This window comes from Erpetoichthys calabaricus, chromosome 12 (genome assembly GCF_900747795.2).
Source record: "Erpetoichthys calabaricus chromosome 12, fErpCal1.3, whole genome shotgun sequence".
NCBI classification, from domain to species: Eukaryota; Metazoa; Chordata; class Cladistia; order Polypteriformes; family Polypteridae; genus Erpetoichthys; species Erpetoichthys calabaricus.
Window position 1 is genome coordinate 12113398 of NC_041405.2, and position 288358 is coordinate 12401755.

The 288358-nt window shown below is 38.7% G+C and overlaps 3 protein-coding genes, 2 long non-coding RNA genes and 1 gene segment (V, D, J or C); 2 read left to right on the forward strand and 4 right to left on the reverse strand.

Annotated features, from left to right (window-relative positions):
• The first annotated feature begins 10542 nt into the window (after positions 1–10542).
• On the forward strand, positions 10543–195682 carry LOC114661874 (immunoglobulin heavy constant gamma 2B-like). The segment is given in 8 exon segments: positions 10543–10927; positions 12522–12863; positions 17444–17743; positions 37794–38093; positions 190203–190502; positions 191719–191745; positions 193650–193757; positions 195646–195682. Coding segments are annotated over 8 exon segments (1428 nt in total).
• On the forward strand, positions 40952–51335 carry LOC127529798 (uncharacterized). 2 transcript variants are annotated; one of them, XR_007936418.1, is made up of 3 exons: positions 40956–41016; positions 41683–41720; positions 51299–51335. It is a non-coding gene; the product is annotated as an uncharacterized LOC127529798 (long non-coding RNA). The 2 variants fall into 2 exon arrangements; XR_007936419.1 differs by lacking the exon at positions 41683–41720 and having other exon boundaries at positions 40952–41016.
• LOC114661877 (uncharacterized) lies at positions 103272–114084 on the reverse strand. The gene is made up of 6 exons (XM_028815100.2): positions 113967–114084; positions 108901–108953; positions 108444–108776; positions 105252–105299; positions 103527–103601; positions 103272–103415 (listed from the first exon to the last, which is right to left on the reverse strand). Coding segments are annotated over exons 1-6 (633 nt in total). The 5' UTR covers positions 113969–114084; the 3' UTR covers positions 103272–103293.
• LOC127529799 (uncharacterized) lies at positions 133703–164894 on the reverse strand. Its single transcript, XR_007936420.1, has 2 exons — positions 164651–164894; positions 133703–136693 (listed from the first exon to the last, which is right to left on the reverse strand). It is a non-coding gene; the product is annotated as an uncharacterized LOC127529799 (long non-coding RNA).
• Positions 195683–216610: 20928 nt separating the features above from the next.
• LOC114644808 (natural cytotoxicity triggering receptor 3 ligand 1-like) lies at positions 216611–242689 on the reverse strand. Its single transcript, XM_051934903.1, has 6 exons — positions 242659–242689; positions 231801–232142; positions 227487–227786; positions 221203–221301; positions 219916–219953; positions 216611–216802 (listed from the first exon to the last, which is right to left on the reverse strand). Exons 1-6 carry the CDS (start codon positions 242687–242689, stop codon positions 216614–216616), a joined length of 999 nt encoding a protein of 332 aa, XP_051790863.1. The 3' UTR covers positions 216611–216613.
• Positions 242690–275445: 32756 nt separating this feature from the next.
• The window catches only part of LOC114661873 (uncharacterized), a 13157-nt gene continuing 244 nt past the window's right edge, over positions 275446–288358 (reverse strand). The window contains exons 2-7 of the mRNA XM_028815096.2: positions 285362–285414; positions 284900–285232; positions 278624–278665; positions 277990–278040; positions 276419–276502; positions 275446–276281 (exon numbers count right to left, since the gene is read on the reverse strand). Of these exons, the coding sequence (XP_028670929.2) occupies positions 276049–276281; positions 276419–276502; positions 277990–278040; positions 278624–278665; positions 284900–285232; positions 285362–285414 (796 nt within the window). The 3' untranslated portion in view covers positions 275446–276048. The remainder of the gene's footprint in view (positions 276282–276418; positions 276503–277989; positions 278041–278623; positions 278666–284899; positions 285233–285361; positions 285415–288358) is intronic.

The window sequence follows — 288358 nt, forward strand, 5'->3', positions numbered from 1 at the left end:
GGACAATCCGTGACGAGCACAGAAGTCCAATAACAAAACACCACTCGGGTTCAGATTGGGGGGGGCATTCCTCCCAATCATGCCCTTCCAGGTCTCACTGTCATTGCCCACATGAGCATTGAAGTCTCCCAGCAGAACGAGGGAGTCCCCAGAAGGTATGCCCTATAGCACCCCCTCCAGGGACTCCAAAGAGGGTGGGTACTCCGAACTGCTGTTCGGCGCATACGCACAAACAACAGTTAGGGCCCGTCCCCCCACCCGAAGGCAGAGGGAGGCTACCCTCTCGTCCACCGGGGAAAACCCCAATGTATATGCTCCAAGTCGGGGGGCAATAAGTATGCCCACACCCGCTCTGCGCCTCTCACCGGGGGCAATGCCAGAGTGATAGAGAGTCCAGCCCCTTTCAAGGAGATTGGTTCCAGAGTCCAAGCTCTGCGACGAGGTGAGCCCGACTATATCTAGCAGGAACCTCTCGACCTCGCGCACTAGCTCAGGCTCCTTCCCCTTCAGAGAGGTGACATTCCACGTCCCAAGAGCCAGCTTCTGTAGCCAAGGATCGGACCGCCAAGGTCCCCGCCTTCGGCCACTACCCAACTCACACTGCACCCGACCTCCTTGGCCCCTCTCATAGGTGGTCAGCCCATGGGAAGAGTGCTACGAACCACTCGCTAAAAACACTGTTTTTTTTTAATGAGTTTTAAGCACAGGGAAAAAAAGAGAACATTTGAAAAATCCGTAATTTAATAAACCACCAAGAAAAGTAACATTGCAACAATGCACGCTATGAACCGATTGCTGTAAACAGAACTGAAAACAAAAACAAGCATTCTCTACCTTATGCGTCCAGCCCTCCCTCTCTCGCTCGCTCTCTCTTTCGTGTGTGCGTGTGTTTCTCTCGCGCGCCTGTGTGTCTCTCTCTTTTGTGAGCGTGGAGCGCCTGTATGTGTCTCTCTCGCGCACCTGTGTGTGTGCCTCTCTCTCGTGCGCCTGTGTGTGTGCCTCTCTCTCACGTGCCTGTGTGTGTATGTGTGTGTGTGTGTGTGTCTCTCTCTCTCGCACGCCTGTGTTTATGCGTGTGTGTGTGTGTGTGTCTCTCTCTCGCGCACCTGTTTGTGTCTTTCTCTCCCGCCTGTGTGTGTGTGTCTCTCTCTCCCACACCTGTGTGTGTGTGTGTGTGTGTCTCTCTCTCGCACGCCTGTGTGTGTGTGTGTGTGTGTGTCTCTCTTGTGTGCCTGTGTGTGTGTGTCGCTCGCTCGCTGCACAGGAAATGCATAGGGAGAGACTGAACATGTACAAACCGAAAGGGAAACTGGCTTGTTCGTAAACTGAGTGTGTGGTCGTGAACCAAGGCAAAAGTTTGGCAAACTTTTTGGTCGTAAACCGATTTGTATGTGTACCGAGACGTTCATGAACCGAGGTTCCACTGTAATTGCATTTAAACAATTCGCCAAAATCTGTTGTATGTAAACGATACTGTTTTAAACGTTCTTGTTTTTTTCATCAGAAAACCCGTTTTCCACATCTAACTGTATTAGTTTAAATGGCACTTTTGCCACTCGCAATATGGCGGATTCTCTGACGTATCGTGTCGACTGGGCAACACAGTGAATGCGGCGTCTACCTATATTTGTCTATGGTTAGTTCGGTGTCGTCTGAGCAGTAGAGTAGGAGCTTCATTTAAATATAAAAGTTTGCGGAATTATTTATAAAGTAAGTGAATTTAATTGTTTGTCCTTAAAGTATATTGTTTATGTGTTTAAATTTGTAGTTTGGGTACATATTTTAGTACAGTTTCTAAATATAGACGTTTGAGGAAGCTAAAGTATAGCTGAACAGACGCTATTTGGAGTTTTACACATATTGTTTGTTATAGAATTACAGTATTATGGTTTCCTCATGTATAATATGTATATATGTTAAGAATAATTACTTATTTAACTTGAGTAAATGCTTTATGGTTTAACGTTCTAGTAATTTCCTGATATTAATGTTATATTGAGTGTAGTATGCCATCTACTGGATAAATAAAGTACCTCTTAATGACTAATGTTAACATTGACAAATTTAAGAGAAAAAAAAATTGGGATAGCTAATTTATGTTTATTATTTTATTTAGACCATACCTTCACATTTGTATAAGTTTGGAAGAAATTAATAAATATAATTTGGACATCTTCATTCATCCTTGACCGGATGTGTGCAGTGGTTGTAATTTAATCTTGAACCAACTTAATTCTTCACTACACTTATGATCACTAAAGGTTACATTACAAATTGTAACATCATTCAAGGTAACTCCATAAGAAAAAAACAAATCCAATGTATGCCCCCCACTATGGGTAGGGCCAACATGTTGTACATAATTAAAAGAGTCGGTGATACACAGAAATTCGGAAGTCACACTACATGAAATATCATCCACATGGATGTTAAAGTCACCAAGCATTATTATTCTATACAGTTTAGTAATGTTGGATACAATATCTTGAAAATCAGCAAGAAAAGGACTAATCGCACCAGGAGGACCATAAATTAAAATACAGTATATTGGGGTTACACTCCCAACTTTAACAAACTGAAGTTCAAAAGTCTTATATGAAATGGTAGGAACAGAATGACAAAAATAATTTCTTAAAAACTACGGCGATCCCACCTCCACTGCCGGAGTGCCGCGGTGTGCTGATGAAAGAGCAGTTCTCAGGGCACAATTTTATCAGTTTAGTAAAATCAGAATTGCGATACCAAGTCTCCGTGAGGTACATGAAATCCAATTTATGACTAGTAAAAAAACCATTTCAAAATAAATGACTTGTTTGTGATACAGCGTACATTAATCACTGCTACCATAGCTGGTAGAGTCATAGAAACAGCGACCATTTTCATGTAATAAGAGGGATAGTACAGAGCAGTTTGGGATTACTCCCTCTGCAAACTCGGAGTGGGATACAACACTTCAGGTAATCCCGGCAGAACAGGTCTCCAGCACGTTGGGCTGCTTCAATAATCCTCAAATAAAGATGTAAGATCCACACCAGAAACACAACGCCATAGACGCCGAAACCTTGTATGCACACCTGCTCTTTTTCCTCCGAGGGGACCGCAGGTTGACTCGGGTACTGTTAATCAACAGTGGGAAAAAGCTGCTGAACAATGTAGCATTCACAAATGGCAGAGGAAAAAAGGTATAGATAGATAGATAGATAGATAGATAGATAGATAGATAGATAGATAGATAGATAGATAGATAGATAGATAGATAGATAGATAGATAGATAGATAGATAGATAGATAGATAGATAGATAGATAGATAGATAGATAGATAGATAGATACTTTAGTTGCAATGCTGAGAAAAAATTTCCATTACTGATCTAATGTTGATCAATGAAATGCGATCGTACACTAACACGGCTGGAAAACCGCATATGACTAGTGTCACAAAATAAACAAAAAAAATACAAAAATATTACACAACTGCAATGAGTGGGGCAAGACAAAGGCAAAGGCATAGCCTAACAGAGGTGCCATTATACTCTAGGAGTGTTTATAACGGTGGAAGTGAGGAGTGGAGGTTAAGTTTGGGGCCTTTTGAGTTTGGCACCACTGATGTATTAATCTGGCCTTGAGTTTGGTGGGGTGGATCTTTCAAAGGACCTGTCCAAATTCCCCCTGGCTACAGCCATGCAGAGTATTTTTTTTTTTTAATATATTTTAATTGTATTTTTCTCCAAAATGTTTGTCACTCCTTGATTTAGTTGTGTAACTGTAAAATACAAATCTTATCTGTTGAGAGTTGGGAATTTAAATTCTCAGTAATCCATGTGTTTCCACTCATTTTCATATCACAGCTGTCCCCAAGCTGAACCTCCATTACCAGACATCAAGTGAAAACCCCAACATCTTCCTCCTGACCTGCAGTGCTGTGGGCTTCTACCCTTCAAATATAACCCTGTCTTGGAACCACTCTCTGCATGAAGTGACCCATTCTATTCTGCCAGATGTCCCCACACTCCTTCAGGATGGCACCTACAACATCAGCTCTATTCTGCATGTCAAGACTTCCCTGTGGAGCCCAGGAGAAGAAATTGGGTGTGTGGTAAACCACAGCTCTCTGACACAGCTACTGAGGAAGATCGTTACACAAAATAGCATCCTCAAACCTGTTATGGTAGCATCAGGTACAAAGCAGGACTCAAACTTTGACCGACAGCTAATCCATACTCACACTGGGCCAGTTTTGTATTGCTAGTCAACCAAACAGGCATGTCAAGGATGCAGGAGTAAACTGGAGTACTCAAAAGAAGAAGAAGAAGAAAAAAAAACAGACACTGAGAGAGCATGAAGAGTTCACGTATACACCACAGGGCTCAGGAGTCAAATTCAGGAAGGTGGGATCAGTGCCATAGTAGTCCTAACCACTGTACTACAGTTCCAAATATAAATAGTGAAACTGTCCTCTTGTGATTAAGTAACAGTTAGACAAGCTAATTGTTGACTCTGAAACTTTGAAGAGAATAAAACAAACTGGCAGTGGTACCTGCTATTTCCTATCACTGTTCCTTTCCTTATTTGCACTTGTTTGTTGGTCAAAACTTGGAGGGCTCTTCATGAAAGAGGTGAGTCACATGGGTAAGTCTGAAGGGGAAATGCTAACCACAACATCTGAGCACTTGTCTCCATCTTCACCACAAAAACCTTTGTTTTAGGTAAACAGACATTGTACCTTTGATTCAATTAGACACCTACTTCAGGCCTACCTGTTTCCAGCCTCTGCACCGCATTTAGGCTAATAACATATATGAGAAGTTATGAAGATAATAATAAAATATATCGTGAATTGTCCTTATGCACAAGTTTATTCACTTGGCACTACTAAGGAAAACTTTGGCAAACATATAGGAATTTCAAACTGTATGATTTCAAAATCCTACTCAGTCCTATAAATGCAAAAAATAAATAAATAAATCACGGTCAGTACAACAGTCAATAGCAACTCTCTCTGAACTCCACAAAAAAAAAACCTCCACCTAACAAATATGAACGTTTCAGACAAACAGACAACCAAAAACCATGATTTCTATTAATTTCATTTGCTAAAAATTAGTTAATTAGGTGTTTCTTACTGAGATTCTTAAACTCTTTGAGGATTTTATTGGCACTCTTTGGGTTTTATGAAAATTGTATCAATAATTTATTTTGTAATAAACAGTTGGAGGAAGTAATATGATGTAAAATATACTAGTAAAAAAAATTTTCTACATCTGCACAATTGTAATTTATTTACGTAACACAAGTTTAGGACTTTGAGCATTGAAATTCTCATAATGAAGTTTTCCATTTTTCTGCTTCTGGCCTACAGAATTGCCTCTGCTCTGAGATGATGTGAACTATGAAAATGTGGGTAGTGTATGTCTTAAATATCTAAGGTTGATGTGGTTAGAATCTAGTAATATGAAAAGATGGGTTCATTGTATTTTGGCAATTTTTCATTAGAATGCCGATATTTTGAGTATTTTTTTATGTCATTGTAGATGTGTCAGAAAAACTGAAATGCCTAACATCCAAGGTCAAGACTCGATCTCAGGAGTCTGTGCTTATGTTTCACCATCATAGAGACATTGATTAGCAGCATAATGAATCAATCAATAACAACGTATTTATTAATCAAATAATAAAGTGAACAAACAATATTAAACAAAATGCATACGATAAACCCTCCGGATTCTCTGCCAGTGATAATTATTTAAAAACACAAAACTGAACAAACTATAAACTTTACTTAGTAAACAATTAACACTCACAATAAAGTCCAGCACAACAGTGGCGGCAGCAAATAACAGTGTGTGGCATGAAAAAACACATGACCAGCCTTCTTAAATAAACGTAATTTATTGCCCTACCTGATTCAAGTTGTAGCCTTAATATTTGGAATGCTTAACAGATGAAGACTTACCAAACCAAGATGAAATCACATGGACAAGTAGGTACAGGACAGCATATACAGTACACCGAGATAGAAACTGTAATCTATATAGGTTGTAGTCTCAATCTAAGTGTGTTTATGATGAGTAGAAACAAATTCAGGGAGATGATCCCGATACCCTCAGCATCTTTTTGAGTCCCTTTTAAAGAGCCCGCTTAATGGTTCTTCTTCCCAGCAACCCATGTGCCCTCCAAAGCTGCCCAATGGCGCAATACCTCCAAGGCCACTGCAAGTTGTAGGCAATTTTAAGTAGCGCTTCTGTGAGGTTTTCTATTTTGAATGTCGGTACGTCTTTAATTTTTAAATTTACTTCATCAAAATGACAGCTACCATTTTTTGTTGATTAAATATTTTATAACAGTGAATGGGAAATGTGTTTGAGATTTACAAAGACAGAAGTACATGCAAACACACACAGGTGACTCTGCTGCCTCTTACACACCACTTCTGCCCTCATTCATTGCTCAAGAATCCAGTCTTCATGTCAAATTCACAATATTATGGGAAAGATGTCTTTCGTATTGATCTTCAGTGCTGAGCTTTCTGGAAGTAACTGTTAATAATATTTTAGCAAACATGCACACATTGTTAAGGTTTTGAACATGTGAATGGATAACAGACATGTGGATTATGTGATACGAATTATACGATTTTTTTTTTTTTTTGCTGTTTATCATGGAGGTTTTTTCATTTTTTTTACCCTTTTTCCAGAATTGGTAACCATTTTGTTCAAATCAAGTTGAATGTTCACTATGTACTTTCATTTTTGGGTAGAAATTCCTTTAACTGTGGCCTTTTGAAGGGGAAAAAAAAGCCTCCCGTATTTAGGATTTATTTTATTAACACAGTGCATAGGGTTCCAACAATCCTTAAAATCCTCCTATGCTTATGAACTGTACAGATATTGTGGCAAAATTGGTCATTATTATGCAGTTTGTCTTTTTGTTTTTCTGTATGTTGAATTATTTCATTTATTTATTTATTTTTGTTTAGGCCGTTGAAATCATTACTGCTTCATGTGTGGCACATATCCTGACATTGGAATGCCTCAACAAAACTGTTATGACATTCTGATCATGGATTGGTTTCAGCCTGTGCCATTATACTGATAACTATAACATTTACAAAAAAAAAAAAATCAAAGAAAAAAGTCACAGTTGGAAAGAACATTTTTGAAAACCTTTTCCTTTGTTAATTTGAGTCTAAACAGTGGCTACTGTTGGTCACATTGCAGCCTGCCTGCCCTAATGCCACCCGCAGTTAAGATCAAAGCTGCTCTATGAACTATTGTGTTTAGTTGTGACTTGTTCTGTGCAGTAGATGGCACTATTGTGCCACAACCAAATCAAGGCTGCAATCGTTTTGAGATTAACAATAAAGATTTTTCAAAAAGAAAAAAAAAAGTTCAGTAACTCAGCATTGGCAAGGAGTTGCAGTTTACTGATGGATGGTCCAAATAAAACGACCCCAGGTACACTGGTGACACCTTTACTAGTTCTGAAACCTTCATATGCCGCTAAGCTTGCCATTCCTATTACCCTCACCTCCCGTTATTACACTTCTACTTCAAATATGTATTATGTATGTATGTAGAGCAGGTTGTACTTCAGTTCATAACAAATTGTTCTCAAACCTTCTACATCCAATTAAAGGTCACAAGAGTCCTGGACCTGTCCTGGTAATTTTTTGTTAATGTGTTATGACTTTAAAATGAATAGGATACAACAGCAGAGGACCACCCCAGTATCCACTCCTACCAGTTAAGATCATAAACATGAGACTACAGTAGGCATATGATCATGAAGATGAGATGATGGAAGATTGAGAAAATTTCACCCAGTTAGATATATCTCTAGTTACGGAGATATAAATATTTGGGTCATATATGTGGGATATGCAGCACAAGTACACAAATCTTTCCAGCATTGTGTCAACAGTACAGGCTGGCAGTGGTAGTCTAGTGATGTGGCAATCAGGCTTCTTAACAGCAGTTGCATATCATTTGAATGGACGGGCGTCCATAAAGGACTCATATTCTGCATAAAGTAAAATGCCCATTGAAAGTATATATTACAAGTATAACAGCCTAGCTGTTAGAAATGTTCCTATAGTTAAAATAAATATGTAATGTGTAAATACAGTTCCTAGAACCTACTTTGATTTCTCACATGGTTTTGTTCAGACTGAAAATTCTATGTTCTGCCTTTTTCTTAAGTGAAGTCAGTTTTCTCCGGCTTTACAGTCTAAATGCATAACGTACTGTTTGGTGGACTGGTACTCATTGTGAAATAGATAGGGTTATTGTACAAAATAATAAAAGTAAGACAAGCACCTGTTACTGTCAATGAGTGATACGACTGAGGAAATGTAATTACAGCCGATCTAAGTAAAGGTGTTCAACTCAATAAATGGAGTCGAATCTACAAGTCATGGGTTTAAGTCTATACATTTACTACACAGTCATCCCCTGCCACACTTCATCTCCATCTCCTGGACAATAGTTACAGGAATTAATTGTACAGATGTTAAGCATTTTTTGCAGGTCTATTCCTGCCTTTTGTTTATCTTCATGTTTTGCGGTTTGTTCTTGTTTAATGTATATTCTTGCAATTTTCCTTCTTTTATATTACTTTACTTTTTTAAATCAGATATTTTTAACTGTTTACTAATGCTGTTCTTTTTATTTAATTAATCTGCTCTGTGTATATTCTACTGTAATATGGAAAGTGTGTTTAAGATTGAAGCCAGGGATGGAAAGAGTTATATTATCTGGAGACATATAGTTGATGCAGAAACCTTGACAACCTTTAAGAAGAATCTGGATTAGATACTAATAAATACTAATGATAAATAATAATAATAATAATAGTAATAATAATGCACCTTTCCTATGCTCAAGGCGCTTCGTAGAGTTTCAGAAAGAAAAGCAGGGTATATGCAACATTGGATACAAATATTTTCTGCATAGAACACTAAAACAGATAAATACAGAATATACAAAACATAAATGGAAGACAAACCACAGCAAAATACTAAATTCAATACTAAAAATAAAGGTCTTAAGAAGTAACAATTTTTGATATAACACACACAAATTATCCCGAGCATCTGTACAGAGGGGTAAACTGAAAGAAGGGTCAGAATATTGGGTTAAGTTAAACACCTTCCTGAACAGATGAGTTTGAAATTGTTTTTTAAAAGAATGAATGGAGTCAGCTGATCTAATTAATTTCGGGATGTCATTCCAAAGTCTGGGTGCTATGGAGCTGAAGGCCCTGTCACCCATAGAGTGCAGGTTAGTGTGGGGCACAACAAGATTACCAGAACTGGGAGACCTTAATGGGCGAACAGGATCATAATAATGGAGAATATCACTGATGTCACTAAATGTATAAGGCCATTTAAAGCTTTGGAGTCAGAGGAGGTGAAGCAGGATGGGTGTTATGTACTCGCTGTTGCTGGTTTATGTAACGACTCTTGCAGCAGAATTTTGAATCAACTGGAGCTGTGATAGAAGATATGAAGGAGTATCTGCCAATAGGGAGTTAGAAAAATCAATGCAGGATGTGATAAAAAACCTGCTCCATCCAGGTTTTATTTTCACTGAGGCAAGTTGTGAGCTGAGAAAAGTCTGATGAAATTACACTTTTAACATTGAAATTGAGTTGAGTATCATCTGCATAAGCATGATAACTCAGTCTAAATCTACTTAAGGAAACTTTCAGTCCCTGTCTAATTGCTGCAATGCTGAGTCCTTTCCTTGTACTTTTTTCTGTTTATTCTAATTTCCAATTTTTTCTTTTATTTTTTTATTTGTTGAGCTTTGTGTGAATTTGTTTTCTTTTTAGGGATCCATTTCCTGGTAGCTTTCTAATTTAAAATTGCCTGAATGTTTCATTTCTTGGTTTAGAACAGTTTTTAGGTTTTTTGTTCATGCCTTTAGGATTTCTTCCTATTTGTGTTAATGATAATAATACAATTTATTTATATATATAGTACCTTTATACCTGTTGCTAAATAATGAGGAATTTCATACCTTGTCCTTGATCTCTTTACTTCAGATTATACTTCATACCATTAACAATGTCTTTTTGAGGTTGAATGCATTTATTTGAGGAACTTCTTATGATGTCCATTTCTTTTTCGAAAATAGTGATCATAACAGAATGTCCTCGCCATACTGAAGACAGAGCTGTCATTACTGTCCTCAGGCCAGGCAATCTGCTAAACCAGACTGGAAATTAATAATCTGTGCTACAGAGATGTACAATCAAATATGTATATTCATTTGTAACATTTCCTTGTCTAAATCTATTCAAGAACAATATTGATCTGGGTGTTTTAAATAATCCATTGGCCGTGGAAGTCTCTATGGATGAGCTTGTGTAGTTGCGGGGAGTTTATGAGGTAATTAGAGCTAGTCGCACCTGCATGTAAGGGTGCCATCTTTCCCAATTGCTTTATCGGCTTCCTGAGGTGCGTGATTGAGACGTTGTGCCCATGCACGGATAAGAACAATGTGGAACAGACAAAAGCACTACAGACAGACATCTGCAGATGTGCATACTTTTTCTCCAAAACATTGCTGAAGAAATTATCTGGTTGTGTTCGTTATTTGTTAACTGATGTCCTGCTCTTGTTTTGTTAAAGACCTGAAGGGTCAGATGCTGCCGAAAGGGTTTTCTGTTCTTTGCTCCTCAAAAATGGTAAAACATCCATTCTAAACTGTACTTCATGAAGAGATCATTTTTATTGGTAAATTGTATTTTGTTTGCCATCTGTTCAGCTATTTATTGTGCACTGTTACTATTGATGTTAAGGTAACCAAAAGGAAGAGGAAATGTCAGAGTGTAGTGTGAGGCTTTTAGTTGTGCAGACAAGAGATGAGCTGAACTGCAGAGAATGTCGTGGACAACAGCATTACTTTTGACCGCATATCTGACTGGTGAGTAACATAAAACTCTTTAGAAATGCCTGTGGTCAAAATCGTACAACAGAACAATGATCACTTGGTTAACGTTCTTTACAAAATTCTTGTTTAAGTCATATGACAAAATAGTATAGCTCTTAAAAGAAAATGAACAATTTCACAAAATGTGCTTTTTAATCTTATTATTTGCATAAATGTATTTAAATACATGGAAATAAAACATTTCTTTCAATATAAACTACCAAATTACTGGAGACATTCACGATAAACACAGACTCGTCTGCAAATGTATTTATTCATTTATTTATTATTTTAATAGTATTAAAACCAGCACTGGAATAAATTCAAATGACTAATTTGAATCTGAACCAAAAGAACACTAATCCAAAGATAACATATTTTGGCACAAACGTCTTATTTCTCTTACAGCTCTTATTTGGATTTTATAATCCCTTGAAAAATCTTTAAGTTTCTGTAGTATTTACGGATTTTGAAACTTTAGCTTTGAATCTTGAACACTAACCGGTCAAATTAAAATCAATTGAATTTTAAGATAAAAGCCGAATGCATGAACAAAGATGTTGTGTTCTTTACATCAACCACTATAGTTACTGATAAAGTGTGAAGATTGCGTGATGAATAGGGAAGTCGAAGAGAAACGTAATGTTTGGTTAAATATTTATACAACTTGAAACACTGAATCTCTTTCTTCCACCAACCGCAGAATAGCAAATCTATTTTTTTTACTTTTAGCAAATGGTATCTTTTCATTGTGAATTCTTAATTTTTTTAATTAATAGAAAAAAATCTAAAGGATCTGTGTAAAATGACACGCGTGGATTGTTGATTATAGACTTTTGTGTTAAAGCAAGTATTTGTCGTGCAATGTAATATATTAACGAGTGGGTTATCGTACCCTGCAACTGCGGTGTTTCTCGAGAACATAAGAATTCCGTTAAACTGGATTATATGTGAAAAGATATACATTACCTTCTTACATCACCCTTTTCTAGCTCTGCATTGCAAGAAATCATTATGATGGCCACGATAAAGAAAATCGCTCTTTTCATCCTTTTTTTCTATTCCATACTAATTAAAGTGGACCCCATCACGTTTAATTCACAGACAAAACGGTTACAATTCATACAAGCTACACGGCAGTAACGGTTTAGTCAGATTTTCAGAGGATAAAGTCCTCTGCCGTAACTATCTAATCCCCTGCCCAAGGTCACAGTCAGAGCATCTCCAATTTACTTGCCTGCAATTTCGCACTTTTCTGTCAAGGACTGACTCCATCCCCATGTCCCTGACTTATGAATTTTATTTATATATCCCCTTGACTATCGTCCCGCTTAGTTTTCTCCTGGCTTCATCTGCTACAAGGCAGGATTCTGACACATTTTACCCCGAGCCTTGGATTTCGTAATGTATCGAAAATTTACAACAAATGTCCCAGCGGTAAAAACTGCTTTCTTTCTAAGTGCATAATTGCTTTGACCAACTTTATGCTTTACTTAAACATTTTTTGAAAATATAGTAAATAAAAGATCACACGAAATGCAAACTTCATAGTATCTTCATTTGTTTTCTGATCATTCATTTCTTTCAGGTGTCTCCTTGAGTTTAGCTGACGATCTCTTCATCACCCCCCAGTTGGCCACTCGACTGATCGGACAGAGACTTGAATTAAACTGTAGCGTAAATAAAGAGAAAGACTGTAAAGATGCCCTGTTCTTCTGGCGGCACAGACACATTCATCAAAAAAGCAGTGAAGACGCGGAAACGGATATTCGGGGTAAAGGACGGTTTTCAATCAGCACTGAGTCTCAATGGAGCTCTCTGGTCATCACGGACTTGAACGTTACAGATTCTGGTTACTTCAACTGTTCTGTGATGTGTGGGACGATTAAAATAGAGTTTATATGGAAGAGCTCACAAGTGGAGGTGAGAGGTAAGTGACAACTCAAAATGTAGAAAAAAAAACATCTAATTTCACAGATTAATGTATACATTTTTTTAAATAAAATAAAAATCACATGTATATATTTCTACTTGTTTCTGAAAATGTCTACCTTATATGTTACTTGAAAGAATTTTTTTCAGCTACATGAAGTGGTGTCATTCCATTACAGACTACATTAATGCACACCCCCAGACTCATTAATACCAAGCCAATTTAGCATTTCCATTAAAATAATAAAATGTATGTAGTATCCTGTTGAGTTTAATACAATCTTTTGATAAATCAGTCCCTGTCAATCCTCTTAAATATTCCAGGCCATCATAGGACATGTCCATAATATTAACAAAGTTCAGTCATCTTAGTGGAGATAAGAGGAAGTCAGAGAAAAGCACATGAACATATAAAAAACTTACAGACTCCACACAAACAATTGGAATTTGAGCCGATAGAACTACAAGGCTGTCATTCATTCACAGTAAGCACAGTGAAGTTATCAATTTCAGAGCTGAGAGATTACAGGCTAAGTGGGCAGCATCAAGTTCAAGACAGACACTAAACCTGGTTGAAGAGACTATTATTTAAAACAAACACACAATGAAAAACAGACACATTGAGCCAATTAACATCCATGTCTTTGTTAAGAAAAGCTGGAGTACCTGCAAGAAAAGTCATGAAAAATTGGGAAGGCCGTGTAGACTCCACACAGGCTGGGATTTGGCTGAGGAACAGGACTTGAGATTTGAGTCAGCAAATATGACACAATTAAGTCTGATAAATACATCGATTCTTATCGCACCTTTCTGGTCATTCAGCAAAAGTAGGTGACTTGAATTTAGGTGGGTGATGCAGTAGACGTGTATCCCAAACATGAGAACAACAGTGCAGAGGGTATGGGACTTTTTTCCAAAACACAGAACTTTCAGTTTATTATTTTGTTAATTTTTAGTGTATACTATACTATATTTCTGTGGCCTAAGGATTTCTAATAAAAAGATTAGAAAAAAAAAAAGATATGATAGGCTGAAACAGTATTTATTTTGTATTATATTTAGCGCACAGCTTTGTTTCTCATTCTAATTCTTAAACCAATACCAAATAATTGTTAATTTCAATACAATATGCAGCCACATTGTTTATAGATGAACTAAACAAATAAACCCTGTAAAATAACTGTAAAATAGAACACAATATTTGACATTACTAACATAATACTGTCATAAATGTTCACATGTAAAGCTGAAGCAGCAACATAAACTTAAATTCTATTATTAACAGTAAGTGGCATTTTTAATCTTTGGTTTCTTCATGTAGCGGTGCTGTGGGGAAGCTGAAGCCTATCCCAGCAATCATTGGGCACAAGGCAGGAATAATCTGTGTTTTCAAGAAAGCTGATGGAATGTCCTTCCAGCCCACCCTGTGCCTTGTTTCCCAACATTATGCATTACCTGAAACACAATATAATCATGCATTTTACAAAATTGTACTGCAGTTTTTATTCATAATACAGAAATGGATTAAAACTGATTTAATAGCATATCAGAATTATTGTTTTTCCATTTTTGTTAGTAATTACTTTAGCAAGAAAACTGAATTACTTTGGCTTTATTCATTTAAATATAACACGTTCAATTTGCCTTTTCACACAAACTTATTTTAACTCATATTTTATGAACAGACTGTTTTTTGTTTGTTTGTTTTAAGCAGTAACTCAAACATCTAACAGTTCACTCACCTCAAGATGCCTTATACAATTGTTTAAACCATCGTCGACTATGGAGAAAAAGAAATTACAAAACGGTGCAATGAGCCAATTATTTTTTAACAGGCATAAGTCAAGGCTAAACCTTTCTCTCAAGACAAATTAGTTTTGTTTTTTTTCCCCAGGGTATTCCTCATTTTTTCATGAATTGTATACAGCACCACGGATGCATGGCTCTATACTCAAAATATATGAGGGAAGTTCAAAAAGTTTCCACACTTTCATATTTTAGTTGGAAACAGTGAAGGCAGGAGAAGGAGTAATTGGGCATTAAAAAAGTTGGTTTGCATCGCAAACAAAGATGACTGTAGAAAAGTGATTTCATTTGTTTTTGAAATTCTTAATAAACTAACGGAGTAAAAAAAAAAAAAAATTGCGGAAACTTTTTGAAAGTCCCTCATGCCACAATTACCTGCCTAATTTAGTACATCTGACTAATATTCCAAGTTTTTTTTTCTGAATTGTGAGGAACACACAACTGACTTTTATCTATACTTAACTTATGTTACCTAACAAAATATCAAGTGTTAGATAATGGTTTACTCAACGCTTTGTAATTTATTTAGCAAACTAGATGGCAATCTAACAATGAGCACAACAAGTCCAGTTGAAAGCCCAAGTACCTTGTCGTCTTCATTTCCAGATTAACTGTCCTGTTTTCTAAAACAAATCAAGACAACCAGTTAACTTTCCTTTTAGTTCCTCGCTCTTTTCATTTTGAAAAACTGGTTTGCCACAAAAGGTATAGGTCAGGGGTCCTCAACAGGGCTCTGGAGGGCTGCAGTGGCTGCAGGTTTTTCTTCCAACCTAATTGCTTAATAAGAAGCCCTTATTGCTCAAGTAACACTTCTGCTGCATTTTAGTTGTCTCGCTCGTTAAGATTTTTAACCTTTATTGCTAATTTTAGTCTTAAACAGCTGTATTCTTGGTTTTTAATTGTTCCTAATTAACAATAACATGCAAATGAAGAGACCAGCATTTCTCCATTTTGGCTTGTTGCCATTTACACCCCTGTGTGTATTTATTGTGCACTATTGGGTTTAATTAAATACTTGGAAGGAAAGTGAAGAGAAAAAAAAATGAGGGACTGAGAATTACTCGTCCATTTTAGCCTTCAAATCATTTGAATGATATCCTTAGAAAGGGGAAGAAAATAGATATGAGAATTACCTGACATAGCAGAGTTAAAGCACTAACAAGCCATGAAACTAAAATTGGGATGAATTGCTTTCTAATTAACAAAAACCTGCAAGAAATGTTACCTCCAGGACTGTTATTGAGGACCCCTGGTATAGGTAAAACAAGCTGATTCACGGCAGCTTATTTTATTTTTTGAGTATGTCCAAATACACAATCAGGGAGACTCTAGAGCTCACCCTGGGGCTCTACTCACAAAGGTGTTTTTGCATATGAAAGGGGAAAAAAAACTGCCTAATAAAAGAAAAATCCAAGTTTTACTGAAAGCAGACATTCATGGCAACACCATGGCAGCACCCACCACTACTCCACGTAAATCCTCAAGACTATAAACATGTCCAATCAGTCCTAAAAAAAAAATAACACTTTTAAAAGAAAAAGTACAGCTGGCTAAGGCATGATCAGAGCAGGTGTCATATAGTTCACATTTATGATAAAAGAGATTAATTGTGTTATTGTGTCATTAATTGTGAAATGTCTCATTTTTCCTAGATAGTACTTTACTGATATTTTGCAGGGCCTTGAACTAAGAGTGGGGGACAAAACTGAGTCAAAAATATGTGCAACAAAACATTCACATTCAAGGCATCGTGTTACCTTAACGATTAGGGGGTTCTCAATAGACGTGTCCCTTGAGGTTTCCATTTTGTCCTTCTTGGACAGTTGCTTTGTGGAAAAGTGTATGAATTTAATTTAGTAGCCAGTTTTGTTTTTTTTTTAAAAAAAAACAGGCTCATCTATATATTAAAATGTTAATTGCTTCAAGTCTTTTACCTTGTGATGGTATGTCTACTATGTCCAAACCAAGATATGTCTATAGCTTAACCAAAGCCTGCAATATTTAATAAAGATTTTTTTGACTTTAGATCAGTATTGACAGCTTACCATAGCAGCATTCAGTCAAAGGCTGAACTATTTTATTTTTTTTATTTTGTTTTATTTTATGATCTCCAGTTGCACAGTGTTGTATATTGAGTGCTGAGTTTCAGCATGTGTGTAAGTGCCACATATTTGATGGACACACCTGCATTTGTATTGTCATCATGTGTGAACCTGCAGTGTTGCACTCTGTATTACAAAGCTCTGCTTGCTCGTCTTTTTTGCTTAGGTACTCTGCGGCATATTTGCTGTGAAATTAAAATACTGTGGGATTAATTTGTACTGTAATCACATATCAGACCCCATGAAAATGCAGTGCCCCTCTGCTAAATTTATTTGGGCACCAACCCTGTAATGAACAGAACAGGAAATTTAAATTGACTCAAAATAATGTTTGTATTTTTTATTATACTACTTCTATGCCTGTACTTCAATTTTGACATTTATCGTGTTTATAATGGTGGAAGTGAGGAGTGGAGGTTAAGTTTGGGGCCTTTCAAGTTTGGAACCACTGATGTATTAATGTGGCCTTGAGTTTATGGGGGTTCAAAGGACCTGTCCGAAGTCCCCCTGGCTACAGACATGCAGAGTATTCTTTTTTTTTTTTTTAATATTCTAATTGTATTTTTCTCTAAAATGTTCGTCACTCCTTGATTTAATAGTGTACCTGTAAAATACAAACCTTATCTGTTAAGAGTTAAGCTATGTGTGTCCACTTATTTTCATGTCACAGCTGTCCCCAAGCTGGACCTTCATTACCAGACATCAAGTGAAAACCCCAACATCTTCCTCCTGATCTGCAGTGCTGTGGGCTTCTACCCTCCAAATATAACCCTGTCTTGGGACCATTCTCTTCATGAAGTGACCCACTCTATTCTGCCAGATGTTCCCACACTCTTTCATGATGGAACCTACAACATCAGCTCCATTCTGCATGTCAAGACTTACCTATGGGGCCCAGGGGAAGAAATTGGGTGTGTGGTGAACCACAGCTCTCTGACATGGCCACTGAGGAAGAACATCATGCGAGAAGGTGAGTGAGAGTGGCTTTAAAAAATGATTTCAAACTAACAGTGTAAGTGATGTTTATTTACTATCTAAAATTTTGCATGAATGTTTAATATGAAAATATTAGCCAAAATGTAAAAGGTAGTCTTCAGTGACACGTGCAACACTTATCTAGAAAGGCTAATAACTATCACTGATAGTCACCATCCTTCAGATGAAGATAACTGACAAAGTTGACAATTTATAGATTTTAAGAAAGAAAATAAATAAATAAATAAATGTTTGCATTCATCTCTTTCCAAACCTTCTACATCCAGACCCTATTATGGAAATGCTGAACAAAACGCCAGAACTAACACTGGACGGAGCAAAAGTCCACCATTGGGCTCACTCGCCAATTAAGGATGAACAATTGCTCAAACCTATACATCTTTGAGATGCAAGAAGAAAACAGAACACAAAGAAAAATGCACATGGCCAGTAGAATTGGTGCAATGAAAAAAATTATAAATTATAATCAAAGTGAGCTCCTGCAGCTTCTACACTCTATTATTAACTCTTTATTGTCACTTTGATGCTCCTTAATGCTGAAATATGGCTTAACTGTACACCCATCTTTGTTTTAACTCATCACAGCTCTCACTGATGTCAGTTTTTATTTATATGATGTACATTATTTGACACTCCTATATCCAGTTTGTATCTTCATCTATGTTCATTCATGTTTTGAGGATTCTAGTTATTCACTTCACTCTGCAGACATGTTCGGCTGATCAGTGAGGCAAACTTTTCACATTTGCTAGGACATCTTGTAAGCAACAAAAGTAATTGCAGTGCCCATAACAAGTATTCACCTCTTGGACATTTTCACAGTATATTCCTATTCATTAAATCACAATGGATTCAAGTAGTCTTTTTGGCACTGATCAACAAGGGGAAAAACACACACACACACTTCAGCAAAGTCTAATTTAATTACAAATTTAAAATGCAGTATAATTGAACATATCATTTTTCACCTGCTGGGCCTGTAACATCACTTCAAGAGAGGCAAATCAAATCAACAAATTAAAAAGGCTGGCTCAGTTACGAGTCCCTCTGGACTAAGTAGGGGAGGAGAGAAAGACAACACTGAGTGCCATTATGACCAACAGCAATACACCTGCATACTGCCTTACTGTGACTGCAAAGCCAGAAGTTTTCTTTTGTTTTAATTTTTAGTCATTCTTGTGTGCATTCAGACCATAGGTTTTATCTACTTATTCAGCTTCTTTAACAAGCCATACTCCCCACTGGGGAAAATAAAGTTCTAGAAAGCTCTATATTCCTTCCTCTTCTATCCAGTAGTTCTGTCTGATTTGTGCCTAAAGCAACAAAGATATGTTCTGGTAACCTGAAGTCCTACCATGAAGAAAATAGTTTAGAAATGGTGGATGGATTATTCTTTTTCTTAGAATGATTTAAGGTTAAATTAACAAAATATATAACTTTTAATTGAAAGAAAAAAAAAATAATTTTATTAAATTTTCAAATACAAAGTGCATTACACTAAATAGGTGGCTCATCAAAACTTATTCCATCTTATACAGGCATCATAGAAAACAGCAAGGGAACCCAACATAAACGCACATAGGTCTGCCTAAAAGGGTGCTATCACTTAGTCAAACCGAGAGTGTGGCGTTTCCTGTCTACCTCTCTACTATAACAATGTCACAATTTTGGGTGAACATCAGTCAGGTCATCAAGTGAGCCCCGTCTCCTAAATGGTGTTTTGCTGGGTTTAAGGTTCACATCACCAAGAAGGTCAAAACAGTGCGTGTGACAGAGGCTCAGCCAATTACATAAGCCACCTAAATATTAACACTACTAAACCCAAAAACGGTTTAACATCATCCTAGTCAGATTCGATTAATATGTAAAATCTTTTAAAAATGATAGAGACACCCCAATGTAAGTCTATTCGGACAATCTCAGAAGTAAATTCCAATTGTAATCATATGAAGCAAGCTTGTGCTATTTTATTTTAAAATGTACAAGCTTAAAGTCATCTGATTAAATACTAACATAAAAATATTAAGGCTATTAGGACGTCTTAATAATATGCACAAATTTTATTTAAGATCAAACTTTCCAATTAAATCATTACTTGTCATTATCTAATCTCTGGAAAAGTAACCATATCACTTACACAACATATCACTCACAGACCTGCTTAATCCAATTAATGGGTTCAGAAGGCTGGAATCTGTTTTGGTAGCATCAGATACAAAGCAGGACCAGACAGATCAAGAGGCAATCCATAACAGTGCTCATTCACATGCACATCCACACTCGCACAAGGCCAGTTTCACATTGCTTATCAACCTGTTCTGCACATCTTTAAGGATATGGGAGTGAACTGGAGTACTCGAAAGAAAAACCAAAAACAGACACTGAGAGCATGCAGACATCATATAACAACAACAACAACAACATTTATTTCTATAGCACATTTTCATACAAAAAATGCAGCTCAAAGTGCTTTACATAATGAAGAAAAGAAAAATAAAAGACAAAGTAAGAATTAAAATAAGACAACATTAATTAACATAGAGTAAGAGTAAGGTCCGATGGCCAGGAGGGACAGAAAAAAAAAAAAAAAAACTCCATACGGCTGGCGAAAAAAATAAAATCTGCAGGGGTTCCAGACCACGAGACCGCCCAGTCCCCTCTGGGCATTCTACCTCACATAAATTAAACAGTCCTCTTTGTATTTAGGGTTCTCAAGGAAGGACTTGATGATGATGGTCATGCAGACTTATGGCTTTTAATCCATCACTGTTGGAACATCACGGTGCTTTGCCACCACCACAAAGAAACCGGAAAAAGAAACAGAAGAGAGAGTAGGGGTTAATACGGATTTTAGAGCCACCATGAATAGTTATTATAATGAATTGGATATACAGAGTATCAGGATTAAATTACAGTGAAGTTATGAGAAGGCCATATTAAAATAATGTGTTTTCAGTAGTTTTTTAAAGTGGTCCACTGTATTAGCCTGGCGAATTCCTACTGGCAGGCTATTCCAGATTTTAGGTGCATAACAGCAGAAGGCCGCCTCACCACTTCTTTTAAGTTTAGCTCTTGGAATTCTAAGAAGACACTCATTTGAGGATCTGAGGTTACAATATTTATACAGTACAGTACAGTTATATATACAGTACAGGGCTCAGGATTCAAATTCAGAAAGGTGGATCAAAGCCATAGTAGTGCTAACCACTGCACTAAAGTTCCAAATAAAATAGTGAAACGGTCATCTTGTGGTTAAGTAACAGTTAGACAAGCTAATTGTTTTATTCTCTTCATAGTTTCAAAGTCAACAAACTGGCACTGGTACCTGCTATTTCCTATCACAGTTCCTTACCTTATTTGCACTTGTTTGTTGGTCAAAACTTGGAGGGCTCTTCATGAAAGAGGTGAGTCACATGGGTAAGTCTGAAGGGGAAATGCTAACCACAACATCTGAGCACTTGTCTACATCTTCACCACAAAAACCTTTGTTTTAGGTAAACAGACATTGTACCTTTGATTCAATTAGACACCTACTTCAGGCCTAACAGTTTCCAGCCTCTGCACTGCATTTAGGCCGATGACATATATGACAACCTATGAAGATAATAAAATATATTGTGAAGTGTTCTTATGCACAAGTTTATTTACTTGGCAACACTAAGCAAAACTTTGGCAAACATATAGGAATTTCAAAATCCCACTGAAGCCTAGAGAGGTGGTGGTGGTGACGGGGGTTGGGGGGGTATGGGGGGTAATGGAACACCATGATTTCTATGAATTTCATTTGCTAAAAGTTAGTTATTTATATGTTTCTTACTGAGGTTCCTAAAGGTAAACTGAGGATTTTATTGGCATATTTGGGTTTTATGAAAAATTTATTTTTTTTGTAATAAACAAGTAGAAGGAAGTAACACCATATAAAATATACTGGTAAAAAAATTTCTACATCTGCTCAATTGTAATTCATTTAACATAAGTTTTGGACTTTAAGCACTGAATTTCACATTATGAAATTTTCCATTTTTCTGTTTCTGGCCCACAGAAGTGCCTCTGCAATGAGGTGAAATAAACCTTGTCAAGGTGGGTAGTGTAGGTCTTAAATATTTAAGGTTGATGTGGTTAGAATCTAGTAGTATGAAAAGATGGTTTCATTGTATTTTGGCAATTTTTCATTAGAATGCAGATATTTTGAGTATTTTTTTATATCTACATGCCATTGTGGACGTGGCAGAAAAACTGGAATGCCTGGAGAAAAAAGTCATATTGGGATAAGGAACATGAGCAAATTCACAACATCCAAGTGCAAGACTCAACCTCAGGAGACTGTTCTTATGTTTCACCATCATAGATAGTACATATAAAATAATTGTACTGTTTCTGTAATCACATTTATTAAGTGTAATCCCTTTTAGAGTGTTTCTAAAATTTTTATTTTTTAATATATTGTCAGGATAAACATCCATTGGTTTACTAATGCATGAAAAGTATTCATTTCTCACTACAGATTTGAAGGATCGAAAAATAATGGATTAAGGATTTGGCAATAAACAAATACTTAAATGATTAATTATAAAATTTAGGATCTTTAGCATTTTGTTAATGTACTTCATTTTGACTAAAGATTAAGTACTTCAATAAGCAAATACATTTTTAAAAATCAAAATATATTACAAAACATCCTAATACCTTCATCATTTGCAGATCTTAGGCAAAGCATCTTAGGCAATATAACACAGAAATTTGACTTGCAAACAGAACAATGAAGCTTTATTGAATTGTTTGATTTTACAAACATTTAAATATAATTCGATAATAGTAAATAATAATAATAATAATTCATTACATTTATATAGCGCTTTTCTCAGTACTCAAAATAGATTATCCCATAATTTTACAAAGTGATAATAAGATCATCCCATATTTAAAATGCATTGTTTTGCACTGCTACATATTTACATTTCATTTCCAATCAAAAATAACTGGTTTGTAGTGTAAAGTCATAATTTAAATTTCACTTACAGAATATTAACATATTTTAATACTTTGAAACAAGGGAAAAAAACCAAAAAGGACAGAAAATGTTGCTATTTTTTATTTATTCTCTGCTTTATTAATAATAGTAGAAAAGTAAACACACTTATTTTTGAAGAAGATGTTAGAAAACGTATGCATGGCATACCATTCGGGAGTGTTTAGGGACTGGGTTGTAGTGGTCGCGAAGACGGAGGTTTGTTTATGTTATTACAGGGACACTGGAAACACTTCCAGCCTTGACCCAGTATGCACACACTCACTCACACAGAGACTCTGATAAGCAGCTTAATGAATGGATCAAAAATAACGTATATATTAATCAAATAATGAAAAGAAAAAACAATATTTAACAAAAACTGCCAGTGATGATAATTTAAAACAAACGAACAACAAAACCATCGACACTACTTAGTAAACAATTGACACTCACAATAAAGTCCAACACAATCGTAACCGCAGCAAATACCAACAATATGTGGCATGAAAAACCATGTGAACAGCCTTCCGAATTATACGTAATTTTTTTCCCTACCTGATTCAAGTTGTAGCGTTAAGATTTGGAATGCATGGGAATGCTCCACAGATGAAGACTTACCCAACCAAGATGAAATCAAACAGACAAGCAGGCACAGGACAGCATATACACCAAGATAGAAACTCTAGGTTGTAGTCTCAATCTAAGTGCGTTTATAATGAGTAGAAACAAATTGAGGGAGATGATCGCGATACCCTCAGCATCTTTTTGACTCCCTCTAAAAGAGCCCGCTTAATGGTTCTTCTTCCCAGCAACCCATGTGCCCTCCAAAGCTGCCCAATGGCGCAATACCGCCAGGGCCACTTCAAGTTGTAAGCAATTTTAAGTCACACTTCTGCAGGGTTTTCTGTTTTGAAAGTCGGTACGTCTTTAATTTTTACTTTACTTCATCAAAATGACAGCTACCGTTTTTTGTTGATTTAATATTTTATAACAATGTATGGGAAATGTGTTTGAGATTTACAAAGACAGAAGCACATGCAAACACACGGGTCACTCTGCTGCCTCTTACACATCACCTCTGCCCTCATTCATTGCTCAAGAATCCTGTCTTCATTTCAGATTCACAATATTATGGGAAAGATGTCTCTCCTCTGTGGTGGGTTGGCACCCTGCCCAGGATTAGTTCCTGCCTTGTGCCCTGTGTTGGCTGGGATTGGCTCCAGCAGACCCCCGTGACCCTGTGTTTGGATTCAGCGGGTTGGAAAATGGATGGATGGATGGATGGATGTCTTTCCTATTGATCTTCAGTGCGGAGTTTTCTGAAATTAATGGAATATTTTAGCAAACATGCACACATTTTTAAGGTTTTGAACATGCGAATGGATAACAGACATGTGAATTATGTGATACGAATTACAGGATTTTTTTTTTTTTTTTTGCTGTTTATCATGGCGGTTTTTCCATTTTTTATTACCATTATCCAGAATTGGTCAACATTTGGTCGAATTCAAATTGAATTTTCACTATGTACTTTCATTTTTGGGTAGACTATTCCTTTAACTGTGGCCTTTTGAAGGAGGCAAAAAGCCTCTTGTATTTAGAATTTATTTTATTAATACAGTGCATAGGGTTCCACCAACCCTTAAAATCCTCCAATGCTTATGTAGGCTCCTGTAAAGATATTGTGGCAAAGATGGTAATTATTGTGCAGTTTGTTATTATATTTTTCTGTATGTTGAATTATTTATTTATTTATTTATTTATTTATTTATTTTTGTTTAGGCCCTTGAAATCATTACTGCTCCATGTGTGGAACATATGCTGACATTGGAATACCTCAACAAAACTGTTATTACATTCTGATCAATGATTGGTTTCAGCCTGTGCCATTATACTGATAACTAGTAGGTTTACAAAAAAGAAAAAACAACAACAAAAAAAAAAGTTCAAAGAAAAGTCACAGTTGGCAAGAAAGTTTTTGAAAATTTTTTCTTTGTTAATTTGAGTGGCTACTGTAGGTCACATTACAACCTTCCTGCCGCAATGCCACCCCCAGTATATAAGATCAAAGCTGCACTATGAACTATTGTGTTTAGCTGTGCAGTAGAAGGTACTATTGTGCCACAACCAAATCAAGGTTGCAGTCATTTTGAGTTACAATAAGATTCTTCAGAAAGACAAACAAATTCAGTAACTCAGCATTGGCAAGGAGTTGTAGTTTACTGATGGATGGTCCAAATAAAAACACTCCAGATAAACAGGTGACACCTCTAATGTACGTACGTATATTAGAGCAGGTTGTACTTCAGTTCATAACATATTGTTCTCAAACCTTCTAAATCCAATTCAAGGTCACAATAGTCCTGGGCCTGTCCTGGTAATTTTTTTTTAATGTTATGACTTTAAAGTGAATAGGATACAGCAGCAGAGGACCACCCCAGTATTCACTCCTACCAGTTAAGATCAGCAACATGAGACTACAGTGGGGATATGATCATGAAGACAAGATGATGGAAGATTGAGAACATTTCACCGAATTAGATGCATCTCTCGTTACTGAGACATAAATATTAGGGTCAGAATTTTTGATAAGCAGTAGAAGTGCATGGATCTTTCCTACCTCGTGTCAAGAGTATAGGCTGGCAGTGGTAGTGCAGTGAAGTGGCAATGAGACTTTTTAACACCAGTTGCATATCATTTGAATGGACGAGCGTACCTACTCATTAATGATGACCATGTGCTTTCCCTTATGGCCATAATCTGCCTTTTTCAAATGCCTACATTCATCAGGATAAAGTACAAAAGCACAAAGCATGCATCATCACAAGATGGCTCAAAGCACATAACGGTGACTTCAGTTTACTTCAGTGATTTGAAAAGTCTGCAGATGTCAATCCAATATAGAGGTACTTTGGACCAAAATCCTATAATAAATGTTTCCAGCACCTGGATAAATTGATGCTGCAAAAGGATTCAGACTGTTGTGAAGGATAAAGGAGTCATATTCTGCATAAAGTAAAATGCCCATTGAAAATGTATATTGCAAGTATAACAGCCTAGCTGTCTCGTTTAAAAATGCTGTTTAAGTTCAAATAAATATGTAATGTGTAAATGTAGCTCTTAGAACCTGTTTTGATTTATCATATGGGGTTGTTCTGACTGAAAATTGTATGTTTTGCCTTTTTCTTACATAAAGTAGGTTCTCTGGCTTTACAGTCTAAATACATAACATACTGTTTGGTGGACTGGCACCCATTGTGAACCAGTTAGGGTTATTGTGTAAAATAATAAAATACTAGCACCTGTTTCTGTTGATGAGTGATAAAACTGAGGAAAAGTAATTACAGCAGATCAATATAAAGGTGTTCAACTCCATAAATGAAGTTGAATCTACAAATCATGGGTTTAAGTCTACAGTATATATTCACTACACAGTCATCCCCTGCCATACTCCAAATCCATCTCCTGGACAATAGTTACAGGAATTAATTGCACAAATGGTTTAGGTTTATTCCTGCCTTTTGTTTTTCTTCAGGTTTGCTATTTGTTCTTTATTGCAATTTCCCTTCTTTTATATTACTTTACTTTTTTTTAATCAGATTTTTTAACTGTTTACTAATGCTGTTCTTTTTATTTAATTAATCTGCTCTGTCTATATTCTACTGTAATGTGGAAAATGTGTTTAAGATTGAAGCGAGGTAGCACTTATTTATGGAAAGAGTTATTTTAACTGGAGATATATAGTTGACGCAGAAACCTTAACAATCTTTAAGACAAATCTGGATAAGATGATGATGATGATGATGATGATGATGATAATAATAATAATAAAGCACCTTTCCTATAATCGAGGCGCTTCACTGAATTTCAGAAAGAAGAGCAGGGTATATGCGACATTGGATACAAATATTTTTTGCATAGAACACTAAAACAGATAAATACAGGATATACAAAGCATAAATGAAATACAGTACAAGACAATAAACCAGAGCAAAATGCTAAATTCAATACTAAAAAGAAAGGTCTGAACAAATAACAATTTGTGATATAACATGAGCACAAATTATCCTGAGCATCTGTACAGAAGGGTAAACTGAAAGAAGGGTCAGAATGTTGGGTCGATTTAAACGCCTTCCTGAACAGAGGAGTTTGAAGTTGTTTTTTTTTTAAAGATTGAATTGAGTCTGCTGATGTCATTAATTTCGGGAGGTCATTCCAAAGTCTGGACGCTATACAGCTGAAGGCCCTGTCACCCCTAGAGTGCAGCTTAGTGTTAGGCACAACATTACCAGAATCAGAAGACCTGAAGGAGTGAACAGGAGCAAAGCAATGGAGAATGTCACTGACGTAGTCTGGTGTAAGGCCATTTAAAGCTTTGTAGGTTATCAATACAATTTCATATTCGATCCTGAGCGAAAACGGGATATGTTACGAAGGTGGAATTAAAGTTTCATAGTGTGATTTATGTGGTCGGAATAAGGGAGAAATCAAAAATGAGACCAAGATTCCTTGCATTAGAAGAAGGTTTGATGATTTTGTTGCTAAGAGTGACTGAAAAGGAGCAAATTTTCTTAAGTTGCGCTTTAGTGCCAAATAGCAAGAGTTCAGGTTTGTTGCAATTTAATTTTAAAGAGTTCTTCTCTATCCAGGTTTTAATTTCACTCAGGCAAGTTGTGAGCTGAGAAAACTCTGATGAAGTTTCACTTTTAAAATTGAAAAAGAGTGGAGTATTAATTGCATAAAAATGATAAACCACTCTAAATCTACTTAAGAAAACTTTCAGCCCCACACTAATTGCTGAAATACCTTTCCTTGTCCTTTTTTCTATTTATTCTAATTTCCAATTTTTTTTTTTTTTTTGATTAGTTTTCCTTTAAGGGATCCAATTCTTCATAGCTTTCTAATTTAAAATTGTGTGAACGTTTCATTTCTTGGTTTAGAACAGTTTTTAGGTTTTTTGTTCGTGCCTGTTGGGTGGTCCAGATCTAATTATGCAATTTTCATTACACTATAACTTATTAAGTTTATTACATATAAAATCACCCGAAAAATCCAGGACCATCAAGAAGTGTGAGAACTGACAACATGAAAAATCATCTTTGCACCGAACTGGAATCATCCCAGCATAAATCAAACTCATCCAGACGATCTTGATCACCCTGTAATTGTGTTAATGATAATAATACATTTAGCACCTTCATATGTTTTGCTAAATAATGATGAATTTCATACCTTTTCCTTGGCTTCTTTACTTTAGATTTTACTTCATACCATTAATCTTTTTGATGTTGAATGCATTTATTTGAGGAGCATCTTATGATGTCCATTCCTTATTAAAGAATAGTGATCATAACAGAATGTCCTCGCCATACTGGAGACAGAACTGTCATTATCATCCTCAGGACAGGCAATATGCTAAACCAGACGGGGAATTAATAATCTGTGCCGCAGTCAGAGTTGTACAATCAAATATTTATATTCATTTCCTTGTCTAAATCTCTTCAAGAACAAGAATGTTTGGGGGGTGGGTGGGGATCAACTTTTTTGTGATCAATATAATATGCAAATCAATGTTAGTGTAAGATTAAAATTCCAAACAACTCCTTGTATTAAAGTGTAACTTCAGTTAATAGCAGTTGATTAGCATTCGATTAAAGAGTGGGGGTGGGGGTCAGTGGGACCTGGTACTTTAGACAGAAATTGGAAGAGGTGCCAGTACTGTGCATCAGTGAATACTGGACCACTTCAAGCACTGACAACTATCCCACCTAAAGGAAGATGAGGAAAAAAGCCAAACCACATAGAACTGTACAAACTATATCTCCAAAAGTCCATATAATCCTGCCCTGCCAAGCTAAGTTTCAAGTCATGCCGGGTGGTGGAAAACAAAATGAACTGGAAGAGAAATAAATTAAAACACTGTTATCAAGAAGTAATAAAACTACAATCAACTCTCAACCATTGATTTATATGCCAATGTGGCTTTTTCTAAGACAGACATGGATTTAGACAAACTTCCTTAATGACTATGCGGTGGACTGGCATCCTGCCCGGGATTTGTTCCTACCTTGTGCCCTGTGGTTACCCTTTGTTAGGATATAGCGGGTTGGATAATGGATGGATGGATCCTTAATGACTAATGAAATATGCAAATAAAGGGATTTTAGATATATTTTAAACTTTTCAGCCATCAGAAGTTTTGTCAAGTTGAATAGAAGTGCAGGGTTTTCTGTGAAAGCTACAGAGAATGTTTTAATCTGTAGTCTATTTAAAACTTTAAGCAGCTACAACTTTAGAAAACTAACCATGGTTGAATTTAACAAGAATATTTGCTTTTGATAATTATTTTGTGAACATTTTCTGTTTTCTCTAAATATTAAATGTCAACTTATCCTCTTAAAAGCAATGCAAACTTTGGGCCTAATAACACAAAGGGGTTTTCCTGTATGGAAAGGTATGGAATTTTTGTTTTGTTTTTTTAAAAAAGAACATACTTGTCAGAGGAGACTCTCTCAACCCATTGATTTTAAAGTGTCCACAAAAGCTTTTTTTTCTTAGCAAGAAATCTGCCTTTTCATATTTCGCATGAGAATATATAACTTTGTTTGTAGTCATATAAATTGTAATAATGAAAAGTAACCTGGACATTAGATTTAATATCTTTCTGGGACTGCATGAAGATTTACTGAACTCACAATGTTTGATTTTAGTGTATTGCTTCATGTGTTTACTGTTACTGTTTTTGATGTATATAAACATAGTTTGTGATTGAAAAGCTTAAAGATAATACCTATCTGTGCAGGCATTGTTGAGAGTGCAAATTACGTGATGTTATTATTGTTAGTTGCATGGTTTCATTCTAAACAGGTGATGTTTACAGTGATTGTACCGATTTCATATCAAAATTGGGTCAAACTTGACTCAGGGATATTGCAGGAGTGAATACAGAAATGACACTGATTGCAACAGGTTGTTGACTTTTAGTTTTGACTTATCTTTATACATGGAAAGTCTTGAGAGACTAAGTAACTAATGCAGGCAATTCATTCATTCATTCGGTTTATCTTCTGTTGCTTGTGCAAAATTGCTTTTCCCAAAGAAATGTAATCATTAGTTAGATACACACACACACACACACACACACACACACACACACACGCACACACACACAATTAACAAATAGAGAATCACATTTCTGAAATCATTTAAAACAAATAGATATATAAATAAAACAGTTTTGCAGTGATTCATATTAAGACCACAGTAGCCAGCATTGAGTTTAGCCGGATCTGATCATTGAAACATTTTTCAGAAATTCCAGTCTTCCATTCATCTCTTATAAAACTTGTTAAATCCAGTTTAACGTGCATTGAAGTGCTGAACAAAATGTGGAAATTCTACATGGATGGAGCACTGGATTCAGGTCCAATAGTTACTCAAAACATATACATCATTGAGATGTGGACAGGAAACCCAGGAGAGAGAAAAAAAATACAAGCATAGGCAGCAGCATTGGTGCAAAGCAAAAAATAACATGCACATGTGCAATTCATAGTATAGCAATCTGAGTCACCAATTTACCTTTAATTTACATGCGCACTTTTGGACAGTTATAACAATATGGAGTAAACAGATTATATAAACCAACATGGAGAGGATGTGCAAACACAACACAGACACAAAGTAGGCTTATAAATCATAGATACTGTGTCAAGGCGGCAGGACCCCACTAACTTTTTAATGTCACTTTGACCCTTCTTAATGCTTATATAAGGCTTGACTGAACACACATTTTTCTTTTAACTGAACACAGTTTTCAGTGATGCCAACTTTTATTTCATGTACACTAGCTGACATTCTTATGTCAAACTCTGTGATTCCTAATATTTAAATAGTTTGTTGCAGTTGCTAAATTGTACCCTTTAAGATTCAGAATACAGGAAGATATGGAAAAAGATGATCTACTGTGGCAACCCCTAACAGGAGTAGCCAGAAGAAGATGTATATATTATACCGAAAACATACATCCGAGTGAAACATTTTATATTTTTCATACACAGTTGGAGGCAGCACCTGTGTCACAGAAGGTTGCAGTTTTGGTGCATTTTCTCTTAAATTAATATCTTCTTCCCTGTTCATTCATGTTTAGGGGATTCCAGTTATCTTCTTCACTCTGAAGACATTTTTATTGGTTAATACATACATATACACAACCATATAGCTACAGATATACCTCTACATTAAGATGATGCAAAATAGGTGGATAATGTGTGTCCTAAATATCTATCTAAAGGCTTACTTGACCACTTTCCAAATTCAGCGTAGTACTGTTCAGCGAGTGAAAATTAAAATGCAGTGTAATTCCTTGAGAACAATGTACTCCTAATTATCAAAGGCACTACTTAACGGACAGATGTGCACATGGTAAATCGCATTTTGTCTGTTATATGTTTAGCTATTTATTGTGCGCTGTAGGTTACTGGTGATGCTGTAGTGGAGCGGAATAAGTTAACCAGAAGGAAGAGGAAATGTCAGACTGTAGTTTGAGGCTTTTAGCTCTGCAGACACGAGATAAACTAAACTGCAGAGAATGTCGTGGATAAAAACAGGACTGATGACAGTATATCTGACTGGTGAGTAACTTCAAACTTTGGAAATGCCTATGGGCAAAATCGTACAACAGCACAATGATCAGTTGTTTATCTTGTTTACGAAATTCTCGTTGAGTACATATGACGAAACAGTAGCTCTTAAAAAGAAACTGAAAATGTCAAATGTGTTTTTAAATCTTATTTAGATAAATGTATTTGAATACGTGGAAATAAGATATTTCTTTCAATATACTGTAAATTACACACAATAAACAGACTCATCTGCAGATTTATTTATTCATTCATTTATTTATTTTGTAATCGAAAACAAAAAGAAAACTAATCCAAAATAATGTATTTAATACAAACACGTATTTAGATTTTATATTTCTTTGAAAATCCCTTAAGTTTATGTAGTATTTACGGATTTTGAAGCGTCAGCTTTGAATCTTGAACTGGAAACGGTCAAGTTAAAATGAACTTAATTTTTAAGATAAAAGCTGAAAGCATATATTGTGTTCTGTTCAACCACTTACTGATAAGAGTGTGAAGATTCCATCCATCCATCCATTTTCCAACCCGCTGAATCCGAACACAGGGTCACGGGGGTCTGCTGGAGCCAATCCCAGCCAACACAGGGCACAAGGCAGGAACCAATCCTGGGCAGGGCGCCAACCCACCGCAGTACACACACAAACACCAAGCCCAATTTAGAATCACCAATCCACCTAACCTGCATGTCTTTGGACTGTGGGAGGAAACCGGAGGAAACCCACGCAGACACGGGGAGAACAGGCAAACTTCACTCAGGGAGGACCCGGGAAGCGAACCCAGGTCCCAAAGTCTCCCAACTGCGAGGCAGCAGTGCTACCCGCTGCGCCACCGTGCCGCCAGTGTGAAGATTGTGTGATGTAAAAGAGGACAGTCGAAAAGAAACGTGGTATTTGATTAAATAGCTACTTTTTCACTTTTAAGCAAATTGCATTTTTTACTTTGCGAATTCATAAGTCTTTAAAATTACTGGAAAAAAATCTCACGGACTTGTGTAAAACGATACGCGAGTGTTTGTTAATCGGACTTTATACAGTATGTTAAGCAAGTATACTTTGTCGAGCGGTGTTATATATAATCGAGTGAGTGTTTCTCGAGAACACAAGAATTCAGTTAAACTGAATTGCTTATTCAAGAAGGTACGTATATTGTCTTCTGACATTACCTTTTTCTGGCTCTGCATTGCAGAAAACACTTGAATCTTCTTAATTCTTAACTTAATTATTAACACTTAATTCAAGACCAAAGTAATCGTCCATTTCATCCTTTACTTTATGCCGATAAAAGTAGACCCTATCACTTTTCATTTCACAGTCAAAACGTTTAAAATTCATACAAGGTACACGATTTTATCAGATTTTAAGGGGATAAAAAAATCCGCTGCCGGAACTATCTAATCCACGGAGGATGTTTTTTTCAGCATCTCCAACATACATGCCTGCAATTTCGCAATTTGTCAGGGTGGCAACATCCCCATCTCCCTGATTTAAGAATTAGGATTATGGGTATCTTTTATCTATTCCTTGACTATTGTCCCGCTTAGTTCTCTTTCAGAATGTACAGTATAAATCCTGGATGCATCGGCCGCAGGATTGTGATAATCACATTCTACCGACACACCCTAAATAGGATTTCATAATGTGTCGAAATTGTGCAAGAGATGTTCAAGCGGTTCTTAGTAAGCACATCATTGCTTTGTACAACTATATACTTTATAGTATCTTCTTAAGAAAATACAGTAAATAAAAATCGTCATGAAACGCAAACTTCAAAGTACCTTCATTTGTTTTCTGTTCTCTGATCATCGATTTTTTTCAGGTGTCTTCTTGAGTTTAGCTGATGATCTCCTCCTCACCCCCCAGTCGGCCACTCGACTGATCGGACAGAGTTTTGAATTAAAATGTAACGTAAATAAAGAGAAAAACTGCAAACGTGCCCTGTTCTTCTGGCGGCACAGACACATTCATCTAAACAGCAGTGAAGACATGGAAAGGGATATTCGGGGTAAAGGACGGTTTTCAATCAGCACTGAGTCACTATCAAGCTCTCTGATCATCACGGATTTGAAGATTACAGATTCAGGTTACTTCAACTGTTCTGTGATGTGTATGACGATTAAAATGGAGTTCATATGGAAGAGCTCACAGCTGGAGGTGAGAGGTAAGTGACAACTCAAAATGTAGAAAAAAAAACTTCTGCTTTAACAGATCAATGTATACATTTTTAATATAAAATAAATCACGTATATAATGCAACCTATTGTATGCAAAAATGCACAATTAGGCTATATGTTACTTGAAAGAAAATTTTATTAATAATCTGAACTCCTTTGATAATCCCCTTCTGGGTCACATGGGCTGGTGACTATCTGGCACAATGAGCGTGGCATCATTCCATCGCAGAGTACAAATATGCACGCTCCCATATTCATTAATACCAAGTCAATTTAGCATTCCCTTTAAAATGATAAAAATGATTAATATAGTATTCTGCTGAATTTGATACAAACTTTTGGTAACTCAGTGCTTGTCAGTCCTGTTAAATATTCCAGGCCATCATAATAGGACACATTCAGGTACATGCCCAAAATATTAACAAAGTCCAATTATTTTAATGGAGATAAGGGGAAAACTGATTAGCCAGAGAAAAAGCACATGGACATATGAAAAACCTTGCAGACTCCACACAAACAATGAGTGTTTTGGGATTTAAGCCCATAGAACTCTAAGGTTGTCATTCATTCACAGTAAGCACGGTGAAATTATCCATGTGTGAGTTGAGGGATTAGAGCCTAACCTCACAGCACCAAATTCAAGACAGGCATCAAACCTGGTTGGAGAGACCGTTATTTGCAGAAAATAAACAAACAATGAAAACCGTCAACACTGAGACAATTAACTTAGCATGCATGTCATTGGTATGAAAGAACCTGCAGGAAAATCCATGCAAACTTGGGAAGGACGTGTAGACTCCACACAGGCTGGGACTTGGCCGAGGACCAGGACTTTGGAGGTATTTATCAAACTTAATTGTGTCATTTTTAGAACTGCTGACTCAAATCTCCATTCTTATCACACCTTACTGGTCATTCAGCAAAAGAATGTGACTTGAATTTAGGTGGGTGATGCAGTGTATTATAAGTGTATCCCAAGTACGAGAACACTGCAGAGGTTAGGGGTCTATTTTACAAAACATGGAACTTTTAGTTTTCTATTTTGTTAATTTTCATTACATGTTATACTATATTTCACTGGCCAAAGGTTTTCTAGTAAAAAGTTTTTTTTTTGGGGGGGAGAAATACATGATAGGCCTATTAAAACAGTAACATTTTGTATTATATTTAGTGTATACAGTACCTTTCTTTCTCATCCTAATTCTTAAACCAATACCAGATTAGTGTTAATTTCAATACAATACAACAACAACAACAACATTTATTTCTATAGCACATTTTCATACAAAAAAGTAGCTCAAAGTGCTTTACATAATGAAGAAAATAAAAATAAAAGACAAAGTAAGAAATTCAAATAAGACAACATTAGTTAACATAGAAAAAGAGTAAGGTCCAATGGCCAGGGGGGACAGAAAAAACAAAAAAAAAAAACTCCAGACGGCTATAGAAAAAAATAAAATCTGCAGGGGTTCCAGGCCACGAGACCTCCCAGTCCCCTCTGGGCATTCTACCTAACATAAATGAAATAGTCCTCTTTGTATTTAGGATTCTGTAGCTAAAACGCAGCTACGGTGCTTATAACTGAACTAAACAAATACATTACAGGCTATAATACACAGGGTGTAATAAATGTAAAATTGAACATAATATTTGATAATACTAAAACATAATACGGTCAGAAATGTTCACATGTAAAGCAGCAACTAAAACCTAAATGGTATTAACAGTAAGTGGAATTTTTCAGCTTTGATTTCTTAATGTAGCAGAGCTACAGAGAAGCTGGCACCTATGCAGTAATTATTGGGGACAAGGCAGAAATGATCTGTGTAGTCAATAAATCTGTTGGAATGTCCTTACAGCCCACCCTGTGCCTTACCTCATTATATTATGCTTTCCTTTAAGAAATACAATGTAATCATGCATTTCACAAAATTGTACTGCAGTTTTTATTCATAACACAGTAATGGATTAACCCCCCATCCCTGAGTTGCAAGGAACACACAACTGAATTTTATCTACAGTTAAGTAACACTACCTAAAGCAAAATATTAACAAGCACTAGATAATGGTTTACTCAGCTCTGCAGCTAAGTGGAGCTGGCTAACTAGATGGCAACTTAACAATGTGCTGCAAAGAACCAAAGGTCCAGCTGAAAGCCCAAGTACCTTGTCTTCATTTGCGGAATAGCTGTTCTGTATTTTAGGGCAGCTCAAGCCAACTACTTAAGTTTTACTTCCTTGTTCTTTTCACCCCTTTTTGAAAAACTTGACGGCTACAAACTTATAGGTAAATGAGCTGATTCACAGCAGCTTATTACGTTTTTTGAACCGCTATCCATTTGAACATGGCCAAATATACCATTAGGCAAACTCTAATTCTCACCCTGAGGCCCTACTCACAAAGGAGCCTTTGCATATGAAAGGGGAAAAATGCCTAATAAAAGGAAAAGACCAAGTTTTACTGAAAGTACAGAAATTCACGGCAACACCATGGGGGCACCCATCACTACTTTACTTAGATCCTTATGACTATAAACCTGTCCAATCAGTCCTAAAAAAAAAAAAAAAAACCAACCACACACACAAGTGGGTAGAGCATGATCAGAGCAGGAGTTTATATAGAGTCACATTTATGATACAAGACATCAATTAAATTATTGTGTCAGTTGTGAATATTTTGGAGGGTCATGAACTAAGAGCACGGTACAAAACGGAGACAAAAACGCATGTGACGACAAATACATTCATATTCAAGGCATCGCCTTACTTTAACGATTGGGGGATCTCAATTGACTTTTGCCAGAAGGCTTGCAACAGTTATCCCACTGGTTTTACTTGTGGTTTTCATTTTCCTCCTTAAACAGCTGCTGAGAGGGGAAAAGTATATGAATTCAATTTAGTAGCCACTTGAAGAAACTAATGACAGGCTTATCTGCAGGTTAAAGTATTAATTGTTTCAAGTCTTTTACCTTGTGTTTGCAAGACCACTGTGTTCAAAACAAGATACTGTATATCTAGCTTAACCAAAGCCTGTAACACTTAACACAGATTTGACTTTATGAGCCACTGAGTAAGGCAGCACTGTATACTGAACACACCATAAATTTACCCCTTAATTACATGGATTTCCATTTTCTTTAAAATTGAGCAACAGTGTTATATTTCACTTTGTTATGTTTTAAAGTATCTTTCTAGTACACAATTTTGTGATAAAACCACTGTTCATAGAAGGCATATACATCATAATTAAAATAACTTTCATATGGATGCTGTATATAAAATGGAGAAATTATTACAAAGGGTTACCATGCCTTTTATGTTGTCGTCCACTGCAATTATGAGGATATGACTTTAGCTGAATTTCAGTTTATATAATCTTTAACCACTGAACTTACCATTTGAAGAGGTGAACTTAAACAAATGTATTACTAAACAATATCATGCATTTGCCTGTTGCAGTGTTACTTTAGATAGATCAGTATTAACTGCTTAAATTTGCAGCATGCAGTGGAAAGCTGAACTATTTTTTTTTTTTTTACATTTCGTTTTATTTTATGATCTCCAATGGCACAGTGTTGTATATTGAGTGCTGGGTGTTGGTTTTCTACATGTGTGTCACATATTTGTGGGACACACCTGCCTTTGTATTGTTATCGTGTGTGAACCTGCAGTGTTGTACTCCGCATTACAAAGCTCTGCTTGCACTCTTCTTTGTTGCTTAGGCATTCTGTGGCATATTTACTGTGAAATGGAAATACTGTGGGCTTAATTTGTACTGTAATCACATATCAGATACCATGAAAATGCAGTGCGCCTCTGCTAAACTTAAATTGACTCGATATAAAGTCTGTGTTTTTATTATACTAGGTCAATGCCTGTACTTACTGACATATGCAGTGTTTATGATGGTGGAAGTGAGGAATAGGGGTTAAGCTTGGGGCCTTTTAAGTTTGGACCCTCTGACGTATTAATCTGGCCTTGTGTTTGAGGTGGGTCAAAGGACCTGTCCAAACTCCCCCTGGCTACAGCGATGCAGTGTATTCCCCCCCCCCCCCCCCAAATGTTTTTATTGCATTCTTCTGTAAAATGTTTCTCTCTCCTTGATTTAGGAGTGCACCCGTAAAATAAATTCACAACTCTAAAACATAAAGTTTGCAAATTCTCGGTAAGCTCATTGTCCACTCATTTTCATGTCACAGCTGTCCCCAGGCTGAACCTCCATTACCAGACATCAAGTGAAAACCCCAACATCCTCCTCCTGACCTGCAGTGCTGTGGGCTTCTATCCTCCAAGTATAACCCTGTCTTGGGACCACTCTCTGCATGAAGTGACCCATTCTATTCTGCCAGACAACCCCACACTCCTTCAGAATGGCACCTATAACATCAGCTCCATTTTGCATGTCAAGACCTTTCTGTGGATCCCAGGGGAAGGAATTGGGTGTGTGGTGAACCACAGCTCTCTGACACGGCCATTGAGGAAGAACATCATGCGAGAAGGTGAGTGAGAGTGGCTTTAAAAAATAGCTTAACATTTTTTCATACTAATAATAGTGTAAACAATATTTATTTACTGTCTAATATTTGACAGGAATGGTTAATACAATAATATTAGCCAAAAATATGACAGGTAGTCTTCACAGTTATTATTTATATAGGAAGGCTATTAACTATCATTGATAATTTACTTCTTCTGAAAGAAGATGACTGACAATGGTGACAGTAGCCAGCACAAAAAAAAATGTTTTGTAGTTTATCTGACCATGTTTACATTTTCAGGGAGGAAGAAAAAAAAAAAACCCCAACAACATTTCTATTCATGCCTTATCCGACCTTCTAAATCCATACCCTATCGTAGAAGTGCTGAACAACATGCCAAAAGTAATGCTGGAGCAACACTCTACCATCGGGCTCAATCGAAAATTTACAATAAACAATTGCTCAGACAAACATATACATCTTTGAGATGTGGAAAGAACACAAAGAAAAATGCACATGACCAACTGAATTGTTAGCATGCACTTACGCTCATTCACAGTGTGCCAGTCTGAGTCACCAATTTATCCTCCACTTATAAGAACACTTTTAGAAAGCGAGAAAAATATGAAGTAAATGGAGATAAAATAAACCAATAAGGGGAAAAATATGGAAATCACATGCAGACACTAAACAGGCTTATAATCATAGTGAGCTCCTGCAGCTTCTTCACTATATTATTAACTTATTAGTGTCACTTTGATGCTCCTTAATGCTGACATATGGCTTAACTGAACAAATCTTTCTCTTAACTCATCACAGCTCTCCCTGATGTCTATTTTTATTTATATGGTGTACCTTAGCTGAATCTGGTCTCTGAAATTTGAATCTTTGTCTATGTTCACTCAGGTTTTGAGGATTAATGTTATCCTCTACACTCTGCAGACATGTTGCTTAGATCATCAGTGAGGTATACATTTTTTCACATTTGGTGTCTGGATTTGCTAGGACATCTTGTAAGAAATAAAAAATAAATACAGTGCCCACAGAAAGTATAAACCCCTTGGGAATTTTCACAGTGTGTTGCTATACATTAAATCACAGTGAACAAAAATTGGCTTATTGACACTGATGAACAGGAAAAAAAAAAAGTCTAAAATCGATTACAACTTTTAAATTCAGTATAAATTGACCACAATTTTTCACCTGCTGGGCCCATAACATCACTTCAAGAGAGGTCAATCAAATCAACAAATTAAAAGGGTTAGCTCAGTTACGAGACCCTCTGGACTTAGTAGGGTAGGAGAGAGAAAGACGACAACACGGAGTGCCATTATGACCAAACACAGCACATCCTCTCTCTGACACACTAACACTGGAAATCTTCAGACAAGAAATTATTCAGCAGAAGTTTGTTAGGAAATTACACTGGGTCATCTTTATACAAACAGCGATACACCTACATAATGCCTCACTGTGACTGCCAAGTCAGAAGTTTTCTTTCGTTTTAATTTTTCTTCATTTTTAATCATTCTTGTGTGCAATCAGACCTTAGGATCTATCTACTTATTCAGATTAACAAGCCATACTCACCACTAGGCAAAAAAAGTTCTAGAAAGCTCTAGATTTCTTCCTCTTCTATCCAGTAGTTCTGTCTGACTTATGCCTAAAGCAACAAAGATATGTTCTGGTAACCTGAAGCCCTACCATGAAGAAAATAGTATGGAAATGGTGGATGGACATTTCTTTCTTCTCAAAATAATTTAAGGTTAAATTCAGAAAAAGATGTAGTTATTAATTGACACAGGTGGCTCATCAAAACCTATTCCACCTTATACAGGCATCATAGAAAACAGCAAGGCAACCCAGCATAACCGCACATAGATCTGTCTAAAAGAGTGCTATCACTCAGTCAAACCGAGAGTGTGGCGTTTCCTGTCTACTTCTTTCCTGTAACATCACAACTCTGGGTGAACATCAGCCAGGTCATCAAAGGAGTCCCCTCTCCTAAATGGTGTTTAGTCAAGTTTAAGGCTCATAACACAGAGAAGGTCAAAACAGTGTGTGTGACAGAGGCTCAGCCAATTACATAACCCACCTAAATATTAATACTACTAAACCCAAAATAGTTTAAGAATATACTAGTCAAATTCCAATAAAATTAAAAAAAGAAAAAAAAAAGAATACCACACATGCTCCCCTCCCCCCAATATATGCCTATTCTGACAACCTCAGAAGTAAACTCTTCATAATCATATGAAGCAAGCTTCTGCTATTCTATTTTTAAAAAAAACTTACAATCTTAAAAATCTGATTAAATACTACCATAGATATATTAAGACTATTAGGACATCTTCATAATACACAAATCTTATTTAAGATCAATCATTCCAATCAATTCATTACTTGTCGTCATTATTAATGTCTGGAAAAGTAACCATAATAGTTACACAACAGAACATCCTCAAACCTGTTATTGTAGCATCAGGTACAAAGCAGGACCCAGACTTGGACCGACAGCCAATCCATAACAGGGCTCATTCAGGCTCATATCCACACTCGCACTGGGCCAGTTTTGCATTGCTAAATTAACCTAACAGGCACATCTTTAAGGATGTGGAAGTAAACTGGAGTACTCAAAAGAAAAATCAAAAACAGATACTGAGAGTGTGCAGACTTCATATATACACCACAGGGCTCAGGATTCAAATTCAGGAAGGTGGATAATGCTATAGTAATGCTAACCACTGCACCACAATTCCAAATAGTGAATCTGTCATCTTGTTGTTAAATAAAAATTAGACAAACAATAATTGTTTTATTCTCTTCAAAGTTTTACAGTCAGGGACAACAAACTGGCACTGGTTCCTGCGATTTCCCACCACTGTTCCTTTCCTTATTTGCACTTGTTTGTTGGTCAAAATTTGGAGGGCTCTTCATGAAAGAGGTGAGTCACATGTGTAAGTCTGAAGGGGAAATGCTAACCACAACATCTGAGCACTTGTCTCCATCCTCACCACAGCACCTTTGTTTTAGGTAAACAGACATTGTACCTTTGATTCAATTAGACACCTACTTCAGGCCTACCAGTGATAACATATATGAGAAGCTATTAAGGTAATATTAAAATATGTTGTGAAGTGTTCTTATGAACAAGTTTCTTCACTTGGCAACACTAAACAAAACTTTGCAAATATAGGAATTTCAAATTGTATTATTTCAAAATACCACTTAAGTCTACAAATATGTGGGATAAAAAAAAAAGACAGTGTGCCAGTTCACAGCCTGTCTCCCTGGGCACAGTAAAAAAAAAAGGCTAACCAAACACCATGATTTCTATGAATTTCATTTGCTAAAAATTATTTAATTAGGCATTGGTTATTGAGTTTCATAAAGGTAAACTCATTAAGGATTTTATAGGCACCCTTTGGGTTTTATGAAAATTGTACCAAGAATTTATTTTGCAATAAACATTTGAAGTAATATGGTGTAAAACTATACTGCTAAAAAATTCAGCATCTGGTCATTTCCAATTTGTTTAACATAAGCTTCGGACTGTGAGCGTTTAAACCCTCATAATGAACTTTTCCATTTTTCTGTTTCTGGCCTACAGAAGCGTCTCTGCACTGAGGTGATCTGAGCTATGAAAAGGTGGGTAGTGAGAGCCTTAAATATCTAAAAGGTACATGTGGTCAGAATCTAGTAGTATGAAAAGTTAGTTTGATTTTAATTTGGTAAATTTTCATTAGAAATTAAATACTTTCAGTATTTTTCCCCATATGTATGTTGTTGTGGATGTGGCAGAAAAACTGAAATGCCTAGAGAGAAAAGCAATATTGGGTTGGGGAGCTCGAGGAAATGCCATTTGCACAACATCCAGATGCAAGACTCGACACCAGGAGGCTGGGCTTATGACTCACCATCATAGACAGTACACACAAAAATAATTGTACGGTTTTTAGAATCTTGTTTATTAAGTGTAATCCCTTTTAGAGAGTGATTCTACTTCCCCCTTATAAATATCTTGTCAGAATTAACATCCATTGGTTTACTAATGCATGAAAAGTATTCATACATCACTACAGATATGATGAAGGATGGAAAAAAGAATAGATTAGGGATTTGGCAATGAACAAATAAGTTATAAATATATAAAATTAATTTTGGATATTAAGCATTTTGTGAATATACTTTAATTATTTTGACAAAACATTAAGGACTTCATTAAGCAAATGGATTTTAAAAATCCAAATATTTTAAAAAATATGCCCAATAACTTCATCATTTGCAAATCTTAGGTAAAGCATCCAAGGCAATATATAACAGAAATCTGACTTGCAAACACAACAGCAAAGCTTTGGTTGAATTGTTTGGTTTTAGAAACATTAAAATATTCTGATAATACTTTGTGAAATTATGGGATCATCAATTTACTAAGTGATAATAAAGATCATCCCATATTTGAAAGGCATTCTATTGTCCTGCCACATATTTATATTTCTCAAAACAAAAGTAACTGGTTTGTAGTATAAAGACATGATATACAGGTGCTGGTCATAAAATTAGAATATCATGACAAAGTTGATTTATTTCAGTAATTCCATTCAAAAAGTGAAACTTGTATATTCGATTCATTCATTACACACAGACTGATGTATTTCAAATGTTTATTTCTTTTAATGTTGATGATTATAACTGACAACTAATGAAAGTCCCAAATTCAGTATCTCGGAAAATTAGAATATTGTGAAAAGGTTTAATATTGAAGACACCTGGTGCCACACTCTAATCAGCTAATTAACTCAAAACACCTGCAAAAGCCTTTAAATGGTCTCTCAGTCGAGTTCTGTAGGCTACACAATCATGGGGAAGACTGCTGACTTGACAGTTGTCCAAAAGACGACCATTGACACCTTGCACAAGGAGGGCAAGACACAAAAGGTCATTGCTAAAGAGGCTGGCTGTTCACAGAGCTCTGTGTCCAAGCACATTAATAGAGAGGCGAAGGGAAGGACAAGATGTGGTAGAAAAAAGTGGACAAGCAATAGGGATAACCGCACTCTGGAGAGGATTGTGAAACAAAACCCATTCAAAAATGTGGGGGAGATTCACAAAGAGTGGACTGCAGCTGGAGTCAGTGCTTCAAGAACCACCACACACAGACGTATGCAAGACATGGGTTTCAGCTGTCACATTCCTTGTGTCAAGCCACACTTGAACAAGAGACAGCGTCAGAAGCATCTCGCCTGGGATAAAGACAAAAAAGGACTGGACTGCTGCTTTCTGATGAAAGGAAATTTTGCATTTCCTTTGGAAATCAAGGTCCCAGAGTCTGGAGGAAGAGAGGAGAGGCACAGAATCCACGTTGCGTGAGATCCAGTGTAAAGTTTCCACAGTCAGTGATGGTTTGTGGTGCCGTGTCATCTGCTGGTGTTGGTTCATTGTGTTTTCTGAGGTCAAAGGTCATCGCAGCCGTCTACCAGGAAGTTTTAGAGCACTTCATGCTTCCTGCTGCTGATGAACTTTATGGAGATGCAGATTTCATTTTCCAACAGGACCTGGCACCTGCACACAGTGCCAAAGCTACCAGTACCTGGTTTAAGGGCCATGGTATCCCTGTTCTTGATTGGCCGGCAAACTCGCCTGACCTTAACCCCATAGAAAATCTATGGGGTATTGTGAAGAGGAAGATGCAATACACCAGACCCAACAATTCAGAAGAGCTGAAGGCCACTATCAGAGCAACATGGGCTCTCATAACACCTGAGCAGTGCCACAGATTGATCGACTCCATGCCACGTCGCATTGCTGCAGTAATCCAGGCCAAAGGAGCCCCAACTAAATATTGAGTGCTGTACATGCTCATACTTTTCATGTTCATACCTTTCAGTTGGCCAACATTTCTAGAAATCCTTTTTTTTGCATTGGTCTTAATTGATATTCTAATTTTCCGAGATACTGAATTTGGGACTTTCATTAGTTGTCAGTTATAATCATCAACATTAAAAGAAATAAACATTTGAAATACATCAGTCTGTGTGTAATGAATGAATCTAATATTTCTAAGTTTGAATCTAAGTTTCACTTTTTGAATGGAATTACTGAAATAAATCAACTTTGTCATGATATTCTAATTTTATGACCAGCACCTGTAATTAACATTTCACTTACAGAATATTAAACACATTTTAATACTTTGAAACAAGGGAATAAGCATAAAAGGTACCATTAAAGATTTTAAGGACAGAAAATGTTGCTATTTTTAATTTTTCCTCTGCTTTATTAATAATAGTTATTATGCTTGAAAACGTATGCATAGCATACCATTCGTGAGTGTCCATGGACTGGGTTGTTATAGTGGTCGCGAAGACAAAGATTTGTTTATGTTATTACGGAAACACATCCAGCCTTGACCCAGCATGCACACACTCACCAAGAGACTCTGATAACCGGCTGAATGAATTGATCAATAATAACGTATATATTAAGGTGACCATCCGTCCCCGTTTTTCGGACAACTGTCCCCACTCAGAAACATGTCCCCGTTTTGTCCCCGGTTGTTCCTGTACGCTAGCACGTCGTAATGAAGCTGCATTTTCACAACCAGGCATGAATTCTTCTCGAAACGTATGTAGTTTACGCTCCACGAGCGCCCCATCTCCCCGGATTGCCCCAAAAATAGCCCATTGTCCCCGGATTGGCCCAAAAAATTCTGGTCACCTTAATATATTAATCAAATAATGAAAAGAATAAAACAATATTAAACAAAAAATTATACGCAAAAGCCCTCCGGATTCCCAGCCAGCGATAATTATTTACATACACAAAACCTAACGAACAACAAACTGTGACGTCCCGTCGAATAACACACTCAGGAGCCGCTTGTCCGCGGAAGCCTTCCAAAATGCCGACTGGCTTTTTATTCAATCAGCCGCGATATAAACGGTGCCCTACAGCCGCCCGTTGTCTGGGTCACGGGGACACCTCCAAAATAACAAGGACTAATTACCTTCGTCCTATCTACCTCTCTTACTCTCCAAACAGTTACTTCCCTTCCTTACACCTTATACTGTTCTCCCGCCTCCAACTCCAACTTCTGGCCACACACACCTTTTTATCATGCCCCATTAATTTACCCATATCCCTGTCACTCATCTCTCTCTAGGGAGGTGCCCCAAGCCCTTACAAACAGGGTTCCCTCAAGACTCCACCCCAACACTGCTTCCCTTCCCTATAGTCCATGCAATGGCAAGACACGTCACACTGCCCCCTCCTCAGCTCCTCGTCCCCGAGGAAGCACATAATCATGCAGATGTCTTGGCAGCTGTCTTCGCCGGCAAGTGGTATAACGTCTGAGCCAGGATTTGTGGAAGGTGTTGTGGCAGTCATGGGTGCAGGTTGTGAAGGAGCACAACCTCTGTAACTGGCCAGACGGTCCTGATGCAAAAACACTCTCCTGCCCGGAGGTGGTAACTGGACCCAGTACACAACCTCCCCCACCCGTTCCAATACTTGACAGGGTCCCACCCAAGGACTGTCCAGCTTTGGAGAGCGTCCCTTCTGTCTTTTTGGCCCATACACCCAAACTTGATCACCTGCTTGAAAAGGCTGCCCCAGAACCCTAATGTCATAGTGGCGCTTCTGTTTCTCTGCTGCTACTCTTATCCGGCCCCTTGCAAAGTTATGTGCCACCTCCAATCGATCCTGCAACTTGCGAGCATAGTCAGGGCCTGGAGGTTCAGCTGGGGTGTCAGGGGGAACACCATATACAAGTGCAGACGGTGTTCGCAGCTCTCGTCCTAGCATTAATAAAGCAGGGGTGCATCCAGAGGATTCCTGCACAGCAGATCGGCAGGCCATCAGAACCAGAGCCAGCTGTTGGTCCCAGTCCTTTTGATCCTTAGAGGTGGTAAGAGCCAGCTGTGTGGTCAGAGTCTGGATAAACCGCTCGGCTAGCCCATCACTCTGGGGGTGTAGAGGGGTGGTTCGGGTTTTCTGGATGCCAAGTCTCTCACATACTTTTTGAAAGACCTGGCTTTCAAAGTTTCTCCCTTGGTCTGAATGCAGTTCGACAGGCATCCCAAACCGACTAAAGAATCCTGTAATTAGGGCTTCAGCAACAGTCTCAGCTTCTTGATTAGGTAGTGCATAGGCCTCGGGCCACTTGGTAAAATAGTCCATTGCGACTAAAACAAACCGATTCCCCATAGCTGAGCAGGGAAATGGCCCAAGAATGTCAATTGCCACCCGTTCCATTGGAGCCCCTACCTGATACTGTTGTAGTGGGGCAGTAGACCTTCCTTGGGGTCCTTTCCTGGCTGTGCATAAATCACACCTGCGGCAGTAGTCCTCTACATCGCGCCTGCACTGTCCCCAATAAAACGCCTGCCTCACCCGCCTTAAGGTCTTGGTGACTCCAAAATTACCAACTCCAAGCGTTCCATGCATGTTCCTCAGGATCTCTTCACGCAGCTGTTGTGGTACAACGATCTGCCACCTCCCTTCTCCAGTTGCAGGGTCCCTCCATTGTCGCTTCAATATCCCCTCTTCCACAACCAAGCTGTCCCACTGGGACCAAAGACCCTTGACTGCAGGTGATTCAAGTGCCACTTCCTCCCAGCAGGGACGATGCTGTTCCTCTTTCCACTGGAGAACCTTCTTGACCTCAGGATCACATTCCTGACTAACTCGCCATTCTTGGGTACAACCTGGCACTGAAAGAGCTTGGCACTGAACCTTGGCATCCTCACAGCTCTGATCTTGACGCTCCCTTTTTTCACAATAGGCACATCCCTGATCTGCGCAGGGTCGTCGAGACAGAGCATCTGCATTTTTGTGTTGCTCACCAGGTCGATGCTCTACTTGAAAGTGGTAAGTCTGAAGCTCCTCCAACCAACGAGCAATCTGACCCTCAGGTTCTCGAAAAGACAGTAACCACTGAAGAGCAGCATGATCAGTGCGGACCACAAAAGAGAGGCCACACAGGTAGTGCTTGAAGTGACGAACAGATTCCACCAGGGCGAGGAGCTCCCTCCGAGTCACACAATAATTCTTCTCAGCTTTTCTGAGAGCACGGCTATAATAAGCCACCACACGCTCTCCCTCTGGGTGCCGCTGTGACAGCACAGCCCCTAAGCCCACATCACTGGCATCCGTGTCAAGGAGGAATGGTAGGTCAATATTGGGTGGAGCTAAGATCGGTGCACCGCAAAGGGCTTCTTTCAATTTACAAAAGGCGGTTTGTTGGTCCTCCCCCCACTGGAATGCTTCATCTGGGCTCAATAAACGATGCAAGGGTGCAGCAATAGTGGCAAATTCTGGTACAAATCGCCTATAGTAAGAGGCCAGTCCAAGAAATTCACGAATCTGCCTTCGATCCTGTGGCTCTGGCCACTCTTGCACAACAGACACCTTATCTTTCTCTGTGGTGACACCTCTTTGACTCACACGGTGACCCAGAAATGACACTTCTCTCCGGAGAAGGTGGCACTTATCAGGATGAAGTTTAAGGTTGGCCACACGAAGCTTCTGCAGAACTTCCCTCAAGGACTCCAGAGCTTCCTGGAATGTCTTGCCATGAACCAGTAAATCATCCAAGTAGACAAGGCATTGAGTACCAGACATACCTGCCAATACTTTATCCATTAACCGTTCAAAGGTAGCTGGAGCATTGCAAAGACCAAAAGGCATAACTCGGAACTGCCAGAGCCCCTTTCCTGTGGAGAATGCAGTCTTAGGTCGAGCTTCAGGTGTTAGCGGCACCTGCCAGTAGCCACTGCGCAGGTCTAGTGATGAAAACCAGGCTGATCCTGCCACCAAGTCCAGGGATTCATCAATGCGAGGCAACGGATAGGAGTCCTTGATGGTTACAGCATTTACCTGCCGATAATCAACACAAAATCGCCACTTGCCATCCTTCTTAGGGACAAGGACCACAGGAGAGACCCAGGGAGACTCAGAGGGTTCGATAATTCCGGCCTGTCTCATTTCCTGTAGAATGTTCTCAGCTGCTGTCTGTTTAGCTAGTGGCATACAGCGGGGGCGCTGTTTGATAGGGAAAGCACTCCCAGTATTGATGTCATGCTGCACAAGAGAAGTCTGGCCAACATCATCTGCAGAGGTAGCAAAACGGTCCCTAAAGTCATGTAACAACTGCCAGAGCTGGCGCTGTTGCTTGTGTGTTAACCCTTCCCTGTTGGCATTCCAAACAGTGCAGACAACCTTCATTACTGGTACGGTTTGAGTGATGTTAGTGAAAATAGGCACATGTTCTTCTTGGGGAGCCACCACTGGTGGTTCCCTCCTTCCTTGCTGGTGCCCTAACAAGGGGAGTGTCCCAATGCCTTGAAGATACAGAGTCCCCATCTGAAGATCTATTCGCGCTCCAACTGCTCGTAAGAAATCAAGTCCCAAGATACAGGAGTTGTTGATATTAGCCACCCAGACATCCTGCACCCACTGCTTCTTAGCAATACAAATGTCTATTTGTGCTCTACCTAACATGGGGGTCATCTCACCTGTCGCTGTCATCAACTTAGTAGAATCGGCTGCACATAGGACCGCCACATCCAACATGTCAGGATGGATAATAGATGCAGTTGACCCTGTATCCACCAGTGCCTTGCATACATGGCCGCCAACCAAAACTGAAAGGTGACAGTAATCTCCCTCACCCAACTGACCAACAGGGACTGTTCTTGGGGCCAGCGTTGTCCCTCCTACACTGGTCCCATGTCGTTTCCCGGTACAATGCTTAGTTGGGAGTCCTCTTGTTTAGCCCTACTGGGGCAGTCACGTTGTAAGTGTCCATGTTGTCCACAGTACCAGCAGCGGGGTGGGTGCATTAGGCGTGAAGGATTCCTGAATTTCTGTACGGTAGTCACTGGAGCCACTGCCTCATACTCTTGTTCTACATCTATGGCCTTAGTTTGGTGGATAGCTTCCGGTCTCCTCCCCTTGGTCGACTCTACTGATGCGAGAGGTGCTTGGCTGTAACCCTCTTTAAGTATTTGTTCTGCCTCCTGGGCTGCAGACAAAGCTTGTTCCAAGGTCTCAGGCTTAGCGAAACGGACCTGCTGTCGGAGATATGGTGGGCTCAAACCCCGCAGAAATGCCTCCTTAGCCAACTCTGCCTGCACGGATCTGTTAAAATGGGGATAACCCCGTCGCACCAGAGACTGTACATCTGCTGCAAATGCCCCCAGGGCCTCAGTTGTCTTGCGAACCCTCTGCTCCAGCTGTTGTCTTATTGTAGTCACAGCTTCTATATGGCCAAACCGTCGCTCCAATGCAATTTCCAAAGCATGGGCATTTAACAGCTCATCTTCTGGCACATCCGTCAGAACCACCAATGCATCACCATCTAATGCTGCAGCCAGCTGTACAGCTTGGTCCTCCAAACTCCAGCCATTTGCCCTGGCAATCATGTGAAAACGAGTGTTGTATGCTTCCCAAGACCCAGTTCCATCAAATCTGCCAATCTTCAATACAGTCCCACCCATCCGTTGTGTCTTTATTTCATCACTCACATGCACCGCCTCCCTAGCTGCCCTCAGCCACGTGTTGTCCATGCAGCATAACAGTTCTGTGTAGCCACGGCGCCCTTCGCGCAATCCTTCAGCCAACACGTTTATTGCCTCTCCATCTACATGTGCCAATAACTGCCCTGCTCCATAATCCTCCGTCCATCCGTACTTATTTGCTAAATAAAGGAAGCGCTGTTTAAATTCGGTCCACGCCAACACACTCGGGAAGCGCTGCAATTCTTTCGTTTCTATCGCTCCATCCGGCCTCGCATTAAATTGAGCGTCTTCCATAAAATGGGGTCGTGCTGCAGGCTCAACAGCATTCAGCCTCATAAATGCAAACTGCTCCGACGGAGGCTCTAAGTCGCCCTCTTGCTTCACGCGGGCTGAAAACCCGCCCTCCTCTATGAGTGCTAACTGCCTAGGCGAACTTATATGAGGCGTGAACGCTTCTTTAAATACACTCTCACCCGGACTTTGACTGCTGCTTCGTTTCATTTCCACACTGTCGCGACTCCGTTTGTCTAATAACCAAATCCCACTGCTGACACCAATGTGACGTCCCGTCGAATAACACACTCAGGAGCCGCTTGTCCGGGGAAGCCTTCCAAAATGCCGACTGGCTTTTTATTCAATCAGCCGCGATATAAACGGTGCCCTACAGCCGCCCGTTGTCTGGGTCACGGGGACACCTCCAAAATAACAAAGACTAATCACCTTCGTCCTATCTACCTCTCTTACTCTCCAAACAGTTACTTCCCTTCCTTACACCTTATACTGTTCTCCCACCTCCAACTCCAACTTCTGGCCACACACACCTTTTTATCACGCCCCATTAATTAACCCATATCTGTCACTCATCTCTCTCTAGGGAGGTGCCCCAAGCCCTTACAAACAGGGTTCCCTCAAGACTCCACCCCAACACTGCTTCCCTTCCCTATAGTCCATGCAATGGCAAGACACGTCACAAAACCATCGACACTACTTAGTAAGCAATTAACACTCACAATAAAGCCCAACACAGCAGCAGCAGCAAAAAACAACGGTATGTGGCATGAAAAACCATGCGAACAGCCTTCCCAATTAAACGTTTTTTTTTTTTTTTTTTTTTGCACGTGTAGCGTTAAGATTTGGAAAGCTTGGGAGCGCTTCACAGATGAAGACTTACACGGACAAGCAGGCACAGGCCAGCATATACACCTAGATAGAAACTGAAATCCAAGTAAGTTGTTGTAGCAATCTAAGTGCATTTATGATGAGTAGAAATAAATACAGGCAGATGATCGCAATCCCCTCGGTATCCTTTTTTTTTTTTTTTTTTTTTCTCACTTTTAAGGAACCCGGTTAATGAGTCTTCTTCCCAGCAACCCATGCGCCCTCCAAAATTACCTGACACAATTCCGGAATGACCGCTGGGAGTTGTAGGCAATTTTAAGTAGGCCTTCAGTAGGGTTTACTGTTTCGAAAGTTGGTGTGTCTTTCAACTTTAATTTAATTCATCCAAATGACAGCTACCATTGTTTATTGATTGATTATTTTATAACACTGTATGGGAAATGTGTTAGAGATTTACACAGACAGAAGCATGTGCAAGCACACGGGTGACTCCGCTTCCTTTCACACACCACCTCCGCCCTCATTCATGGCTCAATATGTATGTATGTATGTATTTATTTATTTATTTATTTATTTATTTATGTTTAGGCCCTTGAAATCATTACTGCTTCATGTGTGGAACATATGCGGACATTGGAATGCCTTAACAAAACTGTTGTTACATTCTCATCATGGATTGGTTTCATCCTGTGCCATTATTCTGATAACTATTATGATTACAAAAAATAAAATAAAAAAGTTCAAAGAAAAATCACAGTTGGAAAGAAAATTTTTGAAACCTTTTTTCTTCATTAATTTATTTGAGTCTAAACAGTGGCTACTGTATGTCACAATGCAGCCTGCCTGCCGTAATGCCACCCGCAGTTAAGATCAAAGCTGCTCTATAAACTATTGTGTTTAGTTGTGTCTTGTTCTGCACAGTAGATGGCACTATTGTGCCACAATCAAATCAAGGGTGCAGTCGTTTTGAGATTAACAATAAAATATTTTTCAAAAAGAAAAAGAAATTCATTAACTCAGCGTTGGCAAGGAGTTGCAGTTTACTGATGGATGGTCCAAACAGAAAGACCCCAACTACACAGGTGACACCTTTAATACTTCTAAAACCTTCATATGCTGGTATGCCTGCTATTTCTTTTACCCTCACCTCCCATTATTGCACTTCTACTTCAAATAATTGTATGTATGTATATATGTATATTAGAGCAGGTTGTACTTCAGTACATAACATATTGTACTCAAACCTTCTAAATCCAAATGAAGGTCACTAGAGTTCTTCGCCTATCCTAGCAATTTTGTGTTAATGTGATATGACTTTAAAGTGAATAGGAAACAGCAGCAGAGGACCACCCCAGTATTCACTCCTACCAGTTAAGATCAGCAACATAGACTACAGTTGGCATATGATCATGAAGATGGGATGACGGAAGATTGAGAAAATTTCACCCAGTTAGATGTATCTCCAGTTAATGAGACATAACTAATATTAGGGTCAGAATTTTGGATAAGCAGTAGAAGTGCATGGATCTTTCCTGCCTCGTGTCAACAGTGTAGGCTGGCAGTGGTAGTACAGTGAAGTGGCAATGAGACTTCTTAACACCAGTTGCATATCATTTGAATGGACGAGCGTACCTACTCATTATTGATGACCATGTGCTTACCCTTATGGCCACAATTTGCCATTTTCAAATGCCTACTTCTAGCAGGATAAAGTACAAAAGCACAAAGAGTGCATCATCACAAGCTGGTTCAAAGAACATAATAGTGACTTCAGTTTACTCCAGTGATTTGCAAAGTCTGCAGATCTCAATCTAATGTAGAGGTCTTTTGGAATAAAGTGAAATGTGGACCAAAAATACAAAGCAAATGTGTTACTTGATTGTGTCACCATGGACCAAAATCCTGTAATAAATATTTCTAGCACCTGGATAAATTCATGCTGCAAAAGGATTCAGGTTGTTGTGATGGATAAAGGAGTCATATTCTGCATAAAGTAAAATGTCCATTGAATGTATATACAGTATTACAAGTATAACAGCCTAGCTATCTCTGTTAAAATGTTGTTCAACTTCAAATAAATATGTAATGTGTAAATGAAGTTCTTATAGAAGCTGTTTTGATTTCTCACATGGTGTTGTTCTGACTGAAAATTGTTTGTTCTGCCTTTTTTTTAAGTGAAGTCAGTTTTCTCCGGCTTTACAGTCTAAATGCATAACGTATTGTTTGGTAGACTGATACTCATTGTGAACCAGTTAGGGTTATTGTGTAAAATAATAAAAGTAAGACAAGCACCTGTTACTGTCAATGAGTGATACGACTGAGGAAAAATAATTACAGCAGATCAATGTAAAGGAGCTCAACTCAATAAATGAAGTTGAATCTACAAGTCATGGGTTTAAGTCTATACAACACTACACAGTCATCCCCTGCCACACTTCAACTCCATCTCGTGGACAACAGTTACAGGAATTAATTGTACAGATGTTAAGCATTTTTTGCAGGTTTATTCCTGCATTTTGTTTTTCTTCATGTTTGCTGTTTGTTGTTGTTTAATGTATATTATTGCAATTTTCCTTCTTTTATACTACTTAACTTTTTTTTAAGTCAGATATTATTTTTAACCATTTACTAATGCTGTTCTTTTTATTTAATTATCTGTGTTTGCAATTTATCTGCTCTGCCTGTATTCTACTGTAATATGGAAAGTGTGTTTAAGATTGGAGCCACAGAGCACTTATTTATGGAAAGAGTTATTTTATCTGGAGACATATAGTTGACGCAAAAACCTTGACAATCTTTAAGAAGCATCTTGATAATAATAATAATAATAATAATAATAATAATAATAATAATAATAATAATAATAATAATAATAAAGTGCCTTTCCTATGCTCTAGGTGCTTCACAGAGTTTCAGAAAGAAGAGCAGGGTATATGCGACATTGGATACAAATATTTTCTGCATAGAACACTAAAACAGATAAATACAGGATTTACAAAGCAGACCTTAATGGGTGAACAGGACCATAGCGATGGAGAATGTCACTGATGTAGTCTGGTATAAGGCCATTTAATACTTTGTAGGTTATTAATACATTTTAATCTTCAATCCTGTAAGGAGTCAGAGGAGGCGATGTAGGATGGGTGTTATGTACTCGTTGTTGCTAGTTCATGTAATGACTCTTGCAGCAGAATTTTGAAACAACTGGAGCTGTGATAGAAGATATGAAGGCACACCTGCCAGTAGAAAATTAGAATAATTGATGCAGGATGTAATAAAAGCATGGACAAGTTTTTCAGCATTTAAAAAGGAGGGGAATGAGCGAACATGAGATATGTGATGGAGGTGGAAGTAAGAAAGTTTCCTAATGAGGTTTATGTGGGTGGACTTCATGAGGGTGGCCTGAGGGTCCGACGTCCTCTAGTGGTCCCTGTGCTCACTGCCCGCCCAGCACCATGGAGCTCGATTGGCATTTGCCATAGAATACCAGAACTGGCAGGTCCACCATTGGCAGGCGTACTGTGCTTTTCACAGATGATAGCAGGTTCACCCTGAGCACATGTGTCAGATGTGAAAAGGGTCTGGAGAAGTCGTGGAGAATGTTTTACTGCCTGTAACATAGTTCATCATGACCAGTTTAGTGGTGGGTCAGTGATGGTCTGAGAAGGCATATCCATGGAAGGATACACAAATCTCTAGAGGCTAGACAACAGCACCTTGACTGCCATTAGATATCGGGATAAAATCCTTGGACTCGTTGTCAGACCTTATGATGGAGCATTAGATCCTGAGTTCCTCCTGGTGCACGACAATGCCCTTCCTCGTGTGGAGAGAGTATGCAGGCAGTTCCTGGATGATGAAGGAATTGATACCACTGAATGGCCCCTGTGCTTGCCTGACCTAAATCCAATAGAGTACCTCTGGGACATTATGCTTTGGTCCATCCAACGACGCCAGGTTGCACCTCAGACTGTCCAAGAGCTCATTGATGCCCTGGTCCAGATCTGGGAGGAGATCCCCCAGGACACCATCTGTCGTCCCATTAGGAGCATGCCAAACATTATCAGGCATGCATACAAGCACCCGGGGGCCATACAAACTACCGAGTACGATTTGGAGTTGCTGCAATGAAATTTCGGCAAAATGGACTACCCTGCCTTCCGCATCATTTTTTCCCGTTGATTTTCAGGGTGTCTTTGAATTCAGCCCTCTGTAGATTGATAAGTTTCATTTCCACCAACCATTCATTCTTAACACATTACCCAGTCCATATCAGTAGAGAAATCCAGCAGGATTTTTCTTCCCACTGAGATCTGCTGTGTTTTCATATACATGAAATATATAGAATCATCTGAGGATTTCTGCAGATGACATGACCTGGTATTTTATTTGTAGTCTGAAGTGTACAGAGTGAAGATAAATGGAGATAGGACTGTTCCTTGAGGTGCTCCAGTGTTCCTCACACAGTCCTTGAATTTTCAACCTGAGGTCTGCCCGACAGATAGTCCATCATCCAGGACACCACAGGCTCATCCACCTGCATATTTCTGAGTTTATCCCTTAACGGAATTGGCAGGACGCTACTGATGGCACTGGAGAAATCACAAAACATCATTATCACAGTGCTGCCAGCTTTGCCCAGGTGAGAATAAGCCTTGTGGAGCAGAGAGATCATTGCATCCTCCACTCCAATCATTGTCCGATAGGCACACTGTAGTGGGTCCATTTGATCTACCACTAGAGGACTCATATAGTCCAAAACCAGACTCTCAAAGGACTTCATGATGTGAGATGTAAGTGCCACTGGTCTGTAGTTATTAGGTGCTTTCTTTGGAACAGGAACAATGTGTGATGTTTTCCACAACAGCAGCATTTTCCAGAACTTTAAGGACCCGTCGCAGGGAAAACACGGACACACACATCAAAAACACATTAGGGCCAATTTAGAGTCACCAATTCACCTCACCTGCATGTCTTTCAACAGTTACAGGAAACCTGAGCAGAGACACGGGGAGAACATGTAAACTCCACGCGGGGAGGACCTGAGTCACGAATACTGGTCTCCTTACTGCGAGGTGTCAGCGCTACCACTGCACTACTGTGCCACCCTGCCACATTCATTATACTTGAAAACTGACACACATATAAAATAAATACATTCAATATGCATTCTTTCAAAAAAATAAGTTCACTTTTTTTTTATTTATTCTGCCACAGGCAGGATGCCAGTCCATTTCAGATGTCACACCTACAAACATGGGGGGCCAATTCAGACTCTTTAACCAAAGTGAGAAAAAACATAGAATGTCAGATATATTTAAGGTATTACATGGAACTTTGGTTTCACACCTTTAGCATTTTATACTCAGCGAGTATAAAAATAGGGTGGCAGAAAGAGTTTATATATATATAAAATAAAAACAACTGACAGCTTAATAAAGCAAGAACATTGCTTTTTGTATTGCCTTACATGTTAGTCTGCACAAGATGGTATTAAATATATTGTGTTCCTTTAACACATTAATAAATCACAAAGGTTCTGTAAGTGTACTTTCTACATATTCCTTTAATCGTTATGAACTACACAAAAATCATGTGCAAGATTTATAACTGTAGTATGAAAAGAGTGGTGTCCAAGTACGCAAGGATCAAGTGTGAATGTTGGATTATTCATGGATATTCATCAAAGCAAATTCAAAGGAAGTACTATCAGCACAAAATACTTCTATGTAACCATTGATCTCTAAAGTCTTAGTGATAATAAACTTCATATGAGCATCAGTTCAAACGTGGAGAGTGTTAAAACAAAGCCCAAGGATCTTTGCCCAATATGGACGGAAGAACAATGGTAAGACTTCCTTTCAGGCTTTGAAATGACAAATTTGCTTTCTTTATTTCCAGAAAAGGGTGACAGTATAGAAAAATGAGCAAACCTAAACTCCACAAGCACCAAAGTGAGACATGGGAGAAATTTTAGAACACAGCATGCAGCTGAGAAGAATAAAGTACAGGATAGGCACAAGTAAGCAAGTTCAAAAAGAAAATAAAAACTATAGAAGGATCATGCCAGCAGAACATTTGGAATGTGTGAGCATTCAGCACAGATGAGATGAGAAGACATGGACAACTAAATTTCTTGGTCAAAGTTATGTAGGATGGAGCTTAATGATAGTACATTCATACTACATGCTCTATCTTGTGCCTACCTTGCTCCCTTAGACTCATCCACAGAGTCCCTGTTGATTTATTGCCATATCTTTGTGTCCACCATACAATGTGCTATAGCACTTCTGCTCAACAACCCTTAGAGATGGAACCATGATCATTTACTCAAAGCCATAGCTGAAACCACTGGCAATGGCACTTACCTCTGTACTAACTTTTACCACTTAACATATGTCATTTTGTTTAAGAGAATAAGGTAAAGTGAAGTTAGCATAATGGTTCTGATGCCTCTACAGTGATCACAGTAAGGCCATACACTGCATTGCTGTTTTAAGACCCAAAGGTGGTGATCGTGTTAGAAATCTACTGTTCCTTGGTGGAAGCCTTTAGTGGAGGTTGAGAGAAATAGTGACAGATTTGAGAACCTGGTGGACCAGCAATTGAGCAAAATGGAGAGCACATTATAAACCATTGAATGTAAGGTATGGAGTATATGCTTTAAAATCTTTTTGCTTGACCTACATTATCTTCACCTTCACAAATGTGTTCACCAAAAAGTAAAGCAGTGAACCCACAAAAGCAGATTTCTTTTCAGTCAAGAGAATTTATCCATGAGTGATTGTGCAACCAGGACATACTTTGATCATCCATGACTAAGTCACCTGGGAGGAGGTATCTAATGATAAGAAACATTTTTCTGATTACCTGGCTATATTCACAGTCAGGTCAGGTTTAGATTTATAATTTCACAATTGGTATCCTTGCCCTAACAAATGAAAAGGTCTATAAATTATTAAACATTTTCCTTTTAGCTCCATTCAATTGTGTGTTATGTAATATCCATTGATATACAGTTCTGTTCAGAATAACAGCAGTGTGTTTAAAAAAGTGAATAAAGCTCAACATCCTTATAAAAGCTTTTATTTCCACACAAGCAAATGCATTGGAGGAACTCTGCACATTCTATTCCAAATCAAAACATGAAGAAAAATTTTATTAAATTTGAGTTATTCGTTTACAGAAAGTAAAGAAAATGGAATAAAATACTGTTCAAAATAATAGCAGTGTGGACTTCAATTAGTGAGATCATTCATTCTGTGAAAAAACAGGTGTCAACTACAGCCCTTATTTAAGGAAGGCATCAAATATTGTACATGCTGGTTATTGTGCAATTCTCTCTGAAAACCTGAGTAAAATGTGTTGTTCCAGATATTGTTCAGAAGAACAGCGTACTTGGATTAAAAAGTTGATTGGAGAGGAGAAAACATTTAAAGAAGTGTAGAAAATGAAATGCTGCTCAGCAAAAATGATCACAAATACTTTAAAATGGCAACCAAAACCTGACAGATGAGGAAGAAAATGGAAAACTACCATTCAAATAGATCGAAGAATAGCCAAAATGGCAAAGACTCAGCCAATGATCAGCTCCGGGAAGATCAAAGAAGGTCTAACGTCACTTGCGAGTACTGTTATAATTACAAGATGCCTATGTGAAGCCAAGCTATCGGCAAGAAGCCCCCGCATAGTCCCATTGTTGAAAAAAAGACACGTACAGAAGAGGTTAAAGTTTGCCAAAGAACACATTGACTGGCCTAAAGACTGATGAAAGACCTCCTGCTCAGAACAAATAGACTGAAATCACACAAATCACCAGGACCAGAAAATATTCATCTTTGAATCCTTAAGGTGGTTGGCAAGTACATAAATAAACCCTTGATGCATATTTTTAAGAAGTCACTGTGTACTGGAGAAGTTCCGAAGGACTGGGAAATATCAAATAATATTTAATTATATTACAGGATGACTGTTGGCCAGTAAGCTTACTGTGCATCACAGGTACATTAATGGAAGGAATTATTATGGAAATTATTGAGCAACACAGAGCACGAAGAGGAGTTTTACTGAACAGTCAGCATGGATTCAGAAGTGGGAGGTCATGTTTTACTCAGATGCTGAAATTCTAAGAGAAAACAACAAAATGGTATGATCAAAATGAAGCATATGATATTATTTATCTTAACTTTCAGAAAGCAATTGATAAGGTGCAACATAAGAGGTTGGGCTTCAAACTAAAATAAATGAGAGTTCAGGGTGTGGTGTGTACATTGGTGCAGAATTGGTTCATACACAGGAAGTGGAGGATGATGGTGTGAGGAACCTTAGAGAACTGGCTGACGTTAAGTGTGGTATTCCACAGGGGTCAGTGCTAGGACCGCTGCTATTTTTAATATATATACATATATATATACATTATATATATATATATATATATATATATATATATATATATATATATACAGAAACCACAATGCAGCACAACACACAGGATTCCGCCTTTGTCACAAAACCCACAACACGTTTATTTACATTCATATTTACAGTTAAGTGCACCTCAAACCCCCAAAAGTCCCCAAAGTCCAGGCCAACTGGAATGCCTTCCTTCTTCAGGTCGCCTCCTTTCCTCTCCTCCCAAGCTCTGTCCTTCTCCACTCCCGACTCAAGCCAACGAACAGAGGGAGGTGGCCCCTTTTATAATCACCCGGATGTGTTCCAGGTGCCTCCCGACAATCTTCTGCCGGCACTCCCCAGTGTGGCGGAAGTGCCGGCTGCGTACCCGGAAGCACTCCGGGTGTCCCTGGTCTTCTTCCCCCCAGCACTTCCTGGGGATTAGCAGTTAATTTGGAATCTATTGGATCATTACAGAGGGACTTGGACAGATTTGTAGCAGATGAAATTTAATGTAAGTAAAGTATTATACATATGAAGTAAAAATGTTAGGTCTGAATACACAATTGGAAGTCTTGAAATCAAAAGTCCACCTTATGAAAAGGATTTAGGAGTCGTAGAGGACTCAACACTATCAACTGCCAGAAATTGTTCAGAAGTCATTAAGAATGCTAACAGAATGTGAGGTTATATAACACCTTGATGTGTGGAGTACAAGTCCAAGGAGGTTCTGCAAAACCTTCATAATGAACTGGTGAGGCCTCATCTGGTTTACTGTGTGCAGTTTTGGTCTCCAAGCTACAAAAAGGACATAGCAGTGCAAGTCCAGAGAAGAGCAACTAGGCTGATTCCAGGACTACAGGGGATAAGTTATGAGGAAAGATTAACAGGCCTAAGCCTTTTAAGTTTAAGCAAAAGGAGATTAAGAGGAGTCATGATTAAAGTTTTTAAAATTATGAAGAAATTAGTCCAGTGGATCAAGACGGTGACTTTAACATTAGTTCATCAAGAACATGGGACACAGTTGGAAACATGTTAAGGGTAAATTTCACACAAACATTAGGAAGGTTTTCTTCACACAAAGAGTCATAGAGGCAGGGCATTAGTGCTCAGTTAATGTGTTAGACAACAGGACTTTAGGGGCTTTCAAAACTTGATGTTATTTTAAAAGAATTAAGTGGATAGGACTGGTGAGATTTATTGGGCTGAATGGCCTTTTCTCATCAAAATCTTTCAAATGTTTTTTTGGAATGTGACAGTAAAACCAGAGTATCTAGTCATAAACGTACATGGAAACACAATACCACTGTGATACCCTGGTAAATAACATATTATTCATAATCTTGGGTATGTGCAAATAGTATTATGTCATAAGTTTTGTCATTCCATAGGGTTTATGGACACAAGATTAAACGGTGCATAGAGAAGGCTTGTCTTTTTTAAGAACCTAAGGACTGGAAATTTCTCTCTTTTTCTCCCATAGTCTGGAAGTTGCTGACATGGAATAAGAACAGTGGACCTTTCTTAGCTATGCCAACCAGTGTATTTTTTTTGTAAAGGCTGCCTAATCCAGCCAGCACCTGATTGTTTCTAGACTTTGTTTGAATGAGCAGCTAACTACAGTAAATGAGAGCAATAGCTGATGCTGGTAGTGAGCTAGTGAACACCTGAACCCACAATACCTATCCGAGTGCTACTTCTCTGACATTCCCTGGTTTTCATCATTATATTTTTTGTATTTTCCTCTGCTTATGTACCTGTAATTGTAATATGTGTTTGAAATGTTCTTTATTTACTCTTTATTTTGAAATTTTATTCTGATTTGCTCGATAAAATGCTTTGCTCATTGTATACTTTATGAATGCTACTACAGTACATACATTTAAAATTAATTAACTGGTTATTTTTTAAAATGATTTCTCAAGCCTGCACATACAGTATGCCTTCCTCAACGGTCAACTATTAAACCAAAAGCAGAAATGCAAGTGAATATTCAAATTTGTTTAACATTTTATTGAACAGGCGAAGTGCTAAATCATATTGTACATGAATAATAGGCATGAAATATGACAGTAATAATGGCTACTCCAAAATAGTGAGACATGTAAATTCATGCACCCTTACTATTGTGTCAGTCTTTTTAAAGGACTGTAGACTTAAAGCCCCCACAGTGGACCTGAAGCTCTCAGGCTGCACATGCATACAACTGAAGAAAACAATGGTGAGAACTTGGTAATAAAACCTGGTAATAAAATAGAGGCACCAGTCCCAGAGCAAATTTCACATACTTCAAAATGGCAGTTTCCTGTAGATAAAAAAATTGCAATTAACATATCATAGAAAACGGCAGCATGGTGGTGCCTTTCAGTTAGTAAACTTGGGTTTGAACTGCAGGTGTTCCTTGCAAGGAATCTGCATGTTCTCCCCGTGTCCTTGTAGGTTTGCTTAGATTCCATCCCACAGTTCAAAGACATGCAGGACAGGTTAATTAGTGATACTATATTGCCCCCCCTACTGTGTGTGTGTGGGTTTACATCCTGGTGCCCTGTTCAGGCGGTGCTCCTGCCTTGCACCTGACAATTACTAAGATAGGCGGCCTGGGATAAGTAGGTTAGCTGAATGGATATCATGGAAACTGGAATAATTAGATTATGACAGTTAAGTTCAGTTTGCTATAAACCTTTTAACGATATGTTATATTATTGAGTCACATTTGTTACTTATTTAATTTTTGCCCAACACCACCACCATTTGCTTTGTGATGGATGGCTGTGTCATTCCTGCCCTTAATGCAGAGATGCCACTGATGCTTTGTACATTTTCTCACAGCTTCAATAAAGCAAGATTTAAAGCTCAAGCCATTTTATGAAAATTCCATTAATGTGGAGATGTACCACAATAGGTAAAGTCACCTTATTTTAATATATAGCAGGTACTCTGGAGCTCTTAATTGCACCTGATTTAAAAAAAAATGTTCATTAAAGTATAAAATATAAAAGGTAAATGGGGCATTAGTCTAGAAAAATGAGTGCACTGACAAAAAATATACTGAACATGAATAAACCACTGAAACTAAACAAGCAAAGTATTTGACAAAATGGACAGCATGCTTCACAATACTCAGCAGTAGTAGTGTAATGCAAAACACCATTTTCTGCTTTTGTCTCTTTTCAAATACTAGCAAAGCCAATATGATCACATTCTTTGAATACACCAATGTAAATTTTGAGAATAAAGAATAGACATAAAGTCTAGAACGTATTTTACAAATGTCTTTATACACATGTTAGCGGTGCTTTTACTGGTCAACAAACTGAAGCATCAAAAGCGTCAAAATTTAGCAATAAAGTCACAGACGACATCCATCATCACTTAGGGTTATCCTTCTGGAGTGTTTGAATAATGCTCATCTATATAAAATACTTCACTCTTTGCCCTTCGCAAACATTAGTTAGAAAACTTTCACGCTGTCTCTTTGTTTCTTAGTCCTTTCTCTTCATTTCATAGCAGCTGTACAACCCAGAGAGACTAAGATCTTACAGCTTTGTTGGGCCACAATTTTTAAGAATACAGGTCACCGCAGTTACACTGAATTAAATTTTCCGGCCGTGGCTGAAGTTCAAAGTTGCATAGTTCACAGTGTCCTCGTTCATGTTAGACTTCTTCTGTTTCCTCTTGGCAGGTGAGAACTGGTCTGCTTTTTGTGCACATAATCTTTCTTTCTTCTTATCTTTCTTTGTTTGTTTTGTGTGCTGAATTGAAGCATAGCAGATCTCATCCTCCTTTAGAAAGAAATAAATAAAAATAACAACAGATTATATAAACAATGCAGTGATAATAAAATTGTGTTAGCAATGTAGTTTAATTACCTGTGATAAGCAGCTATTAGTAGTCTGTATGTTATAAAACCTATAATAAGCCTTATGATATAAAAGAGTGATAACTCATATACTGTATTTCAAAAATATCTTCCATGATAAATTATAATTACTAATAAGCATTTTTAAAAATGTGTTTATAGAGAGCCGTTTGATAGTAAATACCAAAACCAAAGCTTGACAAACATTACTTCATCCTTATGTATTAAACCATTTTGAAAACTTCTAATAAATGAGAGCATAGGACTGAGAGTCACTGGAGCATAAAAGAGAGAATGATTTCCTTCTCTATTCAGAAAGAATGACTAAAACAACAAGATAACACCAGGATTTCATCATTTGTAATGTTTGGTGGTATTTAAAATTTCATTTTTAATCACTTACAATTGTTTTGTTGATTCTTATTGCTGCTGATTATGTCACTGAAACCCATGTCATCAGTATGACACTGCATTGGTTCTGGGCACAAGTGTTGTTGTTGTGAAAGTAGGCTTGTTATTTAATACTTAAAGAGATTTACTTTAATTTTTGTTTTATGATCATGGTATCATTCTGTCACTATTCTGCATTAATGTTTTCTACTGGTGTCAACATTTGCACGTGGTTTCCTAGGTTATATCCTATAATCTTTAATTTAATATTGTTTTTTGTATCAGTATGCTGCTGCTGGAGTATGTGAATTTTCCCTTGGGATTAATAAAGTATCTATCTATCTATCTATCTATCTATCTATCTATCTATCTATCTATCTATCTATCTATCTATCTATCTATCTATCTATCTATCTATCTATCTATCTATCTATCTATCTATCTATCTATCTATCGTGCATCCGGAAAGTATTCACAGCGCTTCATCACTTTTTCCACATTTTGTTATGTTACAGCCTTATTCCAAAATAGATTAAATTCATTTTTTTCCTCAGAATTCTACACACAACACCCCATAATGACAACGTGAAAAAAGTTTACTTGAGGTTTTTGCACATTTATTAAAAATAAAAACACTGAGAAATCCCATGTCCATAAGTATTCACAGCCTTTGCTCAATACTTTGTCGATGCACCTTTGGCAGCAATTCCAGCCTCAAGTCTTGTTGAATATGATGCCACAAGCTTGGCACACCTATCCTTGGCCAGTTTCGCCCATTCCTCTTTGCAGCACCTCTCAAGCTCCATCAGGTTGGATGAGAAGCGTCGGTGCACAGCCATTTTAAGATCTCTCCAGAGATGTTCAATCGGATTCAAGTCTGGGCTCTGGCTGGGCCACTCAAGGACATTCACAGAGTTGTCCTGAAGACACTCCTTTGATATCTTGGCTGTGTGCTTAGGGTCGTTGTCCTGCTGAAAGATGAACCGTCGCCCCAGTCTGAGGTCAAGAGCGCTCTGGAGCAGGTTTTCATCCAGGATGTCTCTGTACATTGCTGCAGTCATCTTTCCCTTTATCCTGACTAGTCTCCCAGTCCCTGCCGCTGAAAAACATCCCCACAGCATGATGCTGTCACCACCATGCTTCACTGTAGGATGGTATTGGCCTGGTGATGAGCGGTGCCTGGTTTCCTCCAAACGTGACGCCTGGCATTCACACCAAAGAGTTCAATCTTTGTCTCATCAGACCAGAGAATTTTCCTTCTCATGGTCTGAGAGTCCTTGAGGTGCCTTTTGGCAAACTCCAGGTGGGCTGCCATGTGCCTGTTACTAAGGAGTGGCTTCCGTCTGGCCACTCTACCATATAGGCCTGATTGGTGGATTGCTGCAGAGATGGTTGTCCTTCTGGAAGGTTCTCCTCTGTCTACAGAGGACCTCTGGAGCTCTGACAGAGTGACCATTTTGTTCTTGGTCACCTCCCTGATTAAGGCCCTTCTCCCCCGATCACTCAATTTAGATGGCCGGCCAGCTCTAGGAAGAGTCCTGGTGGTTTCGAACTTCTTTCACTTAAGGATGATGGAGGCCACTGTGCTCATTGGGACCTTCAAAGCAGCAGAAATTTTTCTGTAACCTTCCCCAGATTTGTGCCTTGAGACAATCCTGTCTCGGAGGTCTACAGACAATTTCTTTGACTTCATGCTTGGTTTGTGCTCTGACATGAACTGTCAGCTGTGGGACCTTATATAGACAGGTGTGTGCCTTTCCAAATCATGTCCAGTCAACTGAATTTACCACAGGTGGACTCCAATGAAGCTGCAGAAACATCTCAAGGATGATCAGGGGAAACAGGAGGCACCTGAGCTCAATTTCGAGCTTCATGGCAAAGGCTGTGAATACTTATGTACATGTGCTTTCTCAGTTTTTTTATTTTTAATAAATTTGCAAAAATCTCGAGTAAACTTTTTTCACGTTGTCATTATGGGGTGTTGTGTGCAGAATTCTGAGGAAAAAAATGAATTTAATCCATTTTGGAATAAGGCTGTGACATAATAAAATGTGGAAAAAGTGATGTGCTGTGAATACTTTCTGGATGCACTCTATCTATCTATCTATCTATCTATCTATCTATCTATCTATCTATCTATCTATCTATATATCTATCTATCTATCTATCTATCTAAAAAGGTCACAGTTTTTTTAGTCTGCTTTTGAGCTATTTCTGAACTATTTTTGACATTGTTTTTTGGTCAGAATTTATTGTTTTGGTCATGAACTTCTTTATTTTTTGACTCCGACTGTAGAAGCTTGTCTGTTTAAGGATATTCTTGTATTGTACTTATCCACATTTTCAAACATGTTCCAATTTTTTAAATTATAAGTATGATGACTGTAAGTCTAACAAGGCTAATAGCTAAAAAAAAGTCTATTCTTAGAAAATTCACAGTAATTGACCTTCTCTCTATTAAACAATGATTAGTCAGATAATAAAACATTAAGGTCTGTGTGTGTGTCTGGTTTCTCAGAGCTATCTGGTTAGTTAGTTTTCATTTGGTGATAGGGTCAAAAGAGGAAGTATAAGTGTGAGATACTTGAGGAGGAAAAAGGTTGTAGGTGGAAAGTGGACAGTCACTGTCAAAAATGTGAAGTATAAAAATGGACATGATGCAGGTAAGGTGCCATGAAATGATATAGTCTAGAAGTAGACTTTATGGGAATGCACTGGACAGAGGGAACACCAGTCAAGTGAGGTTCAGACACACAAAAATACCTAGGAAAAGGCACTGAAGTACCATGTAGAACAAGAGGCATCAAATATTTTTTATTTTTTTCTATTACCTGCCTTCGACAGGTAACGCAGCTAATATCTTTATAAAAATCTTATTAAATAATAATAATAATAATTCTGTACATGTATTTAATTTTTTTCTCACTACTTAAAGCGTTTTACACAGTGAGTTGGGAGCCACTTCAACCACCACTAATGTGTAGCATCCTCCTGGATGATGTGGTGGCAGCCATTTTTCCACCAGTACGCTCACCATACGTGAGCTATTAGGTGATGTAATGGTCAGGGAGACAGCCAATTAGAGATGGTGGATGATTAAGGGGCCAGAAAGATTAGGCCATGGAAATCAATTTAGCCAGAACATCGGGCTATACTCTGCTCTTTAGGAAGGATTTCCAGGGATCTTTAATCTCCACAGAGCCAGAACCTCTGTTTTTTCATCTCTTCCAAAGGACGGCAGCCATTTTTACAGTACAGTGTTCCAGTCATTGCACAGGGGCATTGAGATCCACATTCAGACCATAGGGTAGGCGGACACTGCTGGCCTCACCAACACCTCTTCCAGCAGTAACCCAAGCTTTTCCTATATGGTCTCCCATCCAAGTACCAGCAGGCCCAAAAATGTCTAGTTTCAGGTAGATGACCTCTTCTGAAGTACTTGTGGTATGGCCGTTGGTTTGTGACATTGAGTGATGACATATGCATGCACATGCATAGTAATCATATTCATGTAAATGCAATGCCATACTTGGAATCCCAAATGCAAAACCAAAAGAACAAATATCTAAAACCACAAAATTCTAGCAAAAACAAATAATCGGAAAATTGCAAAAATAATACAAACCAAAAAATAAAATGTTGAAAATATGCCTCTGAAGGAGCACCAAAAATCCAAAATGCTAATTAAATGGAATATCAAATTACCTGTATACTAACTGAATGATTAAGGGTAATTTATTCAGAATTAAATAAAGGAAAGAAACCATGCAAGACATATAAACAGAAGTTTGCAAACTCAGAAACTTCTATATAAATCTTTAAGACAACCTAAACTGAAACCATAATCCAACATAATACATAAAATGTTACCTATAAAGAATTAGCATTAATAATATTTTCTTACTATTGTTAATATATTCAATGTATAATAATTTAATAATTGTTCGTAAAAGGTAGTTTGCTAAGACCTAATAAATGTTAATAAGTAAATGTTATGCTCAACAGTGTAATACAAACCTTTATGAATAAGGTGCTATATAAATACAATGTATTATTATTATTATTACAAAGTAACTAACACATTATATGTGTTAACTCAAAAGAGCTGACCAAAATAAAAGATATAAATACTGTAGATGACACCCTAGACACATTCAGGGCCACCATCATAGTGGAATGGAGGGCGAGATTGTGTTTTTAATATTAGTGCAATATTAGGACATTTGAACAATTAAATATAAACTGAGGCCCCCTACTCTTTTGTCCCATTCCACAATAGAGAGGAGACAAAACTTCCAAAGGGAAGAGGATGTTACAATAAGCACTTCCACATTCTGACAAACCCAAAATGCAGCCTTATTTGAGTGGCTCTAAATCCACATTCTAAGATGGATGACCAACATGATAAGATCCTGATGACTCTCAAGCCATGCAGCCTCATGATCTGATTTCTTCCTACTTCATATGCCCATGTATACATCAACCTGCTTCCACTCCAGTATTTAAACTCAAGTTTCACGATCCCCTGTCCACAGAAGTCAAGCATTTGCCATCAAATGAAGCTAAAGAACATTTACACTACAAAATACAGTATATGAATAATTTGTTGTGACAGGCAAGGAACTTCATGAAATTCAAATAAAAATTAAATTATTTTGAAGGAAACCTGTTTAGTCAATTCTTTACAAAACGCTACCATTTTGTAAATTCATTAGTTGACTTTTGACTGATTTAGATAAATGCCGCTGTTGCTATGTGAATATATATATATATATATATATATATATATATATATATATATATATATATATATATATATATATATATATATATATATCCATCCATTCATCCATTTTCCAACCGGCTGAATCCGAACACAGGGTCACGGGGGTCTGCTGGAGCCAATCCCAGCCAACACAGGGCACAAGGCAGGAAACAATCCTGGGCAGGGTGCCAACCCACCGCAGATATATATATATATATATATATATATATAATTGTGTTCCTTTAATTAAAATGATCTGATGTGTTGACAAGGGTGCCAATAATTATGTCATGGCAATCTTTCAATTTTAGTATTATAGTGTTTCCAGACAATTCTCTTTTTAATTGATATTGTTTGATCCTGTGCTGCTCCGTATTACCTACATGAGCACATGTACCAATGTGGTTTCACTGCCCTCTTTTCAGGAGGTATTCAATGGTGGAACGAACTTCCTCTTGCTGTATGAACAGCGGAGACCCACACTGTCTTCAAACGTCGTCTGAAGACACACTTCTTTAAACAGCACTTGGGGGACTAAAGTCCCCATACTTTTTTTCTACCCTTTTCTCAAAAAAAAAAAAAAATTGTACTAACAACTTACTATTATTTTCTTCTAGCAGGGTTTTGTGTACATCTTGGTCAGCGGTAACTTGTTTAATGACAGTAGATTTAATCCTAGCCTTAAAGACTGAAGAACAGTCGTAGACTACTAAGCACTGTTGTAAGTCGCTCTGGATAAGAGCGTCTGCTAAATGTTGTAAATGTAAATGTAAATATATATATAGGAAACTGTATACTAGCATGTGTAGCTAAGGTGTGATTTGGTAACAGCTATTGAGATAGAGCCAATTCTTCAGCAATAGCATGACCCAGTTATTTATTAGCTGACAAGAAATAGCAAATAATGACTGTTTACACTACCATCTAAACTGGATAAACGCTCCAAAAACATTTGATCTGCCTACAGTGTTGTAGTGAAACTCTTTCTCAGTCTTTGGTGAGTTTTGAACATTAGCTCAAACATGCCAATATAATAATAATACATTACATTTATATAGCACTTTTCTCAGTACTCAAAGCGCTATCCACACAGGGAGGAACCAGGAAGCGAACCCACAATCTTCCACAGTCTCCGTACTGCAAAGCAGCAGCAGCATTACCACTGCACCACCTGTGAGGACAAATTGTATTCAGATGCTCTACACTAATTCTTGAAATTCATAATGTACTTTTCAGCTCCCTAGGTAATAATACAAACACTGAATGATTTGAATAGAAGATGGAGCCCAAGCAGAAAAATAAAATGTATTTTTAATACTGCTTACAATTGTCAGAATTTCAAACCATTCTCTTCTCTTCAGCATTGTTATGATAAATAACAGACAATGAAAGTGACTTTTTTAAAGAACGAATCCATCATTTATTGGTAACTTATGTCTTGTGACTGCTAGGGAATTTACTAGGGATAATTGTGTTCCTTTAATTAAAATGATCTGATGTGTTGACAAGGGTGCCAATAATTATGTCATGGCAATCTTTCAATTTTAGTATTATAGTATTTCCAGACAATTCTCTTTTTAATTGATATTGTTTGATCCTGTGCTGCTCCGTATTACCTACATGAGCACATGTACCAATGTGGTTTCACTGCCCTCTTTTCAGGAGGTATTGTACTAGCTATGCCTACAATGCAGGGGGTGTCCATAATGCTGACCACAACTGTATTTGTGATTTATTTTCATTTAAGGAAAACAAAAGTTTTGAGGTAAGATAGTTATACTAAGTTGTCATTGTGCTGGGAATTCCAAAGTGTTCCATGCTAACAAGCACATGTAAGTAAGTTCGTACATGTCACAATAATGATCCTGTAAACATATAAATTCATCTAACAAATTGTTAATTAAGCTTGTTTGTAAAATATTAATTTTAGGTGACAGTGACAGAATTTTCTGATCACAAGAAAGAACTAAGAAATACACAAACCTCTGAATCTAAACAATAAACAATTACTGGACCATTAACAGTCTTGAAGCTAAATAATAATTCTTTCTACATTTCTCTCCCATTTTTCCAAAGTCTTTAGAATTTCATGTTTCCTTTGTTTTACGATTTAGTTTGAAATTTTAGCTTTAATAGTCTTTTCCTGTAACGGAAGCCATTTTGCATACCATTGTCAGGGTTATGTCCCACGTTTCTATGGGTGTGGTCTCCGGTGTTGTGGCATTGAATTAATCAGCACACGGGATAAAAGGTCAGCCTTTTGCACTGAGCCTTATCTGATCTACAGATAAAACTTTATTTGCATTTTTGTGTTCTCTTGTGATTATTGTTCGTCTGTCTTGCCTGGTTTTTAACTGTGATTTTTGCCTCTCGTCTAGGTTTTGGTCGCTTCGTTTTATTTTTACTGTATATTTTCGTGTGTTTTTCCTTTTGCTCTCATCTCCTGGTTTACTCAAGAAACTAGTTATCTGTCTTCCTGCTGAGTATATTTTGTATAAAGAAAATTGATACTACAAACACATTGCACTTAAGATAATGCAAAATAATTTAAATAAAAATTGGACACAAATGGACAAAAAAGCTCAAAAAAGTTATACATTTGAAAATTTCCTAAAATACAGTAGAAAAAGAAAAGTTTGAATATGACTAGACCATGACAATATATGAATTAGATATTTCAGACTCAAACCCACCTTTTCAAATTTTACTTCAGCACAACCCACAGGCACATCTGTAAGCCAGAAAAAGAAATTCATTAATTCATTAGGAGGATTTCAATCCCTAGGTTCAGAAACTTCCATGAAACAAACATGGAATTGAGTAACTGTTGGAAGTGATATACCATTATATGACAAATTGCATTACTGTATTGTACTGTTTAATACAAAAGAAATTCATGTAGCAGTTTTCATTAAACCAAATGGATATCTGTAAAACTCACACTAAAATCTTTTCATTTGCAAAAAGACCCAAGATTTTAATATATGAACTTTAGCAATAAATGTACAAATCCTTACAATTTTTTTTTTTTGCGGTTTTCTTATTTTGATTAACTGCATGCAAACTTTGAGTGACAGCATGAATTTTATTTATTAATAATAAGCAATGAAATTTACAAATATCAGGTTGGTTGGTGTAGCAGTTTTCTTGTTGTGCCATTCAAGTGTTACTGTGGATTGAAAACTGTATGTATCTGGTTGTCACTCGTTGTGATCTTTGCACAATATCTGGAGGAGCCTGAGCAGGATTTTGATATCATACACAATGAAAGTGTTTGTTGATTCAGTTTTCGGTGTGCCAGATTTGTTTTGGTTAGTGATACATAATGAATAAACCTGTTCAAGCGATCTCTTCACGGAATATTTTCAAATATCCAGTTGGCACTTGTTTATGTTTAACATATGCTATCAGCTTGAATAATAAAAGAATCCAAAGTCTTGTAGTAGCTATCTACTGTATTTGAATGCTTTGCACATTGTCCACTGACCTAAATGAAATGTCTTTTTTTGAAGATTTTCAGAAGTGCTCGTATAATGTGGTTAATTTTTCCCCTTCATATAAGGTGGAATAAGATGAGTATAATTAAGAATACGCAGTGTTTCCATCCATTTACTAAACCCACATAATCTAATAGGAGGTCACTTCAAGTCGACTGCTTCTGAGCTCAGTGACATACTGCAGAGAACTGGCTCTAATTCAGTTTTTTTTTTTTAATTCACTTTAATGTTAGTGTTACAATTAATACATTTGCATTTTTTATATAAGAATATAACTTGATTGTGTTATGTGATATCTTAAGTAATATAATATAAATTGTGAGGAAATTAATGTTGATATCAATTCAGTATATTTTGAAATATAGAGGAATATTGGAAAGTTTGCAAGAAATACCTAGAAATGATACTAAGCCATTCAAACCAATATATTACTTACTTTCAAACTGTGCTATAAAGTAATTATTTTAAAAGTGGAATACTATTGATCTTTGCGACTTACCTCTTTCAAGATGACCTCTGCACCTCTTCACTGACCAAAATGCACAAATGAGAAGTGGAAAAGTAAAAAGAAGGAGCAGATACCAGTGCCATTTTTCTTCTTCTTGGATAACGCCTAGAAAAGAACAAAACAAATGATTGTTGTATAAGTTATTTAAACATAATATAACAGTTTCACTATCCTGTGTAGTGGCACAGTAACACAACAGTTAGTAGTAATGCTTCCCAAATTCAAATTCTGGCAACTGGACAATGTTCAAGTGTAATTGGCATGTTTCCCAGTGTCTGTGGGGATTTTCATTCAGCTTCTCCAGTTTTCTCTTTTGTCTCAAATAGGTGTAGTTTAAGTTAGTTGACAATTCCAAACTACCCGGTGTGACTATGCAATAGATTGGCATGAAGTGCAACGCTTGTTCCTGCCTTGACCACAATGCTACTAGGATAGGTTTTGGCCTTCCTCAACTCTACAATGAATTAGGCAGGTTTCAAAAATGTATGTAATAAAATAATGCTAAACAGCAGATTGATTTCACTTTTTTCCCTCCATGCAAATTTACATTTCATTCTGATTTAGCCTTAAATTATCAGAAAAATAGATAGATAGATAGATAGATAGATAGATAGATAGATAGATAGATAGATAGATAGATAGATAGATAGATAGATAGATAGATAGATAGATAGATAGATAGATAGATAGATAGATAGATAGATAGATAGATAGATAGATAGATAGATAGATAGATAGAATCCACATACTCATTTTCAAAACTTCCCATTTCAAAGACAGTGCTGCATGTTATCAGAGCTGATGTCTGGCAACATTCGGCACAAGTGGGGAAAAATCTTTGAACGGAACAGGACAAAACATTACAATATCTGGAATGTCTGAATACCCATCTGTTTCTTTGTTTCCAATACATCCATTACAGATTCAAAAGCCCTGCTTTTAATTCTTTGCATGGTAAAAGAAAGTTGTTTGCTGATTCTTCTAGATTTATTTAGTAGGAGCACAAGGTGGATAGCAAAAATGTGGTGGATTACTTTCTTTCCTAATAATTTTACTGCTATTCCATGGAAGGAAAAGTTACAAGAAAAAACAATTCAATACCATTGATACTGCTGATTAAAACCATTGTGGACATTTTCTTAAGAATTTTATGATGGTATGGAATTGAAGTCATTTGTCCATATTGATTAAAATTGAACGTTTTCCAGTTAAGACAGTGCAGCACAAAAGGCCTTCTGGCAATATGACAGTCCACACCATACAACCTGGTATTGTTATATCTTCAGTACCCCAGTCGGCTCTGGTCTTAAGTTACTGTTCAGCATCTTATCCTCATCCACACAGTCATGGTGGTGGTGGAAGAACTTGATTAGCTCTATTTTATCAACTAAGTTAGCAAAAATGCCATTATGATATTGGAGTTCTGAGTCTAAAATTCATGGTAAGTGTGACTGGGCTTTACTTAAATTCAACTTTTTGTTACTATTGTCTGACTCTGACATGGGTAAGGCAGATGGAAAGAAAAAAAATCCTTTCAATACTTTCATCCACCTCTCAATGCAAATTTCTTGGAACTCTAGCAGCTAATATTTCTTGTACTGTATATAATGTTGTGATGGTGTCATGTAGTGGATATTATACCAAGAGAAATCCCTAGCAACAATGCTTTTTGATACCAAAAAATCAAGTTTAAGTTTAACTTTAAACCTCTTGAAGAAAGTCTCTTGAATGTCTTTGTATAGACAGTTGGAGAGGACTTCGAACTGTCCACACATCAATTTAATGGGGCATCTCTGAAATCCATCTTGAACTGGTTTACCTCAGTCTCTACAATGAAAACACTGATATTTGTGTCTGGTATATTCAGTTGTGCAATTTGCCTCTTTCTTGCCTAATTGTTCTCTGTCCCTCATCTAAATACTCTCTTGATTTGGCCAAGCTCCTAGGCTCACTGTGAAGATGGGGTGGGCAAAGATACTGGGTGCCATTTGGAGTATATACTTTTTTCCTTTTCCAGCACACATATTCTATTTATTATTATTATTATCATTACTATTACTATTACTATCCCCATCCTCATTTAAGCTTTGCTTGTCCTTCCTAAAAAATTTGTAACCAACTCGCCATCTCTATTATTTAGCCAGGTTTCCCGTTATTACTTTGATATCACAGTTATGCTCACTTATACATACAACTTGCTTGTTTGATTGTTGTTACTCCTATAGAATTAAAACATGCATATTTTAATGTATTACTTATTTCACTTTGGCTCTAGAAATGTTTAAATTATCTTGTGCATCTTGTGTGTCCCTTCATGCTATCTTCTAAATAAGTCTTATAGAATATTCTTCTAATCCCATTTGAATACTATAACCTGCGGTGGGTTGGCACCCTGCCCTGGATTGGTTCCCTGCCTTGTGCCCTGTGTTGGCTGGGATTGGCTCCAGCAGACCCCCGTGACCCTGTGTTCGGATTCAGCGGGTTGGAAAATGGATGGATGGATGGATGAATACTATAACAGACAAAGAAATATTCCATATGTATATTCATATTGATCCCGGATCCTCTTTTTCACGGATGACTTTAAAATAGTGTTTTGAAGGATGAAGACTATCAATGATTACTCCATTAGAAGTGTTAAATAAAATCAATGGAGGTTATTTTTTGCATTCATTATTCTGACACCATTCTAGTCAGATTTGGGACTGTAATTAAACATCAATAACATTATTATTACATATAACATTATTTTAAAATGTTCTAAATGCTCTTCCTCACTCACCTTCTCGTATGATGTTCTTCCTCAGTGGCCATGTCAGAGAGCTGTGGTTCACCACACACCCAATTTCTTCCCCTGGGATCCACAGAGAGGTATTGACATGCAGAATGGAGCTGATGTTGTAGGTGCCGTTCTGAAGGAGTGTGGGGACATCTGGCAGAACAGAGTGGGTCACTTCATGAAGAGAGTGGTTCCAAGACAGGGTTATATTTGAAGGGTAGAAGCCCAGAGCACTGCAGGTCAGGAGGAGGATGTTGGAGTTTTCACTTGATGTCTGGTAATGGAGGTCAACTTTGGGGGCAGCTGTGACACATAAGGAAAGCACATCAAATACTTTCTAATGTTCACAATTGTAACTGATACTGTTTTGTATTTAAGAGTAGCATCACTATGTAAAACAGTAATGAACTTCAACTAGGAAACAAATACAATTAATCCTTAATGAAAAGCACTCACTGTTGCAGCCCAGACATTTGTACCTCACTGCACCAATAATGTAAATTCAAGTTACATTAATATGATGAATGAAAAGTTTGATGAGGAAAACGTTTGATAAAAATGCAAGCAGTTACAAATGTCAGTGATAAATGGACAAAACATACTGACTAAATTTTTTAGAGTAATGTGTTTTTAAATTAAGCTTAGTCTCTGCCAGTGAGGAGTTTAAATGTTCCACCAGATCAGTTTTCATCTTACAGACGTAAGTGTTAAACTTATTGACTCAATGTGAGTGAGTTTCATTGTCTGTGTGAAATGAATCCTGCAATAGACAGGCACTTCATATCAGGGTGGCTTCCATTTTGCATCCAATGCTGCCAGGGTTAAGCTCTGACACTTCACCGTGGATTGAATAACTGAAAACAGATAATAGGCGGTTTGAATATAGTGAATGCATCTGCATGATATTAATCATACCAAAGCACTGAACAGCAACTGTTTCATGTAGAAAATCCAAAAAAATGTGCTTTTGATGTTTAGTTATGATCAGCTGATTAGCATTTGTTTTCATAATGGCAGTGCAAATTCACAGTTCTTAGCGAGGTTGATTTACAGTTTCTGAGACGGGGCGAGTTTCTTGAATTAGAATGTTAAAAGTTTCATTCATGCTCTACTGACTAGCTTCTCCTCAAGCTCTGTCATCCATTTCTCAAAGGCTTGTGGGAAGATTGGTGAGAAGCAAGAACCTCTCACTACCAAAATGAAACCACATAACCAAAACATTTCTCTCTAAGAGACATGGTCACCTAAAACTTTGAACAAAACAGCAGTTTAAAGCAGGGACTCTACTTGAAGCAATGCAAATTCAATTAGAATTCAAGAATTCGATTCTAGAAAATAATCTGAATGGCAACAAAAAAGAAAAGGAGGAGCAAGAAAAACAAAACTAACAAGCAAGGCATGTCAGAGCAACCAGGATTTGCATTTCTGTTGTCAGGGCACACTGCTGTCCTCTTGGCCTTTTAGCAAAATTTTGGTGTGTAAATGTCCTGTTTACACTGCACAACAAAGTTTTTGCTTCTTGAACACTGTTGGGTGTTTCTAATAGATTTTTGGGTGCTGATCACAAATATCACATTAAAATTTACCCATCACATACCGTTTCAGTTTTGACATGATTTTTTCTTATATTTGTATCCAAACATTTTCGCTCCTGTAAGTGACTTATCAACAACGGTTTGTGCAGCCTGGGCATGTCCAGGCATGGAATCAGCCAGATTGGAAGCTGTTCTGTCCTGAACTATCTTGACGCTGTCTCAGCATACTATAAAGTTTGCTTGCATACACCGATCCTGCTCATGTGGTTAATATAGATAGTCAGTGTGTATGTATAGTATCAGTATAGTAAAGTGTAGTATCTGTAGCAATATAACAGTAAGTAAGCTTGATGCTATAGATGTTTTGATGTCGGGCGATATGTCTCATCAATGTTGTAACAGCTGCGATACATTCTGTTATATCTGTGGTGAATATACATTTGCGCCTCAGAGGCGTTGGATGACTGCTCTTGTGAAGAAAGCTTATCATCTGTATTTTGGTTGCAAAATTGGTGATCAAGACAAGGAATGGGCACCTGACCTTTGCTGTGCGACATATGCTGTCAGTCTGAGAGCTTGGCTCAGAGGCACTTGAAAGGCGATGCCGTTTGCTGTTCCTATGGCGAGAACAGAAAGACCATGTGATGGACTGTTACTTCTGCTTGACTGATGTGTCTGATTTCTCTGCCCAAAACAAGAAGTCAATTGAATATCCTAATCTGCCTTCAGCAATGAGACCCGTGCTACATGACGACAGTCTTCCAATTCCGAAACCACCAGAGGATTGGACCTTAGACGAACCAGATGAAGAAACTGCAATGCAGGGTACTGACAGTGACACTGACCTGGATTTTGAACCGTGCTCATCAGGTGATCCACATCTGATAACACAGTTCGAATTGAACGATTTGGTCAGAGATTTGGGTCTGTAAAAAGCAAAAGCTGAGCTGCTGGGTTCGAGACTGCAGGAATGGTGTTTGCTGTCACCAGGTACGAAAATTTCTTTCGAGGCTGACATCATGATATAACCAAATTTTTTGCACAAGTAGACAGTCTCTGTTTCTGTTGTGACATTGAAGGATTGTTCTCGGCCTTGGGTTGTGATCACAACCCGGAAGAGTGGCGTCTCTTCATTGATTTGTCAATGTTAAGCCTGAAAGCTGTTCTGCTACACAATGGCAATGTTTATCCTTCAGTACCTGATGGCTATGCAGCACACATGAAAAAAAGTATGAGAATATGGAACTGTTGCTGAAGCACATCCAGTATAGCAGGTACAACTGGAATATCTGTGGAGATCTTAAAGTCGTTGCTCTGTTACTAGGAGTGCAGCTCGGCTGTACAAAATACTGTTGTTTCATCTGTGAATGGGACAGCCGTGCCAAAGAGTCGCACTATTCTCTACACTACTGGCCACTTCGTAAAAAGTTAGTTTCAGGACAGAAAAATGTGGCATATGAATCGCTTGTTGACCCGGCAAAGACATGTTTGCCTCCTCTTCACATAAAACTGGGGCTCATGAAGAATTTAGTGAAAGCACTGAACAAAGAAGGCAAAGGTTTTCGTAATTTAAGACAGATGTTCCCAAGAATAACTGACGCCAAGATCAAAGAGGGCATTTTTGTTGGCCCCCCAGATCAGACATGTTATGAGTGACAAGCGGTTTGAAGATCTGTTAGTTGGGCTGGAAAAAATTGCCTGGAAACCCTTCAAAGACGTTGTTGACAATTTTCTGGGGAATTACAGAGCCCCGAACAACATTCAGCTGGTAGACAAACTTCTCAAAGCATACAAGAAAATGAAGTGCCACATGTCACTAAAGATTCATTTCCTCCACTCACACTTGGATTTCTTCCCCGCAAATCTCGGTGCTGTCAGTGACGGACACGGTGAAAGGTTTCACCAGGACATTGCTACGATGGAGAGACGATACCAGGGTAACTGGAATCCATCAATGCTTGGTGACTACTATTGGACACTGCAACGTGATGCTCCAGACATTGAATACAAAAGAAAATCAGGAGCAAAACACTTTGAATTCTGTTGAATTTAATAGCTTATACGAAACATAAACGTGACTAAATATGTTATTGTCAGTAAACATATAAATGTCCATTTCTCAGAGTTCCTACGTGATGCCATAAAACCAAAACTATATTTGTGCATATCCAGGAGGTACCTGTTACAATTGGCAAAAACTTTTCAGGGAGCAAGATTTTTCAAAAAAATTGTTGTGCAGTGTTATTTAAACAATACTTTTTACTATTTCCTCCTTTCATGCTCTATAAATCTATTTTCAACTCTTTTCTTATTTTACCCACTTCTATGCTGTGTATTTAATTCTAATGAGAAAACTTTTGGCATTTTAAGAACATGGCGAAAACCAAAATGATAGTTTTCCATCTGCATATACACAGAGGACTGTATAGGTTCAGCTATTCAAAAGCTTCTCACCAGGTGGTGAGACAATACATCAATTCTCATGCATCACCATGTGTGTCACTCTTCTCACTGGCATAAGACTCAACATAAACCAGCCTTGGGTCTCAGCACTCGGCCTGTTCATTGTCTATGTGGTGTTAGTATGTTCTTTGTCCTGTATGTGTATAGCGATTTCCACTGGGTTCTTCAGATTCCCCTAGTAACATGACTGAGGATTGCTAACATTTGTAGACGTGTGTGAGTGTACCCTATACACTCTTAAAAAGAATGGTCCTTTAATGGCACAATACGGTTCTTAACTGGATTGTGTGGCTCCTTGTAAAACTATGGCATTACAAAGCACCATTTCATTCTAGGAAGGGTTCTTTGCCTATGAAGTTGTTTTTGTGCTTTGAAAAGTTTCCTAATATGTACAAGAAATCTGAAATCTTTAATGTATGGTAGGCTATCTAGTAGGACACTAACAAATTAAGAAAATCTGAACTTATCCCGTGTTACTGTAGGCAGCAAGAGTCCTTTTAAAATCATAACCCATTGGTGTTTCACTAATTTGTTACCATCTACTGATGGTTGTTTATTATATGAAGTCTACTACAGATCTAAATAAATAAATGTTCTTTAGAACCTTAATGTGAACTGTCATTTCAGAACAAAAAATGGTTCCCCTACGGCATCACTCTAAAGAACTACTCTGGCACCTTTATTTTTAAGAGTGTAGTGGAGGGCCATGAAATTGAAAATGTGACTCCAATCTTCAAGTATAATAAATAATTCTGGTAATGACAGACCACTAAGGTTTACTTCTGGACCATTTCAATCTGATGTTGTCATGCAGAATAAAGGTTATAAAAAAATGTATGACTTAATATAGCAAATGGTGACCAATACTGTATAATGGCAAACAATGTAAAAAACATTAATGGAAAAAAAGAAGAAGAAAGAAAGAAAAACTCACATTACTTGTGTCAGTTATCCAATCATATACTCAAAATATGCAAAACTTATGCATTTTGTTCTATAAAATACTGTTAAATACTTTTTGAAAAGTCATTGAATATCATAAACAGGAAACTAAAGCCTCATGGGAGTCATCTTTTGAATTGAAAGATAGAACTCTTTACAAATGAATGAAGGGGAGAGGCATGTTTCTAATTTGAAAACACAGCCACATCAGGCTTTAGTTTCCTGTATATGATGTGTTCTGGTTTCTTCTGAAAATATCTATTTAACAGTATTACAATATTTCAAAAACAAATGGCAAATGTTTTGTATGATTTGAGCATGACTAAATGACTGACATGTGGATTATTATGCAACACGAGTAACTTGAGACTTTTTTTCTTTTTGATTTTTGAATATTTTCATGACGTTTGTGGTTGTACAGCATTGTTAATCATTGGCACGTATTATAAACTTTTTTTAAATTTCCATTTTGCATGAGAACATAAGTTTCTTTTTTTCTCAGTACTCACTACAAACTATATGGGGTAAGTAATAGAGAGGTTAGGAGCACACACTGATACAGCACATTGCCGCACCCACCACACGACAAACCATCTCAGGATCCCAGATTAGGACCCGAGTGCAGCCATGCAATGGATGACACCTCAGCACCACACCAGTTCAGATGGAATGGAACAGTGTGAGGATTTTCATGGTGACTGGAGTGTCAATCCTGCCACCCACCCCCCTAGTTTTTCCCTGCATGTTGGAGGGCCTACATGCAGGGATGGATGCAGATTAACGTCATATACCCAGGACAGAAGGAAGTGACATATAAAAAAATATTTTTTTCTGTGGAGTACTGCTTTAAAGATAGCTCTGATTAAACTTTATTTAACACTTCGTAGTCAGTTATCTTTCCACTCTCTGAAGTGATTAATTGCTCTTTGGCTGCCATGATGTTTGTTTCTTATACTGTATATATCTTTGTAAAAGGAATTTACATGTCCGGTCTGAACAGTCTCAGAACTGACAAGTTCACTTGCTGTCCTCCTGCAGATCTGCTGTAATAAAAGAAACGTATACAGAACTATTGCAGAGTGATTTCAGTGATTGTTAAAAACGTATGAGAATAATACAGTCAAAAACAAAAACATATGTGTATATATTATATATATATATATATATATATATATATATATATATATATATATATATATATATATATATATATATATATAGGTAAAATTCCGTTACAACGAACTCCCAGGGACCTAAAAAATATTTCGTTGTGATGAAAATTTTGTTGTAATGAGAGTCTGTATTTGTTACTATAATGCTTTCTTTAACTTGCGTCCAGGCATTTGCAATCATTTCAATAGCTTCTTTCTCGTTAATTTTAATCTCCTCCTGCCTACAAGTTATGCTGATGAGAACTTTTCTCAGCATTTCCTTGTGATGATGCACTTTCAGGGTGCGAATGATGCTCAAATCCAATGGCTGAAGTGCTTGCTGTGCAATTGGGTGGAAGGAATTCAACGCGAACATTATCTAAATCTGGAAGCATGTTGTGGGCAGCACAGTTATCAACCAGAAGCCGAATCATCCTTTTTTTTCTTCAAGGTTTCTGAACCCTTTTGAGTACCCTGACACCCCTTCTCCCCACCCAACGGGAACGACACGCTGAAGTGCGTCCTGAAGCACGATTGCAGCGTCTGTGGAAGATTTTTTGTCCGTTTCTGGGGAAGGGCAATAGGAGGCTCACAGCGCTGGAGTGAAGCGCCACAGAAGCAAATTATAAAAGATCGGGGTCACACTATAAGTCCCTGTCTTGCACCCCAAAACACTAAGCTTAGTCTCAATATTTAAGCAAAACCAGCTTTATTCAGCTTGAAACAGGAACAAACAGTTATTTATTGTAGCGTGATCTGCCACTCTGCTATACACAGACACAGCAGTCAGGCAGAGTCATGCAGGTCAGTGATCAAGTAATCCTGTTATCTGAATTTACAATGTATGCTCTCCTAACCTTGCATCACCCATGGAGATCTTTTCTGTTTACTTTGGCGGACAGACACAGCATATCTGTCAGCCTGCTAATTGCTATTGCCCTGTACAGACACGGAGATTGCACTTCGGGACGCTCTTCGGCTTGCTGTCTAGTTGAGGGAGGTCCCAAGAGAGTTTACAAACCTCACATTTTCTTGATCGAGTGCGGTATTAATAGGAATGTTTCTTGAACAAGCATCACTGAACCACATAGAAACTGCTTTTTCAACGTCTTCAAATGCAACAGTTCACATACGTTTGCAACCCGAGATTTTTCTTCTTTTTTTGCTCTGTCTTTCAAGAAAGTTGACAGTGTCGATGGCAAAATTCCAAATTCCAAATTTTTTTTTCAAATATGAACTGTTATGGTTTTTTCGTATGTGTCGTTTCTATAGGAGGGTGACAATGAGTTAAATTCCAATGGATGTTTTTCAAATGTTGATAAGCAAAAGGTATCACTGAAAACCACAGAAAACAAAAACAGCAAAAAAAAAAAAAAAAAAGAAAGTAGTACGAGGAAAGTTCGAAGAAAGAAAAACAAAATGACAGTGTTTCTGTTTGGGGATTGTTGTGCACAACTGAGCTGCGGCCACAGAACTAACTGCTCTGTGGATGATTCATTCAGGCATTTCAAGGTCTTTTGTGCACTTCATTGTAATGAAAGTATCTGCTGAATGTACTTCGTAGTAACGAGATTTCAATAGACTCGTGTCATATGGGGAAGCTGTCTGGACCATAAAAATACTTCCTTGTAATGAAAACTTCGTTGTAAAGATATTCATTGTAATGGAATTTTACCTGTATATGTACCAAATAAATAAACCACACGCCGTGGCGCAACGTTAGGGGCATCGCCTGTGGCGCTGACGTCCGAGGTTCGATTCCCGAGAGGGAGTGCAGTGGAGTTTGTACGCCTGATGAGCCCAGAATGAGGGCGAAACACGTGTCGTGTACTCTTTGCATTTATTTGACAGTAAACTATTTCATATATATATATATATATATATATATATATATATATATATATATATATATATATATATATATATATATATATATATATATATATATACACACACATACACACACACATACATATATATGAAAATTATACATAAATTTATTTATTTTTATTCTTGTTTTATATTGGCAAATCTGAGCTGACTGTGTATTATTTAAAAAAAATCATATATTACTCCATTATTCAGGATGCAGAAATGTGTTAAATATTTCCCTCTTTCTTACAGATTTTGAGTTGTCTCTTACCTCTCACCTCCAGTTGTGAGCTCTTCCATATGAACTCTATTTTAATCGTACCACACAGCACAGAACAGTTGAAGTAACCAGAATCTGTAACGTTCAAGTCCGTGATGACCAGAGAGCTCGATAGCGACTCAGTGCTGATTGAAAACCGCCCTTCACCCAGAATATCCTTTTCCGCGTCTTCACTGCCGTTTAGATGAATGTGTCTGTGCCGCCAGAAGAACAGGGCACGTTTGCAGTTTTTCTCTTTATTTACGCTACAGTTTAATTCAAGTCTCTGTCCGATCAGTCGAGTGGCCGACTGGGGGGTGAGAAAGAGATCGTCAGCTAAACTCAAGGAGACACCTGAAAGAAATGAAAGGACAGTCAAATTAAAAGGAAACAAACGAAAGCTATTTTTGTCTTTATTAACAAATATTATTTCTCCAATGGCATTTATTTATTTATTTATTTATTTATTAGACAACAACAATACCTTGACCTTTATACAGCGTGAATAAATGCTGCAGACTTTTATCATTACCATTAGCATCAGTACCTGATTTCGAATTCGAAACTAATAATAATCATAATCAAAATTGTACAGCGTCATTCACACTGTAATAGGAACAGAGTAATGTAAAAAGGCTAAGTCTTTTCTCACATAAAAATCAGTTTAACGGAATCATTCTATCGTAAAATACTATAGTTGCAGTGCACAGTAACATAAACCGACACTTTAACGATATTACATTGCACCACAAAATTTTAAAAAATCTTAAAATTTACGAAAAGTATTACATTCCACCTGCAACTTAAAGAGTTTTAAATTCAAGATAAATGGTACCGTTTGCCAAAAGATAAAACCGCAAAATATAGCTGTGAATATCGTCTGATTTCATCTTAAAAGTCTCTTTATTTTAATTTGGTCGGTCCCAACATTTTATATGCAAAGCCGAAATGTTAAAACCCAAAGGATTAGAAGGATTTTAAAAGGATTGTAAAGTGCAAATATGAGTGGCAAGAAACATTATAGGCGTTTACATTAATTTTCGGACTATCTTTTCAATTTCCCTAAAATAAGAACCATGCATCATAGTACATTAAATATATTTCAGTGAGAGTTTTATAATTAGTAAAATAATTTCAAATAACCAATAATACAGGAACAAAAAAATTTCAATTAATTTTTAAGCCATGTTTGGTATAGTAGGATTTTTTGACAGTTAATTCCTAATATTCAGGAATACAAACAATAATAATAATAATAATAATAACAATAATAATAATAATAATACATATACTTTAACAACCGAGCTATTTCTGCATTTCAGCTGTTGACTTACAAAGCCTGAAGCACCAAAGACAATGGATATTGAACGCCAAATCGGTGATTTCTCTGTCAGACGATTTTGTACATAGATATCTCCAAAGAATTTTAAGTTACTCACTAGTGAAATACATGGTCCAAAGTCCTGTAAGCAACATTCTATTCCGCTCGTCTATTCCACACAACTGAACGCCCCAACTATATACACTGATGTTTCCACTTCCTTTCCGTTAACTTCTATAATTCTGTCCTGTCACCTACAGCGCACAAAAAAGATCTGAACAAACGTGGAACAAAATCCTTTTCAATAGCAAAACGTATTTGCCCATCAAATAATTTTTACAATAGAATCTGTTTTAGAGTGGCGGAGAGGTGGAGGCCATTCTGAATATATCTGACAGAAAATCTGATATGTAAAACTAAGTTATTCAGTAACCTCATGGCTTTTGCTGTATAAAATATACAGCATATGGCGTAATAAATTCATTGACTTGTTGGGAGTCGCCATATATATTATAGAAAAGGAGCATTCAACTATAAGGTTCAGTGGATAACTAATGCATATTGGTCATAATGAAATTTTGTTCGTTTACAACTGTTGCCTCTTTATTTTTATTTTTTTTACTGTAGTTTATTTGCCTACAGATGTTCAAAGTGGACCCTGTAGTCGGTGCCGCATTAAGAATTGTTTTCTGCCTTGCGCCCAGTTCTTCTGGAGAGGACTTTGGTTATATTATTAATTATTATTATTATTATTATTATTATTATTGCATGTGATCGTTAATTTAAGCAATCGGTTTTGAGAATTCTATTTTATGCAGATTAATAAATAAACCCGATTTTTACTGGCCAGTTGAAACTAAGTTTTCAAAATTTGACTCTGGGCAGGTTTCTCATGAGTTTTATGCTCACGTGTTCGTACTATTTTTTCACGCAGATCTTTCGTCCATTTTCCAAAGGCTTGCAAAGAGGTTGGTAATTAAGTGATTAAACAACTGGAAAACACTGGAATATCTTATTTATTAACGGAAGGAAGCTATCGCAAAGGCAACTGTGTGGTGAACGTACAATATCTGTACTAGAAAAGTCCACAAATAAAAGGTATCCATACAGAAGCGACGTAAAAGAGCCGGCAATAGTCGGTAAAAATTACTTTAGCTGGTAACTGCAAAACGATGAGATATAGTATCAGGAATAAAGCTATCACTATTTTTTTTAAATTCTGCAAGGCAAAATTTGACTGAAGAATGCTCCGATTAAACCAATGTTTGTCTCAATACTTCTGCTTGCACGGTCATTGTATATTTTCTGTCAAGGATGGTGGATTTTTAACAAGCGTTCCCAAGCAGAAAGTTAGTGGATACCTTCTTCTTCCAAAAGCTACCTAATATGAAATTTGTCCTCTTTTCCCAGACACGTTTAGCACCGCAGTTCGTATTTATCTCCGCATCTTGTTAAGCACCTGGCCACAACGTTCCTTATAATGTGTTTGATGGATAATTTGGACTTTTAGGGGACAATCTCGTTTCCAACGAAAATAATTTTGAGACCTTTGAGGTTTTTTTCTCTATGAGTACAACCAATAATACCATTCATATTTGAAAAGTCGAAAATTTCATGAAAACCTTGGACTCTACCTTGTTATGCACTGTTGTAAGATGATGTGTTTTTATTTTGTGGTTAGAGGCACAGAGAAGAGCAAGTTCAGTTTACAGCCCCATCGCTGTCACACACACACACACACACACACACACACACACACACACACACACACACACACACTGCTCCCTCTCAATATCTGTCACTCTTAGCTTTCGCGTCTCTCAACCAATACAGGCCTCCAATGTTCAGGTACAGCTGCGGCAAATATCAAGCAAACAAAGTTGTAATGCTTGAATAAATAATTTAAATTACGTTTATCTTTGAGCTTTGCTCAAATTGGTAATTGAGGGGCTTAACCTGGAAGCGTATTCTTACCGGCAGGGGTAAAGTCGTTCGAGAAATTGGCTTTGTGTTCTGAACTGTTATACAGCTTAATACTTCAAATTAATGTCATTGTATGCGTTTACCTGTATTTGCAAATATATTTTTATTTAGTGTTAATAAAAATATATAGAAAAATATATTAACCAGAACTAACCACAGTTTCCAACCAAGTCTGTTTGTGATGTCTGCTCGAATAAAAACGTCCACCTTTGTATAAACCACACAAACCACTGGTAAACAGTTTCAACTCCTTCCTCTCTGATTAATTTAAAAGAAATGATTATTATGAATAATTCGTTTTCCATTACATATTTTAAGGTAAAGTAGTAAAATATATCCCAAAAAAATGATTGTAATATGTTTACATATAAATCTACAGTTTAAAACGAAATCTAGAAGTGTGTATATGAAAACGTTATTTAAAGTGATGCACTTTTAATGGTTACCTTAATACCAAGAGAGTTAAATTAGGACTGGCGTTTAAATTTTGATTTGAACAAATTAATAGAATGTTTTAGCCAACGCACACACACTTTTTAAGGACGTGCAGCGACTGCCATATCTGTCCACATGAATCAAATAGACTCTCAAAGTACCGAATCTTTTTTTAACTTGATACACTTATTCTTCAAGGAAATATGTCTCAATAGTTCAATTTTTGTCGAGATATCTTAAGTAAAGCACGCTGTACATATTTTTGTAAAATCAAACGGTCGCATTGATAACCTCCAGAAAATGTGCGCAATTGTCTACTTTAAAACCGAGAATCATTCTGAGCGACTTCAACTACAAATCGCCTCATTGTCTCAGTTTTAACTTGAGACAGACTATTTTAACTATTTTTTCTCCTCCGCCAGTCGCTCCTGACAGTTGAACACCAGCAGTTGTGCACGCTCTACTTCATATACCTCACTGTAGGGCACGGGTTTTGGCCATATGCCATATATGAAAGGCAAGATATTAGCTTTCGCTCTCTCGCTCTCTATTTTATTTACAGTAATCCCTCCTCCATCGCGGGGGTTGCGTTCCAGAGCCACCCGCAAAATAAGAAAATCCGCGAAGTAGAAACCATATGTTTATATGGTTATTTTTATATTGTCATGCTTGGGTCACAGATTTGCGCAGAAACACAGGAGTTTGTAGAGAGACAGGAACGTTATTCAAACACTGCAAACAAACATTTGTCTCTTTTTCAAAAGTTTAAACTGTGCTCCATGACAAGACAGAGATGACAGTTCTGTCTCACAATTAAAAGAATGCAAACATATCTTCCTCTTCAAAGGAGTGTGTGTCAGGAGCACAGAATGTCACATAGATAGAGAAAACAATCTCTAGCAAACAAATCAAGGTGCTGTTTGGCTTTTAGGTATGCGAAGCACCGCGGCACAAAGCTGTTGAAGGCGGCAGCTCACACCCCCTCCGTCAGGAGCAGACAAAGAGAGAGAGAGAGAGAGACAGAGTTTTTCAGTCAAAAATCAACAAGTGCCCTTCGAGCTTTTAAGTATTCGAAGCACCGTGCAGCATGTCGTTTCAGGAAGCAGCTGCACAAAAGATAGCAACGTGAAGATAATCTTTCAGCATTTTTAGACAAGCGTCCTTATCGTCTAGGTGTGCAAACAGCCCCCCTGCTCAATCCCCCTACGTCAGGATCACAGATAATCAGCGCAAGAGAGAGAGAAAAGTAAGCAATCTAGCTTCTCAGCCATCTGCCAATAGCGTCCCTTGTATGAAATCAACTGGGCAAACCAACTGAGGAAGCATGTACCAGAAATTAGAAGACCCATTGTCCGCAGAAATCCGCGAACCAGCAAAAAATCCGCGATATATATTTAAATATGCTTACATATAAAATCCGCGATGGAGTGAAGCTGCGAAAGGCGAAGCGCGATATAGCGAGGGATCACTGGGACGTGCTCTGAACATTTCTGAACATTAGGAAGTTTATCAAGGTATAAAGAACCGACTTCTTATGGTGCTTTTTCAAGCAATGATTCTATGAGCAACCACACAAACCAGTAAAGAACCATTAAATGCCATTAAAGAACCAGTATTCTTAAGACTAAACCATACAAGCATGGGGCACAAGGCAGGAACAACCACTGGACAGGGTGCAGGCCCAACACTGTTTTTGTAACAATGAATCACATTAAGAATTTACACTGGTAATAAAATGCAGCCGGATGCATTACTCAAGAACATAATATACAATTTTAACATACTTTTTAATAACATTTAAACAATATCATTTAGTTAAGGTCTGTGCCCAAGTAGACTTGTGGGGAACTAAATATCTATCATAGACACTAGAGTCCAACTTATGTGATGTAAAAATGTCATTGTGATGTAAAAAATGATGTACAATTATTCACTGAGAGCTACGTTTTTACCATCCAGACAGGCAGAAATGACAACAGCAGCAGATTTTTTTTGCAGGCACACCTAAAATGTAATGGGCTGATCATGAGCACAAGTTGACTATAATAACTGATGTATAAAATCTTGGTATATACACATCCACAAGGCGACAAATACCTTTTCCAAATATATCTTTAAGAGTTACTTAAACACTACAACAGTTTATTTAAAACTGATTTTGTTTGATAATGGTGAAAGGAACCAAAGACAAACTCTCCAGCCCATTTAAATGAACTTTCACTCTTACATTAGCCTACTAGGAAATGTATATTTTCTCATTAACCTAAAATAGAGTACTTAGAGATAAACCCACACAGTTACAAAGACATGGACAAATTCTGCGCACAGCCAAGCCTCAAAGACAATTTCCTCATGTGGTGAGATTAGCAGCACTCACCACTGTATCACTTTACTACCCTATAATGACAATGGCTTCAGGAAGGGAACAAGAACAGAGCTAATGAACTGAAGCAGTTCTTCAACAGGTTTGACTCATTCTTGTCAGTCTAATTCTTGCCCCAACTCTGCTAGTGGCTGTGACTGAGTGGAGGAGGTTCTGGAATCCAAACTGCCATCTACCCTGCATAACCTTCACCACTGATTCTCCCTTTCCCTGAATTTGAAGAAGGTTTCCCACCTGTGGGAGACCAGATGCATATTCCTAATACCAAAGAAAGAACATTCCAGTGATCCCAAGGACTTTAGACTAGTTGCTCTTACGTCATACATCATGAAGACTTTTGAGAGACTGGCCCTGAAAGTGATCCTCTGCAGTTTGCCTATCAGGCACATATTGTGGAGGATGATCATCTCGGAGAGACACTTTGACGTCATGCGAGACTAGATATTACAACCTTAGGAAGCAAAACCCATGAGATGGTGACTTTTGCACGTCATGCCCTTACAAACAATTTAAAACAAATTCACGGACATCTAATCTCGCAGTTGTTCGAATGCTTTTGGCAGACACTTCATGTGCTCCCAGCTCTTAAAAAAGTTATAAGTTCTAGATGGCACGTGAACGACTGAGCGAAGAAGAAAGAGCAGAGAGTCAAAAAGAGACACGAAAGCATTGGAGAGAAAAGAAGGCAAAAAAGGATTCACAAGAGAACAATAAAAATCTGTGTGCAAATTCAGAAAATAAGGAAAGTAATAATCAGCCTGGACGTCCCGTGAGAGACACTTTAACGACCCACAAGACAAAACAGTGAGACCAAAGGACAGCTGCTATACACGCTTTTAAATGACTGATGCGCAGCGTGACAAGCACAACATGCAGCACGTGACAAGACAGCAGCTGATCCAACCGCATCCCCTTAGCGTGCATTCAGGATCCACCACCCCCCTTCACAACGTGAGTGGCAGAGATGCAAAGTGGAAGGCATTTAGCACACGCTGGGGAGGTGGTTTGTGGTGGGCTTGGAGGAGGGGGCACGCGAGTGCAGCAAGGAGATCTGCTGTACAGGCTTTGAAATGATCAACGCGCAGCATGAGAAGCAGAACACGCAGCATGGCAAAGGGAACAGTAAGCAAGCAGGTAATCCGTCTGCATCTCCAAAGCGTGCGTTCAGCCACCGCTTCACAACTCGAGCGGCAGAGACACGAAGTGGCTGGAGCGTAGCGCACCTCAGGGTGGGGGAGAGGGGTTGGGCTCACAAAACGAGCAGGGGCAGAGCTCCCTAGTATATATAATTTTAATATTTCCGGTGCCTTTAACACCATTCTTCCTCATCAACTGGGTAGAAAGCTCAAGGTTTTGCATTTCAATTCCCTTTACAATCTCCTGGATCATGGACTAACTGGACTACCTGGCAGTAGTTTGTGAGGCCCAGGGACTGTGTGTCAGAAATGGTGGAGTGCTACAGAGAACTGTTCTTTCTCCTTTCCTGTTTACCCTTTTAAAAATGGACTTCCGGTACAATGTAAGTTCTTGCCACCTGCATAAATTCCCAGATATCTCTTCAGTCATAAACTGCATTAACTTTTGTGTGGTTAACACAGTCCTCACAAAGACAGTGTGCTCTTTTCCCAATAACAAGCCATGGATTACAACAGAACTGAAAGCCCTACTGAACATGAAAAAGAGAGCCTTCAGGTATGGAGATAAGGAGAAAATCAAGTGGGTGCAGTTTAAACTGAAGACACATTGCAGCTCCATTTTTGGAAAGCTCACTACAGAGTAGTGATGGGAACTCCGGCTCTTTTCAAAGCTGCCGGTAAGACAGTGGATGCTGCAGCAGAAGTACTTGGCTCTTTTCCAGGGTCAGTGGATGGCAGGAGAGAGGGCACGCGCTCCTCCAGTTGCACGGATGGGTGGGTGGTTCTTATATGTCTGTGCAGGTTTGTTGTTGACCCTGCTCTAACGGATATTATCATATTACAAATTCTGCACTTAGCTTTGCAGTCTCCAATGTCATTGAAATGTAGCCAGATGCTGCTTCTTTTTCGGCTTTCACTCATTTCTTCGCTCTTCTTTTTTTCTTCACGATGCGCTTACATTTAAATCTGGCTCCTCGTCTGTCGCAGCGACAGGTACACAGAGAGACAGTGTCGCTCGGTGTACCTGGCCTGTACCAACACTCGCTGTCTTCGGAGCGTCTGCCCCCCTTTCTTCTTTCACATAATGGTACGATCCTAGTCCGATGTGTTGTTCGTGAACGAGCCGGCATTATGAGCCAATGTTCTGTGTGCCCATATAAGTAAAGTCCCGCCCCTGCCGAATGGATTTTCAGCAGAGCTGAGCAGGAGCCGCTGAAGCTTCGGCTCTGCTCGACGGGCATCGGCTCCTCTCGTTCGCTTCAAAGCATCGGCTCTTAGAGCCGGCTCGTTCGCGAACGACACATCACTACTACAGAGACAAAATTGAGCAAAAGTTACATCAAAAAACATGAATTAAGTGTGGAATGGTATTAGGATTATCACTGTGCTGCAAAATGCTAGAAATGCTCTATCACTTCATAGTAGCCAGTGTGTTGTTGTACATCACAGTCTCCAGGGAAAGCAATCTGAGCTCAAAAGAAGCACAATGCCTGAGCAAACTGATCAGGAAAGCCTTCTCCATCACAAGACACACTGGAAGCTTTTGTAGAAAAGAGGATGGTGGCAAAATTGGATGCCATCATGAAAATATCTCTCCTTCACACCCAGGAGGGTCTCTCTTGGAGCGCTTATAGCTACAGGCTCATTCCACCACGGTGTGCTAAGAAGAACCTCTGAGGGTCATTTCTGCCAGTTGCTTTCAGACAATTTAATGATTCCTTCCGGGGCACTCATTCATTTTGAAAAACCATTTTTACATCTTGCCCGAAGAAGAGGCCTGAGTTGCCTTAAAAACTTGCATATTATTATCTTTTCAGTTTACCAATTAAAGGTGTAATTTTGCTTGACTTCTTATTACATACATAATGGCTAACACCATACAACACCCTAGTACTACAGAAATATCATTTTGAAATATCTGCACAATACATTGTACATTTATTTATTTGTTTTCCATCCATCCATTATCCAACACGCTATATCCCAACTACAGGGTCACTGGGGTCTGCTGGAGCCAATCCCAGCCAACACAGGGCACAAGGCAGGAAACAAATCCCGGGCAGGGCGTCAGCCCACCACAGGGCACAGACACACACACCCACACACCAAGCACACACTAGGGACAATTTAGAATCGCCAATGCACCTAACCTGCATGTCTTTAGACTGTGGGAGGAAACTGGAGCACCCGGAGGAAACCCACACAGACACGGAGAGAACATGCAAACTCCACACAAAGAGGACCCTGGAAGCAAACCCGGGTCTCCTAACTGCGAGGCAGCAGCGCTACCCACTGCTGCCCGTTTATCTGTTTTTTGTTTATTTATTTAATTAATTGATTCATTGATTGATAAAGCGGCTGTATTGTTTGTCCTGTTAGTCTGTAGCCTTGTTTTGATGTTTCTGCTGTTGTATGCATCTGATTTTCCCATTTGGACTAATAAAGTTTATCTAATCTAATCTAATAATGGAGAGTAGTCAGAAGACATGAGGCTTAACATCAGCAAAACAAAAGAGTTGATGGTAGATTTCCAGAATGCCAAATAGCCTCTAAGACCAGTTACCATTCAATAACAACATTTATTTCTAGAGCACGTTTTAATACAAATGAAGAAAGAAAAGAGAAAAAATATAAAAATTTGGCAATACTATTATTACTAATTTAAAATTTTATTCTGTTGGCCTAGCCCTCTTTCTCAAGGGTGGGGGTTGATTTGTTTCCAACCTAGTTTTGTTAAACTTGACTTGCTTGTATGGAATGTTATTTTAATTTCAATAAAATCAATAAAATGCTTAAAAAATAGGCAATACTAATTAACAAATAATAAAATAAGATCTGATGGCCAGGGAGGACAGAAAAAACAAAAATAACTCCAGAGGGTGGAAGAAAAAAACAAAAATCTGCAGGGGTTCAACGGCCACGAGACCACCCAGCCCCCACTTGGCATTCTACCTAACATAAATGACCTCAATCAGTCCTCATGGTTTTCAGGCTTCATGTGGATGAATTAGATGATGATGGTTACGTGGACCTCTGGCCTTCAATCCATCAATGTGCCCTGATTAGGTGGTGGGGGTGCAGATCGCCACCACAGAAAACCAGAAAAAGAACAGCAGAGAAAGTAGGGGTTAGTACGGATTTCAAAGCCATGACAAAAAAGATAATTTAATACATATAAAGAATATCAGGGTTACACTAAAGTTAAGAAAGCCATGTTAAAGTAATGGGTTATTAACAATGTTTTAAAGAGCTCCACCGTGTTAGCCTGGCAAATTTCTATCGGTAAGCTATTCCAAATTTTAAGTGCATAACAGAAGAAGGCTGCCTTACCACTTCTTTTAAGTTTAGCACTATAAGCATACACTCATTTGAAGATCTAAGGGTACGATTTGGAATGTAATGTGAGAGGCATTCTGAAATATAGGATAGAGTTGATTATTTAAGGCTTTGTAAACCATAAGCAGTATTTTAAAGTCAATTCTAAGTGACATGGGTGAATGTAGTGACATCAAAACTGGTGTGATGTGCTTGGATTTTCTTTTCCTAGTTAAGATTCTGGCAGCTGCATTCTGCACTACTTGCAATTGATTGATGTCTTTTGTGGGTAGTCCTGAGAGGAGTGCGTTGCAATAATCTAGTCGACTAAAAAAAAAAGCGTGAAATAATTTTTCAGCATCTTTCAAAGTTATATGGTGCCTTTTTTTGCTGTATTGTAACAATTCGTCCCGCGTGCTAACATGAGATGATTGCTACCGCTAATCTGTCCTAGGTGACGGCAGATGATAAAAGGATAGGCCAATATCACACCCCAATAAATTTCCCGTATACCCTTTATTCTACACATTTCAGTCCCTTAATGCCGATGCATTTATAGCCCACAAAAAGCTAATAGTCAATCTCTATCATCACATTACATAAAATAAAAAAAAAAAACACAATCTCTTACACATGCACCCCCCCACCCTAAATAACCCTTATATTGTAGCGCCACAAATATACATATATATATACACAATAACAATATTCCTTCCCCCAGTTCCCCTTCCAGAGATGGTAAATAGATCCACAGTTGTCCACAATTCTGCCCCGATGATGCCGGCAGGCCAAACGAGGAGTTCTGACAATTGCGGACTCCTAGCACAATCACATCTTCGTCATAATAGACATACAGTCAGTCTTGTGCCATGATACAATACAATAAGTCCTTTGAAATAGCTTACCCGAGTCCGTAGGAATTAGCGGAATGTTCAATTCCCAGATCAAAAGAATCACTTCCACCTTCTGACAGGACTGTAGGAGCTCCTGGACTTCTTACATGGCCCGTGCAGTAGCTGATCTGTTTTTTATTATCTGATCTCTTTTTTTTTCTTTCCCTCCTCTTCTCCTTTCTCTCTTTAAAACGGCGCGCTTTATGCAAATCACTCCCCGAAACAAAACAGTAAAACTGGGAGTTCCACCACTGGGGCACCGCTGTCAATCTCCGGATATAAGAATGATCCCCACAACACCTGATCGACAGCAGAAAACATATTACCTTTATGTGGCAGTGCTACTGTATTTCTTAAGTGAAAAAATACTGTCCTAGTAAACAAACATTTAGGTCAGGGTCAATAATTAACCATAAATAACTTTTAAGCCTAATGGATCAGATTTATTTCAAATACTCTCATTAAATCCATTTTGCCAATCACTAAGATTTCTGATTTCTCATTATTTAGTTTGAGAAAATTACTACTTATTCATTCAGAAACATAAGTAAGACATTGTGTCAGTGAGACAAGAGAGTCGGGGTCATCAGGTGCAATTGATAAATACAGTAGTGTGTCGTCAGCATAGCTGTGGTAGCTCACGTGATGCCCTGAGATAATCTGACCTAATGGAAGCATGGAGAGCGAAAGAGCAGCGGACCCAGGATAGATCCTTTGGAACATCATATAGAATATCATGTGTTTTTGAAGTACAATTACCACAACTAACAAAGATTTTTCTACCTGTCAAGTAAGACTCAAACCAATTTAAGAAACTGCCAGAGAGGCCCACCCACTGACTACAGCGATTTCTAACATTATTATGATCAGTGGCACTCAAATCTAAGAGGATGAGAACAGATAAATGGCCTCTGTCTGCATTTACCCGCAAGTCATTTACTACTTTAATGAGTGCAGTTTCTTTACTGTAATTTATTCTAAAACCTGACTGAAACTTGTCAAGAATGTTTATTCAGGTGATCATTTCGCTGCATAATGACTGCCTTTTCTTGGATTTTACTTAAGAAATGCAAGTTAGAGATAGGTCTAAAATTTTCCAAAAACAAAGGAATCGAGATTATTTTTCTTGAGCAGGGGTTTAAAAATAGCAATCTTAAGACAGTCTGGGAAGACCCCCATATATAATGATGAGTATATCTCAAGAATACTATCAGTTAGCACATCAGATACTTCTTTGAAAATACTTGTTGGTATTGGGTCAAGGAATCAGGTGAATGGGCTCAGTGGAGAAATTATTTTATATAAATCAGGTAAATGTATCCTGGTGAAAGAATTTAATTTGCTTAAAATGGAATACCAGAGTTTAAGAGGATCAGTACTGGGGGGATGTACTATATTATTTCTAATACAGTATCATTATTTTTGTGATTTAAAATATAGTAAAAACCTCACAAGTGTCACTGGAAGTTTTTCGGAGGCATTTCATTGAGTGAACTAGGCTTTGCAAACGATCAATTGTAGAGAATAAGACACTGGGATTACTAGCATTGTTATTTATAATTTTACAGAGATAGCTCCGCTTCTCAAGACAGACTATGTTGTTGTATTTTGTTATTTTAGCCTTCAATATCTCATAGTGGATAATCAATGTAGCTTTTCCCCATTTACGCTCAGCTCTCCAGCATGTTTTCTTTAAATCAGGCACTCTTGGGGTCTTCCATGGTATAACAGTGCTAGAGAATTTTTTAACTGTCTTTTTAGGAGTGACTATGTCAGTGGCAGCTTTCATTTTAGTGTTAAAATTTTCCACCTATTTACGTTATTATCACTATTGTAGTAAGCATTACAAACTGACTGGTTGTTTAAAATGTTTATAAACGTTGAAGCTGCAGATAAATCAAAGAAGAGTTTTTTTTAGCAATATGCTTCTCATTAATTTTATCTATCAGTATTTCTATATTGAATAGTAAGAGAAAATGGTCTGATAAACAAATATCCTCGATCTGCCTCACATCTACTTTTAGTCTTTTAGTAATCACTAAATCCAACGTGTGTCCTCCTTTGTGTCCTGGCTGACTAACATGCTGGCTCAGATCAAAAGAGTGCAGGAGGTTCATGAATTCTTTTGTTTTCAGGTCACACTGAATATCGATATGAAAATTAAAGTCACCAACTATTAGGAACCTGTCATAGTTGGAAATTATAACTGACACTAAATCTGAGAATTCCTCAAAGAAACATGCATTATATTTAGAGATCTATTTACAGACAATACTAAAGACTGAGAAACTCCAAGAATAACAATGGCAAGATACTCAAAAGACTTGAATGTACCAAAGCCGACATCTTTACACTTTAACTGGCTTGAGCAAATATTTGCTGAACCAACCACCTTTCTTACCTTGTGATCCGCATGAGTAAAGCTGTAATTCGGAGGTGCAGATTCAATTTAAACAGCCACACCATCAGAGCTAAGCTATGTTTCAGTTAATGCAATAAAATCGATTTTCCTATCACTAATAAGATCATCGATGGAAAACATCTTGTTGGTTAATTAATGTTCTGACATTTAATAAGGCCATATTTAAGGTCTCAGAAGAGCAGAAAAGAATTGTTGGAATGTTACGGCTGTTCAAAATGGTAAATAAGTTATTTGTAGTAGCGCCGCTTTGTGCAGATGTGTTATTTAATCTATATTTGTTTTTCATAGTTTTAATAAAGTGCACATCTAGAGGAGAAATAATAATTAGATTAATTAAATTATTCACATTTATGTGGCACTGTCTGGATTTTTTACATGAACTGAGGTTGTTTGTTAAAGTATTGATGCAGTGCATTTTTGAGGAAGAGGTCGCTACAGAGTTATTATGTCGTAGCAAGGCATTATGGAAAGAATTAGAATTAAAAGTACATAGTCAGGGGTAGAATGTGTAAGTGGTGCAGTGCTACAAGTACCTTGGGGTCCACATAGAAGCCAAAATGAACCGAAGAGCCAGAGCAGACTGAACTTCCTGATGAGTCTCGGGTCTTTTAATGTATGCAGTGATCTAATGGAAAGTAAGTCTGCAGGGGGAACTATTTAAAAGCGTGAATAAATTTAAATAATTGAGGATCAGTTGTAGCCCAAGATGGACAATTTGACGAAGAGAGAATTTCCATGGAGTGCAACATGGATGGAACAATTGGAAGAAGATATCAGGAGCATTGTGTAAATGAAGAATTAAGGCGAAGGTTAAAGGTAAGGTTTTTAAGACAGTCGTAAGACTGCAATTATATATCTAATCTAATTTCATTTCATTAATTCCCTTTGAAATATTTTTGACTTTTTGCATATGAAAAACAAACCTTATTTCAATTAACATAATGTGTTGTCACAATAACAGTCCACAGACATCATAAAGGTTTGGGGCAGCCACCTGTATATTATGCCCTGGCTGCAAACGGGTTATTTTGGTTGAGATGTTCACAGGTTGAAGTCCAAAACAGAACTGATTTAAGAGTGAAAATATGGAGGCTTTAAAGGCTGGGACAGGAAGTGAAGTCCTTGGGACCAGAAGTGATGTCATCAATAGCACCAGAACTGGAAGTGACATCATCAATATTGGCGGTATTGGGAGTGATGTCATCAATGGCGTCAGTACCAGAAGTGATGTCATCAAGGGCTTCGGAATCTACCTGGATTTCCCTTGGATGGTCTGCAGAGGACTGAGAGAGAAAGTCAGTGCAGCTCACCACCCCCTGGTCTTGGGTGGTACAATTGTTATTCAGGCCCTTTAGCTGCCTCCCAATTGCATGTGTGTGACATGTTCATAAGTGTGACTGTGATAAGACTTGAGCTCATTAAGATTTGAACTGAAAGAAGTCCAATAATTTTTGTTTAGCTTTAGAAAACTAATTTCCATAACAACTTGTTTTATTTTTTTCTTTGACTTTTGTTTGTACCACTCTAGAACAACTCTAGGAAAGAAAGTCCTCAGTTTCCAAAGTTTGCAAACTTGAGATTTTTGCACGACTTATACTCTGGTTTCAGCATGAAACCCAAAGACATGCATCACAAATTAACCGTATAAATTTGCCATGCAATGGATTTGATTCCTTGAATTTTTGCTGATCTTATTAAATGTGTTTAGAATATAAGTGAAACATGTTTATTATCATGACTAGTGAAAGAATTTCAAACAACAATTCACACTGAGTGAAGTAACACCACCAAGTTTGATAATTTCATCCATCCTTTTTCTAACCTGTTTCATTAATTTTAAGTTATAGGGAGACAGTGCCCATCCTAGAAACAGTGTGGGAAACAATTCTAGGCAAACATGAGGCCATTAGAGGACAAAGTCAATCATTGTCACCCCCACCCCATCCTCATCTGGAATCAGTTTGGAGTTGATAATTAATCTAAAAATATTTGGGATATGAAAAGATTGGACTAAACAGAGGAGAATCTACACAGACTTTGGGAGAATACAGCCACCATATGTTATAAAATACATTAGGCACAGTTTAAACTTTAATTAATGTTGTCTTATTTTAATTTCTTACTTTGTGTTATTTTTCTTTTCTTCATTATGTAAAGCACTTTGAGCTACATTTTTTGTATGAAAATGTGCTATATAAATAAATGTTGTTGTTGTTGTAAATTGTTTATTTCCATGTGGTACTTACAGTATTTACTGTTTGGAAATGCACAATGAGGTCTAGCTACACAGGTGTAGTATGTGGACATACAGTATATTAATGTGCTGATAAACCTGTTATTGCTCATTTGGCTCATCCATAATCCAAGGTAATGCAGTTCAATTGTTTATGCCACATTTTTCTGTTGCAGGACTGACAAGATTAATGATTTACGGGACAAAAGGCAAGCTGAGGATGTTAAATCAACTGACAAACCCTGTAGTTTAAAATAGAATGTCTTAGCCATTTTACCTCAATACCTGCCACATGGCATACATTGTGCAGAATTCACTGCTTATCTTTACAATTTGATGCTTCCACTACTGTGCTGGATTGTTAGACTGAGGTTCTATTACATGTAGTGCTGCCATTGTTTTGAGTATAACTGGGCTAATGCCTTTCAGTTTTTACTCACCTGTCCATAGATGTTTGTCACAGAACTCAAGAGGCGAACCTCAGAGCTTATTGGAAGGTTCTTTATGATTTAATTGAAAATCTGGCTCCTTCTTCTTATGTAAGTTTTAACTTTGATCTCCTTCCTTGTTCTTCTGCCCACAGCTCCATTTTCTCTTTAAATCTTATGGGCTCCCTTCTCCATTTCAGGAACCTGCCCATCACATCAACATCTTTTAGCCTCTTTTAGTACTATTAGATAATCTGCTTGTTCCGCTTCGGAAACTGGGATACCTACGATTAAAGTCCCATTTTAAGAAACTTATTATGCTTTAGAAATCTACCTATTCATGCAATTTGTTCACAGGTTATACCTATCTCCATCTTGGCATTTTTCCATGAGAGGTCTCCATTTTCTGTTACTGTTCTCCTAAAAAGATGGTACTTTTTTTTGTATATTTTTGATCTAGTTTTTTGCCTTCTTATTCTCTGTGAAAGGTACAGATTTAAATTGTTTTGCTTTGTCTTCATTTCACTATTCACTATAGTAGGGGTGGTTGAGTAGGATTTTTTTTTTTTTTTACCTTTAATGTTTGTAGAGGGAATTGTTTGTTGTTCGGAGTGTTAATGGCTGATATTTTCAATATTGTAATACAAAATAATAATACAAAATGAAGAAGGGGCCTGAGTTCCCTCGAGAGTTTGCACATTGTAATCTTTTTAGTTAGCCAATAAAAGGGGTCATTTTGCTTGACTTCTCACTAAAATGGAAAATAAAATTCTTGTACTTCAGAAGATTTTCACAAGGAAACTCAAGAGTATGCATTTCTGACTGTGGTTCGGTGGAGACCTCTAGCTTGAGGAATTACTCTATTGCCATTTTCCAAACTTAGAACTCATTCATTTTTTCTTCAATTTTTTTAGGGTTTGATTGATGATGGGTGAACTTATTCTGAACTTATTATTATTATTTTTCTGAGTCTAAATATCCATTACAGGGTTAAGGTAAGTCATAATATATCCTGGCAGAACTGGCCTCAAATAAGAAGCCAATCTGGAATAGGATGCCAAAAAAATGTAGGGTATGTAGACGTTATGTGTGTCCTTACTCACACAAGACAGACGTATATAGAGTGTTTTTGGGATTGTGTCAGGAAGTCATAATTAACAGAAAAACCACCGGGTCTGAACTGGGGACTAAGTGCTGTGTGGCAGCAACAATAATGGCTCTCTTCATCTGTGCTCTGAAGGAGGAGATGTCTGAATTGAAATTAGAAGGAAAAAACATGACATGCAACCAAAAAGAAGATATAAAAAGTAATATAAATCAGTAACATAAAGTTTTATTTGTTATCTACATGTTGACATGTTTTAAAATATTTTCATACTTAAAAACACATGAAAGTTAAAGTACAGTAAACACAACATGTGACAATATTTCTAAAAATTGTTATAACAATTTACTTTTATAATTACTCGTAGCATATTATTTATAAAATATTTTAAATATATACAAAAATAAAATTAGATCATGTGATATTTGGAATGCAACTAGAATTACTTTCCTTAATCTGTCTTTAAAGTGCCACTTAGAATCTCTCAAAACAGAAAAAGTACATAATTCACTTTGAGATTCGATATTATCTGTACAAAAGTCTGAGCATGCTGTCCATTGCATCATTACGCACACTTCCAGGAATTTGCACGTTGTGTTTGATTAGTTGTTAACCCTGTGTGCGTCTGTTTTGCTGTAAGTTACATGTTTTATTTTTAGCTCCATTACAACATAAATTTTTTAAGTACAGTAATGGTAAAAGGTCTAACGATGTTTTACTAACGTGTTCACTTTAATGTTCAAAATCATAAAGGACGTTAATAAATGCTGCCCCTTTATGCATATATATATATATATATATATATATATATATATATATATATATATATATATGGTTGAAATAGTTTACTGTCAAATAATGCAAAGAGTACCCGACATGTGTTTCGCCCTAATTCTGGGCTCATCAGGCGTACACACTTACTGGACCACCCTACGGGAATCGAACCTCGGACGTCAGCGCTAGAGGCGAAGCCCCTAACGTTGCGCCACGGCGTTTGGTTCGTATATTTGGCAGCATGTAGATCGGGGTAATTATATTCACGGCATTCGTAGTCTGAATCACAATCTGATTGTATGGGTGGTTACCTACCAGGTAACGCTTATGGTTGGCCAGCAAGTCAGCTAACATCCGCCACGGTGCCTTCAGTTTGTGAGAAGCAGATCATAGAATGGTTGAAATAGTTTACTGTCAAATAATGCAAAGAGTACGCGACACATGTTTCGCCCTAATTCTATATATGTACCTCTAAAAAGAACCAGACATGGTAATTGCTGTTTAAGTAGTGACTGTGCTCCGTGTCTGAACAGCTTTAACATATTTTGTAACTGCAGTACTGTATCTGCTAACAACGGCATAGTGATCTGTTCACTTCCACCGCCATCTACTGGCCTTTTTGGGTATTACCTTTTTTAGAATTCTGTAGGGATTTATTTTTCAGACAGATCTTCTTGTCTGCATATTGATCTTGCAAAATTTTACACCGAATCACCTTCCTGACAAAACCCTCTCCACTTATCCGGGCTTGGGACCGGCACGAAGGAACACACTGGTTTGTGCATTTCTCGTGCCTGAGTTCTGCATTATTGTTGTGACAGTTAGTTATTGTTACTGTATTTGCTCCGTTTCTGAAACCACACAAATCTGCAAATAAAAATAAATATTTAGCTTTACAAGGCCATTGCAATAAAAACTTCTTTGGAAACGTTTGACAATTAATTAAGACATTCTACTAAAACTCTGGTCTGCTTCATCCAACTTACTGGGTATTAGGATCTGGTACCAGTTAAACACGCTAGTGTGACGCACTCTGTTTAACAATATCCTTTGTAATATTTTTCTTTACGATCTCCAAAATTTAAAAAAAAATCTTTATAATGATTAAACAGTAATCAAAACATATATGGTACATAGTGAAAAGCATATAATTTATCACAGTTTTGTTTTTATTTATTTAGTATTATTTTTTAAATCTTTACCCCAGAACCTACTAAAATGGCCATGTTTTCTGAGGAATTAGGGGTTGGATAATATTATACAAATCTAAAATAATAACAATAACAATAACTAACAATAATAATAATAATAATTCATTATATTTATATAGCGCTTTCTCAGTACTCAAAGCGCTATCCACACAAGGACAAACTGGGAAGAGAACCCACAATCTTCTACAGTCTAATCAATGCAAAGCAGCAGCACTACCACTGCGCCACGCATTCCAAAAGGTATTTGCACTAGAGTCAGCCTGCACTGTACATGATTGGCACTATGCTTACCTGTTTGACAGAACAGTTGATAATACAGGCTCTTTTGTGCCAGGCTGTACAAAACCCTGACAAATACAAGCTGGCAGCTGAGTTTGTTGATATTCCAGAATAAGCTAAGCCTTTAAATCTTCTTGTTGTTAATAGTCAAAAATCGGCAGCTCTGGTCATTCCTCCTTTTTCTACAGACCAGTTCTTCAAGAAACTTGAAGTTCTCAGCTGTGCCTCATGATACCTGAACTACTTGGGTCTTGCTAACAGCAAGTGTAAACGTCTTTTGGACAGATGCTTTTTTTGGATTCATCTTCTAGTTTTCTAGACTCTTCTCCATAACCAGTCTTTGGTAATTTCTTTTTCTTTTGAAAGTGACTGCATTCTAAAGAAAAAAACATTGTAAGTAGGAGTGCATTTAAGATAATGTTATTTGATCAGATTCATGAAATTCTACATGAATTGGTTAATAAAGACTTTTTTCCAGTGGACTTACCTAATCTTTTCTTCAAAAGTACAAAGGCCACCCCAATTATGACAATAACTAAGGCTGTTGCTCCTGCACCAACTCCTAAAATGGGTGTGAAAATCTGCATTAATACATTTGTATACAAAGACAATAGTTCTATAAGTGCATTGTAACATAATTAAACATAGAAATGTACTCATATTATCAATATTTAAAAAGCTAGAAGATAATAAAATTATCTTCATGATATATAACTCTGCCCTGTATTTATTTTTCCTAGCATCAGCAGTTTCTGTACTACTCATGGATTACAAAGACCTTCCTAAAGATGAGGCTCAGACAATTTAAGCACCTAACACTGATGGACTGTTTAATGTTTAATGATGTTGTTATCTACACACACATTCTTAAAATGAACCAAATAATTTGTTTTCCTAATCAATTAATAAAACTGCAAAGCAAAACAGTCTGTGTGTGTGTATTGAGACTTCTGTCCATGTGGTTAGCACTGTTACCAAATGTACAATTTTGCTTTTCACTTCTTAACATTCTCATCCGTTTCTTTTCTTTTTTTTTTTTTTTTTTTGAGCACCTCCATTCTTCACTTCTCAGCTCTTTGTTTCATGATGGCAATTCCCTGGATAGCCCTTCAGGTTTCTTATAATCAAAAACAAGGGTAGAGCTGTAAAATCCTCATACTTATCTTCTCTGGTGTTGTATTTGACCAGTCTATTGGATAAAAAAAACACTAAAACTCTTGTTTCTTCCTTGGGTCTGCCTCCATAGGTCTCAGATTCCTTGTGTAAAGTGTGATGTGGTTTGCCTAATTTCTAACTTTAATGAAAAAAAAAGAAAAGCTCTTCCTTTCTCACCTGTTCAAGCATCCTGTTAACCTCTGGGTTGTCTAATGTGCTAAGAGAAAGCACCCCCAATTACACACCCTGTCTCTGTCTCTATGACTTATGCTGTCTTTAACTTGTTCTCTCTTCCCCCACCCCCCATTTTAGTCTTTTCTTCTGGTTCATCTCTTGACTCTCAGCTGAGACTATGGACTTAAAGTGGGCTTAGACCACATTCTCAGGTCACTTTAAAACCAAGCCATGGAAAGCACCTCAAGGATTATGAGCAGTTCTATTTTTGTGACAAAGGCACCAAGCTAGAGTCTGCTGAGCCATCAGTTCCTACAAGTGGACCATGAATTGATAGATTTCTCTTTAAAATAATAACTATAATTCTGAGGTCTTCATTTTGTATTGGCATGAAGACCTATACCTTCCTTACCAGTGCATGTTTTGTTTTTCTTCCTTGAGCCTTGTTAATCTTTGCCCCTGTCCTATGCCAACTTTCCTGCCTGTTGTTTTGACCACATCATTTATTACATTTTTATACACACATACCTACAATATAGTATTAATCAGACTTTTTTGCCTAAAGTAAAAATGTATTGACATTGGGGTATTTTGCAGAGATTCATTACAGGGAAAAAATATTAAGATATGCAGCAGAACACTGCCTTCAATTACAGGTACTAATATAATGTTTACTCTCTCTGTAGTTATCAAGCAGAATCTAGAGACTCAATCTTTAATTTACAAAAGTGTTCTTCAAACATCCAAATCAATGCTTCATGCAACCTGAGAGAACTTACTTAGATGTATTACCTCAACCAGAGGGAGGACAAGAAGAAAATTGATCAAGAAATAAGAAAGGCCCAAATATTTTAATCAAATGAGAATTCCTTTTACTACTTACCACGTGACCTAAAATTAGTTTTCTGTTTTTCATCTGGATTCACATGATCTGCAAAAAAATTCATACAAATGGGTTGTTTTTAAAAACAAGTATTTCACTAAGATCAGCAGCATCTCAAAGGAAGCTTCCCATGCATACTGCTTGCTCCATAAAATAACTAAAGAGTCAGTGTTCTGCTTTTTCTCATATAGGAAATAAAGAGAGGAAGACAGCTGTCTCTATACTCCCTTAGCACTTTTACAATGTGATTCTCTGACAGTATAGAAAATGTGTACTGCTAACCTGCTTATTCTGTCCAAGAGGAGGCAAATTAAATAGAATTCAATTTAATTTATTTCTTTAAATGTTTGTTTTTTAATATATTCATACCTACATACATTCATTCAAAAGCCTGCTTAACCAAGTTAGGGGTCAGGGGCCTGGAGTCTACCTGGGCAGCACTACAAGCGAGGCAGGAAACAGCCCTGGAAGTTGTGCTATGTCCACAGTAGTAACCATTGTAATATGATCTTAGAACCAATAAATTGTTTTTGCAATAAAAGGTCATTTGTGACAAAATAACACCATGTTTCTATGGTCCTGTCCATTCCATAAATCATTTGGGTGCCCAAGCCTATTTTCAGCCACCTGAAAAACTGAAACTTGATTTTTCAATCAGGTTTCCATATTCTTTGGAAGAGAATAAGGATATCAGTGATGTATACCAGCAAAAGGCATATACAATAAAAGGATTTATGAACTTTTCATGACTAATTAATGCTTAGCTGGATTTTTTTAATTAATGTTAAATTTCTGGTTTGTATCTATAAGAAAATAAACACATAATAAATAAAACTAAGTGAAAACAGTTGAAGCGTAAAAAAACAACAACACGATAACCCTAAACTCTTAATTTCTCGTTAAGACACAGCCACTATTGTTGGTCCAAACTGAAATTTCATTCCATCAACATGTAGCCATGGCAGCTTGCCTGAATCTATCCAGTACTTTTTCTATTACAGTTTTTTTCAAATCTAATAATATTAAGAGGATATGAATCTCCTGAAAACTTTCACTTGCTGTTAACCACATTCTTAAGAATTAAGACTCCCTAATCACAAGATTTTATTTTTCAGCAATCAATGAAAGCTGTTGTCTTATTCACTATAAATACAGAAACCATAGTAGAGGTCAAATCTGTCAGGAAAGCCTTATCTCTATTTAAAAAAAAACAAACAAAAAACATAATATTGCATATTGTCACCTACTAATTTTGATCAGTTACATTTTGTGTTTTTTATTTCTTTAATATTGAAATTCATATCATTATCACCAGCATGTAAATAAACTAATTCTGTAAAAGTGTTTACACAACTGTCTGATATGAAAACTCTCATTACCACCTACCAGTTTGTTCTGTAACATCCAACATAAAAGTTGTTCGTAAATACAAAAAGTATTCAGATTCCTATCAGCTATGCACCCAGTGTGAAAAAGATGGGAGGGAGGATATAATGCTCTTCAATGATACTGTGAGATTCATGGACCTTAATGCATCCTTTAGGAAGTGTGCCGTCCTTCACAAACAAGGCACCTCGGCAGCACTGGGGCTTCAATGGAGTCCTAGTCCTGGCCCTTCAAAGTCCAAACTACCTCTAAGGCTACAAGGACACCAATAGGTACTAAGTGGAGTTATAGGCTAGTGTGTGTGTGTGTTGTGTGTGTGTGTGCGTGTGTGTGTTCCAAATTCAGACCCTGAGCTGGATATCATTTCTGTCGGGACTGGAAGGGATTCTCAAAGGTGAAATGATGCCTCCTCTAGAATACAGGGGGGCTTTGAGTTGTGAAAGACAGGTGTAGGAAATGCCTGTAATGCTGAGAGGAAGGATTGACCAGTGATGGGCCAAGAGAGGTATGTATTATAAAGGAGGACTGGTTTAGTACTGTAGTGGTGGATCCTCTTGTCAAATTATTTACACAGGGACTAACAATACAATACAATACAGTTTATTTGTGTATAGCCCAAAATCACACAGGAAGTGCCGCAATGGGCTTTAACAGGCCCTGCCTCTTGACAGCCCCCCAGCCTTGACTCTCTAAGCAGACAAGGAAAAACTCCCAAAAAAAACCTAGTAGGGAAAAATGGAAGAAACCTTGGGAAAGGCAGTTCAAAGAGAGACCCCTTTCCAGGTAGGTTGGGCGTGCAGTGGGTGTCAAAAGAAGGGGGTCAATACAATACAATACACAGAACAGAACAAAAATCCTCAATACAGTATAAAATAAAAAGTTATTTTAGAAGTAAAATAAAAAATAAATAAATAAATAAATAAAAATTTTAGAAGTATGGAGCAGAATTTAACAGTAAATGATATCACATAATAAGATTTGGATATTTTTTGAGTCCTGGAGCCCTCATCCATCAAGCTGTCTCCCCCATTTGGCCATTCCATGGCTGAAACAGTGCTGGGCCAGCCAATCTGATGAAAGGACCCCTCTTTCCCACGATTCCTGTGATCCTCCATCAGGGATGACTTTACCTTAGGCAGGTAAGGACTAACCAATGTACTGCAAGGATGCCCAGTATTTTTTTTTAATAAATCTACGTTTAATTAAAAAAAAAATAATAATAATAATTGTTTTGTGTACTCTGTCTCATTCTAGGTTTGGAATGCTTCACGGATAAAATAAAATAAAGGACAGTTTTAACTCACTCAGGTATGTAGTTAGCAGAAGTAGAGCAAATTGTTAACAAAGCCATTAAACAAAATACACTTTAAAAAAAGCATTGACCCCTTGGCATTGGTCACATTTTGTTATACAACATTGAATCACCTTAAATTTAATCTGGCCTTCTTGACACTATCAAAAGTAAAAACAGATCTCTGCCTTTTGTGTTCCTTCTCTCTTCTCAGAAATTCAGTTGTGTTTTACAAATCTGCAACAAAATTAGCAGCTTAAATAAATGATTCAAGTCTAATGTCAAGAAAAAGCAAAAAATCACACTGGATAATAAAGAACCAGTATCATTGTTACAGGAATAAGCACAAGAACACAAGGAAACAAACCTTCGGCATAGTAAGCCAATTAATTTAAACTGAAAGAAGATCTGGTGTCAAATCTCTGTCATGTTTTAAACAAAATTTGCCTTGGGGGCTTTTATTGAAATTACTATAACTGTCCCTTTTTTGTTTTTTCTTAAAGCAGTCACTTTACCTGACACGTTCAGATTTATTCTCCCCTCACGATAGGCTTGACTGATGAGAACTAAACAATTGTAGGTTCCTTCATCTGACAATTGAAGATTTTCAATGTTCAAAGAAACTTCTCCATTTCCTATATTCTGGTACATAAATTGAAGTCGCTTGTTCACTGTTAGATTTCTCTGATATTCAATTGGTGGATGTTCGTGAAGTATGTGATCATCTTTTATCCACATGATTCTTTCTGCAGCACATTTTCTCTCACATTTCCAGCAGCATCTAAGTGATGTACTGTTGCCAACATGCATTTGAGGGGGCTTTGCCTCGCAGATCACCTCAAAGGCCACTGACAGGTGCAAATAAATAAATAAAAAGTAAATAATGAGTAATAAGCAGAGTTAAGCAAGTGTATTACAGATGAAAGAAATTAACATTCAAAATAGCAGTGGGAATGCCTTGGTAATACTTACATAGAGGAGAAACAGATGCCAAAATGACAAGTACCAGCAACCAAGTGTGCATCCTGCAAAACAAACAACAGCCAATTAAAGTAATTTGTTTGTTAATGCAGCCATCCTTTTACCTTGCAATTGAGCCTTCTCATGCTTTTTTGTCTCTGTTGAACTTTTCGCTTATTTGGTGGCTTATCTTAGCTTTTGTAATGATAGTTACTGTTATTATAACAATTCAAAATTGAGAACGTACAAACTCCAGCCATAATGAATGTTGGCAGGTTTAGGAAAAGGAATCGTCTTGACTCTGCTGGTAGAACCTTTTCCCTCAGGAAGCCTTAAGGTCTGCATGTTGACTATCTTCAAGGTTTTGGGGGTGCCTTACCATGGCATGCTGAGCACACTTGTCTTGTCTACTTTGCTCCACCTGAAAGCCCATCATGGGTGATGTTGCCTTTCAAACAGTATTCAGATTTCAACAAGGTCTGTTAGCGTTTCTTTTACCCAAGGAGAGTTTGAAATACAGCAGCTGTTTTGGGTAACCAGAATATTCCATGCGGCTGACATGCCCTGTCCAGCGGAGCCAAGTATTCAAGACCATCCCTTTTGTCACTTTGTTAATGACTTTTAGATTTTTAACTTAGTTTTGTCAGTAAATAAGGACTAATACTTTTCTAGTCCTTATTGTAGATGTCTGTGTTGGCCCATGTTTCCCCAACTACTGTTAAAAAGAGACTACTAAGGACAGAGACTTTGTACACCTTGATATTTTTAAAGTGCTGATGTTGTGTCAGTTGAACTCACATAATCAAAGCCAGCAAAGGGTCTGGCTGTCTGAATTACCTTCTCCAAGAAGCAATCCTCAGAAAGAATACTACTGAGGTACTCAAAGTCAACCACTATCTTCTGATGTACTGCCTCAAGGTGAATGAATCGGGAGAACTGCAGATCCAGAAAACTTATGAAATTGGACTTCTGTCTTATTCAGGCCGATTGTGACACGAAAGAGATGACATGGATCTTCAAAACTGTCAGTAGTACATTTGAGATTAGATGCTATGCGGACCATATGGAACATTTGTTGGTGTAGAATGTTTCTAAAATAAATTTGTCAGCTTCACTGGTCTATCATTTAGATGTTGGCACACATGTGCACATGGGAGGCAGCTAAAGGGCTTGAATGAGGGTAATTCAGAGACAGACCGGAATGTGGCAGAGTGCACGGATTCTTTTTCTCACTTTTCTGCAGACCGTTCACCGGAAATTCCGCCTGGCCCTGATGATGTCAATTTTGATTCCGACCCCTTTAAAGTCACTTCCGAGTACGAGCCTATGGATGAAGACCCTTCTGGTTCCGGCCCCTTTGAGGTCACTTCCTATATTGGCCTTTAAAAGCCACCACCTTTCCCCTATCTCCTCAGTTCTGTTTTGGACTCCAATTTGTGCACATCAGTGCTATCACTTTATTCAATTTTGCAGCCAGGAAATAATATATTGGTGGCTGCCCCAAACCTTGCTATGGCTTTTTGTTGAGTTTGTGACAATGTCATAGGTCAAAGAATAGTCCATGAATTTAGGTATATTTTATATTCAATATCTGTGAATATATAGTTATGTGAATATTTGATAAAGTGGTTGACGAGCACAGGAAGTTACACTCACTCTGGTGTCACACCTTTTGAAATAATGAAAGGCTCCAAGATTGTTCCCTTTAAGAGGACAATGCATGTCATATTGTTGTAAATGAGATTTATGCATATGTGTGAGCATTCCACTTTTGACAACATTGTCCACAGAACCTTTCACCTGATGACTTGGTGAGATGGTACAGTATAAAATGACTACACAAATCCAAGCTCCTATTATTTACTTTTCATGGATCTACAAAGACCCTGCTGATGGTACAGTAACTCATGTGGAAATCACCAGCCTTGGTGAGCTCTACTTTTTGATCTAATGACTTTGCTACCAGAGTTTTATACTGGTCCCATTTCTGTGTTATGCTACCATTCAAATTTCCCTTGAGTGTCAATTTATTGTCAAAGCTGGCTGTAAAGGGTTCTTGATGTCCAATGAGCTCCAGCTTTGTGGTGTTAAGAGAATGCCTTATAATTTTTGGCTTACAAGGGTACAAGGAGAGATCTGACCAGTAAATGATCAGTCTAACATTCCACTCCACATACGGCATTGGTAATCCTGAAATCACAAATTTTGCATTCATACCTGATAACAGCATCAATAAAGTGCCACTGTTTAGATTTAGCATGTATCCATGTTGTTTTGTGCTTATCAGCCTGCCTGAAGAGGGTGCTACTGACTGCTATGTCATTTTCAGCAAAACGGGCATCAGCAGAAGGTCATTGGTTTTCAATTTTCCAAAACATGGTACCCTAATACTCTATTCCAGGTTGTAACATGTTTATTCTAGTATTAAAGTTGGTCAGTGCATGAAGTTTGACTCCAGGACATTTTGCTTTCACTGTGCAATCACAATCACTGTAATAATAATAATTATGCCATAGTAGGTGTAGAATGATGTATTCTCAGGCACATAAATAACATGATGAAAGGTGCTTAGTGATTATTAATATTTAATCGAAGGTCTGATAGCTTATGCAAATGTGAGGCTTTGAAGATGATGTCAGCCTCATTCTCATATTTGATTTTGCACAAAATGGTGTAACTTTCTTTCAGCTCAGAAATGGAAAATGCTTTTTACAATTCATTAATGTCTGAGATGTATTTAAGGGACATTCCCTTAATGCAAGTCACTATATTGATGCCTACATATCACACACATATTCATGCACTGATTCTGTGCAGTCCTTTCCTGAACTACATATGTCAATGGTCCCATGTTGGTATATGACCTGGAATGGAGCACCTTGAAACCACACATTTCTACATGTGAATGTCTCTCTGACACTGCAGATGGTGGGACAACTTTACAGAAGTGTAAATAGGAAGTTCTAAGGCTATATTAAAGGATGAGAAAGAATAAAACCTTGAGGTGATGCAGTATTAAAATGAGAACAGTTTGTGCCTGAAAGACTGCCTGCATTGTGACTTGTAATTAAATTAACATAGAAATAAAGTCAATGATCAAAAATAAAGCTCAGAATAATGAAAAAGTCATATGTCATAATACCTAACCAAAAAAGTGGTATGAGGTGCAGTATCAAACAATGCATTGTAGGGTGCATTAAAGTCATAGAGGCAATCTAAGGGTATAAGCCTTAGATCGCTGGGATTAAGTAGAAGTACACCAACTGCACATAATAATGTACATTAAACACATTGAAAAATTACACCCCAGAATCAAATAAACAGAATGGTCCAAAATTACCTGTCTTAACATAAATATTAAGAAAGCAAGGGCTGTGGCTATAAAATTTAAAAATGGTAAAAAATGTAATCCTTCATAATTAAATAAATTAAAAAATAGTTGAGTGAGTCAAATCCTAAAATTTTTTGGAAACCCACGTCGATGATAATAGATATTTTCTGAATATGTTTAGGGACATTTAGCAGGTTATTTTCATACATAAACAATGAGAAGTTATGCTGAACAGCCAGCGGATGGCAGTACACACATACCGTAAGAGCTCCACTCCGTTGAGGAGGTTGTCGCAGTACATTTGAGCAACTGCCATTTTGTAAAACAAGATGGAACCGTGAATTTTCTGACACAACTGACAGGAATCAGCGTCTTAGATGTCAGACATTGTCCATGTGGAGTCTCCTTATAGATTAAGTATGTTAGATAACGGCACGTCTGAGAATCAACCTAGTTCTTTCATTTTGACATTTGAACACCACAAAAACTGCGGCCAGAATGGATACGTGAAATAAAACTGAGCAAATATAATGTGCCGGCATCCCGTCCAGTGTTGGTTCCCGTCTCTTTACTGTGCCCGAAAAGACAATGTTGTTATTTGGCTAATTATATAAATACATAATTCTAATGGATTTCCTGTAAACCACAAATGTCAAGTATATATCCCAGCAGTCCGAGCAGTAGGCCTTTAAACTCACAAATACTGTCGGAATAGGTATCTGCACCCCCTCCATTTGCATCAGGGAAACACGGAGACTTATACCAACAAGGATGCAAGCGGAAATGATCCCTGGGCATGAAGACTGGACACCGAAGGGTGAAGACACACACGCACATCAGTAACCAATGTAGTTTCGCTTGTCCACTTTTACACTGTGGGAGCTAATATGCTCTCTGCGCAACCAGAAATTGAACCCCCGTCGCCTTATTGGGAGGAGGTAGCGCTTGCACTGCGCAACCGTATCTGTTACCATGAATTAGTTTTGCACCACTAATACAGTTAAAGCCATCAGGAAGCCTAAGTGAAGTTGCATTGAATGAATAAAAAAGTAATGAATATAGACATGTTTCATGCAAAAACTTCCTTTTATTGTAATAGGTAAACGTCTACGCGTTTCGGCACGTTGATACGGGTGCTACTGCTGCAAGCATCTGGCACAAACCGATACAGTTCAGTCAAAAACCAATAACAAACGCACTGGAACCAGTGATATACATGTGCAAATCAACATAGTTCATATTTAAACCAGTAGTATACATATTCAAACTGTTATAGTTCACGTACAAATCAATAATATACGCACACATTAATAGTTTAAATTAATAAAATCAGCTATTGTACGCACGCAATACAATGAAGTACGCAAACAGTATTCACATGTAAACCAATAGATTACACACAAAAATCTATGATTTATGGTCTGTATGAGTCCCTCATAGTTTTCGCAGGCAGCCAACTTTTTAATTCCGTGAAATATCCAGACTTCAGTATATTGCTTACTCTTCCAACATCTGATGGTATTTTACGTAAGGATCGCAATGAGTACACCATCCTCAGAAACAGTCAAATTCTAAACATTTTACAAAAAATAAGAAGCACAATTCTACGACTAGGAACTAACAGTTAACAACACGAAGCAAAGGAAGTAAAACGCAGAAATTGTTCTCGTTCAGTTGTAGTAAACCTGAAAGTTGCTTAATTTTCCTAAGCGCCTGAAATAGGCCAGGCAGAAAAAAAAATCCTTACATGTTTTAATGCTTTTTTGGCAGGTTCCTTTGTAGCTACGGCGAACTTCAACAAACAGGCGAACTAGAAGGGAGTGCCGTGAATCGTCAGTTAAAGCAGAAATGGAAACTTGAATAGAAGCGAAACTGCGGATGACGCAGACATGAAGTAAACAAGGGGGGTACTTTCATCCTAAGGTGAACCCTAAAGCTTAACAAAGCACACAATAGTGTTGATTGATGGAGTGCCTAAACAACAAGAGAGAACAATTTCTTTTTACACAACCTAACACAAAAGGATCTATAATGAAATAAGCTTGTAATAAGGCTGTGCGTAATCTTTTGGTGTACATGTGGACGCTAATGGTTTCTGAGTATTTTCTATCGGTCACTGTGCGTACAATATGAACTATACTGGTCCATGTCCGTATATTATCGGTTTGTATGTGAACTATATTGGTTTGTATATGTTTACTACTGGGTTACATATGAATTCTGTTGATTTCCACCTGTGTTCCACTGGTCCAAATTGGTTTGTAATTGCATCCGTTTACGCTCGAATGCTATTGTTTTGCTTATGCGTGAACTATGTTGGTTTCCCGTACGAAACTTAATGGCTTGCACCCTGTATCAGCTTTTTATCGGATCTGCGCTCGAACTGCAGCTAGTGATATGTTGACTCTTCTTGGAGAAATACAAGAGCCGAATCGTCAGCTACAGAGAATTCATGCGGCCAGTCACATGCAAAGACAGGCTGGGATCATACCATTATGTGAAAGAAGGAAGGGGGGAGGGGCAAACGATCCGAAGACAGCGAGTGAAGTGGTACAGGCCAGGTATATAGGGTGACAGAGACGGGGAGCCGGATTTATGTAACCGCGTCGGGAAAAAGAGAAGAAATGAGAGAAAACCGAAAAAGAAGCAGCATGTGGCTGCATTTCAATGATATTTGAGACTGCAAAGCTGAATGCAGAATTTGTAAAATTAAAATATCCGACAGAGCAGGGTCACCGACAAACCTTCATAGAAATCTAAAAGAAGCGCTGAGCCGTCCATACCGCTGGAGGAGAGCTCGCCCTCTGTCCTCCAGCTGCCATCCACTGACCCTGGAAAAGTATCCTTTTTTGAGCCAAGTACTTCTGCTGCAGCATCCACTGTCTTGCCAAAAACTGCAGGTACATCATAGCCTTCTGCAATTGCAACCAAAATAAGCACATTTCTTCCAAAACAAATGATACCAGCCAGACAGATGTTGATGAGGAGCTGGTTAAAATGATTGCCAGTGACTTTCAGCCACTTTCCGTTGTGTAGGACAAAGGCTTTAAAACTTTTGTCCAGGCCTTAATCCCCATGTATGTTCTCAGTAGAAAAACCTTGCACCAAACTATTATTCCACGACTATATAACAAGGAGCCTGCATTGTGGCAAGACAGGGTCAAAAAAGCTTCAGCAGTTTGCCTGACAACTGACTGCTGGACATCCAGAACGACCTGCTCACTTGTCACTTTATTGAAAACTTTAAGATGAAATCCTGCCTTCTTGGCAGTTGTGAGTTTGCCAAGAGACATACTGCAGAAAACCTGGCAGAGGAGCTACTGAGAGTGGCAAAAGAGTGGCAAGTAGACGGTATGCTGTGTTAGTGACAATGCAGCAAACATAACAAAAGCCATAAAAAGTTTGCAGTGGACCCACCACCCATGTTTTGTACACACAATAAACCTAATGACTAAAGACGTGCTGAGGGTGGTGAAGCCAACTGTGGACAAGGTGAAGCCTATTTTAGAGATTTTGCCACAGAAGCATGGTTGCCACAGAGAAGCTGAAATCGCATCAGCCCATCCAAGCTGAGGCATCTGGTATTTCTGAATGCCATCCTGCACTAAAGACTTTTATCTAAAGTGTAATAATGTGAAGACTTTGACCTTTATTTGTTTGATTTGTTTGCTGTGGTTGCTGTGGTTCTGTGTTCAGTTGTTCATTTAATAACTGTATTTTTTTTTTTTTTGTAACGAAAAAAATGTATAAAATAAGGCTTTTATGAAAACACTGAATAAAAAATTGCTTACCAACACACAAACCATTCATAATTGCTAAATCAGGCTAAAATAGAAGGCTGAGAGTGATACTAAATGAAAAGCCATTTGGGAGCCATAAGAGCCCGGCTCTTGTAAGGGAGCCAAGCCAAAAGAGCCAGACCTCCCATCACTAGCTACAGTGTATTGGCTGTTCACGTGATCTTCAATGGCAAAGGAAGGGGCAACAGTAAGGAATTCAAGAGATAACCCCCACAGTCCTAATCTTAAGCATACAGGGCATGTGATGGACATTCCGTAATGTTGGGGTATTACGTGAGTGACCGCCTTAATAATGCACTGTTGAAACTGAAACTCAGACAAGGGCCAGTAGAATCGTTTTAAGAGCATGAAGAGAAGCAGAAGCTCTCTGATATGCAAGTTACTTCATAAGGGCTGCTTCCAGTTTAATAAAGGAAGACTGAATCTTAGCTGCCAGATATCTCTGCTTCTCCATGGGCTAAAACCAGGTGGTTGCTTAGGTCCAGTCTTTAGGAGTTTGATCGTAGCAACCTAATGATATTCTAGAATGCCGAGATGAGACAGAATATCACGATGTAGTATCATGTAATTGTCTTATCCTATTTTTTAACCTTGACTTCAAGAAACGTGATGTTTCTTTGCTGATCAAGTAGAGCAATGCTACTTATCTCTTGTAATGCTTCTTTCATGTTAATATTTAACAGAAAATAGAGAATATTTCTCAAAATGTCTCTTAAAGGTCTTATAGGCATGTTTAAGTTTTACAAACAAGTCCTTTAATTGCTCTGGACTGTCATTGGCTTCTTCAGCAACTGTGCTTAGGTTGGACAGACAGTTAACTTTCTGTTCCAATATCATCTTGATAGCAACAATTTACCTTTTCCTTGGTGGGACTCCAATTCTAGTGAATGCACTGATTCCTGCTGAGACAAACTTCAATGAGTAGAGCTACATGAGAGAGAAAGTTCCAGGTCCTTCACTACACAGCGAGTCAAATACACAATGAAATTTGCAGAGAGCCCTTCATGTTGATACTTGAATGTAAATTCCTAAGTAAATTGCACAAAGACAAAGTTGGCAAAATAACCTGTAGTAGTTTGTTTGAGAAGTCCTTGGCTAGCTGTGTTTAAAGTGTGTAGTGCTTTAGGTATAATGTACATGCGTACCAAAGACACAGTCCTTTTCTAGTAGTAGAGTAACGAAAGTAGGCTTATATTAAACGGTTTGTTGATTAGCCCCTGGCCCAACACAATCTGGTTTCAGAAGTATGTGTTTTTATGAGGGACGTTCAAAAAGCTTCCACACTTTTATATTTTTGTTGGAAATGGTGAAGGTTGGAGTTGTAGTAATCGGGCATTAAAAAGTTGGTATGACGCTGGGAAAATTGCATCACAAAGTAAGGTAACTATGTAGAAAAGTAATGTAATTTGTTTGTGAAATTCTTAATAGAGTTTAAAAAAATGTGAGAAAACTTTTTGAACGTCTCTCGTTCTAATCCGTCCCCGAACGCCGTATTAGTGAGGCATCTCTTCTAAGACCCAGACCGTACTGAGTGTGTGTTGTCCCGCTTGTTGTAGTGACTTTGGACTGATAGCTTTACTCACCAAGAAAATCAAATGCTAAGAATCATTATACTGTCATGTAGGTTTTGGACAAGAAGTTATAAGAAGCATTAGCATGTGATAACTAATAACAACTTGAAGGTAAAAAGACGATAATCTCTTTAAGCTAAAGTACAATATGGCGGAAGGTAAAACTAAAACAAAGCAGAACCTAGCTAGGGACATACCAATATGTATCAAATAAAAAGGGGTGGAGGAAGAATATACCAAAGCTGGCTAATAATATTAGCACAGGCTGCTGTGGCACCCCACTTACTGTGGTAAATTATTTTATTCCACAGAAATTTGCCTTATTGGAACAATTTATGAATTCTCTGCAAACCTTATGCTTGTTAAGAACTGTAACTTTTCTTTGACAATAGCATGGCAGATTACCACCAACTACCTGACCTGGTTCCATTTCTACTTTTGTGTTTATTTCTTTGGTAATTAGCCCTTTAAAAAAAATCATTAAAGTATTATTTAACCAACAAAGTGCAAAACAGGTGTTTTTGGCTTTTCCTACTTTGACAGGCTAACAGAATTAAAACTCCTTAGTCCTGAGCACAGAAAGCTGCTTGAGAACCTAATTAAGGTACTGCATTCAAAATCCTCAAAGGCTTTGATCAAGTAGATCCAGCAACATTCTCTCGACTTAATCACATAATGAAGGAGATGAGTGGAAATTAAGGGGAAATGCATTTAAGAAAAGCCAGGCAGCATTCCTTTAAGCAAAGAATTGTGGGACACTGGAATAAACTACTGAGCCATGGAGTTGAAGCAGAGACCATAACAACATTTATGAAGAATCTGAAATAGGACAGATTGACTATTAGCTAAACAAACTGGCTTGATGGACTGAATGGTCTGTTCTCATTTGTCAAATGTTTTATGTTCTTATGTTTAATCAGAAAGAAAAAAAAATTGAGATATTGAAAGTTTCTAATCCTTTCTTATGCACAAGACATGTTCTTGATGTTCCCACAGGTGCAGAATTGCAAAATGACACAATAATGTCAATTATGATAGCAAAGAAAACAGTAATATCTACTTAAATGATTGATCTAATTTATTATTAAGAATGGTTTATAAATGAGAAACTGAAACTGAAAATTAAATACTGCATGTGGGTGGGAAGTTTAGTGCTAACCAAATTAAATTCTCAGAATGAAAGGTAGGTGTTTCCAGTCACCACCACATTTTTGGTCCCTTGTGCTAATCTCAAAGAAGTTGGTTGCTGTGCAGACTTCCTTCCCCTTCAGATTCTCACCACCTACTTCGTGTTTCTAGACATACTGAGAAATGTAGGATAACTGTGTCAATTGCACCCTTACCTGCCTCTTAATCTCCCACACCTCATCCATAACTCTCACTTAAAATTATAGGCATGCAGAAAAGACATATTATTCTTAATAAATCGCTAGTGTCTTAATGGTGCTGTTTCTGACTGCAGTTGTTCTCAGTTACCAATCATTCTGATGTTGTGAGTTGCAGCAGGACCCCAATTCAGCCTTCATAGGGTCCTCCTTCTAGGTTAGAGACATCCTGATCATGGAGAAAGGAAGACAATTTTTTACTATTTTTAATTTTAGACTACAATTCCTATTGTGTTCCCTCAAATTCATTCCCTATCATGAAAACAATGCAATCACACTCATGGCAAGTGATAATAACATTTCACCATACTTCCCAATTTATGTATGTCAGCAAAATATGCCGAGAGGATCTGAGAAGATTTAAGATGGTGAGTACTCTCCCTTGTGCTCAGTGACAACAGGCATCAGTGATAGAAGAGTGAAAAAAAGGGCATTTTAATTAAACAATACGATTTATTAAAACATGGAGCAGTTTAAAACAAAAGTGAGTTATTAAAAAAGACATGATAATGAGAAAATATTCATAGAGCAATCTTTATGTTGTGACTTCCACTTGTCTGAGATGGTGTCCAAATGGATACATCTGTGTTTGTTAATTGCCATCTTTTTGTGACTCATTATGTTTCAACTCTAAGTCAGCTGTCAGGTGCCAGCCAAGTCATCATATTGGCCTGAGTGAGGCCCTGTGATTCTGCTGTCATGGGCAGAACAGCACACACTGCATCAGCAGTAATTTGTGGTAACACAGTATACATAAGGTGGGACTCAGAGGGTGTTGGTCATAAAGTCATTCTTATTAGTCAGATATCCTTCTTTAAAAAGCATATGCTGGGTTCATGTCCAAATGTGTTAATGATGTTTTCATTTGACTGTCACGATTCAGCCAGTTCTGTGGCACTTTTGGTATTAGCCTTGAATTTTACATGCACTGTCGCCCAGTTAGTGTGTCTAGTTGAACTTGTATGCGCATATATCATAATTCATGGATCCTTCCGACAGGATTGTGATATTCTTGTAAACATGCTGTGAGTGTTTCAGACGTTTTTTCCCATGTATACAGCTGGGCATGAACTGCATAATATACTGTATACTGCGTTCTGTGTCTCTGATGCAGATTTCTTGCTTTTGGCATTAAAAAGAACAGTCTACAGAGTGTTTTCAGCTTCATTGGCTATTTTGATGCCTGACTTGGATAGGATGTGTGCTGTAATTTTCGATACACCACTGTGGTTGGGAAGGGTGTGCCAAGTAGGACTTGAGATCAGGTTAGAGTTGTTTGAAGAGATCTGTGGCATCTTGTTTTGCCTGCCTAAGGTAAAGTCATCCCTGATGGATGATCACAGGAATCGTGGGAATGAGGGGTCCTATCATCAGATTGGCTGGCCCAGCACTGTTTCAGCCACGGAATGGTCATATGGGGGAGGCAGCTTGATGGATGAGGTCTCCAAGACTATAAACAAATCCAAATCATATTATGTGATATCATCTACTGTTAAATTCTGCTACGCACTGAGAACATTTTTATTTTTATACTGTATTGAGGATTACTTCTGTTCTGTGTATTGTATTGACCCCTTTTTTTGACACCCACTGCACGCCCAACCTACCTGGAAAGGGGTCTCTCTTTGAACTGCCTTTCCCAAGGTTTCTTCCATTTTTTCCCTACAAGGTTTTTTTTTTGGGAGTTTTTTCTTGTCTTCTTGGTGTCAAGGCTGGGGGGCTGTCAAGAGGCAGGGCCTGTTAAAGCCCATTGCGGCACTTCCTGTGTGATTTTGGGCTATACAAAAATAAATTGTATCTTTTTTTTCCCGTCGATTTCAATGGTTTCTAGGACCCCATGCTTTTTACAGCACAGGCTTACACAGCTAGTATATACATTATTCCGCAGCATGTGTCCAGGAGGAGAAAGGAAAATATGGACCTGGCCATGGAAAAGTGGATCATGTCTTTGTCCATTGACAAATATGGATAATGTCAGAGGAGTTTTTCAGTTCTGGTTACATTAACTTTGTGTACATGGAAAAAACCTTGACCCCAGTGATATCAAGTGGAAAGTCCTACAAGATTATGAAATTCTGAGGCCACTTCTATTATAATACTCTTAGTCTGTAAATACATGTGTAGTTGACTTTAATCTGAATCCATTCAGTGTGGGCCTGATACTTTGCCAAGTGTTCATTGTGTAGCCGTTCCAGCTATGGTTTTCATGGACAGGATATGAAGGCATATCTGGGAATTGAAAAGAATTTAGAGAAAACCAATGACTGCTTCACTGATTATTATGGCTGATGTTATTCTCTTGGTTTCATCAGACTGAGGAATTCAGAATGCACTGGCCCAATTAGAATAAATAAGACAAATAAGCTGCATACATCAGCTATGGGAATTTCCAGGCTTACCACTTGAGAGATCACACCCTTGTAACTTTCTAATCCACATACCTTTCATTTCTCTCAAAATGCCAATTGGGTAACAGTTAAACATTAGCTCCAAAACAAACTACACATATTAAACATGTATTTCATAGCTATGAAAACAATATCACTGTAAAATCACATTTGTCTTTTTTTTTTGTAGTGGTATATTGAAATTAGGTGAGAGGCCAGTATTAGATGAGTCCTTAACTAATTTAGGCAAGGTCAGTCTCACACCACATGAAGCAAACTTAGTATGTCAGGCTTAACACCTGCACTTGCTGGATTTCATTATCTTTAGAATGTCAGATTACACAACCAGAAATCACAGAGGACAATGGATTACACAAATTCCTCACAGTTTCTCAGCACAATTTCAAATATCCTAGTGTTCCATGAACGTATGTTAGGTTGATGTTTGACAGACAATACAGAACATTTTTTCTTCTCAATTTTATCATGGTGCAATTAAGGTGAGACATCAAATAAATAGTTGAAAAATTGTAGTGAGGCTACATGATTAACGTCATCTTAAATGTATTGTGCCGAGTCACATCTTTAGTAGCGTTGTCCCATTTATGTAGTCTATCATGCGTCTGTGTAAATGTTCCACTGGAAAAAAAGAGGGAAAGGAGAACACTGCAGGACCGTGACCCCTCAAAGTAATTTTCCTATCTACCCATCAAGTCCATCCGGTTTTTCTTATTTAAATGAGAGGAGTAGAGTGTGTACGTGTTAGCCATAGATTGATACAGGAGAAAGTAGGGTGAAATGACACTTTTTATTGGCTAACTAAATAGATTACAAATGCAAGCTTTCGAGGCAACTAAGGCCCCTTCATCAGGCAAAGATGTAAGAGGAGGGAAGAAGGCAAGGGGATAGAGGGAGAAAAGGAGAGAAACCAGAATACAATACAGAAATGCATCAAGAAACAGAGAAACGCCGATCCGGGTCGTCACACACCTTTCCACAGCTTGCTGCTCTCAATCCCGGACCTGTAAACATCTCGCCATTCTCATAAAACCCCGGGGTTCTGTAGTAACAGGACATGCCGAGGATAATACGGTGAGACAGTTTCTTTTTATTTCGGGAAAGGAGCGAACAATCAAGTACTTCCATATCGCAATTACAGTTGGACAGTTTCTAACCGGATCAAGTTTATTATCATTAATCATTCTCTGGAAGATTTCCTGGATTTTACATGTGTTATGTGTTTCGTATGTGTCATATCTGTTTTATGTTCAGTGTAGGGTCAAGGAAGGGTTTACTCTGTATATTTATTGCTGCACCATATATATTATAATATTCCACCGTTCACTTGTGGGCTCGTATGTGTTAGGGGAGGAGGAGATAAGATATTTATACTTTTTGGCATTTTGTTTCACTTTTGTTCATCAAATATATATCCACTTTTGTAACTTACCTACTGTTTGCCATTTTCACCTATTTGATCACCGATTGGGGACGTAATTGGAAGAAGTACAGCAAGTCTAACGCCCCTCAGGTTGCGAAGCCATAGGTCTTGGCGGTATAGTTGGCAGTCCTGACAATTGGGCCGGCCATTACAAGATAAAAAGTTTACACGCATCAAACCTGTTTCCATAATTAAGAGTATCCAATTTCCTTCATTTATTAAGGCCAATTCGGTTCTCAGCTGTTTTCTTTCTTATAGATTTGAATGGACTCTTCTATTCTTGTAGGCATTGTACTTCTGGCTGGGTGCTTTGTTGTTAACTGTATGTATGGGAACCCACCCTTAAAACTTCATACAAAACCAAGCAAAAGCTGGCTTGACTTCGGCAGGGGTTGTCACAGAACACTATGATCGAAGCACTGGAAATCTCAAAGCACATGACCACAAGTCACACTGTGTATTCTGACAGTACTAAAATCACACTGAAAGATGTGTACTGTGACAGGGCTTTAAATAACCCACTTGAAACCGACACCTGGAAGGAGAGCTAATGTGACATTTCACAAAAAGAAGCTCATATTTTTCATCTCTACTATAGCAAGTGAATGCAGCATTAGCATCTACAAATCTAAGGTTTTGATGGTCCGGATGCAGAAAATAATGACTTTATGTAAGGGGTGAACAGTTGCCCCATGTGGAGTAGTTTAAATATCTCAGGGTCTTATTTAGAAGTGATGTAGAACCGATTATTAAATAAACCAAGAAATCTGTAAAGTTTACATCAATTAAAATGAAAACAGAAACCGATACGACAGTCAAGACTGAGCAGTTTTGATGCCATTGAGAGCCAAGTTTTTAGGGGAAACCTTCAATTTACCAGTACGTCTGCATCTTAGTCCTTATGTATGGTCACAAGCTCCAAAAATTAATAAAAGAATGAGATCATAAATACAAGAGGCCTAAAAATGGATCTGGTACAGGGATATTGGTCTCACTCTTCATGATCGCGTGAGGAGTCCAGCAATGCAGGAGAACCCCGAACTAAAATCTGTTGCTTCTTTAGTTCAAACAAGCCCTTGATGTGGTTTCTATATATAGACAGTATACTGTATATGATACAGTGCAAAAGTCTGGTTCCTGGATAGATCTACGGGAGAAGATCAAGGGTCGGACTCCGAAATTGCTGAAGGGATTATATTTCTCAAATTTCCTGGGTGGAATTCAGAATAGTCAGGGAGCTATAGAAGACTTGCTGAGGATAGAGAAAAATATATACACATACATACATACATACTAGCTGATTACCCAGTGGCTTCGCTCACTGAGTGCAAGGGAAAAAAATAAAATGTAGTATATAAATTATTAAACAGTAAAATATTAACATGTAAGAAGTAAAGATACATTGAGCACTACTGGAGTGCTTTCGGGTAAAGCACATTTTAAAGGTGCTATAACACAACAGGTAAGTAACACTAAAAGCAGCTTAAATGTATTTGGATCATCTGTCGGTAGTAGATCCCTTGTGAATGGCGCTACACGACCGCTGTGGTACAGAAATTACATTTTCTATGCGATCCTGCAAATTTGTGCCTGACAACCTTGCACTACGTGCCTGTGATTTAAGAGAAAAATTATTCTGAGAAATGTGGACGTTGCCCTTCCGTGCTTAACAGGCAGAAGGTCCAAACAATTCCCAAGTCCAAAATTTAACATGAAGAGGTCCGTACATCTTCTTAAAAGAATCCATCACAAAAGCAAACTTGAATGTTACGGGATTTTAGTGACCTGGACTCACTTTAAGTGAATATACAAAGAGTTTTTTGCTTTAATGGCGTCGATCACACTCATTCGCAAAGATTTCCACGCTCCCAGGAGCTGACGGGGCACGCGAAGTGTTGCAAAAAGTGCGAGAAGAGAGGACGCTGCCCGAAACTGCGAAGTTCTTGACCCAGCGGAGCAGCCCAACATTCCGCGCCTCCCAGCGTTCACTTTGTTCTCACGACCCCTCGCCGCTGAAGGCGGTCTCTTCTTTACATTGTTTAAAGCTCGGCACAGTTAAAAAGTACAAAGACGCAAAGCTGTTTTCATCATCTCTTCTACTATCAAGTACTGCCAATTAAAAAAAATTATAATGTGTCAGTTTCCGTGACAGTCACGTGGATGAATAAATAAAACTTTTCTGTCAGAACGCGCCTAGCGGCGGAAGGCTCAGTGCTGTAGTCCAGAGAGGTGAGCTGGGAGAGGGTGATGCGGGGCGGGCGCACTTCTATGGGATTGATCGGCGTGTTTGTGTTTACTTCTTTTCAATATCAGTAAAATAACTCTCACACAAATAATAACAATTCGTTAAGACGATATAAAAATGGCGTCCACAAACGAAGTGATTAGTTCCTGTATTATAATATGTTCTGTGGTAATATGTAATTTCCGTTTCAAACGTGAAAAGAATTTATTATATATGTGTGTTATGTTATCCAATGTTGGAAAACAAATCTAATTGTCTTCACCGGGATATGAATGATTGTTTTTTTCTCTCAACACACACAAGAATTCAGTAATATAACTCTAATGCAAGCATTCTGGGCCAAAGCTGAACTTTTTTGTTTGCTATGTTTGCTTTTTTTATCCATGTAATAAATAATAATAATAATACATTTTATTTATATAGCACCTTTCCCATGCTCAAGGCGCATGAATGTTAGTAAATGTCATTTTACTATGTTATATTTCATATGCCTTAAAGTGTTAAAAGTATCATAGAGAATGTTTCATGGTGTTAATCAGTTCGTTAAAACAGTTAGTTTGTTACTTCTCATTTGAATGTTTTATCTCTTCTAATCACAGAGAAAAGGGAAGAACAGATCAAGGGGATTTTTGCAGAACATGAATGAGCAAAAACAAACCTTTGTATGCAAGGAGAAATAAACTTTTTCAAATAAGTAGGGTTTGTAAAAGGATCAATACCTTAAATGGTAAAATGATCATTTCTGCTGTACATTCCATGAGCTGAAGAGTGAGATGCATAACCTTTATGTGAGCTGACAGAGTCTGGCAGATGACAATGGCCAAAAAGGAGCTAAAGGTGTTCACCTTCACTATGAGAAGCTTTAAAAAGTCAGCTGCTAGGACCACGAATAAGAAAACAATAGTTGGGGTTGTGGACATATATATGGGTCTGCATAATATAGGGTCTGGGTGCGGAAATGAAAGAATGTGTGTTTTAGAGTCGGAATCGGAGTGGCTTGAATGCCTTTCAAGTGAGCAATTAATGCCCTCTGTTCAAGTTCCAAGTTATGAAAGCAGGTCCCAGGAATCACATTCCTCTTTATATTTTTCTATTATCTGACATTTAATTTGAGAACTACCTCACAAACATGGAAAGGAAGAAAGCTCTAATGCTAACAGTCTTCAACAGAACTTTTCAGAATAATGCAGATTGTAAAAGACAATAATACAAGTAAGCCACTGGCTGTGTTAGAAAAAGCCACAGCCTTTTACCTCCTCTTATTTACTTTTTTTTTTTTAAATCATTTCCCTCCTGAAAGAATGTAATTGTAAAAAGTACCATAAGAAAACAGCTTCTAGGGTCATTGCTCTTCACTGTGTAACAAAGAAGTAATCAATGTTTTTATGTGGAAAGAGTATGATTAAAGAGTAAACATTTTAAAAGAAACTGCAGTACTAGCATGAATGGCTAGAGGTGCTTTTTTCTTCTGCCGTGTTAGCAATTTGAAATGTGACGAATCATGAAATAAACAGCAAAAGCAAGCAGAAAATAAAATTGGTAGTTGAGGTTACTATTGGTCATGGCTGCAGCTGTCTGTTGGTAGTTGAGGTTACTACTGGTCATGGCTGCAGCGGTCTGTTGGTAGTTCAGGTTACTACTGGTCATGGCTGCAGCTGTCTACTTCACAGACCATTTAAGTCAACAAATAGGAGCATTCTCTAGCTATAAATTAAACACTGCACTTCAAATGTAGTGATAGATGTGAAATAGATGGTGCTAAGCACTACAGCAGTGGGATACATACTGCTGCTGAAATGGATGGAACAGGAGATTAACCATGGGTTGAAAACGTCACAGGACGTAAAATACCAGCAAACTGAATACAGGTATCTATTTTCAAAATCAAAATTCAAAGTCACCATTGGAATGCCTCAAACCACAAAAAATTGTTATTGTAAATACTGATATCCAGAATATCATGTCATCAAGCTTTTACCATCATGTGACGCAACTGCTGTAAGCCTCAACCCTGAGAAAACAGCACATTCTCACAAAAACATATTGATGTAAATTGTGAAACAAAAGAGGAACTGTGATATAATATTAAGTACTAACATTGGTCCAGAAACAAACTGCATAAGAATTTTGCAGGGAAAAAATGACAAATAAGCACAACATTCATAATTAAAATGCTTCCTGGAAAGGTTGAGATCCAAGGCCACGTGGAAGAGACCAAGTTCATATTAAGGAGTTTGCCAAGGAGAAGGTTTGGTATGACAGCGTTAGTTTAACCAAAATCAACATCTAAAATCCTGGTATCCACATCAGGAGAGTCTAAATTCTGCACCTACTGGAAAGCCACGTTTGCCGCATCTTCATTTGGATTGTTGGCAACGTATAGTGGGTCAGGAAGAGATGTTGGAAAATTTAGACCTTCAAATGTCTTCATTGTTACAGAGATCAACACCACTTCAGTTGTAGTCAGTACTGGAACCCCAAAATTGCATTTTTTCATATGTTAATTACTCCTTGTGCTTTGTAGTAATGACCAAGAAAACATTTCAATCTCATGTTTTCCTGAAGAACAGAGATTAAAACACATTTATGGTGACCAATGCCGTAAAATGGATTACATGAATAAAGTTCATGTGAAGAAAAACAAAAAGTTACTAATCCACATGGCACTTATCCACTTTTATTCTTTTAGAATAAATAATCTTGGAAAAATCAACACACGCCATCAACAGGAAATGCAGTTCAGATGGGACTGAGCTTTTACTGTCGATCATATTGTTTAATTAGTAATATATATCCAGAGACAAACTGCAAAGGCACTTGTATAGGTGAAATAACTGATGCAACCAACCCTTACTAAAATATTTTTTTCTGAAACAAAAAAATAATTTTATTTGTATTGTAACATTAGCCAGATGTTAAACATTAGATGCAGCAACTAATGAGTGATGTAATACAAAACTGAATTTCCAGTGAAACATGAAGTTTCACTTCACCAAAAATTTGTGAAACAATATTTTACAACGATGTGCAGCAGCATGTCATCATTTATTACTGTGCACCACACGGAAAGGGGCCAAAGCTACTGAACACTTATCTGCAGGCTCTGCTAAAATCCGCTAACTTAGGTATGTTGCAGCCGACAAGCCTTTGGAAAGATCCTGGTTTGAATTAGTTTACAGAGTTGGAGGAAGCAAGGGAAAAAGGTGTTGCCTCTCCTCCCAGCAAATGTGCTTTAGTGAGTTATGCCTTTCACATTTGGGAAATTGCACACAAAACTAACTTTAACAGCAGTTTTGTGAAACCATACTCGAAACACTTTCACTCATCATTAGTAATAAGAGACATCTTTGAATCCTCCCTTTAATATTTAAACTATAATAATTCTTTACATTTATATAGCACTTTTCTCACTATTCAAAGCACTTTGCATAAAGAGAGTGAGGAGCCACTTCAACCACCACCAACATGTAGCATCCAACTGGAGGATGCAACGACAGCCTTTTTTTGTGCCGGTAGGCTCGGGAGTTATTAATCAATCGTATAAAAATTTAAAAAAAATAGTCAGATCATTCATAAATTGTATTTTTCTGGTGTTGGTTTTTGATTTTTCTTTTCAGTGTCTGCACTGGTATCTGGATAGTTGCTGGTTCAAATCTCGCTACCACCAGAAGGGATCCTATGCTGTTGGGCCTTTGAGCAAGACCCTTGACCTGAATAATTGCTCCACGGGTGCTGTACAATGGCTCGCCCTATATCCTGAGCCCCTGGGATTAAAGCTCATCAAATTTTTAAAAAAATTCCAAAAGAAGTTATTCCCTGAAGTTTTTTTTTTTTTAAATTAGGATCAAGCAGCAAATTAACATTGACCTCTGTTTTTCTCCCAAATCTCCAACATCAAATGTACAGAACACAGCAAGTCATAACTCATTGCTCCAAATGTCATGCGAAAACACAAATTTCCCCTCAAGGAAGTACAGTGTACAAACGGCTCCAAAGTTTCCCAACACCACATGATTACAGTATCACTTCTGATAAACTATCAGAATAGTGGATGCAAAATAATGAATGGATGTATGGGTGAAAAATAATGGTGACACTAGCTGTAGTATAAATATACATAAAAAAAGTTAACATTAACGGCAATTTTGCAATACCCAACCAGAATATGATATACAGGTGCTGGTCATAAAATTAGAATATCATAACAAAGTTGATTTATTTCAGTAATTCCATTCAAAAAGTGAAACTTGTATATTAGATTCATTCATTAAACACAGACTGATGTATTTCAAATGTTTATTTCTTTTAATGTTGACGATTATAACTGACAACTAATGAAAGTCCCAAATTCAGTATCTCGGAAAATGAGAATATCAATTAAGACCAATGCAAAAAAAGGATTTTTAGAAATGTTGGCCAACTGAAAAGTATGAGCATGTACAGCACTCAATATTTAGTTGGGGCTCCTTTGGCCTGGATTACTGCAGCAATGCGGCGTGGCATGGAGTCGATCAATCTGTGGCACTGCTCAGGTGTTATGAGAGCCCATGTTGCTCTGATAGTGGCCTTCAGCTCTTCTGAATTGTTGGGTCTGGCGTATTGCATCTTCCTCTTCACAATACCCCATAGATTTTCTATGGGGTTAAGGTCAGGCGAGTTTGCTGGCCAATCAAGAACAGGGATACCATGGTCCTTAAACCAGGTACTGGTAGCTTTGGCACTGTGTGCAGGTGCCAGGTCCTGTTGGAAAATGAAATCTGCATCTCCATAAAGTTCGTCAGCAGCAGGAAGCATGAAGTGCTCTAAAATGTCCTGGTAGACGGCTGCGTGGACCTTGGACCTCAGAAAACACAATGGACCAACACCAGCAGATGACATGGCACCCCAAACCATCACTGACTGTGGAAACTTTACACTGGACCTCACACAACGTGGATTCTGTGCCTCTCCTCTCTTCCTCCAGACTCTGGGACCTTGATTTCCAAAGGAAATGCAAAATTTACTTTCATCAGAAAGCAGTGGTCCAGTCCTTTTTGTCTTTAGCCCAGGCGAGACGCTTCTGACACTGTCTCTTGTTCAAGAGTGGCTTGACACAAGGAATGCGACAGCTGAAACCCATGTCTTGCACACGTCTGTGCGTGGTGGTTCTTGAAGCACTGACTCCAGCTGCAGTCCACTCTTTGTGAATCTCCCCCACATTTTTGAATGGGTTTTGTTTCACAATCCTCTCCAGGGTGCGGTTATCCCTATTGCTTGTACACTTTTTTCTACCACATCTTGTCCTTCCCTTCACCTCTCTATTAATGCGCTTGGACACAGAGCTCTGTGAACAGCCAGCCTCTTTAGCAATGACCTTTTGTGTCTTGCCCTCCTTGTGCAAGGTGTCAATGGTCGTCTTTTGGACAACTGTCAAGTCAGCAGTCTTCCCCATGATTGTGTAGCCTACAGAACTAGACTGAGAGACCATTTAAAGGCTTTTGCAGGTGTTTTGAGTTAATTAGCTGATTAGAGTGTGGCACCAGGTGTCTTCAATATTGAACCTCTTCACAATATTCTAATTTTCCGAGATACTGAATTTGAGACTTTCATTAGTTGTCAGTTATAATCATCAACATTAAAAGAAATAAACATTTGAAATACATCAGTCTGTGTGTAATGAATGAATCTAATATACAAGTTTCACTTTTTGAATGGAATTACTGAAATAAATCAACTTTGTCATGATATTCTAATTTTATGACCAGCACCTGAATACAGTGGTGTGTAGAAGTATTCAATTCCCTTGAAAGTCAAATATTTCTACATGACAAAAGATTTGTACACATTTATACATTCAGTATTTTTAATGTGAACTATTAGCTGTAACAATACATACATGTCAAAATAAACCATTTTCTGTAGATTTTTAACTTAAATGAAGAAAAACTCTAAAGTTTGTGTCGATCTTCCGTTCCCTTCTTCCTACACTTGTGAACATGACTCAGAGAGGTAAGAGGGGAATGAGAGATTAACAGATATTGTACCAGGCAGTCATGCTGAAGAGGGAGTGTCACCTTTTCAAGAAGCTCTCAGTTTACTGGTCAATGTACATTCCTACCCTTGCCTATGATCATAAGTTTCAAGTAGTGATTGAAAGAACTTGATCACAGATGCAAGTGGCATAAAGGAGTTTCCTTTGCAGGATGTCTGGGCTCAGCCTTAGAAACAAGGTGAGAAGAACCGACATTCAGGAAGAGCTCAAAAGTTGAGCCACTGCTACTTCTCCATATCGAAAGGAGACAATTGAGGTGGTTCTGGTATCTGATTAGAACGCTTCCAGGACTGCTCCCTTGGAGGATGTTTGGGGTGTATCCAATAGGAAGGACACGGGGCAGTAGACCCAGGACATGCTGAAGAGGTTATAACTCGGGGCTGGCCTGGGAACACTTTGGTATCCGCAGAGCCCCTGCTACCCAGAAAAGCAGCAGAAAATGGATGGGTTACATTGTGTTGCATCTCTTTATTAAATGACCATTTGTTTGAACTATTTTGCAGTTATACGCCTATCACCCCTCCCCCACCCCATTCCTTTAATTCAGAAAATTCTTTTTATATTGTCAATTGTCAAAAATGAGGTCAGTACCTTTTGTTATTTAAACTGAAATGCAAACTGGCATCTTTTGAAGCAGAGAAAAGGTTTCCAATTTCAATCCAAGATCAGATTAGCACGTCGCCAAGCATTAGTCACCATGGAAAATTTAACAATTCATGAACACCATCTGCTCTCACAAAGGAGAAAATCCCCTGGGCCTTAACTACCTGCTTTTGTATCATACATATTAATTTGCAGGTGTAAACAACCTGAAGTCACTCTATACACCTGTGGTTACCATCTTCTCTGTGACTGTGGAGGGGACGCTGGTGCACGCATGTTGCTGCCACTCGTCCCTGTTATCAACACCTTTACCAGTGGTGGTGCCACTGCGTTTACCCAGGTATAGTGCATTTTCCCCCAGCGCAAACTCCTAAATTGAATTTTCTCAAAAGGAACATGAAAACAAAATGTGCTTTCCTGTTCTGTTTTGGAGAGTATAATAGTTACTAGTCACAATTTGCCTTGACTACTGTAACAACTCAATAGCACGGGTACACTGGCATATGCCATCAAGCTACTGCTTCAGAATGCACCAGCAAGTCTTATTTTCAACTGCTTAAAATGGGTCCATATCACTCCCCTTCTCAGACCACAACACTGGTTCCTTATAACAGCAAGCAACACAAGTCATTGATGTGCCTACAGGTCAGTCAGTCTGGCTCATCACCTAATGTACTTATTTAGAAGCATTCATGAAGTCCTGCGTTCCTTCCCACTCATTCAGATCTGCTAATGAATGGTATCTGGTGATTTCACCTTTATGTGGCATTTAATTTTAATCCAGACTATGTGTAGACCTTTGCTAGTGGAATAGGCTGCCTTCCTCTAACCAAACTGTTCACTCCATCAGTGTGCTTAAAAAAACATTTAAAGACTTAACTGTTTTGCTATTTGCTAATGGTTTGGATACCTGGTTCTTTCATTATTTAATGCAAGGTGTATGTGTCTTGTGCTTTATAGTGGCAAAATTTGTTTCAAAACAGTCCACTAACTGATGTTCACTGGATTATGTTGACCTTATTTGTAAGTTCCTACGGATAAAGGACCTACTAAATGAACAAATGTAAATGAATAAATATAGTACGCCTGATTAAACAGGGAAAAAAAAAAAAATGTTTTCAGAGTGATACAAAAAATCTCCAACAGTGAAAAGAGAAAGTGATGCTAGGCTAGGCTCTAAGCTCCATTGTGACCCAGAATAGGATTTTGCAGGTCTGAGGATGTTCCATTATCAAAAATTATATTAAAGCTGCACAATAAATCATTAATTACAATTACAGGTGCAGAGATATACTAACAAATGAAAAGTGCACTCACTGCACTCCATTTAGTATCAATGCTCTGTCAGAGATTGGGCTTTCTCAGTTCCAAAGCACTTTAAACAGCAAATGAGCAATATAGACAGCATCAGCGAAATATAAGCACATTTGTAAACAGAAGCACTCGTACTTTACGGAATTTAAATACTTACATCTTAAAAAAAAAAACAAAAGTTAATTTCTCTCTTTTGTGGTTCCAGCCACCTTTTCCATGCTTTTGTACTAAAATGAAGAAAACATCATAATTTGGCATTATTTTGTATTCAATAGTGATGATGTTGATTAAAAATCCATACTTATCTGCAGCACTGCACTCAAACATTTATAAAGCCATCTAAAATTCAACCACCTAGTTTAGTGCATGAATAAAAGTTAATAAAAGCAGCAAGTCCTAGTAATGTTAGGTTTGTGACAACCTAAAGGTCTGCAAAATTAAACTCAGAAAAAAAATGGTTTTAAATTTGAAAAGATTTAACGAAAAGAAAAAATTGAATGTTCATGTCACATTTAAGTACAAAACTTAAAAGAAATTTAATTAAAATTTAACACATTACATAACGTATGCAATATTATAAACCAATTTAACTTGAAAATTTAGTCAATCTAATATTTATACATGCATAAACATTTTCTTACATACAACTTCTATAATTTTTTGGTTGGTGGCCAGTCATTTGTATATTTTTTCAGGTGTGTTGCAGTGAAGTCTGTTATCATACCGATAATCCCAACATCCCTAGTGCCTCCTTTCCGTGTCCTTGATTTCCTGACAATCTTTCACCCTGCTCTTCACTCACTGATCCAAGAATTTCAGGAAAAATTCCAAATGCAAAGCCAAAATCTGAACTTTGAGACTCATTCTGAAACCCAAACCCTTAAATTTAACTAATCAACTATTTAATTTTTCACAATTTCTCTATCATTCAGATATTTATCATTATCTAAAAACATAGAAATTACTTCTTTAAATAACATCCAAGCTTCTCGTTCCAGGATGTTCATTGCCACATCAAATTCTGCAACGTCAATCCGTGTTCTGATGTCAGGTCTGTCAAAAATGCCCACTTTCAATTTAAGCTCAGGCAAACCCATATATTTTCAGCACAAATGAATAAATCAGACTGGATTGTTACATAGGGTTTTGACAAACTGCTTCATTAAACCAAACCTGATATGTGGTAGCAGTACTTTATCTGGAGCTACCCAGAGGTCTGATGTTTTTAGCACCAAGCTGTAGCTTTTTTTTTCCTCCTTAATTGGCCATTTTTTATGAACCCAATGTCATATTTAAGTGTGCACTGATCAACTGCCCGAGTCAAACTAAGTGCGTGTTTATTACCATGATACTGTGATGTGTATCGTTGGTGAGGGAAAGAAAAGAACCAGACATGTTTCTAATGGCATCACATGCTAATAACCTGCTACTGTGACTCATCACCAGCTTCAGTTACAGCTATATTCTAACCTTACCAAATAAAACAAATCAATTTGTTTTAAATAGACAATATTTCAAAGCATAAAGGCAAACATTACTATTACAATAAAATCAACATTTATTGTTAGTGCAAAGACAAAAAAGTGATAATTGACAGCTAATACATTTTTTGTGAACAACATTACATGATGCAGAAAAAGTTTTATTTTTTTAATTCATTGCACAAAAATGGATAAAAATGACAAACTAATTAAAGCTTTTTCCAGTGTATACCTGTGTATAACCATTATCTGTTTACACTATAAGGCATGTCTGTATACAGCACTATTGAAAGTAAAAATCAGATAAAAGAGTCACTACATTCTATTTATCCAAAGACTCCCATTGAAACTGTACACAATGGTCTTTTAAAAAGAAAGAAAAAAAAAAAAAGGATCCATCACTCAGGTTAAGGGGTACGTCACCCCTCTTCTGAAGTTGCACTGTGTTTACTTTATTCCAAATGTTAAGCAATTTAAAAGGATCTGAAAGATGTGCCACTTTATGTAACCACAGCTGATATGTGGTTGACTATAACCATAGAAGAATATTTGAACATAATGGTTCACTATATTGATGAGGAAATTGCATAGAAAAGCCTATTTTCCTCAAGAACTGAGATAAGCTATTTAAGGACCAAGAGCTGCACTGGCCATCTGTGGCTTTATGGAGAAGCACCAGGTCTGTGTGAATACAGATAGCAGGATGAACTTCAGAATGCCACTGATGTGTATGTCTGAACAGCAATGCAGTCTTAATGTATGGGCACTGGCTGAGGACCCCAGGAGGCACAGGGGCCAACAATATTTCTGATGCTTATGTATGTTTCTGTTTTGCTATCAAAACAGGGGTCCCAGCACAACACTTTACCCAGGGGCCCATGATGCGGTTATGGCAACCCTGTGAACCAGATGCCAGTGCATAGCCAATTCTTAACAATTAGAAATATCCAATGGCATTTAAAAGTAAACATTACATGCATTGGTGGCTACACTGTTGCAACACTGACAATAGCTTATATGTGATAATGTGAAACTACCATATAACTACAGAACGATCTTGAAAAAGTATTTTGACACTGATGTTTTTTTTTTTTTAATTTGATGGTGCTGTATTTGTATTCTAGCACATTAAGTAACAAAAGCATCAGCATATAACAGGGGGTCACGTTATCTAAACAGATCTCTAATTTGCTATATATTATGTTTAATGCTTTTACAAACCTGAACAAAACTATCATGGTATACCCTGTATATGCATTTCCCACACAAAACTATTCAAAAGTTAAGCACTTTCCATAAATTTTTAAATCTTTCTTGCCTGCACTGGTGCTTTACAATTGATTTATGTGCCACAGAAGAAAAGCAAACAAAAAATGTCAGTTTTTCAAGAAATGACAGACAATGAGTTTTGATCCACACAATCCGTTTTCAGGGCATGTCTGTGACAACAAAAAAGAGGGAAGCTGGAAATTTTACTGCATATTCCTGGTACTATTTTTCTCTTGGTAAGGATGTGTTCAGTTTTAGCAAAAGAATATTAAGAGGTGACATGACTGAAGTGTTTAAAATTATGAAGGGAATTAGTCCAGTTGATTGAGACTGCTATTTTAAAATGAGTTCATCAAGAACACGGGAACACAGTTGGAAATTTAAGGGTACATTTCGCATAATTATTAGGAAGTTTTTCTTTAGACAAAGAACCATAGACATTTGGAATAAGCTGCCAAGTAGACACTAAGACTTCAGGGTCTTTCAAAACTTGACTTGATTTTTTTTGGAAGAAGCAAGTAGATAGGACTGGCAAGCTTTGTTGGGCTGAATGGCCTGTTCTCGTCTAGAGTGTTCTAATGTTCTAATATTTGCTTGTGCAAGTTCTCACATAAATGTGGAAGTAAATCAAAACCAAACCGAAACATGTGGCATGAAAAAAATTTGTGATTTGGTCTTCTGAGAAAGGGAGGGGGGCTGGTTGAAAGACTGTTGTGCAGGATGACTGATAGTTGAGCAGGGCTGGCCTTTTTATAAAAAGTGCTTCATTTTAGGACACATTTTCACCTGTCAAATGCATACATACCATGTTTGATTTTTCAAGTCAAAAGTTATTTCTTTACAAACATCCTTTAATACAGGAGACCTAAATTTAACATTCCCCACATTTTCCATTTTTGAATAGGGACCGGTGTTGATGGTAGGATTTCCAAACAATTGCATCTCTTCTGTAAAGGAAAAAAAATATTCTTGTTATACTTACTTTTTATAATGTTTTGAATAACTAATTTACAGAATTGTAAAACATTTTTACAGGTGGGCAGTATCTACTGTAAAAAATAAACATTTATACACAAAATTTTACAATCAACTAGTCCAGCATTTAACATTAACTAAGTGGTTCTGCTAAATGAAGGTTCTACTGTACTGCATCTACAGTATATAGACAATAGTATATGCAGTTGACAACATAAAATATGTACATCACTAGTGTTAATTGCAATTACAATATCAATGGTAATCAATTTTGTGGTAATCATGCACCCCTGTATTGCACTGTATCATTCTCAAATCCACTTATTCTAAAATTCAGACACACATGAGACCAAAGTTTCTGCTGCTCTTATGAATTGTGGGCTCTATTGCCATTACCTCCCATGACTTGCAGGATTCTAACAGTTTATAGGTTTGCTGGCGACTGTTTGGGATATTGGTTTACTTTATACCAACAGACCACACACTCTGCATTTGCCGGTGTTTTACAATTCTCCACATATTGAGGATGTACAAAGCTAACCATTTAGGACAAGACGTTTGTTCTTTTATGTTGTTTTTTACTTTTTAATTAATGACAAGTGGTGACACCCTGGGTGAGTAAAATCTAAGGATAGTGCTATGGTTGAGCATTCATTTCTGTACTCTCAGAAGTATGTCTTACTTACCAAGGTGTTTCCTATTATTAATTTGAAAGGTATTAAGTCCGAGGTTTCAAAGTTTGGTCCCTTGAGCCCACTGTGGCTGAAGGTTTTGATCCCAATCAACTTCTGTTCTTAAATTACTACCATCTTACTTTTTTATTTAACAATTCTATTAAATTACTGGGTTTGCAATTTTTTTTAAATTGGAATGTACAGTACAATGCATTTATGCATGACATATATAGGGATAATTTGTTTTTTATCATCTTTATTTTTCAGACTATCATCATCATCATCATCATGCTTCTCAATCCACTTTTCCATGTGTTCTGGTTATTTGTGCAATTTCTGCCTGTGAAGCACTTTAGTGGGTGTAACACAGTGTAAGCCAATACCTTTCAGGATTGAGCACTCTGCACTCGTATCTGGAAGAAGGTATCAGGAGTATTGTGTGATCAAAGAATTAAGGAGAAGATTAAAGTTTAAGGTTTTTAGGACAGTGGTAAGACTAGCACAGATGTATGGAGCCGAGACATGGGCAGTAAAGGGAGCACAGGAGAAGATGTTGATGTGGCAGAAATGAGAATGTGGAGTTTCAAATAAACGACAGAATAAGATGAGAAACAGAGGTACAACAAAAGGAGAGATGTCTAAGAAAAGACAGGAATGTAGGCTGAAGTGGTATGGACATGTGATGAGGACATACAATGAATATGTGGGCAACAGTGATGGGAATGGAAGAACAGTGGAAGAGAAAGTGAGGGAGGATGGAGCAGAGGTGGAAAAGGGCTGGAGGTGCAGAACCAACCTACAGTATATGAAAAAGGTTAATCAAGCACATCAACCTCACATAAAAGTGGGAAAGGATGAAGAGGAAGAAGTCGATAAACATTATGGCAAAACCAAATATTTCCACATTATAAATTAGGTTACTGCAGTGTGCCGACTTTAGCAGAAAGAAAAATAAAACACTAGCTAACAATAAAAAGATCTATTTCGGAGAATATGACTCATTGACTATGAAGCTATTTAACTATTAAGAACAAAAATCTACAGCTACACTAGGCCTTAAAAACTGAACTTAAGACCCACTCTGGTAAGTTTCACCACTGTCTAAGCAGGCAGATAAAAATAAAATGTCAAGTCAGTAGGCGTTCACTTTATACATCTTTATTGTGAAACCTACCACCTTTCCTATGACTGATGTGTGAATATTAAAGTTGGGAAATCTGTGTCACTGCTGATAATTAATGAAGGGGAAAATTCTGGTATACTTCAGGGACTGGTTAATTCAGGAAATTGCAGTTTTACACAAGGTTCTTAATTGAATTATATCTTTGGAATAATACTGCATTTCCAGTGCTTTATACAACATTTTCTAGCCATATCATTGTGCATCTCACATAACAGGTACTCCAGCGGATCACGAGTAGACCAAGACGACACTGGAAGAATCCTTTGACCATCATAAGAGCAACTGAGAATGACCCAAAAGTCCCAGGGGACTGCTGTTAAGGATAGAAAGACCAAAACTGTTACTCCTAGAACCTTACCAAGCACAAGCTGTAGAGTAAAATATATACAGTAATCCCTCCTCCATCGCGGGGGTTGCGTTCCAGAGCCACCCGCGAAATAAGAAAATCCGCGAAGTAGAAACCATATGTTTATATGGTTATTTTTATATTGTCATGCTTGGGTCACAGATTTGCGCAGAAACACAGGAGGTTGTAGAGAGACAGGAACATTATTCAAACACTGCAAACAAACATTTGTCTCTTTTTCAAAAGTTTAAACTGTGCTCCATGACAAGACAGAGATGACAGTTCTGTCTCACAATTAAAAGAATGCAAACATATCTTCCTCTTCAAAGGAAACAGAAAGGAAAGCAAACAAATCAATAGGGCTGTTTGCTTTTAAGTATGCGAAGCACCGCCGGTACAAAGCTGTTGAAGGCGGCAGCTCACACCCCCTCCGTCAGTAGCAGAGAGAGAGAAAAACAAAGTCAAAAATCAATACGTGCCCTTTGAGCTTTTAAGTATGCGAAGCACCGTGCAGCATACTTAAAAGCTGCACACAGAAGGTAGCAACGTGAAGATAATCTTTTATCATTTTTAGACGAGAGTCCATATCGTCTAGGTGTGCGAACAACCCCCCTGCTCACACCCCCTACGTCAGGATCACAGATAGTCAGCGCAAGAGAGAGAGAAAGAAAAGTAAGTTGGGTAGCTTCTCAGCCATCTGCCAATAGCGTCCCTTGTATGAAATCAACTGGGCAAACCAACTGAGGAAGCATGTACCAGAAATTAAAAGACCCATTGTCCTCAGAAATCCGCGAACCAGCAAAAAATCCGCGATATATATTTAAATATGCTTACATATAAAATCCGCGATAGAGTGAAGCCGCGAAAGGCGAAGCGCGATATAGCGAGGGATCACTGTATGTACTAAAGTAAATTGGCTTAAATGTTTAGTGACGAGTGAAACATGCATGTTTCAATTTGCATACAGTTTTGTAAATATGATACTAAAATTTATTTTGCAGGTGATTTTTCACTAAAATGACATTTTTGGAGGTTTTCAAAGCTTTTTGGGGTGGGAAAGCAAAGGGTGATTGTGTTTCAATTATATATTGTGTCCAACCTGTGAAAACAATTCCAAAGGTTTTTTTTTTTTGGTGACATTTTGCAAATTTTCCACAAAAACATATAGTAAAATGCACTAAACGAACCGAAGAATTGCCTCCCCCCTCATTTAGTTATCAAGAATCCTATCTTCAATTCAGACGATCAGTTCCAAGTGAATTGTATTTCCCCATTTATCCACATGGTTGTGGAAGCAATTATACAATTTTTTAGTTTTTTGAAAAGTGTATGTTTTGCACATTTTAAGCATACAGCAGCATAACTGACATATCTGGATTAGGTTACAAGAGCAACAAGATCCAACGTCCTACCACTATCCGCCTCGACATTTTTCATATTGTCTGCAGTGTAAAGCACTGGTCATCACTGACATGATTCTATCAAACTTTTTCATCTGCTTTCAGTTTGAAAACACAAGATTAAATTTTTTACTCAGTCATCACTACAAAGTTCATGATGTAAATGATTTGGGTAGAATATTCCTTTAACGTGTTTAGTGCCAATTTAAATAGATTACAGGTTTACACGGTAATTGCCATCACTTAAACAGAGTACAGTGAAGTTCTTATTTGCATGTGCTAATTAATGTGAAATATGGATTATCCAGTCCAAATAAATATTTAAATGACATTTAATCATTTCTACAGAAACATTTGTAGTCTTCACACTTTAAACACAAATTGAGCATCAGATCAATTAAATGTACTCAATTGTAGATTTAATTACAAATGCTAAATGAAAAGAAACTAAATGGAATTCCATTTATACTTTGTCTATATCAAGCAGAAGAACATGCATGGCACAATCTTATCAGCAGAATATTCCATTGGTTTAGTTTTAATCTTGTGTATTGGTGCACTCTATTAATCCCCAAGGGGGAACTGTTTTTTCGCATGACCTTTTTAGACATCTCTCTATTAAAGTTTCCCACCATGTCCATGTTATTCAGCCCTGACCACTCCCCTCCACACTGCTCACCCAATCCTTACTCCTACTACGCACATCCTCTTTCCGTACCACTCCGTTACACTTAGTGCTATGTTAACTCGCACTTCAGTGCAGTCAGTTATAATAGCAAAAAGCCAATTATCTATTCAAGAATATCAAATTTTTCATTGAGACAGAAAAGGGGCAGCAACAGTTGACAATTAACTAATTTTCTATCTATAAACGGTCTTCCTATATACCATCACTTTCTCCAAAGGAAGGGCGCTCCAATGCCCTTGAAGTGGCACAGCCCCAAGATAGCGGACGTCCAGCTCCCGCTCCTGACGGTTGGTGGACGAAGTGAGCAGAGGGCAGAGCCCCCTAGTTTACAAAAAAATCAATTTTCTTGCAGTTCAAAATTAAATTCTCTTATTGTGCTTTTTGCCAACTTAACCACAAAATCTTCAAAATTAATTATATTTACACTCCTTGAAGCTATGCCTGACCACCTGCACATTAGTACTTTATCACTCATTGTAAATCTTAAATTTAAGTTTAATGCATTTCAGAAGTGAAGAACTACATTTACAAGCTGCGCTGATAGCAGGTTAAGCAAGTGAAATCTTGAAAATTTCTATAGAAGGCTTAAGAAATAATGTCAGATCGAATAAATCTGCAAGTGCTTTAAAGCCATTTTTCTTTTTCTTCTGCTTCACATTCTGTTCTGCTTTGTCTAATGATTTTTCCTCAGTCTCCTCAAGCTTCCTCATCTTCACCTCTGTCTGCAGTCTTCTTAGCAAATATCACTAGGATATCGACCGACTTTCTTTTCCTGTTACTGGTTATAACATGAGCAGTGCATTCAAAACGTACTTGGACTCCATTTTTTGCACATTTTGTTATGTACGATTGGTGACCAAGACAAACACATCATGAACACAAGAGGCTGAAATGACGATCTGGCACAGGGACTCACTCTCCATGATGTCCTATATTGCTAAACTAGTCTTTCTAAATAGAAATACTGCTTTTCCAAATTAAGAAGAGCCCATTGTGGTGGTTTCTAAACAGACATATTGATACCCTGTAGTCATATCCCAGTCAGGGTTCAATGGGAGAAGAGACCAAGCAAGTGATCTCAGGATTTTCTGGAGTGATTGTACCTCTCAAATCAGAGTACAGTAAGGGTGTGCAAAAGTCAGTGCAGGAGGGCCACAGTTGCTGCAGGTTTTTGTTCCAACCCAATTGCTTAACTAGTCTTTACCAATAACAGATCTTTATGTTTATGGCTTTATAGAGTTCATCTTGCCATGTCGGGTCTTTATTGTTGGTTTATAGAAATATTTGAAACAGTACAGAACAGTCTCTTCCCTGTGTGCGTTTCTTTCAAAAACCAAATATTCAAAAGTCTGCTTAACTGTGAAAATCAGAAAAAAAAAATCTATGAATCTGGCTGTCAGATTTTTGGTCTGAAGTACTTTGTGGTCTGGAAATGGTTGCAGTTGGATGTTGCAACACCTCAGGGGCCTCAGCCTGCACAGGGCCAAATGATCCTGCAGTTGAATCAAGCCACTCTGCTGTAAAACCTAAAAAAAAAATATCACAGCTCAGTACTGGTGGTGAAGGTACCCAGCAGAGGCTACTTGCATGCCATTGAGAACCATCAGCAAGGCAAAACTGGCTTATTATTTTTAAAAAGGAGAGGACCAAAAATATTCCAACTTATGATCTCAGTGCAGCCTTCAGACCCTGACCCAAATCTGATAATTACGTCTGGCATTTTGGCCCACTGTAACCGATCAACGAGTAGCTTCATTTTATTCTAGTTTTTGCACACATTGTTGTGTGTAAGTACTGGAGTGGGCAGAGATGGTTGAGCAGTAGTGTTGATCAGCAATTTTCAGCAAACCGATATTCGCCCTTGTTCGTCAAATATGAACTTTTTGTTTTTTAACATGACATCGACCGTTGCTATAACTGCCAACATTGATGGGACTGCCCCCCACAAATATAATGCTAATCATTTGTATTACAGAATCTGTTGATGAGACATCTCTGCAGGTCAATCTTCAAGTTACTCGTCAATATAAGAGGAGGCGGCGTGTAACCTTTGCATGCATAATAATTAGCCACATTGCTTAGCGGGAGTACAGACAAACCTTGAAGGAGCCTGACGCCCCAAAACAGAGGATAAACTATGAAATAATAAAGGAAAATGTTTTACTATTTACAACACATTTCTATCTTTTTGATAGAAGTGCAAAGTATCAGCTTACACAGTTTAGAGAGCCTTCTGTTTCAATCATGACACACCACTTTGAGTTTTCTACCTTTAAAAGACCTATATATTTTTTCTGACTTTGACTACGATTTCAGCATTTCTGCTTTGTTTTGATGAAATTTATGATTGCGCGTCTCTGACTGCATTCTTTTATCTCACTGAGGCACAATAGTGCAGTGGTTGGCACTGCTGCTGCACAGCTCAGGTCACCTTTTTGGCCACAATTAAACATGCATAGCATAAACAAGTTATTGCGGCTTGTGAAGATGTAATGTATTATGGTAAACAGTAATGATTCTAAAATGCTAATCGTATCAATTGCAAGTATCCAAAGTGCTTAGCTAGACTGCGGCATAGAGTAGGTCCACTTAATTTTTTTAGTTGCAGCTGGCGTCTTTGAAATGCCAGCCGTCAACGGGGTTTGTGAGCAAATGGGATGATAGTTTTAAACTAACGTGACATCAAATACTTGACAGTAAAACTGTCGGACGGAAATGTATTTGCTTAATGGCTTTTAACAAGTTATTACCAGAACCAAGATGCTAAAACCAGAACACTTAGGTTCATAAATGGAAAGCTATGAGTCATTAACCAGAAAGTTTGTTGAAGGTTTGTCACCAATGTGGAGGTCAATCCTTGAGTGCCACATTAGTATTAGAGAAGATGGCGCGTGCCCTATGCATGCTAATAATAAGTCACATGGGAATTAAAAACAAACCTTGAAGGAGCTGGACACCACTCAACAAACCGAAGGAGAATCTATGAAATAAAAGTTTTATTCTATTTACGAGACGATTATCTTTTTGACAGCAGAAAAAGTGCAAAGCATCAGCACTGACAGTATGGAGAGCCTTCAGCACAACTACAAAAAAAAAAAAAAAAAAGCTTCAATCATGGCACGCCACTTTGAATTTTCTGTCTTTAAAAGACACACATTTGTTCAGACTTTTGACTAAGATTTTGGCATTTTCGCTTTGTTTAGACGAAATCTATGATTGTGTGTCTCCGATTGCATACTTTCTTCTTTGAGAACATGGAGGCACGGTGGTGCAGTGATTGGCACCTCATTGGCCACAATAATTCAGTCCAATATAGCTGGAAGACATTTCCTCAGGCCTCAGGATACTTTAAAGATGAGTGCACCATTATAATCCAATCAAATCTAGTTCAGTTAGTCCTTCCCCATTAACTCAGTTAACTCTGTAATGCAGTTCACCAAGTTCGGCAAATATCGCAAACAATTCCATGATTTCAGCGAATTCATGGCGAAGCGAACTTGGCAGTGTTCACTCATTACTATTGAGCATGCATATGATCCAGTGGAAACTGAAGTTCATGAACAACCATAAGAGCTGCAGGTGAACTGCCTGTACTTGAGTGCTGCGTAGCTCTGTAGTGAAGAAATGTTTGGAGAAATGACAAAAGAAATGTGCATCCATCTGCCAAATGTGCTCTAATGCCATTTTTTTTTATTTTGATGCTCTACTAACCAGTGCAGTGAGAGCTTGGTGGGCAGTTCCGAGTGTAAATATACGACCATACAGATACATGTGCCACCTTTCGCAAGCCCAGATACGTGCCAGTGCCTCTCTCCCACTGACTATTTCTGTTCACCAGGGCTAACAGCTCTAGAAGCAAATACCATACCATACCATTTTTTATTTGTTAAGCGCTTAAAAACACAGCATTACAACTGACCGAAGCGCTGTACAGTTAAAACAAGCAAGACTAAAAGCAAAATATTAAAAAACAAACATTAAGAGAGAATTAAAACAGAGACACTAAAAAACAGGTCAGGGGACCCAATAAAACAGAGAAATAGCAAAAAGCAAGTGGGAATAAGACAGGTTAAGAATTAAAAGCCAATGTGAAGAAGTGCGTTTTTAGGTGTGATTTGAATGTGGTGACTGAAGCGGCCTGCCTAACCACTAAAGGTAAGGAGTTCCAGAGCTTGGGTGCACAGACAGAAAAAGCCCTTTCACCACGAGCTTTAAAATGTGCCTTGGGAACGGTTAGGAGCAGCTGATCTGCGGATCTAAGAACACGAGGGGGATTGTGACGATGGAGCAAGACACTCAAGTAGGCAGGGGCTAGACCATTTAGTGCCTTATAGGTTAAGAGGAGTATCTTAAAATCAATTCTGAAGCTAACCGGCAGCCAGTGTAGGGTTTTTAAAATCGGTGTAATGTGTTGGCTTCTGCTGCTTTCAGTTAAAAGTCTTGCAGCCGCATTTTGAACCAATTGGAGTCTCGAAAGAGTGGCTTTACAAATGCCACAAGTTTCTCAATCCCCTCATGAATTTGAGACAGTACAGCCCCAAGATCAGCTCCAGATGTATCACAAGTGACTGGGGTGGGGCTATTGAGGTCAAAAAGTGTGCCAACAGAAGCAGTGAAATGAGCTGAGCCTTTAGTAACTGGAAAGTCTCTGCGCATGCTGGAGCCCATGCACAGGAAACATCTTTTTTCAAAAACTGATATAAAAGGTGTAGTAGTGGAGGAGTACTACTGTGGCAGGAAATGTAGATAGTATGTGGTCATACCCAAAAATGAAGCAACCTGTGCTACTAATGTGAGCTCTGGAATTCTCCGAATTGCCTCTGTTAGGCTGAAGTCACGATATACAAATTTGCAAGAAGGTTTTTGTGTTTATCCATAAACTAAGATGAATTAGATTTGATATATTGTACTTTAGTGATTCCCAAGGGAAGTGTTTGCCAGTGATGTCACATGTCAAGAGAGACAGGACCACAACAGGATCCTGGAATGGCAGCACCCATGGCTAAGATAAGATGGTCTCGGCTAATTTAAAACTGAATCCCACAAAAAAGGAAACATAAAATAATCGTAATTCGTAACAGTTGGGTGCACACTTGACCTATTAACCGAAATGGAAATTACAGCACCAGGGAAATCATGACCTAACAAATGCAGCCCAATAAACTATGCATGAATATATAAATTTAGGCCCCTAAAATAAATTTGATTAACCCAATACAGCTTGAATATCCCCACAACGGAATGCTGTAAAATTTGAGAGCTAGTTAAAGTACGCACATTTTGGTAATTCAGTGCAAATATGCAGCATTGGCTTTTTTAAAAGGTAACAACAGTAGACACTACACAATGCTTATTTATGAGGCTTAATATTTTTATCATATCAATAGACATTAACAGCTCAGTGATAGGAATTATTATACAGATGAGTTGTCATTTTACTGTTTTTAATGCATTTCCTTAGTTGATTAAGAGTGTCCCCAAGGTGTCTCCTTATGTATATGCAAATATTCAAACCTCCTAATGCATCAAAAATGCTTCTGGTCCCAGGCATTTCGGATTAGGGATACTTCTTTACAAAACTTGATTTTTACATTTAAGTAAAAAAATTTCACAGTTCCCATGATAAGATTGAACTTAAATATAATCATCACTAGTCATTATAGGCAAAATTCCTCAGAGTTTTTCTGCAGCAAATCTGCTAGGTTCACCAGTGACAAATTAATCCCTGGAAATGTGTGGTGCTGCTGGCTTAGACAAAGTAGCACCCCTCAGTGTCCTATGATGCTTTCGGAGGTCAGCGTGATATCACAGACCTGCAGCAGCTAATGCTGAATGGGACTTCCGAGTGCAACACTGACCACTTGCACCACAGGCTCTGTGGATATTAGGTTAGTTACAGTGATAGGAGAGGGGGAGACAAAGACAGATAAAGGACTCCGAGTACCATGCTATTCTACTGCAATTGCCTATTTTTCACAGTAGTTTGGGGGCCACTGGTATTTTTTTTTTTTTTTTTTTTTTTAAAACCACACATCATGCTAGTTTGTGGCCATTCGTCGTATTTTATTTTTGTGCTTATCGTTTCCTGCACATCCTATGTGGTTGTGCATAATGTATATTTTTTGTCTTCATTTCCTGTACATCTTGTACTGTTGTGCATACTTCTTAATTTTAGTTTGCTTTTTTGAGCAAGGCTTTTAGGTCTTTTAGTTTCGATTCTCATTGTATAATTTTCTTAACTTTTGTTTTGCATAAGTTTGCATAAACAAATTCAAAATAGACCAGTTAATTATAAGGCTGCAGGTTAGGCAGCTCTGAGAAAAGCTCAAACAACGTATGCAGCACACCTACTACCGGCTTTAAAAACTGGTTCTAAAACCAGTCATTCCACTACATAATTACTGGCAACCAAGGTTTCTCCCAAAACTAATGACTAAAATAAATGAAAAAATGCAGCACAGCATTAGATGCCAGGCTATTATAAACACCACTCACTCACACCAGTCCATTTTTAAACAAGGTAAAAAAGATGCCTAATTCAGTATTTATGCTTTTAATGGTAACTATTAATAAGCGCATCCTTAACATGTACCCATTAGAGTTAGAACAATCTATTAATGGCAGGCAGTGTGTAATTAAATATTTAAACTGACCCTGTCCTTGTGAGATTAAATCTATGTAACATTGCTATTGTAATTCAAAAGTACCCTCAACAGTTTTCACCTCTAACAATTACAAATACACATTTAAAAAGACTTTTTTTTTCCTTAAGGATAGACCACCGTTTTTCATCAAAACAGTGACTCTCGGGCAAAAACAATGGATTGGCCTTGTCAAAAAGCCAGACCACAATCAAATTTATAAAAAGTACCAGGATTTTTTATTCACCAAATGCTCCCAATCATTCTGAGAGCCTCATATGTCTGTAAACTAAATGGCCAGGCCTGTGTGGAAGAATACTTTTAGGTTAACATAGCTTTCATCTTAAAAAAAAAAATAGCTGAAAGAGTTAGTTACTAAAGGTCAGAAACCTTTTTAGGCATATCAGGAAACCAGATAAAGGTCAAGTGAACAACAAAATGTACTGAAAGACAACGAAGAAATCAGCAGATGTCCTGTAAAATAACCAGAATGGACAGTTATATGCACAGAAATTTCAAGGGTGGTGGTTCAACTCAAACGGCAACATGAATTTTTTGGCTTTTAATTGACATTTTTATAATGTTTTCCATTGTCCAGCACTGGCTACCATTGACATATATTATATAAAAACTTTTTTGCATCTGTTCTGCATGAAAACGAGAGATTGATTGAGGGGAAAAAAAAAAAATCATCGCTACAACATATATGGAGTATGTAACATTTAATAAAAATGGGTGGAGTGCAACCTCTTAAAACAGGAGTGAGGAACATCTGCCCTGGAGGACGACACTGGGTGCAGGTTTTTGTTCCAACCCAGGTGCTGAATTACAAAAAAAAAATCCTTGCCAATAACAGATCTTATTTATGTTCATGGCTTGTTAGTGTTTCAGCTCTGCAAAGTCCGGTTATTCTTGTATCGTACATTTTTCCTTTCCAAGGATATCATCCAAATGCTTTGAAGCCTAAAAGGGATAAGTAATTCTCAGTCCTTCACTTTTCTCTCATGTTCCTTCTGAAACATTTGATTAAACCAGACAGTTCACTACGTATATACACAGGTGTAAATGGGTTTAAAAGAAAAGTCGTTGAAGTGGTGAAAGAAATTGGTAACTGTGCTGCTGCAACAAAATTCCATGTGTCTGAGAAACTGGTGCAAGATTGGAGGAAGCTCCATGGTGGTTTAAAAAAGTGTCACATTTTTCAAAGGGCGTATAAGTCAGTCTGATTTTATGATCAATTTTTTGGTTTTCAAAACCCGACTTACACATGAATATAATTGATAATTTAATGTTTAAGGTAAGACTGAGTATTTACAAAGTAGGAGATCATCATGTCTGGTAATGATTTAGCATGTTCTTGCGGTTGGCAATTTATTCTTAAAAAAACATGAGTAAATAAAATTAAGTCATGAGGTGAAGTTACTTTCTGTGACAATGAGTGCTCCGTTTATTCTAGAAACCTGACCTTACTGTGCAAATCCATCATGTGAATGTGAGGGTATTTTGGTGTATACAATAAAACCTGTCTTGAGCAGTCAGCACAGCCTTCATGCAGGTGAAGTCAACAACAGGTCTGTTTTCATTAAAATTGCCCTGGGCATTACCCAATGTATTGTGTTGCCATTATAGATGCAATGAGAAGGCAAGCAAAATGATGCCTTGTAATGAGTAACTTTATAGATTACAATATTCAAGCTTTCGAGGCAACTCTGACCCCTTCTTCAAGCAGGGCAGGTTGTAATCAACTATTTGAAACCTGTCCTTGAGTATAAAATTTTGAAATAGTCTTCCAATAATTATGAAAAATACAGCAATTGCAAACAACAGTTGTTAACCATCCATGATGTTTTTCCTATGAAAAAAACATTGTCTAATGAAGTCCTCAATATTATTTTTACTTCTGGTTCAATTCAAAGTTTGCAGTACAAAACAAAACCGAACTGAAAGTAATGAAACATTCCCTAATTCAGAACAAAGCAAACAGACAGTGTGAAAACTCCTGGAAAAAAAAAAAGTGTTTTACAGAATTTAAAAGACATAAGAAAATATCCAAGAAAAAAAAAATTAAGCTATAAAACTCACAATGCAGAAAACAGACAAGTCTTAAAATGAGGGATAGCTAAGAATGAGGAAGAGCCAAGAAGCTTAAGCACAGGTGTAAGACAAGTTAATTTATTGATTAAGTCAGAAATAGTTTCTAAATTCAAAACCCATCACAAGCAGCTGGGAGCAAATCGAAGTTCAAGAACAGTCATTCTTTATAAGGCCGGGTTTATACTTCACGCGAGACGACACATGCTGCAGCGTACGCTCCTGCTACGCAAGTGTTGTACTGTTTATACTTGTGCTCGTACTTTACGTAAATATGGAGAAATCCACCAGGTGGCAGTGTGAGATATCACGGTGAGAACAGGTTCTGCTTTGCTGTGCTGTGAATTGCCTGAACACCCATTAAATTCCAATGACACCTTACCACAATACCTCTGAAAATGATGTTTAATGATTAAATCAATCAGGTCATCGCAAGGTGAATACAAGCACACACACACTAGCGCCATTTTAGTGTCCCCAAACCTGCATATCTTTGGAAGGAAACCAGAGAACACTGAGAAAACCCAGCAGGAAAACATGTAAACTCCAGGCAGGGAATATCAGCGACGTGACTCCCTGTAAGACAGCAGTGCTATCGCTCTGCCACCGTGTCACCCCCATGTGTATAACTAACAACAGTATTCATTATTTAAATGAAATTACAGATTTATCTGTAAAATGTAACACATACTTTAATGCATTTTATCATGAAAGTGATATCAAGTATAAATCTAAGGATTCTAAATGTGCAGAGAGATGTACATTTAATGTGCTCAGTGTGGCGATCTATTGCAGTTTGCCGCTGCTGTCAGGACCAGAGGAAGCCCTAGAAAAAACACAATATGTGAGACTTCTGAAATGTATCGTGTCATTACGATCAGGAATATGCAACACTTGAATATAAAAGCACCACGAATGCATCTGTATGTCGGCATTTTGCTTCACCACATTGAACCATTCATCAAACATTGAAGCATGCACTTTGATCTTGTAGGATCCGCAAAGCGGCTTTCTGTCACATGTAGACAGTAACCAGAGACACTGACATCACATTCCAACTTTTAGCACACTGTAATAGTGTTTACAGAACAATCATTAAAGGTCACATTACATCATCCTTCTGTTTTCTCTACTGGAACATATTTTTGTTAGCCCAGGTGTACTCAAATTTGTATTTCCATAGCAGACGAGTTTATTCAAAGCGACTCGAAAAACAGGTCAACATAATAAAGTAACCATAAGTCAAGATTGTTTAGCAACAAGTGTTGCAGGACAAATTCACAAAATTAATCATCAAAAGTGAAGAGGTTAGAACAAAACAGAAGCAAGTTATAATTTCTAAACTAGCAAAATACCCGCGCTTCGCAGCGGAGAAGTAGTGTGTTAAAGAGGTAATGAAAAAGTAAAGGAAACATTTTAAAAATAACGTAACATGATTGTCAATGTAATTGTGTTGTCATTGTTATGAGTGTTGCTGTCATATATATATACATATACACATATACACACACATATACAGATATATTATATATACATATACACATATATTTTTTATATATATATTTTTTATATATATATACACACATACATACATACATATACACACATAGATGCACTTACAATAACATAGAAATCAATATAAACAACATTAACATCATTATCATATGAGAATATGAATATATAAGAAGCACATTTCATATAAATATAAATTATTAAACAGTAAAATCTTCTTCAATAATTTGCTACCGTGGCTTTTCGTTGGTCTGTCCAGGATTTTAAATCACATGTAGCTTGCAAACCGTTTCACGTATTGACTTGAAATGTGGTACACATATAATACGTCACGTCTGCTATCCGCTTTATGGGTGATGAATGTATTACTCTTTTTATGTTTATTTTATTTTAGAATCAACTCCTATCTGCGCACACCAGGGCGGCCGTGGGCAGATGCGTATGGTGTATTCACTCCATGTTATCGTGCATTGCGCTGTCACTGGTATTTTGATAAAAGAATTTGAACAATATATAAGAAGCGTATAAATTATTAAACAGTAAAACATTAACATTTAAGAAGTAAAGTTACATTGAGTACTACTGCAGTGCCTTCGGGTATACCTCATTTTTTCTTTGCCCATTACATGCTTAAATGTATACATTTTTTGGTGTACCTACCCGAGAACACGCGACATATAACCGACCGTGGGAGAAGCATGGATTTTAAACACGCGTTGAGTTCATCTGCTGGTCTCCCCCGTGGAATAACTGGTAATGTTTGAGTAAAATGTACAGCGAGTAAAACGACATTACCTCCTTTTTTTTTTTTTTACGATCTCTGAGGTCTTGCTTTTTTCGGTTCAAGGCTTCATAAGCTTTTTTATGTTCAATGTTGTACTTAATAAGTACTAATTATCCCAAACCATCATCTTTGAATGTTGCAAGACTTTCGCCTTGTATGTAGATCGGGGTAATTACATTCATTGCATTCCTAGTCTGAATCACAATCTGATTGTATGGGTGGTTACCTGGCACTGTAGGGTTGCCTCCCGTCCTTTAAAATACGGAATCGTGCCGCGTTTGAGAATGAAATTGCGCGTCCCGTTTTGAATCAATACTGGACGGGATTTATCCCGTATTGTTTTTATCATTTTTTTTTTTTAAAGCAGCGTCTCATGCAAATCATCCCACACGCATTTTATGAAGATGCCTCCTTTCCTACTTTTGATTGGGTAATACTTGATGTCATCGTTAGTTTGATTGGTGTTTTTAACTGTCCAGTGAGGAGGGCGTGTCTTTTAAGTACAGTCTGCAAAGTGTTGGCACTGAGATGTTGCGTCAGCGGCATAGTTGAAGCCCCTAACGTTGCGGTCAGCAAGTCGGCTAACATCCGCCATGTGCCGTCTTTCAGTTGGGAGAAGCAGATCATAGAATGGTTGAAACTGTTGCCCCTAACGTTGCGCCACGGCGTGTGCTTCGTTTATACCTCGTGTCTTCTCATTAAACTTTTATCTCGCGAATATGTTATTGCAATCCGCAGCAGGAGCGTTTCTATGAACTTAATTTAAAGTTACGTTTTACACCGTGCTTTGTTTCCCTTATGAACATGCTTGTATGCTTAACTCGCTCCGTTCTCAATTGTTTAATTAATTTTTTGCTCTTCGCTGTTTGCGGCTGTTCCTCCATTTCCCCCTACTTCGTTCTTTTATCTCGCGAATATGTTATTGCAATCCTTAACGGGAGCGTTTCAATAAACTGATTGAAAATAGTTTTGCATTTACCTTTTTAGTAAAAGGCGAGCTTTTAAGCCTGAGAAATCACCCCGTAAATGCACACGTTTAATTGGACATGTGTTAATATGTATGGTTACACAGTATTAAAAGACAGTGAACAACGTCAGTTACCTTTCTTCCCGCGTTTGATAAAAGGTGAGCTTTTAAGCCTGAGAAATCACCCCGTAAATGCACACGTTTAATTGCACATGTGTTAATATGTATGCTCACACAGTATTAAAAGACAGTCAAAAATTAACGTAATTTACCTTCGTTCCCGCGTGTGACTCGTGCTGTAAATGTCTTCCTTGTTTTTAGTTCACGTGATTACGTAGGAGGCGTGATGACGCGATACGTGACTCCGCCTCCTCCATTACAGTGTATGGACAAAAAATATGTTCCAGTTATGACCATTACGCTTTGAATTTCGAAATGAAACCTGCCTAACTTTTGTAAGTAAGCTGTAAGGAATGAGCCTGCCAAATTTCAGCCTTCCACCTACACGGGAAGTTGGAGAATTAGTGATGAGTGAGTCAGTGAGTCAGTCAGTCAGTGAGGGCTTTGCCTTTTATTATTATAGATTACAAAAGCTAACAGCAAAAATTCACTAAACAAGAGTCTTCAAACACTTCTTAAACACATTGAGGGATTCAGAATTTTGAATGAAGGTGGTCAGCTTATTCCATCAGCCAGGAGAGTCTGGACTTAGATTTAATATCACACAGAGGAAGCATCACAAGACACCATTCAACAGCAAACCCGAGATGCTGAGAGGGAGCATAGGACCTTACATCCATTTTCCATCCCGTTATATCCTAACTACAGGGTCACGGGGGTCTGCTGGAGCCAATCCCAGCCAACACAGGGCGCAAGGCAGGAAATAAACCCCAGGCAGGGCGCCAGCCTACCGCAATAGGACCTTACAAGTGTCTCCAAATATATAGGTGTAGACCTAATGAGTACTGTGTACACAGTCATCAAGGATTTGAACTCAATACGTGCTGCTACAAGCCAGTGTAGCGATTTGAAGAGAGACGTTATATGCGCTCACCTTGGTTGGTTGAACACCTAACATTAGGCTGCACTTTACATCATTTGCAGCGGCTTGATAACACATTCCAGTACTCCTTCCAGCAGTGACTTGAACTAGTCTGCACATGACCAGACCAAAGCCAGGACAAGGATTTGTGCTGCATACTCTATTAGATAATCTGATTTTATAGGTATTGTATAGAGTGAATCTGCAAGACTGAAAAACAGTAGAAATGTGGTCCGTGAAGGACAAATGAACTCCATAAACCAACATAGGTCATCAGGTCATACCAAATTACCGACCACAAAGACAATTCTAACACATTTAACATCCATAAGCAAGCAAAATCAAAAGGATTTGGAAAAACTTTAAATTTGGGTGAATGTGGAGCAAGTTTAATGGAAATAAATAAAAACTTGACTCAGTTTATTCAAGTAATGTTGTCTTTATAAAGTACTAGCCAACTTGCGGCATGGCATACGCTGTATAATTATGTATTGATGGGTGAACACTTCCTGAAAGACACAGTTGTCCAAATGGGGTGGGTTTGAGGATACGACTGTAGGTGAATGAAAAGATGGAACTCTGGAGAGGGCAACATACAATTGTCCATGACTGAAAACTGGAGGACCGCCGTCGTGCCTCCACCTCCCAGAGAGAGGGACGGGGCTGGACGGCACTCGGGTGCGGAGGGCGGAGCGGGGGGTTTGGCGTGGGGGAGAGGGGAAGGATGCCCATTCTGCCCCGGCCCCCCCGCCATTCTAGTCTGCTGATTTCTTAGTCATCGTTCAGTACGTACTGCCTGCTCATGTGCCCACCCCCAACTCCTCACCTGAATTGTTTGTCTGTGTACAGTCCACATGCACTTGAGTCACGTTGACTGTTCATTTTCCAAACACCGCCTCAGTCGTTTTCGTCTCTGCTGCAATCCACATGCACCTCTGCGCCACGTTGACTTTTCATTGTTCTTTTCGGTTCCGGCTGCTTTTCTATATATAATCCACCAAGTCACCCGACCATGTTAGTAGCGACAGGGGGTGTGCACAAAGAGAATTCCTCGCTCGTGGGGAACAATTGCAAGCCCCGGTCTGCATCACGAATGGGGTTCAACGGCATACCCACGCCTCTCGGCGCCAGGTAGACACTTGATCCATTCAGTGTTGCACGCGTGCAGCACCGGACATCTAAGGGCATCACAGACCTGTTATTGCTCAATCTCACGTGGCTGAAAGCCACTTGTCCCTCTAAGAAGTTGGACGCCGACCGCTCGGGGGTCGCATAACTATTTAGCAGGAGGGAGTCTCGTTCGTTATCGGAATTAACCAGACAAATCGCTCCACCAACTAAGAACAGCCATGCACCACCACCCACAGAATCGAGAAAGAGCTATCAATCTGTCAATCCTCTCCGTGTCCGGGTGAGGTTTCCCCGTGTTGAGTCAAATTAAGCAAAAGGCTCCACACCTGGTGGTGCTCTTCCGTCAATTCCTTTAAGTTTCAGCTTTGCAACCATACTCCCCCCAGAACCCAAAGACTTTGGTTACCCAGTTGGCTGCCCGGCGGGTCATGGGAATAATGCCGCCGGATCGCCAGTCGGCATCGTTTATGGTCGGAACTATGAAGGTATGTGATCGTCTTTCGAACCTCAGACTTTCGTTCTTGATTAATGAAAACATTCTTGGCGAATGCTTTCACTCGAATTGTTGGTGGGCAGGGCTCTGTCTTGCTTGCCATGGACGTAGTGAATTCTGAAGAGTTGGTGGGCGTGGCTGTGAGTTGTCATCGTATCACATGGTCTTGGAGTTGGTGGGCGGGACTCTGTCTTGCTTGCCACGGACTTAGTGAATTTATATATAGCCACAGTTCACTTACTTTGACTTACAGCTACAACACTGAAATGGTAATAATGCTTACAGAATTTGTTTACACAAACAGAAATACAATTCATTACCTGTACCTACTTTGTTCAATCAAGTGTTATGATAGTCATAGCATGGTAGCAACAAGTACAATGGAAGAATCAACCATGTTAATATACATTTTCTTTAACAGAAGAACTAAGATTAAGGTCATTCTTGACCAAAAAAAAAAAAAATGTATATCTAAAGTGTTAATGGGCCTTTTGAACAATTGCAGTCTCAATTTTGCTGACCTAGGCCAACCGAATTCACAAAAATCAACTGTTCTGTATGCAATTTCCTGTATTCACTTTAAGAACAATGGAGACTTAACAGATCCCAAAAAAGGCCCCTGTTCTATGATGTGTTTTCTACTGTGCTTACTTCAATTCGGCACTCACCTGCATCACATAACACAATTTTTCCTGTGACTCAGAGGCACAGACTTTGTTTAATCTTAGTGAGTCGGGGAGAAGTCAAAACATGCTTCTGTGATTACTAGTTATGTAGTCAGAAAATCTCCAGAAACTAATTAAATCAGAGGGACAGGCTTGTGTGAAAAACTGAGGGGGTCAGCATGATACTTTTAAAATCTGGCAACAAGATTAACTACACTCTCCAAATGTGACATCCCATCCAACTAGAAATCATATGACATTAAATCTCACCTCTTGTTGTTAACCGACTACCTTATAATGTGGTTTAATGATAGCTTCCTTTATTCAATCCACAGTAACAGGAAAGTGTACTTAACGCTTAAGGAAACTTTAAAGATACTCTTCCTGCAAATTACTCGAACTCTGTACAGAATGTTGACCCAGTGCTTAAACATCGTACAGTTGTAGATTGATTTAATACCTCGTAGATTTGGAAAAGTCCTACCCAAACAATCTGACAATTACGAAGCATGTGCTATCTTGGCAGAGGAATTGGTCAGTGTGTCAATCCTCTAGCCAGCGATAATACTCCAAGACTAGGACACATTTCAGGATGCTGGTAATAACCAATGCATATTGTGTTACCAAAAGCATACTTTCTCATTCAGAAAGCATTAATTTGCCAAGATTAATGTCACTGAACAGCAGCAGGCAAAATTAATGCTACAACTCCTCCTGGTGGACACCGGTATGAAAAACATGAACACCCTTTAGTGTCATAAGTGCTTTCAGATTGATCAGCTATTACCCTGTTTATTTATTGAACCAAATAAATCATGCATTAGTCACAGGAATTCCAAAACAGACCTGAATCAGACAAATACTCAGTTATAATACAGCAAGCATGTGCCATGAGGGCACAGTTAATATTGTCATCCTGTAGGTAGGTTTAGAGATAGATAGAGAGATAGATGATATTATTAATCCCAAGGGGAAATTTGCATACTCCAGCAGCATCATACTGATCCACATAAAAGAAAGTGGTAGGAGTTAACAGTGAAATTGAGAAAAATAGAGAAAAAAAGGTAGAGAAAAGCCAAGCAAAATGACACCTTTTATTGGCTAACTAGAAAGATTACAATACGCAAGCTTTCGAGGCAACTCAGGCCCCTTCTTCAGGCAAGATGTATCTTGAGGTGAGTGAACTGTTGGATGTTTGAGTTACTGCTTAAAACAAAAAAAAGTCTGTTCCTAAAATATGAGTTACATCTCACCTGAAGAAGGGGCCTGAGTTGCCTCGAAAGCTTGCGTATTGTAATCTTTCTAGTTAGCCAATAAAAGGTGTCATTTTGCTTGGCTTTTCTCTACATTCATACTGGCTAACACGGTACAACACCCTAGTACTGAAAAAAAGGTAGAAAGATAAAGTCATACACGGAGCAGCTGGAAAAATTTTAGAAGATTAACACAAGTGCATGACTCAAGGCTGTTCATAACAGATTGTACACCGAGTTGACAAGTGGCACAAGATACAGCTAGTTCTTCCTCTGCCCTAGCAATGCAATTGAAGAGGCTTTCTCTCAAACATGAATTTAAATAATCTGAATTATTATGTATTAGGCAAAAGATGACAAGAACTTGAGTTAACTATATACAGGACATTTAGAAAAATATCCAGATGATTTTTTTCTACATCTTGCTGTGCAACAGGGCTGTTGGAGAACAATACCAAAAAGAATTTCAATTTTTTAAGCAGGAACTGGAAGGCTTGACTAAATTCAGGGAAAGATTAACAAACCAAAGTAGTTTAATTTATTTATATAGCGCCCTTCACGGACAAAAGGTCACAGAGTGCTGAACAGCAAATACAACAGTTAAAAACAAAACAAACAAAACCATTAAAAACAATGAATAAACAAACTGGGACTATTCAGCACTGATTAAAAGCTTGTTTAAAAAGAAATGTTTTTAGTTGTTTTTTTAAAAGAATTAAGAGACTCGACTCCATGCAGACCACAAGGCAGGCTATTCCACAGTCTTGGTGCCACAGACTGAAAGGCACGATCCCCACGGGTTTTTAGCTGAGTGTGTGGGACAACAAGAAGGCCCTGTTGCCCAAATCTTAAAGTCCGGCAAGCTGTATGGTGTTGGAGCAGGCTGGTTAGGTACTCAGGAGCTTGTCCATGCAAAGCTCTGAAAGTAAGTACCAAAACTTTAAAATAAATTCTATAAAACACTGGGAGCCAGTGCAGTGTGTGCAAAAAGGGGGAGATATGATCACTCCAGCTGCAACGAGTTATGAGTCTGGCAGCTGCATTTTGAACTAACTGAAGGCGTGAGAGAGAGGACTTGCTCAAACCTGTAAAGAGAGCATTACAGTAATCAAGCCGTGAAGAAATAACAGAATGAACATCCATCCATCCATCCATTGTCCAACCCGCTGAATCCGAACACAGGGTCACGGGGGTCTGCTGGAGCCAATCCCAGCCAACACAGGGCACAAGGCAGGAACCAATCCCGGGCAGGGTGCCAACCCACCGCGGACAGAATGAACAAGCATCTCCAAATCTGATTTTGAAACAACATTTCTTAGTTTTGAGTGATTTCTTAAATGAAACAAACACGAACGGCTGACTGACCTTACATATTCATCAAGTGTCAGGGACTGGTCAAAAATAGCCCCAAGGTTACGTAGACTTGACTTAATAACAGAAGAGACAGAATTTTAAACTGATCTCAGAATGAAGAACAGGAGGAGCAACAATTAGTACCTCAGTTTTTCCTGAATTCAACTGTAGATAATTATTACTAAGCCAGTCATTAACCTGAGACAGACAATCAATCAAAGTGACCAAAGTATTAATTTGGTTAGGCTAAAATGAAAAATAAAGCTGTATATCATCTGCATATAGATGATACGAGATGTCCTTAAAAGAGTTAAGAATCTGTGATAGGGGAAGAAAATATAGAGAGAAAAGTATAGGTCCAAGAACCGAGCCCTGTGGCACTCCACATGTCAAAGGAGCAGAGTCAGATGAAAAGCCAACCAGAAAGTACAGAAAGATCCTAAAGAAAATGCCTTAAAAGTGCTCTGGACCTCAGGATATTGACATGATTCACCTTCCAACACTAAACTCGCCCAAGGAACACAGTCAGGGAAGTGCCCGAGTAACCCTGGCAGAGCCCAAACCTGAACCTAACAGAACATCATTGAAGAGCCCTGAAACCAGCAGTACATAAAGACTCTAAATGCAGTCTAACAGAGAATAAGAGATTCTATAGAAGAAAATGGGAGAAAAGCCCCATATACTCATATGACCCAAGTTTGCAGCATCATACCCAAGACGACTTGAGGCTGTATTTCCTGCCAAGGATCTTAAATGCTTTTGGACAAGTGACATAAATAAAAAAAAAAAATAATAAAATAAAACTGCTCTGGGTACAGCGGTTATCCAAAAAAAAAATGTGGAAAAAATGGTTTGAATGTTTTGCAAGCGGAATGTACAAATTATACAATGTGCTTTTTATTAAGGTGAAGGAAAATGTCTAAGATTAATCGCTTTTAGACAGACAGACAGACAGACAGATAGATAGATACTTTATTAATCCCAATGGGAAATTCACATGTTTCCAGCGTCACATGGTTAAAGTCTCCAGCGATTAGCACAAGCGCCTCAGGGTGCTGCGTTTGTAACTTAGCAACAGCAGAATGGATGATGTCATTCTGTTTTGTGTTAATCCCAGCTGCCCTCTTCAGTTTGAATACGAGAAGCACACCACTCAGTCTGCTGCTAATCATTCATTCATTCATTCATTCATTCATTTTCCAAACCACAGAAAACAGTGGCATAAGGCTCAAGGCAGAAACCAGTTTATCACTGGCCAACTCACATTTATCCTGACCTAAAAACATCTGTCTGTTGGCTCTGGATAGAAAGAGTACAACTCAACAAAAAATCCCTTTCCGAACCTAAAGTGTACTCAAAGCAGTTTTTCTAAACTCCTTTCTGGTGCCCTTAAAGAATCGTTTTGAATCCGATTCTATCTCAATCAGTCTTAAACCTAAGATCCCAAACGGTTTCATGCAAAGGCTTTTAAAACAAATGGAAAACTGTCGCAATTCTGATTTTCCTTTTATCACAATATTTAAAAATCCCCGCTTTAAAGAGACAATGCGACGTGTAATGCAATTAGTCTCCATCTTATATGGCTGCTGCCAGTTTGACGCATAATATCTAAAACAATGAGGTGCAATTATAAACCTCAGGCCACCTATATTAAAATATTGCTGCACATTTAAGAGAGAAAAAAAAGGAAATTGTGCGGACCCTGACTTGATGCAACAAAGATCCCGAAAGCTACACAGGTGCCGACATCTTGCGTGACATATCAAAAATAAAACAACACCGCCTTTGACCTACCTCTTGCCTGTTCATTAACTTCGCTCGCTATTATCACACTGTCGCGGTTTTAATAACTGACCAATATTTCTCTTGATCCTTGTCAGGACAGCAAGACATAAAAACCGCCAAAAAAGGAGCTTAAATCCTTATAAGTCACAAGTTGCGGCTCCGCCCTCGCGGTGCCGCTGCAAATCACAAAATGCTTATGCCAATGTCGCCTGGGTCTTGCACCACCCAGCGTGTACTTGCGCGAATAACGTTACTTAAATACACGTCACAATACAGGTGCCCGAGTACCACTTGGAATCTAGAATCGTTAACTTTGAAAACGTATTTTTAATTGGAATATTCGAACCTTCTTTTTTGTTAACAACCTTAACAGAGAGAACTCAAACTCCACACTGACAGAGATGGCACCAAAATATAAACACATGGGTCCGTGTACTTTTTGGTATTTGAAATTTCAATTTAGATGCAAAAACTAATATGAAAGGAATTTTCAGATTTTGATTTTTGATTAAAGAATAAAATGAGGTTATGTATACGTTTTATTAGCAGTAAATCGAAAGGGACCTCCTGCAGAAAGGACGAAAATGGTAAAGAAAAGCGGCTATGACGGTGAGGGTTGGGATGGGGGAGGGGGGGGTGTTTATACGTTTACGCAAACATTTAAATAAACCTTATAATCCAAATTAAGTAAAAATGGAGCAAACAGACATACTCAAAAACAAATTCATAACTCAGCACCGATACGATGAGACACACAAGATTATTTATTATTTTCACTTCAGGTTGACTGGATGCTGACTTTTAAGGCTATGATGGGAAGATGATATTTTCCCGTTAAAGAGAAATAATGGCGCTGGAGAGTAGAAACTATTGCTACTACCACTACATTACACTGTAATTACACTGCTTCAGTCATATTTCTTACATTAGCTTTGCCATTCTAGTACCAATATTTTAAACTTTAGTCTAAAACGTTCTTTGGTCTCACTCTTACACTATACAAGAATACTTCTAATACCATACCATACCATTTTTATTTGTTAAGCGCTTAAAAACACAGCATTACAACTGACCGAAGCGCTGTACAATTAAAACAAGCAAGACTAAAAGCAAAATATTAAAAACAAACATTAAGAGAGAATTAAAACAGAGACACTAAAAAACAGGTCAGGGGACCCAATAAAACAGAGAAATTGCAAAAAGCAAGTGGAAATAAAGACAGGTTAAGAATTAAAAGCCAATGTGAAGAAGTGCGTTTTTAGGTGTGATTTGAATGTGGTGACTGAAGCGGCCTGCCTAACCACTAAAGGTAAGGAGTTCCAGAGCTTGGGTGCACAGACAGAAAAAGCCCTTTCACCACGAGCTTTAAAATGTGCCTTGGGAACGGTTAGGAGCAGCTGATCTGCGGATCTAAGAACACGAGGGGGATTGTGACGATGGAGCAAGACACTCAAGTAGGCAGGGGCTAGACCATTTAGTGCCTTATAGGTTAAGAGGAGTATCTTAAAATCAATTCTGAAGCTAACCGGCAGCCAGTGTAGGGTTTTTAAAATCGGTGTAATGTGTTGGCTTCTGCTGCTTCCAGTTAAAAGTCTTGCAGCCGCATTTTGAACCAATTGGAGTCTCGAAAGAGTGGCTTTACTAATACCATATAGGCAGGAATTAGAATAGTCGAGCCGGGACGTAATGAATGCATGGATTACTGATTCCAGGAGGTGGTAAGGCAGAATTGGTTTGAGTTTGGCAATTCGCCTGAGATGGAAAAAGCAGGATTTTACTGTGCTGTTGACTTGAGCATCCATTTTCAGGACCATATCCATTTTGATTCCAAGATTGGAAACAGACGAAGTTACTGGAATGGGAAGAAAGTTGAGGTCAAGGGGTAGGGTCTGTTTGCGGTCGGGACTAAAAACAATGACCTCGGTTTTTGAATCGTTCAGATGAAGGAAGTTTACAGCCAGCCAGTCCTTAATGTCAGATAAGCAGTTGAGAAGAGGTTTAGTGGAGTCAGTTGACTTGAGGGAGAAATAAATTTGGCAGTCATCAGCATATAGGTGATACGAGATTGCATGTTTTCTAAAAATTGCACCTAAAGGCAGGATGTAAATTGAAAAAAGTAGTGGCCCCAAAATGGAACCCTGGGGGACACCACATGGGAGTGGGACTGATTCAGATGAAAAATCGTCTAGCATGACTCTAAGAGTCCTGTTGCAGAAATATGACCTGAACCAGTCGAGGGCTAAGCCAGATACACCAACCCAGGATTCAAGTCGGGAGATCATGACGTCGTGGTCGATTGTGTCGAAGGCAGCAGATAAATCGAGAAGAACCATAATCACGTAGAGTCCTGAGTCCAATGCCAAAAGGACATCATTTAGGACACGTAAATGCGCGGTTTCTGTGCTGTGTTGGGGCCTAAAGCCTGACTGAAAAAGGTCCATTACCTGATGGTCCTGTAGGTGGTGAATTAATTGCTCATAAACTACTTTTTCGAGTAATTTTGACAGGAAAGGTAGTTTGGAAATTGGACGAAGATTGGAGAAGACGGCAGGGTCAAGATCAGGTTTTTTCACGATTGGATGTACAACTGCGTGTTTGAAAGCACAAGGAACTGTAGCCGAAGATAGACTACTAGTTATGATCTTTAAGACATCATATCGAATCACAGGAAAGACATCTTTCAGCAGTCTGGACGGCACCACATCGTCCGGAGAGCCTGAAGGCTTCATTGAGGCGACGATTTTTTCCAGATGGGGGAGCGAAATGGGTTCAAAGCTAGTGAGGGAGCCGTGTACAGGAACGGCTAAATCAACAGAGCCAGAAGAAGAAATGGAGATCTGGGATCTAATGTTCGTGACCTTATCCAGAAAAAACGTAAGGATCTGATTACAAAGAGCATTGGAGGGAGAAGAGAAAACAGTTGCAGCTGGAGAGAGGACAGCATTCAGTGTTTTGTATAAGACACATTGATTGCCAGAATTTTTTGAGATGATGTCAGTAAAAAAACGGTTCCTTGCACCTCTGACTGCTCTCTGGTATTGAGACCACATGTCTCTCATGCAGTCAAAGGTAACAGTGAGACCATCTTTCCTCCATTTACGTTCTAGCCGCCTACAGTTTTGCCTGATGGAGCGAGTTTGTTCATTTAGCCATGGGTCATGCTTGACTTTGGATTGTCTCTGTTTGAGTGGGGCTACAACATCCATCACAGAACAGCAGGAAGTATAGAAGGTTTGCAATAAAACATCAGCATCCGTGGATTCACATGATGTGGAGATTGATGAAAAAGCAGCTGCAAAATCTTCAGCAGCAGAAGGGGAAATGACACGGAAGGGACGGGTAGTGGTGGATTTACCATGCTCAGCAGAGACCAAATCCAAATTAAACAGAACAGGCGAGTGATCAGAAAAACTGGGAGGCAGAATGTCCAAGTCACTGATTCTGAGACCGCGAGAAAGAACCATGTCCAGTGTGTGAGCCTGTCCATGTGTTGGTCCATTGACTAGTTGAGAAAGACCAAAGGAGTCAATAATGTCCAGAAAGTCTTTTGCTAGAGGTTTAACGGGACAGCAAACATGGATATTAAAATCACCCATACAAAGGAAGCGATCATATCTGCAGGTAATATCAGCCAAAAAAGCTGCAAATTCGTCTAAAAAGTCCTTATTATATTTTGGGGGGCGATAGATGAATGTGCACAGCAGCGGTGGAGAACAGACAAGTTCAAACATACTGAGCTCAAAAGTTAAAGGGGAAAATGAAAGCGGAAGGGAAGGGCGTTTGCAGATAAAATCAGATTTAAATAAGGTCAATAAGCCCAAAGACGTCTTTTATAAACTTGAGTTATGCACAAGCAAATGCCAACCTCTGCGAAAGCGTATAAATATAATTAAAACGAAATCTGAAATATCAGGTTCATACCTTATTCACCTCCCGTTTTAATCCTTTGGTTCGGAAAGCATTCAGTACGTGATGCATCCATTAGTTTTCATTGCGATACCTTTTGCTTTCATATTGCGCAGTACATACCACAATAAACATTAACTTACTTCAAACTAGTGATGGGCCGCTCGATACTCAGGTTTCGACACTGTGTCGAGCTTTCGAAGCGCCGCTTCGAGGCTTGCTTCAAATGCGCCCGTCACGTGATTTTGAGTCACGCTTGCGTGATGACATCATTGATATCTGCGCAGTCAGCAGTCGACTTGGTAATTTACTAGTCTGTTAAAGCGCTTTGGCTCAAAGCGTAAAAGCAGTTGTTCTTGCTACAGCGATAAGGTTCGCTAACCCGAGATCAAATCCTAATTTAGGCTCGCATATGTTGAAATAAGGATTTTGTATAAAACAGTTAAGTAGTACTTGTCTGAAAGTTAACAGATATATTTTGGAGACATTATGAACGATTTACATGGGGCACCTTTTTCCTTGGTGTGGAATCGTGTCCACCTAGAATCTGTAACAAATTAATGAGCATATTTTGCGTAAGGTAGCACGTATTATAACAATCCAGAATCTACTCTACGCCATGTCGATCATATCAGAGAGGCTAAGAAACGCTTCACTAAAGCCGACGTGGTCATTACACCAGTATATGCGCAAGACACTCTCATTAAACGTTTTTACTATTCAGTGAGTCCCAGATCTGTAGCTGATTTGTATTACTGAATTCCAAAAAGCAATGTGTGTAAAAGCGTGTGCTGCATAACTAATCACAACTGTCTTCTGCAATTTTAGGAAAGTTTCGGGAGTTCTGCGTTAATGAGACAAAAACGTTGTAAAGAAACTTTGCGAATTCATCCAGAGGTGAACATAAAGATCACTCAAGTACTGACAAGAAGGAGCAGCTGGATAAGCACATCTGGAGCCAAACTTTCAAAAAAGCACCTGACTTTGTCAGTAACATCCTTTCCTTCTGAATGCATCTTATCAAAGGCTGCGCCGGGGGGGTAAATAAGTAATCTTCCGAACTGCAGCACAACGGAGTAAGTCATTGATGTAAATAAAAATATTGAAAGACTAAGCTTTTGTCGTTTCTGTATTCTTAAACCATCTTCCAGTCCCACAATCCCCCGCAGTCACTGTCACATTTAACGTTCCCTGCTCCTCACCTGTCGTGTCACCCAAAGCATCAACACTCAGTGTCATTCAAGGCTTTATCGTCCTTCCTTTCATAGACATAAAATAAGACACACATTCCCTCTACATACGTGTCCAATAATAATAGTAAACTGGCAGGAACGAGAAAAAGCACAAGATGGGAATATTCATGACAAGAGCCTCGGCATCAGGGTGAGGATGTGCCTTGTCACCCATTACGTGAGCTCGTCTGCCACCCTTCAGTTGCACTGGCACACCTTACACTCTGGGGCAAATGCAATGGAGAATACCGACAATGTACACCTTCAGAAGTGGAATAAATCGACTGTATAAGTAGAACATTTCAGATAAACTATGAATTTTCTTAATCATAAACAATGCAACATAACTATTATATGTGTTGTTACTTTTTATTTATTCTCACCAAACGTTACATATCTACATGGGAAATGAACATGGGTAATATGTTTATAATCATTCTCACTAAAATACACTGTCAAAATGTATTAATGAGCAAACTGAGACACATTGGCCTTTAGGAAATATCAAAAAGCGTATGCGCTGTCATTTAGGACACAATGCATTGTTAATTTGACGCACTCTCTACTGATGCGATGTCACAAAAAAAAAAGAAACAGCACAGTCCGTGCAAACTCATCGCCTCCTTGGTTTTTGACCTTATGATTGTCAACATCAAATCAATAAAGTCATTTTAAGAAGATGACAAGTCTGCTATAGTCAGTTCAATTAACGCTCCTTTTAAAAAAATTGCTTATACCGAATATAAATCAGAATCTCAATGATGCGGGACTCGCGAGTACTAACGAATAATATATGACACTGAGAAATTGTAATCCCTAATAACGGGAACAAGTAAAAACTACGACTTCCTAAAATGGACACTGTAAATGTAGGCATTTCAATAAATAATTTAGGAGACTTGTGTGTGCATTTCAATATCAATTTAAGAACTACGTAGGCTACCTGTTGTACTATAAACGCTACCTCAAGCAGCACTTAACAGTAAATAGTCTAACAAGACAATGACTGACTGTACGAAGATGCTGCGCCGCTACAATAAAGGTTCACACTGTCATTCTGCATGTTTAGAAGGCGCTGATTGGCTGAAACTGTTTATAGCGAATTGTCTTAAAGTGGTAGTGCCGTATAGCGATCAGAAACGAAAAGACACATTTAGGCATGCTGCACAGTAGTTTGTTTTTCTACAATACAAATTCAGTACGACACCAGGGTCTCCAAACACAAAAATATGAAGCTTATTACGTTTTACAGTGAAACTCTTTACATACACAATATAATTAGGGACGTGTGCCCCCTGCCCGTCTATGGCGGCCCAATCTTCCCTCGACAGCTCGATTCGCTCGCTATCCGTCCAAGCTGAAAATATTGTTAAATGGAGGAATTGAAAAAAACCTTTAACAAGTGGAGGATCGACGACGCGAACCGCTGGTGTTTTTACTGAGAGACAGTTGCGATACCATTGAGCCACCTAATCAGGATAATTAACGAGCTTCGCACAACTGAACTACTACTACTGTTCTTACTGCGGCGGATGTGGAAATATGTTGTTTGACATATACACGTTAAATTGGTTTAATTGACACGAGAGTATCATTGTTGTATTCTCCTAATGAAGACAAAAAAATTATATTTATAGATGTATACTATATGACGTACGGTTTTGAACAAAATTAAGTGTTCCATAAAAAGGTTGCACGATTTACCTAATCTTTTTATATATATAAAGTTGATATATGACAATATATCTTTGACACTATGCATCAGACAAAGGAAATCACAGCAATCCACAAGAACAATAATTACTTCTCAGCAACTACCTGAATTGTAGTTTAACTATATTAAGTGAAGTGTGTAATGTCAATACGAATTACAAAATATAACTAGAGAGTTAAGTGTCAGATAGACTCTCAGAATATAGAGGTCAATGCCTTTGAGTGTGTTGAGGCTTCACAAAGATTCAGTAACCAGTGACCATGTCTGCTCCAGACTTCGAAGCCCTATCATGATCCAATCTCAGTACTATGCATGTCTGAGGCTTCAGAGCTGCGTCATGAGCTCAGTACTACGCATGTCTGAAGCTTCAGAGCTCCGTCATGAGCTCAGTACTACGCATGTCTGAGGCTTCAAATCCCCGTTTGAAGCCCGTCATGACGCAATCTCAGTAGTACTACGCATGTCTGAGGCTTCAAATCTGCTCGAGGCTTCGAAGCCTCAGTTACCCCAGTGCGCATGTCTGAGGCTTCGAATCTGCTCGACGCTTCGAAGCCTCAGTTACCCCAGTGCGCATGTCTGAGGCTTCGAATCTGCTCGACGCTTCGAAGCCTCAGTTAACCCAGTGCGCATGTCTGAGACTTCGGAGCCAAGTCATGAGCTCAGTACTACGCATGTCTGAGGCTTCAAATCCTCGTTTGAAGCCCATCATGACGCAATCTCAGTAGTACTACGCATGTCTGAGGCTTCAAATCCCCGTTCGAAGCCCGTCATGACGCAATCTCAGTAGTACTACGCATGTCTGAGGCTTCGAATCTGCTCGAGGCTTCGAAGCCTCAGTTAACCTAGTGCGCATGTCAGAGGCTTCGGAGTCGCGTCACGATCTCAGTACTCAGCATGTCTGAGGCTTCAGCACCCCATCAGGATGCAATCTCAGTACTACGCATGTCTGCTCAGTGTATCGAACCGCAATGCATGGGGGCGGGACATTTCCACTCCTCATGTCAGCTTACTGCTTCGACCCGAGAGTTAGGAAGTTATATTAATTACATTACACTGCATATTCCACCACCAGGTTACAAAATTTCAACAGAGTTGTGATTGGTGAAACAAATCTTTCTGGATCATCAACACAACTGAAATTATTGTGCAGTAGATTACTTAGTGTCAAAATATAAAATGACAAATTTTGCATATTAAAATGCTGACTATTAGAATGCATAAGAACAGCTGTACTAATATGGTTCAAAACACTTCCTTCACCATAATACTCTGGCTGTTCTCATAAATATTCCAGTCTCTGTGTTGCACTGCCTCACTTCTATAGTGAACAGTGTTATGCGTGTATTCACTGAATATAGAAATCAACATACATATATAAAATCCGCGATATAGAAAGACCATATAAATAAACATTTTTATAGTTTAAGCCTTAAAAATACCCATCCCACATGCTTTAAACACATGTAAACTTATAAAACACACTTTGTTAACACATATGATATGTGGATGTCGGGCTAAGGATATGAGTAACATCTCACTATTATAAAACATTTTAACTTCACGCAAGACAAGACAGTGAGACAGGAAAATTGGTGATGTACAGGCTTTTAAATTATTGACACGCAGAGCGACAAGCAGCACAAAGCCAGCACAAAGTCCACTTCTCCTTAGCGTTCATTCAGCTCCCCACCCCCTTGACAATGCGAACTGCGCCTCCGGGGAGGGGGGTTTGAGCGAACGTGCGTTCAGCCCTCAGCCCCCCCACACACACACACTCCTCCCGCAGAGCGACAAGCAGGCATTTTGGCAGAAGCAGCACAAAGTCCATTTCTGCTCAGCGTGAGTTCATCTGCCCCCCTTCACAAAGCGAGTGCAGACACATTGACGTCTGATCGCAGCGTGCAGTGTGCAGTGTTGGTCTGCGGTGTTTAAGAATGCAGAAAGTGTTTAAGAGCATAGGAAGTGTTTATAAGAGCGTGGGAAAGGTTAACAAGAGAGTGAGAAAGGTTTATAAGAGTATGGGAAGGGTTTATAAAGCCTTAAAATATGTATAAATAATAAAATAAATATAGGTCGCTACTTCACGGATTTTCACCTATCGCGGGGGGCTCTGGAACGTAACCCCCGCAATAGGTGAGGGATTACTGTATATTTGCAGCTGGTGATCCACAAAGGGAGAAAAAATGTATCATGTATCATAAAGTAGTTTTTATTCCTGAGCTTTCAACCCCTGCCAGGGGTCTTCATCAGAGGATAATGCTTAGACTTGCAAGAATCAAAGGCAATATATAGCAAAACATTATGTGGATGGGGGGTGGCTAAATCAGTGTGATTGGGGGGGGGGTATTGGGTATACAGTTTATTTATTATGAACATGTTCTCCTTAAGTTTACATATGCTGGATTTACGTCCAAGTGTCTGTTGATGGCGTTCTCATTTGGTAGCCAAGATTCGGCCAGCTCTCTGCCACTTTTAGTACTGGCCTTAAATTTGACTTGTCCCAGTTAAATGTATGTCCTGTTGATTTAGTATGCGTGTAGATCAATGAAAGTGAGTCCTTTCTTCTGACGCCGTTGCGATGTTCCTGTATACGTGTTGCGATTCTTTTTGAAGTTTGTTCTATGTATACTGCTGAGCAAGAACTGCGTGGAATACTATAAACTGCATTTCGTGTTTCTGCTATCGATTTCTTGTTTTTAACATTAAAGAGGACCGTGCGCAGATTGTTCGTGGGTTTGTGTGCTATTCTGACGCCTGACTTGGCCAGGATGCCCGCTGTACCTTCTGACACATTGTGGTGATAAGGGAGTGAGTGCCAGGTGAGGTGGGGGTTCTGATTCAGTTCAATTGTTTGCTGAGTTTTTTGGCGTCTTCTGTGTAAGCTCCGATTAATGAATGGTTTTGAGTATCCGTTTGAAGTTAAAAGATGGAAGAGATAGCGTCTCTCATTCATTTTTGTTTCCTTCGTATTACAGTGGGTGTGGACTCTTCTGAATAGAATTTTAACACAGCTCCGTTTATGAGATACCGGGTGGTTGCTGGTGAAGTGTAATATCTTGTTTGATATTCTATATGTTCTATTTACTGTGTTATATGTTGTTTTTATACTGTTTGCTACGATATCACTGTTTCTGTCCCTTCTCATAAATATTCCTTTTCTTCCTCAGGTTCATTATTACTGCTATAATTACTGCATTAATGTTCAATATGTCTGTCAGTCTGTCAGTCATTGTCCAACCTGCTATATCTAAACACAGGGTCACGGGGGTCTGCTGGAGCCAATCCCAGCCAGCACAGAGCGCAAGGCAGGAACAAATCCCCGGCAGCATGCCAGCCCACCGCAGGACACACACATACACCAAGCACACACTAGGGACATGTTAGGATCTCCAATGCACCTAACCTGCATGTCTTTGGACTGTGGGAAGAAACCGGACCACCCGAAGGAAACCCACGCAAACACGAGGAAAACATGCAACCACCACGCAGGGAGGAGCCGGGAAATTAACCCGGGTCTCCTTACTGTGAGGCAGCAGTGTGATCAAGATGTATCTAATGAAAATATGTGTCTTGTTTCATGTGTATGATGAAATGGTAGATCTAGCTAACGTAGAGGGTTTCATTAGTTGTATTAGCTATATTATGTTACAATATGTAAACTGCAGGTCTTGTACTTTGAACGTTAGGTGATATACGTGTATCAAGTCTTATTTGCGCATGCTTCGAGATAAATGATTAGTATGGGCTGCTCTTACGGTAAACAAGAATAAATGTTTCTGGCAAAGACAGATTTTTTTTTAAATTACTATAAATATGGATAGCTGCCTGCTCTTTGTTTCCAGTGCATTAGTAGATCTTCATGTCGGCGTCTGTATCAATCGATGAAGAGTCTACAGCGTCGTCATTAACAAGGCTAACATGGGGTGAAGTAATTGACAGTGCTGATAAAAGTAAACACACGACATATCTCAGTGACATTTGGCTTTACCTCCCCTTCATCATCTCACGTGCACTTTTAAACAAGCTTCAAGGTGTCGTTTTGAAACATTTGTGCGTCAAAAGCTCAGCGTCTCATTTCCAATGCACGTGATGATGTGGATGTGTAGCGCCAGTTCGTATCAGTATAGTTATTGCAAAATTTAGTGACAGTTAGTGATGGACCAATCGCATTTCCACGAGGTGTAGTCTAGTTTGGTTGAAGAGTTTAATTCAAATACTGATATATGCTGGTTTTACATTGGAATTAGAATATGAATGTACATTATGCAGATTGAATTCCCGATTAGAAGTCTAACACCAACCAGGTTTTCAAGGAGCATTGCCGCATAATCGGAACTATCAATCAAACGCACCAGGCAACGGAAATCTGCAATCCCCAGACAGATGCTGACCAGGTTTGTTATTGAACACGAGACCTGGCGCTGTCCGACTGGCGTAATTGTTCAAGCCATACATTTACTTCTAAACAACGGTAATCCGTGCTGGCGCCTAACGTAACTAGTCAACGTTGATCCGATTGCTGCAGAATAATTACTTGCTAAGCGTATGTCGATTTACAATGCTTGACATTATTGCCAATTATAATTTTTGACTTCAAAGGTGTATATCACAACTTCATAGAGATTCGGTATTCGTCCACAATGCTCTAAGAGTTTACTGTTAAAATGTGCTGTTAATACAAATGGCCAGGAGGTGTCCCTAGAGAGGTGAGTGTCAAATGCTTCGAAGCTTCGATACGATTTCCGACACAATTGCTTCAAACGTGTTGATGCTTCATGAGGCTTCACTCCGCCCATCACTACTTCAAACTATCCGTTTCATTATAAACAAATGCATTTTACTAAGGTTAAATGCCCTCTTAAGCTTCAACAGAAGCAACGCTATCACAGCTTAAAAACAAGCGACTGCTCAAGGAGAAGCGCCGGCACCAACTGCGGAATCAAGAGACCAGCACAGCACTTCACGACTGCTTCCTGGCTTAACTTACGTCACAGCCGTTTACTAACGGAAGTTAAACTAAAATAAAGCAGGCAGTTGCAAAACTATTAAAACAGTTTTCATTTAAATTTCTAGTAAGAAATTTGTGTTTAAAATTAACTCTGCATTTAAACTCAATTTCCATCTTTGTTGTTGAATGCTTGGTTAGCCGAAGTCTGATTCGAGAATCGTAGATATAGAATTACTAGACGCCGCATGACCAACAGCATCGTACGTCAACGTCGACGCCATATTGCGAGTGGCAGTGCTGTGGAGTTAAGAAATGGATAAAGATGCCTCACGCTAAGCTACCAAAGCTATGCATTTATATGCTCAAGTGAGCCTCCATACTATGAGGGGCCAAACAGGCCATAAATCATATATTTCTGTGTGTAATCTATTGGTTTACGTATGAACAATATTGGTTTATGAATATTTACTATTGGTTTGCGTGCATACAATGCTGGTTTCAATCATATGAACTATATTGGTTCGTGTCCGTATATTATCAGTTTGTGCGTGAACTATATACATTTGTATATGCATAGCACTGGTTTGCATATGAACTATATTGATTCGCGTGTGTATATCAGTGGCTCCAGTACGTTCGTTATTGGTTTGTGAGTGAACTGCATTGGTTTTCGGTTGTATGTTATCGGTTTGCGTATGAACTGTATTGGCTTGCGTTCTGTGCCGATCTAATGATGGATTTGTGTATGCACTATATTGGTTTCATGCACGTCTTATACTGGTTTCATGTGGGTAACATATCGGTTTTGCGCTTGAACTCTATTGGTTGTATATGTGTTCCATGTCGGTTTCTCGCACGAAACATACTGGTTATGCCCTTTCACAAACATTAAGTGGCATACAAATGTATTCAATCCCCTTGAAAGTCATATTTTTCTGCAAGACAAAAGATTTATACACATTTATTCATTCAGTATTTTTCTTATGCTGTGACAAAACATTTCCAAAGACAAAATAAACCATTTTCTGTAGACGTTTAACTGAAGAAGAAAAACTCCAAAGTTAATGTTTGCATCGGTATTTAAACCTCTGTGCTTTGGAAGCTCCATCATTACACCAATGACAAATTAATTATAAAGGTGACAGTCATTTAATAGTCATAATTAAACATGATGAGGTGCTACTTGTGAGTCCTTTCTGTCTCTCTGGATATAAACAGCCCCCTTTGTAAGGGCCGTAATCTTTGGTGGACAGTCACTGCAAAAATGAAAACAGAGGAGCATTCTACTGATGTGAGAAACAAAGTTATTGAAATGCACAAGACTGGGAATGGCTATAAAAATATCAAAAGAGTTTGAATGTCCCATTGCGCACTGTTGCATTCATCACCAGAAAGTGGAAGGTTCATCAAAGTACACAGACTCTGACTAGAACAGGCTGTCCCTCAAAACTCAATATCAGAGTGAGACATCAACTGGTGGGAGAGGCTACTAGAAATCCAACTGTCACTCTCAGACATCTGCGATGATCTTTAGCTGGAGTAAAGGTGCAGGGGTCCACAATTTCAAGAGTTCTCCATAAAACAGGCCTCTATGGGAGAGTAGCATGAAAGAAGCCATTCCTTAAGAAGGTCCACATAAAACAACGTATGGCGTTTGCCACAAAGCATGAGAAAGACCCAGTTAAAATGTGGGAGAAGGTTTTATGGTCATATGAGACCAAAATAGAAGTTTTTGGACAGACTTAAGAGGTATGTGAAGTGTAACACTAACATTGCCCAGGCCTCAAGAAACAACATTCCTACAGTGGAATATGGTGGTAGCAGTCTCATGCTATGGGGATATTTTTCATGTGCTGGGTCTGAGAATCTTGTCAGAGTTGAAGGGACAATGGATGGACACATATACTGCACAATTTTGCAAGAGAACTTGTTCCAGTCTGCTATGAAAGCTCAGGAGAAGATTCATCTTTCAACATGATAATGACCTTAAGCATTAGGACAATGTGACACTGGGATAGCTCAAAAACAGAAAGGTGAATGTTTTGGAGTGGCCAAGTCAAAGCCCTAAGCTTAACCCTGTTGAGAATCTGTGGCACTGTTTGAAAACTGCTGTTCAGATGGGCTTGAATACTTAATGCAAACACCAACTTTGGAGTTTTTCTTCTTCAGTTAAATATCTACAGAAAATGGTTTATTTAGACTTTGGAAATGTATTGTTACGGCACAAGAGTTCACATTAAAAAGAATGAATGAATAAACATAGAAAAATCTTTTGTCATACACTTTTAAAGTGATTGAATACTTTTGCATGTCACTGTTTGTTTCTGAAAGGGCTTGGTGGTTATTATTTTTAACAGTATTTTCCTGTAATTCTGAAATATTCACGGGGCTGACGTTAGGTGCACATTCTGCTGGCTTTTTATTCAATCCTAGCTACATCCAGTATATGCTTGCAGTCAGCTACTTATTCAAACAGCTTTTGCACACCAGCTTCTTATTCTATTTTAACAGCATGGCAAAATATTCTACAGCGTGTACATTAATCAGAATCATTACAAACTGATCAATTATTTGAAAAAATAAATATTCCACATTTTGGTTCTGCACAGGTCAAAAATGTTAAACACAACTTTAATTTAACAAAGGAATCTGTCTTGTCACAAAACTGTGAAAATTAAGGTGGCCGAACGTGATTTAACACTTTACAGTGCCCATTAATTAGCACAATAAATCCTATTTATCAGATATTGGAGTGGAAATACGCAGGTACTCGCACCAAGCAGGGCAAAACTCGGCTGCATCTTAAAAAACGCATATGCCTTGTCACAAAACTGTGAAAGGTAAGGTGGCCCAATATGATGTAACTTATATATACTGGTCCTAAATATGGAACGTTTAGCTTTTCAAAGAATGGACACGATCATATCATGTCAAATAATATGCACGTTGCAGATGTGCAAGCAGTGGGGCATTGTGGTTAGGGCTTTGTCCTCTAAACCCTACATTTGTCGGTTCAAGTCCTGATAGTGACACTGTGTGACCATGAGCATGTCACTTCACCTGTCTAAGCGGCACGGTGCGGGATCACTGGGCATAAGAAATGTAACCAGCAGTAACTAAATGTTATACTGGATAAAAGCTTCAGTCGTAAATGTAGAATATTTTGCCTTTAGAATAAGTAACTAGTTTGCAAAAGCTGTGTGAAAAAGTACAGTCGCGGGTTGGAAGCGAGCATGTAGCTGGAAGTGAATAAAAAGACGACCAAATACGTACTTAACTTAAGCTTTGTGTTCATTACACACTCAATGGCAGATTCTATTAATCGATTCTATTAATTAGTAATAATTATCACCAAGTCCTTTCCCAAACCTATTGTGCGGAAAAAAATACGGCGCTGTTTAAAGTAAACCCAGATCCGTCTCCTGTCAGCTTCTCTACACGTTTCATCATCTATAGTTCGCACGCAGAACCGATATATTTCATACACAACACTGCAATAGTGTGCGTTCGCAAACCAGTATGTTTCCTACGCAAAACCGATATACTGCACACATAAATCCAGCATGTTACATTCACAAAGCCGGCATAGTACGCACACATAAAACAGGTGGAAGACTCACAAGGACTCAATGTAGTGCATACACAAAACCAATAGCGTTCATATGCGAAACCGATATTACCCACGTGAAACCAGTATAGCGCATATGAAAAACCAGTGCTATACGTAAGCAAACCAGTAGTATACGAACACAAGCCAATATAGCTGATACGCAAACCAATTGCATACGCACGCAAACCAATGCAATTCACTCACAAACCGATAGCAAACGCACGTGAACCAGTAATAAAGTTCAATTCAATACAGTTACCAAAAGCATACGTGTACAAGCCGATAGAGTTCACGCACAAACCGATAATAAATGGACACGAACCAGTGCAGTTCATATGAATGAAACCATTATTGCACATACGCAAACCAATAGTAAATATTCATAAACCAATAGTGTTCACGTGTCAACCAATAGGATACGTTCATAAATATATGATTTATGGCCTGTTTTGACCAAACAACGTTTTGGCTAAACGTATTTAATCACTAACTATGCAGATTGTTGTTAGCTTTTAACATTTCTCAAACTTTGAAGGTTTCCCAAAGAAATCCACCTCAGGAAGCAGTGGGAGGTAGCCCTTAGATGGGATTTTGAGAAAACTATCCTGTGATGTGTGCTGTGCTAGTTTGGTAACAGATGTTGTACCGGCATCATATGATCAAAGCTACCACTCGCTCACATTAAAAAACAAAGGAGGTTTGATGATTCTTTCTGAGGGTACAGTCAAGGTGGTCAAAGTAGCTGAGCATGTTATCCGACAGTCGACATTAGGGCAGCTGTCAGTGTATCTTTGATCAATCAGTTGGTTCGGGGTGATATTGGTTCAGATGAAGTGTTTTTTCTCAAGGAGCACATTGAGGAAACACGGTTTGAAATTGACAGCCATCATTTTATGCTCATGTCTTTAGTTGTGTCTGTCTTCCACAAACTAAGGCTGCACCATATTGCCAGACTGAATACTATCAAATTACAGGACTGAGTGAGCGAGAGGGAGTGTAAGTCTGTAGGAGATCAGTGAGATAGGAGGGAGCAAGACTGTGGACAGCTTTAAATGTTAAGAGCGGTATTGTGTATTGTATTCTGTAGTTAACAGGGAGCCAGTGAAGTTGAGAGAGAATAGGTGTAATATTTTCAGTGGATTTAGAACAGGTTATTATCCTGGCAGCAGAATTTTAAAGAAGTTGTAAGCGATAGCTACGTTTTTGTGGGATGCCAGATAAAATAGCATTTCAATAATCTATACGTGAGGTGACTCAGGCATTAACCAATGCTTCAGTACTGTGTTGTCTAAGAAATGTTTCAGATAGAAAATGTCTAGAAATGTTTCGGAGATGGAAGAAGGCAGTCTGAGAAATGTTACTTATATGGGAGGAATTATTTAATAATAATCTTCTTCTTTCGGCTGCTCCCATTAGGGGTCACCACAGCAGATCATCTTCTTCCATATCTTTCTGTACTCTGCATCTTGTTCTGTTACGCCCATCACCTGCATGTCCTTTCTCACCACATCCATAAACCTCCACTTAGGCCTCCCTCTTTTCCTCTTCCCTGGCAACTCTATCCTTAGCATCCTTCTCCCAATATACCCAGCATCTCTCCTCTGCACATGTCCAAACCAATGCAATCTTGCCTCTCTAACTTTGTCTCCCAACCGTCCAACTTGAGCTGATCCCAGTTTCTCCCGCCCTCACTAACTACTTTGCGTAACATCTGTTTTAACATTTGATGAAATCATTCCATTAACCCGTCTGTCTGGGGGTGATGGACCGATGTTTTCAGATGTTTTTTTCTGAGTAATTTAGCCCTCCCTGAACGTCTTAGAAGTGAAGGGAGTCCCTTGGTCCATCAGAACCTCTTTGGGGATCCCTACCTGTGTGAATATCCCTACTAATTCCCGTGCAATGTTTTTTGAAGTAGCTGAGCGCAGGGGAACAGCTTCTGGAAATTGAGTGGCATAGTGTACTAGAACTAAAATATATTTATAGCCTTTAACAAGGGTTCTAACGGTCCTACAAGGTCGATACCGACTCGTTCAAATAGTACATCAATATGGGGAAGGGGAACAATAGGAGCACGGTCCCTCCTAGGAATCTGACGAAGTTGGCATTCTGGACAAAAAGCACAAAATTGTCGGACCTCCTCATTTATCCCTGGCCAATAAAATCGGAGCTTTATTCTCTCCAATGTTTTTTCAGAGCCTAAATGGCCTCCTGGAAGGTGAGCATGCACTAGTTCACATACTTTTCGCCTATAAGTACGTGGTACTAGAAGCAATGCCCTCATTTCACCTCCGTGTTCTTCCACTCAATACAAGAGTTCATTTTTTATTACAAAGAAAGGCATCAGTGGCATGGGATCTAGGGTTGTATGACCCTTGGTAGACACTATTGTATTCCTCGCAAATTTTAAGGAATCATCATTTCATTGTTCTCTTTTAAAAGAAGATGGGGTAATTAGAAATTAGGCCGATAAGTTTTGAATAGGGTCTCTACTGACCTCAATGGGAGGGGCTTCTGCCACCACGTCCTCTACGTTAACTGCATCAGTTCCTGCAGAGAACGATGGGACATTGACTCCCTCATACTGAGTATCTGTATGGGCCCTAGTGACCGTTGTACATGGCGTGGAGGCAGTCGGAGTAGAAGAACCCTCCATTATTAAGCCCAAATTCTTTTTAGGAACAGTTGCATTTCATTTTTACCACTGTTAATTTTTTCCCAATCTCTCCCTAATATGACTGGGAATAGGGGATCCGGTAGTACTGCCATGGTTAGTTTGGTCATGATGTGATCTACAGAAATCACGCAGCTAGCATTCTTATAATAATGGATATCCCCATGAATACAGTTTAGACTAGTTTTTATTCTAAGCCATTGTCGCGGTAAAATGAATCGGGAAGCAACAATGGAAATGTTACTCCCGGAATCGAAATTGCCCTTACCTTCCTGCCATTTATAACAACTGCACCTGTATAAGGAAGAGACAAAGGGTTAATCACAGTACCTTTCTTCCCTAACCAGTGAGCAATCCATGGGTTCATTGGTGCAATTTGGGGACAGATGACCAACCTCCCCACACTTGAAACAGTGGGGAAGGCTGAACTGTTTGTCCCTTTTACGGACGCAAGTTTGGGAACTTGTCGAGAGGGCTCAGGGGCTACCCCACATGCCTGTTGGTTATGGCGAGAGAACCATTCCAATCGCCCCAATTTGCAAGCCGCCCAGTGACGTTCAGCGACCTTGATCAAGGTGTCCATGTTTTCAAAATTTTGTTTCTGGATTTGCTCGGCAATATTTTCAGGGAGGGCATAAATTAAAGTCTCACACGCCAAGAGCTCGGTCATCTTGTGGGAGGTGTTAATATCGGGCCTTAGCCAACGACACACCTTACTCCACGCCTTGAACGCCTGTGTTCTTAAAGGTCGTTTGGAATCAAATTGCCACTCCCTCCATTCTCTCGCCTGCTGTTCCGGAGAGATGCCATAGCGTTTTGAACACCTCCATTTTCAGAATGTCATAGTCTGCGGCCTGCTCCTTGGTTATATCATAGTAAGCCCTCTGCACTATCCCCTTCAGGTAGGGGGCCAGTAGTTACACCCATTCCAACCTTGGCCATGCGTTCCGCTTCGCGGTTCACTCAAAAACCAAAAAATAAGTCTTGATATCATCGTCCTCAGTTAGGTACGTTAACTGGGTCAGTAATGACCGAGCGGTCTCCGTGCGTACTGCGGCTGCAGCACGAGCCTTTGACTCGGCTAGCTGTGTCTGATTTCGCCCATCTGCACCTTCAAAGTACGAAGCTCACCCATAATCATGGAAAGTAAAGTATTGAGGTCCTGTTTTTCTGTAATCTTCGAAAAAATATATCCTGGCAGCTACACCAATTATGGAAATAATGAAAAAAAGAAGCTCCACAAAAATAAAGTTTTGGAGATAGATAGATAGATAGATAGATAGATAGATAGATAGATAGATAGATAGATAGATAGATAGATAGATAGATAGATAGATAGATAGATAGATAGATAGATAGATAGATAGATAGATAGATAGATAGATAGGTGGATACATTTTGAACTCATTAACATACATAACATATATATAAAATCCTAAGCCTAAATATGCAACGATTTTATGTCACTTTTTTTGTTACGCTTTAAATCAGGCTTATTTTAAAACATACATATGTTTAGTATCATTCTTTTCAGAATTTATTAAACTTTAATATGATGTTGTTAGATTTACATGTTCTTATTCCATTTTTAAACTATAAACTAAAACGGGGCCGGAAATTAAAAACAAAGAGTAGGACAGCTGCTGTACAGGCTTTTAAATGTTTGAAGCACCACGCGAGATGCAGATCATGCGACACGGCAGCAACAGCAAGGCAGTAGCTGATCTAGCAAAGTGGAGGTAAAAAAAAAAAAACTATTTGTTTCCCATTGTATCACCATTTAAGAGGGGTTTCAGGGGAGTGACCACATACCACATCTCCTTGGGGTGCGTTCAGCCCCACTCTTCACAACATGAGTGGCAGACTGGCCGCAACTGGGGGTTTGACACCAAAGTCACCACGGGGGGTTGCCCCCTAGTGTGTGTATATATATATATATATATATATATATATATATATATATATATATATATATCTGTAAGTTAAAAAAGTTTGGTTGCTATAATAGTTTTTTGTTTGTTTATTTCTTTTTACTAAAACATGAATTTATTGAAAGGTAAGTAATAACCATGAAAGGAAAATTGAAGAACTTAATGAAAAGGGCATAACTTCATGATTAAGAATAAAGACTACACTAGATTAAATATTCTTTATTAATTTATTCCTTTACTAATCCGCAATGGGAAATTTAATTGCATATTTTAGCTGAATAACCATAAAATACAGACATCGACTCAAAGTATCATATAACTCAGTCAACAAAGAACATATAATTGTGATATAGCAAGTCCGAGGGAGGAGGGGGTGGAGGAGGTCAGGACGAGGAATCATCAGCGCTTGAAGGACAGATTGTACTCACTGATTGTGTGACAAGTGGGTATGATTAAGGTGGCGTCCTCTCCTGGAATCCGAAGGACAACTGAGTGTGCAAGAAGAAGGGCAAGAGGACAACCGACCCCGAGCGGTCTGGCAGACGCCAATGGAGCCAACCTAGACGGGGGTCAGTAGTGAGTGGACCATGGCTATTGAAGTCTCACCAGTTGAGTGAACCATGGGTGAGCTTGGGAGACATGGAAGGAGTTGTGCTAGGCTTGTTTGGCCCAAGGACTGCTGCTGGTTTTTTATCCTTGTTTTTAGTCTAGTTTTTAACATTTGGATTTTCATTGTTTTAAGGATTATTTATAAACTTTGAAAACTGCACTATTTATTTGTACAATGTTTAGTTTTGATTTTTTTTAATAAAAGCACTTGCACACTTTACACTTTCCCCTTGCTCTAAGTGTGATTTGTCCTCATTGCAGAGTTCATTAGGCTGTGTTACGATGGTGTTTGGTTTGAGAGGCTCCCAGAAGAGAAGAAGGAACATGGAGCCAGACCTACACTGTCCCAATAATAAAATAAATATTATGCTTAAAAAGTAGACTGAATCTGTACTATTTTCTTATAGCTTCTGGCTTAAGTGAAGGAAGGAATATGGAGAGAAGAGATTGAACTAACTACTGGCCATAGGCAGAAAAGATCGCCGGAGGTGGTGCTTATTACACTGTGGAGAAATGAGCCTAAGAATAAAAGTAATCCAAGAGACGGCAGGTAGAATTCTTGATAATGGCATCCAGTGTCCAGAGTCAGTCCTGTGATGGAAAGGACTTTACTATCAAGTTTGTTCAAGTGTTTTACATCATCTGAACTCAAGTTGATTTCTCAGGAGACCACAGCATAATAATGCACAATAGCTACAATAGACTGGTGAAACATTTCCAGCACCTGGCTGAAAACATCAAAAACCTGAGTCCCCTTAGTTTGTACAATTTACTCTGGTTCTTCTTATACAATGCTATTGTGCTGTCAGACCAGTCCACTTTGCCATTCATATTGACCTCAAGGTACTTATAGCTGTGCATCACCTCCTGGAGGAGAACTGGTCTCAGGGAATCTTTGACCCACATATGTCCAACAGCTCTTTTGTCTTGTTGATGTTGATCTTCAGGTGGTTCTCCCTGCACCACAAGTCAAAGTCCTCCACTAGCTTCCTGTACTTTGACTTGTTTCGATTATCAATATAACCTATAATGGAGGAGTCAGAGCTTCTGTTGATTGCAAGCACTGGATTATGGTGGAAGTCTGTTGTGTAGAGGGTAAACAGGGAGGTAGACAGGACAGTTCCTTGATGTGACCCAGTGTTACACACCACCATTTCTGACACGCAGTCCCTGAGCCTCACAAACTACTATCTCTATGTCTAATAAAAATGCTAACAGAAGAGGAGAAAAAAAAAGGTGGACAGACAAAGCCAAAACACAAATGATGTGCTATTGTTCTCTTTAGGAGAATAGTAGCTGTACAGTAAAGAAGTTAAAATATTTTGTTAAGAGGGGTATTTTTAGCATGAAAAAGGACAAAAGACATTCCCAGTCAGTGAAGGAGTCTGCTGATAGAAGTCCCTGGAGTTGAATACAGGCAGTGAGACACTTAAGAGGTTACACAGAACAGGTATAGATATAGTTTTGACATTTCTTCCATTACACAATAAAACACACCTTTCACATCACAAAAGATTAATCCAACAATGGAATGCTGGTACGTGGTCTATTTTGATTTGCATCAGATCCTTTTGATACTATCTGACAAAATTCAGCCATACATATTTAAACACTAAGTAAATTGAGAGCCTCACAACTACATGCTACTCAGGAAATCTCTTGGCTATGAACTGTCTAAATTGAAAGTTTAGAGCCGAGTGACTCCGAAGTGAAAAAGGACAAGCAATAATAAAGTACCTATTGTACACACTGCATATTAAGTAACAGTGCTAAATTTTTGCGTGCCCAAGATTTTGCCGGTCAGCACATGGCCAGCAAACAACTGAATTTTTTTTTCTTTTTTAACACAGACATGTCTGTTATTTCTCACCAGGATTCTTCACTTCTTTTAAACAAGAGCATAGTATTGCTGGCTTCTTTTCCATGAAATGAAAGGAAAACACATGGCCTTTGTTGGTGGCTTTTCAAATTTAGTGTGGTGGTCTTTAACAGTGAGTGAAAATCAAGATGCAGGACAATGTCTCATACAGACACACACACACAGGTATTGAGAATACTGCAGGGCCAATTAGTACACCCCCTTAATAAGAAACAGCCTCACAGCATCTGCCACGGTAGGCAGTTTTACAAATAAAAACCTAGTTTTGTTTTTTTTTATTTTAATTTTTTAAGTACTATAAGAGATTAACTTTGCATGGTGTTAATGAACCGTGAACAATCAAAGTACTCTAAAAGGAGTGTAACATCAAAATTAACTCGAATTGTGACATTATGGCACTTTCCTAAAAGCTTTTATATTTCTGAGCTCAGAAGGTGATATTTAGGATGTTTTTATGGGTTATGAGCAAACAAAATAGCCTAATGGAGTGGAACAGACAAAAACACTACAGACAGACAGATCTGCACATGCGTTTTCTCCGAACAATTGCTGAAGAAATTATCTGGCTGCTCGTTCTTTGTTAACTGATGTCCTGCACTTGGTTTGTTAAAGACCTGGAGCGTCACATGCTGCCGAAAGGGTTTTCTGTTCTTCGCTCCTCAAACATGGTAAAACATCCATTCTAAAATGTACTTCATGAAGAGATCATTTTTATTGGTAACTTGCATTTTGTTTGCCATCTGTTCAGCTAGTTATTGTCCCATGTTACTACTAATGCGGAATCTTTAAGTTAACCAGAAGGAAGAGGAAATGTCAGAGTGAAGTGTGAGGCTTTTAGTCGTGCAGACACCAGAAGAGCTGAACTGCAGAGAATGTCGTGGACAACGCATTACTTTTGACCGCATATCTAACTGGTGAGTAACATAAAGCTCTTTAGAAACTCCTATGGTCAAAATCATATAACAGAACAATGATCACTTGGTTAACGTTCTTTACAAAATTCTCGTTTAAGTCATATGACAAAAATAGTACAGCTCTTAAAGGAAAATGAACTAATAATTTCACGAGCTTTGTAATCTTATTATTTGCATAAATGTATTTAAATACTTGGAAATAAAACATTTTTTTCAATATAAACTACCAAATTTCTGGAGACATTCACAATAAACAAACACATCTGCAAATGTATTTATTCATTCATTTATTATTTTAATAGTTATAAATCCAGCACTGAAATAAATTCAAATGACTAATTTGAATCTGAACAAAAAGAACACTAATCCAAAGATAACATATTTTTAATACAAACGCCCTAGGATTCTCTTACAGCTCGTATTTGGATTTTATAATCCCTTGAAAAATCTTTAAATTTCTGTATTTATGGAATTTGAAACTTTAGCCTTGAATCTTGAACATTAACCGGTCAAATTAAAATAAATTGAATTTTAAGATAAAAGCCGAATACATGAACAAAGATGTTGTGTTCTGTACATAAACCACTATAGTTATATAAAGTTATCGTCTGTTTTTACCTGCATTTTTATCAATCTTTAATTTAATATTGTTTTTTGGTATCAGTAAGGTGCTGCTGGAGTATGTGAATTTCCCCTTGGGATTAATAAAGTATCTATCTATCTATCTAGTTACTGATAGAGTGTGAAGATTGTGTAATGAATAGGGAAGTCAAAGAGAAACGTAATGTTTGGTTAAATATCTATACAGCTTGAAACACTGAATCTCTTTCTTCCACCAACCGCAGAATAGCAAATCTGCTTTTTTTACTTTTAGCAAATGGTGTCTTTTCATTGTGAATTCATAATTCTTTAAATTAATAAAAAAAACAAACTTATGGATCTGTGTAAAATGACACACGTGGGATTGTTGATTAGACTTTTGTGTTAAAGCAAGTATTTGTCGTGCAATGTAATATATTAACGAGTGGGTTGTCGTACCCTGCAACTGCTGTGTTTCTCGAGAACATAAGAATTCCGTTAAACTGAGAAATATACATTACCTTATACATCACCCTTTTCTAGCTCGGCATTGCAGGAAATCATTATGATGGTCACGATAAAGACAATTGCTCTTTTCATCCTTTTTTTTTTCTATTTCGTACTAATTAAAGTGGACCCCATCACGTTTCATTCACAGACAAAACGGTTTCAATTCATACAATCTACACGGCAGTAACGGTTTAGTCAGATTTTCAGGGGATAAAGTCCTCTGCAGTAACTATCTAATCCCGTGCCGAGGTCTCAGAGCATCTCCAATTTACGTGCCTGCAAATTTACACTTTTCTGTCAAGGACTGACTCCATCCCCATGTCCCTGACTTATGAATTTTATTTATATATCCCCTTGACTATCGTAGCGCTTAGTTCTCTCCTGGGTTCATCGGCTACAAGGCAGGATTCTGACACATTCTACCCCGAGCCTTGGATTTCGTAATGTATCGAAAACTTACAACAGTCCCAGCGGTAAAAACTGCTTTCTTTCTAAGTGCATAATTGCTTTGACCAACTTTATGCTTTATTTAAACATTTTTTGAAAATATAGTTAAAAAAAAAAAAAGTTCACACGAAATGCAAACTTCAAAAGTATCAGAAAACATTTGTTTTCTGATCATTCATTTCTCTCAGGTGTCTTCTTGAGTTTAGCTGACGATCTCTTCCTCACCCCCCAGTCGGCCACTCGACTGATCGGACAGCGACTTGAATTAAACTGTAACGTAAATAAAGAGAGAGACTGTAAAGATGCCCTGTTCTTCTGGCGGCACAGACACATTCATCTAAACAGCAGCAAAGACGCGGAAAAGAACATTAAGGGTAAAGGCCGGTTTTCAATCAGCACTGAGTCGCTATCGAGCTCTCTGGTCATCACGGATTTGAAGGTTACAGATTCTGGTTACTTCAACTGTTCTGTGCTGTGTGTGACGATTAAAATAGAGTTCATATGGAAGAGCTCACAACTGGAAGTGAGAGGTAAGTGACGACTAAGTTTAGAAGCAAAAAAATCTACTTTAACAAATCAATTAAAAAAAAAAAAATCACATGTATATATTTCCACTTTAGTTTCTGAAAATGTCTACCTTATATTACTTGAAATATTTTTTTTTTAGTAATCTGAACTCCTTCCATAAACTCCTTCTGGGTCACATAGGCTGGTGGCTATCCAGCTACATTAAGTGGCGTCATTCCATTACAGAGTACATTAAAGCACAGTCCCAGACTCATTAATACTAAGCCAATTTAGCATTCCCATTAAAATCAGAAAAAAATCTATAGCAGTAGTGAGTTTAGTTCAATCTTTTGGTAAATCAGTCCTTGTCAGTCCTGTTAAATATTCCAGGCCATCATAGGACATGCCCAAAATATTAACAAAGTTCAATCATCTTAGTGGAGATAATAGGAAAACTGAGTAGCCAGAGAAAAGCACATGAACATATAAAAAACTTACAGACTCCACACAAACAATTGGAATTTGAGCAGATAGAACACCAAGGTTGTCATTCATTCATAGTAAGCACTTTGAACTTATCCATTTCAGAGCTGAGAGATTGCAGTCTAAGTTGGCAGCACCAAGTCCAAGACAGACACTAAACCTGGTCGATGAGACCGTTATTTGCAGAAAACAAACACACAATGAAAAACAACCACATAGAACCAATTAACTTAACATGCATGTCTTTGTTAAGAAAGCTGAAGTACCTGCAGGAAAAGTCATGCAGACTTGGGAAGGACGTGTAGACTCCACACAGGCTGGGACTTGGCTGAGGAACAGGACTTGAGATTTGAGGCAGCAGTTCTAAATATGACACAATTAAGTCCGATCAATACCTCGATTCTTATTACACCTTACTGTTCATTCAGTAAAAGAAGGTGACTTGAATTTAGGTGGGTGATGCAGTAGACGTGTATCCCAAACATGAGAGCAACAGTGCAGAGGGTATGGGACTTTTTTCCAAAACATAGCACTTTTAGTTTTCTGTTTTGTTTATTTTAAATATATGTTATACTATATTTCTCTGGCCTAAGGATTTCTACTAAAAAGGTTAGAAAAAAATGGATATAAGTAGATAGGCCTACTGAAACAGAATTTATTTTGTATTTTATTTAGCACATAGCTTTGTTTCTCATCCTAATTCTCAAACCAATACCAAACTAGTGTTAATTTCAATACAGTATGCAGCCACATTGTTTATAAGTGAACTAAGATAACTGTAAAATAGAACACAACATTTGATAATATTAAAACATACTACTGTCTTAAATGTTCATATGTAAAGCTGAAGCAGCAACATAAACCTAAATTGTATTATTAACTGTAAGTGGCATTTTTCATCTTTGGTTTGGCCTATCCCAGCAATCACTGGGCACAAGGCAGGAATAATGTGTGTTATCAAGAAAGCTGTTGGAATGTCCTTACAGCCCATCCTGTGCCTTGTCTCCCAACATAATGCGTTCCCTGAAAAAATGCAATATAATCATGCATTTCACAAAATTGTACTGCAGTTTTTATTCATTATACAGTAATAGATTAAAACTGATTAATAGAGTATCAGAATTATTGTTTCCATTTTTGTTAGTAATTACTTCAGCAAAAAAGTGGAATTACTTTGGTTTTATTCATCTAAGACATAACACCTTCAATTTGCCTTTTCACACAAACTTTTTTTAAGTAACTCTTTAGTACTAGGGTGTTGCACCATGTTAGCCATTATGAATGTATAGTGAAAAGCCAAGCAAAATGACACCTTTTATTGGCTAACTAAAACGATTACAATATGCAAGCTTTCAAGGCAACTCAGGCCCCTTCTTCAGGTGAGATGTAACTCATATTTTAGGAACAGACTTTTTTTTGTTTTAAGCAGTAACTCAAACATCCAACAGTTCACTCACCTCAAGATACCTTATACAATTGTTTAAGCCACTGCCGCCTATGGAGAAAAAAAAAATTAAAGAAATTACAAAACAGTGCAATGAGCCAATTATTTTTACCAGGCATAAGTCAAGGCTAAACATTTCTCTCGAGACAATTTAGTTTCGTCTTTTTTTCTTTTTAGGGCACTCCTCATTTTTTCATGAATTGTATACCACACCACGGATGCATGGCTCTATAATAAAAATATACAAGGGAAGTTCAAAAAGTTTCCACACTTTTCATATTTTCGTTGGAAACTGTAATGGCGAGCATTAAAAAGTTGGTACAATGCTGGGAAAATTGCATCACAAACGAAGGTGACTGTGGAAAAGTGATGTAATTTGTTTTTGAAATTCTTAATAAACAGCGTTAAAAAAAAACAAGTACAGAGATTTTGGAACATCCCTCGTATATATTGACATAACCCGCCTAATTTAATACACCTGAATTGCTTTATAATTAAGCAACTGAGTTAGAACAAAAACCTGCAAGCAATGTGGTTCTCCAAGACTGTTATTGAGGACCTCTGGTATAGGTAAAATGAGCTGATTCACGGCAGCTTATTACATTGTATTTTTTGAACTGCTAACCATTTGAACATGTCCAGATATACCATCAGGCCGACTCTAGAGCTCACCCTGGGGCCCGACTCACAAAGGTGCTATTGCATATGAAAGGGGAAAAATGCCTAATAAAGGAAAAATCCAAGTTTTACTGAAAGCAGATATTCATGTCAACACCATGGCCGCACCCACCACTACTCTACTTAAATCCTCATGACTATAAACATGTCCAATCCGTCCAAAAAAAAAACTTTTAAAAGAAAAAATACTAGTGGGAAAGGCATGATCAGAGCAGGTGTCATATAGTTCACATTTATGATATAGGAGATTAATTGTGTCATTAATTGTGAAATGTCTCATTTTTCCTAGAAAGTACTTTACTGATATTTTTCAGGGTCTTGAACTAAGAGTAGGGGACAAAACTGAGCCGAAAATGCGTGCAACAATACATTCGCATTCAAGGCATCGCCTTACCTTAACGATTGGGGGTTCTCAATTGATGTGTCCCTTGAGGTTTCCATTTTCTTTCTTGGACAGTAGCTGTGTGGAAAAAGTGTATGAATTTAATTTAGTAGACTTTTTTTTTTTAAACTTTAAAAACTAAGACAGGCTCATCTATATGTTAAAATGTTAATTGCTTCAAGTCTTTTACCTTGTGATAGCATGTCTACTATGTCCAAAACAAGATATGTCTATAGCTTAACAAAAGCCTGCAATATTTAATAAAGATTTGACAGCTTACCATAGCAGCATGCAGTCAAAGGCTGAACTATTATTTATTTATTTTTTGTCTTATTTTATGATCTCCAATGGCACAGTGTTGTATATTGAGTGTTGGGTTTCTGCATGTATGTCAGTGCCACATGTTTGATGGACACACCTGCCTTTGTATTGTCATCGTGTGTGAACCTGCAGTGTTGTACTCCGCATTACAAAGCTCTGCTTACACTCATCTTTGTTGCTTAGGCACTCTGCGGCATATTTGCTGTGAAATGAAAATACTGTGGGCTTAATTTGTACTGTAATCACATATCAGACCCCATGAAAATGCACTGCCCCTCTGCTAAATTTATTTGGGCACCAACCCTGTAATGAACAGAAAAGGAAAGTTAAATTGAATCGATATAAAGTTGGTATTTTTTATTATACTACTTCAATGCATGTACTTAATTTTTGACATATACCATGTTTATAATGGTGGAAGTGAAGAGTGGAGGTTAAGCTTGGGGCCTTTTAAGTTTAGAACCACTGATGTATTAATCTGGCCTTGAGTTTGGGGGGGCTGTTGGACTGGGGTAAAGGTTCTGTCCGAAGTCCCCCTGGCTACAGCCATGCAGAATATTCTAATATTTTAATTGCATTTTTCTCTAAAATGTTTGTCACTCTCTGATTTATTAGTGTATCTGTAAAATACAAAACTTATGTGTTAAGAGTTGTGAATTTTAATTCTCGGTAAGCTATGTGTGTCCACTCATTTTCATGTCACAGCTGCCCCCAAGCTGAATCTCCATTACCAGACATCAAGTGAAAACCCCAACATCCTCTACCTCATTTGCAATGCTGTGGGCTTCTACCCTCCAAATATAACCCTGTCTTGGGACCACTCTCTGCATGAAGTGACGCACTCTATTCTGCCAGACGTTCCCACGCTCCTTCAGGATGGCACTTACAACATCAGCTCCATTCTGCATGTCAAGACTTCCCTATGGAGCCCAGGGGAAGAAATTGGGTGTGTGGTGAACCACAGATCTCTGACACGGCCACTGAGGAAGATCATCACGCGAGAAGGTGAGTGTGAGTGGCTTTAAAAAATTTCAAACTAACAGTGTAAGCGATGTTTATTTACTATCTAAAATTTTACATGAATGGTTAATACGAAAATATTAGCCAAAATGTGAAAGGTAGTCTTCAGTGACAAATGTAACATATTTATCTAGAAAGCCTAATAACCATCATTGACGGTCATCTTCCTTCAGATGAAGAAAACTGACAAAGTTGACAATTTATACATTTTCAGAAAGAAAAAAAAATCATTGTTTCCATTCATCTCTTGCCAAACCTTCTACATCCAGACCTTATTATGGAAATGGTGAACAAAACGCCAGAACTAAATCTGGATGGAGCAAAAGTCCACCATTGGACTCACTCCCCACTTAAGGATGAACAATTGCTCAAATCCTATACATCTTTGAGACGCAAGAAGAAAACACAGAACACAAAGAAAAATGCATATGGCCAGCAGAATTGGTGCAATGAAAAAAATAGCATGCACTTACGCAAATTTAGTGTGCCAATCTGAGCCACCAGTTTACCCTCAGCTTACAAGCACACTTTTGGAAAGTGAGAAAAATATGTAATAAACTGAGATAATATAAACCAACAGGAGGAAAGAAAATATAGAAATCAAATGCAGACATTAAGCAGGCTTATAATCATAGTGAGCTCCTGCAGCCTCTACGCTGTATTATTAACTCTTTCGTGTCACTTTGACGCTCCTTAATGCTGACATATGGCTTAAGTGAATACCCATATTTGTTTTAAATCATCACAGCTCTCACTAATGTCAATTTTTATTTCTATGATGTACATTAGGTGACAGGGGGGGAGGGAAGGTGTCACAGTGGGTAGCACTGCTGCCTTGCAGTAAGGAGACCTGGGTTGGCTTCCTGAGTTCTCCCCGTGTCTGCGTGGGTTTCCTCCCACAGTCCAAAGACATGCAGATTAGGTGCATTAGTGATCCTAAATTATGCTTGGTGTGGGGGTATGTCCTGCGGTGGGCTGTCGTCCTGCCCGGTGTTTGTTCCTACCTTGCGCCCTGTGCTGGCTGTTTTAGGATATAGCGGGTTGGACAATGACGGACTGACATTAGGTGACACTCCTATATCAAATTCTGATTCCTAATGTTTCAATAGTATGTTTTAACTCCTAAATTGTACCCTTGAATTTGTGTAGCTATTATACCAAAAACATTTTTTAATGAAGTGTTTTACTTTTATATTTACAGTTGGAGTCAACACGCATGTCACAGAAGGTAGGACTGTTGTTTTGTCGTTGTCTCCGATGTTCATTCATGTTTTGAAGATTCCAGTTATCCTTTACACACATGTCGTTTGATTGATCAGTGAGGCAAACATTTTTTCACATTTAGTCTCCAGATTTGATAGGACATCTTGTAAGCAAAAAAAGTAAATACAGTGCCCACAGAAAGTATTCACCCCTTGAAAATATCCACAGTGTATTAAATTCATTAAATCACAATGGATTAAAACTGGCTTTTGTGGCACTCATCAACAGAAGATAAAGACTTTAATGACCTCACCAAAGTCTAAATTGATTACAAATTTAAAATGCAATATAAATGACCACATAATTGTTCACCTGCTGGGCTGGTAACATTACTTCAAGAGAGGCCCATCAAATCAGCAAATTAAAAGGGTTGGGTCAGTTACGGCCCTCTGACTTTAGTAGGGGAGAAGAGAAGGAAGACAACACTGAGCACCATTATGACCAACAGCATTACACCTGCATAATTCCTCACTGTTGACTGCAAAGTCAGAAGTTTTCTTTTGTTTTAATTGTTCTTCATTTTTAGTCATTCTTATGTGCATTCAGACCATAGATTATATCTACTTATTCAGCTTCTCTAACAAGCCATACTCCCCATAGGAGAAAATAAAGCTCTATATTCCTTCCTCTTCTCTCCAGTAGTTCTGTCTGATTTGTGCCTAAAGCAACAAAGATATGTTCTGGTAACCTGAAGTCCTACCATGAAGAAAATAGTATGGAAATGGTGGCTGGATTATTTCTTATTTCTTAGAATGATTAATGGTTAAATTATAAAAATATAAAACTTTTAATTGAAAGAAAAAAATAAAATTTTTATTAAACTTTCAAATACAAAGTGCATTACACTAAATAGGTGGCTCATCAAAACTTATTCCACCTTACACAGGCATCACAGAAAACAGTAAGGCAACCCAACATAACCGCACATAGGTCTGCCTAAAAGGGTGATATCACTTAGTCAAACCGAGACTGCGGTGTTTCCTGTCTGCCTCTTTACTGTAACAATGTCACAACTTTGGGTGAACATCAGTCAGGTCATCAAGTGAGCCCAGTCTCATAAATGGTGTTTTGTCAAGTTTAAGGCTCACAACACCAAGAAGGTCACAACAGTGCGTGTGACAGAGACTCAGCCAATTACATAAACCACCTAAATATTAATACTACTAAACCCAAAAACGGTTTACCATCATCCTAGTCAGATTCGATTAATATGTAAAATCTTTTAAAAATGACAGACTCCCCCCGCCCCCAAATGTAAGCCTATTCTGATAACCTCAGAAGTAAACTCCAGTCATAATCATATGAAATAAGCTTCGGCTATTACATTTTAAAAAATTTGCAATCTTAATCTGATAAAATACTACCATAAACATATTAAGACTATTAGGACATCTTAATGATATACAAATCACATTTAATATCAGACATTCCAATTAATAAATTACTTGTCATTATCAAATCTCTGGACAAGTAACCATAATAGCTACACAAGATAACTTCGATACTGTTATGGTAGCATCAGGTACAAAGCAGGGCCCAGACCTGGACCAACAGCCAGTCCATAACAGTGTTCATTCAGGCTCATATCCACACTTGCACTGGGCCAGTTTTGCATTACTAATCGACCTAACAGGCACATTTTTAAGGATGTGGGAGTAAACTGAAGTACTGAAAAGAAAAATCCATACAGACACTGAGAATGTGCAGACTTCATGTATACATCACTGGGCTCAGGATTCAAATCCAGGAAGGTGGATCAATCCCATAGTAGTGCTAATCACTGCACCACAATTCCAGATATAATACTTAACCACAAGAGGACAGATTCACTAACAGTTAGACAAGCTAATTGTTTTATTCTCTTGAAAGTTTCAGAGACAAGAAACTGGCACTGGTACCTGCTATTTCCTATCACAGTTCCTTTCCTTATTTGCACTTGTTTGTTGGTCAAAATTTGGAGGGCTCTTCATGAAAGAGGTGAGTCACATGGGTAAGTCTGAAGGGGAAATGCTAACCACAACATCTGAGCACTTGTCTCCATCCTCACCACAGCACCTTTGTTTTAGGTAAACAGACATTGTACCTTTGATTCAATTAGACACCTACTTCAGGCCTACCAGTTTCCAGTCTCTGCTTTGCAATTAGGCTGATAACATATATGAGAAGCTATAAAGATAATAAAATATGTTGTGAAGTGTTCTTATGCACAAGTTTATTCACTTGGCACTACTAAGCAAGGCTCTGGCAAAACGTAAGAATTTAAAATTGTAGGATTTCAAAAATCCCACTCAAGCCTACAAAAATGTGGGGAAAAAAAAGACACAGTGTGCCAGTTCGTAGCAAAGTCTGCCTGGTCACAGTAAAAAAAAAAAAAAAAAAAAAAAAGGTACCCAAACATAATTTCTATTAATTTAATTTGCTAAAAATTAATTAGGTGTTTCTTACTGAGATTCATAAAGGTAAACTCTTTGAGGATTTTATTGGCATGCTTTGGGTTTTATGAAAATTGTATCAATAATTTATTTTGTAATAAACAGTGGAAGGAAGTAATATGATGTAAAATATACTGGTAAAGAATGTTCTACATCTACTCAATTGTAATTCATTTAACATAAGTTTTGGACTTTGAGCTTTGAAACTCTCATAATGAAGTTTTCCATTTTTCTGTTTCTGGCCTACAGAATTGCCTCTGCACTGAGGTGATGTGAGCTATGAAAATGTGGGGAGTGTGGGTCTTAAATATTTACGGTTGATGTGGTTAGAATCTAGTAGTATGAAAAAATGGTTTAATATTGTATTTTGGCAATTTTTCCATTAGAATGTAGATATTTAGTATTTCTTTACATCTACATGTCATAATGTGTCAGAAAAACAAATGCCTAGAGAAAAAAAAAAAAAGTAAAAAAGCAAATTCACAACATCCAAGGGCAAGACTCGACCTCAGGAGTCTGTGCTTATGTTTCACCGTCAGTGAGACACTGATTAGCGGCGTAATGAATCGATCAATAACAAAAGTATTTATTAATCAAATAATGAAAGGAAACACAAATATTAAACAAAACGCATACGATAAAGCCCTCCGGATTCCCAGCCAGCGATAATTATTTACATACACAAAACCTAATGAACAACAAACCATCGACACTACTTAGTAAGCAATTAACACTCATAGTAAAGCCCAACACAGCAGCAGCAGCAAATAACAACGGCATGTGGCATGAAAAACCATGCGAACAGCCTTCCTAATTAAACGTATTTTTTGCACTACCTGATTCAAGGTGTAGCGTTAAAATTTGGAAAGCTTGGGAGCGCACCACAGATGAAGACTTATACGGACAAGCTGGCACAGGACAGCATATACACCAAGATAGAAATTGTAATCCACATAAATTGTAGTCGCAATCTAAGTGCGTTTATAATGAGTAGAAATAAATGCAGCTGTATGATCACGATCCCCTTGATGTCTTTTTGGCTCAATTTTAAAGATCCCGGTTAATGAGTCTTCTTCCCAGAAACCCATGCGCCATCCAAAATTACCCAATGGCACAATTCCGGAAGGACCGCTGGGAGTTGTAGGCAATTTTAAGTAGGCCTTCAGTAGGGTTTACTGTTTCGAAAGTTGGCGTGTCTTTCAATTTTAATTTACTTCACCCAAATGACAGCTACCATTTTTTGTTGGTTCAATATTTTATAACAGTGTATGGGAAATGTATTAGAGATTTACACAGACAGAAGCACATGCAAGCACACACGGGTGACTCCGCTTCCTTTCACACACCACCTCCGCCCTCATTCATTGCTCAATATGTATGTATGTATGTATGTATGTATGTATGTATGTATTTATTTATTTATTTTTGTTTAGGCCCTTGAAATCATTACTGCTTCATGTGAGGAACATATGCGGACATTGGAATACATCAACAAACTGTTTATACATTCTGATCATGGATTGGTTTCATCCTGTGCCATTATACTGAAAACTATTATTATTACAAAAAATAAAATAAAGTTCAAAGAAAAATCACAGTTGGAAAGAAAATTTTTGAAACCTTTTTTCTTCATTAATTCATATGAGTCTAAACATTGGCTACTGTATGTCACAATGCAGCCTGCCTGCTGTAATGCCACCCGTAGTTAAGATCAAAGCTGCTCTATGAACTACTTTGTTTAGTTGTGTCTTGTTCTGCGCAGTAGATGGCACTATTGTGCCACAACCAAATCAAGGTTGCAGTGGTTTTGAGATTAACAATAAAGATTTTTTAAAAACAAAAAGAAATTTCAGTAACTCAGTGTTGTAAGGGAGTTGCAGTTTACTGATGGATGGTCCACATAAAAAGACCCCAGGTACACAGGTGACACCTTTGTTACTTCTGAAACCTTACTATGCTGGTATGCTTGCTATTTCTTTTAATCTCACCTCCCATTATTGCACTTCTACTTCAAATAATTGTATGTATGTACAGTGGTGTGAAAAACTATTTGCCCCCTTCCTGATTTGTTATTCTTTTGCATGTTTGTCACACAAAATGTTTCTGATCATCAAACACATTTAACCATTAGTCAAATATAACACAAGTAAACACAAAATTCAGTTTTTAAATGATGGTTTTTATTATTTAGGGAGAAAAAAAATCCAAACCTACATGGCCCTGTGTGAAAAAGTAATTGCCCCCTTGTTAAAAAATAACCTAACTGTGGTGTATCACACCTGAGTTCAATTTCCGTAGCCACCCCCAGGCCTGATTACTGCCACACCTGTTTCAATCAAGAAATCACTTAAATAGGAGCTGCCTGACCAAAAGTAGACCAAAAGCACCTCAAAAGCTAGACATCATGCCAAGATCCAAAGAAATTCAGGAACAAATGAGAACAGAAGTACTTGAGATCTATCAGTCTGGTAAAGGTTATAAAGCCATTTCTAAAGCTTTGGGACTCCAGCGAACCACAGTGAGAGCCATTATCCACAAATGGCAAAAACATGGAACAGTGGTGAACCTTCCCAGGAGTGGCCGGCCGACCAAAATTGCCCCAAGAGCGCAGAGACAACTCATCCGAGAGGTCACAAAAGACCCCAGGACAACGTCTAAAGAACTGCAGGCCTCACTTGCCTCAATTAAGGTCAGTGTTCACGACTCCACCATAAGAAAGAGACTGGGCAAAAACGGCCTGCATGGCAGATTTCCAAGACGCAAACCACTGTTAAGCAAAAAGAACATTAGGGCTTGTCTCAATTTTGCTAAGAAACATCTCAATGATTGCCAAGACTTTTGGGAAAATACCTTGTGGACTGATGAGTCAAAAGTTGAACTTTTTGGAAGGCAAATGTCCCGTTACATCTGGTGTAAAAGGAACACAGCATTTCAGAAAAAGAACATCATACCAACAGTAAAATATGGTGGTGGTAGTGTGATGGTCTGGGGTTGTTTTGCTGCTTCAGGACCTGGAAGGCTTGCTGTGATAGATGGAACCATGAATTCTACTGTCTACCAAAAAATCCTGAAGGAGAATGTCCGGCCATCTGTTCGTCAACTCAAGCTGAAGCGATCTTGGGTGCTGCAACAGGACAATGACCCAAAACACACCAGCAAATCCACCTCTGAATGGCTGAAGAAAAACAACATGAAGACTTTGGAGTGGCCTAGTCAAAGTCCTGACCTGAATCCAATTGAGATGCTATGGCATGACCTTAAAAAGGCGGTTCATGCTAGAAAACCCTCAAATAAAGCTGAATTACAACAATTTTGCAAAGATGAGTGGACCAAAATTCCTCCAGAGCGCTGTAAAAGACTCATTGCAAGTTATCGCAAACGCTTGATTGCAGTTATTGCTGCTAAGGGTGGCCCAACCAGTTATTAGGTTCAGGGGGCAATTACTTTTTCACACAGGGCCATGTAGGTTTGGATTTTTTTTTCTCCCTAAATAATAAAAACCACCATTTACAAACTGCATTTTGTGTTTACTTGTGTTATATTTGACTAATGGTTAAATGTGTTTGATGATCAGAAACATTTTGTGTGACAAACATGCAAAAGAATAAGAAATCAGGAAGGGGGCAAATAGTTTTTCACACCACTGTATATATGTATATTAGAGCAGGTTGTACTTAAGTTCATAGCATATTGTTCTCAAGTCTTCTAAATCCAAATCAAGGTCACAAGAGTTCTTCGCCTATCCTAGCAATTTTGAGTTAATGTGATATGACTTTAAAGTGAATAGAATACAGCAGCAGAGGACCACCCCAGTATTCACTCCTACCAGTTAATATCAGCAACATTAGACTACAGTTGGCATATGATCATGAAGATGAGATGATGGAAGATTGAGAAAATTTCACCCAGTTAGATGTATCTCTAGTTAATGAGACTTAACAAATATTAGGGTCAAAATTTTGGATAAGCAGTAGAAGTGCATGGATCTTTCCTGCCTCGTGTCAACAGTTTAGACTGGCAGTGGTAGTGAAGTGAAGTGGCAATGAGACATCTTAACACCAGTTGAATATCATTTGAATGGACGAGCGTACCTACTCATTATTGATGACCATCTGCTTCCCCTTATGGCCACAATTTGTCTTTTTCAAATGCCTACTTCCAGCAGGATAAAGTACAAAAACACAAAGAGTGCATCATCACCAGCTAGTTCAAAGAACATAATAGTAACGTCAGTTTACTCCAGTGATTTGCAAAATCTGCAGATCTCAATCTAATGTAGAGGTGTTTTGGAATAAAGTGGAATGTGGACCAAAAATCCAAAGCAAATGTGTTTCTTGATTGTGACACCATGGACCAAATTCCTATAATAAATGTTTCCAGCACCTGGCTAAATCCATGCTCCAAAGGATACAGACTGTTCTGAAGGATAAAGGAGTCATATTCTGTATAAAGTAAAATGCCCATTGAATGTATATACAGTATTACAAGTATAACAGCCTAGCTATCTCTGTTAAAATGTTGTTCAAGTTCAAATAAACATGTAATGTGTACATGTAGTTCTTAGAAACTGGTTTCATTTCTCATATGGGATTGTTCTGACTGAAAATTGTTTCTTCTGCCTTTTTCTTAAGTGAAGTCAGTTTTCTCCGGCTTTACAGTCTAAATGCATAACGTACTGTTTGGTAGACTGGTACTCATTGTGAACCAGTTAGGCTTATTGTGTAAAATAATAAAAGGTAAGACGAGCACCTGTTACTCTCAATGAGTGATACGACTGAGGAAAAGTAATTACAGCAGATCAATGTAAAGATGTTCAACTCAATACATGGAGTCAAATCTACAAGTCATTGGTTTAAGTCTATACATTCACTACATGATAATCCCCTGCCATGCTCCAGCTCCATCTCCTGGCCAATAGTTACAGGAATTAATTGTACAGATGTTAAGAACTTTTTGCAGGTTTATTCTTGCATTTTATTTTTCTTCATGTTTGCGGTTTGTTCTTGTTTAATGTATATCTTGCAATATTCCTTCTTTTATATTACTTTACTTTTTTTTTAATCAGATATTATTTTTAACCATTTACTAATGCTGTCCTTTTTATTTAATTAATCTGTTCTGCCTATATTCTACTGTAATATGGAAAATGTGTTTAAGATTGAAGCCAGGGAGCACTTATTTATGGAAAGAGTTATTTTATCTGGAGACATATAGTTGATGCAGAAACCTTGACAACCTTCAAGAAGCATCTTGGTGATGATAATAATAAAAATAAAAAAAATAATAATAATAATAATAAAGCGCCTTTCCTATGCTCAAGGTGCTTCACAGAGTTTCAGAAAGAAGTGCAGGGTATGTGCGACATTGGATACAAATATTTTCTGCATAGAACACTAAAATAGATAAATACAGCATATTCAAAGCAGACCTTAATAGGCGAACAGGACCATAGCGATGGAGAATGTCACTGATGCAGTCTGGTGTAAGGCCATTTAATGCTTTGTAGGTTATTAATACATTTTTATATTCGATCCTGTAAGGAGTCAGAGGAGGCGAAGTAGGATGGGCGTTATGTACTCGCTGTTGCTAGTTCATGTAACGACTCTTGCAGCAGAATTTTGAAATAACTGGAGCCGTGATAGAAGATATGAAGGGGCACCTGCCAGTAGAAAATTAGAATAATTGATTTGGGATGTAATAAAAGCATGAATAAGTTTCTCAGCATTAAAAAAGGAGGTGAATGAGCAAACATGAGATATGTGATGTAGGTGGAAGTAAGAAAGTTTCCTAATGTGGTTTATGTGGGTGGACTTCATGAGGGTGGCCTGAGGGTCCGACATCCTCTAGTGGTCCCTGTGCTCATTACCCGCCCAGCACCATGGAGCTTGATTGGCATTTGCCATAGAATACCAGAATTGGCAGGTCCACCACTGGTGCCTTGTGTTTTTCACAGATGAGAGCAGGTTCACCCTGGGCACATGTGACAGAAGTGAAAGAGTCTGGAGAAGCCTTGGAGATTGTTATGCTGCCCGTAACATCATTCAGCGCAACCGGTTTGGTGCTGTGTCAGTGATGGTCAGTCTGGGAAGGCATATCCATGGAGGGACACACAGACATCTACAGGATAGAGAAAGACACCATGACTGCCATTAGGCATTGGGATGAAATCCTTGGTCCCATTGTCAGACACTTTGCTGGTGCAGTGGGTCCTGAGTGCCTCTTGGTGCACAACAATGCCCGGCCTCATGTGGCAAGAGTGTGCGGGCAGTTCCTGGAGGATGAAGAAATTGATACCACTGAATGGCCCCCGTGCTCACCTGACCTCAATCTAATAGAGTACCTCTGGGACATTATGCTTTTGTCCATCCAACACCTCAGACTGTCCAGTACCTCAGTGATGCCCTGGTCCAGATCTGGGAGGAGATCCCCCAGGACAACATCCATTGTCCCATTATAAGCATGCCCCCCTCCCTCGACATTGTCAGGCATGCATACAAGCACCCGGGGGCCATACAAACAACTGAGTACAATTTGGAGTTGCTGCAATGAAATTTCGGCAAAATGGATTACCTTGCCTGCCACATCATTTTTTCCCTTTGATTTTCAGGGTGTCTTTGAATTCAGCCCTCTGTCGATTGATAAGTTTCATTTCCATCAAACAATGTGGCATCCACTAGTTCCTAACACATTACCCAGTCCACATCAATAGAGATATCCAGCAGGATTTTTTTTCCACTGAGATATGATGTGTTTTCAAAGTGTTCCTTTAATTTTTTTGAGCAGTTTATATATATACAGTATATATTGTCACACACTTGCACATGGGAGGCAGCTAAAGGGCTTGAGTGAGGACAGTTCCGAGACATACCGGGATGTGGCAGAGTGCACTGACTCTTTCTCTCCCTTGCCTGCCGACCATTCACGGGAGATCCCACCTGGTCCTCTTGACGTCACTTCCGGGACCAAGCTAATGGAAGGAGACCTTGCCGGCTCCGGCCCCTGTGATGTCACATCCGGGCTCGCACCAATGACAGAAGACCTACATGAGCCCGACCCCTTTGACTTCACTTCCTGTCTTCCCCTTTAAAAGTGCTCTGACATGAACTGTCAACTGTGGGACCTTATATAGACAGGTGTGTGCCTTTCCAAATCATGTCCAATCAACTGAATTTACCACAGGTGGACTCCAATTAAGCTGCAGAAACATCTCAAGGATGATCAGGGGAAACAGGATGCACCTGAGCTCAATTTTGAGCTTCATGGCAAAGGCTGTGAATACTTATGTACATGTGATTTCTCAGTTTTTTTATTTTTAATAAATTTGCAAAAATCTCAGGTAAACTTTTTTCACGTTGTCATTATGGGGTGTTGTGTGTAGAATTCTGAGGAAAAAAATAAATTTAATCCATTATGGAATAAGGCTGTAACATAACAAAATGTGGAAAAAGTGATGCACTGTGAATACTTTCCGGATGCACAGTATATATATATATATTGTGGCAGGTGGCCGGGTGCGGCCCTCAATCAGCCGCCTATTTAAGGAGCCGCCGCCCTGCAATCAAGGCTGGAGTCGGGTGAGGAGGTGGACAAGGTCTGAGGAGGCAGCAGGAGGAGCCCTGTGTGTGTTGTGTAAAGGAAGAAGAAAGTGGCTGGTGAAAGCCTGGACTTTGGGGGACTGTGGGGATTTGGTGATGTGCACAGTAAGGACATTGTATATAATAGTTGTTGTGTAAAATAAACGTGTGGTGATGGACTGCAACGTGTCTGCCGCACGTACCGGGCTGTACCCCTCTACAGTGGCGTAGCCGACAGGATGCTGCACCTGGCACAAGGTGCGGACCTGCATTCAACAAATTGTCTGTGGAAGGCCCGGCACAGCAGGCGAGCTCACCCACGTGCCGCAGGGGCGGCGTGCACCGAACCCCGCAGGGGAATACAGTGTCGCGGACCGTTAGCGGTCCAGTGTCGGACTTTGTATTGCAGGGGTGGCTCACGGACGCGGCAGCAACAAAAGGCGCTGCCAGGAACGAGCTGCTGCAGCTGGGGAAACTACAGCAGCAGTGGAGCTGCCCGGAGAGACGCTCTCCTGAGAGAGAGGAGAGCGAGATGGCCGCCAGGAAGTCCCTCCTCGTTACAGGCACGGGATTCGACAGCGTGTCCTGTTCTCTCGCCAGTGAGTGGTCGGAGGCGAGAGCAGGGAATGTCCGTCCCGTGCTTCACAGAAACCCGAGTGGGCCGCAGGGAAGCGCCCACAGAGAGCAGTCGGTGAGTGGAACTACTCGCAAGGTAAGCCCACCGCCGGCTGCTTCTCTCTTTGGCGGTGATTTTACAGGAGCTGCAAAAACAGCTGCGCCTTGTGCTGTTGCCGCCGGCCGAGCGATGTGCCCTCCGGGCGGAGACGCTGGACTCAGGAGGGATAGCAGTGGCGTCGGATCGAGAGCCGCAGAAGAGGATCGGCGCACTTCAGGAGCTCCTGGACGGAGAGGCACAGCGGGGAAGGTAAGGGAGACCGACCCCGTGAAGCTCCGGACGCCAGCGGGGCTGGGTCTGCCCTCTTACAATGGGCAGATCCGAACCGTCGTGGCGTCCCAAAGTAAACGGAGGAAGCGGCTTGGGGAAGCCAGTTCCTCTGATAAGCGAGGACATGCTGCTGGGTGCGCGTGTCCCGCAAAGGGCCGTCCTCTGCGGAGGCAGAAGAGAATCCCGCAGCTGGAGAGGTGGAAACAGAGCGTGATCCCACTGGTGATTCTGTGGCGGGGAGCACGGACTGCTCGGGCTGGGAAGCCGAGAAAGGGAGCATCGGAATGCCGATCGGGGCCGAGAGCATTGGCCCAGCTGAGGACGAGCCGAGGGGCTGCGTCAGGGCAACGCCTCCGCCCTTGTTTTTCTTTTGGGTTTACAGGATCGGGCCCTAGGCTACAGTGTGTCGGCTTGCTGCCGAGGGGTTCCCGTCCTCCCGGAATGGTTCGCTGGTCCCAGGAGGTCTCAGCTAGCGGTGGAGTCATGTGGCAGGTGGCCGGGTGCGGCCCTCAATCAGCCGCCTATTTAAGGAGCCGTCGCCCTGCAATCAAGGCTGGAGTCGGGTGAGGAGGTGGACAAGGTCTGAGGAGGCGGCAGGAGGAGCCCTGTGTGTGTTGTGTAAAGGAAGAAGAAAGTGGCTGGTGAAAGCCTGGACTTTGGGGGACTGTGGGGATTTGGTGAGGTGCACAGTAAGGACATTGTATATAATAGTTGTTGTGTAAAATAAACGTGTGGTGATGGACTGCAACGTGTCTGCCGCACGTACCGGGCTGTACCCCTCTACAATATATATATATATATATATATATATATATATATATATATATATATATATATATATATATATATACACACACACACACAGTAGCGAAATATTTCAAATTTTGACTCATCAGTCTCAGAGCACCTGCTGCCATTTTTCTGCACCCCACTTCCTGTTTCGTGCATACTTCAGTCACTTGGCCTTGTTTCCACGTCGGAGGTATGGCTTTTTGGCTGCAACTCTTCTATGAAGACCACTTCTGGCCAGACTTCTCCGGACAGTAGATGGGTGTATCTGGGTCCCACTGGTTTCTGCCAGTTCTGAGCTGATGGCACTGCTGGACATCTTCCGATTTCAAAGGGTAATAAGCTTGATGTGTCTTTCATCCGCTGCACTAGTTTCCTTGGCCGACCACTGCGTCTATAATCCTCAACGTTGCCCGTTTCTTTGTGCTTCTTCAAAAGAGCTTGAACAGCACATCTTGAAACCCCAGTCAGCTTTGAAATCTTTGTCTGGGAGAGACCTTGCTGACGCAATATAACTACCTTGTGTCTTGTTGCTGTGCTCAATCTTGCAATGACATGAAACTGTCTTCCACAACCTCACCTTGGTAGCAGAGTTTGGCTGTTCCTCACCCAGTTTTAAGCCTCCTACACAGCTGTTTCTGTTTCAGTTAATGACTGTGTTTCAACCTACGTGTGACATTGATGATCATTAGCACCTGTTTGGTAGAATTGGTTGATCAGACACCTGACTAGAATCCTACAAAATCCCTGACTTTGTGCAAGTGTACCTAGAAGAATTGATGGTGGTATGAAGGCAAAAGGTAGGAACACCAAATATTGATTCGATTTAGATTTTTCTTTTGTTCACTCACTTTGCATTTTGTAAATTGGTAACAATAAACAATCATTATTTATATTTCTGAAAACATTCCTAGTTTACAGCATTTTTTCACACCTGCCTAAAACTTTTGCACAGTACTGCATATATATTTGCAGCTGGAGATCCACAAAGGAGGAAAAAAATTAATCACGTATCATAAAGTAGTTTTTATTCCTGAGCTTTCAACCCCTGCCAGGGGTCTTCATCAGAGGATAATGCTTAGACTTACAAGAATCAAAGGCAATATATAGCAACAAATTACGTGGGGAGGGGGGATTAAGTCAGTGTGATCAGGAGTGGGGGGTATTGGGTGTACAGTTTATTTATTATGAATATGTTCTTCTTAAGTTAGCATATGCTGGATTTATGTCCAAGTGTCTGTTGATGGCGTTCTCATTTGATAACCAGGATTCAGCCAGCTCTCTGGCACTTTTAGTACTGGCCTTAAATCTTGTACATTGTCCCAGTTAAATGTATGTCCTGTTGATTTAGTATGCGTGTAGATCAATGAAAGTGAGTCCTTTCTTCTGACGGCTTTGTGATGTTCCTGTATACGTGTTGCGATTCTTTTTGAAGTTTGTCCTATGTATACCACTGAGCAAGAACTGCATGGAATACTATAAACTGCGTTTCGTGTTTCTGCTGTCGATTTCTTGTTTTTAGCATTAAAGAGGACCGTGCGCAAATTGTTCGTGGGTTTGTGTGCTATTCTGATGCCTGACTTGGCCAGGGTGCGTGCTGTACCTAAAGGCACATTGTGGTGATAAGGGAGTGAGTGCCAGGTGGGTTGGGGGTTCTGATTCAAGTCGATTGTTTGCTGAGTTTTTTGGCGTTTTTTGAGGATTTCTGCAGATGACATGACCTGGTATTTGTAGTCTGAAGTGTACAGAGTGAAGAGAAATGGAGACAGGACTGTTCCTTGAGGTGCTCCAGTGTTGCTCACACAGTCCTTGAGTGTTTCAACTTGAGGTCTGCCCAACAGATAGTTCATCATCCAGGAGACCACAGGCTCATCCACCTGCATATCTCCGAGTTTATCCCTTAACAGAATTGGCTGGACGCTACTGATGGCAACTGGAGAAATCACAAAACATCATCATCACAGTGCTGCCAACTTTGCCCAGGTGAGAATAAGCCTTGTGGAGCAGAGAGATAATTGCATCCTCCACTCCAATCTTTGTCTGATAGTCACACTGTAGTGGGTCCATTTGGTCTATCACTAGAGGACTCATATAGTCCAAGACAAGACTCTCAAAGGACTTCATGATGTGAGATGTAAGTGCCACTGGTCTGTAGTTATTAGGTGAAGAGGCGCCTGCCTTCTTTGGAACAGGAACAATGTGCGATGATTTCCACAACAGCAGCATTTTCCAGAACTTTAAGGACCCATCGCAGGGTGAACACGGACACACACATCAAAACACATTTGGGCCAATTAAGAGTCACCAATTCATCTAACCTGCATGTCTTTCAACAGTGACAGGAAACCCAAGCACAGACAAGGGAAGAACGTGTAAAGTCCACACAGGGAGGACCTGGGACACAAATACTGGTCTCCTTACTGCGAGGTGGTAGCGCTACCACTGCACCACTGTGCCACCCTGCCACATTCATTATACTTGAAAACTGACACACATATAAAATAAATACATTCAATATGCATTCTTTTAAAAAATAAGTTCACTTTTTTTTTTATTCTACCCCAGGCAGGATGCCAGTCCATTTCAGACTTCACACCTACACACATGGGGGGCCAATTCAGACTCTTTAACCAAAGTGAGAAAAAACATAGAATGTCAGATATATTTAAGGTATTACATGGAACTTTGGTTTCAACACCTTTAACATTCACATATCAGAGCGAGTATAAAAATAGGGTAGCAGAAAGAGTTTACATATATTAAAAAAAAAAAATGACAGCTTCATTTTGGGTATAAGAACATTGCTTTTGTATTGCCTTGCATGTTAGTGTGCACAAGATGGTATTGAATATATTGTGTTCCTTTAATGCATTAATAAATCATAAAGGTTTTGTAAGTGTGCTTTATACCTATTCCTTCCATCGTTCTGAACTAAACAAAAATCATGTGCAAGATTTATAAACTGTATTATGAAAAGAGTGGTGTGTCCAAGTATGCATGGATCAAGGCTTAAGTGTGAATGTTGGATTATTCAGGGACATCCATCGAAGCAAATTCAAAGGAAGTACTATCAGAACAAAATACTTATATGTAACCTTTGACCTTTAACGTTCTAATGATAATAGTGGAAAAATTTCATATAAGCATCAGTTCAAACCTGGAGAGTGTTAAAACAAAGCCCAAGGATCTTTGCATAATATGGACGGAAGGACAATGGTAAGACTTCCTTTCAGGCTTTGAAATGACAAATTTGCGTTCTTTATTTCCAGAAAAGGGTGACAGTATAGAAAAATGAGCAAACCTAAACTGCACAAGCACCAAAGTGAGACATGGGAGAAATTTTAGAACACAGCATGCAGCTGAGAAGAATAAAGTACAGGATAGGCACAAGAAAGCAAGTTCAAAAAGAAAAAAACTATAGAAGGATCATGCCAGCAGGACATTTGGAATGTGTGAGCATTTAGCACAGATGAGATGAGAAGACATGGACAACTAAATTTCTTGGTCAGAGTTTTGTAGGATGGACCTTAATGATAGCAAATCCATGCTACATGCTCTGTCTTGTGCCTACCTTGCTCCCCTAGACTCACCCACAGAGTCCCTGTTGATTTATTGCCATATCTTTATGTCCACCATACAATATGCTATAGCACTGCTGCTCAAAAACCCTTAGAGATGGAATCATGATAATTTGCTAAAAGCCATAGCAGGAACCACTGGCAATGGCACTTATCTCTGTACTAACTTTTACCACATAACATATGCCATTTTGTTTAAGAGAATAACTACTACAGCTATAACAAAATCCATCAACATAACATCAAAATATGGTAAAGCGGAGTTAGCATAATGTTTCTGATGCCTCTATAGTGATCATGGTCAGGCCACACATTGCATTGCTGTTTTAAGACCCAAAAGTGGTGATCATGTTGGAAATCTGCTGTTTCTTGGTGGAAGCGTTTAGTGGAGGTTGAGAGAAAGAGTAACAGATTTGAGCACCTGAAGGACCAGCAATTGAGCAAAATGGAGAGCACATTATAAACCATTGATGGTAAGGTATGGAGTATATGCTTGTAAATCTTTTTGCTAGATCTACAATATCCTGACCTTCACAAATGTGTTCAACAAAACATAAAGCAGTGCACCCACACCAACAGATTTCTTTTCAGTCAAGAGAATTTATCCATGAGTGATTGTGCAACCAGGACATACCTTGATAATCCATGGCTAAGTCACCTGGGAGGAGGTATCTAATGATAAGAAACGTTTTTCTGATTACCTGGGTATATTCACAGTCAGGTCAGTTTTAGATTTATAATTTCACAAATGGTATCCTTGCCCTAACAAATAAAAAGGTCTATAAATTATTAAACATTTTCCTTTTAGCTCCATTCAATCGTGTGTTATGTAATATCCATTGATATACAGTTCTGTTCAGAATAATAGCAGTGTGCTTAAAAAAGTGAATAAAGCTCAAAATCTTTAAAATAGCTTTTATTTCCACACATGCAAATGCATTGGAGGAACTCTGCATATTCTATTCCAAATCAAAACATGAAGAAATATTTTATTAAATTTGAGTTATTCCTTTACAGACAGTGAAGAAAAGGGAATATAATACTGTTCAAAATAATAGCAGTGTGGAATTCAATTAGTGACATCATTCATTCTGTGAAAAAACAGGTGTCAACTACAGCCCTTATTTAAGGAAGGCATCAAATATTGTACATGCTGGTTATTGTGCATTTCTCTCTGAAAATCTGAGTAAAATGTGTTGTTCCAGACATTGTTCAGAAGAACAGCGTACTTGGATTAAAAAGTTGATTGGAGAGGAGAAAACATATAAAGAAGTACAGAAAATGATAGGCTGCTCAGCTAAAATTATCACAAATACTTTTAAAATGGCAACCAAAACCTGAAAGATGTGGAAGAAAATGGAAAACTACCATTCGAATAGATCAAAGAATAGCCAAAATGGCAAAGACTCAGCCAATGATCAGCTCCTGGAAGATCAAAGAAGGTCTAAAGTCATCTGCGAGTACTGTTATAATTACAAGATGCCTATGTGAAGCCAAGCTATCCGCAAGAAGCCCCTGCATAGTCCCATTGTTGAAAAAAAGACACGTACTGAGGAGGTTACAGTTTACCAAAGAACACATTAACTGACCTAAAGAGAAATGGCGCAATATTTTGTGGACTGATGACGGACCTCCTGCTCAGAATAAATAGACTGAAATCACACAAATCACCAGGACCAGATAATATTTATCTTTGAATCCTTAAGGAGGTTGGCAAGTACATAAATAAACCCTTGATGCATATTTTTAAGAAGTCACTGTGTACTGGAGAAGTTCTGAAGGACTGGAAAATGTCAAATATTATTTAATTATATTGCAGGATGACCAGGCAGATCCAAGTAACTGTAGACCAGTAAGCTTACTGTGTATCATAGGTACATTAATGGAAGGAATTATTATGGAAACTACTGAGCAACACAGAGCATGAAGAGGAGTTTTACTGAACAGTCAGCATGGGTTCAGAAGAGGGAGGTCATGCTTTACTCAGATGCTGAAATTCTAAGAGAAAGCAACAAAAGGGTATGATCAAAATGAAGCATATGATATTATTTATCTTAACATTCAGAAAGCAATTGATAAGGTGCCACATAAGAGGTTGGGCTTCAAACTAAAATAAATGAGAGTTCAGGGTGTGGCGTGTACATTGTTGCAGAATTGATTCATACACCGGAAGTGGAGGGTGATGGTGTGAGGAACCCTATAGAACTGGCTGATGTTAAGTGTGGTATTCCACAGAGGTCAGTGCTAGGACCGCTGCTATTTTTAATTATATATTTATATATTGTCACACAAGCATGTTTAGAAGACAACTAAAGGGCTTGAGTACATGTGATTCCACGCCGGACCAGGGGGTGGCAGAGCGCACTAATTCTCCCTCTCGATCTTTTGCAGACTATTCTAGGGAAATCCGGCCCAGCTCTGGGGCAGCCAGTGATGTCACTTCCAGTTCCGATCCTGATGACATCACTTCCTCCACTGGCCTTTAAAGCTGCCATCTTGTGTATTGAGAATCAGTTATGTTTTGGACTCTGTTATGTGAACATGTTAACTTTGTTAAATCAATTTTGCAGCCAAGAACAATTACAGTGAGTGCATACTTGTGAATACTTATGTACATGTGATTTCTCAGTTTTTTTATTTTTAATAAATTTGCAAAGACCTCGAGTAAACTTTTTTCACATTGTCATTATGGGGTGTTAGGTGTAGAATTCTGAGGAAAAAAATGAATTTAATCCATTTTGGAATAATGCTGTAACATAACAAAATGTGGAAAAAGTGATGTGCTGTGAATACTTTCCAGATGCACTGTATATGGGTGGCTGCCCCAAACCTTCTCAATGTTTCATGTCCCCGATTCCGCGGGCGCGGCCCTCACTCGGGATTGTGGCGGAATGTAAATGGAGAGAGAGGGGTGGATTGTGTGCACTTTCAAAGCCCTTGTTAATGGCTCATACGGGAGAGATAATAGTCAATGATTTCAAAGTGGAAGCTCTATTTGATTCCGGCAGCAACATTTCTATTGTTGATCGCCGATACGTACTACCGCGACAATGGTTAAAAATAAAGACCAGTATTACCTGTGTACACGGAGATATCCGCTTCTATAAATCCTCCCGATGTTTCATCAGCTACGGAGGATCACTTAAAATAATCACCGTAGCGGTCCTCCCAAATCCACCGTTCGCTGTGATAATAAAATCGGTTTAGTACTGATCCCTCCTAATCCTAAATTGGGCCTAGTTACATACGGGAATCCTTCGTCTAAGATTGTCTCCACACCTTGTACTCAGCCGGTGGAGAGAGATACGGGAGACCAAGAGGAAGATGGGGAGCTTCCTGGACCACTACGTCATCTTTCTGCGTCTAGCCAGAACGGGATGACTCTCCGCCCCTTGAGGCCAGACCAGACCCTCTCTCAGATCTAAGCTTCCAATTTAGACAAACACCGGCCTCGTTTAAAAGGGAACAATGGAATGACGATTCCCTTAAATGTGCAAAGAATGCAGTGGTTCTCGTCAACGGCCAAAGCACTCTTCAGCCCATGCCACAGGGGTCCCACTTTGTTATAGAAAATAATTTATTATATTGGGTCAGTGAGCCCGGGGGGGTGGTTTGGGGTTCAGAAGCTGCTGCTAATCCCACAAATTTTCCGGCGGCAAATTTGTGATTTAACGCACGCCCACCTCCTAGGAGGCCACCTGGGCACCGACAAAATATTACAGCGTATTAAGCTCCGTTTCTATTGGCCGGGAATTAACGACGAGGTTCGCTGCTTCTGTATATCGTGTCCAGAATGTCAGCTGTGGCAAATTACTAGGAGAGACCGTACTCCTCTTGTTACCCTTCCCTTAATTGATGTCTCGTTTGAAAGGATAGGGGTCGACATAGTGGGACCCCTGGAACGCTCGGCCCGATGACATAAATATATATTAGTCCTCGTGGATTATGCGACCCGATATCCAGAAGCTGTTCTGTTGCGCTCAGTTAATTCTAAAGCAATCGCACAGGAACTAGTGGAGGTCTTTGCGCGAGTTGGGGTTCCTAAAGAAGTCCTTACGGACCAAGGGACGCCATTTTCCTCGGAGACGTTCAGGGAAACGGCTAAATTACTTAAAATAAAGCACCACGGCGTGTGGTTCGCTTCGCCTATAGCGCTGATGTCCGAGGTTCGATTCCCCGAGAGGGGGGTGCAGTGAGTGTGTACGCCTGATGAGCCCAGAATTAGGGCGAAACACATGTCGTGTACTCTTTGCATTTGCATTATTTGACAGTAAACTATTAAACCATTCTATGATCTGCTTCTCGCAACTGAAAAGAGGGCACCGTGACGGATGTTTGCCGACTTACAGACCAACCACAAGCGTTACGTGGTAGGTAACCACCCATACAATCAGATTGTGATTCAGGCTACGAATGCCATGAATATATGTGTGTGTGCGTGTGTGTGTGTGTGTGTGTGTGTGTGTGTGTGTGTGTGTGTGCATGCGTGTGTGCATGCGTGTGTGTGTGTATACTATATATACATCAGGCACGATGTAACTCCGAGATGCCTACGATTCAAGCCACCAACGAACACCCCGAAAATGTCAACCATCATGCAACAGTTTACTAAACGAGTTTTGTATGAACTTATCACGGAAACACACCGCCAACGAAACTTTTACCGATCTGTAATTATGGAGCAACACGCTAAACTAATCACAACATGTGGACAAACGGTTACGGAGGAATGGACTAAAAGGATCCAGGACACCGCTTCCAAAAACCGTATTTCTAAACGAAATACACTCAACAAAAAATGGGGTAAACTCACTGGAAATCAATTTGTGAACAACCCCCAACCCGGAGTACACAACCTATCCAAAAGACGGCTCTCCACCACAGAACACAATATTCTCTCCAGAGGATTAAAATTCAATTATAAGGACGCATCTAACATGAACTTCCTCGGTTCGTTAGAACATATCTTAGCAACTGAAAAAATACCAACAGAACAGGCACAAGAAATAAGATGCAACGTCGCCAGCCAGCTACACACAAGACAACCAACCACACGTATTCTGGCAAGTGAACAGAAAGCTTTAAGATCTTTACGGAATGACAACAGCATTATTATTACACCAGCTGACAAAGGAGGCGCAACTGTTATCCTAGACAGAGAACAATACACCACAGCCATAGAAGAAATGCTTTCGGACACTAATACCTATCAACAGCTAAATAACGACCCAACAAAAACCACACAGAATAAAATAAACTATACTCTGACAAAACTCCGAAATGGTAACCGCCTAGATGTACAGAACTTTCACAAAATGAAATCCAATGATGCTAACTGCCCGGAATTTTATGGACTCCCAAAAATACACAAAACACCACTAAAATACAGACCAGTGGTTAGCCTAATAGGCGGACCATCATACAACTTGTCAAAAAGACTTTTCCAACTACTTAAACATTTAACGGACGACTCGGATTATTCTGTCAACAGCGCGGAGTCGGCATTACAGCGCTTGAATGACGCATCCATCGCCGAGGACGAGGTCATGGTCTCGTTTGATGTTATATCGCTATACAGTAATCCCTCCTCCATCGCGGGGGTTGCGTTCCAGAGCCACCCGCGAAGTAGGAAAATCCGCGAAGTAGAAACCATATGTTTATATGGTTATTTTTAGAATGTCATGCTTGGGTCACAGATTTGCACAGAAACACAGGAGGTTGTAGAGAGACAGGAACGTTATTCAAACACTGCAAACAAACATTTGTCTCTTTTTCAAAAGTTTAAACTGTGCTCCATGACAAGACAGAGATGACAGTTCTGTCTCACAATTAAAAGAATGCAAACATATCTTCCTTTTCAAAGGAGTGCAAAGCAAGCAGTCAAAAAAAAAATCAATACGGCTTTTAAGTATGCGAAGCACCGCCGGTACAAAGCTGTTGAAGGCGGCAGCTCACACCCCCTCTGTCAGGAGCAGGAAGAGAGAGAGAGAGAGAGATAGCGAGAGACAGATAAAAAAAATCAATACGTGCCCTTTGAGCTTTTAAGTATGCGAAGTTCCGTGCAGCATGTCCTTCAGGAAGCAGCTGCACACAGCCCCCCTGCTCACACCCCCCTACGTCAGCGCAAGAGAGAGAGAGAGAGAGAGAAAGTAAGCTGGATAGCTTTTCAGCCATCTGCCAATAGCGTCCCTTGTATGAAATCAACTGGGCAAACCAACTGAGGAAGCATGTACCAGAAATTAAAAGACCCATTGTCCGCAGAAACCCGCGAAGCAGCGAAAAATCCGCGATATATATTTAAATATGCTTACATATAAAATCCGCGATGGAGTGAAGCCGCGAAAGGCGAAGCGCGATATAGCGAGGGATCACTGTACACCATGATCCCGACCCAACTGGCCACAGAAACATTATTAATGAAACTGGATAGTGACCCCACCATAGAGACAAGAACCAAACTGTCCATCAAAGACTTAATGCACCTAATATCACTTTGCCAAAAAACGCACTTTCATTTCAACGGCAAGTATTACACACAGAAAGAAGGCATACTGATGGGATCACCGTTATCGGGACTCCTAGCTGAACTGGTAATGCAACGATTTGAAAACATAGCTTTATCCCAGATTACACCCAAAATTTGGATACGCTATGTAGACGACACATTCGTCATATTAAGAAAGAACCAGCTGAATGAATTCTTCAATCATATTAACACAATATTCCCTGCAATCCAGTTCACAATGGAAAAAGAAAATAATCGACACATCAATTTCCTGGACATTTACATCAAAAGAAATAGTGACGCCACCCTGACCACAAGTGTTTACCGCAAACAATGCCACGCAGACAAGATTCTACACTTCGCCAGCAATCAGCCGGTATCTCATAAACGGAGCTGCGTGAAAACCCTATTTAAACGAGTCCACACGCATTGTAATACCAAGGAAACAAAAATTAATGAGAGACGCTATGTTTCAACTTTTCACCTCGAACGGATACTCAAAATCATTCATTAATCGAAGTCTACACAGCAGGCGCCAAAGGAATCAGCATACAAGCGACGTACATCAGAACCCCCACCCCACCTGGCATTCACTCCCGTACCACCATAATGTGTCAGAAGGCACGGCACGCACCCTGACCAAGTGGGGCATCAAAATAGCACATAAACCCACCAACAATCTGCGCATGGTCCTGTTTAATGCTAAAAACAAGAAATCGACAGCCGAAACACGAAACGCAGTTTATAGTATTCCATGCAATTCTTGCTCAGCTGTATACATAGGACAAACGTCAAAAAGAATTTCAACACGTGTACAGGAACATCGCAACGCTGTCAGAAGAAAGGACGCACTATCTTTGATATATGCACATACTAAATCGACAGGACACACATTCAACTGGGACAACGTGAAAGTAAAATTTAAGGCCAGTACAAAAAGCGCCAGAGAGTTGGCCGAGTCTTGGCTATCAGATGAAAATGCCATCAACAGACACTTGGACATAAACCCAGCATATGCCAACTTAAGAAGGACATATGCACTTTAATTTAACGATAACCCCCCCCCCCCCCCCCCATTTTGATCATACGAACTTAGTCACCTCCACCGCCCCTGAATGTGTTGCTATATATTGCCTTTGATTCTTGTAAGTCTAAGCATTATCCTCTGATGAAGACCCCTGATAGGGGTTGAAAGCTCAGGAATAAAACTATTTTATGATACGTGATTCGTTTTTTCTCCCTTTGTGGATCTCCAACGGCAAATATGCAAACCGTATCACAGACCTTCTCTTCCATATATATATATATATATATATATATATATATATATATATATATATATATATATATATTTGTATATGTGTATATGTATATATATATATATATATATATTGTATATGTGTGTGTATATATATATATATATATATATATATATATATATATATATATATATATATATATATATATATATATATATATATATATATATATATATATATATATATATATATATATATATTCTGACGGGTGCTCAGCAGGCTCCTATCAATTATGGAAAATCCACTGCATCCACTAAACAGTGTCATCTCCAGACAGAAGAGCAGCTTCAGCGACAGACTGCTGTCACCGTCCTGCTCCTCTGATAGACTGAGAAGATCGTTCCTCCCCCAAACTATGCAACTCTTCAATTCCACCTGGGGGGGTAAGCATTAACATTATACAAAGATATTGTCTGTTTTTTACCTGCATTATTATCAATCTTTAATTTAAAATTGTTTTTTGTATCAGTAAGGTGCTGCTGGAGTATGTGAATTTCCCCTTGGGATTAATAAAGTATCTATCTATCTATCTATCTATCTATCTATCTATCTATCTATCTATCTATCTATCTATCTATCTATCTATCTATCTATCTATCTATCTATCTATCTATCTATCTATCTATCTATCTATCTATCTATCTATCTATCTATCTATCTATCTATCTATGGAAGAGAAGGTCTGTGATACGGTTTGCATATTTGCAGCTGAAGATCCACAAAGGGAGAAAATGAATCACGTATCAAAAGTAGTTTTTTATTACTGAGTTTTCAACCCCTGTCAGGGGCCTTCATCAGAGGATAGTGCTTAGACTTCCAAGAATCAAAGGCAATATATAGTAAAAAATTACATGGAGAACATCGCAACGCCGTCAGAAGAAAGGACTCACGATCACTGATCTACACACATACTAAATAAACAGGACATACATTTAACTGGGACAATGTACAAGTAAAATTTAAAGCCAGTACAAAAAGTGCCAGAGAGCTGGCCGAATCCTGGTTATCAAATGAGCACGCCATCAACAGACACTTGGACATAAATCCAGCATATGCTAACTTAAGAAGAACATGTTCATAATAAATAAACTGTACACCCAATACCCCCCCCCCCCCCGATCACACTGACTTAGCGCCCCCCCACTTAATTTTTTTACTATATATTGCCTTTGATTCTTGTAAGTCTAAGCATTATCCTCTGATGAAGGCCCTGACAGGGGCTGAAAGCTCAGGAATAAAAAAATACTTTTGATACGTGATTCATTTTCTCCCTTTGTGGATCTCCAGCCTCAAATGCATGTGTTTGTGTATATATATATATATATATATATATATATATATATATATATATATATATATATATATATATGTGCAGCTGGAGAAAAAAACTATTTTATGATACATGATTCTTTTTTCTCCATTCGTGGATCTCCAGCTGCAAATATGCAAACCGTATCACAGACCTTCTCTTCCATATATATATGTGTATGTATATATATGTGTGTGTGTATATATATATATATATATATATATATATATATATATATATATATATATACACACACACACACACACATTATATATATATATATATATATATATATATATATATATATATATATATATATATATATATATATATATATATATATATATATATATATACACATATATATATATATACACAGAATTAAATTCTCCGGCCGTGGCTGAAGTTCAAGGTGGCATAGTTCACAGTGTCCTCGTTCATGTTAGACTTCTTCTGTTTCCTCTTGGCAGGTGAGAACTGGTCTGCTTTTTGTGCACATAATCTTTCTTTCTTCTTATCTTTCTTTGTTTGTTTTGTGTGCTGAATTGAAGCATAGCAGATCTCATCTTCCTTTAGAAAGAAATAAACAAATAAAAAAAACAACAGATTATATAAACAATGCAGTGATAATAAAATTGTGTTAGCAATGTAGTTTAATTACCTGTGATAAGCAGCTATTAGTAGTCTGTATGTTATAAAACCTATAATAAGCCTTATGATATAAAACAATGATAAATAACTAATATATTTCAAAAATATTTTCAATTATCAATTACCATTACTAATAATTGTTCTTAAAAACATGTTTATAGACAGCTGTTTGATAGTAATTACCAAAACCAAAGCTTGACAAACAATACTTCTTCCTTATGCATTAAACTATTTTGAAAACCTCTAATGTAAGCAAACAAAGAGCATAAGACTGAGAGTCACTGGAGCATAAAAGAAAAAATGATCTCCTTCTCTAGTCAGAAAGAACGACTAAAACAGCAAGATAACACCGGGATTTCATCATTTGTAATGTCTGGTCGTATTTAAAACTTTATTTTTATTCACTTTTTGTTTCTTCTTATTGTTGCACATTATGTCACTGAAATCCATATCATCAGTATGATACTGAATCGGTTCTGGGTACGTGTGTTGTTGTGAAAGTAAGTTTGTCATTTAATATGTTATGTTTTTTCTGTTACAGGTACTTAAGTGATCTGTTTTATTTAAATTTTGTTTTATGACAGTATTTCCATTCTGAATGAATGTTTTCTACTGCTTTCCACATTTGGGTGTGGTGTGCTAGGCTATGTCCTATGTTAAGAGGGTCACACTTTTTCTAGTCTAGTTTTGAGCTTTGCCTGAACTATTTTTGACATTGTTATTTTGTCAGAAATTACTGTTTTAGTCATGGACTTTTTTATTTTTTTACTCCCAGACTGTAGAAGCTTGTGTATTTTAGACTATTCTTCTACTTAGTCACATTCCCTAATATATTTTCTTTGAAAAATTTTTTTGCTTTTTTTTTTAATCATGTTTCAATAATGGCTGTAAATCTAACTGGGCTAATATGTGGATATATATTTTGTCTTGGTAAACAGGAAACAGTAAATTAGCATATATAGCTAAGGTGTGATTTGGTAACAGCTAGTTGAGACAGAGACAATTCTTCAGCATTTGCATGACCCAGTTATTTATTAGCTGACAAGAAATAGCAAATAATGACTGTTTATACTACAAACTAAACTGGATAAATGCTCCAAAAACATTTGATCTGGATACAGTGTTGTGGTGTGACACTTTCCTAGTCTTTGGTGTGTTTTGAACATTTGCTCAAACATGCCATTGTATTCAGATGCTCTGCACTAATTCTTGAAATTCCTAAGGTAATTTTCAGTCCCCTAGGTAATAATACAAACACTGAATGATTTTTGCAGGAAAATGTATTTTTAATACTGTATACAATTGTGGTTAGCTCCTCAGACAGTTCTCTTCTCTTCAGCATTGCTACGATAATTAACAGACAATGAAAGAGACTTTTTAAAAGAATTAACAACATTGCTAACTTATGTCTTGTGGCTACTGGTAATTTCACTGCTGTGATAATTGTGTTCCTTTAATTAAAATGGTCAGAATTGTTGAAAAGGGTGCCAATAGTTACATCATGACAGTCTTTCAGTTTTAATACTATTTCCAGACATTTCTCATTTTAATCAATAATGTTTGCTCCTGTGCTGCTCTTTATCAAATAAATTATCAAATATAGACCAAATTGATTTCACTGCACACTTTTCAGGAGGAATTGTATTTGCTAAACCTGAAACGCAATGGATGCCCATAATGCTGGCACAGTGGCGCAGTGGTAGCACTGCTGCCTCGCAGTTAAGAGACCCGGGTTCGCTTTCCGGGTCCTCCCTGCGTGGAGTTTGCATGTTCTCCCCGTGTCTGCGTGGGTTTCTTCCCACAGTCCAAAGACATGCAGACTAGGTGGATTGGCGATTCTAAATTGGCCCTAGTGTGTGCTTGGTGTGTGTGTGGGTGTGTTTGTATGTGTCCTGTGGTGGGTTGGCACCCTGCCCAGGATTGGTTCCTTCCTTGTGCCCTGTGTTGGCTGGGATTGGCTCCAGCAGACCCCCGTGACCCTGTGTTCAGATTCAGCGGGTTGGAAAATGGATGGATGGATGCCCATAATGCTGACCATAACTGTATGTTGTGATTTATTTTCAGGTAAGGAAAACAAAAGTTTCAAGGTAAGATGGTTAGACTAACTAATCATGGCTTTAGGAATTCCAGCGTGTTCCAAACTAACTAGCACATGTAAGTAAGATTTGTACATGTTGCAATAATTATCTTATAAACTTATAAATATATTTAATAAGTCGTTAATGAAGCTTATTTGCAAAATAACAATTTTCGGTGCCAGAAACTGAATTTTCAGATCACAAGAAACAATTTTAGTAAGCAAGGATCAAGTACAAAACAACTAAGGAATACATAAACCTCTGAATCTAAACAATAAACAAGTTACTAAACCGTTAATGGTCATTATTATTATTATTATTAATCTAAATAATAATTCTTTCAACATTCCTCTCTCTTTTTTCCCCAAGCGATTCGAACTTCATATTTCCTTTGTGTCATAATTTAGGTTGAAATTGAGGTATTTAAACCTTTTCCTGTTATGGAAACCATTTTGTGTACAGGGTCAGGTCCCACGTTTCTAGGGGTGTGGTCTCTGGGGTCATGACCTTGAATTAATCAGCAGACAGCATAAAAATGTAGTGTTTTGCATTGAACCTTAAATTACATTTTTTTACTTCTCTCGTGATTATTGCTCATCTGTCTTGCCTGGTTTTTTTGACTTATTGCCTCTATATTGACTGTGATTTTAGCCTCTCATCTGGATTTCGGTCATTTTGTTTTATTTTTATTTTCATTTGTTTTCCTGCTTTACTCAAGAAACTAGTTATCTGTCTTCCTGCTGAGTCAGAACACTTAGTATGAAGAAAATTGATACAAGGAACACATTGCACTTAAGATGATACTAAATAATTAAAACAAAAAATGGACACAAATGGACAAAAAAGGCTAAAACAATTCATAAATTTAAAAATTTCCTAAAATACAGTTAAAAAATTTAAAATGTGACTAGACCATTCTAATATACGAATTAGATATTACAGACTGCGACCAACCTTTTCATAGTTCACTTCAGCACAACGCACAGGCACTTCTGTAAGCCAGAAAAAGACATTCATTAATTCATTAGGAGGATTTCAATTCCTAAATTCATAAACTTCCATGAAACAAAGTGGAACCGAGTAACTGTTGGAAGTGATATACGGGTAAATGACAAATTACATTACTTTATTGCACTTCTTATTACAAAAGAAATTCATGTTTTGGTTATCTGTAAAATGCACACTAAAATCTTTTCATTTGCAAAAGGACATATGATTTTAATCTATGAAATTCAGCAAAACATATATACGGCTCATTATAAAATTTCTAGTCTTTTTTTCCTATTTCTCTATTTTGATTAACTGCATGCAACTGCGAGTGACAGCAAAAATATAATTTATTAACAATAGGCAATAAAATTTACAGATATCAAGTTGATTAGTGTAGCAGTTTTCTTGTTGTCCCGTTCAAGTGTTATTGTAGATTGAGCACACTTTACTGTATGTATCTGGTTGTCACTCGTGGTGATCTTTGCACAATATCTGGAGGAGCCTGAGCAGGATTTTGACATCATAATCAATGAAAGTGTCTGCTGATTGGATTGTTGGTGTTCCAGCTTTGTTTGGGTTAGTGGTGCATAATGAACAAACATGTTCAAGCAATCTCTTCACTTAATATTTTTAAAATATTCATTTGGCACTTGTTTATGTTTGACATATGCTATCAGCTTGAATAAAAAAAGAATCCAAAACCTTGAAGTAGCTGTCTATTTGAATCCTTTGTACATTGTCCACTGACTTAAATGTCTTTTGTTGCAGATTTTCAGAAGTGCACGTATAATGTGGTTAATTTTTCCCCTTCATATAGAGTGGAATAAGATGAGTATAATTAAGAATATGTCTGATGTTTCTATTCATTTACTAAACCCACATTTCATAACATAGGGTCACTTCAAGTCTAGCGTTTCTGAGCCCAGTAACATACTGCAGAGAGGTGGCTCTAATTCAGTATTTTTTTATTCACTTTAATGTTAGTTTTACAATGAATACATTTGCATCTATTGTATAAGAATATAAGTTGATTATGTTAGGTGATATGTACAGTAAAATAATAGATATAAATGTGTAGTTTAAAATATAAGGAAATGAATGATTATTTTAATTCAGAATATTTTGAAATCTAGAAGGAATGTTGGAAAGTATGCAATAAATATCTAGAAATGATATTAAGCTATTCAAATAAATATAGTGTGCTATGAGGTAATGTTTTTAAAAGTGCTATACTGTTGATCTCTGACTTACCTCTTTTTGTATGAGCCCTGCACCTCTTCACTGACAAAAATGCACAAATGAGAAATGGAATAGTAAAAAGAAGGAGTAGACACCAGTGCCAGTTTGTCCCTGAAACATTGTATAGAACAAAACAAAACACATAGTTGCTGTATAAGTTATTTTAAACATAATATGACAGTTTCACTATTCTGTGTAGTGGCACAGTAAGACAACAGTTAGTAATAATGCTTTTCAAATTCTGGCAACTTGACAATGTTCAAGTGTAATTTGGAATGTTTCCCATTGTCTGCATGGATTTTCATTCAGCTCCTCCAGTTTTCTCTTTTGTCTCAAATATTAAGTTAGTTGACAATTCCAAACTACCTTGTGTGATTATGTAATAGATTGGCATGAAATGCAATGCTTGTCCCTGCCATGACCACAATGCTACTAGGATAGGTTTTGGCCTTCCACAACTCTACAATGTATTAGGCAGGTTTCAGAATTTTATGTAATAAAATAATGCTAAACAGCAGATTGATTTCACTTTTTCCCCTCCATGCAAATTTACATTTCATTCTGATTTAGCCTTAAATTATCCAAAAAAAAAAATAATCTTCACACACATTTTCAAAACTTGTTATTTCAAAGACTGGGCTGCATGTTATCAGAGCTGATTCTGGCAACATTAGGCACAAGTGGGGAAAAATCTTTGAACAGGACAAAACACTGCATTAGCTGAAATGTATGAATACCCATCCATTTCTTTGGTATCACTACATCCATTACAGGTTCAGAAGCCCTGCTTTAATTCTTTACATGGAGGAAGAAAGTTCTTCACGGATTCTTCTAGCTTTATTTAGTAGGAGCACAACGTGGATAGCAGAAATATGGCCAATTACTTTCTTTCCTAATAATTTTACTGTAACTCCATGGAGGGAAAAGTGACAAGAAAATACAATTCAATACCATTGATACTGCTGATTAAAACCATTGTGGACATTTTCTCAAGAATTTTATGATAGAGTCATTTGTCCATACTGATTAAAAATGAATGTTTTCCAGGTAAGACAGTGCACCACAAAAGGCCTTCTGGCAATATGACAATCCGCACCAAACAACCTGGTATTGCTATATGTTCAGTCTCCCAGGCGGCTCTGGTCTTACATTACTGTTCAGCATCTTATCCTCTTTCACACTGCACATGCACCTTAGTCTTGGTGGTGGTGGAAGAATTTGATTAGCTCATTTTTATCAACTAAGTTAGCAAAAATGCCATTATGATATTGGAGTTCTGAGTATACAATAGCTGAGTGTAAAATTCAAGGTAAGTGTGACTGGGCTTAACTTAAATTCAACATTTTGTTACTCTATTCCACAATGATGGACATCCTGACTCCGACATGGATAAGGCAGGTGGAAAGAAAAAAAAAATCCTTTGAATACTTTCATTCACCTCTCACCGATGTGAATTTCTTGGAACTCTACCAGCTAATATTTCTTGTACTACATATACTGTTGTGATGGTGTCATGTGGTGGATATTTTGTTGGTTAATTTTGTTTACCTTTCTATGTTTATGGATATTATACCAAAAGAAATCCCTATCAACTATGTTGTCCGGCACTAAAAAAAAAATCAAGTTTAAGTTTAACTTTAAGTCTCTTGAAGAAAGTCCTTTTGAATGTCTTTGTGTAGACAGTTGGAGAGGAGATCCTCTTAAAAAAAATCTAATCCACTTCAAACTGTCCACATTTTAATTTAATGGGGCATCCCTGAAATTCATCATGAACGGTTTACCTCAGTCTCTACAATGAAAACACAGATATTTGTGTCTGGTGTATTCAGTTGTGCAGTTTGTCTCTTTCTTGCTTAATTGTTCTCTTTCCCTCAACTAAGTACTCGCTTGATTTGGCCAAACTCCTAGACTCACTGTGAGGAAGGGGTGGGATGAGGTGGACAGAGATACTGTGTGCAATTTGGAGTATATACTTTTTACCTTTTCCAGCACACATGTTTTATTTATTATTGTCAGAGGGGGACACTTTTTACATTTTTTTTTGTGCACTGGGTGGTTCCATTAGGCACCCACTGTTGGGACTGGGGGATGAGAAGTTAAAAGGCTGTCTGTACTTATTAATGGTATTTGCTGTCTTGCAAGGGAGTCACTGCTTTGAAGTCTGGCCTTGGTAGAATGTCTGTATTACCTGGCTTGGAAATATTGGTTCCTAATCAGCATATCTGTACTTATTAATGTTTGGTAACCATACATTTTGCTAACTTGTGTTTTTATTAATTGTTAAACCCAGGCAATTTAGATGTGCCATTGATTAAACTGTTTGTCCAGGACTGACAACAGCAGGGACTGAAGTAAATATAAACTTCTGGGCAGCAGAAGGCAGGGGGGAGAGTCCACAGGAAACGCTGCCAAGACACTCGGAGAGGGCACAGGGGCCTCGCAGGCAGACAAGGGTACCTGGCTGGCACGACATGAGGCACAAGGACGGCAACATATACTTCCAGGGAGGAAGAGACAGCTTCACAAGGAGACGCCAGTTGTGGGTCCAGCGAAAGAGGGAAGCCACATGAGAGGACCAAGCGAAGCTGACAGACGAGGAATGAGGCGTGCCTAGGTCCCAGCAACACAAGGAGCCCAGAGTGGAAGAAAAAGGAACAACAAAGAGACGCTGACAGGGAGTCAACAATTTGACACAGCCTTCTGCCGGGTAACAGAGTGCATCCATGAACAATTAAGTGTTGGGGTAACACAGTGCCCAAACTGGACTCTGCACCACTAAAGGTTGTATCCTACAATTCTTGTTTTTACGGACTTTTAGAGTGTGGACTATGTATTTTCCTTTTAAAAAAAAGACATTAATTCCTGATACGTTTAGGTTCTGTTATGTTCGTTTATCTTTTTAATGTACCTTATATTGTCTTGTACAATAGAACTTACTGTTGCTTTTTTCTAAATTACTGTTGTGTATTTCATTGTGTGTTTACTCACCGCCCAATTTAAAGAAACCTGTGTGCTATTATTGGTAAATTTCAGGAGTTCCCAGTCTCTTAATAAAACTGGGTGGCGTAGTCGGATATTTTAATGGTGTCTAAGTTAGATTACCTACAAGTGTGACAGGACACCTGTGACATTATTATGATTAGTAGTAGTAGCAGTAGTAGTAGAGTAGTGAAAAGAAACAAAAAAAATACCTGGGGCCTCATGTATAAACAGTGTGTACGCACAGAAATGTTGCGTATGAACGTTTCCACGCTCAAATTGCGATATATAAAATCTAAACTTGGCGTAAAGCCACGCACTTTTCCACGGTACCTCATGCCCTGGCGTACGCAATTTCTCCGCTTGGTTTTGCAGACTGGCGGCACCCAGCGTCAAAGCAGTGCTACTGTTCCTGTGTGGTCACCCTTTCTTTCTTAGACCCACATTCCTGACGCGGCTTTATAAATACACTGAAACTAACTGCATATTGTTTATTAGTGTAATGCATCTGATTGTAATTAACCTGTAGCAATTTAATGGTCCAGGGAATAGCCATAGTATTCCAAATACCATAACTGCTTTAGTGTTGTTACTCTCACTGCATCTTCTTCCTCTTTCAGCTGCTCCCGTTAAGGGTTGCCACAGCAGATCATCTTTTTCCATATTACTCTCACTGCACCAGTCGGAGTATTTATATCACTGTATCTGAGTGGGGAATCACAGCAGCAGCTGATCGGAAAGATAATTATCGGTATACAGCATGAAGCAGACGCTGCCTGAGCCACGGCAAAACGTTTCAGAGACTTTCCTGTACGGACTTCGCGGTTTAGAAAAAGTTTCATCCCAAGAACTATAAACACACTCAATCAGTCCATCAAGTGCTCCTTGTAGAACTATTTGTACTTATAGGTACAATTACCTCACTGTAAACTTGGGATACAGTTAAAATATTGCACAACCTGCTCCACTTTATAAAGCGCGTATTTACATATGATAACAATATCATTTTTAAGATGAAATGCAGCAAAATATGTTGATTATATTATACAGATAAAACTTTAACTTCATTTAAATAATCTGTATTGTTAATAATTAAACATGTGAGGACACGGTGCCGCAGCGCTAGCTAGTTCAGGGATTGTTCCTGCATTGCGTTGTATTCTTGCTCGTGCTGACGCGACACTGGAAGGATAGATGGATAGAATAATTAAACATGTACTATGAAGATATTTCAATGTTCCTTAAAAGTTTTGAAGAATCGGCGTTCTAAGCTTACAGATGGCTTCACGTCTATTACAGAGCTGATTGTGTGGCGATTGGGTATTTGGAGAAAGAAAAGTAAGGACAGGAATTGGAGGTTAGTACGTTTGAAAGAGACAGTACTGCTGCAATAAATTATTTCATCGAAGGTCGCGCATGGCGCAGCAAGCCTCTTGCGTGAGACATGAACAAGCACTGTGCCACCATGTTCCCATGTTTAATAACATGCTTTAACTCCTATCATCATGAAAAAGATATCACGTATACATCTCAGTATTTTAATTATTCAGTAAGCTGTAATATCACGAATGTAATGGATTCTGTGTCCTGTCGGAGAAAAAGAAAGCCAGTTTAAGAAGCAGGTAGTGATTCACACACAGAGCACATAGAAGATCAAATACAGAACAAAGCATTTAACGTGCTACTTTAGTTACAATGGGATTTGAGAAACTAGTAAATTAAACGATTTTAAGATGAAGTTTATGATGTTCTACTTTAATGGCAAAATAAACTACGTGACTATAGTGGAAATTTCGAGATTAAAGTTGACATTTCGTGCTTTTTTTCCCCACTGTGTGCCTATTTTTTTTGTCTGTACCCTAATAAGCTTTCATATGACACTCAGACGGTGGGCTACGACTTGCCTTTTCACGGCGAATTTGATATGTGATTTCTTTTTTATTTCGGGTACTGTGCGACTTTGTGAACTTGAGTTTTCGAGTTTCTCCGACACTCTGTCACTCGATAAACTTCATTTTGTTGATTATACCACTGTTTAAACCAACAAATAGTATGTTTTTCCTTTGCCTCCATTTGGCATTCGCTGAAATTCTTAAATTTTCTCCCATGCTTTTCCCATTGTCTTTTCACAGAAGGCTTAGCTTAAGGGCTGTTTATATTTATTTGCATATTCAAAGAGGTGTAATTCTGGGAGGAGTTGGAGTGGGACAGAAGGCGCGGGCACGTGCGTTACTTTTCACGCTGATCGGAATTTATGTAGCGGAAGAACGTGGAAGTTTGCGTACGTACAGATTCCTGTATCTGGATTTTTAGGTGCGTACGCACATTCCTGCTTTTGTGCTTACGCCATGTTATAGTGTGAGTTCTACGCACGGTGTTATGCATGAGGCCCCTGGTCAATGAATTGTGCTGATTGGGAGGAAGTGACCTGCTGGAAGGTACTTTGTTATATAAACAATAATTTTATTTCAGCCAGGGACTGATTTGGTGCAATTCTGTCTGGGGTTTGGCCACTCTAGTTAATATTTGGACAATTCAAATCTCCATGCTTATAATGTTCCCTTTAACGTTGTCTTTTTAATATTATTATAAAAATGCACATTGAAAGTACTTTCTGCATTGTGGGATCTAAAACAGACTCCTAACATCAAGCCTCTATTCCGAGCGTAGAATCCGGACATCTTCATTGAGATATGGCTTGTCATCCAAATAAAGAAGGTGTGTATTTAAATTCTGCCTTCCATAAACGCCGCCCCATCCTCATGTAAGTTTTGCTTGTCCTTCCTAAAAAATGTGTAACTAGCTCCACATCTCTATTATTTAGCTAGGTTTCCTGTTATTACTATGATATCACAGTTATGCTCACCTATGTACAACTTGCTCGTTTGATTGGTAATACTCCTATAGCACTAAAACATGCAATTTTAATGTATTACTTATTTTACTTTGGCTCTAGAAATGTTTAAGTTACCTTGTGTACCTTGTGGGTTCCTTCATGCCAACTTCTAAATAAGTCTTATAGAATATTCTTCTAATCCTATTTGAATACTACAACAGACAAACAAATATTCTATATGTATTCATATTGATCCTGGATCCTCTTTATCATGGATGTCTTTAAAATAGTGTTTTGAAGGATGAGGACTATCAATGATTACTCCATTAGCAGTGTTAAATAAAATCAATGGAGGTTAGTTTTTGTAATCATTATTCTGACACCATTCTAGTCAGATTTTGGACTGTAATTAAACATCAATAACATTATTATTACATATGACATAATTTTAAAATGTTCTAAATGCTCCACTCTCACTCACTTTCTTGCGTGATGTTTTTCCTCAGTGGCCCTGTCAGAGAGCTGTGGTTCACCACACACCCGATTTCTTCCCCAGGGCTCCACAGAGAAGTCTTCACATGCAGAACAGAGCTAATGTTGTAGGTGCCATCCTCAAGGAGTGTGGCATTGTCTGGCAGGATAGAATGGGTCACTTCATGAAGTGAGTGGTCCCAAGACAGGGTTATATTGGGAGCATAGAAGCCCACAGCACTGCAGATCAGGTGGAGGATGTTGGGGTTTTCACTTGATGTCTGGTAATGGAGGTTCAGTTTGGGGACAGCTGTGACATTTAAAAAAGCACATCAAATACTTTCTAACATTCACAATCGTAACTGATACTTGTTTGTATTTAAGAGTAGCAGCACTATGTAAAACAGTAATGAACTTCAACTAGGAAACAAATACAATTAAACCTTAATGAAAAGCACTCACCATTGCAGCCCAAACATTTGTACCCCACTGCACCAACAATGTAAATTCAAGTTACATTAATTTGATGAATGAAAAGTTTGATGAGGAAAACTTTTCACAGAAATGCAAGCAGTTACAAATTTTAGTGATAAATGTGCAATGCATACTGACTGAAATTCTTAAAATAATGTGTTTGAAATGAACCCTTGTCTCTGCCAGTGAGGAGTTTAACTGTTCCTCTAGATCAGTTTTCATCATAAAGACGTGTTAAACTTATTGACTCAATGTGAGTGAGTTTCATTGTTTGTGTAAAATGAATCCTGCAATAGACAGGCACTTCATATCAGAGTGGCTTCCATTTTGCATCTGATGCTTCTAGGGTTAGGCTCTGACACCTCACCTTGGATTAAATAAGTGAAAACAGATAAAAGGCGGTATGAATAAAATAAATGCATTTGCAAGATATTAATCACACCAAACCACTGAACATCAACTGTATGATGTACAACATCCTAAAAATGTGCTTTTGATGTTTAGTTATGATTAGTTGTGTAGCATTTTTTTTCCATAATGGCAGTGTGAATTCACAGTTGTTAGTGAGGTTGATTTACAGTTTCTGAGATGGGGAGCGTGTTTCATGAAAAAGAATGTTGAAAATTTAACTCATGATCTTCTGATTAGTTTCTCCAAGATCTTTCTTCCATCTCTCAAAGACTTGTGGGAAGATTGGTGAGAAGCGAGAACCTCTCACTACTAAAATGAAACCACACAACCAAAACACTTCTCTTTAAGAGACATGGTCATCTAAAACTTTGAACAAAGTGGCAGTTTAAAGCAGGGACTATACTTGAAGCAATGCAAATTAAATTATAAAACGTTGAGGATATTTGAAATATCAATGTAGGAAAAATTGTACTTAATGAAATATGCATGAAATGAAAAAATCTAGACTCTAGAAAATAATCTGAATGGCAACAAAAAAGAAAATGAAGAAAAACAAAAACAAAACTAACAAGCAAGGCATGTCAGAGTAGCCATGATTTTCTTTTCTGGCATCAGGGCACACTGCTGTCCTCTTGGCCTTTTAGCAAAAGTTTTATGTGTAAATGTGAAAGAAGTGTTTCAGCACTTTTTATTTATGCACTTCTATGCTGTGTCTTTAATTCTAATGAGAAAACTTTTGGTGTCTTAAGAACATGGCGAGAACCAAGATGACAATTTTCCACCTGCATATACACTGAGGACTACAAAGGTTCAACCATCCAAAAGCTTCTCACCAGGTTCCTCCAAAGCTGGTTGTAAAACTGAGCAGGATGGGTCTGAACACCACCCTCTGCAATTGAATCCTGTACTTCTTGGCAGAGAGGCCCCAGTCAGTTTGGATGGGCTACAACACTTCCAGCATCATCACAATGAGCACTGGAGCACTGCAGGGCTGCGTGCTTAGTCCACTGCTGTTCACCCTGCTGGCTCACGACTGCACAGCCACGCACAACACCAACCATATCGTCAAGTTTGCGGATGATACAACGGTGCTGGGACTGATAAGAAGGGATGATGAAATAGCATACAGAGATGAGGTGTAACAACTGTCTGCATGGTGTGAAGACAACAATCTATCTCTCAATGTCGACAAGACAAAAAGAGATAATCGTGGACTTCAAAAAATCACGTCCTGCCCACATCCCACTCAGCATCAACGGTTTAGATGTGGAGACTGTTAGGCGTACCAAGTTCCTCGGTGTGCACATAACTGAGGAACTTACGTGGACGCATAACACCTCATCACCAATCAAGAAAGACCAGCAGAGACTACACTTCCTGAGGCGACTGAAGCGAGCAAGTCTTCCCCCTTCCATCCTCACCATGTTCTACAGAGGCACCATTGAGAGTGTTCTCACCAGCTGCGTCACTGTCTGGTATGGCAACTGCAACATATCCAACCGCAAGCGCCTGCAAAGGATAGTGAAGACAGCAGAGAACATTATTGGGGAGCCTCTCCCTTCACTACAGGACATATTTTACTAACACAGTGTCCGCAAGGTCTGCAGTATTGTGTAGGACCCCTTACACCCCTCACATGGACTTTTCACATTTCTGCCATCCAAGAGAAGATATTGCAGCATCAAAGCCAGATCTGCCAGGCTGCAGGAGAGTTTTTACCCCCAAACTATTAGACTCCTTAACACCAGGCTGCCCCCTGGGACCTTTCACATGGCCTCAACAACGTCTAAAAACAGAACTTTTATACACGCGAGCCACTTTCCTGCAAAGACGAGTGTGCATGTACAGTAGAAAAATCTCATACTGACCTTTAAGTATTTTGACACTCTTTGATATCCTTCTGCTGTGAAACATTCTGACCTGTCATTGTTTACACACAACTTAAACAACTATGATCATACACTGATAATTTCTGTATTATCTATATCTATTATTTTTTATTTATTTATTATATATCTTATACATCAATATTGCTGCTACTTCTTTGTCTTGTCTTTGCACAATGTCTTGTCTTGTTTGTATTTTAATTTTAAATTTAAATTTTAATTCTATTTTTAATTTATTATTTGCATATCATGTTGTTACACTGTGGACCCTGAGCTTCGCAATTTCGTCTCTCTGTATACTTGTATATGGTTGAGATGACAATAAAGTTCACTTTGACTTTGACTTTGAGGTGGTGAGATGATAAACCAGTTCTAATGTATGATCATCTTCGTTACTCTTTTCAAGAAAGACTGTGATAGTTTATTCTCTTCTCACTAGTGTGAGACTCTACATAAACCAGCCTTGGGTCTCAACACTCGTCCTGTTTATTGTCTATGTGGTGTTAGTATGTTCTTTGTCCTGTATGTGCATGGGGATTTCTACTGGGTTCTTCAGATTCCCTTACTATTAACACGATTGAATAATAATAATAATAATAATAATAATAATAATAATAATAATAAGTTACATTTATAGAGTGCCTTTCACAAACCCAAGGTCACTTTACATGCAGAGTAAATTAAAAAAAAAATAGATTGCTGCCATTTGAGGACATGTGTGAGTTTGTACCCTACACACTCTTAAAAGAATGGTTCTTTAATGGCACTTTATGGTTCTTTACTGGGTTATGTGGTTCCTGGAAGAACTATTGCTTTATAAAGAACCATTTCATTCTGGGAAGGGTTCTTTGCATATGAAGTTGTTTTTTGGGCTTTGAAAAGTTTCCTAATATGTAGAAGAAATCTGAAGTCTTTAATGTATGGTAGGTAGGTGACATAGAAACATTTTTCTGTGGAATATCGATTTAAAGATAGCAATGATTAAACTTTAATTTCTTTAATACTTGATAGTCATTTATCTTTCCATTCTCTAAAGTGATTGATTGCTTTTTGGCTGCCGTGATGATTAATTTCTTACACCGTATCTTTATAAAAGAAATTTTCATGTCCAATCTAAACAGTTTCTGAACTGACAAGTTCACTTGCTGTCCTCCTGCAAGTCTGCTGTAATAAAGGAAACGTGTACAGAACATTTGCAGAGTAATTTAATTGATTATTTAAAAAGTACGACAATAATAGAGTCAAAAACAGGCTGTGGTTAACCAATTAATTTACTATATACATATACATATGTATCTATACATATATATATACACATACACACATAAATATATATATACACACACACACACACACACACACACACACATTATATATATATATATATATATATATATATGAAAATGATATGTATTTTCATTGTTTTAAATTGGCAAATACAAAACTGACCATGTATTATTATTTTTTTTAAATCATATGTTGCTCCATTATTCAGGACGCAGAAGATGTCTTATATATTTCACTCTTTTCCAAAATTTTCAGTTGTCCCTTACCTCTCACTTCCACTTGTGAGCTCTTCCATATGAACTCTATTTTAATCGTTCCACACATCACAGAACAGTTGAAGTAACCTGAATCTGTAACCTTCAAGTCCGTGATGAGCAGAGAGCTCGATAGCGACTCAGTGCTGATTGAAAACCGTCCTTTACCCAGAATATCCTTTTCCGCGTCTTCACTGCTGTTTAGACAAACGTGTCTGTGCCGCCAGAAGAACAGCGCACGTTTGCAGTTTTTCTCTTCATTTACGCTACAGTTGAATTCAAGTCTCTGTCCGATTATTCGAGTGACCGACTGGGGGGTGAGAAAGAGATCGTCAGCTAAACTCAAGATGACACCTGAAAGAAATGAACAGGCAGTCAAATTAAAAGGAAACAATCGAAAACTATTTTTGATTTTATTAACGAATGTTTTTTCTCCAATGGTATGTATTTATTTTAGTTATTTATTATTAGACAACAACAATAAGCTTGACTTTTATACACCGTGAATAAATGTTAAAGACTTTCATCATTACCATTAGCATCAGTCCCGGATTTCGAATTCAAAACTAATAATATTCATAATCATAGTTTCACCTCGTCATTCACACTGTAATATGAATGTAAAAGGGTGATATAAAAAGGCTTAATGCTTTCTCACATTAAAAATCAATGTAACGGAATAATTCTTCTTTCTTAAATTGCTAGTTGCACAGTAACATAAACCGATACTTTAAAGATATATGACATTGCGCGACAAAATTGAAAAAATCTTATCTATGAAAGTATTACACCCCACCTGCAACTTAAAGAGCATTGAACTCAAGATAAAAAAAGTACCGCTTGGTAAAAGATAAAACCAAATATAGCTGTGAATATCGTCTGATTTCATCTTAAAAATGTATTTATCTTAATTTGGTCATTTTATATGCAAAGCTGAAATTTTGAAATCCAAAGAAGGATTTTTAAAGGACTGTAAAGTGCAAATATGAGTGGCAAAAAACATTATAGGTGTTTATAGTAATTTTCAGACTGATTGTCTTTTCAGTTTCGTTAAAATAAGAACCATGCATTAGTCCATTAAATTTATTTCAGTAGGAGGTTTATAAATTACTAAAATAATTTAAAATAACCAGTAATACAGAAAAGACTTTGAATCCATATCTTTGGTTTAGTATATGGGATTTTTTTGGCAGTCATTTCCCACTACTACTACTTCCACTAATAATAAATAATACATAATAATAATAATCACCAAAATAAATAAAAAATGCATATAGGCCTACTTTATCAAGCCAGCTATACTTCTGCATTTCAGCTGCTGACGTACAAAGCTTGAAGCACCAAAAACAAATGGATATTGAACGCCAAGCCGGTGATGATTTCCCTCATTTCCAAAGAATGTAAAGTTACTCACTAGTCAGATACATGTTCCAAAATCCTGTTTTAATAAGCAACATTCTATTCAGCTCGTCTCATGCCCACACAGCTGAAAGCCCCCACTACACTCTGATGTTTCCGCTTCCTTTCCGATAACCTTCTATGATTCTCTCCTGTCACCTACAGCACGCAAAAAATATCTGAACCAGCGTCAAATAAAATTCCCTTCAATAGCAAAACGCATTTGCCCTTCATATAATTTTTAGAATAGAATCTGATTTAGAGTGCCGGAGATATGTGGCCATTCTGAATATATCTGACACAAAATCTGATATGTAAAAACTAGGTTATTCCGTAACCTCGAGGCTTTTGCTGTCTAAAATACATATTGCTTGATAAAATAATAACTTGTTAGGATCCGCCATATATCCCATAGAAAGGAGCATTAAACTATTAAGTTCAGCAGATAATGCATATTGGTCACAATGAAATATGCTTCTTTTGCAGCTGTTGCCTCATTTTAGCATCATAATTTTATTTATATTTAATTTTTACTCTAACTTTCCCACCTATTTGCCTACAGATGTTCAGAGTGGACCCTGTACTCAACTAATGCCGCAGTCAGAGTTGTTTTCTTGCGCCCAGTTCTTTTAGAAAGGACTTCGGTTGCATATCACCCTTAATTTAAGCAATGTTTTGAAAATTCTATGTTATGCAAATAAACAAATAAATAAATAAATACACACTTTTCTTTTTACTGGCCAGTTGAAACCAAGTTTTCAAAACAAGACTTTGCAGGTTTCTCATGAGTTTCACGCTCATGTGTCGTACTAATTTTTCACGCATCTTTTAAACATTTTCCAAAGGCTTTCAAAAAAGTCGGTGAATATGTGATTAAACAATTGGAAAACGCTACAAAATCTTATTCATTAACGGAAGGAAGATGTTTCAAATGCAACTTGAACGTGCAATATCTGTACTAGAAAAGTCCACAAATAAAAGATGTCCATACAGAAGCGACGAAGAGCCGACAATAGTTGGTAAAAAAAATTACTTTATAGCTGCAGGTAGCTGCAGAACGATGACATAATATCAGGACTCTAACAAAGCTGTCAGTAGTTTTTCGTGAAAATTCTGCAGGGCACTATTTGACTGGAGAATGCTCAGATTAAACCAATATACGTCTCGTTGACTTGTGTTTGCAAGGTCCGTTATTTATAGGTTTTCAAGAGTGATAGATTTTTTACAAGCATTCCCAACAAGAAATTATGTGGACACCCTCTTCTTCCAAAAGCCACCTAATATGGAATTTGTCCTCTTTTGCCAGACACGTTTAACACCGCAGTTCGCACTTATCTCCGCATCTTGTTTAGCATCTGGCCACAATGTTCCTTATAATGTGGTTGATGTCGCAGATAATTTGGACGTTTAGGGAACAATGTCGTTATCAACGAAAATAATTTTTGGTAATGTTTGAGGGGATTTTTCTTCATGAAGTACAGCTGATAACAGCATTCATATTTGAAAACTCGAAAATTTCATGAAACTTTGGACTCTAAGTTATGCACTATTGTAAGATGTGTTTTTATTTTGTGGTTAGAGGCACTGAAAAGAGCAAGTTCAATTTACAGCCCCCTCTCTGTTACACACACCCACACATTGCTCCCTCTCAATATTCGTCTCTCTTAGCTTTCTTGTCCCTCAGCCACTACATGCCTGCAATGTTCAAGTATAGCTGCAGCAAATATTAAGCAAACAAAGTTGTAATGCGTGTATAAATTATTTAAATGAAGTTTACCTTTAAAATATAATCAATCCTATACCATAATTCAATTCACAGCTTTGCTCAAATTGTTAATTGAGGGGCTTACTAAGTAAGTGGTTTTATATGCAGAACTGTTATACAGCTGAATACTTCATATTAATGTCCTTGTATGCATTAACCTGTATTTACTAATATATATTTAGTGTTAGCCTGGGGCTCGGCCGGGCACAGCCCGAAGAGGCAACGTGGGTCCCCCTTCCCATGGGCTCACCACCTATGGGAGGGGCCAAGGAGGTCAGGTGCAGTGTGAGTTGGGTGGTGGCTGAAGGCGGGGACCTTGGCGGTCCGATCCTCGGCTACAGAAACTGGCTCTTGGGACGTGGAATGTCACCTCTTTGAAGGGGAAGGAGCCTGAGCTAGTGCGCGAAGTTGAGAGGTTCCGGCTAGATATAGTCGGACTCACCTCGACGCACAGCTTGGACTCTGGAACCAATCTCCTTGAGAGGGGCTGGACTCTGTACCACTCTGGAGTTGCCCCCGGTGAGAGGCGCCGAGCGGGTGTGGGTATACTTATTGCCCCCCGACATGGAGCCTGTACATTGGGGTTTACCCCGGTGGACGAGAGGGTAGCCTCCCTTTGCCTTCGGGTGGGGGGACGGGTCCTAACTGTTGTTTGTGCGTATGCACCGAACAGCAGTTTGGAGTACCCACCCTTTTTGGAGTCCCTGGAGGGGGTGCTAGAGGGCATACCTTCTGGGGACTCCCCTCGTACTGCTGGGAGACTTCAATGCTCACGTGGGCAATGACAGTGAGACCTGGAAGGGCGTGATTGGGAGGAATGGCCCCCCCGATCTGAACCCGAGCGGTGTTTTGTTATTGGACTTCTGTGCTCGTCACAGATTGTCCATAACGAACACCATGTTCAAGCATAGGGGTGTTCATATGTGCACTTGGCACCAGGACACCCTAGGCCTCAGTTCGATGATCGACGTTGTGGTCGTGTCGTCGGACTTGCGGCCACATGTCTTGGACACTCGGGTGAAGAGAGGGGCGGAGCTGTCAACTGATCACCACCTGGTGGTGAGTTGGCTTCGATGGTGGGGGAGGATGCCGGTCAGGCGTGGTAGGCCCAAACGTGTTGTGAGGGTCTGCTGGGAACGTCTGGCAGAGCCCCCTGTCAGAAGTAGCTTCAACTCCCACCTCCGGCAGAACTTCGACCACATCCCGAGGGAGGTGGGGGACATTGAGTCCGAATGGGCCTTGTTCCGTGCCTCTATTGTTGAGGCAGCTGACCGGAGCTGTGGCCGTAAGGTGGTCGGTGCCTGTCGTGGCGGCAATCCCCGAACCCGTTGGTGGACACCGGCGGTGAAGGATGCTGTCAAGCTGAAGAAGGAGTCCTACCGGTCCCTTTTGTCCTGTGGGACCCTGGAGGCAGCTGATAGGTACCGGCAGGCCAAGTGGAATGTGGCTTTGGTGGTTGCTGAGGCAAAAACTCGGGCGTGGGAGGAGTTTGGGGAGTTCCATGGAGAACGACTTTCGGACGGCTTCGAGGAGATTCTGGTCCACCATCCGGCGTCTCAGGAAGGGGAAGCAGTGCAGTGTCAACACTGTATATGGTGGGAATGGTGCGCTGCTGACCTCGACTCGGGACGTTGTGGGTCAGTGGGGGGAGTACTTCGAAGATCTCCTCAATCCCATTAACATGCTTTCCAATGAGGAAGCAGAGCCTGGGGACTCAGAGGTGGGCTCCCCCATCTCTGGGACTGAGGTCACCGAGGTGGTCAAAAAACTCCTTGGTGGCAGGGCCCCGGGGGTGGATGAGATACGCCCGGAGTTCCTCAAGGCTCTGGATGTTGTAGGACTGTCTTGGTTGACACGCCTCTGCAACATCGCATGGACATCAGGGACAGTGCCTCTGGATTGGCAAACCGGGGTGGTGGTCCCCCTCTTTAAGAAGGGGGATCGGAGGGTGTGTTCCAACTACAGAGGGATCACACTCCTCAGCCTCCCTGAAAAAGTCTATTCAGGGGTCCTGGAGAGGAGGGTCCGTCGGATAGTCGAGTCTCGGATTCAGGAGGAACAGTGTGGTTTTCGTCCTGGTCGCGGAACAGTGGACCAGCTCTATACCCTTAGCAGGGGTCCTGGAGGGTGCATGGGAGTTTGCCCAACCAGTCTACATGTGTTTTGTGGACTTGGAAAAGGCATTCGACCGTGTCCCTCGGGGAATCCTGTGGGGGGTACTCCGAGAGTATGGGGTACCGGCCCCCTTGATAAGGGCTGTTCGGTCCCTGTACGATCGTTGCCAGAGCCTGGTCCGCATTGCTGGCAGTAAGTCGAACCCGTTTCCAGTGAGAGTTGGACTCCGCCAGGGCTGCCCTTTGTCACCGATTCTGTTCATAACTTTTATGGACAGAATTTCTAGGCGCAGCCAGGGCGTTGAGGGGGTCCGGTTTGGTGGGCTCAGGATTGGGTCACTGCTTTTTGCAAATGATGATGTCCTGTTTGCTTCATCAGGCCGTGATCTTCAGCTCTCTCTGGATCGGTTTGCAGCCGAGTGTGAAGCGGCTGGGATGAGAATCAGCACCTCCAAATCCGAGACCATGGTCCTCAGCCGGAAAAGGGTGGAGTGCCCTCTCAGGGTTGGTAGCGAGATCCTGCCCCAAGTGGAGGAGTTCAAGTATCTCGGGGTCTTGTTCACGAGTGAGGGAAGAATGGAACGTGAGATCGACAGGCGGATAGGTGCGGCATCCGCTGTAATGCGGGTGTTGCATCGGTCTGTCGTGGTGAAAAAGGAGCTGAGCCGCAAGGCGAAGCTCTCAATTTACCAGTCGATTTATCTTCCTACCCTCACCTATGGTCATGAGCTATGGGTAGTGACCGAAAGAACGAGATCGCGAATACAAGCGGCTGAAATGAGTTTCCTCCGCAGGGTGTCTGGGCTTTCCCTTAAAGATAGGGTGAGAAGCTCAGTCATTCGGGAGGGGCTCAAAGTAGAGCCGCTGCTCCTCCGCATCGAGAGGAGTCAGATGAGGTGGCTCGGGCATCTGATCAGGATGCCTCCTGGACGCCTCCCTGGTGAGGTGTTCTGGGCACGTCTAACCGGGAGGAGGCCCCGGGGAAGACCCAGGACACGTTGGAGGGACTATGTCTCTCGACTGGCCTGGGAATGCCTTGGGATTCTCCCGGAAGAGCTAGAAGAAGTGGCCGGGGAGAGGGAAGTCTGGGCATCTCTGCTCAAGCTGCTGCCAACGCGACCCGACCTCGGATAAGCGGGAGACAATGGATGGATGGATGGATATTTAGTGTTAAAATATGTAGAACAATACATTAACCAAAATTTACCACAATTTCCAACCAATTCTGTCTGTAATGTCTGCTCGAATAAAAATGTCCACCTTTGTATAAACCACACAAACCACAGCTAAACAGTTTTAACTCTTTCCTTTCTTATTAATTTAAAAGAAATTATTATATGAATAATTCATTTTCCATTATATATTTTAAGGTAAAGTGCAAAACACACCAGAAAAAGTCAATTTAATATGTTTACATATACATCTCCACTGTAAAATGAACTCTAGATGTGTGTATATTGAAACACTGAAGAGATGCACTTTTTTATATTCCCTGCTTTGTGCCCCTATAAATACAAGTTATCGCCAGTATACTAGCAACCCAATTGTGCTTCACTCACTCAGAATATGGAACCAATGTAGGAAGCATTTTAAGATAGAGATGCTTTTATCTGTGGCACCTCTGCACGAGAACCACCTTTTTCCACCCACTCCAACATACAAAGTTTTTAATGTCTGGAAAACATTTGGGATTAAGTCCCCTAGAGATCTGTACATAGACAACGTCTTTGCATCCTACGAACAATTACACTCCAAATTGAACGTTTCAGCAACACATTTCTTTCACTACCTTCAAATTCGAAACTTTGTTAGAACCTGCACAATTTTCCTCACCTCCCACCTCCCTCTATGCTGTAAAAAATATTGGTCAGTTTTGAGGACTCAAACAGCATTTCTGTAATATATAAAATTATTTTACAGTCCCTTCCTTTCAAAGATCCCAGAGTACAGTGGAAAAAGGATCTCTTACTCAACATCTCAGAAAAGGTGTGGAAGGTAGCAATGCACAGAATTCACTCGAGCTCCATATGCACAAAGCATAGAATCATTCAACTTAAAATTATATATCGAGCACATCTGTCTCGTTTAAAACTGTCCAAAATGTTTCCAGGGCAAAATTCAACCTGCGAACTCTGCAATCGAGCTCCTACCTCACTGGGCCACATGTTTTGGGCCTGCACCAAGTTAACATAATTTTGGACCAAAATCTTTAAATGCCTTTCAGACAGCCTTGGTGTCACAATCCCTCCTAACCCATTAACAGCAGTGTTTGGTGGGCTCACAGAGGGGCTTCAAGTGGAGAAGGACAAACTGTAATTGCCTTTACTACAGTATTGGCACATAGACTTGTCTTGTTCAACTGGAAGAATCCTAGCTCTCCTATTTTAAGTCAGTGGGTAACTGAAGTTATTTATTATCTGAAACTGGAAAAAATCTAATTCACACTTGAAGGATATGTACAAAACCTTTTCAAAACCTGACAGTATCTAATCAATAATATTTTATAATAGGCATTTAAACTGAGGAAGCAGATTCTCTCCCCTCTTTAACTCCATTTATCTTTATTAATTTATTAGTTTATATATTCACTTATCTTTACTAGCAAAAGGTTTTACACTGCTGGCCTAGCTGTCTTTCTTAGAGGTGGGAGTTGATTTGTCTAGAACCTTCTTTTTTTTTGTAAAACTGGAGTTATTTGTATGGGAAGTTATTTGATTGTAATAAAATCAATTTTCTTCTTTTTTCAGGTGCTCCCATTAGGGGTCGCCACAGCGGATCATCTTCTTCCAAACCTTTCTGTCCTCTACATCTTGCTCTGTAAAACCCATCACTTGCACGTCCTCTCTCACCACATCCATAAACCTTCTTTTAGGCCTTCCTCTTTTTTTCTTCCCTGGCAGCTCTATCCTTAGCATCCTTCTCCCAATATACTCAGCATCTCTCCTCTGCACAGGTCCAAACCAATGCAATCTCACATCTCTGACTTTGTCTCCAAACCGTCCAACTTGAGCTGACCCTCTAATGTCCTCATTTCTAATCCTATTCATCCTCATCACGCCCAGTGCAAATATTAACATCTTTAACTCTGCCACCTCCAGCTCTGTCTCCTGCTTTCTGGTCAGTGCCACCATCTCCAGCCCATATAACACAGTTGGTGTCACTACCGTCCTGTAGACCTTCCCTTTCATTCTTGCTGATAGCCGTCTGTCACAAATCACTCCTGACACTCTTCTCCACCCATTCCACCCTGCCTGCACTCTCTTTTTCACCTCTCTTCCACTGTCCCCATTACTCTGTACTGCTGAGCCCAAGTATTTAAACTCATCCACCTTCACCAACTCTACTCCCTGCATCCTCACCATTCCTCTGACCTCCCTCTCATTTACACAGATGTATTCTGTCTTCTTCCTACTGACCTTCATTCCTCTCCTCTCTAGAGTATATCTCCAACTCTCCAGGGTCTCCTTGACCTTCTCCTTACTATCGCTACAAATCACAATGTCATCAGCAAACATCATCGTCCAAGGGGACTCCTGTCTAATCTCGTCTATCAACCTGTCCATCACCATTGAAAATAAGAAAGGGCTCAGAACCGATTCCTGATGTAATCCCACCTCCACCTTAAAAGCATCTGTCACTCCTACTGCAGACCTCACCACGGTCACACTTCCATCGTACATATCCTGTACAACTCTCACATACTTCTCTGCCACTCCCGACTTCCTCATACAATACTACAACTCCTCTCGAGGCACCCTGTCATATGCTTTCTCCAGATCCACAAAGGCACAACGCAGCTCCTCTTGGCCTTCTCTATACTTCTCCATCAACACCCTCAGAGCAAACATCGCATCTGTGGTATTCTTTCTTGGCATGAAACCATACTGCTGCTCACTAATCATCACCTCACTTCTTAACCTAGCTTCCACTAGTCTTTCCCATAGCTTTATGCTGTGGCTCATCAATTTTATCCCCCTGTAGATACTGCAGTCCTGCACATCCCACTTATTCTTAAATATCGGCACCAGTACACTTCTTCTCCACTCCTCAGGAATCCTCTCACTTTCCAAGATTCCATTAAACAATCTGGTTAAAAACTCCACTGCCATCTCTCCTAAACAGCTCCATGCTTCCACAGGTATGTTATCTGGACCAACAGCTTTTCCATTCTTCATCCTATTCATAGCTGTCCTTACTTCCTCCTAGCTAATCCATTGCACTTCCTGATTTACTATCTCCACATCATCCGACCTTTTCTCTCTCTCATTCTCTTCATTCATCAGCCTCTAAAAATACTCTTTCCATCTGCTCAACACACTCTCCTTGCTTGTGAGTACATTTCCGAGTACATTTCCATCTTTATCCTTTATCACCTTAACCTGCTGCACATGTTTCCCAGTTCGGTCTCTCTGTCTAGCCAATCGGTAAAGATCCTTTTCTCCCTCCTTAGTGTCCAACCTTTCATACAACATATCATACGCCATTTCTTTAGCCTTCGCCACCTCTCTCTTCACCTTGCGCCTTATATCCTTGTACTCTTGTCTACTTTCTGCATCTCTCTGACTATCCCACTTCTTCTTTACCATCCTCTTCCTCTGTATACTCTCGTGTACTTCCCCATTCCACCACCAGGTTTCTTTTTCCTCCTTCCTCTGTCCAGATGTCACGCCAAGCACCCTTCTCGCTGTCACCCTTACTATATCTACTGTAGTTTCCCAACAGTCTGGTAACTCTTCACTACAACCCAGTGTCTGTCTCACCTTCTCCCTAAACTCAATCTTGCAGTCTTCCTTTTTCAACTTCCACCATTTGATCCTTGGCTCTGCCCTCACTCTCTTCTTCTCCTTGATCTCCAACGTCATCCTACAGACCACCATCCTATGCTGATTAACTACACTTTCCCCTGCCACCACTTTGCAGTCTTTAATCTCCTTCAGATTGACTCTTCTGAATAGGATGTAATCTACCTGTGTGCATCTTCTTCCACTCTTGTACGTAACCCTATGTTCCTCCCTCTTCTTATAATACATATTCACCACAGCCATGTCCATCCTTTCGCAAAATCCATTATCCTCTGACTTTCTCCATTCCTCTCCTTGACACCATACCTACCCATCACCTCCTCGTCTCCTCTGTTCCCGTCACCAACATGTCCATTAAAATCTGCTCCAATTGCCACTTTCTGTCCTTTGGGTACACCGTTCATCACTTCATTCAACTCACTCCAGAAATCTTCTTTCTCATCCATCGAACAATCAACCTGCGGGGCATATGCACTAACAACATTCATCATCACACCTCCAATTTCCAGCTTTATAATCATTACTCTGCCTAACACTCTTTTCACCTCCAAAACACTCTTGACATACTGTTCCTTCAGAATAACCCCTACTCCATTTCTCCTCCTATCCACACCATAATAGAACAATTTGAATCCATCTCTGATCCACCTGGCCTTACTCCCCTTCCATTTAGTCTCTTGCACGCACAATATATCAACCTTCCTTCTCTCCATCATATCTGATAACTCTCTCCCCTTACCAGTCATACTGCCAACATTCAAAGTTCCTACCCTCAGTTACACTCTCTTTACCTTCCTCATCTCTTCCTGGCTCTGGACACATCTCCCCACTCTTCTTCTTCTTGTTCTTCAGCCAACAGTAGCCCAATTTCTGCCAGCACCCTGCCAGTTAACAGTACTTGTGGCGATCGTTGTTAAGCCGGGGCTCGACCAATTCGGTATGGAAATTTGTATTGTTGTCCGCATATTTTAATAAAATCAATAAAATTATAAAATAAAAGTAAAGTGATGCACTTTTAATGGTTACCTTAATACCATGAGAGTTAAATTAGGATTGACATTTAAACTGTGATTTGCACACATTAATAGAATGTTTTAACCAACGCAAACACAATTTTTAAGCAAGTGCAGCGATAGCCATGTCTGTCAGTATGAATCAAATGGACTCCTAACATACCATAGCATATTGTACACATTTTTGAAAATTCATAAGGTACCACTGAAAGACATTGGCGAATTTGCACACTTGTCTACCTTAAAACCGAGAAGCATTCTGATCAACTTCAACTATGAATTTGTTTATTGTTTCAATTTTAACTTGAGGGGGCTATTTAAACTATTTTTTCTCCTTCATCAGTCGCTTCTGATGGCGCTATACTTGATACAGTATATCTCATTATAGGGCATGGGTTTTGGCATAGATAGATAGATAGATAGATAGATAGATAGATAGATAGATAGATAGATAGATAGATAGATAGATAGATAGATAGATAGATAGATAGATAGATAGATAGATAGATAGATAGATAGATAGATAGATAGATAGATAGAGTGCATCCGGAAAGTATTCAGAACACATCACTTTTTCCACATTTTGTTATGTTACAGCCTTATTCCAAAATGGATTAAATTCATTTTTTTCCTCAGAATTCTACACACAACACCCCATAATGACAACGTGAAAAAAGTTTACTTGAGATTTTTGCAAATTTATTAAAAATAAAAAAATTGAGAACGCACATGTACATAAGTATTCACAGCCTTTGCCATGAAGCTTGAAATTGAGCTCAGGTGCCTCCTGTTTCCCCTGATCATCCTTGAGATGTTTCTGCAGCTTAATTCAGTTGGTTGGACATGATTTGGAAAGGCACACACCTGTCTATATAAGGTCCCATAGTTGACAGTTCATGTCCGAGCACAAACCAAGCATGAAGTCAAAGGAATTGTCTGTAGACCTCCGAGACAGGATTGTCTCGAGGCACAAATCTGGGGAAGGTTACAGAAAAATGTCTGCTGCTTTGAAGGGCCCAATGAGCACGGTGGCTTCCATCATCCGTAAGTGGAAGAAGTTCAAAACCACCAGGACTCTTCCTAGAGCTGGCCGGCCATCTAAACTGAGCGATCGGGGGAGAAGGGCCTTTGTCAGGGAGGTGACCAAGAACCCGATGGTCACTCTGTCAGAGCTCCAGAGGTCCTCTGTGGAGAGAGGAGAACCTTCCAGAAGGACAACCATCTCTGCAGCAATCCACCAATCAGGCCTGTATGGTAGAGTGGCCAGACGGAAGCCACTCCTTAGTAAAAGGCACATGGCAGCCCACCTGGAGTTTGCCAAAAGGCACCTGATGGACTCTCAGATCATGAGAAAGAAAATTCTCTGGTCTGATGAGACAAAGATTGAACTCTTTGGTGTGAATGCCAGGCGTCACATTTGGGGGAAACCTGGCACCATCCCTACAGTGAAGCATGGTGGTGGCAGCATCATGCTGTGGGGATATTTTTCAGTGGCAGGAACTGGGAGACTAGTCAGGATAAAGGGAAAGATGACTGCAGCAATGTACAAGGACATCCTGGATGAAAACCTGCTCCATAGCGCTCTTGACCTCAGACTGGGGCGACGGTTCATCTTTTAGCAGGACAACGATCCTAAGCACACAGCCAAGATATCAAAGGAGTGGCTTCAGGACAACTCTGTGAATGTCCTTGAGTGACCCAGCCAGAGCCCAGACTTGAATCTGATTGAACATCTCTGGAGAGATCTTAAAATGGCTGTGCACCGACGCTTCCCATCCAACCTGATGGAGCTTGAGAGGTGCTGCAAAGAGGAATGGGCAAAACTGGCCAAGGATAGGTGTGCCAAGCTTGTGGCATCATATTCAAAAAGACTTGAGGCTATAATTGCTGCCAAAGGTGCATCGACAAAGTATTGATCAAAGGCTGTGAATACTTATGTACATGGGATTTCTCAGTTTTTTTTATTTTTAGTAAATTTGCAAAAACCTCAAGTAAACTTTTTTCACATTGTCATTATGGGGTGTTGTGTGCAGAATTCTGAGGGAAAAAATGAATTTAATCCATTTTGGAATAAGGCTGTGACATAAGAAAATGTGGAAAAAGTGATGCGCTGTGAATACTTTCTGGATGCACTGTAGATAGATGGATAGATGGATATATAGATAGATAATCAATTTGTTCAATTCGCTAATACTCACATTCTGTCATTATTTAATATGTTAGCAATGATATTATTTGTTCTATTATTTGTTCATCACCGTCCTTTACCGTACGATCTGCCTTACCACGGGGCTTTTGTGGGATATTGATGTAATCAGTCAGGAGGTAGAGGTCGCTGTGAGGAAAGGGGTGGAAGGAAGAAGGGAGAGGGGAAGAGGAAGTGAAAATTAAGTTAAGGAAGAACTGACTACATTGCATGGTCTATTTATTTCAACAATAAATATAACATATTGGCGACGAGGATGGCAACTTTTGGACTCTCGCCCCCTCCTGTGTTTCTCGAAACTCCGGGTGAGCCTGCAATACCGTTTAATTCTTGGCTAAGGATGTTTGAGAACTATGTGCTAGCTCTTACTGACACGCCTTTGCATCTCGTACATTGTCAGAATGTGAAAGACAGTACTCTACTATTGAAAAAGAGGCTCTTGCGTGCATGTGAGCCACAGAGAAATGGCGTACCTACTTGTGGGGACGTCATTTTACCTTATGCACTGACCACTGTCCATTAACCACACTACTTAGTAGCAAGGGGCTTGGACGAGCAGGCATGAGAATTGCAAGGTGGTCAGCGCAACTTATGTCATTCAACTACAGTATTGAGTATAAACCTGGGCATGAAAATATCACTGCTGACTGCTTATCACGCTTGCCACTGTCTGAGACAGTATCAGAACAAGACCCTGATTTGGAATTGGTTGCACTGGTGTCTGTTGACTTTGCTGCAGTGACTGCAGAGCAGTTTCAAAGTGCTTGTGCCTCGTGCCCCATTCTACAAAAGGTCAAGACTTATATTACTAAAGGTTGGCCTTGTACTTCAAAAGGACTTGAATCTGATGTTATTCCATATTTTATAATTCAGACAGAGTTGGCAATACAAAATGAACTTATTATTCGTGGCACTCATCGGGTCATTGTCCCATCAGAATTACAGTCTAAGATAATTCAGCTGGCACATTCTACCTATCAAGGGATTGTACGAACGAAACAGAGACTCAGGGATTTATATTGGTGGCCTGGCATGGACTCCCAAGTGGAAGATGCTATCAAATTATGTACAACTTGCATACAGCATGATATAACTGCTAACACAAATACAGCTCCATTACAACCAGATGCCTCTCCCAAATTCAGCTTGGAACAAACTTGCCATTGATATTGTGGGGCCATTCCAAACTGCACCATATGGCTATCGATATGCCATTACACTTATTGACTACTTCAGTAAGTGGCCAGAGGTTGCTTTTGCATCTGCTGTGACTTCGGAAACCATTATACATTTTTTGTGCACTATTTTCAGTAGGGAAGGAAATCCACTGGAAATTGTTACTGACAATGGATCTCAGTTTACGTCTTCTGACTTTGAAGCATTTCTTAGCAATAGGGACATCATACACACTCGCAGTTCTGTTTACTATCCACAAGCAAATGGTGAGATAGAGCGTTTTAACAGGGTATTAAAGGACTGTTTGCAAACGGCAAATATTGAAGGAAAGCCTTGGAAGTCATTTGTAACTGAATTTTTACAGATATATCGTGCTACTGCACATGCAGTAACACAAAAGTCACCTGCTGAGCTCTTACATGGTCGCCCAATGATAACTAAATTAAACATTAGAGACCTGCTTCCAACTTCGCCTTTGAAGCAACATACTACTGTGGCGCAGCATGTACAACGGAAACAAGAACAAATGAAAAAATATACAGATATGCGTCGCAGAGCAAAATCACCTTCTTTCACTTGTGGGAGTTTTGTGCGTATTAGGAAGCCGGGCATAGTTCAAAAGGATCACATCAAATTCAGTCGCCCTTACCAGATAATTGCTCAGAAAGGCCCTGCCACATACCTGTTGTCAGATGGCAAGATCTGGAATGCAGTTCACCTCGCTCCAGCTACAGCTGTACAATCCAGTCTGACTTCAGACACACAACCAGGGGACGTTCCAACCCGTCCAATTCAGTCGGCTGCTATTTCTATTGGTACACCTGGGCAGTCTTTTTCAAATATACGGAGAGGTAGAGTGCGACAGGCTCCGGTGTGGACAAAGGACTATGTCAAATAAAGATTTACAGCATTTGGAAGCTACACGTGTTACCTTAACAGTTATAAAGGAATGGGATAGTTTAATTAGTTGGTTAGTATAATGTTGAAAATTAGAGATTACAGTTTCTCTTATTATAATGTTTTAATATTATTAATGATTTTTTTTTGTTTTTGTTTTTTTTCTTCAAAAGGGGGTATATGTGGGATATTGATGTAATCAGTCAGGAGGTAGAGGTCGCTGTGAGGAAAAGGGTGGAAGGAAGAAGGGAGAGGGGAAGAGGAAGTGAAAATAAAGTTAAGGAAGAACTGACTACATTGCATGGTCTATTTATTTCAACAATAAATATAACAGCTTTTCTCTACGGCTGCACGGCATCTTAGTGCTGACTTTAGTCAGAGCAGTTTACTTATTCTGTTCCTTGAAATACTGTAGAATCAGGTAAGTGGAAACTGAAGCATGTAAGTGACATGGTGTTTAATTTTACAATGGTTGGAAAAAAAACACACACAATTTATGTATAAATGAAGAACAGATATCTGGGTGACACTTTATGCTGCAGTAACTAACAACCTCGGGGTGCATTAAAGATCGTAATTATTTTTTTTTGTTTTATGACACTTTAAATAATCAGCAAAGCACCACAATGATTTCACTACCTATCATGTTCAGATGCAATCAACAATTTAAATGAGTTTGATACAGAATGTGTCACCATTTGTAAGAAATTTGAACTACAATTTGCCAGAGACCCTCCATATTCAACAACAACTGACAATACCACGTGAATCTTTGCATCACTTGAGTTGGAGTCTGAGGTCTATAAAAGAAATTTCAGCCACATGAAACTGTAAAATGATATTAAAATATATTTTATATTCAATATAATTCTGTTCTATTACCACTGTTATTTTGGAATGTTACTGTTACAAAAATATGTAATAAACAAAGTTTTGATCAGCCATTCTTTAAAATCTAAAAATGATCCAACTTCCTACTAGCTAACTAAGTCTCCAAACACCATGCATACTTTCTTTCTTGTTAATGTTTATTAAAAAGCCTTTGTCATGACAATATTGGACAACAGTATATGAATGAATGAAGAGCATAGAGGTTAGTCATTTATACTGAAGTCTTTCCTCAGCGTAAAATAATTCAAAATGAAATAGCAACAACTTTTCGCAACATATTGCATCAGTTCAGATACTGTACATTGAGGTTTGTTTGGAGACTTAGCTGTGGGGAAAGCTGGGGAATTTTTAATTTTTGCTTGTATACTTCATCAAAGACTGAGTCTATTTTTGTTTATGAAATGTTTTTGTAATATCCATCCATTTTCCATACCTGTTCTGTCCTGAGCAGGGACACGTGAAAGCTGGAGCCCATACACTCTTAAAGGTAAAGGTGCCAGAGGAGTTCTTTAGAGCAATGCCATAAGTGAACCATCTTTGTTTCCCAAAATATTCATCCACGTGAAGGTTCTAGAAAGAACCTTTATTTATTTAGATCCTTAACAACCTCCCTATAGTAAATGACCATGAATACATGAACAGATTTGTGAAATACCAATAAGTCATAAGGTTAAAAGGATTTGTCCTGCATACATAGAGTAACACATAAGTCCAAGTTTTTTAATCTGTTAGTGTCCTGTAGGGAAGCCTACCATGCATTAAAGATTTCTGTTTTATTTTCTAAATATTAGGAAGTTTTTCAAAGTACAAAGAACCAACTTCTTGTAGTGCTTTTTCAAGCAATGATTCTATGAGCAACCACACAAACCAGTAATGAACCACTAAATGCCATTAATGAACCAGTATTTTTAAGACCATATCATACAACCATATAGGGCACAAGGCAGGAACAACCACTGAACAGTGTGCAGGGCCAACACTGTTTTTGTAACAATGAATCACATTAAGAATTTACACTGGCAATAAAATGCATGCATGGATGCCTTACTCAAGAACATAATATACAGTATGCTTTTTTACTCATAACATTTCACAATATCATTAAGTTAAGGACTGTGCCCAAATACAGTAATCCCTCGCTATATCGCGCTTCGCCTTTCGCGGCTTCACTCCATCGTGGATTTTATATGTAAGCATATTTAAATATATATCGCGGATTTTTTGCTGGTTCGCAGATTTCTGCGGACAATGGGTCTTTTAATTTCTGGTATATGCTTCCTCAGTTGGTTTGCCCAGTTGATTTCATACAAGGGACGCTATTGGCAGATGGCTGAGAAGCTACCCAGCTTACTTTTCTGTCTCTCTTGCGCTGACTTTCTCTGATCCTGACGTAGGGGGATTGAGCAGGGGGGCTGTTCGCACACCTAGATGATACGGACGCTCGTCTAAAAATGCTGAAAGATTATCTTCACGTTGCTATCTTTTGTGCAGCTGCTTCCTGAAGCGACATGCTGCACGGTGCTTCACATACTTAAAAGCTCGGAGGGCACGTATTGATTTTTGATTGACAAACAAACTCTGTCTCTCTCTATCTCTCTCTGCTCCTGATGGAGGGGGTGTGAGCTGCCGCCTTCAACAGCTTTGTGCCGCGGTGCTTCGCATACTTAAAAGCAAACAGCCCTATTGATTTGTTTGCTTTCCTCTGTCTTTAATAATAATAATAATAATTTTTTGCATTTATATAGCGCTTTTCTCACTACTCAAAGCGCTCAGCAATTGCAGGTTAAGGGCCTTGCTTAAGGGCCCAACAGAGCAGAGTCCCTATTGGCATTTACGGGATTCGAACCGGCAACCTTCCGATTGCCAGTGCAGATCTCTAGCCTCAGAGCCACCACTCCGCCACTGTCTGTCTGTCTTTCTGACAGACTCTGCTCCTGACACGCACTCCTTTGAAGAGGAAAATATGTTTGCATTCTTTTAATTGTGAGACGGAACTGTCATCTCTGTCTTGTCATGGAGCACAGTTTAAACTTTTGAAAAAGAGACAAATGTTTGTTTGCAGTGTTTGAATAACGTTCCTGTCTCTCTACAACCTCCTGTGTTTCTGCGCAAATCTGTGACCCAAGCATGACAATATAAAAATAACCATATAAACATATGGTTTCTACTTCGCGGATTTTCTTATTTCGCAGGTGGCTCTGGAACGCAACCCCCGCGATGGAGGAGGGATTACTGTAGATATTTAGTTCCCCACAAGTCTATCATAGACACCAGAGTCCAACTTAAGTGATGTAAAAATGTCATTGTGATGTCAAAATTGATTTACAGTTATTCACTGAGTGCTACATTTGTTTCAAGCAGTCTGGCAGAAATGAAAACAGCAGCAGATGTTTTATGTAAGCACACCTAAAAATGTAACAGGCTGATTATGAACACAAGTGACTATAACACTGATGTATAAAATCTTGGTATAGACATTGTGAGACTTGCCCGGACACCACCAGATGGAGACTACATCTTTATAAAAGCACACGTTTATTTTTCTCCAAATAACACAGTCCCGCACATAGCACATAGTGCTTCCAGCACCAATCACCCCTATTCCGGGCTTCTGTTTCAATGTCCGTGGCCACCTTTCCTCTCCTCACGGGAGCTTTGTCCTACTCCCACTCCCGACTCAAGCTCAGCTTGCTGGGTTTGCCATAGTCCTTTATATAGTCTGTGACCCGGAAGTGCTTCTGTCCTTCTGTCCATGTGATTCCATAGCACTTCCGGGTCAAATGAGAGCTCTTATTTTTTCTTAAGCCCGGAAGTACTTCAGTTCTTCCGTCCCCGTGACTGGGGAGTACTTCTGGGCTATAGGTAAAATAGAAATCCCTGTGTCTCCCTGCAGCGTCACCTGATGGCACCCACGGCACCAAGCAGGGCTGTGAAGTAGAACTCCATCTCCCACGATGCCCTATGGGAATCCGGGGCAACTCCATGCTGCAGGGAGGACTCCATCTAGCAGCCTGGGGGTGCTGGCCAGGATAAACTGCCGGCCATCTCTCACAACATATAAAGTATATATATATACAGTGGAACCTCGGTTCACGAACGTCTCGGTACACGTACAAATCGGTTTATGACCAAAAAGTTTGCCAAACTTTTGCCTCACACACTTGGTATACGAACAAGCCAGTTTCCCTTTCGGTTTGTACATGTTCAGTCTCTCCCTGTGCATTTCCTGTGCAGCGAGTGAGCAAGCAAGAGAGAGAGAGCATGACACACACACACACGCACACACACACACACACACATGCACACACACACACACACACAGGCCCGTGAGAGAGAGGCACACACACACACACACAGGAGCACGCGAGAGAAAGGCGCACACACACAGGAGCATGCTAGAGAGAGATACACACACACACAGGCGCTCCAGGCTGGTGAAAGAGAGACACACGCGCAAACACACACACAGGCGCACGAGAGAGACACACGCACACATGAAAGAGAGAGCGAGCGAGAGAGGGAGGACTGGACGCATAAGGTAGAGAAGGCTTGTTATTGTTTTCAGTTCTGTTCAGTTCAGTTTACAGCGATCGGTTTGTAGCCTGCATTGTTGCAATGTTACTTTCTTGGTGGTTTATTAAATTACGGATTTTTCAAATGTTCATTTTTTTTCCCTGTGCTTAAAACTCATTAAAAAGAAAGTGTTTTTAGCGAGCGGTTCCTAGCACTATAGCGCAAACTATTGCAGTGTTAGTTTTCTCTGTTGTTCAAGGTTTTCTCAGTGTTATTCAATGTTTTTACATTTAGTTTACTATTACGCTGTGCATTCTATGGCGTAATTAACTATATTTGTGCTTAAAAACTAAAAAAATATATATTTACATACAGTTCGTACGGTCTGGAACGGATTAATTGTATTTACATACAGTCCTATGGTGGAAATTGCTTTGGTTCACGACCAAATTGATTTAAGACCAGAGTTTTGAAACGAATTATGGTCGTGAACCAAGGTTGCACTGTATATATACAGTGGGTAAGGAAAGTATTCAGACCCCCTTCAATTTTTCACTCTTTGTCATATTGCAGCCATTTGCTAAAATCATTTAAATTATTTTTTTCCCTTGTTAATGTACACACAGCACCCCATATTGACAGACAAAAAAAAAGAATTTTTGAAATTGTTGCAGATTTATTAAAAAAGAAAAACTGAAATATCACATGGTCCTAAGTATTCAGACCCTTTGCTCAGTATTTAGTAGAAGCACCCTTTTGAGCTAATACAGCCAGGAGTCTTCTTGGGAAAGATGCAACAAGTTTTTCACACCTGGATTTGGGGATCCTCTGCCATTCCTCCTTGCAGATCCTCTCCAGTTCTGTCAGGTTGGATGGTAAACGTTGGTGGACAGCCATTTTTAGGTCTCTCCAGAGATGCTCAATTGGGTTTAAGTTAGGGCTCTGGCTGGGCCATTCAAGAACAGTCACAGAGTTGTTGTGAAGCCATTCCTTCGTTGTTTTAGCTGTGTGCTTAGGGTCATTGTCTTGTTGGAAGGTAAACCTTCAGCCCAGTCTGAGGTCCTTAGCACTCTGGAGAAGGTTTTTGTCCAGGATATCCCTGCACTTGGCCGCATTCATCTTTCCCTCGATTGCAACCAGTCGTCCTGTCCCTGCAGCTGAAAAACACCCCCACAGCATGATGCTGCAACCACCATGCTTCACTGTGGAGACTGTATTGGACAAGTGATGAGCAGTGCCTGGTTGTCTCCACACATACCTCAGTGCAAGACACATGACAGCCCGCATGGAGGTTGCTAAAAGACACCTGAAGGACTCTGAGATGGTGAGAAATAAGATTCTCTGGTCTGATGAGACCAAGATAGAACTTTTTGGCCTTAATTCTAAGCAGTATGGGGAATGGGAATGAAAGGAGCTCTATCCTTGCTAGGAATCTATACTAATAAAAGGCAAAGCCCTCCCTCCCTCCCTCCCTCACTCACTCACTCACTCACTCACTCACTCACTCACTCACTCACTCACTCACTCACTCACTCACTCACTCACTCACTCACTCACTCACTCACTCACTCACTCACTCACTCACTCACGCTCCAACTTCCCGTGTAGGTGGAAGGCTGAAATTTTGCAGGCTCATTCCTTACAGCTTACTTACAACAGTTAGGCAGGTTTCATTTCGAAATTCTACGTGTAACAGTCATAACTGGAACCTACTTTCGTATACTATATACGGCCATAGTGGGCAGCTCGTTCGCCGTGTGAGGCGGTTGCGTCTTGCGTCTTGCATCATAATGTCTCTCACGTGATTGAGTGCCTGCCCATATAAGGTAAATATTCGCGGGTGAAGGACTGTGTTTAGCATATTCATAAGCAAATCCACAAGTTCATAGGGATGCTGTGGCTAAATACTCGCAAGCACATCCACAAGTTAATAGGGACACTGTCGCTATATTCATAAGCAAATCCACAAGTTCATAGGGACGCTGTGGCTAAATACTCGCAAGCACATCCACAAGTTAATAGGGACGCTGTCGCTAAATACTCGCAAGCACATCCACAAGTTAATAGGGATGCTGTCGCTAAATACTCGCAAGCACATCCACAAGTTAATAGGGACGCTGTCGCTAAATACTCGCAAGCACATCCACAAGTTAATAGGGACACTGTCACTATATTCATAAGCAAATCCACAAGTTCATAGGGACAGTGTGGCTAAATACTCGCAAGCACCATCCACAAGTTAATAGGGACGCTGTCGCTAAATACTCGCAAGCACATCCACAAGTTAATAGGGATGCTGTCGCTAAATACTCACAAGCACATCCACAAGTTAATAGGGACGCTGTCGCTAAATACTCGCAAGCGAATCCACAAGTTCATAGGGACGTTGTCGCTAAATACACAGAGGCAAATCCACAAGTTAATAGAGCTTCTGTTTCTAGATACGATCCCAATAATGAAAAGCGGACCATACGAAAACAACAGGTTTGGCTCAAAAAACCCAATTGTGGATTTGCGTACGACCCAAACATACATTATGAGTCTGACAAAACAGTACACATTGGATCCATGGATGTTCACTGTGACTATTGTCAAGCTCAGAAGTGGAAATACGAGTCTCCTGGTTTGTGCTGTAATGGTGGTAAAGTCTCTGTCACTCTTTTACGTAAGTTTCCTGACCTAATTATGTTCACTTAAAAGATGCTATTGACAAAAACGACACTGATTTAATAGAATTTGGTCAAGCTGTGATATTACCATCTTCCTTCACTGGAGGACCTCACTATATGCACGAGCGTACACAAGACGCAATGACATACGTACGTCATTATGGACGCCCTGACTTATTCATCACATTTACTTGCAATCCTAAATGGCCTGACATCACTGAAATTCTCCTTCCACGTCAAAAACCTCACGATCGCCACGACCTTATCAGTCGTGTATTTCATCTCAAGATTCGCAAAATGATAGACTTGCTCACGAAGAGTAACATTTTCGGCTGTACAAATTGCTACATGTACACCATAGAGTGGCAAAAGCGAGGTATTCCCCATGCACACATTCTATTGTGGCTAAAGGGTAGGATTAAACCAGCTCTCATTGATCAAGTCATCCGTGCGGAAATTCCTGATCCACAGACTGACCCTGCCCTACACAAAATAGTAAAATCCACCATGATATTCGTTTGTTCAAAACCTTAAATCTCCGAAAGTTCTTCACCGATTGCTTTGAAATTTTGCCACAACCTTGCATTCAAATACGCGCGTGTTTTTATATACATATTATATAGATGTCACACCTGTGACAGGTAAAAACATGCTTTTTTAAAAAACACAGCGCCATCTGTTGGACGTAAATGCAACACACGCCATACTAAATATTTTACGATTCTATTTCAATGTTTCGATCAAATACATTTGTAAGTACGTGAATAAAGGCAGCGACATGGCAGTTTTTGGCGTGCAACTACAAAGAAATGATAGGAATGAGGTCATACATATCGATGAAATCGCACAGTATTAGGCTGGAAGATACATAAGCATCAGTGAAGCTGTATGGCGAATTCTTTCATTTCCCATACATGAACGAAGTCCAGATGTTGTTCACTTAGCAGTACATCTAGAAAATGGACAACGCGTTTATTTCACAGCTGCAAATGTGCAACAAATAGCCCTGAATCCACCGGCTACAACGTTAACTGCTTTCTTTACGTTATGTCAAAATGACGCGTTTGCAAAAACACTGCTGTATTCGGAAGTGCCTACGTATTACACATGGAATGCGAGTAGAAAATCATTTGAACAACGCAAACAAGGAGAGCGAGTCAACGGACAACCTGGCATATTCAAAGAAACTAAGATAGGCAGACTGTACACCGTGCATCCCAATCAAGATGAATGCTTCTTTGTTCACATACTGTTGGTAAATGTGCCCGGTCCAACGTCTTTCCAACAATTGAGAATTGTCAACGGCGTTACACATGCCACTTTCCAAAGTACATGTCAAGCTCTGAATTTTTTGGAGAACGACCGATACTGGGATGTATACATTAATGATGCGTGCAACACGTCACATCCAGATCAAATTCGTGCATTGTTTGCAATCATATTGACCACCTGCTCTCCTTCATCTCCAACACAGTCTTTTGTCGTATGTGCAATCAAATATTCCTAAGCTAACGCTTCAGCAAAAAGGCATTTACAATCAAATAATGCAAACTGTCAATAACGGAGTTGGAGAAATCTGGAAATTGGGAACGGAAAGGTGCCGGTTGATCTGACCTCAGGACGAATTTCATTGCCTCATAACTTCTGCAATTTAGTGACGTCAAAAGAAGAATTGGTTGAAAAAGTATTTCCCAATATTCAAACCAATTATAAGAATCACGACTGGCTGAGTGAACGAGCTATTCTTGCGGGCAAAAACAAAGACGTCTACGAACTTAACAATATTATTCAGTCTAACATTCTGCACAGACAATGGAACAACAAAAAATATTGTATACCCACAAGCATTGTGAAATTAAGCATATTAGAAACGTGCGCTTTCTCTTTTCTTTCTTTTCCATTTAACCACACTGAGCCAGAGCAACGCGTGGCCGGGTACAGCTAAATATATATATATATATATATATATATATATATATATATATATATATACACTAATAAAAGGCAATGCCCTCACTCACTCACTCACTCACTCACTCACTCACTCACTCACTAATTCTCCAACTTCCCGTGTAGGTGGAAGGCTGGAATTTGGGAGGCTCATTCCTTACAGCTTACTTACAAACGTTAGGCAGGTTTCATTTCAGAATTCAAAGCGTAACGGTCATAACTGGAACCTCTTTTTTGTCCATATACATTAATGGACGGCAGCTCGCTGGCCGTGGGAGGCGGGGTTGCGTATCACGTCATCACACCTCACACGTAATCACGTGAACTGACTGTGAAGGAGAAAGGATGGCCTTATATGCCGTTCATTTATAAAACAGCGGACAGGCTGTGTAAAGTCAGCTTCACAAAAAAACAGATCCTTAACAAATTGTTATTGGTATATTTTCCCTCAGTTTAAAAAGGTTTTCTTTTCTTCTTAATAAAAATTTAAAAGCAGAACTTCGCCGCTGCAAAGCGCGCCTGACTTTATTGAAAAGAAACTAAACTTGCAGCGCCGCTGCTATTCAATGACACTTGCCTAACGCCTGACTTTATTGAAAAGAAACTAAACTTGCAGTGCCGCTATTCAATGACACTTGCCTAACGCCTGACTTTATTGAAAAGAAACTAAACTTACAGTGCCGCTATTCAATGACGCGCCACTATTCAATTACACTTGCCTTACGCCTGATGAGCCAAGAATTAGGGCGAAACACGTGTTGCGTACTCTTTGCATTATTTGACAGTAAACTATTTTCAACCATTCTATGATCTGCTTCTCACAACTGAAGGCACCGTGGCTGATGTTAGCTGACTTGCTGGCCAACCATAAGTGTTACCTGGTAGGTAACCACCCATATAATCAGATTGTGATTCAGACTACGAATGCCGTGAATATAATTACCCCGATCTACATGCTGTCAAATAAACTAACCACACGCCGTGGCGCAATGTTAGGGGCTTCACCTCTAGCGCAGACGTCCGAGATTCGATTCCCGTAAACGAGTGCAGTGAGTGTGTATGCCTGATGAGCCAAGAATTAGGGCGAAACACGTGTTGCGTACTCTTTGCATTATTTGACAGTAAACTATTTCAACCATTCTATGATCTGCTTCTCACAACTGAAGGCACCGTGGCTGATGTTAGCTGACTTGCTGGCCAACCATAAGCGTTACCTGGTAGGTAACCACCCTTACAATCAGATTGTGATTCAGACTACGAATGCCGTGAATGTAATTACCCCGATCTACATGCTAGAGAAAACCTCAATGAAGAAGAAACAGTGTGTAAGCATACATATTAACACGTGCAATTAAACGTGTGCATTTACGGGGTGTTTTCTCAAGCTTAAAAGCTCGCCTTTTATTAAAAAGGTAAATGCAAACTGTTTTCATTCTGAAGGGCACAAACCACGTTGGATTTCAGCCGTTAAACGCGCAAAAATGTCCGTGCACCAGATAAATAAGCGCAACATATTATCAGTTGTATTGTATGCTTACAATACATATAGAAATGTGTTAATTGTTAACTAATAGTATGGGATGGTGTTTTTTCGACTCGCGCCTTGATTTAAACGATTCCATGTCTTGGTGGGTTTGCATAGCTTATTGTCAATATCTTTACACCTGTTTTTAAGACTTATTGACTGAAACGGGCTTTCACGAAAAAAGTTAGGGCTTTGCTACAGGATACACCCTCCACAAGTTAAGGAAGTAAAAATAAAGGTATATATTTCTGTTTTATTTAAACCTTTTAAGTTTGTATGCATACGAACTTGGCTGTTTTAGTTTTTTTTTTTCTTTCTTCAGTAATATTTAATCTCCTTAAAGAAAAACAACATATGCGTTTTACTTTTTTTGTATCTCTTTAGTAATATTTTAGTGTAAAAGGATAACCAGTATTTAAACCTTTTATGTTACTTTATAAAGTTATTTTACACAATGTTGAAAAATTAATAAGAAAGCTACATATTTTGGCAGCTGCTGCTTTAATTTTCAATGAAATGAAAAAAGCTCTCCAAGAGAAAACCTCAATGAAGATGAAGATCTAAAAAGGAGAAACCCTCATTTATAAAGGTTTGCTGCAGATGACTTAACTGAAAATAAATGAATAGTTCCTATGTGTATAATACATATTTATCTATTTGACTTATGCCTTTATTCCAGCAACTTGCAACATCTGAGGTACAATTTGTTACATTACTTTTGTTTTTTGCAGCACAAGCAGGTGAAGTGACTTCCTCAGTGTCACACAGTGGTGTCAGTACCAGGATTTGAACTGACAAGCTCTGGGTTTGCTGAAATATTACTGAAGAAAGAAAAAAAATGAAAACGGGCAAATGGGGCTATGCATACAAATGTCCATCCATCCATTATCCAACCCGCTATATCCTAAATACAGGAGCCAATCCCTGCCAACACAGGGCACAAGGCAGGAAACAAACCCCGGGCAAGGTGCCAGCCCACCGCAGGGCGCACACACCCACACACACCAGGGACAATTTAGAATCGCCAATGCACCTAACCTGCATGTCTTTGGACTGTGGGAGGAAACCGGAGTACCCGGAGGACACCCAGACAGACACGGGGAGAACATTCAAACTCCACGCAGGGAAGCGAACCCGGGTCTCTTAACTGGCACCTTTCACTGCGCCACCATACCGCCCTCTTACAAACTTAAAAGGTTTAAATAAAAGAGAAATATATACCTTTATTTTTACTTCCTTAACTTGTGGAGGGTGTATCCTGTAGCAAAGCCATTACTTTTTTCATGAAAGCCCCTTTCAGTCAATAAGCCTTAAAAACAGGTGTAAAGCTAAACTTGCAGCACCGCTATTCAATTACACTTGCCTAACACCTCTCCTAAGGGGAGATACTGTGGGATCTGGGCATCAGTCAAAGCACCAATCACAGGCCCGATTAGAAAGCGGGAAGCTGTGATTTGTCGTCTCCCTCCCATGTAACAATCACAGCCCGTGTTACAACGCACTATGTATGTATGTATATATGTATATATATGTATATGTAGATATGTGCATATGTAGATATGTATATTGTAAAAAAGACACAAAATGCAGATAAAGGTTTGGGGTTTTCCAGCCCCGTATACTGTAGGAAAGTGCAGAATATTAATTGTAAACAGTACAATGATTTCATAACACCGTCCGCCATCATGGCAGATGGGGGGAACATTTATGAAGGGGGACCGGAAATGGTTGAATGGGCTGATGGGAAGGAACCGAGAAGGATGGTGGGATTGCTGACGTCATCAGGGTGAGACAGAGGTAAGGCGGAAGTGGCGTGTTGAGATTCCGTGTTCAGGAAGATTCATGGCGGTGTTGTGTCTTTCTTTCTGTTGAGATAAAGAGAGAGAGGTTAGTACCCTGCCATTTCCGTCTGGTATATGTTTTCGCGTTACAGTTTAGATCGTTCTGCGGCTCCCTAATCGCGCGTGCGTGACAATATATGTATATGTATATATATGTTTACATAACCTCTTTAACACACTACTTCTCCGCTGCAAAGCGCAGGTATTTTGCTAGTATATATATATATATATATACATACACACACACATATACAGTATACATATACATCTATACTAATAAAAGGCAAAACCCTCACTGACTCACTCATCACTAACTCTCCAACAACCCGTGTAGGTAGAAGGCTGAAATTTGGCAGGCTCATTCCTTACAGCTTACTTACAAAAGTTAAGCAGGTTGCACTTCGAAATTCTACACGTAACAGTCATAACGGTCGACAACGTCCACCATGATACTTTCTTATTTATGGCCCCATCTTCACGAAATTTGGTAGGTGGCTTCCCTGCGCTAACCGAAACCGATGTACGTACTTATTTCAGTGGTATGACACCACTGTCGGCCGCCATATTGAACTTTCCAACGGTCTTTGTTACTCAATGGGCCCATCTTCAAGAAATTTGGTACGTGGGTTCTCAACGCTAACTGAATCCTACTTACGTACATATATACGTCCATAGCCTGCAGCTCGGTTCACACTCTGAATCCTCCAGGCACTCCTGAGTATAATCTAATTTTGAAGGTTGGGGCACCAATAATGTTACTGAGAAACTTACAGCCACCGAAACTTTATAATGGCACAAGACTTCAGGTCACATGCCTGCAAAAGAACCTAATTGAGGCAACTATTTTTACTGGCGGTGGCTCAGGGGAGAGAGTTTTTATTCCTCGCATCCCCGTTATACCCTCTGATTTCCCATTTCAATTCAAACGCCTCCAATTTCCAGTAAGGCTCTGCTTCGCAATGACAATTAATAAGTCTCAGGGACAATGGCAATGATTTGAGGCAAGATTGCTTTTCACATGGCCAACTATACGTTGCATGCTCAAGAGTAAGCTCAGCGCACAGCTTGGTCATATTACAACCGGAGGGCCGAACTGACAATGTGGTATACAAAGAGATCCTTAACAAATAATTATTGGTACATTTTCACTCAGTTTATTATTTAAAATTTTAAAGCAGTACTTCACTGCTGCGAAGCGCGGGTATTTTGCTAGTCGGCCATAATTGGCACTCCGGTCAAGAGATGCAAAAACAGTGAACCTCCTCATTAATTCCCAGCCAATAAAATCAAAGCTTAATACGCTCTAAAGTCTTTTTGGTACCCAAATGGCCTCCTAGGAGGTGGGTGTGTACCAATTCACAGACCTGCCACCAGTAGGTTCATGGGATTAACTACAACTTTCGTACCTCCCCCTCATACTCCGCTACCCGCTATAATAGGTAATTTTCTATCACAAAGTGAGGACCGTGTGGCATGAGCTGATGGGTGCATTGGCCATTGACTAGTACCACTGCATTTTTTGCAAATTTCAGGGAGTCATCGTTCCACTGCTCCCATTTGAAAGAAGCCAGTGTCTCTCTAAATTGAAATTTCATCTCAGAGATAGGGTCCGGTCTGACCTCAAGGGGCGGGGAATCCTCCTGGCTTGTTGAGGCACGGAGTGATGATGTTTCCACCTGCAACGATCCAGGAATCTCCCCATCCGCCTCTTGGACTTCCATATCTCTCTCCGCCGGTGATTACATGGCATGGATATAGCTTGAGTTGGGTCATTCCCATCTATAACTAGGCCTAAATTATGATCGGGAGTAGCCAGTACTACACCGCATTTATTGTTAGACCAGTCCCGCCCTAGAAGCACCGAAAAAGGTGGGTAGGGGAGGACCACTACAGGAAATTTATTTAGCGATCCTCCATGGCTGATGAAACATAGGGAGGTTTCATATTTACTTATTTCTCTGTGTATATACGTTATACTGGTCTTTACTTTAATCCACTGTCGTGGTAGTACATATCGGCGATCAAAAATGGAAATGTTGATGATGGAATCAAGGAGTGCTTCAACTCTAAACCCGTTTACAACTACTACTCCCATATTTGATATCATCTGGGGATTTGTAAGCACATATTAAAACCTCCTCTCTCTCTCCACCTGCATTCCTCCTCGTTCCTGAGTAAGTTGCGCACCCACGGGCCCGGGGACTTCGGAACAGGCTCTGGTTTGCATGAAAGAGACAGAGTTTGTGGGACGTAATCCCCACAGAGTCCACCTAAGGACCATTCTGCTCCCTCAGATTGCGAGGCTGCCTTAGATGTTTCTATGAGCTTGATAAGCTCCTCCATGTTTTTAAAGTCTCCCCAGACCAGCTGGCTGAGCTATTTGGTAATACTCTGCAGTTACAGGAAGCAGGCTACCTGCTGCATGATCTGGAATGTCATACATTCGAATGGCCATAGCCATTGTGCTACTTGTTTCCAGAGAGCAAGGGCTTGCTCCTGGGTCGACCGCTCTGGGTCTAATTCCCAATTTTTCTACCTGCTGGCCTTGGGATACCCCACATTTAGCTGGGATCTTGACCCAAGTGGGGTGAACAGCTATCTCTTCCGAGAGAGCTTAATAAGCCCCTTTTGTTTCTCCATAGGAACCAGCCCACTTCCGTGTGTCTCTCCCACATATTCCCTTTGTCTCGTTACTAGCCTGGTTGTGTATATTGGAAGCGAAACCTGCACAGGGTCTTTCCAGACCACAGGATGAACCCCCCACTTGGAAACTCAGCCCCAGTACTCTCCCACCTGGTTATACTTCAGGTCCTGTCCCGGTTTCTTCTGGGCATTAAGCATCCTGTCCACTATGCCACTGTCACAAAAACGACACAGAGTCATCAAAAGGTTCGTGGCAGCGATCCATATATATTGTTCCTTAGCTGCAAAATGGTTAAATAATTGAGAGATGTTCACAGGTATGACTCCAAAACAGAACGGATTTTGGTTGCTAAAGATGGCAGCTTTATATACTAAGACCGGAAGTGACGTCATCAGTAGCGGTGGAACCGGATGTGATGTCATTAGTGGTGTCAGAACCCTATGGGATTTCCCGTGGGTGGTGTGCAAGGGATTGAGAAAGAAAGTTAGTGCATCTCGCCACCCCCTGGTCTGGCGTGGAATTACTATCATTCAGGCCCTTTAGCCGTTTCCCAATCGCACGTGTGTGACAATATATATTTTTAAAAAATATTTCCAATGCCTTTAACACCATTCTGCATATCAACTGGGTAGAAAGCTCAAGGTTTTGCATCTTGATTCTCTTCACAATCTCCTGGATCATGAACTATCTATCAGGAAGTAGTTTGTGAGGCCCAGGGACTGTGTGTCAGAAATGGCGGAGTACTACAGAGAACTGTCCTGTCTCCTTTCCTGTTTACCCTATTAAATATGGACTTCCAGTATAAAGTCCATTCTTGCCACCTACAGAAATTCCCAGATGATTCTTCAGTCATAAGATGCATTAAGTTTTGCATGGATAACACAGTTCTCACAAAGACAGTGTGCTTTTTTCCTTGTAACAATTGATTACAACAGAACTGAAAGCCCTACTGGACATGAAAAAGAGAGTGGAGATAAGGAGAAAATCAAGTGGGTACTGTTAGAACTGAAGAATCAGTTCCATTTGAGAAAATCTCACTACAGAGACAAACTTGAGCACAAGTTACATCAAAAAAACAAAGGAAGTGTGGAATGGGATTGGGATTATCAATGTGCTGCAAGATGCTATACAAGTTCTATCACTTCATAGTAGCCAGTGCGTTGTTCTACATTGCAGTCTCCCGGGAAAGCAATCTGAGCTCAAAAGAAGCACAATGCCTGAGCAAACTGATCAGGAAAGCCTTCTTTATTACAGGGCAAACCCTGGATACACTGGAAGCTTTTATAGAAAAGAGGATGGTGGCAAAATTGGATGACATAATGAAAAGTTCTCTCCATCATATCTAGGAGGCGCTATCTTGGAGCACTTTTAGCTACAGACTTATTCCACCTGGTGTGCTAAGAAGAACCTCTGAGGGTCTTTTCTGCTGATTGCTCTCAGACAATTCAATGATTCCTTCTGGGACACTCATTCATTTTGAACTACCATTTTTACATCTTGCCTGAAGAAGGGGCCTGAGTTGCCTTAAAAGCTTATATATTATTATCTTTTTAGTTAGCCAATAAAAGGTGTCGTTTTACTTGACTTCACATTACATCCATAATGGCTAACACCGTACAACACCGTAGCTCTACAGAAATACCATATCTGCACAATACACTGTACATTTATTTATCCAACCATCCATCCATTTTCCAACCCGCTGAATCCAAATACAGGGTCACGGGGGTCTGCTGGAGCCAATCCCAGCCAACACAGGGCACAAGGCAGGAACCAAACATTTATTTATTTGTTTGTTTATTTATTTAATTGATTGATAGATTGGTTGTATTATTTGTCCTGTGAATATTTATCCTTGTTTTTACATTTCTGCTGTTGTATTCATCTGAATTACCCCTTTGGATGAATAAAGTTTATCTAATCTAATCTAATAATGGAGAGTAGTCAGAGGACATGAGGCTTAACCTCAGCAACACAAAAGAGTTGATGGTGGATTTTCAGAATTCCAAATAGCCTCTGAGACCAGTTACCATTCAGGGGTAGAATAAGGAAATGTTGCAGTGCTACAAGTACTTTGGAGTCCACATAGACACCAAAATGAACTGACACCACAGCAGAGTTGTACAAGAAGGGCCAGAGCAGACTGAACTTCCTGATGAGACTCAGGTCTTTAAATCTATGTAGTAATCTAATGGAAAGTAAGTCTGCAGGTGGAACTATTGAAAAGTGTGAATAAATTTTAATAACTTAACGGGAGTAGCCGAAAGAAGAAGAAGAATCAAGGATGAGTGGTAGCCTAAAATGGACAATTTGATGCAGAGATAATCCATGGAGTGCAATGTGGATGGAACAATTGGAAGAAGGTATCAGGAGTATTTTGGGACTGAAGAATTAAAGGCAAAGTTTAAAGGTAAGGTTTATAAGACAGTCATAAGACTAGCAATGATGTATGGAGCTGAGACATGGATAGTGAAGGGAGTGAAGGAGAAGAAGTTGGATTTGGCAGAAATGAGAATGTCAAAATCGATGTGTGGAGTTACACAAAGGACAAAATAAAAAATGATACAATCAGAGGTACAACAAAAGTAAAGGAAAAGTAGATTGAAATGGTATGGACATGTGATGAGGAGAGACAATGAAGATGTGGGCAAAAGAGTGATGGGAATGGAAGAACAGAATAAGAGATTGAAAGTGAGGCCAAGTGGAGGTGGATGGATAAAGTAAAAGAAGATCTGAAGGAAAAGGGCTTGACTGGCAAGGAGGTGCAAGACCGAGCTCTTTGGAGAAGGTTGATCAAGCACATAAACCCTTTACAGTAGTAGTAGTAGTAGTAGTAGTAGAAGTAGAAGAAGAATCAAGCTAATGTAAATGTTCTATCAGTTCATAGTAGTCTGTGGGTTGTTCTATGCTATGGTGTCCTTGGGAAGCAATTCGATTTGAAAAAATGTACAATAACTGAACAAACTTATCTGGAAAGCTTAGTCCATCACAGGGCTAACACTGGACATACTAGAAGCTGTTGTAGAAAAGAGGATAGTGCCAAAATGGGTGCCATCACAAAAAATCCCCTCTTTGGAATTTCTGCACAATCAACATTTATAATCATTTAGCGATTGATTGATTGTATTTGTCATGTGAATTTGTATCTTTGGTCTTGTTTTATATTTTTGCTGCTGTATGCATCTAAATTTCCACATTTGGGATTAATAAAGATCATCTAATATAATTTCATTTCATTAATTCCCTTTGAAATATTTTTGACTTTTTGCATTTGACAAACAAACCTTTTTTCAATTAACATAATCTGTTCATAAGTGTGATTGTGCGAAGACTTGAGCTCATTAACATTTGAACTGATAGAAGTCCAGTAAATTTTTGTATAGCTTTAGAAAACTAATTTCCCTAGCAATTTGTTTTATTTTTTTGACTTTTTGATTTGACTAAAAGCTTGTATGACTCTAGAAAAGAAAGTCCTTAGAGTTTCCAAAGTTTGGAAACTTGCGACATTTGCATGACTTATACTCTGGTTCCAGCACGCAACCCAAAGACATGCATCACAGTTTAACCGTATAAATGAGTACAAATTTGCCATGCAATGGATTTGATTCGTAGATTTTTTGCTGATTGTATTAAATGTGTTTAGAATATAAGTGAAAGCATGTTTATTATCATGACTAGTGAAAGTATTTCAAACAAAGTGAACAGAGTGAAGTAACACCATCAAGTTCAGATAATTTCAACCACCCTTTTTCTAACCCGTTTCATGAATTTTAAGTTATAGGGAGCCAGTGCCCATCCTAGAAACAGTGTGGGAAACAATTCAGGACAGACATGAGGCCATTAGAGGACAAAGTCAGGCATTGACAAATCGTCCCCCACACCCCCAATCATCTGGGATGAGTTTGGAGTTGATAACTATTCTAAACATATTTGGGATATGGAAAGATAATTGAACTAAACAGAGTAGAATCTAAACAGACTCTGGGAGAATACGGCCACCATATGTTATAAAATACATTGGGCACAGTTTAAACTGTTTATTTTCATGTGGTACTTACAGTATTTACTTTTTGGAAATGCACAATGAGGTCTAGCTACACAGGTGTAGTATGTGGACATATACTCAAGTGCTACTAAACCTGTTATTGCTTATTTGCCTCATACATAATCCAAGGTAATGCAGTTCAGTTTTTTATGCAATATTTTTCTGTTGCAGGACAGACACGATTAATGATTTAAGGGACAAAAGGCAAGTTGAAGGCAAACTCTGTAGTTTAAAGCAGAATGTTTTAGCCAGTTTACCTAAATGCCTGCCACAAGGCATAAATAGTGCAAAATTCATAGCTGATCTTGAAAAGTTGATGCTTCCACTGCCGTGCTGGATTGTTAGACTGAGGTTCTATTAAATGTAATGCTGCCATTGTTCTGAGTATAACTGGGCTAATGCCTTTCAGTTTTTACTCACCTGTCCATAGAAGTTTGTTGCAGAACTCAAGAGGTGAACCATTGAGCTTAATGGAAGGTTCTTTATGATTTAATTCAAAATGTGGCTCCTTCTTCTTATGTAAGTTTTAACTTGGATCTCCTTCCGTGTTCTTCTGCCCACAGCTCCATTTTCTCTTTAAATCTTATGGGCTTCCTTCTCTATTTCAGGAACCTGCCCATTAGGTCAATACCTTTTAGCCTCTATAACTACTATTAGATAATGTGCTTGTTCCATTCTTCGAAATCTGGGATACCTATAGTTGGAGTCCCATTTTAAGAAACATACTATGATTTAGAAATCTACCAATTCATGCAGTTTGTTCGCAGGTTATACTTAACCCAATCTTGGCATTTTTCCACAGGAGCGAACGCTTTTTCTTTTATCATTGTTCTCCTATGATAATGATACTTTTTGCTATGTTGTGATCTAGTTTGTTGTCTTCTCATTCTGTTTTTTTTTTTTTTTTTGCTCTTTGTGGAAGGTACAGTTTTAAATTGGTTGGCTTTGTTTTCATTTCACTTTAGTAAGGGTGGTTGAGTAGGATTTTTTTTTTACCTTTAATGTTTGTGTATATGATTTGATATACAGAGTAAAGGAATTGGGTGTTTGGAGTGTTAATGGCTGATGTTTGTAATATTACTTTTGTTTGTTTTAAAATAAAAAAATACAAGATGGAACATAAAATTCTTGTATTTCAGAAGATTTTGGTAAGGAAACTTAGGAGTATGCATTTCTGACTGTGGTTCAGTGGAGACCTCGAGCTTGAGGAATTAATCTATTGAAATTTTCCAAACTTATAGAACTCATTCATTTTTCTTTAGTTTTTTTAGGGTTTGATTGAGGATGGGTGGTAAAATGAAATGAACATACACTATTACATATTGACTAGGCTTAAACACTATAGTAAATCAGCTGTTGGATAAAGTTTTAAAAACTAGGCAAAATCACACATAAATTGCATCTTCTATAACCTGTAACATCAGGGATGGGATTTCTGAAAATTCTGAAATTGAGAAACTAACATTAAGGTCCCATTAAGTTTGTTCAGAAAATATCAGGTTTAAATCATCAACCACAGGGAAGCTATAGACAGTGTATTTGCCTTTTAAGGATTTTTCATTTTTAATATACATTATGTGGTGTGGATTGCATATACAATTAATCATTTCTTACCTCTCAAATTTCATAGTTTTAACTATTGTTAGGGAGACTAAAGTGGTGTAGTATAGTAGATCAAACCAAAGAGTTTTAGGAATCAAATGAAAAAATGGACTTAACTTGATAAGTTAAAAGACTGAGCCTTTACATCAACCTATCATTCTTCAACAGAATATGACTGTAATTACAGGTGACACCATTTTAACTCTCTGTAATGATCCACACTGGTTCAAACTGAATACCAGTTCCATTATGAAATTTCTTGTTTTTAGACTGATTGTGAAAATCTAAGTTGAATGAGGAAACCTACCTGCTTAGGCAGAGGTAGAAAGGCACCCATATGAAAAAAAATCAAACCATTTTCTAGGAACTATTTACAAAAATATATTCATATTACATGTTTACTTTAACACCTTTTTTTATGTTTATTTAATTATTTATTCATTTTTATTGTAATCATTCCATACAAATATATCAATTTATAACCAAACAAAATTGAAGACAAATCAAACCCCACCCCTGAGAAGGAGAGCTTAGCCGAAGGAGAATTGCTTAGAGCTTTTTAATAAGGCAGCAATAAACAAAAGAAAGGGAGAAATTAATATATATGTAAATAAGAGATGGAGAAGGGAATTAAATGCGGTAATAGTTATTTCTCTTATTCCAATATATTATTGATTAGATCCTGCCAGGTTTTGAAAAAATTTTGTACAGATCCTCTAAATGAGATTTTGATTTTTTCCAATTTCAAATAATATAAAACATCGGTTTCCCACTGACTTATCAGAGGAGAGTTAGGATTCTTCCAATTTAACAGAATAAGTCTGCGTGCCAAAAGTGTAGTGAATGCAATCACCGTTTGCTTGTCCTTCTCCACTTCAAGTCCACCTGGAAGGACACCGAACACAGCTGTTAATGGGTTAGGAGGGATTGTGATACCAAGGCTGTCTGAAAGGCACTTAAATATTTTGGTCCAAAATGATGTTAGTTTGGTGCAGGCCCAGAACATGTGACCCAGTGAGGCAGGAGCTTGGTTGCAGCGTTCGCAGGTTGGATCTTGCCCTGGAAACATTTTGGACAGTTTTAAGCGAGACAGATGAGCTCGATATATAATTTTTAGTTGAATAATTCTATGCTTTGTGCATATGGAGCTCGAGTGAATTCTCTGCTTTGCTACCTTCCACTCCTTTTCTGATATATTGATTAAGAGATCTTCTTCCCAATGTCCTCTTGGATCTTTGAAAGGTAGGGACTCTAATAAGATTTTATAAAATGCGGAAATAGTGTTTAATTCCTTGAAATTGAGCAGTATTTTTTCCAGCATTGTGGGGGGTGCGAGGTGGGGGAAATCGGGCAATTTCTGTTTAACAAAATTTCTAATTTGAAGATAGTGAAAGAAATGTGTAGCTGGGAGGTTGAATTTTGAACGTAATTGTTCAAAAGATGTAAATATGTTGTCAATATAAAGATCTCTGAGCATTTTAATCCCAAAACTTTTCCAGGTATTAAAAACTGGATATGTTTGCGAGGGTTGAAAGAGGTGGTTCTCTTGCAGAGGTGCCACCGATAAAAGATTTTCCATCTTAAAATGCTTTCTAATTTGGTTCCATATTCTGAGTGAGTAAAGCACAATTGGGTTATTAGTATATTTGTGATAACTTGCATTTATTGAAAAGCAGAGCAGGGAATATAAAGAAGTACTACAGGATTTTACTTCTATTGCGGGCCAAGCCTGTGTATGTTCATTTATTTGTGTCCAGGTTTTTATGGCTTGTATGTTTGCTGCCCAGTAATAAAACTGAAAATTAGGTAAAGCCATGCCACCTTCTGCCTGAGGTCTTTGTAGGGTCACTCTTCGGATACGTGGGTGTTTTGAGTTCCAAATGAATGAGGTTATTGTTGAATCTAACTGTTTAAAAAATCATTTATTGATATATATTGGAATGTTTTGAAATAAAAAACAAAGTTTAGGAAGGATATTCATCTTAACAACGTTAATTCTACCAGCTAGAGTGAGATGGAGGGTTGACCATCTATTCAAGTCTTGCTTATTTTTTTCCATACAGACGGCAAAATTTTGTTGATAAAGAGCTTTATGTTTACTTGTGATATTTACCCCTAGGTATTTAAACTGATCTGCTATGGTAAAAGGTAGGGTGTCCAATCTAATATTATATGCTTGTGAATTCACTGGAAAGAGTATACTTTTATTCAGATTAATTCTAAGACCAGATATCTTTTGAAATTCTGTTAGTGCTGTTAAAACTGCAGGGACAGTGTTTTCTTGGTATGATATATATAAAACCATATCATCTGCATATAGAGAATTTTCTGTTCCAGTCCTTCTCTGACAATCCCCTTTATCTGATAAGAATTTCGGCAGTGAACCGCCAATGGTTCAATGGCGATTGCAAACAGCAGTGGCGACAAGGGACATCCTTGTCTGGTACCACGTTCTAGTTTAAAGTAGTCTGAGCAAATGTTATTAATACAAACCAAAGCTTCTGGATTGGTATACAGTAGTTTGATCCATGCACAAATATTCGGGCCAAACCCAAATTTCTCCAATGCAATGAAAAGGTAGTTCCATTCAATCATATCAAATACTTTATCTGCATCTAATGATAGTAATATCTCTGGGGTGTTTGATTTTGCTGGTGAATATATAACATTAAACAAGCGTCGGAGATTGGAAGATAGGTGTCGGCCTTTGATAAATCCAGTTTGATCCTGTGATATTACCGAGGGCAACACTTTCTCCGTCTTTCTAGCTATAATATTTGAGAGTATCTTAACATCATTATTCAGGAGTGAAATTGGTCTGTATGATGCACATTGTAACAAGTCCTTATTTTGTTTAGGAAAGACGGTAATTAATGCTTGATGAGATGTTTAAGGTAGTATTTGGTTGTCTCTAGGTTCTGTAAATGTTGCCAATAAAAGGGGAGCTAGCTGAGTGGAGAATTTCTTATAAAATGCTACGGGGTAACCATCAGGGCCTGCTGATTTCCCGCTTTGTAATAACTTTATAGCATCTAGTAATTCTGTTAGCGTTAGAGGTTTATCCAGTTCCTCAGCACTTAAAGCATCTATTTGTGGTGTCTGTGATGTATCCAGAAATGCATTAGATTATGTGTTGTCTTCTTTGAGCTCAGTAGAATATAAGGATTTATAATAATCTCTAAATGCGTGCATTATATTTTTATGGTCAAAAATTTCTTCTCCATTCGTGTTGGTGATTACTGGTATTGCATTGCGAACTTCTTGTTTGTGAATTTGTTGAGCTAAAAGCTTATTAGCTTTCTCTCCGTGTTCATAGTAATGATGTCTTGACTTATAAATAAGTTGTTCGGTTTCTTTAGTTGTTAAGATGTTAAGTTCTGTATGCAGGGCCTGCCTTTCCCTGTGAAGAGCTTCACTTGGACGCCTAGCTTGTTCTTCATCTATTCTAGTAATTTTGCTTCTTAGCTCCGACACTTTCTTGGTTTCTAATTTATTTCTGTGGGAAAGAAATGAAATAATCTGTCCTCTTAAGAAGGCCTTTAGAGTTTCCCAGAGTATTCCTGCAGAAACCTCTGTGGGCGTGTTTGTCTCTAGGAAGAAGCTGATTTGTTTGGATATAAATTCTGTGCAGTTCTCGTCTGCCACTAGAAGAGGGTTAAGACGCCATTTGCGAGGTGAGTGTGAGGGGCTTAATGATTTTAGCTCCAAGTCTAGAGGGGCATGGTCGGAGATAACAATTTTCATATTTGCATGATTTAATTGTAGGCAGGAAATTATTATCTATAAAAAAATAATCAATTCTTGAGTAGCTATAATGCACTGGTGAGTAGAATGAATATGTTCTTGAGTTTGGGTTAAGAAACCTCCAGGGGTCTGAAAAGTTGTGATCATTTAAATACTGTGTACGTGTCTTTGCAGTATTAGATGTTGTCCCCCCTGTCACAGGAGTCCTATCTAAGAGTGGATTTAAAACACAATTAAAATCCCCAGCCATTATAATTTTATGAGTGTTCACATTGGGAATGGATGCAAATACATTTTGCATGAATTCCTTATCATCCACATTGGGTGCACAGACATTTATCAAAATCATTTTACTGTTATATGAGTTGCCCATGGCCATCACATATCTCTCTTCAGGGTCTGATACTATATCTGATGCTACAAATGGAACTGTTCTGTGTATGAGAATTCCCACCCCTCTAGTTTTCTTTATAAAGCTAGAATGGAACATTTGGCCAGTCCAGTCTTTTTGTAGTCTGAACTGATCCTTGCTTAGTAAGTAGGTCTCTTGTAAAAATACTATTTTAGCATTTAAGCCTGTTAGGTGAGAGCATACTTTCTTTCTCTTTAAATCGTGATTCAGGCCTTTAACATTCCAGCTCACAAAGTTAACTGTCCCATCATGGAGACATTGATTCTGATTTTTTAATGTCATTTTATAGTCTTAACTGGTAATGAGGCAGTTTTAATCTTAGTTTCAAAATTCCCCGTGAGTTATTACATTTTAGCCTATTGTTGCATTGATATTTATAGTTATAGGGATTAGAAGAATAGATTAGATATAGCCTGCTCTCCTTCTTTCCCCCTTTATCCCCCACCCCCCCATTTTGCCTCCCCACATGAGGCTTGATCCCACTTCGCGATGTCCCGGTCCTCTGACATACGAAGAGACAGAGCATGTCCAAAACAAAACAAACCCCACCCTGCAGTGGCGTTACAGAATTAAAACAAAGAGATATCTATTGCAGCTGAATTCTTAATACTATCTGCTGAAAATATAATCATTAACAGTCTTTAAGCTTAAAATAATCTTCAGCAATTTTAAGATATTAAGATAAAAAAAAGAATGAACCCTGGGAATGATTTTAAAAAGTAGTCTAGGATAAACATGGTAATTCCTACTGTAATAGTATAATGTAATAGTATAAATAGTATAATAGTAATAGTTTAAATGTAATAGTAATGTAATAGTAGAAATAGGAATAAACCAAGAGTATGATGTTAAACAGTCTACTTTAAGGTAGTAAAACAAAAAGAAAAAAAAACAAATCCTACTTTAATTACTTCCACACTCACGTGTATAACTCTAATTAAGACATAAACATATAATGTTTACTTTAACACCTTTTGAAGAGCATTGTACCATAGATTATAACTGAACTAGCCAGGAAGTCCACCAGTAATAAAGAATGGTCATTGTATAAGGTTAGCTTATCTAGTAATAGGTACAATCCCCATTTGCCATCACAATAACTTTAATTTTCAGAAGCTTGGATTCAGCAAGGTGTGGGAAACATTATTTTGGGATTTTGCTGGCACCATCAGATTAAACAGGTCTCATGGATTTTTTAGCACTAAATCACCCATTCCACCTCTTTCTAAATTTCTTCATTAGACTGAGAGGCCATTAGTGCAAAGTAAAGTCACTGCCATGTTCATGGGATGAGTTTGTGATGATACATCTCTGTGACTTGGTGATTTATTAACATAGAAGTATAAATTTGAGGAATTGTAGAATGTGGCCATAACAGAATGGACAAGGTTGCCATTAAGGCTTAAGCATGCTGTGGTAGTTCAAATGACCCTGAGGTGGTAATAAATGGCCTAATGTGTATAAAGAAAACATTTCCCACACCTTCACACTACAACCATCAGTCTGTAATATTGACAAAAAGCTGGCCATTTACTGTAAATGTTGACCCTACCTCCAATATTTTGGAGCAGAGATAAACATTTGTCATACCCAATGATATATCTGAAGGAAAAATTAGAAGGAAAAACATGACATGCAATCATTAAAGAAGATATAAAAAGTAATATAAATCAGTAAATTAGTAATATGAAGTTTTAGTTGTTATCTGCATGTTGATATGTTTTAAAATATTTTCACACTTAAAAGCACATGAAAGTTAAAGTACAGTAAACAACACATGACAATGTTTCTAAAACATGTTATAACAATTTACCTTTAGAATCACTTGCAGTAAATTATTTATAAAATATTTTCATACTTAAAAGCACATGAAAATTAAAGTACAGTAAACACAACATATGACAATATTTCTAAAAAAAGTTATAACAATTTACCTTTAGAATCACTTGCAGTAAATTGTTTATAAAATATTTTCAATGTATACAAATTAAAATTAGATTATGTGATATTTTTCAAATGTAAATGGAATTACTCTCCTTATTCTATATTGAAAGTGCCACTTAGAATCTCTCAAAATAGAAAAAGTGTGTAATTCACTTTGAGATTCGATATGGCGCAGTGGTAGCGCTGTAGCCTAGCATGAAGTAAGGAGACCTGGGTTCAATTTCCTGGGTCCTCCATGAGTTGAGTTTGCATGTTCTATGTGTGGGTTTCCTCCGGGTGCTCCGGTTTCCTCCCACAGTCCAAAGACATGCAGGTTAGGTGCATTGGCAATCCTGAATTGTCCCTAGTGTGTGCTTGGTGTGCCCTGCAGTGGGTTGGCACCCTACCCGGGGTTTGTTCCTGTCTTGCGCCCTGTGTTGTCTGGGATTGCCCAAGCAGACCCCCGTGACCCTGTGTTAGGATATAGCGAGTTGGAAAATGGATGGATTCGATATTATGTGAGAAAAGCCTGAGCATGCTGTCCGTTGCGTCACTGATTATGCGCGAGCCTACGAAAGTGTTAGTTTTGTGCCCGATACGCTGAAACACTGCACTTCCAGGAGTCTGCACGTTGCCGCATGTGTATTATTAGTTGTTAACCCTGCGTGCGTCTGTTTTGTTGTAAGCTACGTTTTATTTTTAGCTCCATTAGAACACATTTTAAGTAATGGTAAAAGCTCTAACGGCGTTTTACTAACGTGTTCAGTTTAATATTTAAAATTGTAAAGTACGTTAATAAATGTTGTTTCTTTATGCATATATATGTACCTCTAAAAACAACCAGACATGCTAATTGCTCTTTAAGTAGTGACTGTGCTGCGTGTCTGGACGGCTTTAACGTATTTAGTAACTACGGTGTCTTTGCTATCGAAGGCATGTCATAGCGCTCTGTTCACTTCTGCCGCCATCTACTGGCTGTTTGGGTATTACCTGTTTGTAGTATTTTGTAGGGATTTGTTTTTCTGACAGATCTTCTTCTTGTCTGCATATTGATCTGCAAAATTTTACACCCAATGCCCTTCCTGACAAAACTCTCTCTATTTATTCGGGTTTGGGACCTGCACGAAGAAGCACACTGGTTTGTGCATTTCTCGTGCCTGAGTTCTGCATTATTGTTGTGACAGTTAATGTTATTGTATTTGTTCAATTTCAGAAACCACACACAAATGCAAAAAAATAAATATTTAGCTTTACAAGGCTTTTGCAACAAACACTTCTTTGGAAACGTTGGAAACTTTGACAGTTAATTAAGACATTTTACTATAACTCTGGTCTGCTTCATTCGCCTTACCGGGTATTAGGGTCTGATACCAATAAAACACACTAGTGCGACGTAGGCACTGTTTAACAGTCTCCTTTGTAATAGTTTGCTTTACAATCTCGAAAATTAAATAAATCTTTATAATGATTACACTGTAATCAAAACTTATATAGTATATACTGAAAAGCATATACTTTATCAAAGAGTTTTGTTTTTATTTATATTTTTAATTTTTACCCCAGAACCTACTAAAATGGCCATTTTTTCTGAGGATTTAGGGGTTGGATAACTATATACAAATCTAACAATGCATTCTAAAAGATTTTTGCACTAGGGTCAGCCTGCAGTGTGCAGTGATTGACACTTTGCTTACCTGTTTGACAGCATAGTTGATAATACAGGCTCTTTTGTGCCAGTCTGTACAAAGTCCTGACCAAACCAAGCTGGAAGATAAGTTTGTTGATATTCCAGAATAAGTTAAGCCTTTCAGTCTTCTTGTTGTTAACAGTCAAAGATCTGCAGCTCTGATCATTCCTCCTTTTTCTACGTCCAGTTCTTCAAGAAACTTACTTGAAGTTCTCAGCTGTGCCTCATGATACCTTGTACTACTTAGGTCTTGCTAACATAACAGCAAGTGTAAACCTCTTTTGGACAAATGCTTTTTTGGATTAATCTTCTAGTTTTATTCAAAACTGGGAGTACATGCAGCAGTGATGTGACTCAGAAGGAATGGGGTCAGCTTCACCTTCTTCCTCGTCACCTTTTCCCACTTGCATGTGGGGTTGATGTTTTATAGGTTTTAGCATGATTTATATGGCCAGGTGCTTTTCCTGACAACAACCCTCCCCATTTATCCAGGCTTGGGACTGGCTCCAAAATGGAGGCTGGGTTGCGGCCAGGTTAACATTTTTTTCTGCCCCATCATGATTTAGAGTTCTTTTTATCAGTTCTGATTTGGAGGAATCTGAATCTGAAGAGCTATTAGACTCTTCTCCATAACCAGTGCTGGGTAATTTTTTTTTCTTTTGACAGTGACGGCATCCTAAAGACAAAACATTGTAAGTAGGAGTACATTCAAGATAAACTGAAGAACAAAAGTTATTTTGAATTAAAAATTGATCAGATTCATGAAATTCTACAAGAATTGGTAATAAAGATCTTTTTTACAAGTGGACTTACCTAACCTTTTCTTCCAAAGTAAAAAGGACAACACAGCTATGACAAAAACGAAGGCTGCTGCTGCTGCTCCTACTACACCAAGTCCTAAAATGGGTGTGAAAACCTGCATTAATACATTTGTATACAAAAACAATAGTTCTGGAAGTGTATTGTAACATAATTAAACATTTTTTGATAAACATAGAAATGTACTTATATTATCAATATTTCAAAAGCTAGAAGATAATTTCATCATATATAACTCTGCCATGTATTTATTTTTCCTAGGATTAGCAGTTTCTGTACTATTCATGAATTACAAAGACCTTCCTAAAGATGAGGCTCAGACAACTTAAACACCTAAGCACTGATGGACCCATATTGTTTAATAATGGTGCTATCTACAAACACACTCTTAAAATGAACCAAATAATTTGTTTTCCTAATCAATGATAAAACTGCAAATCAAAACAGTCTGTGTGTGTCTATTGAGATTTCTGTCCATGTGGTTAGCACCATTACCAAACGTAAAATTTTGCCTTTCACTTCTTAATATTTTCACCTGTTTCACCTTTATTCTTTTTTGAGCACCTTCATTCTTCAATTTTCAGCTCTTTGTTTCATGATGACAATACCTTGGATAGCCATTCAGGTTTCTTATAATCAAAAACAAGGGTAGAGCTGTAAAATCCTCTTATGTATCTTCTCTGGTCTTGTATTTGACCAGTCTATTGGATATAAAAAAAAAAAAAAAAAATCTCTTGTTTTTTCCTTGGCTCTGCCTCCATATTTCTCAAACTCCTTGTGTAAAGCGTGATGTGGTTTGCTTAATTCCTACCTTTAAAGAAAAAAAGAAAAGCCCTTCCTTTCTCACCTATTCAAGCATCCTGCTAACCTTTGGGTTGTCTAGTGTGCTAAGAGAAAGCACCCTCAATTACCCTCCCTGTTTCTGTCTTTATGACTTATGCTGTCTTTAAACTTGTTCTCTTTTTTCTCCCCATTTTAGCCTTTTCTTCTGTTTCATCTCTTGACTCCCAGCTGTGACTATGGACTTAAAGTGGGTTTAGACCACATTCTCTGGTCACTTAAACCAAGCCATGGAAATCACCTCAACGATCATCGGCAGTTCTATTTTTGTGACAAGGGTACCAAGCTACAATCTACTGAACAATCACTTCCTACAAGTGGACCATGAATTGATAGATTTCCCTTTAAAATAATAACTATAATTCTGAGGTCTTTCTTCTGTTTTGGCATGAAGACATATACCTATATACTACAAGCGAGGCAGGAAACAGCCCTGGATGTTGTGCTATGTCCACAGTAGTAACCATCGTAATATGTTCTTAGAACCAATAAAATACTTTTGCAATAAAAAGGTCATTTTAGACAAAATAACATCATGTTTCTATGGTCCTGTCCATTCTATAAATCATTTGGGTGCCCAAGCCTATTTTCAGCCACCTGAAAAACTGAAACCTGATTTTTCAATAAGGTTTCAATAATCATAGGAAGAGAATAAGGATATTAATGATGTATACCGGCAAAAGGCAAATGAATTAAAAAGGATTTATGAACTTTTCATGGCTTACCATAACGCTTAGCTGGATTTTTTGAATTAATGTTAAATTTCTGGTTTGGATCTATAAGAAAATAAACACAATAAATAAACCTAAGTGACAATTGTTGAAGCTTAAAAATAAAAACATACAATAACCCTAAACCCTTCATTTCTCATTAAGACACAGCCACTATTGTTGGTCCAAACTGAAATTTCATTCCATCAACATGTAGCCAGGGCAGCTTGCCTGCATCTGTCCAGTACTTATCTATTACAGTTTTTTCAAATCTAACTCGCATATCCATATTAAGAAGATATGAATCTCCTGAAAGCTTTCACTTGCTGTGGACCACATTCTTATGAATTAAGACTCCCTGTTCACAAGATTTTATTTTTCAGCAATAAATGAAAGCTGTTGTCTTATTCACTATAAATACACAAACTGTAGTAGAGGTCAAATCTGTCAGGAAAGCCTTATCTGTATTTAAAAAAAGAAAAAAAAACAACATTGCATTTTGGCACTTACTAATTTTGATCAGAGTTACATTCTGTGTTTTTTTTCTTTAATACTGAAAATCATATCATTATCACCACCATGTAAATAAACTAATTCTGTAAAAGTGTTTACACAACTGTTTGAAATGAAAACTCTCTTTACCACCTACCAGGTTGTTCTGTAACATCCTTGTTGTGTTTTTCATTTGGATCTAAAGGAGAAAAAAAATGTAAAGAGGTGTTTATTTTTTATTTATTAAAAAAATACAATAACAAATAAGTAAATGTACGGTACAAGGAGCACTTGCAAATTCTTGGCAATAAAATTGTCCTAGGAAAATAACAGAGGGCAAAAACGTATGCTGTAAAAAGATAGCCACTATAATAAAAATATAATAAAGCTGTTCTTAAATACAAAAGTATTCCGATTCCTATCAGCTATGCACCCAATGTGAAAAAGATAGGAGGGAGGATATAATGTTCCCCAATGATACTATGAGATTCATAGACCTTAATAATAATAATAATAATAATAATAATACATTTCATTTATATAGCGATTTTCCCATGCTCGAGGCACTTACAGAATATAAGAAAGAACGGCAGGGTACACAGTATATAGCATTGTACAAGCCAGATAAATAAAGAAGATTAAGACAGTAAATTCAGAGAAAAGCCTAACAGACAACATAACTGATGGTCTGCACAAACACATACAGGTTACATGAGCATCTTGACAGAGAAGTAAACTGAGAGAAAGGTAATAAAGTCAAGTAGAGCTAAAAGCCAAACTGAACAGATGAGTTTGGAGTTGTTTTTTAAAAGAATTCATGGAGTCAGCTGACCTGATTAATTTCGGTAGGTCATTCCAGAGTCTGGGCGCTATACAGCTGAAGGCCCTGCTGTCACCCATGAAGTGTAGATTAGTGAAGGGCACAACAAGATTACCAGAATCAGAGGACCTTAGTGGGCGGACAGGCACTTAGTGATGGAGAAGGTCACTGATGTAGTTTGGCGCGAGGTTATTTAAGGCTTTGTAGGTTATTAGTAGGATTTTATATTTGATTCTGTAAGAGACAGGGAGCCAGTGAAGACGGAGCAGGATGGGTGTGATGGGTGTCAGGTCTCTTGCAGCTGAGTTTTGAATAAGCTGGAGCTGTGATATAAGATTAGAAGGGGCACCTGCCAGCAGTGAGTTACAATAATCGATGCGGGATGTGATAAAAGCATGGACAAGTTTCTCATCATTAGAAAAGGAGAGGAAAGAGCAAACACGGAATATGTTACTGAGGTGAAAGTAAGAAAGTTTCTTAATGTGATTTATGTGGGCGGAATAAGAAAGGGAGGAATCAAAAATGACACCAAGATTCTTTGCAGTAGAGGCAGGTCTGATGAGATCACCGCCAAGATGGACTGGGAAGGAGCTCATTTTCTTAAGTTACATTTTAGTCCAAATTTGCAGGAGTTCAGTTTTATTGCAATTTAATTTTAAAGAGTTCTGCTCCATCCAGGTTTTAATTTCACTGAGGCAGGTTGTGAGCTGAGAAAGCTCTGATGAAGTTCCACTTTTAACATTGAAGTAGAGTTGAGTATCATCTGCTTAAAAATGATAACCCAGTCTATAGCTACATATAATATGGCCAAGGGGAAGCATATAAATACAGAAGAGAAGAGGGCCGAGGACAGAGCCCTGAAGAACTCCTTGTGTGACTGGCGCTGAGCTGTATCTGCTGTCACCAAGACTAACAAACTCTTGCCTATCAGTCAGATAGGACTTGAACCACTGGAGGGCAGTGCCAGAGATACCCAGGTTATTCTCCATTCTAGACAGTAGAATGTCATGTCTGACAGTGTCAAATGCTGCACTGAGGTCTAACAGAATTAATATGTTGGTTTGTCCAGAGTCTGCTGCCATAAGCAAATCATTGGCTACCCGTAGTAGAGCAGTTTCACAGCTGTGCTGCACCCTGAAACCAGACTGAAAGGGTTCCATCAAGTTATTAGTGGTTAAGTAATTGGTGAGCTGGGAGGCTACAACACGCTCAAGAGCTTTTGACAGGAAAGGTAAGTGGGAAATTGTTAAGATTGTCAGCATCAAGACCAGACTTTTTTAACATTAGGGTTACAGAAGTGATTTTAAAAGTGAGCGGCACAGAGCCAGTGTCAAGGGATGAGTTTATTATTGTTGTAACAGTCGAGATTATGGCATGAAGGCAGGATTTAAGTAGTGTGCTGGGGATGGGGTCCAGTACACAAGTAGTCGGCCTAATCTTACAAAGCAGGTTATTAACAAACGCAGATGTGACTGGTGAGAACTTAGCGAAGGAGCTGGATGGAGTGGGAAGACAGGGAAAGACATAAACAGATAATGTATTTATGTTAGTTGAATTATTTAGATCTTTAATTTTGTTACGGAAAAAGTGGAGGAATTCCTCACAGACTTCAGCAGAAGAGGTAGTTGGGCCAGATGTGGGTTGGAGTAGTTTATTAGCTACAGAGAACAAAACCCTTGGGTTATCGTGGCCACTTTCCATTATTCTACCATAGTGGGTGTTCTTGGCAACAGTTAGTGCTTCTCTGTAAGCTCTTTGGTGGTCAGAGAAAGCCTGGATGTGCACGGTGAGGCCAGTCTTACGTGACATTCTCTCAAGGTGTCGGACAGCTGCTTTCATAGATCGCAATTCTGAATTATACCAAGGAGCTGAATGTTTAAAGGAAACCTCCTTATGTTTTAAAGGAGCTGTTTTATCTAAAGCTGAATGAAGGGCTGATTTATAGTGGTCAACAAGACTATCTAGTGTTGATGGAATAGGTGCAGACAGTAAAAGATCAGAAATGGATCCAGAAAGGATAGAGGGACAGATATTTTTAAGGTTTCTGTAAGAAATTTATCATTTACAGGTAAGAGGTGGGAGAGGTAATGAGACAGTGAAAAATGCTGCTTTATGGTCAGAGAGTCCCAAATCAGTGCTGTAAATGTTGGCAACAGATAGTCCAGAAGTACAGATCAGGTCCAATATATGACCGCCAGAATGGGTGGGAAAATCAACATGTTGTGTCAAGTCAGTAAGGATAGGAATTCATTTCTCAGCTTAGATGTAGTAGTGTCAATATGGATGTTGAAATCACCAAGAAGGATAATTCTTTGAGAATAAAAGCTTAGGTGGGTTAAAAGTTCAATCAGATCAGATAAGAAGGATGCATTGTATTTTGGTGGACGATAAAGAACAATGAGTGATACAGGACCTGATTCCGTTATTAGTTTAAGAGCCAGGCACTCAAAAGACAATGGGCAGTCAATTGGGATTCGTTTGATATTTAAGTCTGCTCTGATAATTATTTCTAGCCCACCTCCTTGTCTAGAGTTGCAAGGTTCTGTATGGAAAATGAAACCAGGTGGAGTCGCATCCGTGAGAGACGTAAATTCGTTCGTTTTTTGCCAAGTCTCCGTTAGACACAGTATATCAAGTTTGGTGTTAGTGATGAGTTCTGACAGCACCAATGCTTTGCCATTAAGAGATCTCGAGTTAAACAGTGCAATATTACTTAATAAGGCTTCTTTTTGCACAGAGCCGTGATCAGGGTTTATTTCCACATAATATAAATTTGGCACACTGACACTTCTATTTCCAGAGCCATGAGAAGGACGGCTTATTCCTGAACAAATGCTGCCGGTTGTCTTTTCATTCGCAGCTCGGCGGTGGCGGCGACCTGACCCGCGATGTACATATTTTGGGCGCTGCAAAATACCGGCGTCTTTAAGGATGTTCCAGTCAGACCATGCTCTGGTAGGACAGGCGGGTATGGTAGCATAGATGAGAAGAGCGGCGATAGCAAAGCAGCAGAAAGCATAGCAGGAGGAGGTAGCAGGATTTGGAGGTTCCAAAACACAGCCACAAACAGTAACGCTTGGTAATTCCAGGCGTGATCGCCCCGGAGCCATAAGCCAGGTTAGTATGAACATCAGATCAGTTCCCAGTCGCAGAGTATTGTAAGATGAAATGGGAGCAGATCAGCATAGCGAATATATTCACGGAGACAGATCATCCAGAGGTCCTAGATCGCCAGGTACAAAGACATGTTCGTAGGTCTCGTCCCGTGATCCACAGACTCAGCAGTTCCCAGTCATAGTAGAGTCCATAAAATCTGTAAATATTAAGTCAAATCCATGCAATTCGAGTCAGCTGTATCCACGAACTATACGTACAATAAAAGAAATAAAACAAGCGTGAGAAAGTGTAGAATTAAGGCGAAGTTTGCGAAAAGTGTTGTTAACAGGGAGGAGCGGCAGCAACTTGCGTGCGCCAGCGTCCCCTCTCTCACCTTAATGCATCCATGAGCGAGTGTGCGGTCCTTCACAAGCAAGGCACCTCAGCAGCACAGAGGCTTCAATGAAGTCCTAGTCCTGGCCTTTCAAAGCACAAACTAGTTCTAAGGCTACAAGGACTCCAGCAGGTACCAAGTGGAGTTCTAGGCTACAGTGTGTGTGTGTGTGTGGTCCAAATTCAGAACTGTCCCTGAGCTGCATATCATTTCTTTCGGGACTGGAAATAATTCTCAAAGGTGAAATGATACCTCCTCTAGAATACAGGGGGGCTTTGAGTTATAAGGAACAGGTGTGGGAAATGCCTGTAACAGTGAGAGGAAGACTGACCAGTGATGGGCCAAGAGAGGCATGTGTTATAAAGGAGGACTGGTTTAGTACTGTAGTTGTGGATCCTCTTGTCACATTATTTAGACGGGACTAACCAATGTACTGTAAGGAAACCCAGATGGGAAAATGTTTTGTTATTTTTCCTTTGTTTTGCACTTTCTGCATTTTTTAAATAAACCTTCATTTATGTTTTATATTTGTGTACTCTGTCTCATTCTAGGTTTGGAATGCCTCACAGATAAAATAAAATAAAGGAGAGTTTGAACTCTCTCAGGTACGTAGTTAGCTGAAGTACAGCAAATTGTTAACAAAACCTGTAAAATAAAATACACCCTACAAAAAATCATTGACCTTCTTGGAAATGGTCACATTTTATTGTTATACAACATTAAATCATCATAAATTTAATCTGGTCTTTTTGACACTGTCAAAAATATAAACAGATCTCTGCTTTTTGTGTTCCTTCTGAATTCTCAGAAAGTCAGCTGTTTTTTTAAAAATCTGCAGCAAAATCATCAATTTAAATCTGGGGTTACTGTAAAGGACACTTAAGCAGGGCTTGAATCACAGCGTTTGCGTGACTTTTATTTTGACAAGTTATTGGGTGTCTTTGGTTTGCATAATTAATTGTGCAGTTTTGCCGGGAACAGTAAAAGGAAAATGGCGACATATGGGGTTAACAAACAAGCACCTTGCTGAAAAGTGAACAAGGTATTAATTTCTCTGTTATATGTAAAACAAAGGTTACGAATGTTTATGTTAAGTTATTTACATGCTTTTTATTTTGTACTTTGCCTTTTATAGCTCTTACGGTGTGTTTATGAAACAAGGTCACGGAAACGATAATAAAATTCATAAACCATCAGTCTGAGAGTTGACCATCATTCAGCTGGGGTCGCTACAGTTGCCAAACTTGGTCCTGGGGACCCCCTGTGGCTTCAATGTTTTGTTCCAACCAGCTTCTGTTTTTAATTGGACTCCTGGGCTAATTAAGTGACACGTTATTTCCCAGATTATGTGTTTTAGGAACAATATAGAAATTAGAAAACTAAGTTTGGTTAAAAAACAATGTAAAGATTAAACTGTACTAAGCAGTTATATGGGAATAATGTTGTTTTTTCCTCTTCTAATTTTCCAAGTGTTCTAATTGTTTAATTAATCCATTATTTACTAACTAGTGGGACTGATGCTAAAGTAGGTGCAGCCTTTCATTATTCAGTGTTGTTGCCTGGGTGTCTGCTCTGCTCATTTTAAACTGACATTATTAAGATAAAACAAAGGGAGCAAAACTGCACAAAGAAAGGGCAGAATAGAATGAAGTTAAGCATTGAAATCTATAGCAAAAATAGAAATACTTCTAAATGTTTTCTAAGTGTAAAAATCATGCTGTTGTACTTTTCTGAACATAGAATAAGAGAAAATATATACAAGGTAATTAAATGAGATCAGTTGTAATCTATTATGAATCTGGTTGAAATGACAACCTACAGCCACAGTGGGTCCCCAGGACCGAATCTGGTAACCCCTGGCTTAAATAAATTATATAAATCTAATGTCAAGAGAAAGTAAGAATCTAACTTGCTGATAAAGAACCAGAGTCATTTTTACAGGGATAAGCAGAAGAACACAAGAAAATAAACATCCTGCCTAATAAACCAATGAACTTGAACTGAAAGAAGATCTAGTGTCAAATCTCTGTCATGTTTTAAATAAAATTTGCCTTTGGGTCATTTAATTGAAATTACTACAACTGTTATTTTTTTTTGTTTTTTTCTTAAAGCAGCCACTTTACCTGACACTTGCAGATTTATTTCCCACAGACGAAAGGCTTTATCAACAATAACTGTACACTTGTAGGTTCCTGCATTTGACATTTGAAGATTTTCAATGTCCAGAGACACTTCCCCATTTTCTATATTCTGGTTCATAAATTGAAATTTGTCATTCACTGTTTGATTACTCTGATTTTCATCTGGGGGATGTTCCTGAAGTACGTGGCCGTCTTTTGTCCAGATTATTCTTTTGGTAGCACATTTAGTCTCACATTTCCAGAAGCATCTAAATGATGCATTGCAGCCAACAAGCATTTGAATGGGCTTTGTCTTGCAGGTCATCTCAAAGGCCACTGACAGGTGTAAATAAATAAATAAAAAGGTAAATAAAGAGTAATGAGTAGAGTTAACAAGTGTACTACATACTGTATGAAAGAAATTAGCTTTTAAAGTGGCAGTGGGAATGCCTTGCTAATACTTACATAGATGAGAGACAGATGATAAAATGAGAGGTACCAATATCCAAGTGTGCAACCTGCAAAACAAACAGAAGCCAATTAAGGTTTTTTTTTTTTTAGGGCAGCGACTCCTCTACCTGGTAATTGAGCCCTTCATGCACCCCCTGTTTTTTGTGTCTGTTGAACTTCTCACTTAATTTGGTGGCTTATCTTATATTAGAAATAACTATTATAAACGCTAACACTTCAAATGGGACAGCATGCCAACTCCATACACATAATCTGCATCTGATATTAACATTTGTACTAATACAGCTCACTTGTTGTGGGCTCGAAGGTGGCTGTGGAGCAGAAGTCACAAGTTTTCAGCCATAATGAATGTTGACAGGGAAGAAGAATTGTCTTGACTCTGCTGATAGAACTATTTTTCTATGGAAGACATTAGGTCTGCATGGTGACTATCTTCAAGGTTTTTGGGGGGTTTGGAGGCATTGCCTTACCGTGTCTTGCTTATCAAACTGGTCTTGTCCATTTTGCTTCAGCTGAAAGCCCAGCATGGGTGATGTTGGCTTTCACACAGTGTTCAGATCTCAACAAGATCTGTTTGGGTTTCTTTTGTCCAAGTAGAGTTTGAAACACAGTAGATGTTTAGGGTAATCAGAATCATCCATGTCCTGTCCATAACAGCAGAGTATTCAAGACCATGCCTATTGTCACTGCCTTGTTAATGACTTTTACATCATTAATGTAATCCTTCATACTTAAATAAATTCAAAATAGTTGAGTCAAATTCTGATTTTTTTTTTTTTTGGGGAAATCCATGTTGATGATAATGGATAGTTTCCGAATAAGCCATATAACGTTTAGGGACATTTAGCTGATTAGAACCTGGTTGCACGGCTGGACCCTGATTAACTGTCATACCCAGGACGAAGTAATTGCAGGAGATTCGCTTTCATCAATGAGAAGTTATACTGAACAGCCAGCTGATGGCAGCACACCCATACCTTAACAGCTCCACTCCGTTGAGGAGGTTGTAGCTTTACATTATACGTCAGTGATGACACTTGTTTACACTTTGGCTAAAATAAGGGTTGGAGGAGGAGTTACCTGACTCAATTCAAGTAAATCAAGTGACAAAAACCTGAACTCCAATTGGCTGTTTATAGGAGTTACTGAATTACGGAACTGTGGAGATGTGCTGCTGGACCATCTCGAAAATGCAGCAATCGCAGAGAGTAGCTGCCATACTCAGCATCTTAGATATGAATTCAGAGCTCAGACATTGTTCCTGTGGCGCCCAATCCCATGGATTAAACAGGTTAGATAATGGCATGTCTTAGAATCATTGCAGTTTATTTGTTTCATTCTGACACCACAAAAACTGTGGCCAGAATATATACACGATAAAAAATTAAGGAAATATGATGGTTCCCGTCTCTTCACTGTGCCCAACGAGATTTAGAATATTGATATTTGTTGTTTAGAATTATGTATTTACATAAATAGCCAAAGGATTTCATGTAAACCACAAATGCCAAGCATACAGTATACAGATTCTCTGTAGCCCGGGCTGTAAACATATAAATTCAGAAATACTGTCCGAATAATCTGCACCCCATCCATCTGCGTCAGAAAGACACGGAGGTTTATACCAGCAAGGGCGCAAGGCAGAAATAATGCCTGGACGTCGAAGGGTGAAGACATACACACATCAGGGGCAATTTTAGCTTTGCCCGTCCACTTTACCTGTATGTCTTTGAACTGTGGGAGGTAACATGCACTCTACGCACCCAGAAATGTAACCCCAGTTGCCTTCTTGCAAAGAAGAAACGCTTGCACTGCATCACGACATCTTTTACCGTGAATTGGTTTTGCACCACTAATACAGTTAAAAGTCACCCGATAGATTAAGTGAATCTGCCTTGCATAAATACATTTTTAGTAATGAATATAAACACATTTTGCATGTAAACTCATCAGTTTACTGTAATGGGTAAACATCTGCGCATTTCTGTAGGTGGATACGGAGTCTTCTGCAGCTGGGTCGGGCATAAACTGATACAGTTCACTTACAAACCAATAACAAATACACTGGAACCAGTGATATACACCGAAAATCAACATAGTTCATATTTAAAGCAGTGGTATACATATTCAGTCTAGTATTAGACATATTCAAACTGATACAGTTCGCACACAAATCAGTAATATCGCACACATTAATCAATATAATTCATATGAATTAAACCAGCTATTGTACATACGCAAACCAATGAAGTATGCGTGTAAATATATAATAATCACATGTAAAGCAATTGATTACGCTCAAAAATATATGAATTATGGTCAGTTTGATTCCCATACAGTTTTCTCAGGCTGACTGCTTTTTAGTTTCATTGAATAACTCCTGGGGGGCACGGTGGCGCAGTGGGTAGCGCTGCTGCCTCGCAGTTGGGTGATCTGGGGACCTGGGTTCGCTTCCCGGGTCCTCCCTGCGCCTCCTCCCGGCGCTCCGGTTTCCTCCCACAGTCCAAAGACATGCAGGTTAGGTGGATTGGCGATTCTAAATTGGCCCTAGTGTGTGGTTGGTGTGTTTGTGTGTGTCCTGCGGTGGGTTGGCACCCTGCCCGGGATTGGTTCTTGCCTTGTGCCCTGTGTTGGCTGGGATTGGCTCCAGCAGACCCCCGTGACCCTGTGCTCGGATTCAGCGAGTTGGAAAATGGATGGATGGATGAATAACTCCTCCCTGCGTGGAGTTTGCATGATCTAACCCGTGTCTACGTGAGTTTCCTCCGGGTGCTCCGGTTTCCTTCCACAGTCCAAAGACATGCTGGTTGGGTGCACTGGAGATTCTAAATTGTCCCTAGTGTGTGTGTATCTTGCGGTGGGCTGTCGCCCCGCCCTGAGTTTGTTCCTGCCTTGCGCCCTGTGCTGGCTGGGATCCAGCAGACCTCAGTGACCCTGTGTTAGGATATAGCGGGCTAGACTGACTATCCAGACTTCAGTATCCTGCCTACT

Coding starts and splice junctions, on each gene's coding strand:
- LOC114661877 (XM_028815100.2), bottom strand. Junction 105,300..108,443: donor AATAAATCTGAACGTGTCAG/GTAAAGTGACTG, acceptor ATTTTTTTGCAG/ATCATGTGAATCCAGATGAA. Junction 103,602..105,251: donor AACTAATTTTAGGTCACGTG/GTAAGTAGTAAA, acceptor CACCCATTTTAG/GAGTTGGTGCAGGAGCAACA.
- LOC114644808 (XM_051934903.1), bottom strand. CDS start 242,689: ATGTGTCCAGAGCCAGGAAGAGATGAGGAAG. Junction 232,143..242,658: donor GCCAGGAAGAGATGAGGAAG/GTAAAGAGAGTG, acceptor CATTTCTTTCAG/GTGTCATCTTGAGTTTAGCT. Junction 227,787..231,800: donor CTCACAAGTGGAAGTGAGAG/GTAAGGGACAAC, acceptor TAAATGTCACAG/CTGTCCCCAAACTGAACCTC.